At 52.2% G+C, this 272,232-nt stretch overlaps 24 protein-coding genes and 1 long non-coding RNA gene across 38 annotated transcripts; 11 read left to right on the top strand and 14 right to left on the bottom strand.

Moving 5' to 3' along the window:
• The first annotated feature begins 16,479 nt into the window (after positions 1-16,479).
• On the top strand, positions 16,480-17,374 carry LOC117644466. Its single transcript, XM_034383974.1, has 3 exons — positions 16,480-16,640; positions 16,745-16,831; positions 17,098-17,374. The coding sequence occupies exons 1-3, from the start codon at positions 16,590-16,592 to the stop codon at positions 17,341-17,343; spliced, it is 384 nt and encodes a 127-aa protein (XP_034239865.1). The 5' UTR covers positions 16,480-16,589; the 3' UTR covers positions 17,344-17,374.
• Positions 17,375-17,835: 461 nt separating this feature from the next.
• LOC117644452 lies at positions 17,836-19,624 on the bottom strand. Of its 3 annotated transcripts, none has more exons than XM_034383955.1 (3): positions 19,464-19,624; positions 19,087-19,311; positions 17,836-18,116 (listed from the first exon to the last, which is right to left on the bottom strand). In XM_034383955.1, the coding sequence occupies exons 1-3, from the start codon at positions 19,512-19,514 to the stop codon at positions 17,868-17,870; spliced, it is 525 nt and encodes a 174-aa protein (XP_034239846.1). In that variant the 5' UTR covers positions 19,515-19,624; the 3' UTR covers positions 17,836-17,867. The 3 variants fall into 3 exon arrangements, with proteins under 3 accessions (XP_034239846.1, XP_034239844.1, XP_034239845.1); XM_034383953.1 differs by lacking the exon at positions 17,836-18,116 and adding an exon at positions 18,404-18,905 and having other exon boundaries at positions 19,038-19,311; XM_034383954.1 differs by lacking the exon at positions 17,836-18,116 and adding an exon at positions 18,404-18,795 and having other exon boundaries at positions 19,464-19,623.
• A 20,641-nt stretch (positions 19,625-40,265) lies between these two features.
• LOC117645240 (splicing factor YJU2) lies at positions 40,266-41,906 on the top strand. The gene is made up of 2 exons (XM_034385291.1): positions 40,266-40,411; positions 40,632-41,906. Exon 2 carries the CDS (start codon positions 40,656-40,658, stop codon positions 41,724-41,726), a length of 1,071 nt encoding a protein of 356 aa, XP_034241182.1. The 5' UTR covers positions 40,266-40,411; positions 40,632-40,655; the 3' UTR covers positions 41,727-41,906.
• A 396-nt stretch (positions 41,907-42,302) lies between these two features.
• LOC117645237 (zinc finger protein 236-like) lies at positions 42,303-51,929 on the bottom strand. Of its 3 annotated transcripts, XM_034385284.1 has the most exons (33): positions 51,872-51,890; positions 51,288-51,437; positions 50,996-51,143; positions 50,800-50,927; positions 50,633-50,716; positions 50,221-50,530; positions 49,948-50,123; positions 49,691-49,819; positions 49,425-49,589; positions 49,153-49,293; positions 48,923-49,072; positions 48,723-48,840; positions 48,466-48,620; positions 48,069-48,378; positions 47,920-47,989; positions 47,700-47,832; positions 47,468-47,607; positions 47,173-47,390; positions 46,933-47,092; positions 46,591-46,822; positions 46,356-46,509; positions 46,178-46,272; positions 45,923-46,092; positions 45,646-45,838; positions 45,300-45,553; positions 45,072-45,207; positions 44,868-44,980; positions 44,523-44,775; positions 44,160-44,442; positions 43,865-44,073; positions 43,652-43,765; positions 43,240-43,563; positions 42,560-43,156 (listed from the first exon to the last, which is right to left on the bottom strand). In XM_034385284.1, exons 3-33 carry the CDS (start codon positions 51,132-51,134, stop codon positions 42,560-42,562), a joined length of 5,853 nt encoding a protein of 1,950 aa, XP_034241175.1. In that variant the 5' UTR covers positions 51,135-51,143; positions 51,288-51,437; positions 51,872-51,890. The 3 variants fall into 3 exon arrangements, with proteins under 3 accessions (XP_034241177.1, XP_034241175.1, XP_034241174.1); XM_034385283.1 differs by having other exon boundaries at positions 51,288-51,929; XM_034385286.1 differs by lacking the exons at positions 51,288-51,437; positions 51,872-51,890 and having other exon boundaries at positions 42,303-43,156; positions 50,996-51,134.
• A 257-nt stretch (positions 51,930-52,186) lies between these two features.
• Positions 52,187-55,289, bottom strand: LOC117645238. Its single transcript, XM_034385287.1, has 2 exons — positions 55,064-55,289; positions 52,187-54,653 (listed from the first exon to the last, which is right to left on the bottom strand). The coding sequence occupies exon 2, from the start codon at positions 54,647-54,649 to the stop codon at positions 52,487-52,489; it is 2,163 nt and encodes a 720-aa protein (XP_034241178.1). The 5' UTR covers positions 54,650-54,653; positions 55,064-55,289; the 3' UTR covers positions 52,187-52,486.
• Positions 55,290-55,625: 336 nt separating this feature from the next.
• On the top strand, positions 55,626-60,160 carry LOC117645239 (phospholipase D A-like). Of its 3 annotated transcripts, none has more exons than XM_034385288.1 (5): positions 55,626-55,772; positions 56,655-56,809; positions 56,886-57,452; positions 57,530-57,927; positions 58,023-60,160. In XM_034385288.1, the coding sequence occupies exons 1-5, from the start codon at positions 55,726-55,728 to the stop codon at positions 58,233-58,235; spliced, it is 1,380 nt and encodes a 459-aa protein (XP_034241179.1). In that variant the 5' UTR covers positions 55,626-55,725; the 3' UTR covers positions 58,236-60,160. The 3 variants fall into 3 exon arrangements, with proteins under 3 accessions (XP_034241179.1, XP_034241181.1, XP_034241180.1); XM_034385290.1 differs by lacking the exon at positions 55,626-55,772 and adding an exon at positions 55,900-56,135; XM_034385289.1 differs by lacking the exon at positions 55,626-55,772 and adding an exon at positions 55,901-56,222.
• A 55-nt stretch (positions 60,161-60,215) lies between these two features.
• Positions 60,216-66,789, bottom strand: LOC117645241. Its single transcript, XM_034385292.1, has 7 exons — positions 66,591-66,789; positions 65,863-66,159; positions 65,517-65,737; positions 65,297-65,426; positions 65,061-65,204; positions 64,783-64,979; positions 60,216-64,705 (listed from the first exon to the last, which is right to left on the bottom strand). Exons 1-6 carry the CDS (start codon positions 66,643-66,645, stop codon positions 64,801-64,803), a joined length of 1,026 nt encoding a protein of 341 aa, XP_034241183.1. The 5' UTR covers positions 66,646-66,789; the 3' UTR covers positions 60,216-64,705; positions 64,783-64,800.
• A 288-nt stretch (positions 66,790-67,077) lies between these two features.
• On the top strand, positions 67,078-95,399 carry LOC117644481 (protein retinal degeneration B). 2 transcript variants are annotated; one of them, XM_034383990.1, is made up of 26 exons: positions 67,078-67,207; positions 81,155-81,425; positions 81,537-81,669; positions 81,767-81,970; positions 82,077-82,210; positions 82,287-82,404; positions 82,494-82,726; positions 82,809-82,975; positions 83,047-83,183; positions 84,068-84,187; positions 84,279-84,494; positions 84,581-84,743; positions 84,822-85,042; positions 85,135-85,209; positions 85,303-85,408; positions 85,485-85,600; positions 85,686-85,856; positions 86,347-86,496; positions 86,853-87,001; positions 87,079-87,195; positions 87,305-87,413; positions 87,509-87,665; positions 87,747-87,896; positions 87,978-88,158; positions 88,244-88,518; positions 90,993-95,399. In XM_034383990.1, the coding sequence occupies exons 2-26, from the start codon at positions 81,348-81,350 to the stop codon at positions 91,168-91,170; spliced, it is 3,858 nt and encodes a 1,285-aa protein (XP_034239881.1). In that variant the 5' UTR covers positions 67,078-67,207; positions 81,155-81,347; the 3' UTR covers positions 91,171-95,399. The 2 variants fall into 2 exon arrangements, with proteins under 2 accessions (XP_034239881.1, XP_034239882.1); XM_034383991.1 differs by lacking the exon at positions 86,347-86,496.
• A 1,385-nt stretch (positions 95,400-96,784) lies between these two features.
• Positions 96,785-98,621, top strand: LOC117644555 (GTPase Era, mitochondrial). The gene is made up of 6 exons (XM_034384112.1): positions 96,785-97,268; positions 97,367-97,491; positions 97,572-97,743; positions 97,834-98,034; positions 98,120-98,291; positions 98,380-98,621. Exons 1-6 carry the CDS (start codon positions 97,038-97,040, stop codon positions 98,544-98,546), a joined length of 1,068 nt encoding a protein of 355 aa, XP_034240003.1. The 5' UTR covers positions 96,785-97,037; the 3' UTR covers positions 98,547-98,621.
• Positions 98,560-213,049, bottom strand: LOC117644554 (elongation factor-like GTPase 1). Of its 2 annotated transcripts, none has more exons than XM_034384110.1 (18): positions 212,939-213,049; positions 212,252-212,445; positions 212,087-212,166; positions 211,870-212,009; positions 211,663-211,794; positions 211,353-211,579; positions 211,039-211,243; positions 210,814-210,949; positions 210,549-210,736; positions 210,354-210,468; positions 210,041-210,258; positions 209,807-209,960; positions 209,432-209,711; positions 209,233-209,353; positions 208,466-209,121; positions 208,217-208,356; positions 110,060-110,247; positions 98,560-98,863 (listed from the first exon to the last, which is right to left on the bottom strand). In XM_034384110.1, exons 2-18 carry the CDS (start codon positions 212,413-212,415, stop codon positions 98,675-98,677), a joined length of 3,333 nt encoding a protein of 1,110 aa, XP_034240001.1. In that variant the 5' UTR covers positions 212,416-212,445; positions 212,939-213,049; the 3' UTR covers positions 98,560-98,674. The 2 variants fall into 2 exon arrangements, with proteins under 2 accessions (XP_034240001.1, XP_034240002.1); XM_034384111.1 differs by having other exon boundaries at positions 208,466-209,118.
• Positions 111,607-123,566, top strand: LOC117644557 (protein giant-lens). Its single transcript, XM_034384113.1, has 4 exons — positions 111,607-112,155; positions 121,448-121,621; positions 121,695-121,943; positions 122,328-123,566. The coding sequence occupies exons 1-4, from the start codon at positions 111,772-111,774 to the stop codon at positions 122,535-122,537; spliced, it is 1,017 nt and encodes a 338-aa protein (XP_034240004.1). The 5' UTR covers positions 111,607-111,771; the 3' UTR covers positions 122,538-123,566.
• Positions 213,050-214,278: 1,229 nt separating the features above from the next.
• Positions 214,279-216,245, top strand: LOC117644877 (cathepsin L1-like). Its single transcript, XM_034384548.1, has 4 exons — positions 214,279-214,437; positions 214,535-214,988; positions 215,082-215,273; positions 215,781-216,245. The coding sequence occupies exons 2-4, from the start codon at positions 214,539-214,541 to the stop codon at positions 216,153-216,155; spliced, it is 1,017 nt and encodes a 338-aa protein (XP_034240439.1). The 5' UTR covers positions 214,279-214,437; positions 214,535-214,538; the 3' UTR covers positions 216,156-216,245.
• A 1,153-nt stretch (positions 216,246-217,398) lies between these two features.
• Positions 217,399-219,356, bottom strand: LOC117644754. Its single transcript, XM_034384369.1, has 6 exons — positions 219,323-219,356; positions 218,750-218,952; positions 218,541-218,669; positions 218,030-218,229; positions 217,844-217,951; positions 217,399-217,696 (listed from the first exon to the last, which is right to left on the bottom strand). Exons 1-6 carry the CDS (start codon positions 219,354-219,356, stop codon positions 217,528-217,530), a joined length of 843 nt encoding a protein of 280 aa, XP_034240260.1. The 3' UTR covers positions 217,399-217,527.
• Positions 219,357-219,361: 5 nt separating this feature from the next.
• Positions 219,362-220,288, bottom strand: LOC117644753. Its single transcript, XM_034384367.1, has 3 exons — positions 220,264-220,288; positions 219,925-219,995; positions 219,362-219,556 (listed from the first exon to the last, which is right to left on the bottom strand). The coding sequence occupies exons 1-3, from the start codon at positions 220,286-220,288 to the stop codon at positions 219,362-219,364; spliced, it is 291 nt and encodes a 96-aa protein (XP_034240258.1).
• Positions 220,289-220,772: 484 nt separating this feature from the next.
• LOC117645052 lies at positions 220,773-221,678 on the top strand. The gene is made up of 4 exons (XM_034384946.1): positions 220,773-220,890; positions 220,974-221,167; positions 221,244-221,351; positions 221,423-221,678. Exons 2-4 carry the CDS (start codon positions 220,986-220,988, stop codon positions 221,553-221,555), a joined length of 423 nt encoding a protein of 140 aa, XP_034240837.1. The 5' UTR covers positions 220,773-220,890; positions 220,974-220,985; the 3' UTR covers positions 221,556-221,678.
• LOC117645051 (septin-4) lies at positions 221,668-235,791 on the bottom strand. The gene is made up of 8 exons (XM_034384945.1): positions 235,520-235,791; positions 226,615-226,794; positions 226,016-226,108; positions 225,520-225,685; positions 224,091-224,407; positions 223,633-223,795; positions 223,099-223,180; positions 221,668-223,015 (listed from the first exon to the last, which is right to left on the bottom strand). Exons 1-8 carry the CDS (start codon positions 235,524-235,526, stop codon positions 222,929-222,931), a joined length of 1,095 nt encoding a protein of 364 aa, XP_034240836.1. The 5' UTR covers positions 235,527-235,791; the 3' UTR covers positions 221,668-222,928.
• Positions 235,792-236,426: 635 nt separating this feature from the next.
• LOC117645146 (lysophospholipase D GDPD1-like) lies at positions 236,427-240,166 on the bottom strand. The gene is made up of 7 exons (XM_034385120.1): positions 240,043-240,166; positions 239,724-239,766; positions 239,442-239,623; positions 239,144-239,364; positions 238,793-238,926; positions 238,526-238,640; positions 236,427-238,443 (listed from the first exon to the last, which is right to left on the bottom strand). Exons 1-7 carry the CDS (start codon positions 240,164-240,166, stop codon positions 238,288-238,290), a joined length of 975 nt encoding a protein of 324 aa, XP_034241011.1. The 3' UTR covers positions 236,427-238,287.
• A 559-nt stretch (positions 240,167-240,725) lies between these two features.
• On the bottom strand, positions 240,726-243,400 carry LOC117645147 (BAG family molecular chaperone regulator 2-like). Of its 2 annotated transcripts, none has more exons than XM_034385123.1 (4): positions 243,136-243,400; positions 242,823-243,024; positions 242,626-242,741; positions 240,726-242,531 (listed from the first exon to the last, which is right to left on the bottom strand). In XM_034385123.1, the coding sequence occupies exons 2-4, from the start codon at positions 242,971-242,973 to the stop codon at positions 242,307-242,309; spliced, it is 492 nt and encodes a 163-aa protein (XP_034241014.1). In that variant the 5' UTR covers positions 242,974-243,024; positions 243,136-243,400; the 3' UTR covers positions 240,726-242,306. The 2 variants fall into 2 exon arrangements, with proteins under 2 accessions (XP_034241014.1, XP_034241013.1); XM_034385122.1 differs by having other exon boundaries at positions 243,218-243,399.
• A 273-nt stretch (positions 243,401-243,673) lies between these two features.
• LOC117645144 (protein strawberry notch-like) lies at positions 243,674-246,767 on the bottom strand. 4 transcript variants are annotated; one of them, XM_034385115.1, is made up of 9 exons: positions 246,649-246,767; positions 245,946-246,142; positions 245,738-245,859; positions 245,516-245,664; positions 245,307-245,440; positions 244,765-245,162; positions 244,427-244,671; positions 244,148-244,347; positions 243,674-244,055 (listed from the first exon to the last, which is right to left on the bottom strand). In XM_034385115.1, exons 2-9 carry the CDS (start codon positions 246,094-246,096, stop codon positions 243,964-243,966), a joined length of 1,491 nt encoding a protein of 496 aa, XP_034241006.1. In that variant the 5' UTR covers positions 246,097-246,142; positions 246,649-246,767; the 3' UTR covers positions 243,674-243,963. The 4 variants fall into 4 exon arrangements, with proteins under 4 accessions (XP_034241006.1, XP_034241007.1, XP_034241008.1 ...); XM_034385116.1 differs by having other exon boundaries at positions 246,705-246,764; XM_034385117.1 differs by lacking the exon at positions 246,649-246,767 and adding an exon at positions 246,470-246,629.
• A 216-nt stretch (positions 246,768-246,983) lies between these two features.
• On the top strand, positions 246,984-252,409 carry LOC117645142 (myotubularin-related protein 10-B). 2 transcript variants are annotated; one of them, XM_034385111.1, is made up of 13 exons: positions 247,120-247,194; positions 247,482-247,542; positions 247,617-247,750; positions 247,825-247,980; positions 248,073-248,197; positions 248,276-248,410; positions 248,511-248,672; positions 249,354-249,422; positions 249,661-249,806; positions 249,887-250,206; positions 250,293-250,463; positions 250,541-250,739; positions 250,821-252,409. In XM_034385111.1, exons 1-13 carry the CDS (start codon positions 247,120-247,122, stop codon positions 251,093-251,095), a joined length of 2,028 nt encoding a protein of 675 aa, XP_034241002.1. In that variant the 3' UTR covers positions 251,096-252,409. The 2 variants fall into 2 exon arrangements, with proteins under 2 accessions (XP_034241004.1, XP_034241002.1); XM_034385113.1 differs by lacking the exon at positions 249,354-249,422 and having other exon boundaries at positions 246,984-247,194.
• Positions 252,410-252,917: 508 nt separating this feature from the next.
• On the bottom strand, positions 252,918-253,466 carry LOC117645149. Its single transcript, XR_004587707.1, has 2 exons — positions 253,328-253,466; positions 252,918-253,241 (listed from the first exon to the last, which is right to left on the bottom strand). It is a non-coding gene; the product is annotated as an uncharacterized LOC117645149 (long non-coding RNA).
• Positions 253,466-255,994, top strand: LOC117645143 (39S ribosomal protein S30, mitochondrial). Its single transcript, XM_034385114.1, has 7 exons — positions 253,466-254,049; positions 254,131-254,278; positions 254,370-254,700; positions 254,807-254,968; positions 255,059-255,262; positions 255,343-255,542; positions 255,624-255,994. Exons 1-7 carry the CDS (start codon positions 253,604-253,606, stop codon positions 255,867-255,869), a joined length of 1,737 nt encoding a protein of 578 aa, XP_034241005.1. The 5' UTR covers positions 253,466-253,603; the 3' UTR covers positions 255,870-255,994.
• On the bottom strand, positions 255,942-257,329 carry LOC117645148 (ubiquitin-like protein 4A). The gene is made up of 4 exons (XM_034385124.1): positions 257,130-257,329; positions 256,644-256,749; positions 256,358-256,533; positions 255,942-256,254 (listed from the first exon to the last, which is right to left on the bottom strand). Exons 1-4 carry the CDS (start codon positions 257,175-257,177, stop codon positions 256,174-256,176), a joined length of 411 nt encoding a protein of 136 aa, XP_034241015.1. The 5' UTR covers positions 257,178-257,329; the 3' UTR covers positions 255,942-256,173.
• Positions 257,330-257,453: 124 nt separating this feature from the next.
• On the top strand, positions 257,454-264,960 carry LOC117645141 (protein real-time). The gene is made up of 16 exons (XM_034385110.1): positions 257,454-257,767; positions 258,201-258,350; positions 258,434-258,565; positions 258,660-258,904; positions 259,000-259,067; positions 259,175-259,293; positions 259,390-259,579; positions 259,677-259,765; positions 259,848-259,985; positions 260,091-260,211; positions 260,299-260,417; positions 260,511-260,636; positions 260,717-260,858; positions 260,958-261,103; positions 261,184-261,329; positions 261,414-264,960. The coding sequence occupies exons 1-16, from the start codon at positions 257,705-257,707 to the stop codon at positions 261,499-261,501; spliced, it is 2,082 nt and encodes a 693-aa protein (XP_034241001.1). The 5' UTR covers positions 257,454-257,704; the 3' UTR covers positions 261,502-264,960.
• LOC117645145 (transcription factor Sp8-like) lies at positions 264,954-270,482 on the bottom strand. The gene is made up of 2 exons (XM_034385119.1): positions 270,102-270,482; positions 264,954-266,472 (listed from the first exon to the last, which is right to left on the bottom strand). Exons 1-2 carry the CDS (start codon positions 270,183-270,185, stop codon positions 265,399-265,401), a joined length of 1,158 nt encoding a protein of 385 aa, XP_034241010.1. The 5' UTR covers positions 270,186-270,482; the 3' UTR covers positions 264,954-265,398.
• Positions 270,483-272,232: the final 1,750 nt, after the last annotated feature.

Here is a 272,232-nt window from a genome sequence, read left to right as displayed (position 1 = left end):
AATCAGAACAAGTCACTGAAGAATTACTGGGCGACCGGCGCGACATCTAGCGGCGGCGGCACTGCCACGCCACTGCCACGGCGGCGGGCCGGCCGGGCCGGCCGGGTCATATTCAAACTTGGGAACAAACTACGGAGTCCCGGAGTCCCGATTTCCTTGGCTCCTCGAAGCGCGCACGCTTCTTGGCCCGAAGAGGCGACCGAATCGCTCACAGTGTTAAATCGTGAGTGAAAAACGGAGCGCCCCGCGCGACTCGCCGTCACCACACACACACACACACGCACACACACACACACACACACACACACACACACACACACACACACACACACATACACACACACACACACACTCCACTCGGCCGCCATTAATAACAAAAGTTAACAATATTTACGCGACCGGATTTAGATATTCGCGGTGCGTCGCTTAATCTTCATTCCGTCCGCCCTTTGGAAGTGGAAGGCCCTTTGGAAGGGCAGGCGCGGCAGGGCGGGCAGCGGAAGGGCCGCCATTAGAAACAAAAGAAACACGTCCTGAGAGAGACAATGTGCTGGACCGAGGCCCGCGACAAGGGGGTGGGAGGGAGAAAAAAAGGGAGGAAACAAGCGAAGAAATCACTAAAATTTGCATTTTGATGGCAGATCTCTCTCTCCTGGCCGTGTATCATTGTCCCCGTGTGTCTTGGACCCTGCCTCTGCCCTCCTCCCCCCCCCCTCGAACGTTTCCCGGTCCCTGTCACCGCGTCACGGCGTCTTTCTCTCTCCCGCAACGGAAGATAGCGAATTAACAGCGTGCTCGCCATAAATATGCCAGGCCTTCCTTCCGTCGGTTAAAAATACTGTCGCTTTAAAGCGGGGCCGGTCCGCCTGTATTTATCTATTGTTATTGCGTCATTGCATTCCGGGGACTCAACCCGGAGGGCCGCCGCACCCCGCCCCGCCCCACCCCGCCCCACCCTGCCCCACCCCGCCTCGCCCCGCCCCGCGCGGTCAGCGACGGGCAAGGTGGACACGAGGGGGCGGGGCGAGCGGCCGAGGGGCGGCGACGGAAGGCCCCACCCCGGCAACCCCTTCTCGACGACGAACCAGCGGACCACACACACACACACACACACACACACACACACACACACACACACACACACACACACACACACGCACACACGCGCACACACACGGTCTCGGCAGCGGAAGCCTTCCATTCGAGCTCGAGATCGTCACTGTCAGAAATGTTTAGTCGATCCGTTTTCGGGGCTCAGCCGATCTGCTTCCAGTCTAGCTCACTGTCAGACACGTTCCAAGTTCGGCGCTGGCAAAAGCTCAAGGGGCGTGCTCGTTGAGACTATCGTATTACCACTTTTGCCGTCTACGTAGGCCCAGGTAGCTAAAAGGTTGGCAACCCTTTGGACGTTGGTGCATCGTGGGTAATTTTTTGCCTTGTGGCCACACTGGGCGCATCTGCGTGCACGGCGAGGTGGTCATTGCAGTGTGGCCGCGGTGCTGGCGGTGCTGGCGGCGCTAGCCCGCATGATATAAGGCCCACTGAGAGAGCATGTGTCCTGACGGCACCCAACTTACGCCTAATGGTGCTCCGGGGGCCTGCGGGCTGGCTCCGCGCGGTCGCTCTGTCTCTGTCGCACCCACACGGCGCGCCCCGCGAGTGCGAGAGAGACACACTGCGCACTCGGAAGCGGCCGCTGGCCGGCCGTATTATGTATCATTGCACCGCGCAATGATGGGCGCGCTGCTGCTACACTGTGTTCCTCGACCACTTACAGTGTGTGTCCGGCCGCCCCGCCTCCCCGAAGTGGCGCGGTCCGGCAGACGGATTCCGGAGGCGTTGCGTCGCTCAGGCGGCCCACAGTGGGCCAGAAGACCGGCGCAGGCGGCCCGAACCGAACGTGTGACACCACCAATGGATTCCTCGTTCGGAGAGCAGTCCATTGGTGGGGTCACACGTTCGGCTCGAGCCCCGTTTAGTGACTCTGGAGCTCAAAACGCGTCCGGAATTTTCACCACCTCCACCGGTCTTCTTCGGAGACTGCGCCGCGGCCTGGGCTGTCGGCCTAGAAGGCGATTTTTGAGAGCACTGCCACCCACCATCTCTCCGTTGGGAATCCGAAACAACAAAGGTCTGTCATCCCAGATTTGCGAACACAGAAAAAATTAATAAAAGAAGTAATTGAAAGAAGCAGTTGCCGCGAAAATGAATTTTAAAAGCGCGCCACGACGGTTTGTTTGGCCTGCTTATGGACGCGGCGGTCCCAGCAGGATATCATCTCGACAGAAAAACATCCAGGTTTCGGAAGTACTTGACTGTATATCAAGGACGGGGGCGGCGGGCCGGGCCGTGCCGAGCCGCACCATGAAGAAACGCGTTGGGGAAATAAAAAGGAGGGAAAAAAATAATGGAAATAATAAAATATAAGAGCGGCGAGCCATTAAAAGCAGACATTATACCGTTCCTAGTGTCTTTGTGAGAACAAATTATAGGCGAGGAGGTGGATTGTGTGTATATACCGGGCCGTTGTGATGAGTCCAGTCTTATTTATGCTCATCCCCCTTGCTTATCTCCGCCTCGCAATTAGACACACGACTCAAAAATTTCTCATACCACCCACAAACCTGGCCGTTAAAGTAAGAAAAAACTAGAGAGAGAGAGAGAGAGAGAGAGAGAGAGAGAGAGAGAGAGAGAGAGAGAGAGAGAGAGAGAGAGAGAGAGAGCGGCGTGTGTTAGTGCTTGCGAAGCGACTCGGGAAATGGTGAGTGGGGAACCAGGCTGATTCTCATAGTAATCACCCCTCACTTCCAAACACAAAACATCACGGAAGCGTGAGAGAGAGAGAGAGCGTGAGAGAGAGCGAAACAGACTGTGGAAGGGAGAGAGAGAGAGAGAGAGAGAGAGAGAGAGAGAGAGAGAGAGGGACGATTGTTCGCGACCAATCGCTCACAGCGGACTGATTGATCCTGGCTAACCCACCCTCTGACGTGTGAATAGAGAATGGAGTCAAGCGAACGATAAATCACTGGGGAGCGATTATAGGCAGCAGCGGCAGCGCGAGGCGCCGTGCAGGCAGGCCGCTCTGTCTCTCTCGCACCTCTAGGGAACGCCGCTCGAGTGCGAGAGAGACAGAGTCGCCCGGAATCAGTCTGCAGCCCCGCCCGGCCCTGCCGGCAGAAGGGAAGGGCTTTCCGCGATGACAGGTGTGAAATTGAATTTCCTCGCGGCTCACCACTTTTGCCCTGTGTACGGATAGTCGCTTGTAAGTAAATCACCTCTGCTTCTCCCCCTCCCCTCCCCGTTCCACTCCTCCCTCCACCCGAAAAAACACCTACACATACATACATACGCACACACACAAAATTTGACTGCGCCAGAAAGCAGTTCCGTCAAGCGTCCCGCAGAAAATAACAAACCTTGATTTCTTGAATTTCACACTCTCGCTCTGCTCCTGCCACCACGTGCGTCTCAATCATCTCCCCCCTTCCTCCCCTCCCCCTCCCCTCCCCTCCCCCTCCCCTCCCCTCCCCTCCCCCTCCCCTCTCTTCTGTGAGTCTCTCTCTCTCTCTCTCTCTCTATCACACACACACTGCTCCCTTTTCCGAACGGAGTAGAATTTCCCGGCCGAAACTATCGTCATGCATTCGGTCCGCGCTTCGCTCCGCGCGGAGACAATGCCACACACATGTAGCTCCGCGCCGCTCCGCGCCAGGCCACCGGGCCGGGCCGCCCAGATACACGGCCCACAGTGGGCCAGAAAACTCTAGACGCGTTTTGAGCTCTAGAGTCGCTAAGCAGGACTCGAACCGAACGTGTGACCCCACTAATGGATTCCTCGTTCGGAGAGCAATCCATCGGTGGGGTCACACGTTCCGTTCGAGTCCCATTTAGCGACTCTGCAGCTCAAAACGCCTCTAGAGTTTTGTCCGCCTCCACCGGCCTTCTGGCCCACTGTGCGGCTCTGGGTGCGGTCCGCGCGGCGGTAACTGCGGCGGCCGGGCCGTGGCGTTGCGGCGTTCTGGGCCGCCCGGCCTGCAGCATTGTGAGCCCCGCTGTCCACATTCCCAACTTCACAGCCCGCCGGCTGGCTGGCTGCTGGCTGGCTGCTGGCTGGCTGCGGGCTTGCCGCCTGCCGCCCTGCCCGGCCTGCCGGGCCCGGCCGGGGCTGGCCCTGGGCTGGCCCACCCGGACCCGTGGGTCCTTCGCTCGCTTCGCGCCTCTGTGCTATTCATCGTTGCCGCTGGTGACGCCATTATCTTCGCTAGCCATAGATCAGCCGATAATCGTGCGCCGCCATCAAATGAGATATATCCTCAGAATTCTCCGGGCGCTCCTGCCAAACGCCGGCCCTGGCTGTCCCGGCTGCCCCGCCCCGCCCCGCCCCGCCCCGCCCCGCCCCGCCCGCCCCGCCCCGCCCCCCCGCCACACGATCATAATCGCAAGGGCCGTTTGCTCACAAGGTTATTGAAGCCTGCATGTTCTCGTTGCGGCAACAGCACTGGAGAAAAGCACCCTCCAGCCAACAACTGGCCGCTTCCAGTGTGGCACAGTGGGCCAGGCGACCGGCGCATCTTAAAGGGGCTCCACTCTGCAGCGGCAAGCGAGCTCAATGGAATGGTGTAGGCACTGGAATACGCTTCTGCTGTCACTTTCCGCCGTTTTGGAACGCGACCAAGCCAATCAGTGGGTCGACGCAAAGGACTGGTCATCAGCAAATGCGCGGGACGGGCGACACGAGTTCGGAACGCTCCGCGCGCGACTTCGCCCCGCTCTGCGTAATCTCTCATAATTTGATTATAGCAGCGAGATTGACCCACCAAGGGCGGTAAAATGGAATAAATCAAACGATTAGCGAGTTCTTCGCACTTCCAGCGAATCTGGCTGCCAATCGTCGGTGTACTTGGCGTCCGAGGCAGATACTAATGAAATGACGAAGTTGGCAAACATGGCGCCCACACTGTCAGGCCTGCCAATAAATAGCGGGAATTAAAGTTCATCACGATCCCTTTCCTTTGCTGCACGTTTAGCGTCCCTCTGCCCCGCTATAAAGATACCTAATGACTTTGCCAATTTAAATGCTAATGGAATGCAAGGAATAATTTTCATATTTAAGCGGGAAGCCGAAAGCCATCCCTCAGTCGCGTGTTTGTGTTGGCAATCCTCGCCTTGCCTTCCCGGCTGCCTCGGCCGGCTTTCCGTCGCCGCACTGCCAGCCACCGCCCCCCCCCCCCTCTCTCTCTCTCTCTCTCTCTCTCTCGCTCTCTCTCTGTATCTTCATCCGCTTCGTCTTACGGTGGACAGCCTTGCAAGGTAGGCAACACAATGCACATGTGATGAGCGTGTGGCCTATCCGTCCGTTCGCAGGCGCCATCGCACAGTGCAGCCGCTGTCCTCCTCCTCCTGCTTCTTCTTCTTCTTCTTCTTCTTCTTCTTCTTCTTCTTCTTCTTCTTCTTGGAGAGGCGCGGCTCTGCCCGCACCACGCGATGCCAAACTTTCACGAATTAACAAACCCTTTGTTTCTGCCGGATTGACACGAGCCTCGACTGTGCGATTCAGAACGACCGTCACTCTGTCGCTCTGTCTCTCTCGCACCCCTACGGGACGCCCCATGAGTGCGACAGAGACGGAGAGATGAAATCCGATCCCTCGGAATCGCAGCGTTCTCCTGTTGTTCCTTCATCATCGGGCATGGGCCTTTATCCAACTCACCCGAGGCCTTCTCTGTTCTAGGCACTTCTTTCATCAATATTTAGCAATCATCAAAATTTAGCATATTTTCCAATTAATGTGTATCAGAAAGTCTCGGTGAACAGTACGGCATTTTCAACAACAGTTTGAAAGAATTTTTTGTCCAAATAACAATGAGGTGATGACCAAAAAAATTGCTGAAAAAGTATTCGTTACCGGGAGCGGAATTCCAGAACGAATACATTTAAATTGAGAGCTACATTTCCGCGCCGAAAGGGAGGCCCCAGCCGCGAGGTCACGGGTTCGAACCCCGGCGCCGTCGAGTTTTGGCGATAACGGGAAATGCCGCTCGCCAAAGGGGCCTAATCCAGGGTCGGGTATTAGCCACAAAGAAACACAGCACGTGACGTAAGGCTGGAAAGGCAAAGTTGGCTTTGGAAACGCCGGACTCATGCCACCGCAGTGGGCGCGGCGTGGCGGGGCGGGGCGGGGTGGGGTGGGGCGTGGCGGGGCGGGGTGGGGTGCACCGTGACGGGCAGCCCACAGGGGTCGCGGGGGCCAGGACACTACTGCTCCCCAGCACGCTGCCCGGTCTTAATCTCTTGGCTTACACAATGCAAAGTCCAGTCGGTGGACACTGGGGAGCTCGGGGCCGCCAGGGGCGGGGCGGGGTGGGGCGGGGTGGGGCGGGGCGAGGCGGGGCCGCGCGGCCGGGGGTTACACCAACACTTACATCAAGCCACTATGCGGATTTCGAGTTGCGCTCAGGATTATTACACTCGTGAGACGTGCGCTGGGCCGGCTGGGCCACAGTGGCGGGCAGGGCGTGTCGGGGAGGGGGGGGGGGGAGGATGGCCCGGCCAGGGTTCAAGGCGGACAGGAACAGGGCGAGGTGGAAGGACGCCATTGAAACAGCACCATGTCGGGCTCGCCAAAAAACGACATTCGTCTTGCTGTCGTATTTACTTCGCGTCAGGACGGATCAACCCAATCGAGGTATCAAAAACAAAAATTAAATCAAGGTATCGAAATTAAAAATTCAGTCAATGTATCGAAAACAACAATCAGGTCAAGGTATCGAAATCAAAATTCAAATCGAGGTATCGAAAACAAAAATTGAATCGAGGTATCGAAAAAAAAATGCAGACTTAGGTGAATTTGAGGAGTACCACAGGGCGTACCGCAGGGCGTACCGCACGCGACCTGGGGAAGAGCGAAGAACACCGCGGTCTTATGACATTATGCAAACCGCTAGGCCGCGCGTCGCCGCGCGATGCTGAGTGTAAGCCGAACGGCTTTTCAAACTTCATCGTCACGTTGAGCACGCCCCACTAACCCTTTAGCGCGAGAGAGTGGCACGGCGTGGCGCGGGCCTACACTCTAAATGTCGTACGCAGAAATTTTCAATAGTGCGTCGGAAATGCCGCAAGCAGAATAGTATTCGCACGTGTCTTTTTTTTTTTTTGTATTGGTGGTACGGTGTCTGCCGCGTGGCTTGTAGCTACTAATTCCGCACAGCGTGGCTCTGTCTCTCTCGCACCCGCACGCGACGCCCCGTGAGTGCGAGAGAGACGGCGTGCTCACAGGTGCTCGTCGCGAAATTGGGCTCGCGGTGGCGCGGCGTGGCGTGGCGTGGCGCGGCATGGCGTGGCGCGGCGTGTGACGTCTTTGTTGTCGCTCTGCGGGCTTAGCGAGTTCAGCTAGTAAGCCGTGTGTGCCTCGCGTCGCCACCCAGCCAACCCCGGCCCGGCGAGCGCCCCCGCTGCGAATAGGTGCGAGAATCATTGCCAACTTTCCAGAGGCAAAGACTATCTAGCCCGGCCGCTGCCTCTGCGCGCCGCGCGCTCGGTGATCCTTCCCCCATTCTCGTCCATCCCAGTGGCGCGCAGATTTTGGGACGCCGCCCGCAAAACTTGAAACGAGAGCCACTTTGGGCCTCCCCGCCCCGCTCCGCCCTGCACCCGGCCTCCCCCCGGCAGAGCGGTGACGCACTGGCAACTTCTACATTGTGCACAAATTATCGCACGATTCGAGCGGGGGGAGAAGTCGCATTATTTAACGGGCCATAATCCCACCCGGATGACGAGTGGGGGGAGAGCAGTGTGGCCAACGTAAGGAGGCAGAAAATTTCCCACAACGCACCAGTGTCAGAAGGGTTGCCAACCTCAGCCCACCTACTAGGCAACGCCTGGAGAGCGACGGCTAGATATTGCCTTCTAGGCGGACTGGGGTTGGCAACGCTTTCAACCCCGGTCAATCGTGGAATTTATGTTTTGTTTTGTTTGCCTCCCGTGGCAACACTGGTGAGGGCGGAGATGCGAGGTCACGCCGCCTGCGAAGCACCGGGTAGGCAACGCGCTGCGCGCGCGTGCGTCGAATTGCCTACCCAGCGCTCGGCAGGCGGCAACGGCGCCTCGAAAAAAAAAGAAAGAAATATGTAACAGTACCACTGCCTGCCTCGAGGCCAGTGGAGTGCGTCTGCGTGTAATAATTGTCAACACCACGACGGCAGCACTTGGCATTGCGGCCAGGGGGAGGGGCGGGGAGGGGTGGCCAAGCAGAAACTAATTCACCACGGCGCCCCACCCCGCCCCACCCCGCCCCGCGCCAGGACCCGACCGCGTTCGGCGGCGCAGTCGCATGCACCTTGGTGGTGGCAGTAGCCGGCAGTAGCTCAGTGACCAAGTCCATCTGATTTACGGGACTTGGTGCCGCACTGGGTGGCGTCCGCGGCGACCGGTCCGGGGGCGGCCCGGCGCCGGGGACCTCGGACGCAGTCCAGGGGCCGTGGGGTAGCGAATTAGGAAGCTGGGACTGCGTGTTGTTATCGCTGACGAGTCCTCGCCGACTGGATAGCCCGGCGGGGCGTGGCGGGGCGGGGCGGGGAAGGCCCTTTAGAAGGGCGCGTCCCCCAGGCCCAGGCTCGCCCAGGCCGGGGTCCAGGCGTCCAGGCACAACAGGACCCCACAGGACCCGCGACCCCGCTGATGTATGGCCAGCGGCACTGCCCTGCCGTGGTTTGGTCCCGCAAGCACCTCACAGTACCCACGCACCTCACAAACAATTTTTGAAAAACCACTTCAGCCCAAAACACATCAGCCCAAGGTGTTTGCTTGAAGTACAGTCGCACTGAGTGATTCATAAGAGTCACTTCGTCGCTGCTCTGCCTCTCTCGCACCCGTTCGGGACGCCTCATTAGTGCGAGAGAGACAGCGGCAAAACGAGTCCTTTGGAATCAGTCGGCGGGCCGCGCCGTGGCCCGGCACAGTGATTGGTCCACGCGATCTGGCGGTAGCTCTATCTCTCTCTCTCTATCTGAGTGTGACGCTCGCTCGCTTCAAGTGGTCTAGCCGGCCTCGGCGACAGGACTCAAAGGCACTTCAGCTAAGCGATTGCCTCGGCGCGTGTGCAACCGCGTGCTTGCATTTGGAATCCCTGTTTTCCGTCGCCATCCACCTTTTCGTCACGCCCAACGCCCCGTGAGTGCGAGAGAGACAGGGCGACGAAAACGACTCTCAGTCTATGTAGGGCCCCACGGGGGGCGTGTTCAGAGATGGAGGGGGCGCACCTCAAAGGACCCCACGAAGGGCCCCACGAAGGGCCCCACGAAGGGCCCCACGAAGGGCCCCACGAAGGGCCCCACGAAGGGCCCCACGAAGGGCACCCAGAAGTGGAGGGGTCGTCTCCGAAGTCACCTGCGCCGGACCGGCCTAGCGGACTTGAAGGGCGATGGTTCGATTCTCCGTCGGGGCCAGTCCCAGAATACTGATCAAACTCATTCCGTCCTGATTGCGGGGCTCAGCCAATGGGGAGCCGTCTTGATTTCGGCTGACTTGCACACGCGGTCGCGCGCGCACACACACACACACACAAACACACCTCTGCAATTAAGGGCCTCAATACCCGGTAGTCTATCTTATCGACGCCATCCTCAGTCTGTATCGGGCATCAAATGAACCAGGCGCGCTCCTAGAGACGTGGATTCGACCGAAATTGCCTACTGCCGTTCCGTTTTTCGCGCTTCTGGTCGTGAAATACCTCGCCAGGCTATCTCCCGGCGCGCGTCGGCCCTCTTGTGGCTGTGTCACTGAACGCGTCAAAACGGCCCCCCATCGTTGGTCAGGAGAGTCGTTGACGCGTGTGCTTATTCCTGGGAACCGTAAACACCTGTTGCAGACCGAAGTGAACCAACATTCTTTTACCCTTATCTGTATAATGTTTTCGAGTTCCTCTCTGCAGAGAAATTGAAGTTAGTTACTGAGGAGGATGACCAAAGAGCAGCAGACGCGTTTTTTCTGATCTAATTAATCTTGGAAGCTTTTTCCTGTCTCTCTTTTTTAGCAGATGATACCTTTACTTAAAAACATAAAACTACAACTACAAGACAAATAAAGGTGTCAGCTAGCTTTTACTCGAGAGTCCAAAAACCAAGTGCGTATCCTAACAATTTATTTTGTTTCCTGTTTGTATCTTTGTAGGGGTTATTTTGTTTTTGGTTTGTTTCTTTTTCTGTCAGTGTTTTTTTTTTTTTTTTTGCTTTTTGGATTTTGTTTTTAATTTTTAATTTTGTTTTGACTTTTGTTTGTTTTTGGTGATTTTTTTTGTGTTTTTTTGGTTCCGAGTCGTCTTTGCACCACACACACTCGCGCCACTACACTGGAGGCTCGGCTCCCCTCCGCCACAAAGCGGGCCCAAAGGACAGCCCCGCCGATGGCGGCGTGGCACGGCGTGGCACGGCGTGGCACAGTGTGCCGGCAGGAAAGCTCGCCGAATAAAGAACAGGACGCCGTCGTTATACCCTCACCAGAATAAACAATTATTATTCGGGCGCCGCGGAGATTTAGAAGACTTGGTCGCAACAAAGGACGCACATACCGGGCCGCGGTGGGCGGAGGGAGACAGATAGATAGGGGTCCGGCAAAGAACGGCCCCGGCCGCGGCAGCCGCGGCACCGCGCGGCCCAAGGTGGACAGAGACACAGTACGGCCTTTGTTTTATTAACAGCGTTTATAACTTATATGTAAAGGAGACCATTGTGCCTCACCACACCTGGACGGCCCGCCGGGATTAAAACGGAATAAATTCGGCGCCGTGAAATATACTTACGCCGCGCGACGCGTCGTGCGGCCGTGTAAATTTGGGCCGGGGACCGCCGACGCACAGTGGGCCAGAAGACCGGTGGAGGCGGACAAAACTCCAGACGCGTTTTGAGCTCCGGAGTCGCTAAACAGGACTCGAACCGAACGTGTGACCCCACCAATGGATTGCTCTCCGAACGAGGAATCCATTGGTGGGGTCACACGTTCGGTTCGAGGCCTGTCTAGCGACTCTGGAGCTCAAAACGCGCCTTGAGCTTTGTCCGCCTCCGCCGGTCTTCTGGCCCACTGTGCGACGCCTCCACCGAGGGATTGTTTGTCTTTTTCCCTTTTTTTTCGTCGTGGCTCCTCGCGCGGCGCCGCGGAGTCTACGTGGCGTGGCCCCCGGCGTCGCCGCGGCTTTAAGGGGCTCTCCTCGACAAAGACTTTTTTGTGTGGGTGTGTGCGTGAGTTCCTGTTGACGCGCAGAGCTCCGCCCAGTCGGAATCAAACGTGGGCCCGCAACGAAAATGGGGGCCCTAACATGTGAACGCCACATTCAAGCCAACAATGGGATTTTGACAAATATACATGTAAAACCTATGGATTTCTTTTTCATACTGTCGTAGATAGGCTTAAAAAAAGGCATAAGAAAACTAATCGACTGTCACTTTATTTTAAATAATGGGTCATTATCTGATTTAAAATTAATCTGACTGAAAATTTCAATCAAAACCTTGAATAAACATTTTTTTTTGTTTCTGAGAGTGTGCTTCACAGTCCGGATAGTAGTCCTCTCGGCCGAGGGTAGGACGAAAACCCTTCCGCGAGCGTCGCGCCCTTTTTGCAGCTCAAGTCACGCACGCGAGTGAGAGAGAGCGAGAGAGCGAGAGCAGAGAGAGAGAGAAGAGAGAGAGAGAGAGAGAGAGATTATCTCAGGTCGCGTTTGCATGTTGCCGGACAGCCGCAAAACGACAGTCGCCCTCGGCGGCCACGGCCTGGGCACGGCCTGGGCATGGCGGGGTGCCGCCCTGCGGCGGTCCAGGTCCTGGAAATTGAAAAGATTTATATCCCTTGTACTTAAAACGGGCCAGGCAGCGGCGGCCGGGGCACGGCACGGCAAGGCACCCCACGCTGGAATCCGACCGCCCCGCCCCGCGTCGCGTCCAGCTGCCTGTTTGCGCCCGGCGTGCAAAGCAGAGGATCCAGTTTGTCTAAAACCGCGAACAGTGTCGCGCCGTTTTATCACGACAACGCTGTCACGGCGTCTGGCCGCGGCGGGGCGGGAAAAGAAACGCGAAACACGAAACAAAAACTCTGGCATTCGAGCCCGTTCAACCCAAAAGGGAGCCACGCGTACACGATTCGAGGGGGCGTTTTGGTGTTCCACAATGTATAACCCGTCTCCAGTGCTCTTGTTATACGCTTGGCTGTCGGTTTGCTGAAACGCCGGGAGAGTACTTTTTTGTGTTTTTCAAAATGTCACAATCCTTATCCGATCCAAAGACGAAGAGACTATAAGTCGTATCCTCCAAGGAATTCCCGGGGGATTTACACCCCTACGCCCAACGATCAGCGATTTGTGTTGTCATTTCATTGTTTGTTCGTTGTCTAATGAAAGAAACGTCGTATGTTGAAACATTCGAAAGTGACCGTTTACCTTGGAGACGGACGGGCGGGCGGAGGCCCCACTTTGGTGGCGTTGGATAAAGGGGGATGGGGCGCTGCGGGCAAGTCCGAGGGGCCCCGCCGGGGGCGCAGCCTGGCCAGCGCGAGGGTGGGGGGACGCTCCGGCCGCGCGGTCAGCCAATGAGAAGGAATCAGAGGGCTGTCCACCTCAGCAGGAGCAATGGTTCTCCGGGGAGCGACACGGCGGGGCCGCGGCCTGGCACCCACGCCCACCCTCAAACTTATGTGACATCGATGCAAACCAATATGTTTCTCGTTCCTTTTTGTCTCCTTCGTCCTCATTGTCCACCCCGGTCGCGGCGGCGGCGGCGTGGCGGTCCATGGCGGTCGCCCCCCAGAGGCCGCCGAGGTGGCCGCCGAGGTGGCCGGCCAAGTCCCTGGGCCACATTGAGGGGCCAGAATTAGAGTCACGGAATGGCGATAGTTTGGGGACACGATTGGGGGGCCGCCTCCACTCTCTCTCTCTCTCTCTCTCTCTCTCTCTCTCTCTCTCTCTCTCTCTCTCTCTCTCTCTCTCTCTCTCTCTCTCTCTCTCTCTGATGCGGCATACGTGTGGGAGGGCCGGGGCGTAGTTGATGGCGATTGGGCCAGGTAAAGAGATTCGTCGGGGGAGGTGTCCTGCCGGTCTTGGCGGTCCTGGACGCAGAGGCCGTCGCCGAGGCGGAGCGGAGGGCGGAACTTGGGTGGGGGGAGCCGGACTGTTTGACCAACAGGACTTTTTGTTGTTAACGAAGCGGACTTTACCAAACAAACAAAAACGCGCGGTTTTGAACAAAAGAAACTCCGTTATACTTTTCACATTAGAAATAATGCAAATTTTTTCTAAAAAAAAAAAAATTCTCTATTGCAACCTGTAATTTTAACAAAACAAACCGCAATACTTCACCACTTTCTTGTGTTGCTTTAATAATTATTGTTTTCACTGAGATTTGAAACTGTTTTCGTGGGAGCGACACACGAGACGGAGTGTCTGGCGCCACGCAGTCTGGCAGTCCGAGTCTGACTCGGTCCGCAGGGCTGGGGACGGCCTCGCCTCGGCCTCGGCTAGCCATCAACGCGACAATCAACCCCGACCGGGTCCACCCCGTCCACCCCGTCCAGCAAGTCCACCCCCCACATATCCGCAACTTAAGTAACTTTCTTTTTCCTTGTCCAATCTCTAAACCGAAGGCGTCCTTTACCAAACTTTACTGGCCTATACCCAGCCGTTCAAATAGATCGAGGTGTCCGGGAACAACCGAATGAGGACCTGGGGATTGGTGTGGCCGGGGCCGGGGCTGCGGTCGAGACGGGGATCAAGCAAGAGGGAGGGTGGGGCGGCCGCTTCAGTCTTCATTCTGAGGGCTATTTCATGAGGCCCGACATGTGAGGCCGAGGCGGGCCGAGGCCAGTCAGGCCCAAATCCCCCGTGTGTTCGGTCTTGGCCAAGGCCTTGGCAACGGATGGAAGCGATATCGGCCGGAGTTGTCACAGACGCCGTGCCCGAGGCCGCGCCGCCCGGGAGGAACGCAAGAGCCTTCACGCAGCCCGCAAGGAAGCCGATGACGCGTGAGGGTCGCGCATCGTGTGTAACACCCTTAAAAAGTCGTTCCTTGAACTGAGATAATTAACTTGAATTTTCCATGAAAATTCATTTGCAGTAGTAAATCAAGGGGAAATTACTGCGTGAATTTCAGTGTACAAAGCCAGTGGATTTCAGTTGAATTTTGATGAATTTCAGGCACAAACTACTGAATTTTGAGAAGAATAAGATTATATGAATTTCAATGAAGTTTAGTGAATTTTACAAGTTTGATGAATTTTGGTGTACAAATATGGCTGGAGTTATTTCCCCTTGAATTATCTGAGTAAGGGTAGGGGTTGTCTACCCCGACGGGGCCGCGAGGCCGTCAGGCAGACCCGTCGCCCAGGGTGGCAGTGCCGTCAGCCCGTCGGGTTGCTGACGACCCCACCACCACACTGCCACACTGCCTGCGCCTGCGCCCTGTTTGGCACTCGGCGCGGCCCGGGGCGCTTCTAAACCCATTCCCTTTGAAGCGATTAACGGGATCCGACACACCGCCGTGATCCTGGACTGCACACGTCCCAGACGCCCCCCACCCCGACGGTGCGCAGCGCGCGCAGTATCGCGCCCGGTTCCTCTCATTACGAATGCCTTCATATGCAGAGAGGGCGCCGCGCCGCGCGCCTCGCACGCCCTAATCCGCGTCATTTCCTGCGAAAGCCCACCGCTTTGATCAGCCTCTTCACTTTTATGGAAGGCGCTGCCTTAATTACTCGCAGGATATTCGCGCGCCCATTCGGATCGGGTCGATCGAGGCCCTCTCGGTGGAGCCACAGCCTTCCGAATGAACGACAAAAAAAATTGGACTCGGCTGGACTCGAACCTGCAGATCAGCGGCTGGAAGTCGACGTCGCTAACCACGTGGCCACTGCGACATGGACCCGCGTGTTCCACCCCTGGCGTTTCACCCGGGCGGCCACCTGCAAACTTTGGCGCCAAGGGGCGGCACGGCGAAGCGCACCGCGTCATCATAATTAATAGTGACAAACCATTGCAGCCGCAGCCAAGGCGCAGCCAAGGCGCGCCGTCCCCAATATGAACTATAACACCGCGCCGTAGCTCACGGCCTCACGGCCTCACGGCATATGCAGAGCGGAGCGTGATTTATCGACATTATAAACTCAACTCACTCCTCAACTATGCCTACAATTCCACACAAACTGGAGCCACGGCCTTGCGTCGACCTCGTGCACATTACTGGGCACTCACGAACGTCTTCCTCCTCCTCCCCCCCCCCCCCACACACACACATCAACGCCAGCTGTCTATAAAGAGTGTGACAAGGCGGCATTTGTTATCGAGCATTAGCTCTCCTTTCCAACCCAAATGGAGCCGCAGAAAACAAGTGCAAAGTTTCCTCCTTTATCTCCCGTTTCATTCCCTTCTTCAGTCTTCTATGGTCGGTGCCAAGTAAAAACAGGAGCCATGGACTTCGCGACGAACGCGTCAAGCCCGCCGCCGAGCGCGAGGCGGTTCGGCCCTTGCTTCGGCCGTCCGGTCGCCCGGTCGTTAGCGAACGCCAAAAGAGGGGGAGTTGGCTCCAAGTTTACAGTCCCGTATTCGTGATATAAAGGAGCCTAAAGGTAAGCGCGTCAAATTTATAGATCCGCACCGCCACGGCACGGCACCGCCACGGCAGGGCCAAGGCCCGCCCAGAGAGGGCCGTGGGCTTACGCGCATTCCATTTAACTCTGGCGACACTGGGCGAGAGGGAGAGCGAGCGAGACAGACCGCACCAACACCGATTGTTATAGAAAACCATAACAATTAATTATTGTTATTATAACAGTTCTAATTATTGCCGCGCCGGCGCCGCGTGGGGAAGCAAGGGATGCGAGCGAGACACACCGCGCGGCCAGAAAGGCTCACTCTCTCTCTGTGTGTGTGTGTGTGTGTGTGTGTGTGTGTGTGTGTGTGTGTGTGTGTGTGTGAAAGGGACACTGTGTGTGTAACATTAGAGGGCCGCAACGTCCTCCAAAGATTTATTCCCGGGTAATAATGACATCTTCCGTCCTGCGTGGTCCTGCGCCCCGCCCGGTCCACGCGCTCTCTCTCTCCCTCTCTCCCTCTCCCTCTCTCTCTCTCTCTCTCTCTCTCTCTCTCTCTCTCTCTCTCTCTCTCTCTCTCTCTCTCTCTCTCTCTCTCTCTCTCTCTCTGTCCAGGCGCCATGACCAGGCATCGCTTATTGTTGTCCGAGGCTGTAAACCAAACTTCTTTTATTTTGTCTCCCTCTTTCCTTCCGTCAGCCACCCGTTCATCTCTCTCTCTCTCTCTCTCTCTCTCTCTGGTCTTCAGGCAGAGAGAGTACCCGATACGACGTGGAGCACAGAGCGGACGCCACTACTTCGCATCAAGGCCGAAGTGCACCGGTCAGAGTCTTCGCATTTTCTGGTGGAGAGCCTTTTTTTTAAAGGTCGCAATCGCTGTCATTGCATGCATGCAAATGAGTTGAAGTGTTTTCAGATGCTTATCGGGATCGGAAGGCAACCGCGCTCGCGTCGGCGGGCCTATAAATTGGTCGAGGACCCCGTGATGCGTCAGTTGCTCGAGTATCTCACAGCAATCAGCCACCATGGTCAGCAAGGTTGTCGTCGTCGCCCTCGCGGCTCTGCTCTGCGCCCAGGTAAGCTTCAAGCAGACCCCGAGAATGACACTGAGTGAGGAGAAAGAGGGGTAAAATGAGGAACCGTAAGCGCAAGGGAGAGTAAACCGTCACTTTGCTTGTAGGCCTTCGTGTCTGCGGCCCCCCAGAAGGAGGAGCTGGGTGCCCACCAGCTCGGTGGCTACATCAAGTGCATCAAGGACTTGACCAACGTAAGTGAAAAGCAACCTGGAGCGAGACTGCCGTACTCCAGTGTTGTTTATTGAATGAGACGCATGTGAACTTTGTCACGTTCATTTGAATTCGATGAGACCTTCGTTGGAACGTGATACAGCCGTTTAATTCACATTAGTTTGAATTCAAACGAATGTGAGATCACAGGCGGGCGAACGTGCCAAAATTCACGTTTTTACAAACATGACGTCACATTCGTCGAATAGCAAAGAAGAATCGTCTCCTTACCCCTGTCTCCCTGCAGAGCTTCACCATCGTCAAGGACATCACCGGCATCGTCAGCGGCTACAAGACCATCTTCTCAGCCGCCAAGACCGCCAAGGCCGCCTGCTCCGAGGACAAGGACAAGTCCGCTGAGGACATCAGCGCCTGCAAGCAGAAAATCACCCAGCAGGAGATCAACGACCTCATGGCCGAGACCACCAAGCTGGGCGAGAGGATCGTCGCTGACTGGCCCAAGGTCCAGGGCATCATCTCTGAGTGCTTCTAGATGATTTTTTAATAAATCACAATACCCTCAACGCTTGTGCTTTAATTGGCTCCATTATTCCTTGGAAAGTACACTCCGATTACCTGAAGAGATACAAAGTTCTGCCCTGCGCAGAAGCCCGCACTTCTCGGACGTGTTGCCAGATTAGCGGAGAAAAATTCCTATGACGAACCGGGGTTCAACTTCAGCCTGCTATAGGCAACACATGTGAGCTCTGCCGTCGAAAAGTTGCAGGCTGAGGTTGGCAACCCTCTCGACACGGGTGCATCGTGGGAGTTTTCACCGACTAATGTGGCAACATTCCGTCGCGCATTCAAGTCTCTCCACTTACAATCAAATCAAATCGGAGGTAGCAATCTAGAAGGGCACTCGATAATTTCGGTAGCCTTCACACCCTAATTGCCATTGCAAAAAATTTATCAGTTTTTCGTGCTGATGAAGTTGTTCTGCGAGTTTGCACAAAGGGGGAAACAGGGAGGAACGTCACAGAAAAACGCAGTGTTAAGACGCTTTATTGGTTCGGCCTACGCGAGCAGGTTGATGCAGTTGTAGTAGGTGGCGATGGGCAGCAGGGCCAAGTCGATGCCCGAAGAGATGAGGTCTGCCTTGATGGCGGCCCAGCGCGCCGCGTCGGCGGCCTTGGCGTCCTCCTGGCACTTAGCCACGTCGGCGGCGGCCGCGGCGGCGCACGCGGCGGTGTCCTTCTTGAGCTGCTGCTTGGAGTGGACCAGGCGCACGACGACCTGCACGCCGTGCTTCACCTCCCAGTAGGCCTGCGTGGACAGAACGTCCCGCCGCTTAGATTTTGTCGTCATTCCTCGGCCGGTAGGCAAAATTTGCCACGACGCACCACTGTTAAAAGGGTTGCCAACCTCAGCTTGCCTGCTGAGCCGCTTTGGTCTCGAGAAGTTGCCCAGTTAGCAAGCTGAAGTTGGCAACGCTATGGCGGGGCTTCGTGGTTTTTTTTTTGTGGCAACACTGCTTTGGTTGTTGAGGGATGAGTGTTGGGAATGTTTCGGTTCGGGCTTCGGCCACCACCTTTCAAGATGAATAGATCATGTTTTGAAATAATTATTTTAATTGCTTATCTAGTCAAAACAATGATGTTTCGAAGAGAGAGATTTAGATGAGGGAGAAGCAGCTCTTGAGAGCGATCACGGAGGTGAGGGTCTTGATGGCGGTGCCGGGAATCTTGCCCTTGCTGGCCTTGACGGCGGCCTTGTAGGCGGTCTCGGCATCGGCCAGGCAGGCGCTCGCGTCGGGAGCAGGAGCAGGAGTGTCGGGAGCGTCGGGAGCAGGAGTGTCGGGAGCGTCGGGAGCAGGAGTGGCGGGAGCGTCGTCGTAGAGGAAGGAGGGCGTGGCGGTGCAGGCCGCCTTGGCCGCCTTGTATGCGACCTTCTCGTTGTGGAACTCGGCAAACAGTTTCACAACCTGGTTCAGGGTCTTGCCCAGCTGCATCAGAAAGGCGCGTGTTACTTCCTTAACTGCCTGGCAGCTGCCGACGTTGCCACCTTTAGCGGTCGAAAAATCCCTCCTACGATTCACCAGAGTGAAAGGGTTGCCAACCTCAGCCTGTACTCTCGGAAACGTACTGGGTTGCCAACCTGAGGCTGACTCAGCAACTCATCCACAGCAAAGAATGACATGTTGTCAACTAGGCGGGCTGAGGTTGGCAACCCTCTCGACAGTGGTGCAGCGTGGGAGTTTTCGCCCGCTTGTGTGGCAGCACTGTGAGCTACTCACGTTCAGGATGCTGGTGGCGCAGGTGAAGACGTTCTTGACGGCGCGCTGCTGCTTCAGGGGGTGGACGTCCAGGTCCAGGTCCATGCCGGTCTCCTCCTCCAGCTGGTCGACCATCATCATGATTTGCTCCGCAGCGTCCTCGAAGTCCATGTCAGCGAACTCGCTCACGTCCACCTCGTTCCATGACGGCAGGCGGCGGGCGTCCAGGGAGGCGCCGGCGATGCCCTGGTGACATGACAAAGGAGTTGACCTCTCCAAAGCGCGGGAAAACATCGGAATGCGCGGGAAAACACCGAAATGCGCGGGAAAACGCCGGAATGCGCGGGAAAACGCCGGAATGCGCGGGAAAAGGCGTTCTAGATTGCGTTCTTGCTGACCTGCACGCAGCAGACGGCCGCGATGGCGGCGAGGATGATCTTGGCGTTCATGATGTCGACTGGCAAGAGACTGAGCAAGGTGGCGCAACTCGTGCAAGTCCTTATAAAGGTTCAATAATGAAATGGTTATCTCACGCACTCGAGTGGAGCGCTGGGTCGGTCGAGTTCGCGAGGGCGTGTATCGCACCGATAAAGCTAACTAATCAGGCAGAGCACTGCGAACACAACATTCCGAGTCATGACTTCCTCGAGTGATGAGGTCAGTGTTGACATCACAATGGGCAAAGTTCTCTACCATGCGGAGGTGCCTAAAGGGTTGCCAACAGCAGCCTGCCTGTTTGGCAATCCGGCTTTGCTCTCGAGATGTTCCGGCTGAGGTTGGCAAACCTATCGACACTGGTGCATGTAGGAACTCTCCCGGCATGTGGCAACACTGCATGGGGTGTGCGTGGGGAAATTAAGAAATGATAAACACTCTGGTTGCGAATGACAACGGCGACAGAGCACTGCAAGTGATGGCGATGGCCCTCCCAAGTTGAGGCACAAATCTTTCATAACGGCCATTACTAGGCCTGTGCCTGGGCGGCCTGGGCCGAGTGCGGTTGGGCCGGGTGAGGCCCCAGGATGAATCGTCCGTGCCAGGCTCGCCATGCTTCCTGCAGGTGCCAGACTGCCTCCCTCCAATCGCAAAGGACGCATTTTGTCAACCGCAAAACCTGACAAACTATTCGCAGGCCTTACATTTACAAGTAGCTTGTCATGACAAAGGATCTATAAAGTACATAAAGCTCACAAAGAAAATACGAAGTTATTCCCGAACTATTTCTTCGCATTAAAAACTGAAGTTTGTGCCTTACATGTGCTCCAACTTGGAAAGTTTTTAAGCGTGTGCCAGCGGCCAGTCACAACTGTGCGTGGTGTGCGTCACCACCAGAGGGACAGCAATTGTCCTCAGAGATTCATGGGGTTGCAAATGAGTGACCCAGCCCCCAGACTCAAACACTGCTTCCAGGTCAAAGTATCAAGTTTCAATTGCGCTTCAAATTAAGCTGAGAGGGTTGGCTGACCCGTTAGGCGCGTCAGGCTTCGTAAACATGGCAGTCTTAGCCCAATAATGCCTAAAAGGATGCTGACGTCCCTTTCCAGTGGGAGGGTCCGGCCGGCCAGTCCGCACCTCTTGTTAATCTCTTGCCAAAGCCTGGCTCTAAATCATGGGTGGCCGGCCGGCGTGGCGCTGCCGGGCGCTGCCAGGCCCTGCCTGCCCAAGGAAGCCGCTCTGGCCTCTCACCTCAGGGTGCCGACTTCGGGTCTCATTGGGCGCGACACCGCGAGAGAGAGGGAGAGAAGTGGAGGGGGGGGACAGTCGCGTGTGGGCGTGTTAATCTTTGATGCGGGGCGCTGTCTCTCTCGCTGTGTGCGGCGGGCTGCCGGCTGGAACGGGGAGGACAGGGCGAACACCGCAGCCGGACATCGGCTTGCTATTGGTCGATGCAGCTTAGCAGGGCCGGCCACCACGTGCCTGCACCTTCTCCGCTGCCGGACAATCCGGACACACATGCCGCTAGCGGCGTGGGGGAAATGGATGTGGTTCAATGAGGAGAGCAAGTCGGGAAAAACTGACTGTCCCGACAGTGCACTTCCACTCGTTCCACATTGCTGGAAAAAGGTGAGGTCGTGTCTGATCGTGATGGTGTTGGCCGCGACGGCAAAGGCGGCTCGCCGGCCACCTCTAAGGGCTTGTGACGTCCCCTAAAAGCCGGCCCTGCGGCCCTGCGGCCCTGGCCTGCCAGCCCTCCCACCCCCGGCGCCGGACCGCACCGCTCAGCGCCGAGCCGGACCAAGGACAGAAATAAGTCATTCACCACTTCAAAGGGAATAGCGCAAGACAAGGGCACCAAAGGGTTGTAAGCCGCGCCCCGCTGCCGCGCCGGACAGCCGCTGTGATGCTGGCAATTAGGCCGAGTAGGGCGACGCCTTGTTCAAAAATACAACGCCGCCCGATTTTCGGCAACGGACCGCCGCGGCGGGGGGATTCGAACCCGGGGCTCAAGGCCGCGCCGCGGAAAGGGAAGGCAAGCCCAGATTGTGGACAGAGTTGTACATGAGAAGTTACGAGCACCCTCCGCTACCCCACGCTACCGCCCCCGACCCCGCGCCTCGGGCCTCAGGCGTGCCAAGTCGGAAATTTCATTTCAAAGTCGGATCAAACTGGAATCGAACGGCCGGCGACGTGTTCTGGGCGGCGGTGGATCCGTACAGTCACGCAACAACCGCGTGTTCGCTTGCGCTGGACGCGGTCGTATCGGTGGCGTTCTGGGCGGCGGTGGGTCCGTACAGTCGCCCAACACACGTGTTGGCTTTGGACGGGGCGCCGCATGGGGCGTGTTGCCGGGATGGAACCTGACGAGGCCGAAAGAGAGGCGGAGCGTGGAAAGTGGACGAAATGGGAAAGGAACAGGAGCAAAACGTGACACACAGTTATTACAAATTTCCATTTATTCTATTTTGTTGGGCCGTCCGCCCTTTATGTGCTGACCCCCACCCCGCCTCGGCCCGCCCCACCCCTCGGGCCGTTCCTTCTCATATTTCCCAGTGTATACCTGGCACGCTCAAACCGCCCGCTGCCCCGCCCTTCGCTCAAGGGAACATCTTTTCCCGAAACAAAGGGAGGGCCGCTACCCACCGAGTCAGTCAGTAGGCCAAGAAACGCACCCAATAAGGGAGCGTGGATTGGTGGGGCCGAGCCGCGGGGGGGACCGAAACAGTCTACGCTAGACTGAAAGAAAATGCCAAACAACGCTGGAGAATAGAACAGTTTTGGCTTTCACCCACATTCTCTTTCTCCCACGACTTGCTCCAACTTTGCAGTGCAATTCTCGCTGAACTGAATCCTACTTGCAGTGGCTGCCTCGGGATTGAAGCCATCACCAATCATTGAACAGAAAACCCTCTCATATTCAGCTATCTGCCGCGCGCACGTACACACACACACACGCGCACGCGACCACACACACACACACACACACACACACACACACACACACACACACACACACACACACAAACGTGCACGCGCCGCTATGGGACGAGCCCCCTCCAGCGCGCCCTGGACAGTCTTATCCAAATTATGCGGTGGCGGGATGGGACTGCACATTGCTGGGCCTTTGCAAGTTTGGACCACAAATCACGGGCCAGTCAGGACACTGGCAGTGCACTGGCACAGCGCGCCGATCAATGGCATAGTTGCAGCCGCGGGATGAGGCGGACGGACGGACGGACGGACAGACAGACAGACAGACAGACAGACAGACCATACATACATAATGGGCCGAATTAGAGCTTTGCAGGTCCAAGTTGACCGGAAGAACTTTCGTATGTGTGTGTGGGGTGGTGTGTGTGTGTGTGTGTGTGTGTGTGTGTGTGTGTGTGTGTGTGTGTGTGTGTGTGTGTGTGTGTGTGTGTTTCAACTTGCCGATTTTAGATTTCAGAAACTCCTTTCGGACTTCCCTCCCACAGTGGCGGTGACGGACCGCTCGCCTCGCCGTCTCTGCGACGTGGTTCGTGAACAGTCCCTTATCTGACCGCTCAAACGCGTCGGCCGCTCCGCTTGGCTCCGCTTCGCCGTGCATGGCGAAGGGGGTCGGCGGAGGCGGTAATACATTCGTAAGTTGACTCGGGTCGGCGGCCGGGACGCCTCGGGTCTGAGACACACAGACACACGGCCGCGACGAAACTCGCAGCACAACTGAAATGAAGTGGCTGGATTTATGGGCGGTCCCCCCGGGCCTTCCTTCGGGCCTTCGAGCCTTCGGTCCCCGGCATCCCCGGCCGTCCCGCTATCGCCACGTCGGTCAGCCCAGCCAGCCGCTTCAGTGAAGACCCACTTGCGCGGACGTAACTCAAGTCCGCCCGCTTTTCGCCCCCCCCCCCCCCCAAAAAAAAAAAAAAAATACTAGTTCCCCAATGTTTTCGTCTTCAGTAAGAGTACAATAAATTAGGCCTGTTCAAATTTTTTGAAGAAAAAACTAAGATGATTTTTGTGGGTAAATGAAAAAAGAAACTTCTAAATGCTGTTTTTTTTTTTTCTTCTTTTTTTTCCAATTGGGGACCACCCTAACACGTGCCCAGGACAGGCGCTTCTAGCTAGACCACTGTGACGTTGCAGGACCCAAGGGCGGATCCAGAGACGGGTTCAGGAAAAGATCTCACGAAAGTTGCCTTCTAAGGTGTGACTTTTTTCCTCCTCCCCCTCCCCCCTAACTGGATCCGCACCTGACCCGTTCGCGGAAAAGACAGCCGCTTCGCTCACGCAGCGCGCGCCAGCCGTTGCTATCTCCCGCCTAAGTTGTTGTTAATAGCGACACTTGGCAATGAAATATCGGCCGAGAAGTCGCGACTAGTCTTGGCAGGTGAGGTTGGGCCTCGCTATCAGGTATGACTTAGGGCCGCACTTAATGGGTCTTGCACTCCTCATCCGAGATCTTGATCAAAGTTTGGGTCGTCGCGTTGGCGCAGTTGATTTCAGCTTGAAATTATCTGCGAATTATCTCGAACCTGTGTGCCGGCGTGCCGGGCCGAGGCCACCGAGGCCACCGAGGCCGCCGCCACCGAGGCACGGCGTGTGATCAGCGCCCTACTTGGCGAATATATCTACAGAGCCATCATTTAACATTCGGTGCGCCCAGAGCGCCCAACGCAGATACTTCCAAAAAAAATGAATATGCACAGAAAATGTATTTGTACAAATTGTCCATAGCACAATTTTAGAGATAGTGAAAATTTTCGTGCAAATTGGTACACGAAGTCGCTCAAGTTCGTGACAAATTTTGTTCAAATTTGTAAACAAAGCACGCATGCTTAAAAGTGTGTGAACAAAACTATTCAGTTAAGGTGATCAACCTCTCTGACCTGACACCACGCAGTCTCGGGCATTGATTTTTTATTTGTCTTGGCTGCTGTGTTGCTAAACACCAAGGAAGCTAGCTGAAAAAAAAAACAACAAGTGAAATTGGTTTTCGTGAGCTTTCCGTAATTGACTGCAAAACGAGAGAGTGCGTCTCTAATTTGCAGAATGCTGCTCGCTCCACCGCCTTGCTCGCTGACAGGCCTGCCCGGCCGCCCGGTCTGGCAGGGGTGGCAGCACTGGTAGCGCCACAAGGCAGTGAATTCGCTTCCGTTCCGGTCATTTACCCGTCATTGCGCGCGGACTAGCATGCGCTTCCCACCCGCGGCACGTTTCTGATAACGGAAGGGAAAGGCAGGAAAAAGTATTCGCTACAGTCAGACGGACGGGAGGAACGCCCCACAGTGGGCCAGAAAGACCAGAAGGCCAGGACCCTGGACGCGTTTTGAGCTCCAGAGTCGCTAAATGGGACTCGAACCGAACGTGTGACCCCACCAATGGATTCCTCGTTCGGAGAGCAATCCATTGGTGGGGTCACACGTTCGGTTCGAGTCCCCTTTAGCGACTCTGTCCACTGTGCGCCCGCGTAAGAAAATAAGGCGACGACTTTGTACTAAGAGCCAGAAATGCGCGCGGAAAGAAAGGCTTTGAAGCGAACGCCGTTTAGCACTGTGTGAGCACCACGGACTAATTTGTTTTTCTTGAGAGTCACCAGGCATATGCATGACACAGGCGAAACTAATCTATAAGCGTTATTGAGAACTCGCGTCATGGTAGTACACAGACGCCGCCAACCAAAATAATTCATTACTTTCGACGACGAGAACGGCAGCGCGCGGGCAAGGTGCGTCGACCACGACGGTCTCGTGCACCTCGAGGGCACGCCCGCCTGAAGCTGAGAAGCGCCAAGCTCGTCCACTCTGGTTTCGACTAATTAGAAAAAAAATGCGAAATTCCGCAGCCGTGGCGAAAGGCAGTCAAAGGCATCGCGTACTACAACAAGGGCAAAGGGAAGCTGTCGATACTGGTCTTGAGGCGGGGCAGGGCGTGGCGGGGCGGGGCGGGGGGCGGGCGGGCGGCGAGCACAGACGCCCAGCGAGTAAGCACAACAGGCTTCTAATTAGTGATTCCTTTCTGCGGGACTTCACCCTCAGGGCACTCCCCCCCCCCTCCCCTCCCCGGCGCCACTTCACAAACAATCTTCTCGAGCAAAAAGACGCAACAGCCGAGAGGGAGGCCGCTGCCGTTTGGGGCGCTGAGCATTTCAAAAGCCGCGCTGTCCACCACCAGCCGCCACCACCAAAGAAAAGGAGCGTGTGAAATTGTGATGGAGCGAGGCGTCGGGGCGGACGACGAAGGAGAGAGAGAGAGAGAAGAGAGAGAGAAAGAGAGAGAAAGAGAGACCTCAGGGGGCCGGGATGAGGACGGGCAGGACGGCGAGCAGGATCAGGACGAGAATGAGGGTAAATAAGGACAACGGTCACGACGCGCCCGAGGCGCTGCTGGCTGAGGCGGTGGCGGTCCAGGGGCGGTCCAGGGGCCAACCCGAGGCCGCCGATGTCGATCTGCGCGCCAAACGGTGCCCGGTCTTGATTAGGATTGAGAGACCCCCGCGGGGCTGCGGGTGCGAGAGAGACAGAGGCACTGCAGTGGAGGCCTCTGGCCGCGGGGGCTGGAGGCTGCTGGAGGCTGCTGGAGGACGCGCTGGAGGCCCCAGAGACGCAGAGGGAAGGGCGTCGCCTCGCCCTCGGCCTCGCCGCTGCAGCGCGCTGATCCGTCCCCAAGGCACGAAGCGTCCATACGTTTTTCGCGCAACATTTAGCGCCGGGGTTCCCCCTCCCCCAGCCGCACCGTCGCGAAACAGCAGCGGCGGCCCGCCCCTCCCGCTGTGACGGGCACGCCGTCAGCAGACGCTCTGTCTCTCTCGCACCCATACGGGACGGGCTGGGAGTGCGAGGGAGACAGAGAGACAGTCCGCCGGCCGTCCAGGGCGGTCCAGGGCCTTCGGGGAGGGCGTCCGCTTCCAGTGTGCCCGTCGTCGTGTCGTCCGCGTCCACCTGATGTGTGCTTTTCACCCTCCGCCACTCGGCTTGCCCCCGGCTTGCCCGGCGGGGACGACCAGGCCCGCCAGACCCGCCAGGCCGTTCTCGGCAGTGTTTGTCGCATTGGGCGCACCTGCAGTCCCATCCCGAACAGTGCCCCGTCTCGCTCTGTCTCTCTCGCACGCCTACGGGACGTACGGGACGGCGCGTGGGTGCGAGAGAGACAGACACTGGCGCAGGTGACGTGCATGGCCGTGGAGGCCCGCTCCGATTCCGTTGGCGCGTTTTGCCGCCAGAGCGCGCCGCGCGGCGCCTTTAAGAATAGACAAATACGTTGCTCTAATTGGCGCCATTAAGACATTCAGGCACTGGGACGCATTAAGGACACACAGCGCAGCAGCCTCGGAGCCACCTCCGTCGCTCTGTCTCTCTCGCGCCCACTGGACCGCCCCGCGAGTGCGAGAGAGACAGAGCGACTCTCGGAATCAGTCTGCAGCGCAGCGCACATCGCCATTAGATGCCAGATAATAACCCGAGAGAGCAGCGCGGCGCCTGCTATCCGCCAGCGCCGTTGGCTGCGTCCGCACCGCTCGCTCTCATTGGCCGGCCGGCCGCGCCGCCGCGTGCGACAGAGAAAAAAGCGCCGGTTCGAGATCTCGAACGCGAGGCCAGTAATGGAGCGATCCACCGCCAGATGGCGCCGCGGTCCCGGTGCTCGCATGGCCGCCGTCGACGGCGTCCTCGGCGTCGTCGCCGTCCTCGCCACCCGTCAATCCGCCGGGCCGGACGCCGACGTCCGCGGCCACAACGCCGAGGTGCTGCGCCGCCGAGCGGCAAGTTGGCCAAGTCGCGTTAGGACGGTGCTGTACCGCCACATGTTGTGCCAGTCAAAGGACGAGGACGGCGAGGACCACGAGGACCGCGAGGACGGCAATATCAGGGTCGTTATGAGGCTGTCAGAGCTCTATCTAAACTGCGGGGCCTTAATCGCGCCGCCCTCCGGGGTAACAGCTCGTCGGGAAGGCCTCGTTGGTGTCTGGTGCGGCGAGGCAGCGCCGAGGCAGCGCGCCCGGACACGGCCCGGACACGGCCCGGCGGCCCGGCCCAGCCGTTGCCCACAATGCCCCAATAGCTCTGAGTCTAAGGTCACCCCGTTGCCCGTTCCGCTGCCAATGGCTTTCTGTTTGGATACTCTCGGGGGATCTCTCCGCTCCGGACCCTGGCGTGGCGTGCCGTGCCGTGCCTCGCCACCACGACCGCGCTGGACGCTTGGCGGGAATGAACAGATTCAGCAAGGACCCCGGTGTAAGACCTTGTAAGGCCTTGTAAGACCTCTTGTAAGTGTAAGGGCCTTGGAAGACCGCTTGGAAGGCCTCGGCAGAAGAGTGCTGGACACGTCAGAATTTGAGAGGGAGGGTAATCATTTTCAACGACGTTGCCGAAATTTCACTGAAAAGGTGGAAGGTGAAACCGACCATAGTCGTCTCATCGAAATGCACTGAGATCATCAGCCATCAACATCAAAACATACAAAATGACGTCATACTGGGCCACTCCGAGGCAACAACAAGCCGTTCGTTTGGCCACGCTGCTCGTGTGTGTGTGTGTGTGTGTGTGTGTGTGTGTGTGTGTGTGTGTGTGGCGACGTCGTCCTCCCCGTGAGTGATAATGCGGCAAGGAGACGCGTTATGGGTCGTTAGGACGCCATTGCAGCAAGCCTTGCAGCAAGCCTTGCAGGGACCGCAGCGGCCCCAGCGCGATGGGGCCCTGCACTACGAGGTCCTGCACTGGGGGCAGCACGGCCACTGTAAGGGCCACGCGTCGGCGGCGACGTGTCCGAAAGAAGCTGTGCGCCAATATCGGACACTGATTGCGCAGCTCTCGGCCCGTAATCTGCGTTGTCGATGCGGCCGGTCTGTCTGACTGTCTGTCTATCACTGGGTCTGTCTGTCTGTCCGTGTATCAACCCGCACCCACCTTCCTTCCCCCCCCCCCCCCCCACACACACACGCCGGCAGTGCGCGCGGCCCCTCCGCAGAGGTTTAACGCCCCATTGTTTCATTGTTGGCAATATTACTTCGCACTTGGGCTTCCGAAAGGAATTACGCCACCGTCGCGCCCGGACTCATGGTGATCAGGACGGGCCCGGAGGGTGCGGCGGTGGGGGAGAGAGGGAGGGGTTCGGGGAGGTCGTTGAGGGAGAGCGGCGATGGGGCTATTGGCGCCTGCTGCGCCTCCCCGACGTCCTCGGCGTCCTCGCTGACGCAGACCCCGCGCGGCCGAGCGGCCGTGCTCAAACCGCGGCGCCCAACTTGAGGAGACCGTCGTGCTGTCTCTCTCGCACTCGCGGGGTCTGCCGCAAAGTCCGCAAGGGTGCGAGAGAGACAGACCGCCGCCTGCCGCGGTAGACCGCGCCGCTGCACACCGGCCGGACGGGTTACCTAGTTTCTGTGACCGCGTGACCGTCGGCACAGTCGCCACCCGGGATATAAGGCTCAGGATCGCGATGTCGCCGTCGGGGCTGTTCTCGTCAACGAGGGCGTAAAGGACGACCGGGGGAACATACATTGATCTGAATAATAGCAGTGTTGCTTACAAACTAGTTACAACACTAACGTAGGTCGCCACCGCGAGCGGGTGGCGGCTCGGCGCGCGCAGCGCCATCTCGCGGCGACTCGCGGAACCTCGTCCGCGCGCGAGGCCAGTTTGAGCGGTGACACCTCGAAAGATTGGGCGTTTGCGACGCACAGTGGGCCAGAAGACCGGAGGAGGCGGCCGAAATCCCGGACGCGTTTTGAGCTCCAGAGTCGCTAAATGGGACTCGAACCGAACGTGTGACCCCACCAATCGATTGCTCTCCGAACGAGGAATCCATTGGTAGGGTCACACGTTCGGTTCGAGTTTAATTTAGCGACTCTGGAGCTCAAAACGCGTCAAGAGTTTTGGCCGCCTCCACCGGTCTTCTGGCGCACTGTGCGACGCGTCTCGAAACGACGACGTTCCCAGAGCAGAACTGCAGACACTGCTACGAACGGACGCGCGCCAAACGAAACAATCCGGCAAAGCGCGGGTGAAGTAAAGTTGCGAGTCTCGGCGCCGCACTGCAAAACACTGCAAACGCATCGGGGCAATCGCGCGCTATTTACGCGATGAGCAGGAAGGCGCTGCTACACTGTATACCTCGCGAGCTAGGGGCGCGGGCTGTGGCGACTCGAATAAGGTGGCGTCGGAATACAAGGGAAGGCGGAGGGGGAAGGGGAAGGAGGAGGGGCATGTGGCGGCGGCGCTGCGTGGGCAGAACAGCTTGTATATAACGTACAACTGATTCAGTACTGGAATCGCGAGCAGTACTGGTCCATCATAAACAACAAGAGCGGCTGCGTGCCTCCGGGGAGCCGCCGCGGCGAGGGAAGAGGGAGGGGAGGGGGGAGAGAGAGGGGAGGGTCGCAGAATGGGAGTGCCTAGGGCAGCCTAAGTCGGGGGCGCCGCCGCCGCCGCACCGCGACACCGTTTGTAGAAACCGGACTGGGGAACAGAAAGAAGACGATTGGTTCAGGGACTCCTTTTAAAGCAAAACTTGATCTGTGGCGGAGGTGAACGTTTTCTCAATTTTAGAGTGTTGCTAGACTTGTGAGACTTGTCTCGACCGCCAACTTCTTCACACAATTCAAATTTTAAGAGAAAATTTGAAAAAAAAAACGAACACTACAATTAGCACTTGAAAATGACAAAAGTGACCAAAAAAGTGACCAAAATAGTGACCAAAAAAGTGACCAAAATAGTAACCAAAATAGTGATCAAAATAGTGACCAAAATAGTGACCAAAATAGGGGCAGCGGCCGTATGCGCGGATGGGCCCCTGTCGTCTTTCTCCGGCCGTGCCGTTTCCCGCAGTGTGCTCGTGCCATCACCAGGTTATCGGCGTGGCGCGGCGTGGCGCGGCGTGGCGCGGCGTGGCGTGGCGCGGCGAGACCAGAACAGACCAGACCTAACGCTGCACTTGTTTATCACTGCAGGCTGCCATCCGCACGTGCGCAGGAACGTGTCCAGGAGCGGCGGGGGGAGGGGGGAGGGGAGAGCCATCCCCGCATGTTGTGTGGCAATCCCTACATGTGATGATTTGCGTGGCAAGTTCCCTCCACTTGGCCGCCGGCGCGTTCCGGCGCGTTCCGCGTCCCGCGCGCCGCGTGTGTGACCAAGGACTCGGCCGAATTACGGCCAGACCCATTCTTTGGAACGGCGGCACTGCCAACCTCATGACTTTGGCGCCAAAACTCGCAGGGTCGCCAACGCGGCGAGGTTCGCGGCGCTGGATAAACAAACTTTGATTTTGAAATGCTTCTTCTAGCTTTGTGTGCATACGCGCTGTTTGCTGGCTGCTGTCGACGAAATCACAGACGACGATATCCGTCACGTTGGCAGTCCTTGCAGTGCAATGGCTTCGCAGCGATTCTTTACGTTTCCCGCGCAATTTGCCTAAATATATTTTTTTTTAGGAAAAAAGGGCGCGTTAATGGCGCGCTGGGGTTGATGTTGTGGCGGGATGGGAAGTGAGGGGTGGGGGTTGATTGATGCCGCAGCAGACGCCAGGCAGTTATTCTAAGTTATCGGCACCTCGGAGAGACTCCGGAGAGATTGCTTGCTCGAGTCAAGCAAGCTGCGTCGGGAAGGGGGGGGGGGAGGTCTTGCCGGCGAGGGAAAGGTAACCTTCCCGAAAATGTTTCAACGGCGTATAATGAATCGGACAAACGGGGGCAGTTTTTGCAGCGGATTGCGTCGGATTCGCGGAATAAAAATTATGAAAATGAGCCCCAAGATGCGAACCCACCCAATGCGAACCCCAAGGAAGGGGACAAGAGTGCCACCCCGCGACGACATCACAGCGAATTTCAACGTCGACTGCATTTCTGTGCCGCTCAGTGGCCTAGCCGCGCCCCGCCACGCCCTGCTACTCCGCCGTTGGCAACGTTTCGGCGATTTATGAATATGTGTTCCACGTCATTGGGTTCCCCTGAATGACAGCCAACCTACCGCGGCCGTCACCGCCATCCCGTCCAGGATCCCGTCGTCCTCCTTCCCGTCCAGGATCCCTTCGTCCTCCTTCCCGTCCAGGATCCCTTCGTCCTCCTTCCCGTCCAGGATCCCGTCGTCCTCCTTCGCTCCATCCCAGACGATCCCACCGAACCCCGTCAACGGTAATGAGACACCAAATGAGGCCGGCACCCGAGTTGGTCGCCTCGTCCCTGAGGGCCTGCTCGGCCAGCTCGGCGAGCTCGACGGCGTCGCGATGGTGCGCGCGGCGCTGCGCGATGGACGCGGCGCTCCCCTCGCAACGATATTGACCCAGAGACTTACTAGTCCTATAAATAAGTCTTGGCAGCCAGGGACGCCGCGCCGCGGAGGCGGCTTGGAGGCGGCTCGGACGAAACGTTGAGGAACGGTCGAAAAGGGTATCGGAGAGGAAGGAGCGAAGTTGAGGGGAGGGGAGGGGAGGGGAGGGGAGGGGAGGGGAGGGGAGTGGAGGGAGCCACTGGCGGGCTGTGATACGTGTCAGCGTGCTGGCGCCCTGGCGGCCTGGCGGCCCTGGCGGGCAGGCTGCTTGATTTAAGGTTATGATCTCCAATCCCTCCCCGACGAAGGCAGCCCAAGGCAGAAGGCCGGCCGACTGAGGCTGGGGCCCGGCCGCCGCTCTCCTAGCTCCGCGTTTCAAATCGGCGCCAGCGCGCGCACTTCCGGGTCCGGAAGGGCCGACGACGGGGAGGTGCTGGAGGACGCCGTCGACAAAAGGGAGTACCACCTACCCTGCGGGACGGGCCGGTGGGTGGACAGCGCCAGTTCGGTGCACGCGGCGTGCCGGAGTTTGCAGCGGACACTGTCCACCCTCCGTTGCCTTCGTTGACGGCATCCTCAAGCACCTCCCCGTTGACTCGACCGAGAATGAAAAACTCTGCACGAACACTCGCCGCAGAGATATCTCATTTTTCACGTGATGTGTGATAATTACTTCAGAGAAGCAGAGCAGAGAGGGGGTTGGGGGCGGGGGCGGCCTGGGATTGGATTAGGCCGAGGCAAGGTGGCCGAGCCACGCCGAGCCGTCATAGCGCCTGACCGCTGGCCAGCCGTGTCCCTGAAGGGCCAGGCGGCTTGCCTGCAGGCCTGGAGGGCTTGAAGGGCTGAAGGCGGCACGAAGGGTCCTGAGGGCTGAAGGGTCCTGAAGGGCCCTGAAGGGCACGCCGCGGACGGCGGGACGAGGGCGGCAGGACAACGCGAGCGGAAAGTACTTAATTCGATTCCCGTCTCGGACAAGGGTTGACGCTCAAGGCCTAATGGCTGGCGTGGCGGCCACCTCGCGGCGCCACCTCCTCCACTACATGTCCCACCTGTCCGAGGCCGTTGCCTCTGTCAACTTATTTGTTGACATGCATTTCGGCCGGCTGGACCGGCCGGCTGGACCCGGGCTGCGGGTGCGAGAGAGACGGCCGAAGCAGAAACCGAAGCTTTCCGCCCGAGGGTGGCGTTATAATCCGTCAGGAAGGCCCGACCTCGGCACGGCCACGGCCTCGGCCGGCCGGACAAGATGCAAAGTGAAGAGCCGCCGCCCCGCCCCGCCCCGCCCCGCCCGCCCCGCCCCGCCCCGGGCCTCGGCAATGCTGCCACTGTCTGTTAATAAGATTTGGAGGCCCGGCTGGCTTGGACACTCACTGGACACCCCGGCCGGCCGGGCCTTTGGCCGGGCTGGCTGTGCTCCATGGACTCGGGCTCCACGGCCACGCAATACTCCCCGCGTGGGCGGAGGGCAGGCAGGCCGGACTAACCGTTCTGGACTCGGACGAGGCGAGGGCGAGACTCGGTGGCTCATTAAAAATATTTTTGTAAATATATGTTAGTACAAATGATCCAGGAAGTCGAGTTGATTCAGCGACCTCTTATCAGTCTATCAAGTAAACATGAGCGAAAATTTGGTCCAAGACACGGTGTGGAGTTCCACATTTTTTTTGCCATTTTCTTGTCTCAAATGTCTGGAAGATGTTAGTACTTAATGGTGCCTGATTTTCCCAGACTTTAGTGAAAAACGTCGAGCCTGTCGGCTGCACCACTCCCGCGCGGCGTGCGTGTTACTTCCGGTTCGGCCGTCGTCGCGGCGCGCTGGTACACTAGGCAGTGGCGGCGCCCGGCCGAGGCGCACTGCGCGCCGCGGCAAATACAAAACTACGCTGTCGTCAAACGCAGGAAGCGCTAGTTGGCTTTGTTGGCGAGATCTGGACTGCGTTTTCCGCTCCGCGACGCGGCAGCGCGACGACGCCGGCTTGGACGAGACACGCCGCTTCCCCGCCCACCCGCCGGGCCACGCCGCCGGGCCCGGCAGAGCAGCGCTCGGAAGCGCCAGAAAGTGCCGCCGACGTCGCCGACGCTCAGGTCGCAAAGTCTCGAGATTAAAACAGAACTAGAGACGGCGGTGTTGTTCGGCCAAGTTTGAGGCGGTGATCCCGCCAGGTACGCGCCAGCCGGGGCTGCGGGAGATGCCCCCCCCCCCCTTCCGCCACTCGCCCCTCTCCCGGAGGCGCGGGGGCGAAGCTGGCGATGCCAGGGCAAGCAAGCGACCCACGCCATCTACCGGCGGCTGCTCCAAACAAGCCCCGCCGCCGCGCGTCGCTATCTCTCCACCACACTGTACTGCGTGGCGCGGACAGGTACAGGACGCGTCCGCGGGTTCGAATACCAGCTACTTCACACCTTTTTTTTTTCAGGGCGAAATTTAAGTTGGTGTGGTTTGGAAAACAAATGACAGTGAACGCGCGCTGTTGATCTCAGACGCAACGCGGACCGGTGCTGCTACACTATCGTCGCGGCAAAATAACTCTGCGGCGTTCGAACTCGGCGGGGGATGGTGGTGGTAGGGGTAACGTAGCACGGCGTAGGTAGAGTCAGGACTAGAGGTCTCCCGGGGTGATAACAATTTATGGAAATGCGTCCTTCTCGCGCCCCGCCCCGCCCCGCTTGGCTCGGCGCGCCAAATATACTAGTTTTTAATTGCTTCGTGGAGAACGACCCCCGCAGGAGAATGGCAAGGGATGGAATGAAGAAGCCAACTTTGCCGAGCCAGCCGTGCAGACAAAGACACGTGCAGTGCGAGGAAGCGAGACGGAGAGAGCCTCGGTGTCAGGGAGCAAGGTGATGCGGAAAATAAAAAAAAATCGTTGCTCTCGGAGGGCTGGCCCACCCACCAGGTGGCACGGCTGTCCACACCGAAAAATGTTATCTTTTCAAAATTATTTCAGTGTCTCTGAAACGACGAGGTTAGGTTAGGCTATGTCAGGTTAGGTTAGGTTATGCATAAGATGACGCAGGTTCTTAATTTTGATTTTCTACTTTTGTTTCCCAACGGATAGCACTCTCGCCGTTTAAAGACGCCGACTCTCTAAAAGGCGCATTTTGTCAGTGGGCACTCTCTCCCGAGGGTTGCGGCGCGGCGCCTCGGCCTGCCTCGGCCCCTGGAGGCTGGCTGCGCGCTGCGCGCCGCGCCGCTGCGGCTAGAGCCTAGTCGCTAGGCGCCTCGATGGGGACGATTTACGACAATTTAAGAAAGTCATAATTTGGCGCGGGATAAGGACCTCGTGCACTGCCGCCCGGCCGCCCTGCCCTCGGACCGAGAGCCTTGGCTCACGCTTCGATGGCCAGGGGAGATAGTCCCTGACTAATTTGCAAGACGAACCACTGAACCTCCGCATCACACTCGGCCTGGCCCGCGGCCCGGCGGCCCGGCCCGGCCCCTGCAGCAGGCCCTCCGTCGCTCCGTCTCCCTCGCACTCACGGGGCGGTCCGCAGGGGTGCGAGAGAGACAGAGCACCGTTTCGCAAGCAGCCTGCAGCCCGCGGGGGATAAATATCGAAGAGTGTTTTGGCGGGTTTTGAACCCGGGCCCTTCCGCTCCCCGTTCTGTGTCGCTCCGACCATTCCGGTGGGCTTAATTGCAGCAGGACCCGCCGGGCCCAGCAGGGCCAGCGCCCCGAGATCTCAAATGAAATGTGGGACTATCGGTCATTAAATGAATCAAGCCGTTCGGATGGGAGAAGGTCTTACCGAGGGGGAAAACTTTGGCATTTATTCCGCAGAGTTTTTGGACGATCCGCCCCTCCCGCGCCCCGCCACCCCGCCGGCCCCGCCGCGCAGGCGTTTGCAGCGCCCTCAGGTGTGCGTGCGTGTGCGAGAGTGTGAGTGTGTGTGTGAGTGAGTGAGTGTGTTTGTATGTGTACGTGTGAGTCGGGGGCGTGTTCCTTGTGTGTGTAAGTACTTTCGTGTGCGAGTGCGGGTACACGTGTGCCAGGGTGCGTGTACACTATTGTTTTTCCAAAGTAGTCCGTATGACGTCGTCCTCACACTAGACTTCCCGGCAGGCACACCACCGCGACCCCCCCCCCCCACCTTGCTTTTCTCCTTCCCCTCCCCGTTCACAGTGTACAGCACAGCCCACCGCGTCGTCTGCTGCTGCGGTGTTCATCGTGGCCGAAGCATCTCATCCAGTTAAAAACTTTGGCGGCGATGAAAATTGCAACAAGTCAGGAGGAAAAGGGGGGCCAGAGGGGGCGGGGGCCTGGAGGGGCCCCGCAAAAGTCGCTATTGCTTCACTTGACTCGGCAAGATTGGCAACGGGACTCGTCGGGGCGCCGCGCTTCGCAAAACATTTTGCCAAGGAAAAGTTGTAAAAGCAACAAATAATTGGTACCCAAGCCACAGAGTGGCCAGCCGGACTGACCTGCAGCCAAAGCGGTGTTTTGTCGCTTGTTTTACTCACGTCCGACCACGTCCGACCGGAAAATCACAGACGGTTGCCTACCCACCCGGCGCCCTGTCAAGGCGTCAGGGGGTTTGTCGCAGCCAAAACGTCTCCTGCGCCACTGGTACCACTGGCATGCACGAACGTACAAATCGCCCGAGGCTTGATCGGGGCGCTGGTTCACCGAAGCTGACTCGGACAACGGCCGTTTCGGCGCGTTCCAATGTTCCAAAAGCAGCCGTCATTAAAAGTGTAGCGCAACTCGCATCCCACTGGCGTGGCTGGCCGGGCCGGCGGGGCTGGCGGGGCCGGCGGGGCTGGCGGGGCTGGCGGGGCTGGCGGGGCCGGCGGGGCTGGCGGGGCTGGCGGGGCTGGCGGGGCCGGCGGGGCTGGCGGGGCTGGCGGGGCTGGCGGGGCTGGCGGGGCTGGCGGGGCTGGCGGGGCCGGCGGGGCTGGCGGGGCTGGCGGGGCTGGCGGGGCTGGCGGGGCTGGCGGGGCTGGCGGGGCTGGCGGGGCTGGCGGGGCTGGCGGGGCCGGCGGGGCCGGCGGGGCTGGCGGGGCTGGCGGGGCGTCGCAAGCAGCGGGCATTGCGGCCGCAGAGAGTAAACATTCATGAACTCACTGGATATGACGAACAAGTTCGCTCTCTTATTCCCAGCCCCCTCCCCCACCGCCACGGCACCGAGGCGCCCGGAGTCGCCCCGGGGACGACGCTCCGGCAAGTGAAGTACGCCCAGAAGAAGGCAATGAGATTGGCGCCGAGGAGGCCAGCCACCGTCCGTAAATGCTGTTGTGTGTTATTAAATCCTTTTCCCAGTTCGTCGTCCGCGCGCCTCGCCGTTCCGCCTCCGCCTTGCCCGCTCCCCGCTCCCCACTCCCCGCTCCCCACTCCCCATTCTCCGCCTCCAGCCGGCCGGCCAGCCCGGGGCCTGGCAGTGGCGGGGATTTTCGAATTAAAAGTTTGGCACATAAACACGCATGTTAAGGCAGGTGGCGCGCAGCGAAAGAAAACGGTTCCACGCGCCTCGTGGAACGGAACGCCGTGACGCTCGAAGGTAAACTACGGACGGGCCCAGAGAGAGTGAGCGAGAGAGAGAGAGGGGGGGGCGTTACGTGGAAGTTGGACGGACGTGGCACCTTTTCGCAATCATCTTGCCCACGCGCAGCTACAGTCTAAATCTCTAAACAACAAAAACAACAACAGCGGCGGCGGCGGTGTAAAAACACAAACAACAACACGGGAAGAATAAAGGGTACAGGAGTTGTGCGACACCTCCGGTGGGCACGTCTCAGGGAGACGGCCCGCGTGTGGGGACTGGGAATGGCGGGAACGGCGGGAACGGCGGGCCGCCCGAGCAGGCAGGCAGGCAGGCAGCCAGCCAACCCGAATCAGTGGGGAGTCTGCCTGCCTGCCTGCCTGCCTGCCCGGGCGGCCCTCGTCCCGGCAAGGTTGGCAACGCGTAACGTCAACTCATGTTTATCCGTGCCATCGTATGTTTCATACCTAAATGCTGCTCGTTGCTCCGTGCGAGGCGGCGGGTGTGGCGGGTGGGGGGCACCTATACACTGCGAAATGGAATAAGGGCTCGTATTGAATTCATCTTGGGGTTTGTCAGAGACCAAATAGACATTACTCGCCAATATTTAAATTTCGGAGGTTTTTTTTGTGGAGCGTCGAATTTTAATTTCGGTTAGCGCAGCTGACTCCCGCAGAAAAAATGTTAATGCGTAACTCACTGCTCTTCTGGTTTTTGGTTTTGTGCGTGTTTTCTCCTTATTAGCAGTTGGCTAGGTGCGCGGCGCGCTCCTCCTCACAGTCTGTCGCTCAGACCCACCGAGCTGGCAGGGCTGGCGGCGCTGGCAGCTCCTCCACTGCACCACCAGGCTTGGGCTGGCTGGGCTGGCTCGGCTGGGCCAGGCGGCCAGGGGAGCCGCCGGGCGGAGAGAGGGAGTCGAACCGCTACCCGGACGAGGGGCATGCATTCAAATGGCTTGTTTTCCTCGCCAGGCTCCGCTCTGCTCCGCTCCTCCGCCCTAGACTCCACTTACCCCCTCCCCCTTTTCTTCTTCCCTTCACTCCGTGCACTCCGTGTCGCGTACGACGGCCTCCCCTCTCGCTGTTGTGCCACCCCGGTCCGTTTTGATGATAACTCGACGGGGTGGTTTGGGTCCACAGCGCGTGAGCGCGAGCCCCGGGCCCCGACCGCCTGCCCCTGCAGCCGGTCCCGCCCCGGTTGTGGTGATCACCATGGCAACGGGACTGGTGGTCATGGTGACCCTGGTGGCCGTGGCGACCCTTGGTGACCCTTGGTGACGACCGCGGTCCGTCCGCGCCCGCACTGTCTGCAGGTCGCTGGCGGTCGCGGGTCATCCCGGCCGACACTTTGATGGCGATGGACGCCGTAGTCCTGGCCGTTGTCGCATTCGGCACCCCGATGGGAAGGCCGGGACGGCCCCGCACGCCGCGGCCATACCAAGCGACCGTGGCCAGCCGAGCAGCCAGCCAGGCAGCGAGCCAGGCAGGCAGCCAGCCAGGCAGCCAGCCAGGGCGGAGGTAGTGTGAAGTAGTGCAATAGTCCTGCAGCGCCTGCCGCCTCCCACCTACATAATTTACCCCGCCCCCTCACTGTATCGCCTTCCTCGCCTTCCTTCGCCGCGCTCCGCCGCTCCGCCTTCAGCCTCTCGGTCCGAATTTCGACAGCCGAGCTATTCAGGAAGAGCGCGGCTTGTCGCTCTGTCTCACTCGCACTTTTAAGGAGCCACCGCTTGGGATAAACAGAATAGTTGGGACAAGACGGACAAGCTGCGCGCTTGCAGTGTGCGGGGTAGGCACCCCGTCGCACAGGCGAGCGTGGCGGCTCGGCCTACCCGCGCCCCTGTGGACTGCGGGGTAGGCACCCCGTCGCACAGGCGAGCGTGGCGGCTCGGCCTACCCGCGCCCCTGTGGACTGCGGGGTAGGCACCCCGTCGCACAGGCGAGTGCGGCGGCACGGCCTACTCTTCGTTCTGCAGGCGGCAGTGCGAGGCAGTGCCTGGAGCTCTGGGGCGTGGCTGGCAAGGCGTGGCTGCGTGGCGGGCGCGGCGGGCCTCAGGCTTCGCGCTTCGCGGCGGCGGGGCGCATGGTAGACTCATTGGTTACCGTAGCCGCGCCAATGTATTGTTCACTACTTCACCGCCCTGGGCCCTGGTGTGGCCCGGCGGGCCGCATCCCTGTGCCTCGTATGCAAAAGAGGCAGCGCCGCGCCGTGCCGCGCCGTGCCCTGCCGAGCCGTGCCGTGCCGCGCAGCCCTCCGAGCATCAGCAAACATAAGAAAGCGGCTGCTGGCACAGTGCTTTACGCTCAGGACCTGACACCGCTATTTACTGCATATTATTCCAGAGAACGCAAGCAGCGCAGAGGCGAGGCGGCGTGGCGGCGCTGCGGCTGCGTGCGGGGCGGCTCGGCAGTGCTCGGCGGGGGGAGAAGAAGAGGAGGAAGAAAAAAGTGCTGCAGAATGTATGTTTTAGCTCTGTTATCAGTAGAAATGGCAGAAACGTATAGCTGGTGAGTATAGGGTTTGGAGTGGGTCGTAAAAAGAAGAGAAAAAAAAAACAGTTGGAACGGTGGAGGGATTCGAACCCACTGCCGTCAAGGTTTCATATCGATGTTGAAGAGCGGCGTGCAGATTTCCCTCCTTCCTATTTTACTCTAGCATCTTTTCAATTTGTCCACTAGGGGAAACATGAGGGGGAACATTTTGTCGTAGCGCCTTCCGTATTTTGAGGAGCCGGGGCTGAGCATTTCAACTCGCTCTGGTACAGTTGAACCGTTCGAACTCGGCAGGGTGCCAGGGCTAGTGACGCCGCTGCTGCTACTGCTGGTTGCTAGTCCTCTGCCGAAGTGTTGCTCCATTCACGCGATTGGGAAGGGCTGAAACGCGCCGCCACTGCAAGAGTGTGGCCCTATTGCTGTATTCGCCACCCCCGTGCTCTCCGGGTGCTGTTCCACTCTCCGCCATTCCATTAGCCGGACTAAATAACGCGTTGAAAGGCGACGACGGCTTGGGCCTTCAATTTTGCCGCGGAAAGTTTTAGGCAGTGTATGAAAAATTTGTATGACCACGTGATGAGAAAGTTTGGTGCAGAAATAACAAAAACAAAACACGGGAGTGTTTTTTGTTTTCGTCGTCACACGTACGCTGCACGTCGTTCATAGATTTGTCAAGAGAAACTTTATTTTTCTTGTTGAGGTGAGTTACTTTTGGTTTTTCACTGTTGGCGAATGCTCTCTTTCGCATTTCAGTCTGCAGATTCCGTTTGGATAATTAACTTTGAGGGGCACCGAGCAGGATTAAAATTTTATAATGTTTATTTATATGCACTGTATGGGAACTGATAGGTTATTTTAAGATTCATGCATGTTGTTTTCTTGACATAGACTTAATATGTTGTCATTTTGCTCATTTTCAGTTGGTTGATTGAAAACAAGCAACCATGTCGGAGCGTAAAGTTCTCAACAAGTACTATCCTCCGGATTTCGATCCATCCAAAATACCTCGCATGAAATTACCTAAAAACAGACAGTATACAGTCCGACTGATGGCCCCATGTAACATGCGTTGCAAGACCTGTGGAGAGTATATTTACAAAGGGAAAAAGTTCAATGCCCGGAAAGAAGATGTGGAAGGACAGGATTACTTGGGCATTCGTATATACCGTTTCTATATCAAGTGCACCCGCTGCTTGCAAGAAATTTCATTCAAAACAGATCCAAGGAATACTGACTATGAAATAGAAGCAGGTGCTACAAGAAACTTCATGGCTTTGAAGTTAGCAGAAGAACAGGCCCAACGAGAAGAGGATGAAAGGAAAGAGGAAGAGGCCACAAATCCGATGAAGTTACTTGAAAATCGAACCCAACAGAGTAAAAATGAATTAGAGTTACTGGAGTCCTTGGAAGAGCTGAAAGATTTAAACAGACGTCAGCATTCTGTTGACACATTAGTCGACACTTTGCTAAACAGGTATGATGACACAGAGGCTCGCAAAAGACTTGCTGAACAACAAGAAGAAGAGGATGAGAAGTTAGTCAAGTCTATCTATGGCCCTAGTATAAGTAACAAAGCAAAGCGTGTCATAGAAGAGGAAATAATCGAAGATGTTGATGAGGAGCCTGAGAAAACCAGGGTAACCATTGAGCCACCAAAGAAGCAGCTCAAAAGTTCATTTGCCAGCTCAAGTTCAGGCTCAGGCACCATCTCTGCTGGATCCTCAACTGCTTCAAAACCACTTGTTACCACTGCTAACAAACCCACTGCCAATGGTGCCAGCTGGAACAAAAGTGTTGGTCTTATGAAGAAAAGCACTGGTCTTGCTGGTCTTGTCCGCAAAAAAGGGACCCAAGCCCAGACAACCACAGCTGCAGTGGAGAGCAAACCACCAACTACTAATGGATCGACACCGGCCCCTGTACCCACTGACACTGCTCCCAAAGCACCTCCAGCACCAAGTGGACTTTCCTTGCTAGGCTCGTATTCTGACAGTGGAAGCGACAGTGATAATTAAATGAAAAAAGGAGAACTCATTGGAAGCTTTTTATGATCATTCCAATATGTATCAGTCAGTGACCCTTTGTGTTTCCCCTTTTTCAAGTATGCTTTTCTACTGGTGGTTGTTTTAGATTCTGTGTATATGAAGTGTATGTTCTTTGATGTAGGAAATAAATAATAAAAAGTTCCAAAATTACAAAGTTTTTATTTGTAAGAACAAAATTATGTTCATCAGGTACATGTAATGGAGTTCTGTTTAGTTAAATAGATTCAAAAAGAATAACAAAAAAACAAAAAGGTTCCAAACATATAACTAGGCAATATGAATCAAGTATTCACATACACAGAAAATGACTTCAAACTCATAGCCAATTCCTAACTGGCTGCACAGCAAATTCCTTCATCACCTCATTCAAATTTGTATTCATTAGACAGTGTCAATATATACAGGTCCATAATTTACTGAGGATTGGCATATAAAACAAGCTTAAATATTAATTGATTCATAATAATACTGAAATATCGTAATAGCTACAATAAATTAACTGCCTGAGCAGCAATGATAATGAAGAAAAATAAATAATCAAATCAATTTCATTAAATAACATGCTGTATTGTAGAGTAGATCATAGCTGATTCTTTATCAATAAGATTAAAGCCGTCAAGGCATTAAAAATCACGAGTTTTGGAAATATATGAAACACAAATACGGAAAATCTAAGTTTGATTCTACATCTATTCAGATCTTTCTGAAAAGCATTACAGGATATCTTGAGTTGAAATTTATGAACCAAACTTTGAGCATTTGGTTGTTTTGATTCAATTGTCAAAAAAGATAATGCGTTTCTGTTAGTCAGCCTCTGCAACAGCTGTATTTTGCATTTGCGGAAATAAGTCACCTACAACACCATCTAGATCAAGCCTGAATGTAACATCATCAAGTATGTTGCTCTTTGGTAGTGATGCCACCTTCTTACTTCTCTTCTTTGGTATTACAGCGTCAGTTGAATGGGGATGTGCTCTTCCAATGTGTGTCTTTAAATTTCCTCTTTGAGTGAAAGCATGATCACAGTGTGGGCACTTGTAGGGACGCTCACCTGTGTGTCGCTTCATGTGAGCTTTCAGTGCATTTTTCTGATTAAATGCCTTCCAGCACTGAGTGCAAGGGAAAGGTCTTTCCCCAGTGTGAATCCTAACATGCCGCTGAAGTTGGCTTGGTTTAGAAAACACCTTGCCGCATACTGAGCAGGTGTGAGCAGTCGGACCCGACGAATCAGCCTTGCCCTTTCCACCCTTGCCCTTTTTGCTGTTGCTAGGAGGAGGCATTATAATGTCGCTAATGTCCAGTGTCACAAATCCATTTGAATCTACTTTGTTAACAGTATCCACTCCAGTAACACTATCCAAAATATGAAACTGGGACCCATCAATTACTCTTGTCATATCCTGAAATAAAAATAAAATTCAAAGTTAGTGCAAAGATCTCATGCAATCCTTTAGCTAACAGGAAAAAGATGACTTGTACTCACTCCAATGTTGGCGTCACTCATATCTGCAAGCACAACCCCACTTCCGTCTAATGTTTGTTGAATGTTAACAATTTGGCCATGCTCATCCGTGTGGATTTCAAAATGCATGCCTGCCATGCTATCATGATGATTGTCTTGATGTTCCAGTTCCTCGTGTTGAACCACATCCATTTCTTCAATAGTTGGTAACAATGATGGCAATTCTTGATTTGCCATATTAATTTGAGAAGCAATGATCTCCTCATTGGCATTGACATCCTCTCCATTGGTCACAAACTCAACAGTACCATTTTCTTGAATAACAACATTTCCTCCATTTTGAAGCTGAACAACATGGAGCAGAAACCCAAATTAGCAGGCATTTCTTTTATACAAATTTAGAAGAGAAATAGGAGTTAGACAATAATATTACCTGTAATTGTTGAAGTATCTCATCATTAATTTGAAACTGCAATGAGGTTCCATCAAGTGTGGCACCGGCCGCAAGTAAAGCTGCAGTGTCAACTTCCAAAACTGATCCATCCTCCTGTAAAATTAGGGCCCCCCAAAACAGAATCCACTTTTATTTCAGCTCACAGGAATAAATTTTGGAAAATAAAAACAAGCTTATGTCAACTATTCATACAGTGATTATCTGATGAACTTCAGTAGGATTTCCTTCAAGCATCTGCTCTCCTTCATTGTTTGGTTCTTCTTCAGGAATCGGTAGAACCTGTTGATTTTTGCGACCACGTGCACCAGTGGACCCATTAATGTGAGTTTGAATGTGAGCTTTGCGGTGGCCGGAAGTCCTAAATCTTGCACTGCATAGATGACACTTGAATGGCTTGTAACCTTAGAGAAGAATGACAAGACAATGTCAATTCAAGTGTGAAACTCAAATTAACTCCAAACAAGAAAAAAATTTAACTAATACATACCTGTATGCAATCGAATGTGGACTTTTAAGCTACCCTTGGTTGAAAACCTGAGGTTACATACATGGCACGGGAACTTTTTTGGCATGTCAGCCATGTGAGTCTTTTGATGTGATATAAGAGTTGATTTCACAGTAAATGATCTGTAGCAGTAATCACAACGAAACGGTCGCTCTCCCGTGTGAATACGAACGTGGCGCACCAAGTCGGATGGCTTCCGAAAACTTTTGGGGCAATATTTGCATTTATTTGCAAATACTGTCTCTGGATCAAACTTCTTAGAGCCCTAAAAATTTAATAAAGTTTATATTGATGCAACATTAAGAAAGCTGAATTGAAAAACAGAGGAACCAGTGTTGTACCTACCTCATTGTTGGCTATTTTACTCATTTCTACAGTTTCTATTGCCGAAGCAATGAGCATTTGTTCAGAAACAGTACCAGCCGTTTCAGCATCCTGAGTAGCCAAGGCAGTTGTCTGCTCTTCTGAAAAGATAATGGCTGGAAATTTCCTTCCAGTTCTTTGGCGCCTTGAAGAGCTGGAATCATGACTTTTGGCATGTTTACGAAGTTGCATCTGAGTACGGAAAGTTGCAGAACACTTGGCACATGAATAAGGCCTGAAAATACAAAGTTATTCTTAGTATTTAACTCCATAAATGAGTGAAATTTACAAAACATGTAAGGTTTGTGCAGTGCAACTAATACAAACTTAGCATCGGTGTGAACAGTCATATGCCTGGTCAGAGAGGCCATTGTTGAAAAAGTCAAAGAACAATGCTCACAGGCATGTTGTTTATCTTCATTGTGTATTCGAGCATGTAACTGTCAAAAAGTTAGGAATTGAGCATAGATGTAAATCTAAACGAGCACAAGAAAGAGTAGGTTCAAAGGTACTGGAGTCCTATTTACATACCCGTAAAGCATTCACTGAGCTAAAGCTTCGGTCACAATGAGAGCACATATTAGGCTTTGGACTGGCTTGATGAACAGATCTCATATGTAACTTGAGTTGGGAAAGTCTTTTAAAACTTTTATTACAAGTTTCACATCTAGAAAAAAGACACAAAGAAACGATGACAGACTCAAAGAATTTAAACAAAGGTATCAAAACCCAACAACCAAAAAGAAATCTGTGACTTACGTTGGTAAGGCAGGACTAGTTTCTTGAACAGGTTCTGGTTCTACTAACTGTTCATTGGTCATACTGTGCACCTCCACATCATGCAGACAAAGTTCGCCTATGTCTGTCATATCATCATGAGCTTCAGAATTATCAGCATTCTCATCCTGTGCGTTCCTTCTACGCTCATTGCCCCTTGACTGTGGCAAAATGGCCTCCATGTTTGCTGACAATGTGGCTCCTTGATCAATACCCCCAAGATTTAACTGGTCACCCTAAAATCAGAAAGATTTATAATAATAACATTCATAGAAGGATACAAAATTGCTGGACACCCTTATTAATAATTAAGACATTGACAGCTTGCCTGTAATGTGATAGCAGGGAATGTACACGAGTCATAGGCTTGTTGGTCAAATGGCTGTCCAAATATAGCTGAGTTCAAATCAGATGATTCCTGAGCTAAGTTTGAGTCCTTGGGGTCATTGTTTAAGCCAGAATCTGGAGGGGCTTCACTCGCTGCCAGATTAGCAGCAGCAGCAACATCTTCAGCATGAGCACTGAAATAAAACACCCAAAATATGTAATAAAGAAAGAGGTCCGTGCAATAACTTTCCAGCAAGTAAGTTAATTGCAAGACTCACGCTTCCGAGGCATCAGCAAAATCGATGACACTTGTCCCTTGGACAGCTGTTTCAGCCGACAAAGCACCAAGAGAAATACCAGCTTGCTCTGACGCATTGATAAGTACTGTGTTACCACCCACAGATGACAGCTGTTGGTTCAGAGTATCCTCTATCTCACGGATATTTTCCTAAAGACAAGACAAAATGTTTCTTAGTACAAAAGTACAATGATTGATTGCAGAATATTGACAATTCTTAGAAACTGAATTGAACCTGAGTCAAAGAAGCAGGCAATGTTATGGTTCCAGAAGCATCAGCCAGTAGGGTGTGAGTAATAACACTTCCAGTATGGAGAAGTTTGTCCCCCACTGGAAAAAGAGATTCATACACTAATTAGTGATTGTGTACTAAAAATGCAGACATCTAGGAATTAAGATTCAAACTACTGTACCTGGAACTGTTTCACCAAGACTACCATCAGCACCAAGAGCATTACTTGAAAATGCCTGACAGCTGGGAACAATTATTTCTCCTCCGTCATAACCATCTCCAACGGCCACAACAAATTGTTGTTCCTGCATTTCATTTGTTTGTTGTGCAACAGCCTAAAGTATACAAGAAAAACATGTTGAGTTTTCTTGTTGACCATTTCATTTGTTTGGAACTTTAAAAGCAAAATTACTTACTCTGGCAACTTCTATTTTATGATTCTTTATGTGTTTTTTACAATTAAGTCTATTTTTGAAAGTTTTATGGCAGTAGGGGCACATGAAGGGCTTGTTGGTATTGTGTATGATGAGGTGCCGCTTAAGACTTGCTTGAGTGGAAAATGTTCCAGAACAAATATCACACTTGAAAGGCTTCACAGCTTCATGTGTTAAAACATGGGACTTCAACACACCACTTGAAACAAAGCTCCTAGAATAAATATAAAAAATTAGCATGAAATAAAATTGGTTTAAACAGATTTGTTCCCTATGATAATAGTAAAAATACACATAAAACAAAATTTTAAAAAAATTCAGCACCTGTTGCAAATATGGCATTGGAAAGGTCGTTCGCCAGTATGGCTTCTAAGATGGACATTAAGATGACTACGTTTGCGGAAAGCTGCGGAGCATGTGTCACAGCTGAAAGCTTTGGGGGCAGGTGGTTTACTTGGCTTTGAAACATCTTCTTGTACTGAGCCTAAATCAAAAAGGAGATTGGCAATGAGAATAAAACAAATTTGGAGGCACTAGAATTACACAAACATAAGAGGACTTCACCTGTCTCTGTAATGACAATTGGCTCCTCCAACAAAACATCTGGGAGGCTCTCCCCTGGCTGCAGTTCCTGTTTCCTAAGCTTTCTTTTTCTCTTCTTCTTGGGAGACACTGTTGCATCAGAGGCACAATGAGTGAGAGAATGGGTCTGTCTGTGGCCAGAGGTGCGGAAAGTACGGTTGCATACATTGCAAGAAAATGGCCTCTCCCCATTGTGCAGTCTGTAAGATGCAGAGAGTTGGCAACAGAATGGTACAAAAAGATGTAAATGGACTGATTGCGCCAAGATGTTACATACCGCATGTGAACTTTGAGGCTGCTACCCGAAGAGAATTTTGCATTGCATTCGGCACATGAGTAGTTTTTCAGACCACCATGAGTGCGAATGTGAGCTGTTAAAGTAGATTTAACAGAAAACGCTTGGAAACAATGAGAGCACTAAGGGGAACAAAAGAAAAGAAATGAGTTAAATCTACGGATGCTTTCTTTACAGTTAGATACACCTGTAAAATTACAATAGAATTACGTACTTTGTATGGTTTTTCATGTGTATGAACTCGAATATGTCGAACAAGATCAGATGGCTTTTTGAATTCTTTGCAGCAGTATGAACACTGATGCCATCGCACACCTGCCACTCTTCTTTGACGTATAGTGTATCGCCTACAGGAGTAATCAGAGAACAGAGTATTAAACAAAATGAAGAAGCTTAGTTGAAAAAGAAAAAAATTAGATCTAATGGTGCTTTACCTTACTGTCCCATCAAGGGACTTATCAGCCAAAGTTATGAAACCAGTACTGGGTGTAGTTTTCTCCTTACCTGCACAAAAATATTAGACAATTTACGAGAGGGAAAAAAAAGTTTAAAAGCAACTGAACTATTACAGAAGAATACTGACCAACAACAGGTTCTGTTTCAGACTTCCCTTCCAACCCGCTTTTGCTAATAGCTTGTTGAAGAATATCTTTGGTGCCAGCATCTGCTGTGGTTGATGAGCTAATGTCTGAAGTTACCACGGAATTTTCAGCATTTTGAGAGTTATTAAAATTGACATGCTGAGACTGTTGCTCCTTAGGGTCACTTGACACACCTGGATTTGTGGGTGCTCCACTAGATGTGGCCTTTTCTAGGGCAGCCAGTTGTGCCATAATTTGGTTAACATTTACTTGCATCATTTGTTCAGAGCTCAGAGCATTGTTTTTCAATGGCTGTAAAATTGTAAATGAATCAATTTCTCTTAATTTATTAAAAATAGTTCAAAAAAGACCACTTGTACACAAATTCTGTTCTAATACCTGTGTAGTGTCTCCTTGATGATTATGAGCACGACCCATGTGAGAATTTAAACTTCCTAATTTTCGGAACATACATGGGCACTCAGTACATTGATAAGTTACAGTGCCCTGTTGTGGAATTGAGTGTACTCTCTGAATATGAGCCCTCAGGTTGCCTGAAAAAGTAGGAATTGAGCGATAAGTCAAATTTAGGTTTGTGTCCTTCTAGATTAACAAATGTGCAATCAAACCTTGATTGAAGTTTTAAATCCACCTACCTTTCTGGCTAAATCTCGCACTGCAGAAGTCACATTGATAAGGTTTGTCTCCATTGTGCTTCGTCATGTGTATTTGAAGGGAGCCCTTTTGACTGAAAGCTTTCCCACAAATATCACACTGAAATACCAATGTTAAGAGTTAATGATCAAAATGACAACAAAAATCATCTTTATGAGGGACAATTCCTAAAAAGTCTCACCGGGTAAGGTCGCTCTCCCGTGTGTATACGCATGTGTCGGACAAGTTGGCTGGGCTTCTGGAAGACTTTAGCACAAGTAGGACACTTGTGAGAGAAATCCGAGCGATCTTGAGAACGGTCATGTTTTCTTCTGACTAAGGAGTGCTTTACCTGAATGGTTTTAAAAAGAAGCAGGTGAGAGGAGCATAAAGAAGTGCAAAGAGATGATAAGATAAATAATAATTTTCTACCTTGACATGTTCACGCATGTGTTCTTTCAGGGCAGATGCTCGAGAGAACTGACGTTGACACTTTACACACTCATAAACCCTTTCTAAGTTTTTGGCAACCCATTCATCTTGATGCTCCATTACATGACTATCAAGCTGATACTGAAAATTTAATTTTAAATCACTCATGAACATGTAAATAATAAATACAGTACATAAATTTATAGTATATATGTTCATTGACATCCATTAGGAAAAATATTTTATGAAGATTCAGAAAGTTTATACAATACCTGCAAAGCAAACTCATCTCCACACTCAGTACAGAAAAGGTTATCTTCCCGTTCATGCATCATGAGGTGTGATCTTAGGCTGGCTACTCTGGAGAAAGCCCTCTGGCATTCTGGGCACTTCAGTTCACCTTGACTGTGTGTAGCCATGTGCAAAGTTAAATTTATCTGGAGGAGATAAAAAGGTGAATTAAAAGCACAGTTCCATACACATCACTTAGGTAGAAGTGCCATTTTATTAAAATTTTGCATTTTCAGCACCAACTTACTTCAACATTGTATGACGCACCACATTCTTTACAACGGTGTGGTTTTTCATTTTTGTGACTTTCTTTGTGCCTTTTAAGTCTTCCCCAAAGAACTGCTTCATATCCGCATGTGTCACATTTATAAGGAGGCTAAAATGGCAGACAGGCAATAATCAGTTGGGGGGAGAATGTAATTTCAATGTTCTCCTGAATTAACTGCAATGGCAGTGCTGCAGCATTATTACATAAGTAAAGTGCTTAATTTTTTGATACTGCACCTTTCCTACTGGAGGATCCATTACATCATCCTGTTGGGGGTCACTTTTCCTGGGTCTTCCTCGTCCTCTCTTGGCACGTACAGAGGGAGAAATTTCTTGGTCTATTTGTTCTGAATCATCAAATCCGATCTCATCCTCAGTGTGAAGAACAAGATCTTTCATATCCACTTCTTCACCTTTTATAACAAGTTTGAGTAAATTGTGTTACATTAATTAATTATAAAAGCACACATGATAAAAAGTTAATTTAAATTTGGAACAAAAAAAATCTACCTCTACTGGGCTCTGGCATAGCATGTTCAGTTTCTGTGTCTACAGAAAGTATACCATCATCAGTGGATGTCACATATGACACAATACCATTGGGAGTTACAATGCTTAATTGAGACATATCAATACACATTCCTTCAGGAAGTAGTTTGTTTGCCCCTTGAAGGACTTCACTGCCTAATTGTAAAATAGTTGATGAGTTAACATCCATGTTGTTCTCAGGCACAGCAGCATTTTCACCCAGTACCACATTCCCAACATTTGTAATGTAAGAAAAGTCCATGTCGAGCCCCATGATTCCTGATGTTGATGCCTGTAAAAGAGTCAATCATTTAAAGAGAGAAAGACACAATAGAAATGTTCCAAATGAATACAGTAGCGTGTCACAACAATAAAACGTTGGAAAAATAATTACTTGATCAGCATCGACTAGTTCAGTGCTCGGAGCTAGGATGTATTGAGGTTGAGCTTCATCAGTTGCATTCCCAATCACGCTACACTGAAAATCAAAAGAGACGCTTTGGAAAATTTGGTCAACATTATAAAGAAACATACGCAAACTGCATACACATCCAATGGTACCTGTCTTGGGTCAATGAGAAACGTTTCTCCAGCTGCATTTTTTACTAACACTGGACCGACAAAGGAGTTGTCTTGCAGAACATGAACTGGTAACGACATAAAACTCTGGACTTCTTCATTTGATGCATCTAAAAGCCATACAAAGATTAGACAATAGATCTAAGATATAAGTTGGATCAATGAACAATTAACTCACCTGCTGTTATGATGTTCGATGATAACCCATCTTGAGTAAATAAAATTCCACTATCTCTCAGGACATCTCCATTTTGGAGAGAAAGCACATGCCCTCCTAAAACCTCAGATGAATCGGCAAGGAGCTGTACAGACTCCATGTTAAGAATCTACATGAGAGAAACAATAAAATTAGTGAGCAACTGTACTAGCAGACAAAAACAGACATGGTACACTGCCACTATTAGTTTCACGAGACATGCTATGAGTGCCATGAAAGAGGAAAAAATTAATGGAGAGAAAATTGGACTTACTGAAAATGTCAAAGGATGTAAACATAACCCTAGTAGCCGCAAAAAACAAACAGAGACTATGTTGACATCTTCTTTAACCCATCACAAAGAGCTCAGTGCTGCACTGAAGCAGGGTTTCCTAAACCACTGGGGTGTTTTATTCATTGTGTCCTAATACACATATTAAACAAATTTAAGATTGTTGTGGACTGAAGACCATTATTTTTGTTATAGTAGGTCTACTTTCAGTGGCAAGCGTATCATTCCGCCCATAACCTTCTCCTGCCGCTAACAAAATAGACCGAAGATGCCCTCGGAGAGATGGGATTTTATAAACGAAGCACACACGATTTTTAAAAAAAAATGACGAAAGACCGAAAGTGCCTGATATCTTTGGCCTCTCGTCAACAAAATTAAGTTGAATCGCCAGAAGTAGCTTGTAGCTTGGGAGAACGATTGATAGCTTGCTTGAGACGAGACTGCGAGACTAAGGGGTGCAGCTTAGGTTAGGACCAAAATAAAATTTTGACAAGGAAAATGTGCATTAACGTGCACTTGTCTCAGAAAAGAAGAGGACGATGGCCCATGTATCAAAGAAAACGTACAACATTTGGTACAATTTAAGAGCCAGTTGTCTAGTTGTGTAAGAATGTAAGTTAAATTTTTCATACAACGTAAAGTATGTGTACTATGAATGATGAGAAACTTTCAGATACTGTCAAGTTGGTCCCTTACGGGGAGAAGGGTTCGGTGGCTAAATGACAAGTCCTTCGACAGTAGATTTGAAATGTATGTGGCCGTGCCACCGAGTTTGGAAGAAAGCTCATTTTCATGTAGTCTGGCAGATGCCCCGCCCGCGCTTAAATCATGAGGGAAAAGGAGAGCTCCATCCAAAAAAAAAAAAAAAAAGAAGCAAGAAACAGCAAGGAATGGGCTGCAAATTTTTATTGAAAAGCAAATTAAATCTTATTTGGTCAAATAAAAATACAAGTGTGTCATCCAGCCCGAGTAAGAGTTGATATGCTAGTCCGATATACGATAAATACATTTCTAATAATTATTATTGGTCAAGGAGTTAAATGACAAAAACAACTTATTCTAATGAGATGTTGCAATGCAAACTTACTTTTCCTACACTACATTCTAAGTGTCATTCACATAACATAGCTTTTGTGACCCTGCATTACAAATTTGGTCTACATTTTTATAAAAATAGTACTTCACTCCAGCTTCTTAAATTTTTTTAAAATTATTATCTGTTGTTTGACAGAGCTTATTATTTTTACAAGACCATGGTGCTCAAGAAAAACATTTGCTGTGTTACCTTGGTGCATAATGTTGCAGCTTTGTGTGCTTGTGCCAAAAGAGTTCTGAGCAATCAAAACATAATCTTCAGGTGCTAGTTCACCCTCCGCACCCCATTCCAGATGATCTACAGGGAAATGGTAAACCTCTTCCTCCATCTCTATACTACCTAAATGATAAAAATGTTCAGGAATAAAGTCGACATCACCCACAATCTCATCCATTATTTCCTCCACGTCCAGTGGGAGATTTCCAGAGTCTTCACATTCATTATTATCAGATTCTGTTTCTGGTGCTCTTGACCGACTCCTCCAATCCTTGTAATTTTCAACTAACTCATCCCAAAATGCCATCACATTCTTTAGAATATACATTGCCTCACTTGCATTTCTACAATTATACATATCAATAACTATTCGAATGGCTGACATGCATAATCTTCCATATTTAAACCTTTCACAAACTTCATTTAAGAGGTTTAAGAAAACCCCTATATCACAGGAAGAAAAACCCTGTAGGCAGCCCCTGATTTCAGTTACCAAAGCTGGTTCATGAGGCCGGAGGTACCTAGGAGATACATTCTTGAATTGTGTAGGTTCCAAAGGTGAGAAAGCAGTAGTTTGTCTCAGGAAGACATTCTGAGCAGGTGATGAGGTCTGTACCGCTTGATTAATTGGTCCATCTTGTGTACCCTGAACCAAATTGCCAAATTTGAACCTCTGAACTGGCTGGTCATTCTTCCTTGCTTGCTTATTTGATTTCAGAATTTGACCAAAAAATTCACTTTTATTTGATATGTGGTTTAAATCCTTAATTATTTTAGCACGACCTATGATAGGGTCAGGTTCAACATTCAAAGTATCCCTCTGCATCCCAGCAAATAAATTGCGTTGCCTTCTGCTTAAGCCAGCACTATGATCATTTAACACTTGAGTTTGGGTTTCCACAACTACAGAGCGGGCAGTTCGGAAATTTGCCAGAGAGTGAGCGAAGAACAATACAGATACTGCAAGCTGAAAACCTTGCAGAGAGAGCCACTCTTCTTGCTCTTTTATAGTCCAAGCATTTTCAAGGATGTTGATGCCATTGGCTACACCAGAGCTGACAGACAATCCAGTCACAAAATTAGTTACAATGGTAGAAACAACTCTTCCTTCCCTTGTCATTATCTTCACTGCAGCCATTCCTCCTGCACTGCCAAGACCAAGCGCAGTGCCTGCTAAAGACAACCACTGCCTGCCAGCTTCTCTGTCCGTCAAGCTTTGTCCATGGGTGCTTCTATCTGCTAATTCCATGGAACCTCGAACAGTGCTGTAAAATGACACCACACCACAGGCAGCAGCACTAGGTAAAGCCATAGGCGGAAAAAACATGCAAATACCAGCTGCAATTGATCCAACAGTTGCTGCTGTGTCTACATAGCTTATCACTTTCCCAGTTAATGTGGATGCAGGTGTCAGTCCAAAATCTACTTCAACCTTGCCCTCAGAATCTCCACCATAAACTCCATCTTTTGGGAAGCAACATTTTGACTTATACAGCTTGTTGTTTTGAAGAAAATCATTCCAATTCTTGTAAAGTCTTCCGGACGGATCTACAAACCAATATTCCTCCTGAATGTCAGGGTTTGGGATGCGAAATATGGGAATACTTAAAACATCACTACCATCCATTTTTTCTAAAGAAATGAAAATGGTACCCATCAAGACAGTGTTACGATGTTGCCTGTTAACAATTTGGTCAAAAACTTTAGAAATGGTTTTTAATTTATCTCCTGAGTACCCTGTAAAACAGTTTTCTTCAGAAGGAATGGTTGTAGGCTGCCCACATAGCGCAAAGCCTATTTTTGTCCTCAATGCTACCATTTCAGACTCATTGTCACACATTCCATCATCATCTTCATGACATTTACAAAACCCATTAAGGAGAAGGTTACAAATAGAGGGCATTCTTCTTCTATAAGAGTCATACTCCCGTGTGCCTAAAAGCTCCAAGTAACGCTGTTGCTCTTCCCGTGCTTTGTCTTCCCATGATAATGTGGGAGGGGGAGGATCACTACCATCCTCTTGTTCGGTCATGTTTCTGGAAAAAGATCAAAGTCATCTGTTAGTAAAGATATTATTTGATAAACATATAGTAAGCAAATCCTATAAGATTATAATAGCAGGTGACATAGGCTGGCAAAATGTCGATTATAATGACAGGTGACAAGGCTGACAAAATGTCAGGGACAACCATTATCAAGAGAGGCACCGAATGCGGACAAACAAATTCTTAGAGACCTGACTCATTTTTATTTGGTGATAACTCTCATGACACTGTCCAAAGGAGTGACTATATAGACTTGAACATGATCGTCTAGACTTTGTCAAGGGGAATACCCTTCGTGGAGGCACGAAGACGAAGGGTTTGCGGCGGGTTCCACGGGGTTCCAGAAATCTGAATGCGCTTCGATTGCGTTCATTTAACGAAGAAAAGAAATGACAACTGACCTGAGACGATAGGGAGTTGCAGAGGGAGTTCCAAATGCAGAGCAATGCAGGAACTACGCAAGCGGCGCCAAAGTCCTCAAGGACTTAGGCTTCGACAGGCTGCGTAAATAGTAAACTGCCTGTAAGCGAAGTAAACTGTATATGCAGTTGCACAGTGTTGCCAGCAACTCGAAAATAAAATCTTTGTTGATTGTGGATGGATTGAACGCAGAAAATTTCATTACTCAATATAGGCATTTTCTTTAAAATGCAGTAGAGCAAACTATATTTCAGCTGTATTCTAAACGTGCCCACACCAAATTAAAAGAAAACATAGGCTATCAGGAGAGCCAACACACGTGAGCGTGGACCATAAACAACCTACGCATAGACTACCAATTTGTTTATGGGCTTTGCGTGCACGCGAAGGAAACTTTGATATCGATCTCATTTCAATTCCATTGATTTTTTTTCTGGTTCAAAGCTTTCATACTTTCATATCTCATAACTGTCGTAAGATTGCTCAAATATCTAATTTTTGTTTATGTTTTCTTTTTTTTACCAACCCTGGCCAGCTGGACTAACGCATCTCACAGCCACGCCGCCATATGTTGTGGTGCGAAGGGAGCGAAATATGATATGGCTTCTGGCGGCTAAGGGCTAAGAATAGACTGGCGAGACGGATGCCCGTGTTTTGTGACAATCCGCGTGTCCTGCGGCCAAACTTGCGGTAAGACAGCTTTCCACGCGTACCTGGTGTCGCGTTCTCGTCGCGGCGATGTTTGAACGCGCCGCGGGGATGAGGGTGGAGCGGAACGGCTCGCCACCCCGCAGCCGTATCGATTTTTTCAACCCCCGCGACGCCGACGGTGGTGGCGGCGGCGGTGGTGGTTGCTTGGAAACGGCGGCTTGGGCTGTCAGCTGGGGTGGTTTATGGCAGTTGCTGGTTGACGCTTCGAGTCCCTCTGTAATTCCGAAGGCGATTTTCTACCCTGCTCCGCTCGTATTCATCACCCTCCGTGTTCGGCTTCATTTAACCGCCGGTTTCGCACGAGTTTGGGAGTTTCGGGAGCATCCCTTTGTGCTATGCACTGTAAGGCACCCCGTGCTGTATGCCACTATGCCGTATTGATTTTTTGCGGCATTCTGTTGTCCTGAAGGGAGGCGATTCCTGAAAAATGCAAGTGCACACTCTCATTCTACCTCAGTTGATAGTGAAAATTTCGATCTATTTATTGGCAACTATGGAAGTTTGCGAAATTTAGTGCCATGTATAAACTAAGTTTGTGTGCGCGTGTGTGTGTGTGTTCGCGTGTGTGTTGGTGTGAGGCTGAAAGAGAAAAAGTCTGCTAGCTGCTGCTTCTGCTCTTATTTTATTTCTTGACTTCAGGGCAGTTAGGCTTTTGTAGTGACTGTTTGTTTAGTTAATTTTAAATTTTATTACTACAGGTAAATTGTGCTCTATTTTGCACTTAGAATATGGCATAACATTTTCCACTTCCATGAATATTTCAAATAGTTTTAACATTTTTCCGTGTCTTAAGTTTTCTTAGTTTGTTTTGGTATTATGTAAATCTGTACATCTTTAAACATCATTATCTAATTGTTACAGGAGCAACTGCTCAACAATGGTTGTGTCTGACGAGAACAATGCAGTGCCTCCAAGACGAACTACTGCTGTCTTGGAGTGCGCCCACTGTCGGCGGAAGTTCCTCAATGACGCTGATCGTCTTTTGCACATTCGTGAAGTACATCTTGGCATCAAAGGTTGGCATCTGCTCTTTCCTGTTTCCCATTTGTGTCAGTAATGGGGTGCCTGTACTGAACTCAAAATCTGTTTCAGAAAACTTTGAGTGCAAACAATGCGGGAAACAATTTGGTAACCGACATATCTTGCAACTGCATACTCGACTTCATGCTTCGCAAACTGCTTTACCTGAGGGAGGTCCCACTGATGCTGTGACTGTCACCAGTGCTAAACAATCAAATGGAAGTCTGAACATTAACTTTAATGTGTCTCTCAATATCAATCTAAGTGATGGACTTGATCCTTTGGATCTTGACAGCAAGCTAAATGAATTATTAGCAAATGCAACCAAAGCAAGCTTCCAAGAAGCGCTCCGGCGAGAAAAGATTGAAAAACTTACCAATCAACTGAAAAATGAATTATTGGAGGCGAACAAAAGCATTGAAACCAGTCCTAGCAAAAGTAGTGAGAGCAGTGAGGGTGAATTGAGTACAAAGAACTCTGTTAGCAGTCCCAGCCCCCCTCCTGCTAGCACCCCCAGCACTCCCATTGCTCAAGAGAAGCCAACGTTGCAGACAGACATAACTGAGGTGGTGCCTATGCCCAAACCAATAACTCCACCTCCTCCAAAGCCTCCTGTTCGAGTGAATCCTCACAACCGACGTAAGTTCAATGTCTCTGTTAAGTATACATATTTTTCTAATCATTGAATGTATAACTAAATATTATTTTGTCTCCAGCAAAGAAAGCTGTGGGCCTGACGAAAATCAGGATGGAAGATTGTCAACGCTGTGACGCATGTTCCTGCATTTATCTTGATGAACGCGATTACATTAAGCACATGAAGAACTTCCATAAACAGGATGTTCTAAAACAAGAGCCTATCAAGCCTAAGAACAAGCCGCGTGCCAGAAACCAATCTCAATCTCCTCAACAAGCCCGTAGAAGTAAACGACAACAACGCTACATGGAGCAACAGCAGCAGCAAACTCAAGAGCAAGGAGGAAAGAAAGGAAACTGCCGATCATGCTGCAAGTCTTGTAAATGTAGGGGAGACCATGGAACCCTAGAACCTATGCTACCTATTGTGCGGCCAGTATTGGGGCGAGCTGGTCGACGTGGCAGCTGTAACACCCAGGTAAACCATATATAGAAAAATTTAAATAGAATTAAAACATTCAGTAAATTGTTGTTAAACTTCAAATCTAACAAATCAAAAAATTGGTTCTACAGGATTCCTGGAATCAATTTGCGCAGCATCTTCAAGGAGCTGAAGCTGTGGTTGTCCAGCCTGACCTCGACAACATGCCTGACTTCAGTCACCTTTTGAGTCAAGTGGAGGTGAAAATTAAGACAGAGCCAACTGAGCAAGAGGAACCACCAGCAGTCAATGTTAAAGTTGAGCCTGTCGATGACATGGACTCTGATTCATGCTCAGTATATTAAGACATTCACAGATCACGCATACATCCTATCAGAAATTGTCATCTCCATCAGAAGTCACTTAAGTCACTTATATCAAAAAGATAGGTTTTCTTTAAGCTTTTGCATTGCTTTGTGTATTCCACACATCTAGTCATATCTCAGCTTGCATCACATTGTCTTTCCAATTTTGAAATATCAGTCGCCAACTCCAGTTAATTTCTATCCAAATTTTACTCTAGAAGGAGTTACATTTTGGATTCAACTATGAAAGTATCAGTTGAAACCCTTGTCATCTTGACAAAGTTAGTTTATTACACATTGTTTTGCAATGCTGTGAATGACAAAGAAACATGATCTCATTTACTTCAGTTCCTTTTCTGTGTAAGCATGAACTGTCCAGTATTTTACTTTCTCTTCTCACTTTTTGTGTTGTAAAGATATTTTTTGATGTTTGGTTCTTCTCTGTAAGAGCCAAATGTACTTAGTCTCACGTATTCCTGTTACTCTTTGTGCTGGCGTGTGAAAACTTCCCTATGCATTGTATTGGAGAATATTTATTGATATAAAGTCAACAGGAGGTTTTTGGTGCATTATGAAATGATGATTTTTTTGTCATGTATTGTTGTATGACTACACGTTCTTGTACTTAAGAAGGTTGTGGATCCTTCAATGTACACTACTTGGAGTTAATACTCCGTTTTGTTACTTACCTGTTCCATGTTATTATGAGCCATGTGTAAATAGTATTTAATTTGTTTTGTTTAACAGTACATTGAAGTCAATACAAGTTCAATTTCTCCCAGTGTACTTTATGGAACATTCATTGTAGAATCGTTTTCCAGGAGTTAGCTCAGTACTTGCAAGTATTCAATGAAAATGTACTTTATAAGTGTAACTACTATATTGTGTGGTTTTACTATTTATTGAGATTTAGTTCTTAAATTTAGTCATGTTTAGTCATGGAGGAATCACATCCAGTGTTATAAAAGATTTTTGAAACTTTGTTTATTGACCTTCAAAAATTTTCAGTTCATGTAAGCTGTAAGATCTAGTCAATTTGTATATTCTGAGTGAGTTAGTTAATTCTTGCTGATATGTTTTAATCTTAACTGGCTGCCATTGTATCCTCAACTATAGTTTACTGGTATATTCCCTTAGATTAGTTTCTTTCCATTTTGCTGTGATATTTTACATGTCTTGGATGAGTTCTGGACAAATTTTTTCTCCTTTGGGGTGAAGTTTTACCTCTTGGGTCAGTTGAAGAGATCAACATTCCCTCAAGGAAAAACTACTTAAATATTGTTGGCAAACTTGCTTACTTGCCAATGTAATTTTTGGTCGTGATTCTGCATTACATATTTGACCAAAAAATTCATTTTAGCTATCACAAGCCTTTTTAACTGATATAGTTGCGGCCTAGATCTGAATGTATAGTTTTAAAAGAAGTGTTGTTAGTTGTAAAAGGTTTCAATTGATCAAACATTTTGAGTCAATGAGTCAGAGAGAGTGTCATGCATTGTACTTCAGGAGACTATGTTGGTGATGGTTATCTTGTGACTGAAGTCATATTTTAGGAATGCAGAACCAAAGCATCACCACTTGTCCTGAATACTCTAAGTCATTTTTTCTTAATGTGTATGTAAAAGTGCATTTTTATACCAATTTTTTATACTGAAATGAAATTGAACTTTGCTCAACTAATGTGTTTGGAATCTGTGTGGATGAAGACTGCTTTTAAAATCAAAATTGTAATTCAAAGTACAATATCGTGACGAACTGTAAGTTTAGGCCAAAGACTGTTGAATATTATTCACATTGTAACTTTTACTTCTGTACCTCTGTCCATTTTTTCTGGAGGTTCTTCCATTTGTGTGAGTATGCCAGCATTGAATTATTGACAAACTTATTCATTGTTGCAGTGGTATAATAAACTGTGTCGCACTCAATGTTTGCATTTATGTTGTCTTGTTTGATCCTGGTTGGTGATAAACATCAGTCACATCAAAATTACATACAGCTTTATTTTTATAGCAAAATGTAACTACAGTGGCGTTACAAAATATGTAATGACTTTGAACACAAAACAAGTGGGTTACTATGGACATTTTGTCTAAACCAAGTACAGTACAGTCGCATATTTTATTCATATCAGTTAGCAATGAAAAGAGGAGGAGATAATACCATTATTAAGATACTGTATCACATGGTTTAAAGTCAAAAACAAAAGCCTCTTCCTCTGCTTAGAAAAACTTCATTCATTTTAGATCATCAATTGTTTACAGTTGCAATGAATATCTATGGGGTGTGGCATGTGTTGCATAACACTGAACTATCTTCTGACACTAGTTATCAGGCATCAATTGCACAAAAGTGATATTTTGAATGTCACCCAAATTTTTAATCACACTCTTTAAGGTGCAGGGAATGCTCAGAAGGATTAAGAGAAAAATGAGAGGAACCCACATGTACAGCATTGAAGAGGTGCCTACCAAAACATGAGCAAAGAAATAAGGAATGATGCATAGTATCTTACTTGTACACGACAGACTACATACACACAGCTACCACTCTTGCCACCTCCTTCAGAGAGAGAGAGAGAGAACAGAGTGGAGAAACTGCTGTGTTATTGGGATCTTTACATACAGTAAAACTTAATCTTACAACTACCGGTAACCTGCCTAATACAGAATTGTTATCTACTATTTTGAATAAATAAAAATGAATGAATAGCCATAGTACACATCTCAATAAAATATAATTGAAAGATCTTTGCATATGATAATGCAAACTGCATGGATACCGAACACACAAATGGGGGCTTCACAGGTGTCAGACTGCAAATATTTCTGCCAAAAATGACATGCCAAAAATAAAGAGAAACAAGGGAACGTTTAGGTTCAAATTTCATTGATAGAATGGCAGTTTAGTTAGTCCAATTGGTCCACATGGAGCATGACAGGAACACAGAAAACGAACAGAATTCAAAATATTCTGGCAACTGTGGGCTAAAAAAAAGAGAGAAATGGTGGCTTGTGAACAGTTTTGTTAACACTGAAACACAAGAGCCCCACACGTTTAAATAAATCATTTGATAAATTTGTTCATTGATGAAACTAGAGAAGAGAGAAAACATTTGGCATGAACATGGACCTTTAGAGAAAACACTTGCAGCTCTCAACACTTGGGTGTCTCTTTATGATCTTTTTTTTTTTTTTTTTTTCTAAATGAAACGGGTTCCTACAAAATATCACAAAAGACTCATTCCTCCACTTAATCTCTTCTCACACAAAGACCTCCAGCTTTTGGAATGGGAACTTGAAAGGGTTTTCATTCATCATGCAAGATACAAGGAGATTCATCCCTTTCCTCCTCCAACAAAGCCTACACAGCGAGGCGGAATATATTTCTCCTCATAAGATTAGCTAGTAGTTCCAAACATGTGAACTGCACCAGACTAGAAACATTGTAGTCTTCATTCCTATTTTATTTATATCTAAGTGCGGTGACTTAGTCATTTACTTCTTTCTATTTGTAAGCAAGTTACAAAAGTCTAGGAACTGAGCTGCATCAATCTAAAGCATGAAAAATATGATTAGTGTTACCAAGGTATTGTCAAAGCAAACTCCACTCAGATAAAATAGGATACACCAGAGAGTATGTTCAAACTGTGTCACCATTTTGTTCAATGATTCAGGTCACAATCATTGCTTTGAATTACTGAAGAAAACAATGGCAATATTTCATCACACATCAGTGTCAGGCTATGCTTATAAAAAGGCTACAAGACAACCCTGCAAGCCATGGCAGATAATTGTCAGACAAAAGAATACTTGGATGAATTTTAAATAGAGCCCTCAAGTATTACACTTAAGTAATGACATTGTTATCAAGTCTTATTAGTCCTGTATCAATATAAAAAATAAAAAGAAATGAAAAATCTCTTACACTCAAATTTTGATATAATTAACAACATGTTACACACAACACACTTAACCTATCTGAGGGAGGCAGAAGTCCATACATTAAATGGAGTTGAGGCTGGAAAAACTATAACATAGCCAGCCACACACTCTATGGAACAGTCTATCTAAACAACCAGTGTTATAACAAAACACAGAAAATAGGAAAAAGAATTAACTGAGCAATCCAGTCTTAACAAGAAAAACAAAACATCAAGTAGCAACAGAGCAATACAAACAATCAAGCGAAATTCTCTCTGAGAATTCAAATTGAATTGAAACCGAAACAGCAGCTCACCTCAGATAGTACCTGATATGATGGATCTCATTTTGAACACACACATTAAGTTCTAGATAAGTATTTTGATTGGGTTAAAATTAATTACAGTCATTCTCTCATTCAATCAAGCAATAAGCACATATATACATCTATGAAATAGACATGTGAAGATTAATCTTGACAATAAGTAGCAGTAGCAAGTGTGAGTAAATCAGGGAGACGTAGAAAGAGAGATACACATCAAGTGAGGTGGACAATTGAAACATGGGACAAGCAAGCACAAGATTATTTCCTAGAGCTTATTAATAGTAAGAGGAAGCCACAATTACAGATCTCTAAAGTGAATAAGGATAGAGGTTGGTTAGAGGGAGAGTAAAGAAAGCTGTTTCCTAAATTTAAGAGCGGTGCAAGCTTATCACAATTCCATTTCAGATACTAATAGGAAAATTCATGAAACACAAATTAAAACATAGTGGCTCAACTTCAGGTGAAAAAACAAATAGTAAGCAAACAGTTACATAAATAAATAAATAAACAAATAATAACAAAACAAAATGACTAGATTTTACCGTGGTGTGTTGAACCAGGGATAAAGTTACGCCAAAGGTAAGATGTCATATTGGAATTGACGCAGTAACAACGCAGTTATGATACAGAAGCCAAAGTGTGGAAAGTTCTGCCCTCCTATTAAAAGTCCACATACAGTATTTACAAATAAAGATTAAAGAATCTTTAAAATAAAATTAATAACAGCCAAGTGTCTTTAAAAAGAGCACCACTTATACTGACCAAACCCTGGCCACATGAATGAAGAGAAAGAGAAGGTGGAGAGCTGGCATGAAAGGCGTGAATGTAGGTAGGAATGCAGAGATTGCTGAGCAGCAGGAGTTAGATAATAATAATAAAAAACAACACAAAAATGAAAAAAAAAAAGCAAATCACATTGAATAAGAGAAATGGACATCTCATTACAATAAAATAATGAAAGCAGAGGAGTGCAAAGGTATGTAAAACGACCTGCTTTTCCTCAATTTTGAGTTGTGAGATGGCCTTGTCATATGACAAAGTACACTTAAGGAAATATCACATTCAGAATAATAATTTTAAAGTATGAGTCAGCAGTAATACTTTTTTGGGAACATTTGAGCAATTTAAAAACAGAACATTCATCAGAGACATTACAGATAGAGCAATAAAGCTGTGAAAACAACTAAGATGTTTAGGATGAAAGTCAATTATGAACAAACTCAGTTCGGTTAGTGAATCTACAGCAACTGCTGGCAAATCATAGAGGCTCTTTAAGCTTCAAGTACAACTTATCTTAACAATATTTGGTCAAACCCAAAATATTACACAAAATTGAGAAATAAGTTAATTATCTTATCTGCTTAAATGGTATTAAGATGGAATTCTTCAGGTTGAATTTCAAAGGGAATGATTACCTTATGTCCATAACTAGAAATCCTACCAAGGCATATCAGTCGACATTTATGTCAAAAACATGACAACAAAAAACAATACTGACAACATACCTAAAATTCCACTTGGATCAACATTATTTATCCATCTGTAAGGAGGGCAAAATCAAAGTTTTCACCCATATGTAAAAAACCCTCAAATTTTGAGTTATTAATTACCCTGCAATAGTGTGGGTAGCAAAAATTCAGGAGGCTTTGGCTCCCGCTTCTTAAAAGTCATTCAGTTCCACCCCCAGGTAGGGAGCAATTCAGGTTTTCATCGGTAAATTTTGCTGATAACAGCGCCCACAGGCGAAAGCATACAAGAGTCGAATTGTATTCTGACACAATGCTGAAAACCTCTGCTCAAACATGTAACTGTTAAAAGAACACTTGTGAATAAAATATCAGTGGATGACTTTAGACACAGAAGTTCTGTAAGTTACAGTTGTACTAAAACATTAACTTAGAATTGAAAGGAAAATGTAAGCAGTTGGTGTTCAGCATTGTTTAGCACATTTTTAAGGATTGATCGCTCCCTATAATGAATGCATAAGGTATCATATAACCCGACAGGTTGGTTCGATTCACAACCAATCAAACACATCTACTGTGTAAAATTATTTCTGGCCCCATGGTGATTCTACGTTGATCTGGCAGCTGGTGCTGACAGGACTCGTGATGTGCAATGGTGCTCACAGCTAAAGTGACGATGGTTCTTATGCATGCACGTGCAAAAAGCACTTGGGCAGCTCTACTCTTTATTCATGTGCTCCATCAGAAGTATGCCTCCATCTGTATTGGACAAATTTTGTAAAATATCATATCAAGACAGCAGAATGTTGACGCACAAACTCCTGAAAGCACTTCACCTCTGGGCCATCCTCCAATCAAATACGATAGGGCTGAATGGTGGAGTTGTTGTTGGTGTGTGCAGCACGTCGATTATTGCAATTCTCATCTCTCTCATAGTGGCCATCCAAGGCAATACTGCCATCTTCATCATGAAACCCAGGGTTCAGAATAATATTTGGAACCAGCTCCATGATTTCATGCTCATCTAAATTCACTGTAATATTAAAGACAACATGAAACACAACAGGATAATCAAACAGGATAATCAAAATTTCCTGGCACAAAACACACTTACTGTTAGGAATATGACACTCTTTGTAAAGTAGGTAGCAAGTTCCCAAAGCCAACATGACAAGAGTTCCCATCACAATTGCCACAGCAGCAACCCATACTCGAGTATCAAATGTTTCAGCACCTTCCAGTAAATGCCTTGCAAGTTCTAAATTTAAAAAAAAAAAAAATACATTATTTTAGGTAATGTTGCATAAGTTTTGTGTGTTTATATATACAGTATTTTATTATTCCACTAACCTATTTCAGCTGCATTATTTTTAGTATGTGTCTCAAGTTGAGTGATTTCACCAGAACCCAAATGATTGGTAGCCCAAATTTCAAACAAGTATGATGAGTTAGGGCGCAGTTGGTAAACATCAATTTCACGCTGAACAAAAGATGATCTCATAAATGAACATGTCACCAGCTTGCCACTGTCCCTTCCTCTACATTCACCAAATTATGATCTATTTCTTACCACAAAAGGCTTAATTTGTTCTGGCACAACCCAATGCCATGAATAGTCCAGAGGTGCTGTTTCTTCATTATGATGGCTAGGTGTTTTTGGCGTGTCTTTAAGACGATATCGAGCAGAAAAGTGTGATATTGGATAGCCACCAGGGTCTGAAACCTCCCACAAAAGAAGGGCCAGAACTGTGGAAGGTATTATGGTTACATTGGCTAGAGCTGGTGGAGGAACTGAGAAAAACAAGACAAAACACAAACAAAGGACCATTAAAGTCAACTATAAAACAAAAATAGCAAACATATCACATGGAATGTCAACAGTGAACTGCTAAAAAACAATATCAATTCATTCATACCTCTTACTTCCAGCCTCACTTTCATTTGAACTTTATCGTCCACAATGCACAGGTAAACACCAGAATCATTGTGGTCCAGGTCCGAAAGGAAGAGGCTTCCATCTTTCTGGACCGACATGCGGGAGATTTGCTTATCCTCTCTCCCTTGCCTCACCCACATGGCATTGCCATGGTTTTCCCAACCGTCCTCCGCATCCAATGCCTCGTCATCATCAGGGATGTGAGGGAAGCATGGTAGAGTGATGTTTTCTCCATAATCAACAGCTTGAATAAAGGTATTGTCTCCTAAGCAACCACCTGAAAATTCACAGCAAGAAAACGTTAAGGATAGAATAACAAGTAGAGAATAAACAATGGCTATTAGAACGGGCCTCCATTAAAATGGGCCAATTGGATGTCTACCAAGCATAATAGTGTCAACTGGCCAGAGAATCATTGTAGCATTTAGGCTGTTCTTGCATTAAAAGCAACAGAACAAGTTGAAATGATCGAAGCAGAAGAGAAAAATACAAATGCACAATGCTGATACAAAGTATTGAAAATAAAGCAACCTATGGATTGTTTCATAGAGAGTTCAACCATCCAGGTGTCTACAGGAAATTCAAATTAAATTTTGAGTTCACAGAGAGCAAAACAGCGAATCGGAAAATAAAAATATTCCCAATGAAGATACAACCCTGCATCAACACAGAAGGCAATGAAGCCGAAGCGGGACAGACGAGTCTCACCTTTCCAAAGCGCCACCAGGAGAACAAATAGCACTACGGCGTCTCTGGTAACCATTCTTCCATATCAAATAGCCAATTTCATCAGAGAAAAACGAGCCAAAGTTGAGACGATAGGGAGAATCTATAGATTCAAAGACTTTTCACCAAAGGACATCAATCCACTGGCATCCACCCATTTTTGTTGATCACTTCAGCAGACATCTATCGACTATCAAATCGACCTCTCGAAACAAAGTGCGCCAACAGTAAATAGTAGAGCGCTAAGTTTTTTCAAATTAATGAAGCAAGCAAGGGTCTAAAGAAAATTCTTAGACAAGTTTTACAATTTTTTTTTAAAGTTTAAAGAATAATGCAGTTCTATAAATCCTTTTTTTGAATAGGACGTTCTGTCAGAGTACATTTCGTGTTGGCTAAGCTGGAAGCAGTAGCCTTCTCTCTCTCTCTCTCCCTTTCTATTTCACTCGCTCTCTCTCTCTCTTGCTCACCCTTACTAAACTCAAAGCAGACAGCTTCGAGCAGAACCGTCCGCATCTTGTCTTGAATTGAATATTGAATGTGTGTCTTGTCTCTGTGTTATTTGAACGAAACTGCCCTGTTTCACCGAATTAAAGGTTCAGGTAAGTCATCATCAAATGCGATTCTTCGCACTGCCCCGTTCTCTTTGTTCTTAAATGCCTTTTGCCGTGTCTTCATGTAATCCAGCCCTGTGTTTACTTGTACAACTTTGTTTAAGTTTCAAAAGGATTCTCCCTTTCGATGATTCATAAAGAACAGTTATTTTTCTGATTATTTAGTTTAGAGTGTACACGTTATGACAATCGTCTATTTGTGACGGCAAGTTAAAATGATTCAGGGAGAAATGTTAACCTATCTATCCATCAGGTCTTTGCCAATTTCATTTTTGTTAAAACGCACACTATTGTCTTGACGTCGAAGATATCAGTGAAATCATAGAACACTACCATTTCTAAATTCATGCCAAAGTCTCTGCAGATGATATGTAGTGCACTGTTTTAAAAGTAATTGCACTTAATTAATGCATGTGTTCCGTAATTAAAGCGAGTGAATATCTGACATTTTAGGCCACTTTGCTCCAGTGCCCTGACTGCAGCGTTAGAATAGCAGTTCTCACCTATCGAATGAGTTATGCTAGAACCACTGGCCACCGTTTAATATATTTAAGAATGAAACGCTTTTGGAAATTTCGGTTGGTTGACTGGGGGGTGAAGGGGGTTAATTTGCATGGGGAATATTTTTCAGAGTCAGACATGCACATTGACTTGGAGCCTGGTACATTCCATCTGTGCTAATCAAGTTGTCAATCCCACTCTACTTGTCGTTTCCAACAGGCCATTTGATTTACGACTCAAGCATTCATGTGTAGGACTGCTCGGTCATATAATGGGCTCTTCTACCCGCCCCTCCCCCCTTTTCCCTCTTTTGCATCAAGTTGTGTCCAGGAAGAGGTCGGTGGGGGGGGGGGGGGCACATTGGGGTTGCAAATAGCGAGGGGAGAGAATAACTTGAAAGGACGGGATGGCGCTGCGCTGCAGACTCATTCCGAGAGTCGTTTTCGTCGCTCTGTCTCTCTCGCATTCATGGGGCGTCCCGTATAGGTGCGAGAGAGACGGAGCGACGAAAGCGACCCTCGTAACCAGTCTGCGGGGCTCGGCACTGCACACAATGCTGCATACAGTTCGGCGGCCACCTGGGCACAGCCAGGCAGAGCAGGGGAGCATAGGGGGGCAGGGAGTCTGTTGCGGTGACTGACGTCACACTTCACCCCCACCCCGGCCGTGCCCTGGCCGCCACTGCCGCGACGGGCTGTGCCCCCGCCGCCCCTCCCCGTCAACGCCTTCTATGACGTCATAAAGCCAGAGACTCTTCACCCCCGCCCCTCCACCCCCTCTGGGGCCTCGCATAAATCTGGAACGCGGGGCAAAGCTGACGAAGCTACACTGGCACTCGTCTCGCGGAACAACGCTGGCCGCTCTCTCTCTCTCTCTCTCCTCTCTCTCTCTCTCTCTCTCTCTCTCTCTCTCTCTCTCTCTCTCTCTCTCTCCCTCTCTCTCCCTCTCTCTCTCGCTTGCTCGGCCGCATCCATACGGGACGTCCTCATGAGTGCAGGAGGGGGAGAGAAAGAGAGAGACAGAGAGAGGCCGCCCGCTCGGAATCAGTGCGCTGGCCGCTGGCTGTCGCTGGCTTTGAATCACCTTGAAGGCAAAGTGGTCGTTGGCGTCGCGTCGGCTCGGCCCTCGGCTCGGCCGTCGCGCCCAGCAGCGCCGATTGCTTTCGGCGGGAAGGCTCGCTGGCTGGCTGGCTGGTTGGCTTGCTGTTAGCGTGCTGTAAGGACTCGGGCCGCCAGCCCTTCATAATCTCACCCGATCCGATATCCGAGCGTCTCAATTATCAATCTGGTCGGCATCCATCCGCGCCAATCCGCGCCAATCCGCGTGCCAGCATGGCCCAGCATGGCCAGCCCTGCTTCTTATCTGACGCCGTCCCCAACCTCGGTCCCGCCTAACATCTTGGCCTACCCAAAATCTCCACTATCCCCCCCCCCCTTTTTCCCTGGACAGTATCTCGCACAGATCGATTCCCCGCTCACGCCGTGGCGCGGCGGGGCGTGGCGGGGCGTGCTGTTGTGGAGAGGACCCGTTTGGCGGGGGTGGCTCCAAGATGCGGGCGGGCCGAGGGTTGACCGGGTAGGGGCTCCCTTGGCAGTGGAGTGGGGCCCGCTGCCCGCTGCCCTGCCCGTGGCGGTGGTGGGGGTTGCCCCAGGTCCTGGCCCCTCTGGGCCCCTCTCCCTCCCCCTGCCCCTCGCTTCCACAGGTGCGCCCCCTTAGGCCGGCCCGTACCCAGCCCTGCCCAACCCCCGGCAGGCCATCCGCCCCCCTCTGGGCTCCTTCCTTTGCTGTCTCTCTCGCCCCACCGCCCCACCCCACGGGTGTGAAAGAGACAGAACGACGAATCAGCGCACTGAGCTTCACTGCTGACGGGCTTTGACGATGTCGTCGGTGTCGGTGCCGGCCTGCGACCGCCCTGACGAAACCCTCAGCGTGTCTTTTTGGCCCCCGAAAGGCAAACGATCACTTGTGGTCCAGCCGTTAATCGCAATCGAGCGCCTGCAGGGTGCAGGGTAGGCAATACACTGCAGCGGTGTGAAGCGCGATGCCTACCCGGCAGGCTGACCGAGCGCCTGCAGGGTAGGCAATACACTGCAGCGGTGTGAAGCGCGATGCCTACCCGGCAGGCTGACGGGCTCGCTGCTTGCGCACCGCACCGCTTCGGCTGGCGGTTGACCCCGTCGTCGCCTTCCATATTTCTGCCCGGTTTCCACCGCAACTCTGACGCGGGTGGCTCGTCGGTCAGCAGACCGATCCCGAGAGTCGTCTTCGTCGCCTGTCCCTCTCGCACTCTTGGGGTGTCCCGTTGAGGTGCGAGCGAGACGGCGCGACGGGAACGACTCTCGGAACCAGTCAGCAGCGCCGCCGTGGGTTGGTGCCGAAAGACGCGACCTGGCGCCACGTTCCGAGGGGTCGCCTCTTCGCCCTGTCCCTCTCGCACCGCCACGGAGCGCCCCGTGAGTGCGACAAGGACGGAATGGGGGCGGCGGGAGGGGGAGGAGGCATCGTCTGCGGCCGCGGGGGAGGAGAAGTAGAAAAGGAAGTAAACCCAGCCCTGAGTGAATCCGCGCAGCCCCGTCTCTCTCTCTCTCTCTCTCTCCCTCTCTCTCTCTCTCTCTCTCTCCCCCCGGTGCGAGCGAGCGAGATAGCAAGATAGAGCCGTCTCCGCTGCGCGCGCTGCGCGTGTGCCCTCACCTTTGCCATTCCGTTGGGGTGGCCCCGGCTGGGCCCGGCTGGGCGCGCGTGGCGGGGACGCGGCCCCTTGCGCGGCCCGTCGTCTCCCATCCAGGCCCCCGTCTCACCCAGTCTCACCCAGGGCCCACGGGGGCCAGGGGGGCAGGGGGGCCAGGGGGGCCGAGGGGAGCGGAAACGGAACTCGGGACTACGGGTCAACTTCGGCCGTTTGCGGATGTCTTCTTTCGGTGCCCATTTTCCGCACGAGTCGCGTTTATGTAATGAATCTTGTCGGGTCTCAACTTACTAATTCGTAAATTTTTCAAAAAAAAATGTCTTTGCGGAGTTTTAAAAATATTTTTAACTAGTTTCGAGTGGAGTTGTAATCCTTGTCTGGCGTCGCACTTGAGACTCGATAACGCCTTCCACGCGGTCCGGGAGTCCGGGACCATGCCGGGACCATTTTAGGTCCTGTCCGTAGTACGCCCATCGTCCAACATTTTTCGATACGAATGATTCGTGTCCCTTCGAAATCCGGCGTAAAAGCAGCAAAGGATTTTACAAAAAGGCTGAAAAGGAATGTGCGCCCACCAAAGGCGTGCAGTCCCCGCAGCGCTTAGACTGCACACGTGCTGCGCGGACTTTATCAGCAGAAAGTGTGAGAGTGAAGGGTGCGCCAACTCGGGAGGAAAAAAATCCGCCGAAGATGACGCCAGCCGCTATGTTTATCGTTGACGCTTTCCGCACTTGAATTGGCAGTGCAGCTGTTTTCCTTGCCCGTCGTCGAGCTTCTGGTGCCATCAGTGTCCTCGCCTTGCCTTCCTTCTTGCGCCCCCCCCCTCTCTCTCTCTCTCTCTCTCTCTCTCTCTCTCTCTCTCTCTCTCGCTCTCCTCCCCTTTCCCCGCAGGGCCCTGGGGCCGCCTGTTGGGGAGATGGCGGCGGGCGACCCCGGGTGGTTGATAGGGGTGTGTCGAGATGGCTGAAATTCGATAAGTTTATCCAATCAGCGGTAATCAGTGGTTAGATTGGGGCCGGAGAGTTGCAAGGCGCCACGCGTCTGAAAAAAAATAATCCGAAACTTTTTGCTGAACGAATATTAACAGATTTAGTGTTACCGTAAGTTGCAGAGAAAATCGTTGTTTTCACTGTAAGATGCAAGGAAAACTTAGTGTGTGCATATTTTCGGACCAATGGGGTCTGAAATTAGGTGAGCATATTTTTCCCGCCAACACTCTTATTCCAGGAAAAAAATGTCACGTTCGTTTGAGCATTGTGTCACATTCGTTTGGGTGTGAATTGGCCAAAAAACCCAGCTTGTTCACATTCAAACGAATGTGACACAATGCTCAAACGAACGTGACATTTTGTCACGATCCTTTCAGCGTGATGTCACGTTCCTGGAATGAGAGTGAAGTCTTCCGTGCCCCCTTTTCCGCGGGAAGGGTATTTATTAGATGAAGTGCTCCACCAACTCACCCGAGCTAACTTTAACTACTGTACTGCACTCCCCGCAGCTGGTGGCGGTGGGGCAGGGCACGGCGGGGCAGGGCGGGGCGGGGTGCTACTTGTTTGTTCTCTCAGAAAAGGGGAACAATATTTGAAGTAACGAGCGGGTCGAGCAGGGGTAGGGGAAGGAAAAGGAGAACCGATGGCAGTCCATTGGGCAGCCCCCACCACCATGCCGACGTTAAGGCCCACGAATGTACCACAGATATATTGCCCCAAAGGAAATATCATTTGTACAGTTTTTAATAAAATAAATATGGTGCTTTTTTGTGGGAAGGGGCGGGCGCTTTTGATTGGTGTGGGAAGCAGACTCTGCCTCTCGTCCTGATTTATCGCCCCTTTCTTCGGGCGGCCTCCTTCACCGCCTTGCCGATCTTGCCTGGCTGCTTGCTTGCTTTCATCGACGCACACAAAACAGTGCACACTCGCCTTGTTTGTTCTGCGCCGATTTTCTTCGTGAAGGAACTTCCAGAAATTGGAAAACGGCTGAAAACTTGTAGGAGGTCCGCTTATTGGGACAGCACCGTGCCGTGCCGCCTCCGCATAGTGGGCCAGAAGACCGTTGGAGGTGGTTGAAATCCCTGACGGGTTTTGAACTCCAGAGTCGCTAAATGGGACTCGAACCGAGCGTGTGACCCCACCAATGGATTGCTCTCCGAACGAGGAATCCATTGGTGGGGTCACACGCTCCTTTGGGTGCTGTTGAGCGACTCTGGAGCTCAAAACGCGTCTAGAGTTTTGGCAGCAGGCGCCGGTTTTCTGGCCCACTGTGCTCCGCAGGCTCCGCTTATCCCGGCTTATTCGCCCCGTCTGTCGCTCTGCTGTCGGATGGTCTTCGTGTGGAGCCGGAGTGACGTCGGAGTGACGCCGGGGTGACGGACGCGGCGGCAATCGGCCGGACCCATCCGGGAGAGCGAGAGAGACAGAGTGATGCAGGCCGAGGCGGCCGAGGTCAGGTCTGGCCACTCTAGCGTGCGAATCTGCGCCGCGTTTGCGTCCGCCTAAGTGACACGTGCCCGGGGGGAACGCTGGGGACCCCCGGGGGGGCCATGGCCGCCGTGGCCGCCATGGCGTGCCGGGAAATCCTTTGGGGAATCCTTCGGGCACCACGGCGGGGCCACCGAGCCGCCCGGGCCGTGCCGCAAGGACCGCAAGGACCCCCTAGGGCGAGGGGCGAACACTTTGGAGGAATCGTTTGCAGACTCGGTATTACGCCGCACGACGATGGTATTAAACGTGTATTGCGGCTTCAGTTTTGACACATTTCACCCAACAATGGTATTACGTTTACATTTATTTCGCGTAATACAGAGCTCATGTGTACAGGGTATCACGCGAGTGTTGACCCCATCGCTGTAGGGCTGGCCATATCCTTCAGCTCACTTGGGGGGCTACGCCAGGCTGGCCATCTTCAGCTCGATGGGGGGGCTACGCCAGGCCCCGCCAGGCTACTCCACTGCGGCCCCCCATGCGTAGCGGAGCCCCCCGCGCTGTTTACGCTGGGGGGCGGTCGGGGGCGGTCCGTTTGGCCTGCATTGAGCGACGCCCCCCAGCCGTGTGACGTCATAGCCAAAGGGGTGGGGGCGGCCCGGAGCTGGCTGCGCGCCCCCACCCCCCGCCCCCTCCTTTGGGGGCCCGGCCGCGCGCCCCCAGCCGCTGCCCCCCTGCCGCCCTGCCGCCTCCCAGCCCCTCGCCGACCTCAGTACCTACCCTGCGGAGGCCCGAGCCCCGCGCCGAGCCCCGCGCCGAGCCCCGCGCCGAGCCCTGCCCTCAGTCCTACAGTGGCAGCGCGCCGGAACGCAGAGCAGCGAGGCAGCGAGGTGTGGGTGCGCAGGGCGGGCCAGAGGCGTGCCCGGGACGGCGTCACTTCGCGCGGGAACGCCGCGCCGTCAGCCCCACGTCCTCGCGTCGGCCTCGCCTCGGCCTCGCCTCGGCCTCGCGGACTTGGTGTCCGAGACTGTGCGTCGTGCTGGCGGCTTCATTTTCCGGAGGACTCGGTGTCCGTCGCACTCGTTGTCCGAGACCCCGAGGCTCCGAGGCCGCGATGTCGTGTCCAGGGCCCCGGCCAGGCTGCGCGTCGCAGCGCCGTTGAGGTGAGTGCGTGGCGCACGTGCCGCAGCGGCCAATCGGATGCGCCCGTGGCACGCCTGTGTGTGTGTGTGTGTGTGTGTGTGTGTGTGTGTGTGTGTGTGTGTGTGTGTGTGTGTGTGTGTGTGTGCAAGAGTCCACGTGCGCCACAGCAGCCGCAGCGTGCTGAGGCGGCCAATATCGGCTGCACCTCCGTCTCTCCCCCCCCCCCCCCGTCTGTGTGTGTGCGGGCGTGTGCGTGCGCTGTCTCCACACGTAGGTGCGTGCCGTGGCGCTGTTGGCGCGCGCTCACTTACCTCAGGTAATGTGATGGGCCATCCTGGAAATGGACTGCACGGGACAAGACGAATTACCCGATCTCGGGCCGGGGACGTCGGCCACGTCGGCCACGTCGGCCACGTCAGGGAGGTGGACCTGAGGACACAGTCGCAACCTCACTGCAAAGGTTAACACGCGCGCAGTTTTTATGTACTTTGGCAGCCGAGTCTTTTTTGAAATGACGAACGGATTTCTCGCAAAAATGGTTTCTGTCGTGTTGGTTTTCTGAAGGACAACCAAAAGTTGCGTGTGAAAACTAACCACTCAAGAACAATTAGAACATAAATGCCGATTGCTGTATCGAATTCGAGTTTCCCGTCCACTGAAACGATCCAAAAGTCCTTGAGACCGTTTTTTTTCTCATAGCAAAAGTATATATTTTCTCTTCCTGTGGAGCTGTTGGGTTGGCGCGGACGCGCGGACAAACAACACCTCCACTCCACCAATAAATAGGACGCAGGGCGCAGGGCCGCCTTGCTGTTCATTAGGGCCCCCTGCGGGGCGGGCAGTGCCTGGGCAGTGCCGCCACACTGCGAGCGCCCTTCTCTGTCGCACTCACGGGGCGCCCCGTAGGGCCGTACGGGTGCGAGAGAGACAGCGAATGGCTAGGCTGCAGCCGCACAGTGGGTCAGAAGACCGGTGGAGGCGGACAGAACTCTAGACGCGTTTTGAGCTCCTGAGTCGCTAAATGGGACTCGAACCGAACGTGTGACCCCACCAATGGATTGCTCTCCGAACGAGGAATCCATTGGTGGGGTCACACGTTCGGTTCGAGGCCTGTTTAGCGACTCTGGAGCTCAAAACGCGTCTAGGATTTTGTCCGCCTTCACTGGCCTTCTGGCCCACTGTGAGCCGCCGAGTCTCGGTCGAGTGGCTCGCATCTTTGTTATTTTACTGTCCGTTCGAATTCACTCCGCCCCTCCGCGCCCGTCAAATGGGATTTGATGAAGGGGAAAACGGGCGTGGAGTTGGGGGTGGGGGAGAGAGGGGGGAGTGAAAACAAAAAAGACGGCGTGGGAAAGAGAAAAAGTGGTGAGGAACTCGGCTTTAATTCCTCGATTTGTGTCATGACCCAGATTACCCCTGTACGCGTAACAAGTTTTCTCCCCCCCCCCTTTTTTCCTCCCCTCGCTGGTGGAGGCGATGGAGGCCCTCTTTCATCTCGTCGTTATGACTCGCTGCCCTGGCAAGCCTTCAGCACACTGATTCCGCAAGTCGTTTTCGTCGCTCTGTCTCTCTCGCACCCACGCGCGACGCTCCATCGGTGCGGGAGAGACGGAGTGACGATGCCGACTCTCGGACTCTGGGAGCCAGTCTGCTGGGCAGGCCTTCTGGGCAGGCCTTCTGGCAAGCCGAAGGCCGTCCCGACACATTGCTGGAGCCTGACCCGCCTCTCGCCCTCGCACTGCCCCACTGCACCCAGTAAAAAAATGTTTGTTTGGAAAAACGAAAGCAACATGGAATGAAACCCTCAACCTGCACTCCTTTGCATCCCAGCCGATTCCGCTCAGACCAAGCTCAGACCGAGGCTTGGCGTATCCCCCGTCCTGAAACGGTTGCATCCTCGGTTGCATCTGTAGTCCAATGAGATTCGTCTCAGAAAGAATCTCACTTTGAGAGAGTCTAGTTCGTGGGTTCGGCACCTGGCGTGCCCACCCCCTCCCCCTTCGTTCCACTCAATCTGCCCAACCCCGCCCACACATTGGTGGCGTGCTCAAAGCCGTGCGATGCGTTTGCCGCCCAATTTGGGCCGAGTTTCCTCTCACGGCGTGTCACCGCGTGTCACGCTGTCAAAGACGGACCGTGCCTCGTTAGTGGTCGCTGTTGGCTGCACACACACACGCACGCACACAAGCGTAGGGGCTCCCTTCCCTTCCTACCCTGGCCAGGATTCCATTTCCGCAACATCGTCATCGCTGTGAGTGTGCGGTGTGTCGAGGGGTCTGAGTTTACATGTGTGTGTGTTTGTGTGAGTGTTCTCTCTCTCTCTCCCTCTCTCTCTCTCTCTCTCTCTCTCTCTCTCTCTCTCTCTCTCTCTCTCTCTCTCTCTCTCTCTCTCTCTCTCATTGACACCCGTGGGAGGGTGTCAGCCCGAGAGAAGGGAGAGAGTTTCCCGCGGCGCTGCGGTTTATGCGCGGACATGCAGTGAATTCGCAAATTTTTGTCAGCTTTTTCGAGTTGAGTGCGTTTCCATTCACGCGGGGCCGAACGTGTCGACAGGTGGGAAAACATGCTCGTCGCGCTCTTGTTGTTGTTGTTGTTGGCGGAACCGCTTGCTTTGTACGCCGCCCCCTTTCCTTTCACCCCTCCTTTATTCTTTTTCAATGCACCGAGAGGGGGCCTCAGCCTTACTTGCCGAACGTGCTGCCACATTACTCTGGACACGAGCCCCTCCTGGGTCTGGGCCTGGGCCCTACAATAGCCTGGTAAACCAAACCTGGGCACACAGGGAAAAACAACGTCGGTCTCTCTCTCTCTGACATTTTTTGGAAAGTTTCTTTGTTGCTTTGTTGTGAACGAAGTTTGTGCGGCGGCAACACGGAAAGGGAAATCCAGGAAAAGATGCCGCGGGTTTATAATTCGTATTTATAGATGTCAGACCGTGTCCTTCCGAGGCCGTGCAAGGCGAGGGGCTTCCCTCCCCCTTCTCCCCTCCCCCCCCCCCCCACCCCCATCAACACCGACACGTGGAGCTCAGCCACCTGAACGCGAATGCGCATGCTAAACTTGAGAAAGACAGCGCGCGGTAAACCCCTGTACCTACTGATGCCTACCTTCCCTACACGATCCGTACACATTAATTGTCCTTTTGTGACAAAGACATGGAAAAGTTACTCCAATGTTTGTATGCATGAGCAAGTATAGAGCAGCAAAGTAACTTTTTTGGAAAACGAAGCGTCGGGGAATTCCCGGCGGAACTTCGAAACGCCCTTTCCGGGAAATTCCAATTTATGATTTACAGTGCCGGTCCGCTGCAGCGTCTTCATCTCCGTGCGCCTTTTTTTCTTTTCTCGTTTCCGTCCTTGTCGCGCCTTGCCGCGCCTTGCCGCCACTCGCCGCGCACCCCGCCGTACCTTGAGCACCTGTAGGGCTGCAGGCCGCAATATCCCTGACCGTGGCTGGCGGGGCTGGCGGCGCGCGGAGGGGCGGGGCGGGGTGGCCAAGGGCATAGCGAGGCTACCGAGGCCCCACCGGGTCTATCGGACGGACAGTCGGTCCCAACTTTGGTTGGCTGTGCCTTTGGCCTCTGTTTTGACCCATTTGGCTGTCTTTACCTGCCTGTGGTCCCTATATTTGACTGTCTTTGCCTGCCTTTGGCCCCAATTTGACTGTCATTACCTGCCTTTGGTCCCCATTTGACTGTCTCTACCTGCCTTTGGCCCCCATTTGACTGTCTCTACCTGCCTTCGGCCCCCATTTGACTGTCTTTACCTTCCATCGGCCCCCATTTGGCTGTCTTTGCCCGCCTTTGGCCCCTTTGGCTTTGTCCCCCTGCGGCAAACCGCTCCAAGCAAGGCTCCGAGTTGACACTGAGAGCACCACGACACTCTTCGCCTTGAAGTGGGTCGGCCAAGCCGGGCCAAGCACCCCGACGACGCCGCCCTGGCCGCCCTGCCGCCCCAGGCAGACTCACTTGTCCTCCCTTCTTTGCCTTCTTTCCCTTGTTTGTTTGTTTGTTTGTGTGGGAGCGGTGCGAGGCGGGAGGCCTACTGCATGCCTCGTCGTCGCCCTGGTTTCGAACCGCGGCAGCGCCGCTTGACAAACTTCTTAACACAGTGTTAAAACCTGGTTTAAAACGCGGATATCAATGGCGGCAACGATTTAGTTCGTCGGGTCCACTCAGTGCTCCCGCACACCCTGCGCACTGCACCTCACAGTAATGCAAAGATGCGCGTACTCGCTCGCACTTAATCGAGTAAACTAGTCGTCCTTTATGCACCTGTTGGGCGTGGTGGGGCGTCGGCACCCGGTCGCCTAGTTTAGCTCGGCGTGGACGCGGATCAGAGCGCCCTGTCCGCGCCTGTCGCTCATTTTATACCTTGTCGCTCTGTCTCTGTCGCACTCGTGGGGCCCTCCGTAGGGGTGCGAGAGAGACAGAGCGACGCCGCACAGCGAACCCGCCGGTATTTTTAACCGCGCTTACCATGGTCATCCTCCGGGTGCTGGCCAGCGGCGCCAACGCGCCAGGGTCGGTGGGAAGGGCCTGCTGCTGTGCAGACTGAGAGTCGTCTTCGTCGCTCTGTCTCTCTCGCACCTCTGCGGGGACACTCATGAGTGCGAGAGAGACAGAACGAATCTGCTGTTCCGCTGGTCGAGTGGAACCGAATGGGACCGAATGGAACCCCTGTACTCCGGACTAGGCCGTCATTGTAGCCCCCTTTGTACCCCTTTCTATTCACGACTCGAAACGCCGCCCCCCCCCCTCTTTCCTTCCGGTGGAGACGCTGCGTGGTTGCGACTGATAGCCGACTCGGGCCAAACTTTGACAGCTCTACTCACTCCAGGAGGAACGAACAGGGCGGGACCAGGGTGACGGAGACCCCGCTTTGGGCTCAGGGAAAAGTGGGAAAAAGGGGGGTGGTGTAAGTAAGTCCCGACCAGTCCTCTTGAAAACAGCCCATCCGTAGCCTCGGGGCGCTCAGGGCGTAGAGGGAGGCGACGCGGTGCCAAAGAGTGTGGGGCACCACCGGGAAGACGCGCACCTCTCTCTCTCTCTCTCTCTCTCTCTCTCTCTCTCTCTCTCTCTCTCTCTCTCTCTCTCTTTCCCTCTCTCACTTCTGGGACCGCGGCCAGATCGCGCCGCCCCTTGTCGCGTATCAAAATAGTGACGTCTTCGTCTCCCTTTGCGACGCGCGAGGCGCCCAAGGTCACGCGACGCCAGGACGACGCTCGGCGGGTAATTAACTCGCCGTTTCCTTTCTGTCTCATTGTACTTTTATTTTCTCGCTGTTATTCTCGATGTTTTTTTTTGTTTGGCCGGCTGGTATTATTGGCTCTGGCGCGCGTCGCGTCGCCCGGCGTCGCCGCTCGCCCGGCTGGTGGTCGGTCCGCGGTGTGTCCGCGCGATAAGGGTGGTTGCCAGCCCTGCCTGCCTGCCAGCAGCGCCATCAGGCAGCCATCAGGCAGCCATCAGGCACCAGCCGAGCCTTTCGACCTCTCTCTCTCTCTCTCTCTCTCTCTCATCCCGGCGCGGGCTAGCCCATGAGTGCGACAGAGACAGAGCGGCCAAAAAGACTCCTCGGAATGAAGTCCGCTGTGGGCGTTGGGTGGGGCGTTGGGTGGGCGGCCTCGGCGGGGTGCCGCGCCCCTCGCGTGTGTCCGGCTGTCCGCTTCGATTGATTGGCGACGCAGTGCAACGCATTGTAGTGTCCACCTGTCCGAACCGCCGCCGCCGCCCGCCTGTCGTTAGGCCGGCTGACTGACTCGGAAAGTCGTTGAGGCCTCTCTGTCTCTCTCGCACCCGTAGGGAATGCCCCGTGAGTGCGAGAGAGACAGTGAAGGGTTGCTGCTCTGCTCGGCAAGCGAGCGGCAAGCGCCTGCGGGCTGGAGGATACAGTCCCGTTGCGCGCGGGCGTCGAGCGGGCTTGCCTACCCCGCCGTTCGCAGGCGGCATCGCCCACGCCTCTTGCAAATTACTTCCTCCCCGTCTCCTGCAGACCGATTCCGAGAATCGTCGTCGCTCTGTCTCTCTCGCACCCATGGGGTATTGTGCGTGGGTGCGAGAGAGACAGAGTGCTGTCAGTTTGTCGATTGGCAGCCCCTTTAATTTCCCACACGCCCACCGCCCCGTTGCGCAATCCCGGCAACCCCGACAAACCCGGCGAACACGGCGAACCCGGCATTGCTGGAATTGATTATTTCCTTTAGCGTCCCGATTGGTTCGGCGCGGCTTGCGCTGCAGTAATTGGAAAGGTCACGCAGCGCCCGCCCCGCCGCACCTCGCCCGCCCCGCCGCACCTCGCCCCGCCCCGCCGCACCTCGCCCCGCCCCGCCGCACCTCGCCCCGCCCCGCCGCACCTCGCCCCGCCCCGCCCCGCCTCGCCCCGCCCCGCCACCCAGCACCCTCTGGCGTGGCGGCGCCGCCTGCAGCGACCTTTGGACTTGTCTGGCGCTGCATTTCAACCATGACGCCGATGACGTCACGATGACGTCGATGACGTCCTCGAGTCCCGGGTCCAGTGGGCGGCGCTGGTGGCGCGTCGAGTGTCGCATCGGGGGCCGTCGCGCAGCTGGCCAGCAGGCCGGGCCGGCGCCGGCGGCCCAAACTCGAGACACAATTATGTGCAACACCCAACAACTTTTCTTTCGTAAGGACTAATGCAGTGTGGAAGGTTTTGAGAGTGTTGTCGCCTGGCCCCGCCTGTCGCGTCGTCGGCCTGGCCGTGGCTGGCCGTGGCCTGCGTGGGGCAGCAGGGCAGAGAGCAGTGCTGGGCTGGCTACCTCCGGGACAAACATTTGCCCGTGACATACATTGCGAGTGTCCTGGCCCTCCTTGTGTACCTTCGCGCAAACCTCGCTCACCCCCGACTGCCCTAGTCCTTGTGCTGGTCCTGCACACTCAATCTCTCCCCCCTCCTCTCTCTCTCTCTCTCTCTCTCTCTCTCTCTCTCTTCTCTCTCTCTCTCTCTCTCTCCCTTGCTCACTTTCTCATACTCGTAATTTGAGGCGAGAAAGCGCCCCAGGTGCACCCCAGCGCGGGCGCTATGGATCAGATGCAGCTGGCTCTGCAAACGACTGGAGGAGAGTGGATCTAAATGGGGGTGGAGGGTGTGTTGCTGCTGCTGCAGGTGCATGGCATAACACCTGCCTCCCAGTGTGGCTCTAATGGAGGGTGTGTTGTTGTTGTTGCAGGTGCATGGCGTAACACCTGCCTCCCAGTGCGGCCGCTGGGCGCCGGGGCCTGCACCCCCGCCCGCGGGCCCTGCCATTGGCCCTGCCATTGGCCCTGCCATTGGCCCTGCCCCCACCCCCTCGTTGATTCGGAAGGCGGTCGTCGCGGTCTTCCCGGCCTTTCCCCCGACGCCGAAGACCTCGCTCCGACAAGATGCTGATCAAGGAGTACCGGATCCCGCTGCCGCTCACGGTGGACGAGTACCGAATCGCCCAGCTCTACATGATAGCCGTAAGTCGTCCGTCTGCCAGCGACAAGAATTTCTCGCTGTATTAGTTTGGACGTGGTGTGTCCGAATGCGTGTGCTGGAAAATAATTTTGCGTGTATTCCTTTGCATGTAGAAAAAAAGTAGAGATGAAAGTAAAGGCACTGGAAGTGGCGTGGAAATTCTGGTGAATGAACCATATGAGGGTGGGCCAGGAGGCACCGGGCAGTACACTCACAAAGTCTACCATGTGGGCAGTCACTTACCTGGTAAAAATATTTGAACTTTTGACAAGAATGTTTCTTTTGGCTAACTATCAGCTCGGAATCATTCTGATAAATCTGAATATCTTTTGCATTTCTTCAGGTTGGTTTAAGAGCTTGCTCCCCAAATCAGCCCTTACTGTGGAAGAGGAGGCTTGGAATGCCTACCCTTACACTAAAACACGGTACACATGTCCCTTTGTTGAGAAGTTCTCATTGGAAATTGAAACTAGGTACTTCCCAGACAATGGCTACCAAGAAAATGTATTTCAGCTACAGGGTAGTGATCTCCGAAACCGCATTGTTGGTAAGTCAGTTTCCTTTCAAATAATTAAAGAAAAGTCTCCTGGCATTTCTTAGAATTTAACAAAGCTACAATGAATAATTTAATACCCAAATTGTTTGATGTGCAGATGTTATTGATGTAGTACGAGACCAACTGAGTGAATATGTGCCTCAAGAAGACCCCAAGCAATATGTATCTCAAAAAACTGGGCGAGGCCCTCTCACAGATAACTGGCTTGATGAGTATTGGGATGAATGCAAGGTAAGATACATATAGCACCAGAAAAATCATTTTTGTATCAAAATTAAATTAATTCAAAATTGTTGCAAACCCTTAGAGCAAGACGATGCCCACTCCAAGTGGCAAAGCCCTTATGTGTGCCTACAAGCTGTGTCGAGTTGAGTTTCGTTATTGGGGTATGCAGACTAAACTAGAAAAGTTTATTCATGATGTTGGTGAGTTAAAACTACCTCTTCTGGCACCTGATGGACTTCATTAAATATGAAATAAAACCAATAACAATGTTTTTAAAAAAATTCCACAGCTTTAAGAAAAACAATGTTGAGAGCTCACATTCAAGCCTGGGTATGGCAGGATGAGTGGGTTGGATTGACCATGGATGATATCCGGAGGATTGAGCAAGAAACTCAGGAGTTATTAAAGAAAACAATGGCTCAAGATGGTCAAGGTGCACTTAGTGATTCCCCTAGTCAAGAAACAAATCTCGCAGCTGCCGCTTCTGGTGGACCTCAGAGTAGCGGCGCAGCGACACCCTCGGTTTGTTCCTCAGATTTATTTCTTTTCATTTCTTTCCTGGACATAAAGTCCATTTTAAACCAATTTAAAACAATCTTGTTAGGAACCCTCTTCATCGGCTCAGAAGACATTAGCAGCTACACTTGGAAGCATAGAGAAAAATGACCAGGACCAAATCTTGACTCCAGTTTCTGTGAAGAAGAAAACTGAGCGCCCTCCTGACATTCAAACTGGTGCTTGCAGCTCTGATGAAAGTGACTCTCCTACAAAGTAAGAAGCCTGTCAGATGCATAATGATTTCCTATTTTTATTTTTACTTTAATGCTCCTGTTTTGTATTAGGCCTCGCCAAGAAGACAACGACTCAAGAAGGAAGGTGTGGATTGGCACAGATGTTGCCTCTGCTGCCTCCTGGCGAATGAAGAGTATAGTTCGTGATTCTGATTCTGAAAGTGATGATGAATATTTTGATTGTCAAGGTAAGAGCCAATTGTTCTGTTTTTATGAAATCTTGTTTTTGCTTCTTGTATCTTAGTGTCTCTTCCGATGTAACTCACAAATTGAACTCAATATTTCTACACTTGTTTCTCTAACAAGGCATATATTTTTCTGTGGACAAGTTACAAATTGATATTTTTAATCATTTTGTGACCTAGATTTTCCTGCATGATAAATTTTAAAGTTATATGTTCTCAGGGTACATACAGTAGATTGTATCATGCATGCATGGGTACTTATTTTAGAAAATGCTACTGTTGCTAATAATTCACTCATTGTCTCATCGAGACAGCCCCCTCTAGACGTTATGTTCTCACTTACATGATAATACCAGTTCTGATCAATCTCTAACGTTTTTGTTTTTCACTTCATGCTTTCTTACACAATATCTTTTTTCATTGGAAATTTCTTGATACTCAGTTGGTGTGCGGTTTGTAATCCCAGCAATAAAGGGTAGGTATCTCATGGCCAAACAAAGGACCACCAGCAGTACTTAGCCACTTGCACATCAACATACCCCATGCACAATATGCACTCCATGTTGTTGTAACTTTTCACACACTTGCACGGGATGTTCACATATCATGTTTTGTATGCATCTTCACTTTACAATATAGCACCACAACTACAGCCATCATTATTTTATACATACTAGTGGTTTTCTGTAGTTTATTTCATTTTTAGTTTGTATTTGTTTTAAATTTAGAACATCAGTTGCCTTGCTATGACCTCATTTTTTTGCTCCTATTTTATTTTCAACACCTTCTTGGACCTTGTTACTTTATTGTTGCTGCTGTAAACTAACATGTGGAATGTGTCTGATATTAGGCATAATGCACCACTAATCTTATTTTGCTTTTTACAGGATCACATTCAATATCAGAAGATGCTGAAGTGGAAGCTATGGCAAAATGGAGCTCTATGGAGCTTTTAAATGAGGAAAATATCGAAGGACCAAACACCAGCAACGCCAGGGATAAAAATGGTAATGTCAACTTAATTTTTGAATCAGTTTGAAACTCATCCTGCCCTTTCTTTCAATCTACCATAAATTTTTCTTTGCGATTCTGAAACAGATAGCATATTTTCTCATACATACCTTCAAAGAGTTGTTAGTGAGCGTACCAAAGCTGGTGGCCGAGGAAGGATGTTACCCTATGCAGGCCGCAGCAGTATCGAGGTTGATGCATCTTCTTGCCCTGGCTCGCCAACTATGTCTTTATTGACAGGCCAGCAGCCATCCTGCCCTACTTCCGTCCTCCTACTTGTTCTCCATGCGGGCAGTGTTCTGGGTACGTTAATTATTATCTCAACATTCTGTAATGTTTAGTAGTACTACTCTGTTGCCTTCACTGACTTTTTCCTTCAACTCCAATAGATGCCAATACAGAACTTTCTGCTAAAAAATCAGACATAACTACATTCCGAGGGTCTTTTGAATGTGTTATGCGACAACATTACCCATCCATGGTAGGACATGTAGCAATCAAACTAGTCAGTTGTCCATCTGTTTGCACCGAAGGGCTAGGAATACTGTCAAGGTATGAGGTGATGAGAAAAGAGATTGTCTGACTTCATTCATTTACTTATTAATTTTGTTTTGAATTGTTTTTTTCCAGTCTGAACCCATACAGTTTTGATGTTTCCCCCTCATGCTTGGACGCTCCCCAAGTCACACATGATTCCATTCCTATTGGTTCAATACCACTTTTAGCCACTGCCAATGTAACTGAATATCAGGATGCAGTCTCCCGAGCTGTGACAAGTGCCAACAATGTTTACCACGAATTTTTAAAGTCAGAGGAAGGTCTTGGCTTTAATGGACAAATTTGCATTATTGGTATGTTTATATTTCTGTATATTTGAGTTAGTTGCAGGAACCTTAAAGCATGATCATAATATTCACTGAACTCAAAATATTGGTGTGTTTAGGGGATTCCATGGGCTCAGTACTAGCTTATGATGCGTTATGCCGTTCTGGAAGACATGACTTAGACAATGATCTAGGTAAATGAAATAACTAAATGATATTCTTAATAACTGCATTTAAGAATTTCATTTTAAAAAATTGCTCTATGTTCCGTATTTTGTGTCTTACAGATGATCACGATCGTGGTCGTTGTGATGTGGGAGATGAGACTTATCTATCAGCCAGCCGACTCCTCAGTGCTCCCAGTGGTAATAGACGAAGATCATCTTCCACCAGGTGAAACCTTCTGCCCATTGTGAAATGAAAGTGATAGACACACTTTGTTCTGATAGCATTATTATGTTTGTTGCAGTGATCACTCTCAGCAAGTGAAACTCGATTTTGAAGTGAGTGAGCTTTTTATGTTTGGAAGTCCATTGGCTCTGGTTTTAGCCTACAGAAAAATATCTGTAATAGATGAGAAAAATGGTATGCACCTTTTTTGCTACTTGTTTTGAAAAGAAAAAATTCTGCTTCTAATGGATTTTACTAATACTTTTCTAAACTTTTTCAGCCCCAATTCATCGGCCTGGGTGCCAACAAGTCTACAATCTATTTCATCCGACTGACCCAGTGGCGGCTCGAATTGAACCTCTACTTTCTGCACGCTTTTCCATGTTGCCACCAATCAACATTCCACGCTACCAGAAGTACCCCCTTGGAAATGGACAGCCTTACCATTTGTGTAAGTGCAAAATGAAGCTGCTTCAATGTGATTGAATAACACCTTGCCTCTATGAACTGACTTCCCTCATTTCATGCTAACTAGCCTTGAAAAACTACTTACAAGCATGTTAGGGTTCATATTTCCAACAACAAATGTGATTTTTAACCATAGTCTATAGTGTTAGATGAATTGTTATTGTCACTTTATTGGCTTTCATCTTCTATCTGTGATCCTATGCCTTGATCTCCTTCTAGCTGGCCTGATTGAACTCTTGTCTGTCAATTTTTGTTTTGTTCTTTATTCAACTTGAGACTAGAGTAACTGATACAAGGGACTGTGTTATAGACCTTTAATCACAAACAGTGCATTCCATTTTCATTTTTAAAAAAATAGAAATTGTATTGGGTCTTAAGTCTTGGGGATACATAAAATATTTTCCTCTCGAGGGTACAAACATCAACAAGGTATATGAATTGTTTCTTTCTTTCTTGCACGCTGGCATATAAAGTGGAAATCATCCAGGCAAACCCGCAGATTTTCTCTGATGGTCTCAGTGTTGCTACTCCTGCCTCTCACTTACGACGTATGTCTGAAATCAGCATCCAAAGCACTGTCTCTGGTGTCATAGACTCTCTACCCCTACACACCATCAATGCCTGTGAGTTTTTGTCTCTTGTATCACACCTTGTAGACCTGCTTTTTATAAACTTGCTATTTTCTTCCTTCCTTCCTAAATATGTTTGTGGTGTTTTTGTGTGTGTTTATCATCTCTTTCCTACGGTTTGATTAAATAATCAATAATCTCTTTTAAAAAAATACTATATATATTGTGGTACAAAACAAATTGAATTCAAATTGAATTCTTCTCTTTCATATGGCAACATCAAGCTTGCAGAGAGTGACATGCTTGAATTCTACTCTAATAATCATTTATCGTACACTACATGCTTATGGAACTGACCTGTTTGCAGATTTAACTGAAATTTACACTTTTTCAATCTGTTTTTCTTTCAGTGACCCAGAAATGGTGGGGCAATAAAAGATTGGACTATGCTTTGTACTGCCCTGATGGCCTATCCAACTTCCCTACAAATGCACTTCCTCACTTGTTCCATGCAAGTTATTGGGAGTCTTCCGATGTGATTGCTTTCATTTTGCGCCAGGTAAATAATAAATTAACAAAATTAATTTCACTTCTTTTGTGTATTTTTGTTTATTCATTGACTTAATGTTTTGACAGTTGGGACGATTTGAACTTCTTCAAGCTTTGGGTCACGATGATAAAGATCTTGTGGCATTTAGTCCAAACCAACCTCGTGAAAAGTGGATTAGGAAAAGGACATCTGTCAAGCTGAAGGTCAGTTTTTGTTTATGTTTCCCCTAGAAACACCTGTTGTCACTGAATTCCATAATAGCAACTTCAACCTCCTGCCCGATGTGTCACCACTTTGTTTCTTTGTGTCTAGAATGTGTCACCAAATCATCGTGCCAATGATGTTATTGTCAAAGAGGGAAAACCTCAAGTACTATTGGCCCGCTTTATGTATGGACCTCTTGACATGATAACTTTACATGGCAAGTATTTCTTTCTTTTTCTCCGTAGCTAAATGATGTGTATTATAATTTCGCCTGTTTCTAAAATCATATTGTACAATCTCTTCTTTTTTTAGGAGAAAAAATAGACATTCATATTATGAAAGATGCCCCTGCTGGAGAGTGGCAGTTATTATCAACTGAAGTTACTGATAAAAATGGTAGGGTATCATATACTATTCCTAGTGACAAGTCTTTGGGGTATGGTATATACCCAATCAAAATGGTTGTAAGGTTGGTTGTTTCATAAGTAATTTATTTAATATTTATCGTAAAAAATTTCAAAATGAATGTTACAATAATTATTATTTGCAGAGGAGATCACACATCAGCAGACTTCTACATGGCAGTTGTTCCACCCAAGACTGAATGCATTGTTTTCAGTATTGATGGTTCATTCACTGCCAGTATGTCAGTAACAGGGAGAGATCCGAAAGTGCGAGCTGGAGCTGTTGATGTTGTCAGGTGGGTAATTAAAAATTTATTCGACTTAAAGTGAAAAGCTTGACCACTGTTCTCACTCATCACATGTGTATTTGACAACAGGCACTGGCAAGAGCTGGGCTATTTGATCATATATGTTACTGGGAGGCCAGATATGCAACAACAGAAGGTTGTATCATGGCTGTCCCAACACAATTTCCCTCACGGATTGGTGTCCTTTGCTGACGGCTTATCCACTGATCCTCTTCGACACAAAACAACGTACCTGCAAGCGCTGCAAGAGGTATTAAATGGACTTCCTGTCTAAATGAAATTATTTTTTAATTTTTTTACGCAGCTGATCATGCCACTTCTATTTGTGTTTCCAGGCTCATGATGTACTAATTCACTCTGCTTATGGAAGTAGTAAGGACATTGCAGTGTACAGATCGCTGGATCCTATTCCAAGGCAGATTTATATTATTGGAAAAGTGTCGAAAAAGCACCAGTCACAAGCTACTATATTATCCGAGGGATATGCTGCCCATCTTGCCCAACTTGTCGCTCCTGGAGGCTCTCGTCCTGCACAGGGCAACGCTCGCATGGTTATTCCAAGAGGCTATTTTGGATTGCCTGGACACAACGTTTCCCTGAGAAGGAGGAGGTAAGTTCTCGGTTCTCACAGCAATTACAGTCCTCTCTTTTGTCAATGAACTACTCGCATTGACAGAATCTGCAGAAATTCTCTTGGAGTTCTTTCAGGTCTCATGTTAGTCAAGAGGGCTTGGTCTAATTGTTTGTTTGTTCAGGATTGCTTCTTTTTGTGGCATGTGCAGGCCATTCTGAACATTTGTGCATGTCTGTGAACCATGTATCAAATAATTAATTAACTACATAAATATACCAGTAATCTGCACAACCACACCTCTTCTTGTTAACTTCTAACCAACGATCTGTTTTGAGAGTGATATAATTCCACCTAATGGAAGTGTTAGAAGACAGCTATGCAATAACAGTACTGTTATTTGGATCCAATGCTAGGACTAATCCATATATGTGTGCATTCCTCTGCCCAGTGCATGGATCTCTAGAAATATAGTGGCTATCAATCCTCTTGGGCCCCATTGTTTTATTGGAGTCCAGTCAGTTTTCGTCTGTGTTTGGAGTTATAAAACAAGGTGACATTCCTTGATGAACATTTTCTTTTGCAGCAAAGACACAGTGGGGAGTTCCCCTGGTAGGAGCAATTTATACATTAAGAGGAAAGTTTACATAAGCCATGTATAAGAGCAAGAGGCAACTTTGGGTCATAGCAAAATTTTTTCTTTATAATGGGTAATTACATATTTCATTTAAAACTTAATGTTTAAGAAGTGCATGATTGCTTCATTGTGATACTGTACCTCTAGTGCTTACATGGCGACAACATAGAAAAAATATTTTATAGCTTTCAAACATGTCTTGCACAATGCCTCATTTTTATTAAGCAACACTCACAAACATTTTTGTAACTTTGATATAAATTTTTAACTTTTGAAGTTCATTGAAAGGAATATTGTTCAGATTAAAGCATATATTAGTTGCATGGGTTTGTTGTAAGCATTCCACATTACAGTAAAACTGTCATTAAAGATAAGTGAATTAGAACAGGATGGGAATGTCATTCCTTTATAACTGCATTCACCATTTTTTTCCTGTGGTATTCAGCAAATGATAAGTCTAATAAGTGATTCAATCTCAATATTTGCAACAGTCTTTTGAACTGTTACCTTCAAGGTCTTAACTAGCCACTTTTCAGACTTCCTATAAAACCACATTGCGTCAGATGGTGCATTGAAATGTAACGGGGTTGTCCCTGCTCTCTGTGGTATACAGGCCTCAACCATAGGGTTGTCTTTTCCTGCATGTCATGCTGTGTGGCAGCAAACCTGTCTTACAGCTGTGCTTGCCTCTGATCATAACACCAAGGCTCGAAGGTAAATGTCCAACATGCTCAGTCGAGGTTGCACCTTTTTTTAACAACTTCTTCAGTGTGCTGCACGGTGTGTCCCTGTGTGATTGTTTTTCTTCACATTGTCCTTAGTTATATTTACTGCACCAGCTCCCAAAATGTGAAAAATACTATTTCAGGAGTGGAAGTGCTACCTCACTTAGTGAAACAAATACCATTAGTACTAGAGAGTGATGTTTGCTCAGCTATGTGGTCAAAATGATATTTAAAAAATTAAAATAGCAGGACCTTCCTTTAACATTATTTAGAAACAGAACATAACTTTAATTAGGAATTCCCTGTTTGTGATGCATGATTATCTTCATGGAATATTTTGCACCTCACTGCTTAGTTTTCTCCAGCACCTTTTTCATGTGTTTTTCACAAGTTTACAAAGGAATTCTTCCAAACTAGACGTGTAGTGTTAGTATATTCCATTTCCCAGTCTTTGGTATTAAGTTAGGAGATGATATGTATTGAGTGTTCTTTGTGGTTGTCGGGGTTGCCAGAGATTGCTGTAGATTTAGGTCCAGGCATTCCTTTCTTTCAGGTGAAGGTGATCAGTGCATAGGCTTTAGTACGGTGGTGTGTAGATTCTGGCCTGTTCTGACTTGTTTTAGAGGATGAATATCATCAAAGCTACCAACTCTGTTTTATAAAACTTCTAACAAATTACTATTAAAAATGGCAATAACTGATCATAAATGTTAAAATTAGCTACTCCATTCAAAAGAAAGCACTGACAACCATTTGGAACAACAAAATGTTCTTATTGCTTTGCTCGCTGCATTGTATGCTGTTTCTTCAAGCACAATGCTTGTCTTTGGGGATGGGTATGAGAGCATGTTGTTGCTTCAGGAAGCAATCTCTAATACACCTGCAAAAATAATGTCAAAATTGTTCGCGCACATACCTAATTTGCAAGCTTTTGTCAATGTTAGACTATTTCTGTTCATCAGGAAAGAAAATGGGGTCTGGGAATGAGATTAATGCTTTCATGATCTTGAAAAAAAATTGAATTTTTGCTATTATTGAACTATTTGACCTTAAGGTACTTTACCATCATCTAATTGTTACTCATGCATGCCAGGACCCTGGTTTATATGAAGAAAAGCATGTTGTGCTAATAAAGATTGGTATTTTTGCAGGAATGCAGCTAAGCGAACAAAATCCTTCCCAGTTATGGGCCACAGCCAGGACTTAAGTGGAGTTCCAAGTCGAGGCATTCGAGGCAGTTCAGCACCACACTCAGCAACAGGCGTTGCACCATCTAGCATTCCTCCACAGACACCCCCTGCAAGCGCTGGAGTGTCTGAGAAACTGTGACGAAGTATGTCTCGCTGCTCCTGCTTTTTTAGCTCCAAGGACTCCACAACATCTGGAGAAGACAATTTGCCATCACCTAAGTAGACTTTCCAACCCCAAGCAGTTCAAAACTCTCTAGAATTTGTGTGTTGGAAGGGAAGATATAGTTGAGTTGGAGCTAAACAAGGATGGAAGATGGTGCAGCGGTGTAAAGCACAGTATTTCTCTTATTCAAGATTGCGTCTGGGTGAACCTCTTTGTAGTCCCTGGCACAGATTTTGTTTTCATAGATGTTGTATGTTATTCAACTAAATTACAGTAATATCTGCTTTGGAGAATCATATGTTGTATTTTTTAGGAAACTTGTAGGCTCAGTGGTTCAGGTCTTTTGTTTTTCTTGATGTGAAAGTAATCAATTACTGTGTGCTATAAACCAGATGATTACATTTTAAAAATGTTGCTGCCTTTCCAGTTTTACTGTGTTTGTCAAGGAAACCTGAAAAATAAGAAAGAGTAACACAGGAAATGTTTGTGCAAAACATGTACTGCCATTGGCACGCACATTAACTATTCTATCATGAGGCTGAATTAATGCTCTCAGATTTGCTTTGGCTTCATTAGTCATAGATGCATTTGTTTGAGGTTTGAAGTGGCTCTTTATTTTCTCTCTGTGGGATCTAATTTTTCCCTACCCCTGAAAAGAACAAACAATATATGTGTGTAATTATTACAGTGCTGTCAATTCTTGTTTTTTTTTTTTTTGTTCTTTTTTGTCTTCTTGTAAATTTGCATCTCCTGAAAAGTAGCAGTATTTGGCTGTAGATGTCTTAGATTGTCTATTTTGCCATCGAATTTCTCATGGTTCGGGACATAGTTGTGATTGACTCATTCTGGAAAGAAATGTTGTTTCTACTCAAGCTGCTCCCATGCTCCTCTACACATATCATGTTAGAAAGTAAGACCTTAGAGATAAATTTATTCAATATATTCTGTGTTACAAGTTTAAGATATTCCTTTCTCAATTGACGGAACTGTTTAACTGCATTGTGTAAATCCTTGTACAGTAATGGAGATTTAGACAAATTCCTTTGCTTTGCCACCATATATCCCAATGTTGTCTGAGACTGCAGCATTTCCAGTAATAGTACAAGCATACTGGTGATAATAATTCTTTTAAAAGTTAAATTGCATAAATACTTGCATTATTGTGTGGTATTTGTTACTTTCAAAATGAAAAGGCTGTGTATGTCATTGCTGTCATTAGTTTCATTTTTCTTTTTTAACCTAAGACTTTATCTGAACACCTACCGCAGCTTTAAGTTCAGTGAGGAAGTTACATCAGAGTATTCTTGATTCTTTTGCACCTTGGTGTTTTGTTGCTGTTGATTCTCTGTAGTATACAGTATAAAAGTTTATTTTTGTTGATTGTTGAAAATTGAAGAACTTATGTCTTCTTAATAGAACAACATCAAATTGTTACCATTTTATTTTGATTGAATCTTAGACAGGGTTCATTTGTAGACATCAAAACCAAATTGTCTTCATTCTCTTTTAATTATTCCGCCCAAGGGATGAATGTGTTACAATACTTCTTCTTTTAGAGTGTGCCTTGAGTGAATGATGATTTTGTGTGTCTGTTATTTTTATTATAAATGTGTTTGTTTTAATACTGGTTAGTTGTCTAAGAAGACTTCAAAATAACATTCAATTTCCAGCCCAGATCAGTAGCCCCTCATCAGACATTTTATGCTTTTTACAAGCAGAACTGTCCTTTGTGCTCTTTGGTGTGAAATCGTGTGAGATGTATACTTGTGTGTTTAAGTAATTTGTAATTTTAATCCACCAATAAGGGAGGTGTTACATTCAGACCAATCATTCATTGGCCTTAACCAAAGCTTTTCATGAAGAAATGTGCACGTTTAACCAGGTTTTCATGACTTTGAAATGTTCAGGTCTAAAAAATGAATCAAAATGGAAACATTTAAACTCATATTTCAGTCATTGGCTCTTCTTCATGGTGGCTCCAGTATCACTACTAGCATTAATTAACTTTAATTAAAAAAGGTTATTAACTAATTTTTATGCCTGCTAAGAGTATTTTTCTACTGTCGCTACTTTTTCTGTGCTTTGCTTCTTTGAGATCCATGATCAATGGTCAGCCTTGTGATCATGAAATTGCTTTGAATGTGCAATGGCTGATTTGAATTTTCTCTGTAGGAAATTCTATTAAATTAAGAGTTGTTTTTACTATGTAATTTGGTGAAACATAAGCCACAAGCAAAAAAGTTGTTCAATAGCTGCTGTTCAGGGCCATGAAATTTATATTTTGTTTCACCACTGACTTTAAATATGGAGGTGAACTTGAAACTACTGTCATTATATAATGTAAGGTGTTGTGGGTGTGGTGAGCTATTACGCTTATTGATATATAGTTTATGTGTTATAGAAAATTGTAACAATAATTTTTTTTTATCCTTCAGCTAAGTTTATTGCTGTTATATATTGGTTGTATGAAAATGTGTTATGTTGCTCCTGCCCAACTTTTTGTCTTATTGATGTTTGTTTAGATATAATCCTTACGAATGAATGGATATTTTTGCATTGGTGTTGTTGAGTTTCTTGCAAATCGTCAGAGGATGGGAAGAAGTATGTGATAGAATGGAGAAGGGTTTTCGTATTGAGCCGTGTTAGTTGCTCAACAAGGCATGTGTCGGTCCTTCTGCTCCTCTTCTCCTGTTTTCCTAATGAGCTTCATGACTCAGAAATTGAGCAATAAGGTTTTGTTACTCTGGCTATTTTTATTTTTTCCTATATGAGTCTGCCCCCATTCCTTCCCCCTTCCTCCCCGCCCCCTCCTTTTCCCCCACAGTACTTGAATGCGTTTTTCATAGCAGAGATCCTGCTGTTGTTATGGTAAGATTGATTTGTGCCACATTTCCCTTTGGAAAAGTATACTCTTGTTTAAGCAAGTTGCTGTTAGTTCGTGTACAGTAAAAGATGACATTAGTTTTCTTTAAAGTTGAAGAGGTGTTCATAGAAGCTCTAAAGGACATTTCCATATTAGATGTAGTGCTCTTGTCATAGAGCAGTATGAGGCAAAATTAACCCTTTTCTTTTGTATTTTTGTGAGATGATAGCTGGTAGCTATAATAAATGGTTATGTTCTCTTAACTTTTAGGAACTTGGAGACATAAACTAAGTGTTCTCATGTTTCTCTGACATTTGTAGGCTCAGCAGGACCCAGCCTCTAACTTTATTTTGCCTTTCAAATTGAGTTGTGATTATTTTAACAGTCTGAGATTTTTTTATTCTCATGTTAAAGTCATTGACTATCTAAATATAATTATGATGGAATGGGACTGAAATCAGCATGCGAATGTAGTATGTAAATTACTGCCTCCATTCTTTTCCTCTCTCTTAATTTTTATTTTTTATTTTTTTATTTTTATTTTGTTTTTCTTACATTCAGTACATTTGGTAAAATTTGCCCCTCATTTAAAACAACTCAGTATTCATGACAATCGTTTTATTTGCCTAGGACAAAATATTTACCTTCTGCTGTATTTTCTTTCTATAATCTACTGTGGATCCCTGCCCAAAAGGGCACTGACAGGCTTATCTGGTTTGGTGTAAGTGTTGTGCCTTTTGGTTTCTTTCTTCCTTATGACTAAACTTTGCCTGATTTCATTCTACCCTCATCCTTCTATATTCCCTTGTAGTCATTATTAATAAGTGTGGCAGATCTCTATCTATCCCTCCAGATCATTCATTGTAGTTAGTAGGATTTTAAAAGAATATCTCTCAATCTGACATTTGTGTTTTTCAGTTGTTAACAATAATACTTTTGTGATCCCTGCATGTAAGGTACATAGTCTAATATGTTTGTTGCGAAATCACTGTGATTGTCTTTATAAAATCCCGTCTAAAGTATAATGTTACCCATTTCTAGCTAGAACAATTGATGTGAGTGAATCCTAATCTAAAAGAATTAGATTAGCCTCTCGGATTGTCCATGGCATGTTCTGTTATTTTAAGGAAAGATAATTATTAGATCCTTCTTGATTTGGAGGGTTGTGTTCCATTTTTATAGTTGCTATGCCCCTGTGTACCGTTCCATGCATTTAAAAATCTAGCTTTTACATAGAGTTTTAAAACTGTTTATCTGTGTGAAAGAGTGCACGCATGAACTTCAGGAAATATTACTGTAAATGTCGTAACTGTACATAATTACAAACATGTGTATGAACTTATTATGTGTTAATAATATATTGATGAATATATAAATATATATATTATGAAAATTTGCTAGAAGCTCATTGAGTTGGCCTTGACCAGAGATAAATACTAGCTAGTCAAGTTCATTTGCAGAGAATGCTGGCTAAATTTTAAATGACCCAAATTGGAGAGCAAAGTTCTACATGAATAGCAGACAAATCTGAGATGGTCGATTTTTTTCGCAAGGCTATACACATCATGTTTTGTTTTTTTCACGTTTTGGGACTACAGTCTTCATCGGCAAAGAGTCGACGGGTCGGGACCGGATTTCGACTCTTTGCCGACACGAAAACCAAACAGCACATGGTGGTAGACAAAAGCTCCGGTAGTGCTCCGAGCTCGGGAGGGCCATAAAACTATTGTGGCTCGAGCTCGCCCCCGCCGCGTAAGCGGGGACCGTCACATGAAGTCGACTCTTTGCCGGTCGACTCTTTGCCGATGAAGACTGTATGTTGTGCTGGAGCACTCCCGCGAGACTCCTGACTCTATTTCAAAGGCCATGTTGGTCCGCAACGGTCTTTTTCCGGCGAAAAACTGGACTGCTTTGAACATGCGCCGCGTAGGTAGGCAACCCACCGCCCACAGCTTCTTCCACTCTACAAGCATCCCGGAAAAAGTCATTTTCACGCCAAACAGAATTCGTCAAAGACCATTGGGCACCGGGTATCTGTTTCTTAGACCCATAGCAACGTACCATATGAATTTCAGGCAAATCGGAGGTGGTCGACCATTTTCGTCAAAAAAATGTTAAGGCTATTATACATCATGGTTTTTTCACGTTTTGGGACAAAAATTTAAAATGGCCCAAATTCGACTATGTTGTGCTGGAGCACTCCCGCGAGACTCCTGACTCTATTTCAAAGGCCATGTCGGTCCGCAACGGTCTTTTTCCGGCGAAAAACTGGACTGCTTTGAACATGCGCCGCGTAGGTAGGCAACCCACCGCCCACAGCTTTTTCCACTCTACATGCATCCCGGAAAAAGTCATTTTCACGCCAAACAGAATTCGTCAAAGACCATTGGGCACCGGGTATCTGTTTCTTAGACCCATAGCAACGTACCATATGAATTGCAGGCAAATCGGAGGTGGTCGACCATTTTCGTCGAAAAAATGTTAAGGCTATACATCATGGTTTTTTCACGTTTTGGGACAAAAATTTAAAGTGGTCCAAATTTGAGTATGTTGTGCTGGAGTACTCCCTCAAGACTCCTGACACTATTTCGAGGGCCATTTCGGCCCTCAAGAGCCTTTTACGGACGAAAATCTTGAATGCTTGGAGCATGTGCCACACAGGTAGGCAACCCATCGTTCACGACACAGTTCACAGTTCCCCCAGAAATTCAAATCTCCCGCTCCCGCCTCGTTGACTCGACCTACTTCCGCTACCGTCCCGTTGCGATTTCGAACGCAAAGGTGTCTGGCGGTTGTCTATTTTATTGTGATTTCACTGATAACCTGAACGTGTCAGTATAACGTAGATACTTAAAATGACTTAAACCCTTATTCTTATTAGTCCAACTCGATATATTATCAGTCAATTTGTATTTATCCTCGTATCGGGATTGATTTCTTGAGAGTTTTGAGGTTAGGACGTCTGCAACATTAGTAAACAATGTGGGTGTTGTGCCAATCAGTTTTGACTCAGTCTAAGTTTAGTTTGCGCTTGGGTTCATGTCAAACATTACAATTGAGCTTGAGGACCTTGGCTCAAAATCTTAATAACATTCAAGATGAAATTCAAACCAAGACTTCTCAGAATCCAACCAAAGTTATTAAAGTGGCTCTGATTGGACGTCCAAATGCTGGTAAAAGTACCCTGATCAATCAAATAGTCGGCCGAACTGTAAGTTTACATGCTACGACAACAACATTTTGTTACATCTGCAAAAGCGCTGCCTTCATATCCGTCATACAAGGGATTTCTTTGTTGTGTATTTCCAGGTTAGTCCTGTGTCTATGAAAACGCATACTACAAGGGCAAAAGTCAAAGCCTTCACCAATGTTGAAGACACTCAAATCGTATTTTTTGATACGCCTGGACTAGTATCTCCTGATGAAGTGAAGAAGTATGACAACTCAATCTTAAAAGCAAGTCTATGTAAAGGATTTATTTATTATTAACTGTTCTGTATTATATCCAATTCAGGCTGAAGTTTGAGTCTGAATTTTTGAGAAGTGCTGAGGGAGCTATCCAGGAAGCTGATGTTCTTGGAGTTCTTCACGACGTATCGGGATATAAATCAGATATGCTGGATCCTTCTGTCATCCGTCACCTTCTTTTATATCAAAGAAAGAAAACTTTTCTATTATTGAACAAGGTGTGGGCATTAATAATTTTTCTTAAGAATATTTTTTATTTTTGATTTGTGACATACTAACCAGTTCTAATGAAACATTTTAATTATTAGGTTGATGCTATCAAGAGAAAAGGTTCCCTTCTAGGTCTGGTACGAAGTTTGACAAAATCTCCAAAATCTCCTATACCAGCAAAGGCAAATTTGACTGAGCAACAGGTTGCAGCTCTATCAGTAAATCTTTCTTCCTGGCCTCATTTTTGTGAAGTTTTTATGGTGTCAGCTCTGGAAGGGAATGGAGTTGGAGACGTAAAGGTATTCACTGGGCTAGACCCATGTATCATCATCAAGTTTCTATTTTTTTATGGAATGCTGCAAATGGTTATTTTTTGTGCCTTAGGAGTATCTTCTCCATGAAGCTCAGCCAGGCGAGTGGTTATTTACTGATAAGAAACTACGCAATCAACATAGATTAGCTGTGGACTTTGTGAAAGCAGCATGTCTAGATTATTTGCCTGATGAAGTGCCCTACAAACTTCAATTTAAATTAAGTTATTTTGAGGACTACGAAGGTGAGATTTAGTTCCTTATGCCATTTTATCTGTTAAACAAATTTGTGGTCATTTAAATCCTGTTTCACTCATGTCTCTGTTTAACTAGATTCATGTGCTGTTGAAGTGAGGATTGTGCCGGCAAACAAACGGCATGCACGAATGATCATGGACAGAGTACGGCCAATTGCACAATATGCAGAAGCTAATCTTGGTAGTGCTCTGGAGAAGGAGTGCAGATTACGACTGGATATTCAGCAAGAAGAGATATTTTAAATAAAGCTAAAAATTGTAACATCAAAACAATATTTCAAGCTGTTTTTATTCAAAAAATAAATACCACGTACCACTTGTTTTTGTTTGGCAAGTACAGTTGATTATTTTCACAACATTCACCTCGTAGGCTACTTGTTCTTGGACAAAGTTCGCTGCTTCTCTGCGTGTTCCACAATCTTGGTGGTGACCGACAGCCCCTTCCTCCTTCGGACGGTGTCCATGTACTGACGGGCTCGGTTGCCCGAGTCCGCCTTCTCCCCGAAGTGCAGGTACTCTTCCTCCGTGGACGGCACCCAAAACGGATCCAGGTCGATCACCTGAAAGCAGAGCATCACATTCGGATTTACATCAAGAACACGCCGTGAAACTTCGGCAGCTCACAGCCGCTCTTCGCTCGTCGTTCCCCGGCGGCAGGGGGTATCTCCAGTGCGCGTGCGTTGGGTTGCCTCCCAGTCCGGCGCTCCGCGGCCACAGACGAGGTAGGCCACCCAACGGGCAGCAGCGCAAAGCAGGCTGGCCACCGCCGGGCTGCACGCCGTCGCTAACCACCACGCCACAACAACGCCGCCCTTAGCACAGCTTTCGCTTGGGCTGTTGGGGCACTCCCTCGACTTGGGACCCTACGTCAGAAACTACTCCTCAAATCGATGTCAAACGCCTCAACAAGTGACACCGGAGATACTCCGCGTTGGTCGGCCAGTCTCAGCCGCATGGAGTACAGCGGCGGTGTCGTCACTAACGAAAGTCCCGACCGAGTTATTTGTTTCAAAGCACCTGACACTGGACTTAGATCCAGCCTGCAAACTGCCCCAGCCCAGCCCCAACGGAGCTCCAGGTCACTCCAGCTCCAGTCCAGGCCGCTCCGGCTCCAGGCCGCTCCAGCTCCAGGCCGCTCCGGCTCCAGGCCGCTCCGGCTCCAGGCCGCTCCGGCTCCAGGCCGCTCCGGCTCCAGGCCGCTCCGGCTCCAGGCCGCTCCAGGCACTCCCAGTCGCCCGGAAGCGGGCGTCGCCACCCAGTCCCGCCAGGCTGCGCCGCTGCGCCACGCCCCGCCCTGGCAGGCTTTCTGCTCCGTGCCCTCGGTCGCCTCGGTTATTGCAGCTTTTAAAACGGCAGCGTGTTTGTATTTACTCTGCGGACGATTGTCCGGCCCTGCGGCCCCGCCCCGCCCCGCCTGGGCCAGACGTCGCCGGAGACGGCCGTCCGGGGGTCGGCTGCATTGGCTGGCGTGCTGGCGCGGTGCTGGCGCCTCCGGAAGGAACAAGGAACCTGGCTGGAACCTGGAAGGAACCGCGCCCCTCCCCGCCCCTCCCCCGCGCCGTGGCCCGGCGGCCCGGCCGCGCCTCCGGTCGTTGATTCGGTCTGGGCCGCGCTGCCACGGCGTGCCTCGGCGTGCCATGGCGCTGCCGCGCTCCCCGTCCCGGCCGTCCCGGCGCCGGGCTGCCCAGCGGTTCCGAAGCACTATTTGGTGGCGCCGTCTCTCTCGCAGCGCCACGCAGCGGCCCGCGAGTGCGACAGAGACAGAGCGATGGAACGGCGTCTCGGAACCGCCGCGCCGGCCTGCCATTGCCTTCGGCGCGGCGGCGCGGCGGCGCAGCCTCCTCCTCGGGAAGAGGAAGACGGACCGGAAGTGAGGCTGACGCCGGCAGGAATGCGACGCCACTGCCCAGCCTGGCCCTGCGGCCCTGCCCTGTAGACTGATTCCGAGTTTGCTCTGTCTCTCTCGCACCCACACGGGGCGCCCCATGAGTGCGAGAGGGACAGAGCGACGAAAACGACTCTCGGAATCAGTCTGCTGCCCTGGCCGCGGCCTGGCCGGCCAGCGACTGGACTCCAGTCGGACAAGACAAGCGGGCGAGCCGTGTTGTTGTTGTTGCGCCGGGGCAGGGCGGCTAGGGAATGACCGCACCTGAAAATTCGCGTCCGCCAGCGCGTAAAAACGGGCAGCGGCGACGCGACGCGACGCGTCCACGAGAGAGAAGGAAGAAGAAAATAAGAGCGAGTTACGGTGTAGGGCCGGGCCATGGCCGGGCCAGCGAGGCCAGCCAGTCCGGCCGGAGTATGAATGAGCGGGGAATGAATGAACCGGCCAAGCGGCCGCTGGAATGAATGGAACAGGCGGGAGTCGTAGTAGCCAAGCCGGCCAGTCCGCGGAGTGCCGCGGTAGTGCAGCCACGACAGCCACGGCACTGGCAGGGACGACGGGAACGAGGACCGGCATGGCCTGGGCATGGCCTGGGCATGGCCTGGGCATGGCGCGGCGCAGCGGTCGCTGAACCGACCAGAACAGAACCGCGAACGTAGGTCTCCAAGTCTCGAACATGCCTGGCTGCTGCACGGGCCTCGTGCGCGCTGCACTGTAAGCACTGCAAGCCCGCGGCAAAAGCCCAGGTCATCAGCCACTCCACTGCGAAAGGAGCCGATCGCAAGACGCGATGCCGCGCCACGGAGGAGCTGGCTTCGCGCGTCCGCTGGCACTGGACCTGTTGTTGTGCTTTGCGTCCCGGTGGCGTCCAAAAGTACAGCAAGGAGTGAGCCGGGCTTTCGCGGGGCGTCGCAAGCCGCGCCCCGAATTCACCTCCAGCACACACACAAACACACTATCCCCCTCCCTTTTCAACCCCCCCCCCACACGCACACACACACACACGCACAAACACACCGGGGCCGGCCACTCCGCCAATCACTCATTACTCTGGAAAGACCGGGGTGGGGCGGGGCGCGGGGCGTGCCAAGCGTATGCAGCCGCGTGTATTTTTAGCTCCGGCAAGACATGCTTGGCCACGACGGGGAACTGGACTGGTCAGGCAGCACTGATGACATAACTGTCTCGTGTCGCCAGACGTGCCTCGGGGGCCCCATGGGGCCGGGGAGCCGCGGCGGACGTCGCCGACGTACGCGCGCGCAAAAGTGAGGCTGCGGAGCGACAAACAACAAACCCTACGGTGGACCAGAAGACCGGTGGAGGCAGCAAAAGTCCTAAACGCGTTTTGAGCTCCAGAGTCGCTAAACAGGACTCGAACCGAACGTGTGACCCCACCAATGGATTGCTCTCCGAACGAGGAATCCATTGGTGGGGTCACACGTTCGGTTCGAGTCCTATTTAGCGACTCTGCAGCCCAAAACGCGGCTACAGTTTTGGCCGCCTCCACTGGTCTTCTGGCCCACTGTGCGTCGCGCCCGTCGCGCCGCTCCCAGCTCCTCGGGTCCGGGACGGCCCGTCGGTCCATTCAAGAAGAGGGCCCCATTAGGATACTTCCGGAGCACTTCCGGAGCACCTCGGCAGCGCAGCGGTTCCTACGGGTCCTGTGGGTCCGCGTCCCCCGCGAGCTCGCAGGCAAAAGGCCAGCCGGTGTTGTGACACAATTCGGAGCGGGACAGAGACACTCGCGGGGGTCGTGTCATCCACGGTTTCGGCCGACCCCTTGAATATGTATTGTGAAAACCCGACCCTGAGCCCCCCCCCTCCCCGCCGCAGGGGATTCGCTAAAGCTTTTGCATCTTGTTGTGGCGCCATTTGCATACGAATCTGATTCATCTCGATCACATCAATATCCCCTGAATGCAGCGCGCCGTGTGCTGGGACGGCCGCCGCCAGCGGTCCGCCAGTGGTCCGGCGGTTATTTCGGAAGTCGTTTCCAGGCTTCCAGGCCCTCCACGCCCCAGCCTCTCGGAAGTGAGTGACAGGCACCGCCCGGAGCCGGCAGCCTCCAGGGTCCTGGTCGTCGCTCTGTCTCTCTCGCACTCATGGGACGTCCCGCGAGGGTGCGAGAGAGACAGAGCGACGTAAACGACTCTCAGGCGGCCCAGAGTGACCGGAAACGGGCTGAGGCGGCCGGGCGGCCCGGGGACGGGTGCTTGTAGTGTGGTGGGGCCCCGCGGTCGGCCAACAGCCGCGAGGAGGGGAGGCGCGGGGCTCTAGAGGGTGGCGGAAGGGGTACCAACATCGAAAGGCGAGAACCAGGCCAAAAGTCGCTGTGGGGGTTGGCGGCGTGCACAGCGACAGCGTGGCGCGGTGGAGGTGGAGGTGGGTCTGATTGCGGGGTGGCCGCGGCGAGGGTGTGACAAACGCGACGCGCCAGCAGCCCCAGCCTTGCCTCGGCGCGCCTCGCCCCGGCGGAAGCGGATGAGGCGGAGGCTGGGAAAGGTCTCGCAGGGTAAGTAGGGTTTGGCTGAAGAAGGGGTGGAATCTCATCTCTAGAAAGACGCCTCCCGACAGTGGGCCAGAAGACCGACGGAGGCGGTCAACATCCCGGACGCGTTTTGTGCTCCAGAGCTCCAGAGTCGCTAAATGGGACTCGAACCGATCGTTCGACCCCGCCAACGGATTGCTCTCCGAACGAGGAATCCATGGGTGGGGTCGCACGTTCGGTTCGAGTCCTGTTCAGCGACTCTGGAGCTCAAAACGCGTCTAGAGTTTTGGCCGCCTGCACCGGTCTTCTGGCCCACTGTGTGACGGCCGGCAGGGACGCCCTGGAGGCCGCCGTCAAGAGCGTCTAGAGCTTTGGCCGCCGGCGCCGGTCTTCTGGCCACTGTGGTCCGTACTCCTACACCGTAATGCGGTGCTGGACCTTTGTACACCGCGGTACCGCGGCCGAGAGGCTTGCTGGGCTTGCCGGCCGGCCATCCAGACCCGCACCGCCCTCCGGAAACGCCTGTCCGTCCCGTGCCCGTCCGTCTACACTGTCGGAACAAACGCATTCCTGCGGGCATGCCGTGGGCATGCCGACGCAAGGCCAATTCGGTGGCATTTAAAAAACATTTGTGATGTCTCTACGCGACTTTCGGAACGGGTCCGCGTGGTCCAGTCTGTATACGACTTTGCGCAGCTTCCGCGCACTAGACTCCTTTTTGCGGCCAGCCGCACAAAGACATTACGTAAATTTATGCCAGTTTTTGGGCGTCAAGTTGGCGACCGCGTGGTTGTCTCAGCATCTTCGCCTCCGCGATGGGAGGTCTGTTTGACGGAGACTCGGATCGGAAGTGGCCGGAACCGCCGGATACAGCGGACTGATTTCGAGAGTCGTCGCTCTGCCTCTCTCGCACTCATGGGGCGTCCCGTACAGGTGCGAGAGAGACAGAGCGACGAAAACGACTCTCAGTCTACAGTGTGCTGCGCGGTGCTGCGGGGGCGTTGGAGCCCTCGGCGCGCCCTCGGCAGGAAAGGGTTGTAATTAGGACCCCTCATTCATTATTCAATACACATTTCGCTCACGGAGGACGAAGGACGCACGAAGGACGACCGAGATTGAAAATCCGTTACACACATTCATATTAGGGTAGGTCCCTCGGGGTGTGAGGTTGGGGACGACCCGGCCCGGCCCGGCCCGCCCGGCAGGCCGGAAGTGAGCTGGGTCTGTTTCTTCCCACGGTCGGAGGGTCGAGGGGAGGAGCCCCGCCCGGGGGTTGGGGGCGGCGGGGGCGGCGGGGGGGCGGCGGGGGCGGCGGGGCGGCGGGGGCGGCGGGGGCCTCCACGCGACAGGTGGCTCGCGACCGTCAACTGCCGGGCTGTGCCGGGCGTCCCTCCCCTCCCCACCCCCTGGAGGCCCTCATCCCCATCCCCCGGCAGTGCAGCCCAGCACAGTGCAGCGCTTGCAGCGCACGGCAGCTGTGGGCCAAGGTCGCATGCCGCGCCACAACCGCTCAACTGCAACCCGCGGCCCGCCCAGTTACGGCGGCCACGACGCGCGAAAAAAAAAGAAAGAAACAGGAAAAAGCGGCCAGCGGACGGTGTGGGGACTCGCGTGGCAGGGACACGGCGGGTCGCACGCCCCGGCTAGCCCCGGCTAGCCCCGCCCGGCCCCGCACAGTGGGCCAGAAGACCAGTGAAGGCGGCCAAAATTCTAGACGCGTTTTGAGCTCCAGAGTCGCTCAACAGGTCTCAAATCGAGCGTGTGACCCCACCAATGGATTCCTCGTTCGGAGAGCAATCCATTGGTGGGGTCACACGTTCGGTTCGAGTCCCATTTAGCGACTCTGGAGCTCGAAAAGCGTCCAGAATTTTGGCCGCCTCCAACCGGTCTGCTGGCCCACTGTACCCCGCCGGGCCCAGCCCCGGCCCGTTCCACTACAGTCAAAACCCCCAGCGGAAGAGGAAAATTACATTTCAGACTGAGCAGCATGAAAAGACGCAGAAGAAGACGAAAAAGATTGATTGATTTGTCGCAAGATTGGAAAGGAAATGTGCAAGGTGAAAATGTTTACAGCTTGGGCTTGCTCAACAGGTGCAAGTAGTTATTCGCTAACAAGTTTTACTAGAGAAGAGGAAGAACCGTTTTTATCGAAGAAGAGGAGGAGGAGGAGGAGGAGGAGGAGGACCGGGAGGAGGAGAGGAGCGGGAGGAGGAGGAGGAGGACCGGGAGGAGGAGAGGAGCGGGAGGAGGAGGAGGAGGACCGGGAGGAGGAGAGGAGCGGGAGGAGGAGGAGGAGAAGGACCGGGAGGAGGAGAGGAGCGGGAGGAGGAGGAGGAGGAGGAGGAGGAGGAGGAGGAGGAGGAGGGAGGAGGAGAGGAGGGGAGGAGGAGGAGGAGGAGGAGGAGGAGGAGGAGGAGGAGGAGGAGGACCGGGAGGAGGAGAGGAGCGGGAGGAGGAGGAGGAGGAAAAAACTGTCCACACGGTGATGATGGAGCGCGCATTCAGATCTTGATGGGCATCACATTCACATTCACGGGTCGCGCTGCGGCCCTGCCAGGTCTGCCAATAGGACAGCGTGATATGAACCAGATTCCAGGGCTGCGGGGCTGCGGGGATACGGCCAGGTGATTGGTCGAGAGCAAGCACACTGCAAGCACAGCCACCTGCCACTTCCGGTGTCCTGGGTGCCCCTCGCTGCCCCTCCCCGAACCTCGGCCCGCCGTTGGCTCCGTCGGGTTGGCCTGCCTGCCGCAGCCTGCCGACCCCTAGCCAGATTACGCGCAAAGTAAAAGCCTGCCAGCCTGTTGAGTTCTTCTCCTTTTTTCTGCGACCGGCTACCCGGCTACCCCTCGCCCTCGGCCCCCTGGCCCCGCCCCTGGGCCCGCCCTGATACCCTCATGATTATCCACGGCCAACTCAAACACGAGAGAAATCACCCAAGTTGGTTTTAAATTACAGCCTCGTGGTGTCCATCACGGCCGACGCCGCGCCACTGCGCGCCACGCGGCGCCACGCCCCCGGCTAGCCGCCCTGCGTAGAGCCAATAACGCCGCGGTCGCGTACTCGCAGCACGGGCTGATATACGCAGGATGGGGAGCGCGACGAACATATGAGAAAAGTGACATTTCGTTTTGCCGAGGCCACAAGGACAAAAACCCGCAGTTCTCTGGGTGTGTCGCGAGTGAAGTTCCCATAGTGAAGTCGGGATATCGCCTCAGTTTTACCACCATGGCGAAAACTCCCCAACGATGCATCAATGACGCATCGGTGTCGAAAGAGTTGCCTACCTCAGCCTGTCCTGACACACAGGCAGAACAGCTGTCGGCTTCGGTGACAAGCAAGGCTGGCTGAGATAGGCCGTAGGCTATGTGTGCCTTCGTATGTTGGAAATACCCAGCGAGGCAGGCGTGATCCAACGGTAAAACTTTAGGCACTTTTTTTGTTCGCGAAATCAAGTTGCTGCGTTCTCCAAGACTGTTGTCCCGGTTTTTTGGCAAGCCCGCGGGGCTCCGCTCCGCTCGCCGGGGCCGACCGAACTCCTGGCCGAACCATACTACGGCCAGTACCCCTTCCTTTTTACTACCCCTCGGGAAAGATTTATAGAGCGGGTATAAAATATGCGTAGCCCGCGTGACACGCTGAGGCCTGGCCGCCCTGGCCGCCCCGGCCGGCCGGGCTACTGGTCTTGGATACTGGTCCTCCTCGCAGGTAGGGTTCTGATGGGCCGGCTAAGATAAGGTTTTAGGCCTCAGCAGGCCCTTTACAAATCACGCCCCAGGATACTAATAATATACACTGTTACTTTAAAGGTTTTACCTGGCGTGCGTGCTGGCGCGCCTCAGTGTGTGAGTGTGTGTGCGTGTGTGTGTGTACGTGCGTGTACGGCAGTAGCATGGTCTCAGCCATTGTTCGGAGAAGTCCATTGAGTAGCCTCCCCTCGATGCTTCTTTGGGTGATTGAGTGAAATTCTGTTGGCGCCAACGCCTCACAGTGGGCCTGCAGACCGGCGGAGGCGGCCAAAATTCTAGACGCGTTTTGAGCTCCAGAGTCGCTCAATGGGACTTGAACCGAACGTGTGACCCCACCAATGGATTGCTCACCGAACGAGGAATCCACTGGTGGGGTCACACGTTCGGTTCGAGTCTTGTTTAGCGACTCTGGAGCTCAAAACGCGTCAAGAATTTTGGCCGCCTGCACCGGTCTTCTGGCCCACTGTGCGCCTCCCACTCGGGGCTCGTCTGCACCATTCCTGGGCGCCACTGGGGCACGCGCTGCGACGCGCTGGTCAAGCCTTTTCCAGCGCGGGAAAGCCTCCGACAACTTCTTTCGGCAGTGCGCACACTGACCACTGAATGAAAATTGAAAAGTGGTCTCTTGCATCCGGTTCGCGTTTTCGCCGTGGCGTCGCCGTGGCGTCCCTGCGACGTCCTTGACGGAAGGTCCTTGACGGAAGGTCCTTGGTGGGTCCTTGGCAGGACCGCAGACGTACGCTGCGGTCGTTCGTTCGTAGAGGAATGTCAGAGTCTTTTTTTTTATTTCCCCGCCGCCGGGAGTCGCTTGGCGGAAATGGACACTTGCGGTGGGACGGCTGGCAGTAAAATTGTTCGGATAGTTGTAAATCGGCCAACCTTTTTCGGACATCTACGTGACATCACACGGGCTCTGCCGGCTCGGCCAGTCAGGGCTCTTCCCGGTGTCTTCCCTGGCCTTCCACGAGTTCCACGAGTTCCACACACGCAACGCAAACATGGTGTTCTTCTAAACCAAAACTGAACTGGAGCACACTCTTGTAGTAACGTGAAGTTTTCTGTGCGCGACGTCGTTTTTCCATATACTCAACAATTCCCCCTCCTCCCGAAAGAACAACAACAACAACAAACAACTTTTTGGTGGTGCTCGTGCTGCGATAGTGCCCCAGGCTGTCCCAGGCTACCCCTGCAGACTGATTCCGAGAGGGAGGTCTCTCTCTCTCTCTCTCTCTCTCTCTCTCTCTCTCTCTCTCTCTCTCTCTCTCTCTCTCTCTCTCGCTCTCGGGGCGCTCCATAGGGGTGCGAGAGAGACAGGGCATGTTGCCGGACAAGGATCGCCACTCGGATTGGGAGCCAGCCCGGCCGCTGCCGCCGCTGGACATTTCTTTAGCCTTTTTTTGTCCGCCACCGCAGCAGCGCGCTGGAGTACCATCATGGTACCATCATGGTACCATCCACCATTACGGCCGGATGTGGCGGAGGAGGCAGGAGCGTAGCCGGGGGCGTCGCCAGGGGCGTAGCTACTGTGCACCGAGCGGCCGGGAGGAGGAGTTGTGTGTGAGTCTCTCTCTCTGTCTCTCTCTCCCCCTCTCTCTCTCTCCTCTCTCTCCCTCTCTCCCTCTCGGAGTGGACGACCCCAAGGATGCGGATGCATTTCATTCGTACAAACGGGTAAGGTGGGGCCCGACGCACTGCGAGACCACTTGCCCCCCAATTGACTCGAGAGGGAAGAACGAATCAAACCAAATGAGCCGCATAACGAGGCGGCCAGACGTCCTCCGATCGTGTCCACATCGTGTCCTCATCGTGTCCCGCTGCTGTCAGTGGGAAATTTTACCAACAAATTTCGACCTTGTTCTAACTGATTTGGTGCCCCCGCGAGCTCAGGGTCAAGCTTGACGCCAGGACGTTCAAAAGTTGCTTTTGCACGAGAGGATTCAGGAGAGACACGAATAAGTGTGTGTGTGTGTGTGTGAGTGAGAGAGAGAGAGAGAGAGAGAGAGAGAGAGAGAGAGAGAGAGAGAGAGAGAGAGAGAGAGAGAGAGAGAGAGAGAGAGAGAGAGAGAGAGAGAGAGAGAGAGAGAGAGAGAGAGAGAGAGAGAGAGAGAGAGAGAGAGAGAGAGAGGGAGAGAGAAAATCCTGTCCGCGCGACGCCCCGGGCCAGTGTATGATTCCGCCCAGATGAATATCTCCATCTCGAATTCCGCGTAAATTTTGAAATGATTTAATAATCGCGTCAATAAATGGAATGCATTCATCAGGCCTGCCCCGCGGGGAATGAGGTATTTGTGGCCGCGTTCCATCCGTCGCACAGTGGGCCAGAAGACCGGTGGAGGCGGCAAGAATGCTAGACGCGTTTTGAGCTCCTGAGTCGCCAAAAGGGGCTCAAACTGATCGTGAGACCCAACCAATGGATTGCTCTCCGAACGAGGAATCCATTCGTGGGGTCACACTTTCGGTTCGAGGCCTGTTTAGCGACTCTGGAGCTCAAAATGCGTCTACAGTTTAGGCCGCCTCCACCGGTCTTCTAGCCCACTGTGCGTCGCGGTCCAGTGCCCTGCTAAAAACGTGCCACTGTCGGAATACTACCGCAATCTGTTCCCAGGCGTGCCAACAGAATGATATTTTAATTTCAACAGGATTTAGCGTAATTGCCTTCGCTGCCGAACTAAACCGAGGCTAATTGGAACGCCCGTTCCTCGAAGCGCCTTGTTTACAAACTTTTTCTTTTCCCAGTGCACTGCCCCCCGGTCAGGGAAGATTCCGCGCGCCACAATTTCCGGTGTGAGGTCGTCCGTCTTGTGCGTCTTCGGGCTTCGCGATTTATTAGTGGCGGCGATCAGTTTCGGTAACAGAGAATGTTGTGCCTCCCTCTTCGAGTCCCTCTGCCAGCCTGCCTTCCGGGGCGGAGCAGCGAGCGGCGGACTGCAGTCAGCCACTGCACTCGTTCGTGATTGCTTTCGGTAGCTCGGAAAATCGATACTCCCAATTATACGGCAATAAAGCATGTAAGGCAAGAAAGAGAGAGAAATAAAAAACGAACAGATTTATTTTGGGCGCCGGCAGCAGCAGTGTAGGCCGGTCCAGGCCCCGGGGGCCCCCAGGCGTATACCAGTGGCGTGCCAGATCCGGGTCCAAATTGAAAAATCCCGGCTCACTTTTGGGACGCGAAGGCCCGCCATATGGCCCTTGGTTTCCCTTCGCGATAAAAATGACTCGGCCGGCCTCTAAATCAGTATGGCCAACCTTGGCGAAACCCAGAGGCCGAAACGCACGCGCAGCCAGAGGCGCGCCGGGGCGAGTATAATTGTTGGGCGGGGTTGGCAGCCCCGAACCCTTAGGGCGGCATAGCTCGCCTGCCCTATCGGACCTCTCTCTCTCTCTCTCTCTCTCTCTCTCTCTCTCTCTCTCTCTCTCTCTCTCTCTCCTGTCCAAGGCGGGGCGGCGGCGGGGCTTGCGGGGCTCGAGGCATAAGTCAGGGTGGCGATCGTAAGTCAGTCCACACACACACACACACACACATGCTGAACTTTGATGTCGGGAAGGATAGGGAGCGAGTCACTGAATAACGCCCTCCATCCTGTCCCCCTTCCGGGTAAAAACGTTTTTTCGAAACGCGGGATGTTCTCCTTACCTCCCAGTGGCTGAACACGAGCTGCGGGCTGGCCAGGCCCGAGGTCTGCTTGCGGATCTCGGCCGCGAAGTCGAAGCTCTCGACGACGGGCAGCACGGCGGTCACGTTGAAGGTGGCGCCCGAGCCCTCCGCCATGTCGCCGGCCAAGACGCGGCCGTGGCGCCGGTTCAGCACGCCGTACATCCTCCCTGCGAACAACAAGGGCACCAAGTCAAACCGTGGACAACCGTCGTGGACCTCGCTAAACAGTAGCATCTCCTCCTATTCGTTCGCTGGTCTCGGGTACGCCGTTTTCCCAGGAAGCCTTAGGCCCAAGGGGAAATAACTCCAGCCAAATTTGTACACCAAAATTCATCAAACATGAAAAATTTACTGAAATTTTTTGAAATTCATCGAAATTTGACCAAAATTCATCGGAATGCGACCGAATGCGACTGAAATTCTTCGAAATTTGATTGAAATCCTCGTTTGGAGAGCAATCTATTGGTGGGGTCACACGTTCGGTTCGAGTCCCATTTAGCGACTCTGGAGCTCAAAACGCGTCTAGAGCTTCGGCCGCCTCCACCGGTCTTCTGGCCCACTGTGCGGAGCGAGGCGCTCTGCGGAAATCTCAGGGCTGGAGGGAGACACAGACGCCGCCATTGGCGTGACGCAAGAGACTCGGATCGATAAGTGGAATAGACCGGGCCGAAAAACAGTTCCGTGAACTAGGATGAGCGGCCGGCCCGAGGAAAGACCGGGCAAACAAGTCGGTTGCTAGAAGCAGACCGCGTGGGCGGAAAACCTGGCCGCCTCGCTTTCCAGAAACGCCTTGAGTCAGGCCGTGAAGGGCGCAGCCGCAGGCAGCCGTCTCGACTCCCGTCCTCGTCTTACACTCTCCCATCGCGTCTCTCTTTTACTGATCGCTGAGTATAGCGCTGGACTCTGCTGGAAAACACTACAAAACCTAACTGTCTACGAAGTGCACACTTACAAATGCATGCTTGGCAAGTACACACTTAAATGCATGCTTGCCATGTACGCACTTGCAAACGCCTATGCTTGGCACCACATCGCGGCGGCGGGTACCACATCGCGGCGGCGGGCACCACATCGCGGCGGCGGGTACCACATCGCGGCGGCGGGTACCACATCGCGGCGGCGGGCACCACATCGCGGCGGCGGGCACCACATCGCGGCGGCAGGCACCACATCGCGGCGGCGGGTACCACATCGCGGCGGCGGGTACCACATCGCGGCGGCGGGCACCACATCGCGAGTACCACATCTCGCGCACGCCCCTACTACGCCCCGCCACGCCAACCGGCAACCAGGCAGTCCCTCCCTCCACTCCGAGACGGGGCTCCGCTCCATTCATGAAGAAAAGTTGTCCGGACGGAAGGTCGGTAGGGCCGGAGGGGAGGGGGAGGGGGGGGGGACTGGCCGGCAGGGGCTGAGCGGACCTGCGAGGCACGGCGGCCCCGCGCCGCCCGGCCCTACCCGCTCAAGAGCAGGGGAGGGGAGGGGGGAGTGCTGCTCCCGCCGCTCCGGCACCGGCAACGCGCGCGCTGCGCTCAGCTCTCCTCGAGGTGGTGGTGGAGAGCCCTCCACAGCCAGTCGTAGTACAGACGGCCTGCAAGACGGCCTGCAAGACGCTGAGCGCAGCCTAGCGTAGCCGGGGCCGTGCCGTGCCGTGTCGCGAGTGTCTGCGTGTGTGAGAGAGTGAGTGTGTGATGGAGGAGCCTCTCCTCCGTAGAATGTCATCTTCGGCGGAGCGCACCTATCACCAGATCGCACCCCACCACAGCAACCAACAGCTCGGCGACCGCCAGTACCGCTACCACAACCATCACCATCACCACCACTGGGAGGATATGACCGTGTTCCTGCGGTGGTTGCTGGTGGTGCTGAGCCTGGTGCCGGTGTCCATGGCCTCGCGGCTGCCCCTGGTCATGCTGGCCCACCACCACCACCATCACCACCACCACCACAACCACGACCTGGATCTGGAACTCGACTTGCTGGACCCCGGCCGCTGGGACTTGGCCACGCCCCTACAGCAGCAAGCGCAGCAAGCGCAGCACGACAAGCGGATACGGACGCTGTACCAAGTCGGGGTGAGTACCGCCAAGGCGCACTCGGGTTGCCACGCGTGTCGATCTTCTACAGTGTCGGCGCGTCCGCGCGCGCACGCATGGAGCGGGCGTTGTCTTGGGCAGGGCGCGAGGCTGGGCGCCGAAAGCCGGAGACACGTGCAATTCGTATTTACCAACAAGGATTCACACTCCGTGGTGCCACAGTGTGCCACCCCGCCTCGGCGCGGCGCGCCAGCCACCGCCAGCCGGCCGGCCTCGTCCAGGGCGCGGCGCTGCGCGGTGCGGCGGGCACGTCCTCCGTGGGGCGTGGCGGGGCGGGGCGGGGCGGGGCGGACCGGTACGGATGGCGCCGCGCCGTCAATGAATGGAGGAGCTGGCGTGGAATGCCGCATGCCGCTCCCACTACGCCTCGGCTCCATTCATGATTCCCGGTTTCCATGACAACGTGGCCGCGGGGCGGGGCGGGGTGGGGAGGGGAGGCGGTGTCGGCATTTGGCACAGAGACGCCGAGGGCCACGCCGCGGACCAAAAGGAAAACGTCTCGCATGCCGCAGTCACGTCTCGATGTACTCTCGATGCCGTCTCGCTGGAGTCTCGCTGCTGGAGTCACTCTTGAGTCACGCTTTAGACACGCTGCACGGAGTCTAGTCTCACTGAAGCCTCAAAGAATTCTCGATGAATTTTCGATGAAGAGTCGATGTGGTCTCGATGTGCAGCCTTGATCAAGTCTTGTAACGCTGTAGTGATACTCGAGTGACGCTGGAGTGTCGCTGGAGTGTCACTAGAGTGTCGCTGGAGTGTCGCTAGAGTGTCGCTGGAGTGTCGCTGGAGTGTCGCTGGAGTGTCGCTGGAGTGTCGCTGGAGTGTCGCTGGAGTGACGCTGGAGTGAAGCGGGTGTGTAGCTGGTGTGTCGCTGGAGTGTGCTGGAGTGAAGCTGGAGTGACGCTGGAGTGACGCCGGAGTGACGCTAGAGCCACGCTGCGGTCACTCCAACTCCTTGGCTGTGGCCCCGCTGTAGCCACGCCGCTGGCAGGCAAACTCCATTCATTCTCGGCCGCTGGCCCGCGGCGCGGCTGGAGTGCGCCGGGGAGGGGGAAGGGGGAAGGGGGGGGGAGGAAGGGAGTCGAAACAAACAAATTCGCACCAGCAGACTGATTCCGAGAGTTGTTTTCGTCGCTGTTTCTCTGTCGCCCCCATGGGGCGTCTCTTGCAGGTGCGAGGGTGACAGAGCGACGAAAACGACTCAGAGTCCCGCCATCAAAAGTTGAGTGTCTCGAACGCGGAGCAACGCGGAGCAACGCGGAGCAACGCGGAGCAACGCGTTAGCAACGCGGAGCAACGCGGAGCAACGCGGAGCAACGCGTTAGCAACGCGGAGCAACGCGTAGCAACGCGGAGCAACGCGTTAGCAACGCGGAGCAAAGCGGAGCAACGCGGAGCAACGCGGAGCAACGCGTTAGCAACGCGGAGCAACGCGTTAGCAACGCGGAGCAACGCGTTAGCAACGCGGAGCAACGCGTTAGCAACGCGGAGCAACGCGTTAGCAACGCGGAGCAACGCGTTAGCAACGCGGAGCAACGCGTTAGCAACGCGAGCAACGCGAGCAACGCGTTAGCAACGTGGAGCGGGGCGCTGTAACGGAAGGACGGTCGTTGTTTGGAACGGAAGTCACGTCGCTCAGGTGGATTAGATTACGCGAAGCGACGCGAAGCTTGTCCAGGTTAAAAAGAAGCTGGCACGGCGGGGCAGGGCGGGGCGGGGCAGGGCGGGGCACGGCGGGGCGCGCGGGGCACTGTAGGTACGTCGGGAACATTCCAGCCTCGGGTACGCTAAAGCCCCACGCCGCGGCCAAAGCCCCACGCCACCGAGCCGCCAGCAGCCTAGCCTTGCCTGCCTCCAGGCTGCCTCCAGGCTGCCTCCAGGCTCCAGCAGAGGCTGCAGGAGCCTCCTGTAGACTCGTCTCTCTCGCACCCGTGCGGGACGCCCCATGAGTGCGAGAGAGACAGAGCGACTCGTCTCATCACGCCGGCCATCTCTGGCTGGAGGGAGCTTCATGCTGGAATTCCTTGGACTACATTCGCGCCGCGCTGGGGGAAAACAGAAAAACGCAAATGGCAGTGTCCTGCAGTGTCCTGGCCGTGTGTCCCCCGCGACGCGTCCTGCGGCCCCTTGCTGGGCCCCGCGGGTCCAGCGCGGTGCTGCACCACTGTCACTCGGAGGAGACTGCACTGGAATACTGGAGCGGCTATGGCGACGCGATTGAAATGCCGGCCGGCGAGCAGTGAGGCAACGCCAGGCGACCTGCACTGACGAATGGAACGCCACGGACTTGCGAATTCGGAAAAACGCAGTTCAGTTTGTAGCGTCCGAATGATGTATACACAGCAAAAAAGGGGGGTGTAAGAGTGTGAGTGAGTGAGAGGGAGGGAGGGGGGGGGAGAGAGAGAGAGAGAGAGAGAGAGAGAGAGAGAGAGAGAGAGAGAGAGAGAGAGAGAGAGAGAGAGAGAGAGAGAGAGAGAGAGAGGGAAAGAGGCTCGGTGCCGCGGCCCCCTCCACTCCGCGTTTCATGAATGGCCGTACAGGATTGCGCTACAAGCAAGTCAATGACATGGCGCAAGTAGTAAGGCCCATTCACGAAGGACACTGCAAACAAAAAGGCAGAGCGACCAAAAAGTTGCGATAAAAACGGTCATGGCGGTGGGATTGAAACGAGGAAAAGAAAATATTGATGGAAAACAGCGCGGGAGCGGGGAAGTCGCCACGGCAATCAGGGCAGAGAGGTTTGCCTGACAGGAAACCGTCGAGGTGGGCGAAGCAGTGTTGCAGTGCGTTGCAGTGTACAGTGGTACAGCGGGTTTGCGCCAACCCGCGCTGTGATTGGCACTCGCGCCCTCTTATGCAACAGACCGACAAGCCGCCCGGCTCCGGACAACTACACACTTCCCACAATATTTTCGAACATCGGTTCACCAGGAATAATTTCATGGCAGGTTCGACGAATTCGGGAGGATCACTCCGGAGCTGGTCACGGTGGCCCAGACTCCAGACTTCCAGGACTCCAGACTTCCAAGACGCCAGACTTCCAAGACGCCAGACTTCCAAGACGCCAGACTTCCAAGACGCCAGACTTCCAAGACGCCAGACTTCCAAGACGCCAGACTTCCAAGACTCCAGGCTCCCCCAGGCTCCAGGCGCTCGATCCAGACTGTGGTGTCCCGTAGCGGCCAAAATCGTCACGTAGCACTTCGATTTCATTTGATATCCCCCGAGTTTTGAGAAGGCAGCGAGAGGGGAAAAGGGTACTAAAAAGGGGGGAAATAAAAGAAAACAAACGACGAGAAGAGAGAGAGATGAGAGAGGAGAGGAGAGAGAGGAGGGGAAAGAAGAGAGAGAGAGAGAGAGAGAGAGAGAGAGAGAGAGAGAGAGAGAGAGAGAGAGGCTTGAAGTGCTGGATAGGTCGTACGAACGTCATTATCTGGTTGGTAATAGGAGCCCCAAACCACAAGGCGTGGCGTGGCGCGGCGTGGCGCAGCCCCGAGGTGAGCAGCACAAGCATTGGCCGCAACACACGCACGCACACACACACACGTAACTGGAAACCGAAGGGCTTGAGTGATAGGCACACACACACACACACACACACACACACACACACACACACACCGTCGCGCGCACACACACAGACACAACACCTTTTGCCTTTTCTCCGGTAAAATTTATTCCGGACGACAGGAGGATCGCGTATCGCGTTGCGTGAGCCGGCCAGCGTCACGTTCGGGCCACGCTTCGATTGGCTGGCGCGCGCGCACGCACACACTCACACGCACGCACACACACATGGAGTGGAGAGCGTCAACAGGTGTGGCGGCCGTCCCCCCGAAAATAGATGCGCGTAATCCAGGCGACACAATGCAGTGTGCCGGAGTGCCCGCTGGAGTGCTGGCCGGTGAATGCGGGCCCCGCCTGCCCCGCCCGCTTCCATTCGGACTTCCATTGGGGGCCCCGAAGGTGCCCCGAAGGTGCCCCGGCCCGCCAGCCAACACCTGCGGCCCGGGCCCCACAGTGTAGTGGTGCCGAGCACTGCCGAGCCGGCACAGCTGTCGGGGTGAAATCCACCCCCGGGTTCCCACGGTCGGGGCCGCCCCGCCCGGGCCCCGCCCGCCTCCGAGCCTCCACGTGGCTGAAGCCCGCCGCCCCCGCGCCGCCCCCGCGCCGCCCCCGGCCTCACGTGTTCGGCTCACGTCCCATAACCCATTTCATATTTCGCTGCGGGCCCCCTCCCCTCCCCCACCTCCTTTTTTTTGCTACCCAGATGCGCGCTGAAGTGCTGCCCTTTGTGGAGGGAAAACACGAAATGGACAATGAATGAAGGAGGTGAATGGCAGACAATGGTCGCGCGGGGGTCGCGCGTCGCAGCAGGGGCCTAAGGGCGTCAGGAGGACCTTCAGGAGACCCTTCAGGAGGCCCTTCTGGAGGTCACGCAGAAAGAGTCCTTCAGGAGGTCCTTCAAGGGTCCTTCAGTAGACCTCTCAGGAGGTCACGCAAGGTCCTTTAGACTTGGAGCAGTCCTCAGAGAGTGCGGGTCCTTTGCGATGTCCTTCAAAAGTTTCTGAGAGGGTCGTTCAAGTGGTCCTTCAAATGATCCTTCAAGGGTCCTTTAGAGGTCCTTTAGAGGTTACAGGACTCTCCAGGAAGTCCATTCTGGACGCCCTCTCTGAGGGCTTGAGGTCCTGCGGGTTGAGGGCCGCCAGGGGGTCCTCGCCTTGGTCCTCGCCGCGGCCATGAGGGCGGGACGGTTGGCATGAGTGAGTGTAATTCATTTTCTTCGTGAATGGACGACGAAGGGTCGCCAACCAAACCTCAGGACGACAACAACAACAAGCAGGAATTCAAATATTTCAAACTTTTTGACGCGCGCGCCAACACAGCCGTTTCGCGCCAAAACGCGGCCGGCGCGCCCCGCCCTGCCCTCTAAGGGCCCTTGGCGGGCAGGCGGCCCTTGCCGGGGCGTGCCAGGGCCTCCATGGCCAGGGCCCGCCAGGGGCATGCTACCTGCCGCCACATACCTGCCCTGGCTGGCGCGCTGGCGCGGCCGACGCGGCCCGACTCGGCTCAGCCCGACTCGAGCTCGGCTCTCCTGGACGTAAGGTTTCCGCGAACGCTGCCGGTGCAAACTCGCTGCAACCTGGTAGCCGAAGCAGCAGCAGCCAAGGCAGCAGCCCCCCTGCAGACTGCCTGCACAGCGAAACGGCACCACCATATTCCTGGAAAGCCAGCGAAAACGCGGCGACGCGGCGACCGAAAGCAGCGTCGCGTCGAGACGGCCGGGAGTCGGCAGGGCATCTACGCGAATCAGACCCTTCTTCGGCCGTTCCAAAACCAAAACGAACCGCGAACCGACATTCAGAGGACGTGCACTGTGAGGCTTGCTGGAAAAAGGTTTGGAGCCACGTGGTGTGTGCCCCGCTACGCTCTCCGAATGGGGCTACACTGGCGAGGCGGGCGAGGCGGGCGAAGCGACGCCGGGCGAGTCGTATGGAAATGACGTCACGACCGGCGAGCCGCTCGGTCCAGTACGGGACCATTTCCCTAATGTCCTCCTGGAAGTCCTGGAAACAGACTGACTCGGGGCGGAGCGGGGCGGAGGGAGGGGCGGAACGTGGAAGGAGGGGGAGGGGGGGGGCAGTGGGTGCGTGCCGACGGATATTGGCGCCGAGGAATGCGAAGAAAGGTGAGACCTCATCATCAAAACCGCACATCACCAGGCGCAGCACAGTCAAAAATAAGAAATAAATTCAAAATGATAATACTAGTGGAACCTGTTTGTAAACAAACGAAAAATTGTTGCTAAGTACGGAGCGGGCAATCTGCGCGCGCTGGCCGACGGGGCGAGGTGTTGTTGTCCTGTATTGATTCAGCGAAGCAAGCCGAGCGAGGTCGGTTCCCGTCGGTTCGGCGACGCGCGCGTGGCTCCGGGAAAGCACTGCCGCCCAAAGGTTCGGAAAGGGTCTCGCTCTGTCTCTCTCGCACCCCTTCGGGACCACGGGGCGCCCCGTGAGAGCGACGGAGACGGAACGATACTGCCTTGGAATCGCTCGGCTGCTGCTGCACCAGGTTCATCAACCCCAGGCCTTCGGCATCCTTCGGCCGAAACGGGCAGCGGGGCGACGCCGGGGGTTTTCGCTAGCGAAAATATGACCCGGGGCGGCGGGGGCGGTTCGGGGAGGGAGGGAGGCGCCATGTTCCAGTGATTCCCTGCTCGCCGTAGTAATCCCATCCCAAACGGTTGCCGATGGTGTAGGTACAGTACGTACAGGAGTAATTAGTCCCGAGAAGCGGCCGGCCCGGTAGCCCGGTGTGTTTCCACGGTGTTTGTTGCCTGCCCGGCCTGCCCGGCCTTTCCGCGGAAGGAGTGCATTATGCCCCGTTCTAGGAAGGGCCAGGCAACCCTCGAGGCAACCCCTTTGGGGGCGGCGTCCTCGTGCCGTGTCGCACCTCGACGGGCACCTCGACGGGCAGCACCTCGACGGGCACCTCGACAGGCAGCACCTCCACGGGCACCTCCACGGGCAGCATACGTCGACGGGCCGCACCTCGACGGGCACCTTGACGGGCACCTCGGCAGCTTGACGCGCTTCATGGACACGCTGGGCACCGGGCCGCCTATCTCGAGAAAACAACAGGTCGAGGTCGGCCGGCCGAAAAGTGACCCCGCTGTGCTGCGCACGCTGCGCTGGCCATGCCTGGCCCAGGGCACCCAGGGCCCGGCCTAGGCATTCCGCTTCACACCCTTTGGCCGGCGGGCCGCTGGACCGCTGGACTCCAGCCGGGAAGGCACTCGAGCCGAAGCGTGCGTGCTGGAGTGAGTGCTGGAGTGCGGTCCGGCCCGGCGTGGTCAGGGAGGTGGGGGAGGCGCGGCAAGGCGGCATTCCAGGCTCCACAGCCTTCGGCCGCCGTCGGCACCGTCGGCACACCGTCGGCACCGTCTTCGGCTCGCGCGATCGCCGCCAAAAAAGCCGCCCTTCTTCTCCAGAGGGCCTGGAGCGCCTGGAACGCCTTTGCCTCGCCGTCATCGCATTCCAGCCACCTCACGCCTCATAGATTACCAAATTTATCCCCGGCACACCGAGTGCAGCCATGGCGTGCCGCATGGCCGCCCCGCCCCGCCCCGCCCCGCCGGTCGCGCCGTTCCGAGAAGCACCGCCCGGGGACTCTGGCGGAGGAATTTCGATAAAATAGAACCGTAAAATTTGGGGGAAGAATACGGCAGCACTGTCCGTCAGTCCGCTCGCTCCACAAAGTCGCCGGCCGGAAAAATGTTGCTTTGAGCTCCAAGCGACTGGCCTAATTAAAAGCGTGAAAAGGACGACTTTTAACGCGTCCGCCTCACAATGCCCTGCAACATTGTGAGGGGCAATCCAGCGCAGGCCGCGTCGCGTCCAGGAAGTCGCTCTAGGAGACTCCGGTTTCAAGTTCGAGTCCAGGTCGCGCCGACGGCCAAATTTTGCCGCTCGTCCCGGAGGTGACGGACGGACGCGCCAGGGATCCCAGGGGTCGTGCCAGTGTGGTGCTGCACGAAGGGGATCGCTTTCAAGAAGTTCAAGTGCACCACAATGGGCCAGCGCGCCCAGCGCAGCCACCAGCGACCACAACAAACGCAAACACTCTCGGGGCGGCACCGAGAGGGTCCGAGAGGGCGGCACGGACTTTCGCGACCGTGCCCCGCAATGCAGGGCCATACGCGTGAATGCCCCCAATGCCGCATTGCTGCATTGTGGGCGCAGCGCTATAATTTAGAAAAGAAGGCTCCGAGAAATGCACACCCATCCATAGTACTTCTCGTTTCCAAGGAAAAAAGATTGACAAGGCATGATGCAACTGGGACGGCTGGCCTAGGCCGGCCGCCCCGCTGTGAGGACAGCACCATTCCCCTGACGTGTAAACGTCAAGATAGGGCGACAGAGTCTGTCGGCCGGACTCACCACCAGGGGGCACTGCGGGGCACGGCAGCCAGTCTTCGATACCTGCCTGACATCGGCACGGCCCCACGGCCTCCACGGCCGCGCGGCCAAAAAAAGGAATAATATCCAAACTGAATAGGTTCCTCTGGGCCCGTGACAGTCGGGCGGGGTCACCACCACGTCCCTGGCGCGGGTTCGAATCCCGCCCCGGGGGCCCCGCGTCGTTTCCCCCCTACCTGCTATCTGTGATTCTGTCACAACTCGACAAGACACACACGCGCCCTGTTTGCCGCTGCCTATCTTTGCCGTGTGCTTGTGTGCGTGTAAACAAACACACACGGCCGATATTTTTCCGGGGGACAGAGCCTCTGGATTCGCCGTCCATCTCGCTCGCTCACAATGAATGACAGTGCGACTCGAGCAGTGTCGCCCGGCCGGAAACCGAGATCACTCGAGAGAGGAGAGAGAGAGAGAGAGAGAGAGAGAGAGAGAGAGAGAGAGAGAGAGAGAGAGAGAGAGAGAGAGAGAGAGAGACCGCCGTCCAGACCGTGGTCCAGACCACGCGCGGCAACCGTATTATTTGAACAGGTGTCGGAACGAAAGAGGGGGGGGGGGAGGGTCCGGTGGAAGGGGCGGGAAGGTGCTTGCGCCTGCTACCGTGCTGCCCTGCTATTTGATAGCCTTCCACTTATAAGATACGTTCGAAAAAACAGAGGAGCTTAAAACAAGTTTTTGAATGGCTGGCTGGAGGCTGCTGGAAAAAGGAAGAAGAGGAGGATCTCCTCGGGCGGAGAGGAGAGAAGTACCCGCAGCGCGGCGGAGCGGGGCGGAGCGAGGCGTAGCAAGGTCACCCTAGGCCGCTGTCCGCGTCTCTCTCTCTCTCTCTCTCTCTCTCTCTCTCTCTCCTCTCTCTCCTCTCTCTCTCTCTCGCTCTCCTCTCATTCATCCACCTTTCCATTCATGCTGCCAGCCAGCCAGGCCGGCCGGCCCGTGGAAGGCCGTGGAAGGGGGAGCAGCGTACGGAAGGACGCCATTCCAAAAAGTCATTCATGAGTGGAGGAATCCGAGCTGCGTCTGGAGCGGCGCGGCGACGCGTCCGAAAGGCCCCACCGTGTTCGCGAGCGTGTTCGCACAGCAGGCCGAAATTCTAGACGCGTTTTGAGCTCCAGAACTGCTAAATGGGACTCGAAGCGAACGTGTGACCCCACCCCACCAATGGATTCCTCGTTTAGAGAGCAATCCATTGGTGGGGTCACACGTTCGCTTCGAGTCCCATTTAGCGACTCTGGAGCCCAAAACGCGTCCGGGATTCTGACCGCCCCCTCTCTAACCCTACTCTCCTCGTTGTTGCAGAACTCGGAGGAGGAGCTGCCGGAGTGCGCGGAGGGCGCGGTGTGCAGCAAGCTGGACGTGTACGAGAAGCCGTGGCTGGAGCGGCAGTGCCGGTGCCGCAACCAGCAGCCCTGCCCGGGACACCCCTCGCCCGGCGACGGCCACACCATCGTGGACAAGACGAGGCAACTCAAGGTGAGCCGGTCCCGCGCCTCGACCACGACACGACTTGAAATTAACTCGAGCTAACGAGATGATCCTGCCGCAGATGTGCGACCCCGTGAGGAAGCTGCCCAAGTGCCGGTACTTCCGAGACGTGACGTGGACGCTGGTGTCGGGCGCCTACCCCGGCAACGCCACGCAGCAGATCGTGCACTGCCACTGCCCCAGGGGCTCCATCGCCTACCTGGTCAAGCGGCAGGCCTTCGCGGACGACGCCGGTGACGCGGCGCAGGAGCTGGACCGGCTGGATGCCACGCCGCGGTTCAAGTACTCGTTCGCCTGCAGCCCGCAAAGCGTGAGTCCCCAAACCTCCAAAGTATTTCTGTCTCTATACTCTGACCAGAAAACGAGCCCTGGGTTCTCGCGGTCGAGGGCTACCTGCAATGCTAGCCAAGGCGGCAGATGCCATAAACCGCGAAAACTCAGGGCTCTTCGTTTCCTGTTGTACAGTGAAGATTCTCCATATTATGGTGAAAATGTTCCATACTATGGTGGTGCAGCTGACTTCATATCATATCATTGAAAATTCACTGTAACTTATAGATATTTTGACGAATTTCGTTGGTATTACGCATGGAGAAAATCTCCACCACAATATGTTGCTGCAGCCTTTCACCGTCAGACGTTTACAGTACTCCCTTGACCGTCAAATCTAACTCGACTGTCTCTCTTTTTCCAGCGGCTGCGGTGCCAGCGCAAGGAGCCCTGCCGACTGTTCACGGTGCGGCGACGCCAGGAGCTCCTGGACGAAGTCAACACCAACTCGCTGTGCCAGTGCCCGCACAACCACTACTGCCCGACACACCACTCGGACCCCGGCGTCATCCAGGGCAACACGTACCAGGACGACAACGTGCGGACCTACAGCGGCTACTGCCTGCCCCTCTGAGCGACCTTTTTGGGCCGCCCCCCTGCCCCCCTGCGCCCTGGCCTCGGCACCTCCACGTCAAAGCGACGTCGACTTTGACCCAAATTCGACGTCGAATTGACGTTGGTTCCTTGCGGGACGTTGCAGGACCAGGCTGTCATTTTGTAAAAAAAAACGCTTGTCCACAATGTATGAACATATATTATTTTTTTTTTGTAAAGGAATGGTGAATGTTGAACATACACCTGTAAATATTTATATAATCTAGTACAATTTGTTTGGGAGGCGTTTGAGGTACAGGGAAGAATGAAGAGAGACCAAACGAAAGTATTTTTCGACGTAAAGGACTGAAAAAATGGTAGGAAACGGAGCATAGGAAACCGAATTACAAATAGGCATAAGTATAAAAGTGTTTTTTTTGTGTGTACAGATAGGTAGTAGAATGCGAGTAAGATATTTGAATTGATTATTTGTCGAAGGTGTTAGATGGATATTTATTCATAATGTTGGTCAATAAAGAATGATAATTAGGACTGGGTTGTTAAATTATGGGATAAAATTCCGTTATTTGTACGTACCTGTTACGAACGAGTGCGTTCATTAGAATTTTAGTTACGACATTTTCAATGTCTTAGTGTCGGATACATTCCATAAAAGTTAAATATCAAAAGCGTTAAGACACAACGCACAAGTTACATAAGCAAATGTTTATGATTTTTATTTTAATGAGTTTTTTTTGTTATATATCCGCCAGTGGCAGACTTGTTTTTGTTAGAATGCGCAATAAATTTACAAAAAAAGAAAAAAATATAAGAGAAGTGGAGAATTTATGCAGAGTAGTTCGAAGAAGTGAATAAGAACTTAAAAGAATTGTACCGACAATGTTTGAAGTACCAAGACTTGTCTATTCAAATGTGACCAAATGTAGCTGTACCGAGCTTTAATTTTAATAAAATTATGTTGAATTTACATTGTAAGCAGGCCACGAATCAGTCATTTTGGAGTATAATGTACATTCATTTTTGAATAAATATATATGAGCTGCAGTCATTTTTCGTTGTGAGTTCCACAATTTCGGAGGCACTACTTTCCCAAGCAGACCACATTTTAAAAACTTGCACTCCTCTACAGAAAACAAGATGAAAATTCTTTAGGTTTAGGATAATGCTCGTAGCTCACCGTCACGGTAGACCATAAGGCGCAATATCCTGACCAACGCAACTCACCTGAAAAATAGAAAAAAAGGAATAAAGTTAACAAACTGATTGCACCTCAGACCCTGGCAGACCATGGAGTATGTCCAGAGTGGTAGATACCCTGCCGGCAAGCCGTGGGGTATTGCTGAGCGAGCGTGTAGTACAGTGTGAGCCAGGGTAAACGGAAATGTATTCATGTTCGTCAGTTTTGATAAAAGTAAATAAAAGTAATATTACGATCTGATAAGGCTTTCCGCACCAAAGAAACCCACAAACAAATTATGTTTCACGCAAACATGACAAGCCACATTATTAACTCAGATATAAGACAATACACTCCATCGGCCAGCAAGGCCAATAGACAAAGTTCTGACGATCATGAACATAAGGCTGTATAACCAGAGTTCCGAAAATCGGAGAGACCTCAACGCAGGGATGGCACAAGAGCGCCGGGGTATGTCCGCGCCGTGCGCGGCAATACTCCAGCCGACAGGGGCAGCGGCTGGGCCCGGGCGATACCCCGCGCCTCGCTAGGGTTGCCACCTGACTACACGCCGCCAACGGCACCTGAACGCCTCGCGCGAAGCTCGTGCGCAGAGCCACACCAAGCCACGTCGTGGAAATTCTGACAAAAATTTATCAAATCTAGATCAGTCCTGGTTCAAACACGCTGCAAAAGCAACAACAATCTCTTCCGAGTGGCACTCTCGCCGACTCTCATCTCACGGGTAAAAGCCCATCTTCTCTACTCGTAAGACAAAGATAAGTTAATAAAAAAGCCCCAAAAAAAACAACACGGTTAGTCCACCGCGTGCCCCCTTTGCACTGCAAGCTACTTCTGGCGCGGAGTGTCCACTCTTGATGCACAGCACGGCCTTCGTCCTTGCGCTATTGGTTCTAGTGCATCTGCAGGCCGCACCACCGCAAGGGTAATGAAATGTGGGTGGCGTGGACCACGACCTGCATCCGTTTGCCTCTCTCTTGCTCTCTCTCTGCCTCGGCCCAGGCGGAGAGAGAGAGAGAGAGAGAGAGAGAGAGAGAGAGAGAGAGAGAGAGAGAGAGAGAGAGAGAGAGAGAGAGAGAGAGAGAGAGAGAGAGAGAGAGAGAGGGAGAGAACACACGGAAAATCGGGGCACGTCCAGAAAAAGGGCCGTAGCTTCCGGTGGTGCGGGTCGAGTTGCGGGGTTCTGCGGCGGGATAATTGTAACGCATCAGCATGCGGCCGTGCCGTGCCGTGCGGCCGGTCGAGCGCGGAGGAATCCGGCACACAGTTCATAGGGGCAGCCACGGCACTGCCACGGCCACGGCACTGCCACGGCGGGGCGAGGGAAAGGCAACAAGAGGGAGAATGGCGAGCAAAAATCAAGCCAGTCGATTTATGCTAGCGTCCTGGAGTCCCACAGTGGGCCAGAAGACCGGCGGAGGCGGCCAAAACTCTAGACGCGTTTTTAGCTCCAGAGTCGCTAAATGGGACTGGAACCGAACGTGTGACCCCACCAATGGATTCCTCGTTCGGAGATCAATCCATTGGTGGGGTCACACGTTCGGTTCGAGTCCCATTTAGCGACTCTGGAGCTCAAAACGCGCCCGTTTGGGTTACCAGATCAGCCTGTCAAGTCAAGGAGCGCCTGGCGAAACGGCGGGTAGGCAACCCATTGGGCGCCCCAGTGCGGCGGGCCGGCCCACCTGGCGGTGTGCAGGCGTCCGCTGCGTCGCTCGGAGAGGCAAGGCGGTCCCGGATCGAAACGAAACCCTGCGTGCCGCTGCGGGCTGCGTCAGGCTCGACTTGAGGCCTGCCGAGGGAACGGGGCGAGGCAAGGCGAGGTAGGCAGTGCACCGGCAGTGCAGTGCCAGGTTATGGCCCACTCGTTTGTCGCTTTGGACCGCAGTGCTGCGCGGTGCTGCGCGGTGCTGCGCGGTGCTGCGCGGTGCGGCGCAAGGCGGCGCGCAGGCGTCGCGGCGCTCACACCGTTCCAGTTCTCCCAGTAACCCACTTGGCTTCCACACCAGCCATATCCGCCTTGGCTCTTTTCCGAGAACGGCCACCGCATCTCCGAGCCGCCAAGAATCCGCATACCTCAAAATTGGCATCCGGAAAAAAAGAAAAACATCCGGCGGAGGGTCCATTGGTACTACGCAGTGCAGCCACACTGGGAGGAAAAAAAGACCACGAGTGTCGGAAGGGTTGCCAACCCTCTCCAGAGTTTCCTCCAGAGCAAAGCTCGGATATTGCCTTGTTAGCGGGCGGAGGTTGGCAACTCTATCGACAGTGGTGGATCGTGGGAATTTAAGCCTATTTAGGTGGCAACACTGACAGTATCCACGGCACCGTCGCCCGGAGCGTCATCCCTGGCCGCTTCACGCCGCGCTGGCCATTTAGGCTGTCCGTCCAATCAGCAGCAGACTGAGAGTCGTCGCTCTGTCTCTCTCGCACTCGTGGGGCGCCCCGTCTGGGTGCGAGAGAGACAGAGCGACAAAAACGACTCTCGGAGGGCCGCCTGGTGCCGGCCGCTCAGCAAAGCGCGCAACGGTGCAGTGTCAACATTTGTCCCTGCTGATTGAACCGCGCGGCTCCAGGGCCGCGTAACGTCCGAATTGTTCGCGCCACTGTAATCAAATTTAAGGGTCTCTCGGCCCCTTTAGCCCGGAAAGGAATAACGCAGTCATTTTTGGCAGTGTACTGTACAAAAATAAAAGTTGATCTAATTTTTTTTTTTAAAGGTTAATTTTTATATGCGTGAGACATGGGCGCATGCAGGCAAAGACGACTTTCCGGGAAAATATAAAACGCGTTAAAAATGCGGGTAAAACGAACCGCGGTTCGCCATTTTGAAATATGCAGCGCGCGGCTGCGCGGCGCGGCCGGCCCAGTGCGGCGAATCCCGGAATTTGGTTCCGTTCCGGATCGCCGCCGTCGAGGCTGCCATCCAGACTGCCATCCAGACTGCCAGCGCGGTATCAAAGACTACATCCGAGTGTAAAGGTGAGTCGCGCAGGATCTAGGTCTTCGGCCAGTCTTTGTGGCGGCCAGGGCTTGGCGTGGCTCCGCCTTGCCTCCGCCTGCCGGCCACGGTGACAGGGACGGGCGCCGCGCGAAGCGAAATTACTTTTCAGACGCTCCTCCGACTGCAGACCGATTCCGAGAGTCGTTGTCGTCGCTCTGTCGCTCTCGCACCGACACGGGGCGCGCCATGAGTGCGAGAGAAGGACAGAGCGACGAAAGCGACTCTCGGAATCGGTCTGCAGGCAGGCCGGCCGGCTGGGCTGGCCGCGGAGGTGGCCTGTCTCAGGAAATGTTTGCCTCGCGGTTATACTTTGGCGTGGAATGGCGAAAGGTCGAACGGCCGCGGGGCGCGCGGGACGCCACGCGGCCAGCAGTGTTGCCAACTTGGGGGAAAATGTTCCCACACTGGCGCGGGGGTGGCGGCACAAACACCGCTGCCAACTTATGAACTTTACACACACTGCGAGACCTAAACAGCGCGAGGAAACAAACACGAAAAAACAACATCAAAAGCAAAAAAAAAGGAAGAGATAGAAGAAACGGGCAGAAAATGGGAGCAAAAGGCAGCGCCGGCGGCGGGTACCGTAACCCATCACTGGGCGCGACAGCTTGGCGGCAGAAAACATTGGCGAGGCAAGTCAAACTGAATCGCGGCGGCCGCGGTGGCGGCCCTGCCACGCCACTGCCAAGGCAGCCACGGCACTGTAACCGTGGTGACGCCCGGGGTCAGCCTCAATGGCCAGACGGACAGCCGGCCGGCCGATTGTAGCCACAGTCTCCTTTCTTTCAAACGTCGCGGCCAAAGAAATGGTCAGTGATAACCGTACCCGATCGAGCAAACGACGAGCCAGAACAAGGATTGCCACCTTTTAAAAGGCAAAAAGGGCTAACGGTCGGGCCGGGAGACCGGCGCAGGGCGTTTTGAGCTCCAGCGTCACTCGAACGAACCCAGCGTGTGACCCCACCAATGGATTCCTCGTTCGGAGAGCAATCCATTGGTGGGGTCACACGTTCGGTTCGAGTCCTATCCAGCGACTCTGGATCTCAAAACGCGTCCGGGATTTCGACCGCCTCCACCGGTCTTCTGGCCCACTGCGCGACGCTTTGCCCAGCTCCATAACAAGAGCGGCCTCATGGCAGCGACATTTCGGGTATCTGGCCGCATCGCGCACGCCGCCTCGCCCAGTCTTCGCCGCTTCGCCCACACGACTCGCTGTTAATGAGCAGATTAGCGGTCACAGGATTAGCGCAATTACCGACTTTGCATCGGCACGCCGTCGGCACGCCGTCGGAACGCCGGGCCGCCAGATAGGTGCGAGCGAGACCGGAATTTCAGGCACGAAAATGACGTACACCGCCAGAAGACGGCGCAGTGCCACCTCACTGCAAGTTTTAAAGCGGGTACGTGGACTACGATCTCGAGCAGGGCCGGCCAGGCCTGGGGCCACGGCGACGGCCACGGCGACGGCGAGGGCCACGGGCAGCCAGGCCAAGGGCAGCCAAGCCAAGGGGCACTAGGCCCGAGCATGCTCCCGAAGACGTACAAGGCTCCAATCGTGTTGTCCTGCTGCGGGGTGCACCGCCACGGCTGTGCTGCGGGGACCCGCAGGGACCCGCGGGGACCCGATGCACCACAGGATCGCATGCAGCGCGAGCGGCGCAAGCAGTGCAGTGGGTGCAGTGACCGCCAGCAACATGATCCGCACAGTGCAGGGCCTTGCAGTGTGGGGCCCCTAGGGCCGCAGGGGTCTCCTGGCCGCCGGGCGATTTCGCTTCGCCCTGAGGGCTGCCAGAAGGTCAAAATCCCGGGCGCGATTTGAGCTCCACAGTCGCCAAACGGGACTCGAACCGAACGTGTGACCCCACCAATGGATTGCTCTCCGAACGAGGAATCCATTGGTGGGGTCAGACGCGTTCGATTCGAGTTCTTTTTAGCGACTCCGGAGCTAAAAACGAGTGGCACAAGTGTTGAAAGGGTTGCCTGCCGCTTTAACACGCGTGCCGCCAAAACAACAACAAACCACAGAAAACACCCTGTGAAAACAACAACAAAACGACGGACAAAAACAACAACGACACCGTCCCAAAATACCCATAACTCCAAACTCGAATGAGCAATATCCGTTCAATACGCCGTCCCGGTTATAGAGACGGACATCCAGAGCATTCCGCAGTCCAAACACAAAAGGCCGGGCGCCGTAAAATCTCTCCCGGCGAACCGCAGCGGCGCGCCGCCGGCCCGTCAGCCCTTTGCAGCGGCCAGGGCACTGCCATGGGCAGCGGCGGCCAACCGACTCACTCGGTATGCCACTCATCGCAGAAAGGGATAGCCTTACCGCGCGGACCGAGCTCTGCTTTCGTCGCCCCGTCTCTCTCGCACTCGCGGCGCGCACGCCAGGGGAGTGAGGGAGACGGAGTGAGGCCGCCTCGCCCTGCTGTGAAGCGCGCTGACCCTCCCACAGTGGGGCAGAAGACCGGCGGAGGCGGTCGGAATCCCGGACGCGTTTAGAGCTCCAGAGTCGCTAAATGGGACTCCTAACGAAAATGTGACCCCACCAATGGATTGCTCTCCGAACGAGGAATCCATTGGTGGGGTCACACGTTCGGTTCGAGCCCTGTTTGGCGACGCTGGAGCTCAAAACGCGTCCAGAGTATTGGCCGCCTGCGCCGGTCTTCTGGCCCACTGTGCTCCAGCCGCATCACCCTCGGGACCCGAATCGCAAGACGCTGTCCCTCCGCGGCGCGGCACGGCGCGGCACGTGCTAGGCCAAGCAAACACAATCCGATATGAAGTGAAAGTGCGAGGTGAGAGGGTTATTGAGGTGATCAGCGGTTCGCATTTCAAGGGCCGGCACGGCACTGTGGCTGGCCAGCCCGGACGGACACGGCCCGGCCAGACAGTCACTCGTGCCGCCCCACCACAAGGTGCTCAAAGGGATCATCTGCGTGCCGAGGAATGGAATGGGTCCTCGCCAAACACTCCGCCACGATCGACCTGGAGACGCTCGTGCTCGTCCTGATGGTGCTCGTTGAGACCTAGGGCGCTTTCCCGGCCTACGCTCGACCAAGAGAGACGCTTATCAAAGAGAGACGGTCATCCAGGAGAGACGCTCGTCCAAGAGAGACGCTCGTCCAAGAGAGACGCTCGTCCAAGAGAGGCGCTCGTCCAAGAGAGACGCTCGTCCAAGAGAGACGCTCGTCCAAGAGAGACGCTCGTCCAAGAGAGACGCTCGTCCAAGAGAGACGCTTGTCCAAGAGAGACGCTCGTCCAAGAGAGACGCTCGTCCAAGAGAGGCGCTCGTCCAAGAGAGACGCTTGAAAGCACTGGTGGCGGCGCTCGTCACCAAAGCGGATCATCTGCGTGGCGCTCGTGGCATGGACTGGACTGCCTGCAGAGCGATGCCAATGAAGGACAGTTACTTGCAATAACGGTCGATACCAGACAGGGCCAGGCAGGGCCCGCCTGGACCTGCACCCCGCGATGCCTCGCCGATGCCGCCCGGCGGCCACGCCAGTCGTTAGCCACAATAATGGGTCGCTGGTCCAGTGGTCATGGCAAAGCCAGGCAAAGCCTTGCGGGCCACGGCCTCGGTCACGGCCAAGGCCTCAGCCACACCGGCCGGCTCCCCGTGGCATCGCCGTTTTGTTCAAGGGTCTGTCCAGAGACGGTCCCATAGAAGTGTCTGAGGAAGGAGGTGTTTTGGTCCTGCCGGGCCTGCCTATGAATTGCCTATGGCTGACTATGCCTAGGGCAGGGCTTGTCCAGGGCTTGTCCAGGCTTTATCCAGGGTCTGTCTAAGGCCTATCCAGGGCTTGTCCAGGGCTTGCCAAGGGCTTGTCCAGGGCCTGTCCAGGGCGACCACAAAGGACCTCCTTCGCGGCGCTCCGGAGGTGCGGATTTTCCCTTGTTAAACGCCACGCTGTCCGGTTATGACGAACCAAGAATGTCCCAGAGAGCGCCGCCGCGACGCCGCGGCCTTATGGTTTCACTTTTCAAAACGGAAAGGAGAGGCCGGGGATCGAACCCACGCCGCGCCCCGCCACCGCAGCGTGGCCGAGCGTCGCCCGCAGGATAATCGATTTCTCATTGGAGGGGACTATTTGCCCCGAACTCTGCCACGCAAGTCCCGTAAAATGTCACGCCGCTGGCGCCGTGGCGGCCCGCCAGGGCCCGGGCAGGGCCCCGCCGAGACCCCGGCGGTGAAAGGGACGCATAACCAAAGCGCTCGCCGACTATCCGCGCTATCCGCCCGCACGGCCCCCACGCCGACCCAGCGGCCCAGTCCGGCACAGCACGCCACGCCGACGGCTAAAGAGGGGCTTTTGGCGCATCGGCTACACTCCGCCAAAACGGTTTTGCATCGGGGTAATGATTGTTGCGCCGATAATGGCGGAGAGAGAAGAAAGTGCCACACACACACACACACTCGCTGAGGGGTCCTGGAAACATAGATGCCTTACACCCACGCAATCATAAAAACACACACAGACAGACAGAGAGAGGCCGTTAATCACAGTGGGAACGGGGTTTCCGACTGAAGGCGAACTTTACTGCATAATCGTCAAAATATAATAGGATGCACCGCGAGAGCAGAGAGAGAGAGAGAGAGAGAGAGAGAGAGAGAGAGAGAGAGAGAGAGAGAGAGAGAGAGAGAGAGAGAGACGCACTGCTATTGACGCCTCGCGGCCAAACTGTAACGCGTCTCTCTCTCCCTTTAGCATCGTTAAGAAAAAAAAGGAGTGAGAGGTGGAAAACACACTTTTCCGCACGGCCATCCGGGTCATTAAGGTGCAGTACCCGCGGCCAATCAGGCGGCGCGAGTGACACACGGGGCACTTTCTGCGAGAGATTACAACAATTTATCTGATTGCAGCACGCACACACACAAACACACACGCACACACACACAGTGCGCACTCGCGGGATGAGCCATACACAGCAGCCCCTCTAATTGTCACTCATTACGGACTGGCTTATCACGGGGATCAAATTAGCGTCTCGAATCGCTCAGCCAGTGGCATCAATAATACGCGTCCGCCATCATTTTCCCTTTCGAATGTCGTTTTCCTTTTCTACTCCACACACTAAATGCTTGTGGACTTTATGTCCGTAACTATATGGCCGTTTTTGTGCATAACTGGAGTTATGTACAGATTTATACATAAATTAGGTACAATTTTTCAAATACTTATGCACAATGAGGAAATATTGTCCCTAATTTACGTACAAATTTGTACATAACTTCCCTATACTTCTTTGGGATTTCCCTTTCTTCTAACTCGACTCGCGTGAACAGCTCTGAGGAGTGAGTGTGAGTTATTTCTATTTTTCGGCGGGAAGAAGACGGAAATTCCTGAGCGTAGCCATTTCGTTGGCTAAATGCCCTACGAGCCCTTCTTTTCCGTCGCACGTTAGAAGGGCCGCCATTGTCTTTTCCCGCCCAGCGCGCCGCACCGCGAGGGCGTCGCGGTGGGAGGGAGGGGGAGGAGGGGGGGGGGGGAGGGAGGGGAGGGGGAGGGGGCGTGGGTGGATTTATTCCCGCCGGCGGCAGACTGAGAGTCGCTTTCGTCGCTCTGCCTCGCTCGCACCTAAAGGGGAAGCCCCACGAGTGCGAGAGAGACAGAGCGACGAAAACGACTCTCGGAATCAGTCTGCAGGACGACAGCATTTTGCGGCCACTACCGGCCCATCGGAAGAAAGGGAGAGGGAGGGGAGGGGGAAGGGCGCGAGGTGCTTTATGCTGGTCACTTTTGTCCCACATACCGCGCCACGCTAGCCGCTACGGATACGGCACGGCGAAAGTGCCCCGACTGGACCGATCCCAGTGGGATCGTCCCACCCTATCGACTCGATAGTATCGAACCGACTGCAGTGGACCGGCCGACCGACCGGGATCCACTCGCCGACGGACGCGGGGTGGGACCGCACTGGCCCGCGTGTGGAGGGCAGCCGGCCGACCGGTCATTGTTCGATACTGATTCGATATTGGTTCGATATCAGTGGCCAAGGGAAAGACAAAGCGGCCGGACTCGAAGAAAAATTTAGATTTAGAGAATCCGTTGATGAGGACTTGAAAATGCGCGTTTTAGTCTAATGAGTCAGCGTCGGTCAGAGTACACACCTAATTGAAATGTACCAAGCAAACTTTGAAACTAGTACAATGCACACCCCGTGAGGGTGAGGCAGGTGGTTGTGCGGCTTTGACTTAACAAAGAGGAAATGGCAAAAAAGGGTAGTAGTGTGGGCAGAAGGCACCAATACACGCACACGTAAAGACAGACAGAAGAAAACGCGCCAGTCGCGTTTACCAGTGTCGCTGCGAACCTGCCGGGTTTCGCACTGCATTTCCGGCAGCGTTAATGATGAGAAATTGCTGGGCCTCTAATGAGCGCAGCCTCCTTTCTTTCTCATACAAACGCACTTTTATTTTCCCGCGTTTCGATCGTGACGGCTCGCCCCGCGTCGAGCATGTCGCGGAGGTGGGCTGGTCGTGCAAGCATCCGACGGCCCGACGCGCGGAGCGACAAAACGCCAAAACGACAAAACTGTCTCCACTGCTAATCTCGCCTTATTATTTTCTCTCCCCCTTTTTTTTCGTTCCCGCTGGGGCTACACCACCGCCTACAGCCATCCGACCGGGGCGGGGTGGGGCGGGGCGCGGCGTGGGATGACCCAAAAATGCGCGCTTCGCTTTTCCAGGCCGCTGACCACAGAGAACGACAGAAATTGGCGATCGGCGAGTTGACAGTCCCTTGTGACTGACTGTCTGTCTGGAGAAACCCCCTTGAACCGGCTCAGTGTCAAGAGAGACACTCCGCCCTGACCGCAATTTGCAAAAAGGGGGTAAAAAAGAAACCGTCGTCGGAATGGAAATATTCAAAAGAGGTGAATGTTGTTATTATTTCTTGTTGACTTTATCATGGAACAAGCGGCGTTCAGCAGATGGAGGCCGGCTCGCCACAATGGTGCCTTTTCTTGCACGCTTTTTGATTTGCTTTCCTCAGCACAGCGCAAGTTTGTGGCGACTAGACCGCGAGTCTTTTGTCCATACCGCACGGTGCAGATAAGGTTTGCCCTTCACCACAGCTTTCCGTTTTTATTTTGCCTTTTAAAAAATAGACAAACCTGCATCTCGACATTGAAGGCCAGCCACATGCCTCGAGATCCTCCCGGAAAAGTGATCTCTCTCTCTCTCTCTCTCTCTCTCTCTCTCTCTCTCTCTCTCTCTCTCTCTCTCTCTCTCTCTCTCTCTCTCTCTCTCTCTCTCACACACACACACACACACACACACGTCTTTCACTCAATCATTTCCAACGGGAGTCGCCCGCCATTTTTTCTTCCGATTTCTTGACTCCAATCTCCGCGACCGATGAAGCTCATAAAGCATGATGAAGGTGCAATGGCACAAGAAGGATAATCGGCTTCGGCATTGCATCGTCCGTGAGTGACGTGCGGTATCGGAGGAAAGGGGACCCGAAGAGCCGAGCGGACGCGAAAATCACTCCACAGCCGTGCTGCCTCACTGTGGGAGGCGGTCAAAGCCCTAGACGCGTTTTGAGCTCCAGAGTCTCTAAAAAGGACTCGAACCCAACGTGTGACCCCCACCAATGGATTCCTCGTTCGGAGAGCAGTCCATTGGTGGGGTCACACGTTCGGTTCGAGTCCTGCTTGGCGACTCTGGAGCTCAAAACGCGTCTCGAGTTTTGGCTGCCTCCACCGCGACCGGATGGCTGCCGATTCGAGTCCCAGGCCAGACGCTTTCTTCGTCATTCAATTAGCGCAAACAGTGCCGTGCCGGCCGGCCGCTTTACTGGGCGGTGGCGCCGTGGCGATACAAATGGAACTCAATTTTCCGAGGCAGTGGTCTCGTCGCCCAGGCCTTGTTGAAGTGATTGGAGTCGGCAAGGCAAGGGCAGGGTGCGCAGCGCAGAAGAATATCGAAGCAACGCGGTGAAAGGACACTGCGAAAGATTCCGTCGGTTTGCGCTAAAAACGTGCCCACAGAAAGTCGGAGATGGAACGAGGCATCCATTGGCGGGGTCATTGGTCAGCCAATCGAACACAGTCGATCACCGCAACAAAGTCCTCTCTTTTCAAGTGCAGCGCCAGGCGATGATCCACTCGATCCTCATTTTCAGATTACCCTTCAGAAAGCGCCTCGCTCGTCAAGGCCTCCTCAAAGCTGAAAAACAAAGAGAGTGAGGAACGAGCCTAACGAGATTGCGCGCGTTTAATCCAGTGTGGCGCTCCGCCATTTACAGCGACCTCTAACACTGATGCATACACTGCTCCTTAACAATATTTCGAAGCACAGGCACGGTTTTCGCAGTGTAAGAGTCGATCGCGGGGTCTTCGCCATTGCCTCGGCCTATGCTCGGTAAGCCGGTGTGCCGGCCGCGGTGCTCTACAGTGTATGATGCATACGAGCGCACTCGGCATGTACACGGGTCAACTCCAGGTCGAGGGTACTCTGTTTCGTACGCGCTTTCCAAACGGCCACGTACCCCCAGTAAAACTACCATGATATGCTCAGTAGTTCCAACACGACGAGTGCCTGAGTGCCTCTCGGCGAGCCGGGCCAGCCACTCCCACACAGCACACAGTGGGCCGGAAGACCGGTGGAGGCGGTCAAAACCTCGGACGCGTTTTGAGCTCCAGAGTCGCTAAACGGGCCTCGAACCGAACGTGTGACCCCACCAATGGATTGCTCTCCGAGCGAGGAATCCATTGGTGGGGTAACACGTTCGGTTCTAGCCCCATTTAGCGACTCCGTAGCTCAAAACGCGTCTCGGATTTTGACCGCCTCCACCGGTCTTCTGCGGCCCACTGTGCAGCACCAGTCTGATAAGCACGGTCTTGACCCGCAGACTGCTCTGTCTCTCTCGCACTCATGAGGCGTCCCGTGTAGGTGCGTGAGAGACAGAGCGACGAAAACGACTCTGGACCTTCATAAACTGGCGTTCGCTGCCGCGCTGACATCCAGGCCTTTTTGTTTGCAGTTCTGGCCGGCCGGCCCGCCAATCGGAGAGCGTCTCATCCCGAAAGAAACGAGCGGAAAGCCAAGGAATCCCTGGCGACGGACGACAGAGCAGCGAAGAGCTGACTGCCGGCTGTAAAATGGAGATAGATACTGCGACCCGCTATCGCGCATCCACTGGGCAGCAGCGCCAGCACACTGATTCCGAGAGTCGTTGTCGTCGCTCTCTGTCTCGCGCACGCGGCGCCCCGTACGCGGGCGAGAGAGACAGAACGACTCAGAAGTTGTCGTGGCACCAAGCTCTAGGCTCTACTGACACGCTCTACTTGGCTAATGTTATCGACTTTTAAAACGGCCATCCCTTTTGCCGGTCGACTCGACTGTTTGACGACCGAGGCCTGCAAGGCGATTCCGAGCTGTTGTCTCTGTCGCACTCATGGGGCGTCCCGCAGGCCCGCGGGCCCCGCAGGGGTGCCCGAGAGAGACAGCGACGGAACGAGTCCTGTGGATCGCTCGGCTGGCATCCAGCGCGCCGCCCTGGGCGCTGCAGTGGTGCAGCCTCGCGGCCCGCGGGGTAGGCCGCCGTAGGCCGCCGCGGTGGGCGGAGCGGTCGTTCCATCTCTCTCGCACTCGCGGGACGTCCCGAGCGGGTGCGAGAGAGACAGACCGACGGCCACCCCGCCTGCCCGCAGGGCGCGCTCCGACCCACAGCGCTTCGCGGAAAGTTCACGTTGAGGTTAGGGGTTCCGACCGGCGCGGCCCGCAGCGCTACGCAGAAGGCTAGGGGTTCCACCCGGCGGCCCGCAGCGACGCCACCGGGGCACCTTCTTCCCGAAAGCAGCGAGGCAGCCGTCGCCAATTCCGTCCGTGTAACTGTCCGTCCGGCGCGCAGTGTTTGGCCGACATCGCCTCAGCTGTTTTACTACTGTCCGACTGCCACGCCACTGCCATCGCCGCGCCTTTTGCGCTGTCCAAAAACGAGGCCGAAAGAATTTTACTGCGGCCAGCAAGCACTTTGCGCGGAGAGAGGCGCAATCCGCAAATGGCGCAGCAGCGACAACAGACGCCTGCCTGCACACGCGCACGCACACAGGTACACGCAGCCTCACACACAAACACACGCACACACACACACAAGCACACAGGCCGCAACCACACGGCAGCCGCTGCCATGACATGCGTTTCATTACCATTGGCCTGCGCGTAGATTAATGAGTCGCTATAAGAAACCCCCTTTCCCCCTCCCCCCTCCCCCTTTTGGCGCAGACGGAACCCGAGCGGCGTGCGGCGCGGCCACAATCGAGGATGAAGAGATTTCGACTTGTTATCGATTTACACGAGAGACGCCATCCCAAGGGAGGGAGCGGGGAGGGGGAGGGGGAAGGGGAAGGGGGAGGGGGTAGGAGGGAGGGGGTAGGGGGGAGGCGCGGCGGCGGCGCTCTCTGGCGGCGACGACCGGCGTCGAGATGCATGTCGTCTACACCAGGACTTAATCAGAGCTTCCGAGCAAAAGAGCATCGGTCAGTGGCAAGGGAAAGGAGTAGTGCCGGCAGGCCTTCCCTCTCCTCGGGCCGAGTACTGCTGTCTCTCTCGCTCCCTCGCGGGACGGCCCGTGAGTGCGAGAGAGACCGAGCGATGCGCGAGCAGTACTCGGCGGCAAAGGCCCGCAGTCTCACGGTCCTCTTCTCGGAAGACACTCGCCCATCAAAGGACGGGAAAGGAGAATATGTCGCCACCGGAGGCTGAGACCGCCCCGACCGCCCCGACCGCACGCACGGCGCGGTCTCGACGGCGACGCATCGGTCGGCACGCTGGCCGGCGCCGCTGGGTGCCGCCTCAGCCAGCACACAAGACTATGAGGACCTGTTATCACTTCATGAAAATAATAAAAATAATAATAATAATAGCAGCAGCAACAGCAGCATTGCAACAGTCCTGCACGCCACGCGGCGTTCCGTTTCCACCCCGCGGCTGTGTTTTCAAATCGCGACCTTTCCGCGGCTTGGCGGGGCTTGGCGGGGCTTGGCGGGGCTTGGCGGGGCGCCGTGGATCTCGGCGGGGCTCTCCTCCGCGACGTGGCCGACCGGCCGCGAGATTAGCAGTCGGCAATAGGCGTGTAAACACCCAAACGAGGAGCGTCATAAATGCGACAATAAAACGTTGCGGGATTGGACATTGTTGAGAACAAAGGAATGCCGCATTATCCGTTCAAAACCAGGAGCCGCGGCGGCAAGGCGGCGGGGCTGCGCGCCGCGCGGGCATTCCTGGGGTGCGAATAACGGACAAAGAAGAGGCAAAAAAGAGCTTCGGTGGGCATAGAAGGAGTGGGCCGGCTCGCGGGGTGAGGCGGCCGAGGATTCTGTATGCACAATCTCTGCCATGATTGGAGGTCTCAGTTCCACAAAGGACACTGCCAGCACCGCCGCGGGGTTGGCGGCGGCTCGGCTCTCGTCTGGGGAACGTTCCACGACGGACTCGTTGCCGTGTTCGAGAAGCAGGAATACACAATGCAAGTGCTGCACTTCTGCCAGCGACAAAGAGTGCACCTCAACCACTTAAATTTCGGGCAAAATATGACCATTGATCGCATTGATCCCAAGGAAAATGGGGTCGTTCAAACATGCCGAATTCCAGGGTGAGTTCAACCAGCACTCAGGCAGGACCCTTTGGTGGGTCGCTTGGTGGTGGTGTCCGTTGATAACGCATGTCTCTCCCTTGCACTCATGGGGCGGGTCGTGGGGGTGCGAGAGAGACAGAACGCATCGAAACGCTGTCGCCCTGCTGGCCGCACGTGCGAGCCGTCCTTGTCCGGGCCGCTGGCGGCAGCGCGTGTAGGGCGCAGGCCCTTTGTTGGCGGGGCGGGGTAAGGTGGGGTGGGGCGGGGCGGGGCGGGGCGGGGCGAGTGCGGAGTCGCCGCGATTCGCTCCGGTTTGGCGGCGACAAAACGTCCTGGAATTACGTCACACCGTGTCCGTTACATACCAGCCACGCACGCGGCGCGGGGTGCGACGGTGCGACGCAGCCAACCGCCGGCGCTGCTTTTGATTCCATTGTCGCCGAAAGTTTCTCCAGCAACGAGTGCTTTCCAACAACGCGACGCATCCTGCGGGGCCTCCTTCCTGTGGCTTCCGGGGAGGTCCTGAAAGAGTCCTAGAGTGTCCTGGATAATCCTATAGGGTCTTAAAGGGTCCTAGAAGTGTTCTGTAAGAGTCCTGGAAAATCCTGCTGGGTACTGCTGGGTCCTGGTGGGACTTGAAAATGTCCTGAAGGCACATGAAAGCATCCTGGAGGATTCTGAAGCATCCTGGAGGATCCTGAAGGATGGATTATCCTGCAAGGGCCCGGGCGAGGAACCCCGACGGTCCTCTAGGCGAGTCGATCAATCGTTGCGCAAGGGCCAACACGTTACGCTTCACGAGATATTGTTTTTTTTTCGCCCCCTTCGCCGGCGACGTCAATTTTTCAAATTATCCAATAACGTTCCATAATGTCTCTATGCAATTTCTCCGACGGTGTGGCGGTGCCTGGCGGTGGCGAGGCATCAGTCACCGCCCCCTCCTTCCCTCTCCCTTCCCAGGACACGTCTCCGAGGCGGGGGCTCCGAACCGATGGGATGCAAATTGTCCAGTGCACACATGCCGCGCGCAGACTGGCTCGGCGCAAAGAGCCTCGGACCGGCACACCCTTGCGACCGAAAAGCCCAAACAAAAACCGAACTAAAAACGGCCGCCGCACTCGGCTGCCTCCTGAAATCTGCGTCACTTTAACATTCCGACCAAGCGGAGAGCACAGAGCCCCGGCCAATACTCCCAGCCGGGCCGGGCCGAGCCGAGCCGAGCCGGGGGCAGCAGCCGATACGCGGGCGGCGCCGAGCCGAGACGCCTGCGACGTTCGCAAAGTAGTTTTAACCACAACAATTAAACTGCCTGCCTGCCGTCGGCACGCAAATGGGGCCGGTTTCACTCTAACTGTGCCGCGAAAGGAGGGCGGATCTTCTAAATCAGCTTGCTTCGGCCTTCGGGCCTTCGGGCCTTCGAGTTTTCGGGCCTTCGAACCTTCGGGCAGCCGTGCGACACTTATCGAAGTGCTCCCGGGCCTGACGGCATGCCAGTGAAAGTGCGCACACACGCGCGCGCGCGCCACACACACACACACACACACACGAGATTACGCGCCCCTGGTAGCGCACGCCGTCATAATAGCGGCTCCGCAATCCAATCGAAAGTGCGATAAATATCATCTCCGTTAACGTCATTCCGTGTTATATATCGGCACAAAAAAGTGGCAGCAGCCGGCAGAGCGCGTCGCTGGCAGCGGGTCTTGTGAGGCAGCGGCGTGGAGAGAGAGAGAGAGAGAGAGAGAGAGAGCGCTCTGCATGCTGTCAATCCGACCGGACAAGCCACCTTATCAGTCAATCGGATCTATGACCAGGCCAAGAGCCGCACGCCAGCTCGCGACCCCGCGGCTCCAGTCGCACACTGCAAAAGCTGCGAAGCCTGCAAAGCTCTCCTGCTCCAGGTCGAGGTGCACGACCTGTGCGCTGCGGGTCCGAGCGCCTGGGAGGTATGCAGTCCTGTTACGCAGGGGTGTGTCGTGGCTGCCTAGCCACAAGGGGCTCGGGGCGCCTGGGAGGTATGCAGTCCCGTCAAACAGGCGTGTGTTCTGGTTGCCAGGCGCTCGCACAACTCGCCGTCGGACTCACTGCCGCGGCTTATCCCTTTCGAAAGGAACTCCCGCCCGTGACTGCAGCACGTTTTCCTCGATCCGCCCGCATCTTCAACCCCACTCCTCTTTACCATTTTCCTCACAGGACGGAAGTGGTGCAATGTCGACGACCCAGCCGGTGGTGACGGACGGGGGCAGAAAAACGAGGTTCGTGTGACGGAGAGAGGGGGGGAGGGAGGCAGTGGCCGAGTCCGGCCCTTACCGGAAGCCCGAAATCGTTATCAAACTCGAATCAGCCGGACAAAGGTAGGGCAGGTCGGGTAATCCGCACTGTAGACCGACTTCTCGACGGCGGCAAGGAGCCCCGGCGCCCTCTCGCAGCCGAACCAGGGCGCCTCCTCCATGCCGCCTGCGGACAGGGCAACAGGGTAATGGAGAGCTGCGGGACGAAGACAAATCCTCGTTCGATGCAACCTCTTCGCCTCACGGACGCCACTTTTCTCTGTCCTTGTTCACGAGAAAGAAGTAATCCTTCGCCTTGCATAAGTGAGCCAGAAGGCCGGCTGCCAAAATTCTAGAAGCGTTTTGAGCTCCAGAGTCGCTAAATGGGACTCCAACCGGACGTGTGGTCCCACCAATGGATTGCTCTCCGAACGAGGAATCCTTTGGTGGTGTTACACGTTCGGTTCCTGTTTAGTGACTCTGGAGCTGAAAACGCGTCTTGAGTTTTGGCCGCATGCACCGGTTATCTGGCCCACTGTGTGACGCCAGCGCCACGCACCAGATTTACTTTCACGGCCTTGCCCGCCCTGACCCACCGCGGCAGGTGGCGGGAACCAAAATGACGGCACACACGCACACACACACACATACGGCGCCGCATTTGCACAGGCTTCACACCTCCGCCAAGGAGCCGTGTACACCTTTGTCCGGGCCCTATCATTACCACTGCCGCGGCCCTGGCAGTGGCGTGCCGGCGCGGTGCCGGCGCTGCCGGTGGAGGGGGAGGCCGCGGCGGCTGGCGCAGGGCCGCGCCGCGTCCGGGCGGCAGTGTACTCCCCGAGTGCATCTGGTGCGGACGGTCCCGAGACGGTCCCGAGACTGACGCGAGTAGTGCGCGACAGTGGTGTTGGTAGTGGTGGTGGTGTGTGTGCGACGCAGTGCGACGCCGTGCGTGCGACCGCTGGAGTAAGTGTGTGGATCAGTTCTTTGTGAGGTGAGTGCTTCCACGAGGCCCCCGGAACGGTACACCTGTTTTAGGGGGGACGATCTCAGGCTTGAGATAAGCGTCTTAAACACTGTAAATGTCTTACGGTGATAGGCTGCACCAACATATCATGGTGGAGATTTTCTCCATAATACCGACGAAATTCGTCAAAATATCTATAAGGTACAGTGAATTCTCAACGGTAGTTTACGAAGTCAGCTGCACCACCATAATATGGAACATTTTCACCATAATATGGAGCATCTTCACTGTACAACATTTAGAGTGACCACGACTAAAAAGTTAGTTTAAAAAAAGAAAAAATATTAAAGGAATCACGAACACTGAGAAAACCTTACAAACTATTTTGGGCCTTGAAAAGAAAAGTAGTTTGTTATAACAAAATATTTTGAGCATGCATAAGCTTACAAAGAAAATACTTCGTAATTTACGAACTATTCCTTGGTATAACAAAGTAAATTAGTTTGTCATGTGCATGCTCAAAATACTTCGTAAGAGTGAAAATTACTAAGTAAATTGACCCGATTTTATGACACCAATTCATCGTGGTAAGGTGACTACCGTGCAATTTTATTGGGACATTGCAAGTTTGAGTAACGTGACAAAAAGGTCTCATCCTGGATTTATTTCATAAAAAGTCCCACAGCTGCTTTGTCTGTCACGGACATAATTATAACAGCCTCGCCACTTTTGCAGCTTTATTTACTCAGATTATCATTCATCCTGATCACGAACGGGGAAGAAAAAGAAAATCAGCGCCTTCTTAAGACTGGGGCGCAAACTTCGATTAAAACAGCAAGCCAACATGTTCCTTACGCTATCTCCGATCGGGCCAGTAAGACCGGGCGTTTCCCGCGATGTGTACACTCTAAAAGTGTTATAGTGAAGATTCTCCATATTAGGGTGAAAATTCTGTGCATTACGGTGGTTCAGCTCACTTTGTCACTTGCCATTGGGAATTCATTTGTGTTGTCGATATTTTTTCGGTATGATGGAAGAGAATCTCCAGCGTAATATGTCGGTGCAGCCGATCACCGCAAGACACTCGGAGCGAAGTCGGTGAGGCGAGGCCGAGGCGAGGTCTGAGCCAAATCCCCCTGCACTTCAAAGAATGCCGGAACGAACGGCCACTGAGAGATCTCGAGGAGCAAAACGTCGCCCTAAGTGCCGAGCGGCAGGGCAGGGCAAGGCGCGGCATAGAGCACGGCAAGTACCGCTGGACCCGCAGGGCCGCAGAAGCGTGGTGGATCTGACGATTCGGGACGGGATGGGGAGCATTACGCCGTACTCCGGAGCTTCAATTGTGTGAGGTGCAAACGCAGTCATTTTGCAGAAACAGTAAAGCGACGGCAAATAGACTGGGTAAAATGGGCATGCGCTTCGTGCGAACGGTACCGTCGCCGTCACCTGCCTCGCATTTTCGTCGCCGTCCGACGGGGCGACCGCCGCTTGCTCGCTCTAAAAGTCCTACAGTGAAGGTTCTGCATATTAAAGTGAAAATTCCCTCGATTACAGTACTGCAGCTCACTAAGAAACCTTTCATAGTAAGAAATTTGAAATGCAGGCCGCTTGCGACAAAGATGATTTCGTCCGAAAACAGTCAAAGACGCGGTCAAAGACGTGCAAAGACGCGTAAAGGGGGAAGAAAGTGGCCCGCCTTTTTCGCTTTTCAGCGCGTCCTTTGAGGGCACCCTCGCGTACAAAGGCGGGCCTTTCTCTCAGTGACAAAGCGAATGATGCCCCTCGAACGAAAGTTTAAATCATCCCAAAATATCCGGAGACCGCCCCCCCCTCTCCCCCCTCTCTCTCTCTCTCTCTCTCTCTCTCTCTCTCTCTCTCTCTCTCTCTCTCTCTCTCCAGCGTCCAGGCGGTTCACACCTGGCCCCGATCGCGGTGTAGCATCGCCGACGACCCCGCTCGCCTCGCCACACGCACCTTACACCGGCTTACCGCGTACTGCCTTGCCGGCCGCAGTTTAGCGCGGTAACGGTGTTCGGGAGCAGCTAGGAGAGACGCTGCCGAACTTAATTCGGCCCTTGACTCACCGTTCACGTCACCTTGCCGCTGACAACGCTCGAGACCCGGTGCACAGTGGGCCAGAAGACCGGTGGAGGCGGCCAAAACTCAAGACGCGTTTTGCGCTCCAGAGTCACTAAAACATGACTTGAACCGAACGTGTGACCCCACCAATGGATTCCTCGTTCGGAGAGCAATCCATTGGTGGGATCACACGTTTGATTCGAGTCCCATTTAGCGACTCTGGTGCTCAAAACGCGTCGAGAGTTTTGGCCGCCTCCACCAGTCTTCTGGCCCACTGTACGGTGCGCTCCTCTCAAATCGAGTGAAAAATTGTTCAGTTACGGAGTCGGACCGTCGTGGCACAGTTCGGGCCGCAGATCTCGGTCAAGCGAGGAGGCCTCTTCTCTTTCTCTCCTCCCGGACACCTCCCTTCTTAATCGTGGATCAGACAACAAGCACGGAGAGAGAGGGGGGGGGGGCACCTAGCGCGGCAATGCCTCGGCAATGCCCCTCCCGGGCCATTCCGGGCGGCAATACGATGACGCTTCCCTGAACGACTTCCTTATTCGGTCCGAAACAAATGATAAGTCTTTTTAAAGAGCAATTAGCACGGCTAATGCCTGCTTACAGTGGCGTACCCCCGGCCCGGACTCGGGCCGTCGCCCCGGCCGCGGCGATCAATTAAAATTCACCCGGCTTTACGACTGTTAAAAAAAAGAGACGTCACGCGACTGCAATTCACTTGCGCGTGCGTCTTTCTCGCCCCCGCTGCAAACATTCCCGAGGGGAACAATTGAATCTGGCGAGGCGGTTTCGGAATTGAAATGGTTCTGGCTTCGCGGCGGCGACAGTGTGCGTGTGCCTTGGTGCCATTTCCTGCACTGCAAACGACCGCCGCCGAGCATGCTCCGCGGGGCAGACTGCCGCCGAGGCTAGCCGGGCCGGGGCTTTAGCCGGGGCTCTAGCCCTTCCATGACCTGCCTCTAGCGAGCCGGCGCGCTTCGGACGCCTCGGGGCCCCGGGCTACACGACACCACTACACGGTAGCGCCGGGGAAAAGGGGAGGGGGAGGGGCACCCTCCTTCTTTTAATTGGATCAAATTTGCCGCGAGAGCCAACGTGACATCGCCTCGGAGCAAATTCCCTCTCATTAGTGGGAGTTCAACTAGCCTCCCTGCAGCTTGCCTCTAGGTTGCATTCAAGTTGCCTCCAGGTTGGCTCCTGGTCGCCTTTAGGTTGCCTTTAGGTTGCCTTCAGATTGCTCCCAGGTTGACTCCAGGTTGCCTTCATTCAGGTTGCCTCCAGGTTGCCTTCAGGTTGCCTTCAGGTTTCTTTCAGGTTGCCTTCAGGTTGCCTTCAAATTGCCTCCAGTTTGACTCCAGGTTGCCTTCATTCAGGTTGTCTTCATTCAGGTTGCCTCCAGGTTGCCTTCAGATTGCCTCCAGGTTGACTCCAGGTTGCCTTCAGGTTGCCGCCAGGTTGTTTCCTGCTTGCCTGAGGGCAAACACTTAAATGCCAATGAGCGCGATGCAGTTCGGTAAAAAAGAAACACCACTCTCTACGTGAGTTGCAGTGAGACGTCACGCTGCAAAACTGGACGCGAAGCGCGGAAAGCAACAGCCCGCTCGGCTGTAACTTTTTCACGAACTTCCCGCCTCAGTGCAGGGGTCACCTTTACGGGTCATGTGCGTCTTGCAAGTAGAGGCGGGTGGAGGGAGGAGGGAAGACTTGGCAGAGAGGATAGAAAGAGATAGACGGATAGAGAGAAACAGCGCGTGTTGGGGAGGGTTCTGTTGGTTGGGGCCGAGCAGGGAAGAAGAGAGATCAGCCAGGCAAGATAAAAGGTCGCTCCCCAGTCAATACTACGATCATGTGTTACGGGGATACGAGTCCCGTGCTCGGCCGGCCTGCCCTCAGACCCCCACAACTACCTCGCCTGGGCTCGCCTGGACTTGCCTCGCTACGACACGAGTTCCACTCCAGCAGCAGGCTGCCCTGCCAGGCTGCCCTGCCAGGCTGCCCTGCCAGGCTGCCCTGCCGAGGTGCAGCCATTCCATTAGAATTGCCTGGCAACAATCAGGCCTCGATGCGGTTTCCAATTTGCACGGCCAGCATAACTAGCATTTCGCGTCGACCGCGCGGCCCTAGACTGCCTAAGGCTGCCAGGGCCCGAAGGCCAATGCGACCGATAACACGACTCAAATTTCCAAACGGATCTAGACCTGATTTGGCATCATGATTCCCTTATTCTCCATCTGCTTTTGTTGAGAATAAGTATAGAGAGCAAGCTGGGTGTCATGGGGTCTAGCGGAGCACTTGGGTATTTTGATATTTAGGAGAATTCTAGACCTTTTTTCCACTTTTACGAACGAGAACCTCTATTGGAGTGCATTCGGTTTTAGTTCATTTATTTTATTTGATGTAAGCGGTGATATACTGTAACATGACGTACCGAATACTTTCAAACGGCCTGAGGGCAAGGTCACACGGTTGCTCGAAAAGCGCAAGGTTCCCAAGAACGGAGGCAAAAAAGTAAGCAAAAAAATGTGTCAGTTCGTGCTTTAAATGTAGCGGCATGTCGGCGGCACTGGAGAACAGTCCTCCGCAGACACCCATCACAAGCTAGCGGGAACGAAGGGCCTACTTGACGGCAACAGGAAATTAAATGTCAATCTTACACCCGTCGCCCTTTTTTCTCTGTGCGCGCTAAATCTGTGAAAACCTCGAGGGCTTTAGCGAGCCAGTCCAGCAGCGCCCAAGTGATAGAAACAACAAATTTACGAGCCATTACTGGAAATCAACTGTTTTTCTTTCCGCGGTAAGAAACGGGTGACGCGAGTGAAATGTCCCGCGTGTTGGAAAAGCCTCCCGACAAACTGGGAAAAACGAGGCTAGGAAAAAGAAAAGGGGCAATTAAGTCGCATGTGGGCTGCTGGAGGTGCTTGCCTTTCACGAGCGAAATTCATTAGGCGGGTACTATAGCGGTGCTAAACGCCGCCTGCCTACGGCTGCCTAGGCCTGCCTACGGCCAGAGTGCTTACGTCGGGTGTGTGACTGACGCCGCCCCGCCCCGCCACCGGCCGGGCCCCCGCTGCAGCCCGCTGCAGCCCGCTGGCAGATATCAGGATTGGTACGAAACGAACCCCGGAGTGTGAAGCGCACCTGAGGAATCCCTCATTAACCCTTCCCTAGAATCCTCCTCAACCTCGGCCTCGGCCAGGGCAGCGAGCACGAACGCGTCAAACTTTCATCGCATCGCTCGGCACTGCCGAGGGGTCATCAGACTCGGTGTCTGCCTCTTTTTATGTAGGAGAGTGAAAAAGGAGATGTTGGAAAAGGCCAAAGCTGAATGTTGACTCGTGCGTCCGGGTACATTACGCTGTAAAAAAAAGTTTTTGTAATGTAAACAAAACGCGAAAGAAATCTAAAATTTACAAACTGTTTACTAACTTTCAAGTCAAATCAGTAGTGCAAGTACATCGCCCCGTTTCAAGGCGCACCTTTGCAAGGTGCTTTTTTGAAATATTTACCAGTGGCGCATCTATTTCAATCCCTTTCCTTATTTATTTAGCATTATTATTCAAAAACCTAGTGTCTCTTTAACCTGGCAGAGACGGAAGGGCACACTTATCGTCACGCACAGTCCGCGTGGGGCGTCGCGTGGAATCATTACAGGCGTGTTACGAGGCTCTTTTTGTTTGACTCGCTCCTCGACATGCATGTGCCCATGAATTACAGAATGGATTCGCTCATGGCGGCTGGCCGGCGGCAGGCCGCATGCACTCTAATTACTTTCCGAGAAAGCAGCCTGAAAAGTACGACCCTTTTTTTCACATACCATTTGTTTATTTGATCCTTTTTTTTCCTCTTCTTTAGCCGCGTTTGACATTGCACGAACTCGGTATAAATATAGACGGCGCGGCCGCGGCCGCCCGTGGCGCTCTGCAAGTTGCCTGCGGGGACGCGGCGCCCCACGACATCAAACAACAACACAATTAAAGCGAGTCCGATGATCCAGCCGTAGTCAGTTGAATCACTTTCTTTCCGCACATGGGCTGCTTTCCACTGATCCCATCGACAGGGCAATAATTGGCAAGATATCGCTGCTCACTAACCAAGTTATGGCACTCGCGAGCCCCGCATGGGGCAAGGGGCGTGGGTGTACTGTGCGACCCGGCCGCCCCCCTGGGGCCCCGCCTGCCTAGCCCCGTGCTTTTCCCACCGACTGTGTGGGCCGCGCAAGTACAGTAAGGATGAAACCGTCACATCATTTTCCCTATGCAGCTGTGCACCGCCAACGAGCTCTTTGCAAAAAAAAACCCTTCGGCAGCGTCAGTGAGCCAGACTTTAACTTTTTAATCCTCGGGGTTTTCTGTTTTAGTGCACTGGTGCAGATTAAGTAGGACCGAAAAATTAACATGAGACCGCACGCAACGCGCGGCCGGAGCAAGTCCGCAGCGCACTTTGGATTTTATGAAACAGGTACATTGTACCCGCACGGCCGTTAAGGTCCTCTGTAAACTCAACTGCAAACTCACTACGAAAAATGTTTGTGAGGTGATTTCTGGAAAATTAAAAAAAAAGAAAAAACTAGACACGTTCGACTTTTTAACTGGTACAGAAAAAAATGGGATCTTTTTGAATAAACAAAGCCTCCGGTCACTTGAGACGGAGCTTTCGAAGGTGCTTCTCGGGATTTTCCGATGAAATTTTCAGTGAGCTGAGCTTCTGTGGCGTGCCTATGCGATTCAATTCGACGCCAGATCGCGGAAGGCTTCCGCGCGGCGCCAGTGTCCCTTCGATCAGAGCAGAAGGTCAGCTCGATTCTAGGAAACCCGAGGGAACCGCGTCCGTCGGGGGCGGACCGAGCGCTGAGGACGGCGGGGAGCGTCGCGGAGCCACGGCCAGCATCACCCAGAGCCTTTTGGCGGCGAGCGATGCCGACGCCGCCGCGGGGCCCCGGTCGGGTCCTCCGCTTTCCTTTTCAAACTTTGCCGCCGTTTCCCAGAAAATTCCGTCGTGCGAATAGGAGGCGATCGACTTTCTCCGCTAATTACGGCGGCCATTAATCGAGCCGGCATACCTTGACGAGAGAATAAGCCCCGCGATGCGAAGACCGCAAGGTGTTACCATGGTAACCGACGGCCACACCGCGGCCACACCGCGACAGACGCCCAATTAATACACACAAACACGATTAAAAGCGCCGGCGGCGCGGTTTCGCATCCGCGACGCCGCAGAATGCAGTCAGTCCCACACAGCAACGGGTTCAAATCCCGGCCCCCTCGCCTTTTTCTCACACCGGGGCTTTTATTACCCACATTACACTGACCCGGTTCTATATGCAGTGCAATTTTAACTGGTCTAAGACGCCGCCCTGATACTGGAATTGTCAGTGTGCCGGCGCTATTGGTTCGCTTGTTGTTGTTGTTGGCTGCAGCCGCTGCCAACACAGACGCACAAACAAATACACACACACACAAACACACACATGCGCGGACAAAGTGTGCAAATTCCTTGGTTCTCGGCACGGAGGAAATAAAAGCAGTGGCGTTGCAAGCCTTGCTGAGCATTCCCTTGGCTCCCTCGCCGTCGGGCTCCAATGGCACAATAGCAAAACGCCATTGGCGGCAAATTTAAAACGCGGCGCGGGTTCAACGCCTCGGCGGCGCCGCCGTAGGCACACCGCCGTGCCTGGAGGAAAAAAAAACGAAAAAAAGGACAAATTGGAAAATAAAAATAAAGTTGCCACTGACAAGGTATTTGAGCCCATAGAACGGGCGGCGGTCGAGCGCGCGGACCGGCGGGCGCCGCGGAACGAGTAGCAGGTGCCAAAGAGTTCAAGAGTCCCAGGAGAAACAAGGCACAGAAAAAAAGGTAATGAGTTCCAATTACCTACACCTCCGGACCGTCCGGAACACGTTCCGACTATCAGCACCAATCAAACGCGAGCTGGGCCGTCCTTCGGCACCGCGTCAAGGCGAGTCTCGCGGAGCAGAGCTTTCCGGAAGACTGCCACGGCGAAGGGGAAAATCCAAGGGAAAACCCAAGGGCCCACTTCGTTTGCGAGCATAATTCGTCCGTCAAAAAGGGCAGGACCAAGAGCCGGGACAAAAGGCGAGGACAACAAAAAAGGGCGTCTGGGCGACGACGGCGCTGCAGCAGAAAAGGGAAATGCAACTTGCATCCGGGACGCCGCGGGACAAACAAAAAGCCAAGGCCACAAAAAGGAGAATAGATATTAACTTTTGGCAGCTGTGCCATGAAAAATGCGCCTCGGGAGTGAGAAATTTAAAGTCGGCGCACGGACAATTTTCTAATGTCAAAAGCACTTCGAGGCACATCCTTTTTTCTTCAATTTTGTCAAACTTTGATTTTGTTTTGAAAATAAGTTAACTGCACTGTTTTTGTTCTTTTTTTGCTGTGGCTGCGCCACTGGCGCGCTGCACACGCTGCACACGCATAATGACGGTGGACTGTGGGACACTGCACTGCGTTGACCGCGGCGACACCGCTTGCTGACCGTGCACTTTGAGCCGTTCAGGGAATCCGCTCCTTGGCGGCATGACGCCGCCGCCTCCATGCAATCCACTGCCAACGAAAAACGCTCTCGACGAAACTTTTTCCGACCCAAGGGACAGAAAGTTAGGTGACACTGTCAAAAATTCCAGTTTTTTAAACGGAAAATGTAGAGGAGAATATAGTAGGGAAGAAAGTGATAAAGTACGGAACGTCCTTGCTTGTTCCATTTGAACTAACGTAAACGGGTACGGAAAAGGAGAAAACAGAGGTTCTGTTGTTGGCAGGTACGGACGGTCCAGGCAAATTGTTAACCAGACATGTTCTATACTTTTTCTGCACTTTTTTGCTCCAAGTAAAGATAGGCTCAAGATGAACATGAGTTGACTCTTGCATATAATCTTACCCAGTTTTATATGAGCTTTGATACACCAGACGACGAAACTTCGAGTGCTGAGATGCACTTCGGTGTCTTCCTTCCCTTTTTTGCTTGTTTTCTGTCGAGCCGACGCCGAAACTAGACAAACGGCGCTGTAAAAAAGCAGCCGTAAAGTGGAAAACAAAAATATTGCCCGTCCGTGAAGAATGTGCGCGGTTCGGCGGCGCTGCTGCCCGCAAGCGGGGTCACAATAGCCTCAAATTTCGCATATAACCGTAAAAATAGAGCCAGAGGCGGAGCGGGTAGCCGCGCGCTAGAAAGGCCGCGTCAATAAAAAGAACACCAAACAACAACAACAACGGCAAGCGCCGGGCTGGTACAGCAGGTGCGTTGGAGTCTGGCTGACACAGGAAGAAAGCGAAGGTGGCGAGGGGGCGTGGCGTGGAGGCTCCATGACACGCCGCAGTACGCCGCAGCAGCGCGCAGCAGTCGGGATGCGTTAGCGGCAAACAACGCACGCTTCCTGAGCACCTGGCCTAAATTTCCCGGAATTAAAAAAGTAGCACTGTTTTGTCTTATTTTTTATTTTAAATAAATGTCTTTTTCTTTACGTTTTTTTTACACTTGTCGCGAAAGATTCAGAAAAATCAGTTACTAAATAACTATTTTGGCGGGAAAAAATGGCTGTATTGTTGATGTTGGTGGAGAAATGTGACGACTTTGCTTCAGAATCTGTTCGACAGGAATACTATAGCACGGCCAGTCCAACCGAAAACTTTGTGCGAGGATTCTGCCAGACTGGTACAACAAATCCCATGACTTTGATATTCGCCACAGCAAGGAAGGGAAAAAAGCGGCAGAAAACAGCTGAAAACGGGACGGCCACTCGGACAACGCGCCACGCCGCGGCTCGCCGTTCGCGGAGAAAATGCAGAGCACAGACTCGTAAGCCGGCGGAGCAAGCGAAGCCGGCGCGTCTTGAGTCGCCGCGGTCCTTTCCAGGTCAACTTGCACTGCTTCAAAAACACAGCGCATGCGCGAAAGAAATAAAATAAGGGGGGAAGAACGGTGATAGGGACAGGAGTAGGCAGGACGGGAAGGACAAAGGAAAGAGAAGAAAGGGAAAAGCGGAAGTGGAGGAGAGAGAAAGAAAAGAAAACTGAGAAGGGAGACGGACGACACGATAAGGACAAAGGAAAGGGAAGAAAACGAAAGGCGGAAGTGGAGGAAAGAGAGAGGAAAAAAAGAAAAATGAGAGGGGAGAGAGAGAGGAGGCCGAATGGGGCCGAGCACTGTCCGCGAAGTGGACACGGACGAGGCTGGAGGCTGCAACAACAGGGATTGTGCATGTCGATAAGGCAGAGTCACGATCTGCCAGGGCAAGCCAGGGCAAGCCAGGGCAAGGCAGGCCGGGGCAAGCCACACCACCCTTTCATGGAGGACCCCCTTTGGGCTTTGGGACGGGCGTTCTGCCGAAATGCTCGTTGTGAGGCTCGCCACGTCCCGGTCGGCCCCGATATGGCGGCTATGGCGGGCAGACGACCCGACCCCACGCACCGTCCGCCCGGCCGGCCGCCCGTCCGTCTAGAACATGATCCGGAGCAACGGCCATTTATCACAATTTGTTCCCGCGTACTCTACAACTCACATGGAGGCCTGCCAAGCCCGCCAAGCGCACCGCCAAATCGCGACAAACGGCCGGACAATCTGCAATAGTCACGCCGAAGCACGCTTATTACTTACAGCGCACTCGCAGAAGTCACGTCAAATTGACTACAACTTTATGATCACTTTATTCCCGCTCGAAATTTTAAATAAGCACATTCACTTACCTGAGCTCTAACTTAGTTGGGTTCACCCATACCATAACGGTAGAACCAACGCCCAGAAACGCTAATTAAAATTCGTTATCCGTGCAAAAGAAGCGGGATGAACCGGCGAACACCAATTTGGCACTGCTCGACGTTGCTGAACCGTTAGAGGCGTCGGTGTCCTCGGGACGACGGCCGTGGTGGCAGCGGTGACACGCAGAGGCACGCCGAGGTCCAGTCCCAAACCTTTTTTTTCAGTCAGTCATTGAACTGAAACCCTTTTCTTCGATAAATTTTAGCCAGTCGGATCAATAATCTGTGGGAGCTTCCCGTCAATCATTGCCCTAATGGCATGCTTATGAGGCCCTTACAACCCCGGGGCCTGCGGGGCTCCGAGCCGCTGGGGTCAGGCGACACGCCCCCGGCAGCGATCTTTAACACGCCAGGGACCGAGAGGTAGCGCTGCAGCGAGGCACTTTGCCATGCCGTGCGGCGACGCGCCGGCACTGTCAAAATCATTTCTCGGTTGTGGATAAACACGCCTTGTTGTGTGTTGTTTTGGTGTCGTCTGTTGCCACACAGTGGCAAAAACCTACGGAAAATTCTGTAAACAGCTTGTGGTTGTTCTCCGTATCCCCCTTGGGAATATTCTCCGTAGGTCCTTACAGTAAACTCCGTAGGACCGTACAGTATTCTCCGCAGACCCTTACAGTGCTCTCCGTAGGACTATACTGTCTTCCAGGTCCTACGGAGAAGAATGTACGGTCCTACGGAGAATATTGATAAGTAGGCTACGGAGAATCTTGGCAAAAATACCAACAGGAATTTCCGTACCTTTTAGCCACAGTACAATTGGAATGCGTCTCAAGGGGACGCCATTATCGAAATCAACTCATTCATACACCACTTTGATGGCCCGAATAGCCCCAGCTTCTCTTCCCCGGAGCCATACCGGTGTCGGGCCTCTGCTGCGCGGCGCCTGTCCCAAACGTCAGACAAGATAACGACTTTCCGAACCGCTTTGGGGGACGCATCGGGAGCCCATCGCGTGTGTGTTTCATTGATTTTGATTCCTTGAAAAAATAAACACAAAGTATCGTAAATTTTGACAAATTTTCGGTAGGACGTAGATTCGCGGATACCGTTTGTTAAACTATAGGTATTGTTTCCATTGCAAAAGCGTGGGGGGAATATCTTTGACAGTGCAGTGGCGGTTCGGACGCGAAGGACGCTCCATCGCTCCGTAAACGAAGAAGCGGGATAAAAGAAAACAGTTTGCCGAAACGATAACTCGGTTACGTAGCGGCGAGGCGGCCCCATCAAGCCGGGACGCCTCTAAAACTAGAGCTCGCATCGGCGCGTTATATGCATTTCGTAATTTATCATTATGGAACCAGTTTGCACGGCCGTCCAATCCTAAGCCGCCCCGGCGCTCACCACTTCATTAGTGCGAAGCCAATCAGAAACAAGGACGGTGATATCCGTCAGGCCCGGAAGGCGCCGCTTGCTCACCTCACTCGCGAAATTACCCCGACGAAGCCTCATCAGCGCAAGTAAAGAAATAATGCCTTCTCTATTTACCTGCTCGACACAACCGGCAAAAAAAGCGTTTCCGCGAGCAGCAGCTAGAGGGCTGCTTCACAGCAGCGTCGCAGCGACAGACAACCAACGCCAGTCGGCACCTCTTCTGTTTCCAAGCAAAAAGTCCGGAAAGAGCTCCGCAGGCAAATCTGCTCTCATGGCCTACATGAGGGCCGCCAGGAAGGGCGAGAGCCTCATGAGAACCGGCCGAGTGATAACGGGCACTATATGGGACCCAGACCAGTCGGCTCGCCGCGTATGCAGATGGGCACAGTCAAAAAGCACTGTAAAAATCCCGTAATTTTGAATGGAAAAGGCAGAGACGAACATGGTACGGAAGTACGAAAAAAAGGACGGAACGTCCGTACTTATGTCCCATAAGAACTCATGTAATCGGGTACGGAAAAATGGTACAGATGTTTCGTAATATGACAGGTACGGATGGTCCAGGCAAATTATTGATCGGACATGTTCTGTACTTTTTCTGTCCTTTTCTCTCAGTGAGGCGCAGTCGTTTTCGAGTAAACTCATCATCGCGATTTGAAATGGGCGCGGGAGCTCGCGGAGACACGAGGGCGTCTAGAGAGAGTTCGTATAATGCTGTTTGCCTCAGCGTGCCCCAAAACAACAACAACAACAACGCCTGTGCGTGCACAAGCGGACGGTGTCGCGCTGTGGGAAACAGACATAATCGCAGTGCCGATGCTTAGGATATTGGAGGCCGAATGAAGGAGTCAGGAAGGCAACGGAAATTAAAACAAAATGGAGGCAAAAAAAATAAGCGTGGCGGCATACGGAATAAGGCTCGAGGCTTCCCGCGTAAACGCGCTCTGCGAACCCTGTCAGGAAAAAAGATGCACTTTTCCACTTTCTTTTTATTTTCTTGTGACCTTCTGTCCGGTGTTTACGCTCTTAAGCTCGAGTTATCGCACTCCAAGAGTAATGAATTCATGAGCGACGTCGCCGCTTTAGCATACTTAAATTGTTCCCAGGTGTCGCCCCTTTTTCTCACTTTTAAACGTTTCCGTCAGCGACGACACTGAAAACAATGATCCAAGAATAGTGACAGGGAGTTCTTTTTTCTTGCGAATTTTGGCCAAGCTCTTAGACGTATAGTTTTTATTTAAAGTTCTCTCTATGCCGCCGGGCGCGTCGGGGCTTGGCATTCGGCTTTCGGAGAGAGAGAGGGGGTGGGGAGGTGAGCCCTCCATTCACCCAGACATGCACGGACTGCCCTTCGCGTGCATGCACGCGGATGCTGGATACTCATTCCATTCAGGGCTGACATTTCCAGTCGTGAATGGGTCGCGGACCCTGCCCTGCGAGCTGGGCTCTCGTTGGGCACGCGGGACAGTGCTGAAGTAGGCAAAAGTTCCCACAACGCACCAGTGGTCGAAAGGGTTGCCGACCTCAGCCTGTCTACTGAGCATCGTCTTGGCTTCGAGAATGAACCTGCACACCCAATTTCCTACCGAGAAATGCCGTGCAGTCATAATACTAAGCCAATTCTCAGTACTTTACTACACAAATCGGTCATAATATAGAGAACTTTGTTGGTAATACAAATAAATCGGTCATAATATACAGAACTTTGTTCGTAATGTAAAGAAATCGGTCATAAGTTACTGAGAACTCTTTACCATAGGTTTCTAACTTCGCTGCGTAGTCATAATACTAAGGTTTTTGTTCGTATTACGAAGGAAAAGCTCAGTAGGATATTGGGAGTAATGAAGGCATGTTGAGGTTGGCAACCGTTCTGACTGACGCATAGTGGGAGTTCCTGCCGTCTTATGTGGCAGCACTGACTCGGGAGCCCCGCGACCTCAGAGAGGCAGCGGGAGACCTCAACGCCAGAGTGAGCCGAGGGTGGGCCCTCTTGCGGAACTCGCAGGATGGAGAAAAGTGAAAATCTCCAAGCGTCTCCAGCAGAGACAAAAAGAAGAAAAAAATAGTATTTTCGACATGACGAAGAGTGATCCTCGTTCATCGCGACGCCCTTGCAGAGCTTAGGTGCACTTCGAAGTTATACAATAGTGACTCCAAGAGCGATGGGTTACTTATCTGGGTGCAGTGCGGAATGCAGATACCTAAAGCACACTGCTTACAGAGCGAGTATCTAAATTGAAAAAAAAGAGACTTCTTGAGATGTGGCCTAGCCGGCGATGCTCCAGCGCTGCAGCCAACGGGTCCATTTCGCCGAAGCGATTTGGGTGGCCGGTGGCCATTGGCCTTGCGCAGCCACGTCACGTCCAGACGCGCAGTCACTTTTGCAGACAAAACGGTGCGCACACTGCAGCACACACTGCCGCACACGGAGGACGTCCTCCGCCGAGTGTCGGACGGTCCGTGGCATGGACGGGCCCGCCTGCAGTCACGTGCCGGCACTCACACATATATAAATACCCGGGCGCACGCACGCGAAGACACACACACACACACACACACGGCGAGTGGGCGCCACCGGCTCCTATTTCATGGCACTACTTCCGAAACCGTAGGCCCAAATGGCTGCCGTCAACACACGCACGCACACACTTACTCACCGGCACTCACACACACACACACAGTGGCGCGCGATGGTATAACTTAGGGTCGGTCTGGGGGTCGATCCAACAGTAATCGTGAAGTCCACACTTCATTGCCTACGTAAAACGCGCAGAGCGAAAGGAAAGGAAAAGAAAACATAAGGAAAAGCGATTGCGACAAAAAAAGGGGCAGACACACGCGCGTAACCTCAGGAGCGTGCGCTCTCGTGCTACATTGACGCAGCCGGGCAGAGGACCGCAAACGAGTATTTTGCTGCAGGAATGCAGGCATTTCTTCTGGTTTACAGAAAAAAAATGAACAGCTTAAAACAAAGTCCCGGATGGGTTCAACGTATTCTGTACTCCACTGTTTCCAGAGGAAATTAAAGTTCGTGTCTACCTTTCTCCGTCTTCGACGACATTTTCAATCAACGAGACTGAACATTTAAAAAAAAAACCTTTTGGTAGCGTTTTAAAAAGAAAATCCGAGACTTTATGTACCGGGCCTGGAATCCCCACACACCCAACTTTGTTGATGCAAAAACGTCTTCGGCGGTGTCACGTTTTAATGGCGGCGCGTTACGGGCAGGCCGTGCTGGCCGCCTCGCAGTGCAGCAGCAGGGGAAAAAGCGCCAGCGAGAGAGAAAAAATAGACATTTTTACGAAAACGAAAAAGACGGCGCTCATTTTCGCACTGGCTTGACGCACTGGAGCATGAGGAGCGAACGCCCGGCCGCATCCAGCCACTCATCGACCCCCCCCCCCTCTTTCCCTTCTTTTGTCCTCTTCTCACGGAGATCCGTCCCGCCGCGTCGCGCCGCGCCGCGGCATGCACAGTCGCTGAGCAGCAGACTGATTCCGAGAGTCGTTTTCGTCGCTCTGTCGCTCGCGCACTTTTACGGGACGCCCCGCGAGTGCGAGAGAGACGGAGCGACGACTCAGTCTGCAGGGAATGCCGACGAGGCCAAATTTTCAGAGAAAGTGCTTCGCCGCTTGCGACCCCGGCGGCCACTTCCTTTCCGTCTCTGTCGGCTATGTCCAGGACCTAGGACCCTCCAGGACTTTGTCCAGGACCTTGTCCAGGACCTTTCAGGACCTTGTCCAGGACCTTCCAGGACCTTCCAGGACATTGTCCAGGACCTTCCAGGACCGCGGGCCTGGACTCCAGGCGGCTCTAATAAGAATCCCACTTTCGTCAAACTCGCCATGAACAGAAAACAATCACTCGTCCCTTTTTTTGCAGGGCCCAGCCTAGAGTCACGGAGTCGCACTCGAATTAAAGCGGCACCCCGCGGGGTAAGCAGCCTCTATGCAAAAGGCTTGCAAAAGCCACGGGATGAGAAATATGTATGCCGACGGGCACCGTGCCAAACAGCAAAAACTTGGCCCTCAAAAGCCTTCAAACGACCTCGTTTCATAGCGGCTCTCCGCATGGGATGAGCAGAGAGTCGTCGCCCTGTCTCTCTCGCACCCACACGGCGCGCCCCGAGAGTGCGAGAGGGACAGAGCGACGGTCCGGCGGACGTGCCGACAGTGTCCGGGGCACGGATGCACCCAGCAGGGAAAATAAACCGAGACCCACCCACTGGGACAAACACACAAGAAGTCGAGTCAGTGTTTTCCCTGGCCATTCGACACCGGTGCCCGGCGTTGCCCGGCGTGGCCCGGCCGGGCCGCCACCTCCTTCTCTGGGCCACAAAAAGGCACGCCGCGCCGAGCAGACGGTGGGGCGGCCTGCCGCTCGGCCGCCGGCCACTCGGGCCCGTTTAGACTGACACACTCCCGACGGCGCTGGCCAAGGCGCTGGCCGGCGCGATCCAAGCCCAGAAGCTAGAGGCCGTTTTGGCGCGGGGTGAGCTGTCATCGGGGCAACGCTCGCTGAAAACCGGTCCCTCCTCGCGCAGTCTTGCACTCAGATTCAAGCCGTATCCCGGAAACTGAAACTGAAGGGTCTCGTTGACTCTTATAAAGCTGTAAAAATCAAAAATGAGCGTACATTCTTCAGCGTCCAGAAAACCGTGCAGGAAATCGACGGTGTTCCAAGCTTACTTCCTCTCTCTCTCTCTCTCTCTCTCTCTCTCTCTCTCTCTCTCTGTCTCTCTCTCTCTCTTTGCTCCACATCATCATCGTCCGACCTGAGTGTTAAACAAGCTTCGTAAACCAGCCGGAAATCCTCCGCCGCCGCGGCCAGCCGCTCTGGGACAAATTGAATGCGGCATTCCTGCCGCGGCGGCGCTCCGATTTTACTGGAACGGGACGAGGCGCCGCGAGGCGCCGCGAAGCGCACTAGTGCCTCTATCGTCCGGCATTCGTCCGCACAGTGTCGCTCTGTCTCTCTCGCACTCACGGGCCGCCCCGCAGGGGTGCGAGAGAGACACTATCAGCCTGCTGGCCCGGCGCCTGGCACCAGGCCATTCGGGACTCGGGAAAAAAAAACAGTTTCATTAACGCGCTCATGGCGCGGCCACTTTCATACACTACTCTCTTACACACACACACACACACACACACACACACACACACACACACACACACACACACACACGAACGCACGCCGCCACTCGGCGAATCTCGGATTGGTCATCGCGTGGAGTGCAGAGCGGCACTGCTCCAGTTTTGGGTCTTGACAAGCCACTCGGCTGGAGCGAGCGATCCCTAAATCATCCCGCAGTGCGACGCAAAAATGTTTGGCTACGAGTTTATCCGAGAGTTACGGCCGGCCTAGGGGGTTATCCGCGCGAATCTTCGCGTGTATCATCGCTATACGCGGGGCGGGGAGGGACTCCTGGCGTTCGCTCAAAGCCGCCACTTGCGGCTGTCCTGCCCAACCATGCTGCCTGTCTGTTCCGAATACCTCATTAAAAGCATCTCCGGCCGTGCCTTGACTTATGCCCCTTGTCGCGTCCTTGGCACGGACTTCGAGGGCCCACTTCCGTCGGTCGGAACGGAGTCATCGCCACTGCTGCCACTTCCAGGACCGCAGCAGGCTGAGCACTGCAACGGTGGAGGCGGTCAAAGTCCCGGACGCGTTTCGAGCTCCAGAGTCGCTAAACAGGACTCGAACCAAACGTGTGATCCCACCAATGGACTACTCTCCGAACGAGGAATCCATTGGTGGGGTCACGCGTTCGGTTCGAGTCGTGTTTAGCGACTCTGGAGCTCAAAACGCCTCAGCCTGCAGCGGGATGCCAAATTCTCGCAGCCTTTCCACGGCGCGGCCTCACAGTGCATCCCTAACAATGTAGGAAGGATTCCGCCGTCATATCAAAGCGGAAACACATCGCGGCAAACGGCACTTGGCGATGTCCGTCTGTCTGTCCGTCCGTCCGTCCGCGGTACCACCCAGCAGGACACGCCGCATCACACCCCGCCGCCTGCACCGTTACTGTCCGGCACGGCCTTCCGACCGCAGCCTCCGCCCTCAAGACGCCAAATTCCAGGCGGTTCAAAAGCAAAAACCAGGCAAAGCAAAACCATATCGCAGGCCAATTTAGTTTTGAAAATTTCGAAAGACTGATTATTCATTGTTTTTGGCGTTCGTCACATTTCGTCCTTTGTAAGGACTTTATATAGTTTGTAAGGTTTTCCCAGTGCATAATCTCGTCAAAAGACTGAAATCAATAGTTGAGGCTAAAATTTTAATCACTGCGTGGGCATTCCCGAGTCAACTCAGAAAAAGGGAAAAGGCGGTCGCGAGGACAGCTATAATCACGATGCCCGAACCTCGGTTAAATCTGCCGCCCGCTGCCCCACCCAGTTTTCATTTCCGTCCCGACGTCCGCAGCACTGTAGCTGCTTCGGACCGCACCGCACCTCCGCGCGGTCGAGACCAAATAAATTGTGTTGGGTTCGAGGAAACGCACTTCCCCGGCGAGCGGCACTCGCGGCACAGTTCTCCTCCGCCAAGTCGGAGACGCACAGTGGGCCAGAAGACCGGTGGAAGCGGCCAAAACTCCAGACGTGTTTTGAGCTCCAGAGTCGCTAATCAGGACTAGAAACGAGCGTGTGACCCCACCAATGGATTCCTCGTTCGGAGAGCAATCCATTGGTGGGGTAACACGTTCGGTTCGAGCCCCATTTAGCGGCTCTGGAGCTCAAAACGCGTCTAGAGTTCTGGCCGCCTCCACCGGTCTTCTGGCCCACTGAGAGACGTCCGCAGACTCCCGGGAAGCGAGAAGAGGGTGACAGTGAGCCGAAATCGTGATTAGAATGTACGCGCAGTCTCCCCAGTCGCACGCAGCAAGACTGGATGCACGACCGCAGTGCACTCGGAATCCTAGGAAACAACGGAATAATAACAATAAAAAAAAAAAGGCATGAAGGATAGTCTTGGCGTGGGTGAGACACGCTTTTGCCCTAAATCGTGACCGTATAGCAACTCAATTAGTTCCTCTTGTCTTGCAGTGAATCATGCGGGGGAATGTTTCTCTCACGCGATCCATGTCGGGACGTGTGGCCTCCATATCCCTTTCTTTAACAGCCTGTGCGAGAGTGAGTCCCATGCCGCAGCACGACAGGAAAACGCGCACCAGTTTCCTCTCTGTGGTTTGCATTTCAAGGGGCTTACTGAAGATCGTCACTTTTAGAACATTTGACTGTTTTTAAAACATCCACCATTTTTAGAGGTTCCCAAAGAACCCCTATTACACTCTGAAAACAAGTTTCTTCATTTTTATTTTCTTGGTTCATACAATAAAAAAAAGCCTTACCACAACAAAATTTTTCTGCATACAAAAAACAAGTTTGAAAAATAAAAAAAATTCTTAAAAAAAACAAGAAAAGGTAAATTTTTCTTATCCAAGAAGTTGTTTTTTGGGTAAAGGGCCTATGGTCCGGGAATTTAAATTTTTTAAATTCACCCCTTCGCGTTTCAAATGCCGGTAACGTTTTTTTCTTTAGTTTCTAGAATCTTTTGTTGTTCCGTTTGGCCTCGGCAGGCTTCGCGTCCGTCAGTTCGCGGGAAGTCCAAATCGACACACTCTGACCGTTAAACCGTTGGATGCGTTCCCGATCGGCCCACCACGGCACGCGTCATTCCTGCGGTCGCCGCCCGTCGCGCGTCAAAAGTCGCAAAGAGCGCCAAAAAAAAAAAGAAAGAAAAAAACAACAAGAAAAAGGGGGAAATGCAGTCCGGCAACAACAACAACAGTCGCACACGTCGGCCGGACGCGTTGGACTGCGGCCGTGACAAAGAGCGTCCGCGACAACGGGAGGCACAATGTCTCCATCGCGACTGTCCCCGAGGAATCTCGATTCATAATCGAAACTCGAACAAGTCGCGCCAGGGGCCGCGCCGAGTCGGCCGCCGGGGACCTCGGGGCCCGTTCCGCAGTCGCTTCCAATCGCCAGTTTTTAACTGTTGAGCGGCGTCCCTCTGCCTCAAAGTGCGGCGCGGCGCGAACAGGTTGTGAGCATTCCTCTCGGTTGCGAAATTTGATTACAGTCGGCCGATATCAACTAGACTAATCCGAGGTGGTTCGAGCGAGAACCGGCGGGGAGCTTCCTTCCCCTTTTTCCTTTTTCTCTCTCTCTCCTCATCAGTTTCGCGGACGGGCACGCAGGAATCCTGCCCCGCCCCGCCTCATTCGCCTTCGTTATGCTAAAAACACGCGTTGCGAACCAGACCCAAACTCGGGCCCGCTCCACCCAATGCACTTTGACGGTCGGCTACACCGTCAAGGTGTTGCTGGTCCGCTTGGTACTAATACTTTCAAGGCTTTATTTTCATTGCAAGAGTGTCATTAAATCGGCATGAAATCGTTTGTCACGCCCATATGCCCGTCGTATGTCATAAATTTGTGTTGGGTCATATTATTATTGTAATCATTTCCAACCAGTGATAGAATCCTCTATTAAAAAAGAATAATTGTCATAAGCAGGTGACGGCAGATTTTCCGAGATTTTTGCGATGCGGCGGCAAGAACAGCGGAAAGTTGCTGATCCCGTCAAAAGCGTATACATCATTCGCGAAACCCCCAGGAGATACGCCCTTGTGTCCGTTGACCTGAAGGGCGTAGGCTGTCCGTTCGGTCTGACTCTCTCTCACTCCGCGAGTGCGAGAGAGAGAGAGAGAGAGAGAGAGAGAGAGAGAGAGAGAGAGAGAGAGAGAGAGAGAGAGAGAGAGAGAGAGACCGGGGCAGGGCCGGGGTGCCACTCAGAGCGTCTTACGCGGAGACCGCAGTCGCTGACGGTAATCCCTGCCTCTTCGCGCTGCGGACTGCCGACTTACAGGCACTTTGCGTCCAGCTGGGGGTCCGCAAGGACACTGCCAAGGACTCATGATGCTTGCGGGCAATATTATTGAGAGGCCAAACACAGGGCTCGAAACGAGCCCGTCCCAGCGACTCTGGAGCTCAAAACGCGTCCGGGATTTTGACCGCCCCTGCACTTGCTCGCTAAGCAACCCCTTCTCTGCCCGCAGGTCCCCTCCCGGCTGCCCATGGAGTGACCGGCCTGCTCGGCATCGAGACATCGCGAGACATCGCGAGACATCGCGACGCGTCGAGGCATCGCGGGTGTGCGCGGTAGTGTTATGTGCGTGCGTGCGTGACTGCGTGAAAGTGACCATGGCCCGCTCGGCGCTGCTGTGCGCGCTGCTGCTGGTGTGCGTCGCGGCGCTGTCCGCCGACACGCAGGAGGCCAAGAAGGCCGGCGGCCTCAAGACGTCCACGACGCCGATGCACAAGACCAAGCCGACGACGCGCAAGCCGGCCAACGCCACGGCCACGACGGCCTCGGCGACGCGCGTCAAGGCGACCACGGCGCCGCCCACGACGCTCACCAGCGCGGCGGCCTCCAGCGCGGGCACGGCGGCCACGAGCGCCGCCACGAGCGCCACCACCACACTGGGCACCACGCTGCCCGCCGTGGCCGTCACCGAGCCGCCCACCACCATCCTGGACTCGACGGCCTCCACGGCGGCGGCCACGCGCGACGGCTCCGGAGTGGGTTACTCGCCCGCCAGGAGGGAGACACCCATCCCGCCCGCCGCGCCCGCAGGCGGACCTCAGGTGAGTCCCGACCTTTCGCTCCAGGGGGCGTGAACGACGTGGGCGACCACACTCGACGAAAAGCAAGCGCGAGGCCGTTTTCCGCGAAACGCGACAAATTTCTTCGAGTAGTGTGCTGTCCTCGGTGATCCCCAAGGCCGGAAACGGCACCGTGAGGCCACAGCAGTCACCGGTCTGGAGAGCAAGTCCCCCTGGTCCACAAATTGAGCGGCTGCAGACTGATTCCAAGAGTCGTTGCTCTGTCTCTCTCGTAAGCATAGCGCATCCCCTAGCGACGCAAGAGAGACAGTCCGACGACTCTCGGAATCAGTCTGCGGCAGGGACGATGCCGGACGGACTGACGCAAAAATGGAGGGGCAACGGGATTGCCTCGAGACGACCGTCTCGTCCAGCTGTTGGCAAATTGACGACAAAATCATTTCCTGCCAGCCAATACACTCCCCCGCCGGGATTAAATGAAGACAAGGAGAGGAGAAGCGGAGAGGGCTGTGAAGCCAATGCGGAGCGTGCTTGCAATGCAATGGCTAAACCATTATCCCAGACAGGCATTGTTGTGGTCTGCGGGAAAGGGGGAGAGAGAGAGAGAGAGAGAGGGAGAGAGAGAGAGAGAGAGAGAGAGAGAGAGAGAGAGAGAGAGAGAGAGAGAGAGAGAGAGAGAGAGAGAGAGAGAGAGACGCGCCAGGCGCCGCCAGCCATCCACAGTGCTACACCAGTTTTTCTCTCGACCCCTCGCCGATCTTCGAGCCGCTTTCCCGCCATTCCCACGCTTATCTCGGCATAATTATTTATCCTCACCTTTTCAATGGCTTCGACACATTTCGCTTAAAAATTAAATTTAAACTGTTAGAAAAAAAACTGCATACAAATTTTTAAAAAAAGTTCAAAAGAGTACATAAAAAGTAAAAAAAAGTTTAAAACGACATGTTAAAGAGTAAAAAAAAAGTTAAAAAACATGAAAAGTAAGAAATTAAAAGAAAGTAAAAAAAAGTTTAAAAAAATTTAAGTACCATAAATTAAGAAAAGGGATCTTCAAAAAAAATGGAAAGAGAAATTGAGTGCTGGACCGGAAATCGAGACCTGACTGCGAAATGCGGACCGACTGACTCACTGACTGACCCTATTGCGGCCTGCGGGTCTTTATTCCCACCCGAGGTGGGAAACAGGGCTCTCGAACGACGGCAAATTAACGGTGGCACACGCCTGGCACCCCATTGATACGCAGAGCGGCGGGGCAGAGCGCCGCGCCGGGGCTTTCAGAAGGCCTTTCTCCTATTGAGTCGTTTCCCGATTCAGCTCGTTTGTTCCGGCAGAGAAATCAAGCGCAGCTGCGCCATCTGGCGGCGTCTTCGTGACCTTTCCAATCAGGACCGCTGCGAGTCATAGCTCAAACTGGGTCGCCGCGACACATCCACCCCTGTTGTTGCCGGCACACGGAAACCCATCTCACGGCCCGCTGGCCCGGTTCGCGCCTCCACACGTCCTAAAGTGCACCAGCCGAGCCGTTCCAAGGAGTCGCTCTGTCTCTCTCGCACCCCAACGCGACTCGAGTGCGAGAGAGACAGAACCCGCGGAATCGACCTCACGCGAGGCAGAGGGGAACGCGGAGAGAGAAGTCTCCGTTCTCCGACCTGCTGCCACGGAAAAGTCAAAAACTTAAAATTCAGAACGAAATGACCGGAGCCTCTCCGGAAGTCTCGGCGAAATAGCCCGCAGTTAGCGTGCAGGCGCCAGGTCGCGGGTGCCGCCTAAGTCTGGCGCCAATAAGGCCCGGCCCGGTGCACGGCCCCCTAAAATGCAAATGCTCACGCGGTGACGATCTGGCGGGCCGTGTGATTTATCAGTGCTGTTGTTGCCGTCGGCGCGCCGCGGTCCCTCGGTCAGTCCCGTTAGGGCGCACTATGCCCTGCGCTTCACCCACCGCGCGGCGGCGTCGCGGCGGTGACGGCGTCGAGACGCAGCACAGTGGGCCAGAAGACCGGCGCAGGCGGCCGAAATTCTAGACGCGCTTTGAGCTCCGGACGAAAACCTTTCCCGTCGCGCCGTTAACAAGCTAAAGGCCGCTAAAATTGGGAGTGCTGTTAAGTTAAGAGTCCCCGCACCGCAGCGTGGTGCTTTATGCACTGCGCGGGTAATGCCCGCTATACATTCCAAAGGTCAAGTGCACCGCCAGCGCAGCTAGCGAAGCTAGCCAAGCTCCGCGCCGGAAACCACCTAAATAAAAAAAAATGCGAAGCAAACGCTGCCTAGACCGCGCCATCAAACTGTCCCGCGCCACAAGACGAACGCGCCGATTCGAAACAAAGAAGCGGCACTGCGTTGCACTGCATAAACCGGCAGAAATTTTTCATACAACGAGCCGACACGCCCCATTGTGTTTTCATCGGCCTTCGCGCCTCCGATATGCAATTGCCGCTCGAGATTTACCTGCGCGACCGCAAGCAAGCAACAGGGATTTCTGTCTGTCTCTCTCGCACTCGAGGGGCGGTCCGCAGGGGTGCGAGAGAGACAGAGGGGCTGTTTAGGAGCAGGCCGGCCAACAGCCGCCGGACAGTGTGTTCACTCCCCAGGGGTGCGAGGGAGACAGAACGCTGTCGGGACGCAGCCCGCGGGCCAGCCAACAGGCGTGTAATAGTAATAACAGAGGGCACCCTGCAGCCGCCAGGCAACGGCCGGCCCGACAGAGCCTTCTTTCCGTCTCTCTCGCGCTCACGGGGAGCTCCGCAGCGGAGCGAGAGAGACGGAGCGCGCAGCCGTTCGCGCGCCGCGAGGCGTCCGGCCCGATATTTCAATACAAATCGCGAGGGGGGCAGCGGCAGCGCAGCGCTGCGTAAAGTATTCCTTTGTCTGCGGCACTTCCTTTCAGGGCCTGCAATAAATATAAATGTAAACGGGTGCGCGCGCGCCGCGGGCCGGCCGCCAGCCGCCAGCCCGGCGCGGCGAGCGCGGCCAGCGCGGCGCGAGCCTCGGGCAGGCGGCCGCAGTGGGCCCGCGGGTTACTGCCGCTACTGTGCGCGAGCCACAATGGCCTGGCCAGACTGGCCTGGACGCGGAGCGGACCGCAGGCCGTGGAGCTGGTGCACCTGGGGACGCTTGCAGGGCTGTGGTGCTTGGGAAGCTGCTGGAGCTTGGGCAGCTGCTGGATCTTGAGAAGTTGGTGGAGCTTGAGAAGCTGGCGGAGCTTGAGAAGCTGGTGGAGCTTGAGAAGCTGGTGGAGCTTGAGAAGCTGGTGGAGCTTGAGAAGCTGGTGGAGCTTGAGAAGCTGGTGGAGCTTGAGAAGCTGGTGGAGCTTGAGAAGCTGGTGGAGCTTGAGAAGCTGGTGGAGCTTGAGAAGCTGGCGGAGCTTGAGAAGCTGGTGGAGCTTGAGAAGCTGGTGGAGCTTGAGAAGCTGGTGGAGCTTGAGAAGCTGGTGGAGCTTGAGAAGCTGGTGGAGCTTGAGAAGCTGGTGGAGCTTGAGAAGCTGGTGGAGCTTGAGAAGCTGGTGGAGCTTGAGAAGCTGGTGGAGCTTGAGAAGCTGGTGGAGCTTGAGAAGCTGGTGGAGCTTGAGAAGCTGGTGGAGCTTGAGAAGCTGGTGGAGCTTGAGAAGCTGGTGGAGCTTGAGAAGCTGGTGGAGCTTGAGAAGCTGGTGGAGCTTGAGGTGCGTTTCGAAGAAGTGCCTGCAACAGACTGGCGGGAGACTTGAACGCACGCCCCTGGGGCTGGGCCGCTGACTGTCGTTGCCCCACGCCGACTGACTCCGAGAGTCGTTCTCGAGAGTCTCTCTCGCACCTATGCGGGACGGCCTACGAGTGCGAGAGACAGAGCGACTCGGAATGCGACAGCGCATCAAAAACGCGGCGGCGCGTTCTGAACGGATGAGGTGGAGGTGGCGCGCCACGGCATGGCATGGCGGCTGCGGCGGCGATAAGCCGAGCGAACAAGTGGAGCGGAACACAACGGGGGACCCGGCGCGGCGCGGCACTCCGACGGGGAGGGGGAGGGGCCGCGCCACACCGCGCCGCACCGCGCCATACCGCACAACGCGGCCTAAGTGCCATTCTGATGTACGCGACACGGCGCTATCTGCGCGACCCGCACCGCCGACGTACGCCTCGGCGCGCGAAGCACTGGCAGCGCTTAGCACTACTTGACTCATTGAGAGGAAAATAAAACCAGCAGAGGGACTTGCTCGGGGCGCCAGGCAGCGGCGAAAGGTTTTGCACGACGGGTCGCGTCGACGCACAGTGGGCTAGAAGACCTTAGGAGGCGGCCGAAACTATACACGCGTTTTGAGCTCCAGAGTCGCTAAATGGGAGTCGGACCGGACGTGTGACCCCACCAATGGATTGCTCTCCGAACGAGGAATCCATTGGTGGGGGTCACTCGCTCGGTTAGAGCAGTGGTTCTCAACCTTAGGGTCGCGACCCCAAGTGGGGTCGCGAAAAAATTTTAAGGGGTCGCGGCGAGGTAGCTGGGGTCGTGTTTTGGGCCGATTTTAAGCAGCCACTGCGTCTGATCCGAGGCGGGCATTTTGCTCCCTCAACCGGCAATTGGTCTTTGAACCTTCCTTTAGCATGCCTTTGTTACGGAGTGTGATTATCAGTCTTAGTTTGGGAGCAGTATTGTCTCAAAGTTTACCAAAACGGTCAGAAATGTCTTTGACAAATCGTGTTTTGGGCCTATTTTAAGCAGCCACTGCGTCTGACCCGAGGCGGTATTTCGTCCTCCTTCAACGGGCAATTGGTCTTTGGACCTTCTTTTAGCATGCCTTTGTTACGGAGTGTGATTATCAGTCTTAGTTTGGGAGCAGTATTGTCTCAAAGTTGACCAAAACAGGCACAACGATTTTTCAAAGACATTACTGAGCGTTTCGGCCAACTTTAAGACAATACTGCTCCCAAACTAAGACTGATAATCGCATTCCGTAACAGGGGCATGCTAAAGGAAGGTCCAAAGAACAATTGCCCGTTGAGGGAGCAAAATGCCCGCCTCGGATCAGACGCAGTGGCTGCTTAAAATCGACCCAAAACATGATTTTTTAAAGACATTTCTGAGCGTTTTGGCCAACTTTGAGACAATACTGCTCCCAAACTAAGACTGATAATCGCACTCCGTAACAGAGGCATGCTAAAGGAAGGTCCAAAGACCAATTGCCCGTTGAGGGAGCAAAATGCCCGCCTCGGATCAGACGCAGTGGCTGCTTAAAATCGACCCAAAACATGATTTTTTAAAGACATTTCTGAGCGTTTTGGCCAACTTTGAGACAATACTGCTCCCAAACTAAGACTGATAATCGCACTCCGTAACAGAGGCATGCTAAAGGAAGGTCCAAAGACCAATTGCCCGTTGAGGGAGCAAAATGCCCGCCTCGGATCAGACGCAGTGGCTGCTTAAAATCGACCCAAAACATGATTTTTTAAAGACATTTCTGAGCGTTTTGGCCAACTTTGAGACAATACTGCTCCCAAACTAAGACTGATAATCGCACTCCGTAACAGAGGCATGCTAAAGGAAGGTCCAAAGACCAATTGCCCGTTGAGGGAGCAAAATGCCCGCCTCGGATCAGACGCAGTGGCATGCTAAAGGAGGGGTCCCGTGGGGTCGCGAAACTTTTCCTGGGGGTCGCGGAAATTTTTGGCTACAAATTTGGGGTCGCGAGCCGAGAAAGGTTGAGAACCGCTGGGTTAGAGTCTTGTTAAGCGACTCTGGAGCTCAAAAAACGCCGTTCTTGCAGTGTCGCCAACTCGCCGCGGCGCGGCGCGTTCCGGGTAGACAGGCGTTCTCGCCGATCCTGACCCCGTTGGCAGACCTGGCAGGCTTCGCAGGCCCGATATGACAACTATGTAGAGCTGACCAGATCACTTCCACCGATCATCCGCACTCCGCCGCCGTCCCGCTCCGTCTCTCTCACGCCTGCAGGGCTGTGGGGGGCGCCCCATGAGTAGGAGAGAGACGGTTGACGGGTCAGTTGACGTCGACGCTTAGAGGACGCTCCTCAGCGACGGCGCAGCCCAAAGAGAATGCGCATTGGAGGAATGAATTGTTCTCAGTTGGTCACGAAAAAAATGTCCTCAGACATTTAGCGAGTAGGTATCCAGCACGTGCTGTGTACTCGACGGAGTCTGTATCGAGTGTCCACCCTTGACCCATCCCGGTGGCGGCCGGTGGCGGCCGGTGGCTCCACGCTCGCCGACAGGGCACTTTGACGGCGTGCTAGGCGGTGCTTGGCGGCGTCGTCCGCGATGTCCCCCTGCTGCTTGCCTGCCTGGCGGGGCCGCGGGGCCGCCGCCGTCGCCATAACTGTCGCCGCGCCACGCATCCCCGCTTATTTACCGGCGTCACTCGAGAGCGAGAGTTGTGGGGCCCTCCGTCCTGCATCGCGGGACCGCGCCGTCGTCGCGAGGCTCGCTAGCGAGCTACCGTGCGCAGCCGCCACCGCTTCGCATGCAGAGCGTGCTACCAGCAGCGCGCCCGGCGAAAACGGAAGGGGGACCTGTTTTCCGGACACACAACAACGCAGCTCGCCGGAAGATATGACGCAGTAGACACTGAAAAAAGGACCTTTTTTATTTTTTTTTCAGGAAAACAACAGGGTCTTCTTTTGAATTAACGCTAAGGCTAAAATTTTTAGCATGGTCTTTTCATTTGCGGATTCGTGAACAGTTTCTGGGATTCTAGTCAGTGTGCCACTTGAAAAATCTGAAATAGCGGACTCATTGGGGTGCTTGACAGAGTACAATCTGCATCGCTGGCCCGTCCCCATCGCAGTGCGCTAGCCTTGCGCTAGCCGGCAGCCCTACGCCTGTCCCTGCCAAACCGCATGCAACGTGTCCCTCCTGGCGATCTTTCTTCGGCCCTCTTCCCCCTCCGCCGAGAGCGCAACACATGCCGTCATGCACGACAGGGAGGAAAAGAAAAAAAACATCGCGCAAAAAGGCGAAGCGGAAAAAAAAGCGCACGCCGCGGACGATGTATCGCTAGAGCGTGTCTGTCGGCTGTTTGTGCCAGGCGTTATTTATACGTTCGATCAGCCTCAATCTGACCCCATAATTGATCGGGCTCTCCCTCCCCATCCCTCTCGCTCCCATCCGTCCGGCCAACAGGGACAACATCACTCCGACATGCAAATAACTTTCTAGCAGCCGCCACTTACAACAATGCAGGCAAGGCGAGGCACGGCGCCCCGGGGCAGCGGCGCGCACGCCTGCTAGAGAGAGGAGGGGCAGAAAAAAAATGGCAATACCACTTCTTCGAGAGGTTCTTCCGAGAATGAATGTGCCGGGAAAGAAGGAGAAAAACAGGCTTAAACGGCGCCATTCCGCAACGGAGGAAGCGCGGCATACGTCGAATATGGGTTGAGGGACACACCCCCTCCCCGATCGACGAGTGCCGCGGAGCGAGGCGCCACGTCCTCGACCACGTCGCCGTGCTAACGAGAAGGCGGCGAGAACAAGGCGCTTCCCACAACGGGCGCCACTGAGTTCCGAATCGGACAGAAAGAGTGCGGCGTTTTACTTTTATTCGACGGCACGGGAAATGAAGGGGCAGCACGCGTTTCAACGACTCCAAGTTCGTTTAAATTAAAATTTACGAAAAGCAGAGAGGCATTCACATTTATTCCCCTTTCAATTTACCCATATTAGAGGTTTTTCTTCGGCTGTATTTTCATCATTGCAGTGTACGCTTTGCTATTATGCTTATGCTTACCGGGGCCCCTGCGGGCTGCACACGTTCTCAAATTTGCTTTCGGCACTCGAAGTTTAATGAGATGCAATTTGCGAGACTCGTGCTCCGCCGTAAAAGGCGTCGTCGCCGCCGTCCCCTTCCCCTAACATCTTTGCCAATATTCTTATAAGCGCAAAACGGGATGGAAGCATTTTGCCTGTTCGTTTCATTCCTCCCCTCGGCCCGTTGCCACTGGCGCGCGAACACACACACACACACACGGACGCATTTGTGCGCGCACACACACGCAAACATACAGACACACGGGCGTACGTGTGGGACGTAAATGGCGATAAGCGGAATGGCAAGGGACACCATTTCCAGGTGCCAAGGTAACGGAGCTCGCAGGGCGACACACTGCCTATTGGCTCGGCCGCCGCCTATTGGCCCCCGCCACTGTAAATCTATCCCTAATGACGCATTTTGGAAGGGAAAACGGGAGGGGGAGGGAGAGGATAGTTCCCTTCGCACGTAGAGAAGGGCTCGCTCGCATTTGCTAATCAGCAAACCTAACGGACTGCGACGCATCAAACAGACACACACACACAAGCGTGCGCAGACACAGACACACACACAAACACACACACACGCAGAGTGTGATCCCCGTGATAAGGACATGCCAGTCAGACGCGGCGCTGCTGCCCGGGTCAGTCAGTCGACGGGGAGATGAATCAGGAGCCCTTTCTCCGGCCGTGCCGCACCACTGATAGCGAGCTCACATTCCCAAATCATCCACATCGTCCTCATTTTCGTGACAATTTTAAAACCAAAAAGGGCTTTCCCTGAAGTCATCAGCAGAGTGAACATTTCAACTTGGAAATTTCAAACGGCGGTCGGTGGGTTCGTCCAGCGTGGCTCGGACGGCCAGCCAGCCACCCTTGCGTATCTTCACGGAGAGTACCGCTGGCCGGCGCGGCGTGGCACGGCGCGGCAGAGGACGGGACAAGACAGCCCTGAAAGAAAGGAGGGGGGAGGGGGGTGGCACTAGTCCGTGAGGAAATTCATAACGGCCTCCCAGGCAAGAGGCAGACTCCGCAATGCGACTTGGCTGGGTCCACGGGCTGGTCTGGCTTGTCCTGCAGTCCATTTGTCTGTGTATATCCGCTACAGTCTCCGTTGCCCGCCGCGCCCCACCCCGCAGTCCCCACAGCCCAGGCAAAACGCGCAATTAATACCCGCGTTTGACGGCCCCGGGTCGGTCCCATTCGACTCATTATCAGTCTCGCTGCAGGTGTCATCGGGCCCCCTTGAGCTACCGCGGGTGCCTCGTCTCGGCAACCGAGTCCGGAGCCGACCCAGGCCGACCGCAGGGGACCATTATAGCGATCTGCATTCAACTGCCGCCTCAGTGCGCATGCCGTTACGAAAACGTCCCGCCACTGCAAAAAAAAACAAGTCCCTAACTTTTAGCAAAGTTTGAATTTCTGTCGTACAAAATCTCTGCCATAAAATGTTGATGGAGACTTCGACATTCAAAGGGCAAGTAAAACGTACCAATTCATTTTTTCCTGTTTCTTTTTTAAAATATTTTTTGCACCGCGTGGCTCTGGGAACTGGCCCCCTCTTCCCCCTCCACTCCAGCCCGTCGTCGCCACTTCTGTCAACCGCGCGACCGGTGCCGGGCTTCATCAAGCTCGATGACGGCCAGGACCAACCAATTAACTTCCTGACCCCGCGGTCCGGAGAAATACAAAAGCAATTTTTTAACATAAACGGCATTTTCAATTACGTAACGGCGCGCCAAGCGGTAGTCAAACTGCCTTACGGAGCTAACGGATATTTTGTCGAATTTCCGCCATGATGTGTCAGTGCAGCCTTGCACCGTCAGACATTTAGAGTGTATATGAAAGGTGAGGTTAGCCCTGCAGTGCCCTCGCAGCGTGGGATCGAAGCTGCACACCGAATGCCCCGTTATATTGACGCAGGCATGCGCAAGCAGCAGACGCCAATCCGGCCGGCCGCACTGCGTCCAATCCCTGATCCTCTGCCTGGCGCACTTCGCGTCGCGCGCTCCAGTCGTGCCGCCAGTGCGGCGGCCCGGCCCGCGCGCCGCCCAAACGATGCGACGGATCGGAACGCCCTATTTCCCCCTCCAGGGCCTCCAGGGCCTCCAGCGTCCCGGCAGGCCAGGCCGGGCGGCCGAGTGTCTTGTCTTCCAGTGGCGGAGCCGGAGGCGTCGGCGATGACGACTGACATTCTTTTAAGGGCAATCAGCAAAGCGACTTCTTTCAATTATTTTTTTTGCCAGTGTAGGATGTGGGATGCCCCGCACTTGAAATTCGTTTACGCGTAGCACGATTCCCCTGCGGCCACATAGGCGCTCCGCCCCGGGCACGCACTTCACACCGCCAGTTTCCTGATTGCAGGCCATCCTCCTGGCACGGCCAAGGCCCCCGCCAAGCAGCTGCCGTCTGTTCAAAGACCACCCAGCTCAGCGCCCGATGGGCTAAAGACATTCTAAAAGGCCACAAAGGCACTGCGTTCGCATAGCGTCCGTGAATCGGAATGTTGGCGGTGGAAGGAGAGAGAGAGGGGGGGCGCGTGCGTGGGATCGCGGCAGCACCCATCAATCACCGAGTCTCTAATTACTGCAGCCAATCCTTCAGGACAACAAAAAAAAAGAGCGGAAAGGGAACAATCCCCGTGACGCGAACGACGCGCGTTGACAAAAGCAGCTGCCTGCTGTTAAGTCGCTCTCTCTCCCTCACACCACGACGCGACATGGGAGTGCGAGAGAGACAGAACGACGAGGCGGCACTGTTCGGATTCGACCTGCGGACGAAGACAGAGCCGGTCCGATGGCCCCCGCCGCGCGGCGCCGGGGTCGCGTGCAGCACTACTTGACCACGCTGCCGGCACCCACTTCACGCCCCACTAGAAGGAGGCGGGACGGCCGGCTCACTGTAAAGCCCGTCACTGCACTGGTGTAGGGGCTGGAAGTTAAATCAGGCACTTTATGCCGATGGCCAGCGCCATTCCAAACAGCGCTGTCGTCACTATTCTGACCCTCTCGCTCTCCTGCAGCATCCGGAAAGGGCGCAAGAGAGACAGAGCACTGTTCGGAAGCGCAGCCGGGACGCGGGGCCCGGCGAGCGCCTGCGAGGTAGGCAGCCACAGCACACGCGTGTCGCGGCACCGCTCCGGTTGCCTACCCGCAAGGCGCTCGGCAACCACCCCTCTTTTCTTGCTGTTTTGTTGTTGCTGTTTTGTTGCTGCTCTGTCACTGAATAGCGCCGATTCGAAAGTACGGCCGGGTTAAGGTCACGGCGGAAAGTGAGAGAATGGCATCCACCCACACGCGACGGAGGAATCCAGGCCGAACAGTCAGTCTCTCTCTCTCTCTCTCTCTCTCTCTCTCTCTCTTCTCTCTCTCTCTCTCTCTCTCATCCCGACGGAGCACAGCAAGGGTGCGAGGGAGACAGAGCAAGGAATCGGCACGCGGCGGCGCGCGGACAGGACGGCCGACCGCCGCCGGACGGACTACTGCACTGGGCGGCGCGGCTCGCGAAATGGGTGCAGACGATTGACTCAGCGCCCCGCCGCCGCCAAGGCAGCAAGGCGTGTCGTCCAGCGACGTGAGGAGAGAACGAACCCCAAGGCACGAACGCAGGGGCGGAGACTCCAAGACTTCAGAGTTTTCAGTGGAGACTCTTCACTGCAGTAATGTCACTGGACAATCTTCACTGAAGACAACTACTGGATAAAGCTCCCCCGCGGAGACTATCCACTAGAGGTTAGTCTTTAGAGACATCTCACTGGAGACTTGAACTGAGACCGGGCAATCCTTATGGGAGACTTGAACGCACGGCCGCAGCCCGCCTTCGGCGTGGAGACTTGAACGCGCGCGTCGGTCAGAGCGCGGCGGTTTGCCGTCAGCGCTCCGCTGTCAGCGCCACGACGGCCACCTGTCCCCCTTCGGGGCGTTCGGGGGGGCCACACCGGCGGAGATATGATCAGTGACGGGGCCATAAACGTAAACAAAGCATGACAAAAAGGCCCCCGATAAGGGCCCCAATAATGAGGGTAATTCCGCGCCCTGGCAGGGCAGCCCTGTCTGTCCGTCTCGGTCCACGGCGGAGCCCCGCTAGAGTGACACGTCGAAGAGGAGAAGAGCTGCTCGTTAGAGAGTCGTATCGAATTAGAAGAAACGCAGTGCCGAGAGGGGCAGGGGCGGTGAAAGGACTTCGGGGGGGGAGGGGGGAATCCCCGTGGGATCCCCTCGGCACCCAATCACCACGGGCAGCAAAGGGCCTGCCTTCTTACGGCCGTTTTGTGTCGTTTGTGACGACGAGGAGGTCCAACGGGCCGGCAGGCACACGAACGGCAAGAAAATAAACAAACCCGGAGGAACGGGGAGAAAAAACGAGGGGCAATAATGGCCCTTCGGAGAGGGTGTTGTTCGAACCCGTGGTGTAGTGTACCAGCTCGCCCCGACTTGAACTTGCCGGATTTACGGAGAAAACTTTTTTTTTTCTCATCTACACAATTACTTGTCGTTTTTTCAAGCGCTGGCGTGTAGTGTCCTCGGCAGGCATTCCTTAGTTCAACGCACTGCCGCCACCCAGCGCTGCGCGGGCCGCACGGAAAAAAATATCTTAGTTGTTACAGCTGAACATTCGTTGTGACAGCTAATGTGTTAGCTGATATGGCGCCAGCTAATGTTCTCAACTACCGCAGTCATTATCTTAGCTATAAAACATAACCCTCATTGCCGTGGCTACAAATTTTAAATTAGCTAAGGCAGACAGTAGGAGGTTCAGCTATGAAAACCATGATGCTTTTGCTACCGCAGCTGATAGTGTTTGCCGCGAGAGCCACTCCCACGTTTGCTGATCCAGCGTGGGGTTCTTAGCTGAGACAACTAATGGGGTTAGCTGCACGCGCAAATCATGCAGTCCCTCGAAGCTTTACTTCAACTGCGATCAAAGTTGCAAAGTATTTTTTTCGGCCCTCCACCCGGAGTGAGATTGGGGCAGACCTTAAGTCACATATGTGTGCTTCCGTGGCTCAGTGCCTCCGAGCGCGGTTCTCAGCCAGCAGTCCCGGGTTCTATTCCCGTCTCAGTATTTTTCGGAGAATAAAAATTTATTAGCGTTTGTAACTGAGGGATTAGCTAGCTCAACAAATGTGGTTGGCTGTCGCGACCAGGCATGATTGCTGATGCTGCTAGCAATATTTTTAGTTACCACGACTGCTGATTCTTGGCTGGCCCCATATCAGCCAATGCATTAGCTGTCCCAACTAAGGGATTTTTTTCCGTGCGCGGCAAAGGCAGGCATCTCCGCGTCGCGGGCCGCGCATGCACCGCAGTTACGCGGCGCGGGGCGGCGGTCCGCGGCCAGCGGGCTGAGTCCGCGGGTCGTCACTCCGTCCTTCTCACACCTGTCAGGGGCGCCCCACGAGCGCGAGAGAGACGGAGCGACGAAGACGACTCTCGGTCTGACGGCGGTGTCGGGTGACGCGCCCTTCCCACGAGGGCCGCTAAACCAGACGACAGCGGTTACATTTTTTATTTGCGAGCCGAGAGAGGAAATAATCCGTGAAATTGTAACAAGTTTGTGGAAAACGGGCCGCCTCACCTTATCGGCCGGGCCGCGCGCCGCCGCGCGCACAGCGCTAAAAGTGGGGTTCCCACCCAAGTGTGACTCCACTGCCAGATTGGATTAGCCGTTCGCGGAAAAAGAGCAACGTTTTCGGCGGCGAGAAAAAAATGGCAGCAAAAGGGCGCCCCTGTTGGGCAGCGTCATGGAGGACAACGCACTGCCCGCAAAGCAGCAGTTTCATCCGCTGCAAAAAAAAAGGCAGAGAACGATAGGCAAAACGCTCTAGTACGGGATCCGAGATTCCCGGAGGGGTTTGGGGGGGGCTTGCAGTGGTGGTGGCTACTCGCGTGTGATAGGCCTAACGAAAGAAAAGAGCAAAGTGGCGGGTAAACTGCGGTATTTTCCATTTCCCCTTTTTCGGTGGGTGACATGGTCTAACGACTGTAACTCGACCCGTCCGCCCCCAGAATCCTTTGCCTTTGCGCGCCAAGCGGCCCGCACAACGACTCACTGACCCAGTCACTGCTCAACGTGGAACGGAACCAGCGCTGCGACCGACGCGGTCCATTCTGCCGCCCGGCTGCTGCAGGGGCAAAGAGACCCGCCCCGGTCCGCCCCACCGAAGTAACATCGCAATCCGAGAGCTCTAGCGAGCCCCTTGTAAAACTCCTCCCGCTGCTTTATTTTCCGTTTTTAATATTTGCCCGCGCCGCCGCTCGGCGTTCGCGCGTCCGCTCCTCGGGTTATGGCTTTAGGACGGCGCGGCGAGGGGGCCCCGAAAACCGTTGCCGTATTGGCGCGTCGCGAGAAAACGAAAAGAGCAAAAAGGAAAAGTCCCCTCCCGCAATGGGTCCGTCCGGGCGGCGGGGCGGCGGGGCGGCAAGGCCACAAACGGCTATCGTCGGCACCGCGGCCAGGCAGTTGCCTCGGCCGGGCCGCCGCGGTGGCCCGCCTTGGCGGATCGGGGTCGCGCCGACGGCCGTAGCGTGCCGCGCTTTGCCGAGGCGCCGCGCCCGCAGCGCCGTGGCATCGGCAGTGACCAGACGCGATCCGCCGCAATTGCAGCGGGTAATAGCGACGGCACGGCGCCGGTACCACGGCGGCATCAGTACCACGGTGGGGGCGGCACCACGGCGGCGTCGGCGGTACCACGGCGGCGTCGGCGGTACCACGGCGGCGTCGGCGGTACCACGGCGGGGGCGGTACCACGGCGTTGTCGGCACCACGGCCGGGACGGTACCATGGCGGCGTCGGTACTATGGCGGCGGCGGTACCATGGCGGCGTCGCCGTACCACGGCGGCATCGGACCGAGTCATCCGCAACCAACGCGTTGACACCACGGCGTCGGCACCACGGCGTCGGCGCGGCTTTGGCGTCGCGATAGCGTATCATTACGTGTCGGGCCTGGGCACGCCACGCCCCCGCAGCCCGGCCGGCATTGGGCAGTGGGGCAGCCTCGGGCAGCGGCCACGGCCAAGGTCAAGGAAAGCGAGCGGCCATCCGCGAAGCGCGGCAAGCCCCGCCACGCCCCGCCACGCCCCGCCACGCCCCGCCACGCCCCGCGATGCACCTCGCCCCCGCAGAGGCTAAGCTCTTCTTGTTTTTCGTGCCTTCGTTGCTTGCCGCAGTACTCCTCCAAGTACTCTCACAAGAAAGGGCGGTCCGAGGAACGTTCCGTGCCATTCGTAACGTAAATCTCAGTTTAAAAAAAAGAAACTTTAAAGAAAGAGTAGGGAAAATAATAAGGAGAAAGGGCAAAATTTGAAAAGAAAAAAAAAGGTGATTGCAGAAACTTATGAAATAAAAACTGAAGGAAAAGAAAAACAAACAGTGGAAACTTGTTTGCAAGTGCATGCAGCGCCACTTGTCCATTGCACTCGCGGCACTGCACTGCCTCGCATCGCCTGGCATTGGAACAAGCAGCGCGGCCAAATCGGCCCTAACTGCCAATAACGGCTCGCGCGCGAGATGACTGCCAATAAGCGCGGATGGGGCATGGGGCGGGCATGGCCGCACGGCCCGGAGTCACGCGGCGCGCCGCACTGGCCACGCCGTGCCCGGCCATGCCGAATGACCCCTGCAGGGCCCCGCGGGGCGTCCGCCTCCCTCGCACTGGCGGCCCGGTCCGCGCGGTCCGCGTGGGTGCGAGAGAGACGGAGGCAGGGTCGTGCAGGGGCGCGGGACGCGCGGGGCGTCTCACAGTGGGCCAGAAGACCGGTGGAGGCGGCCGAAACTCCAGACGCGTTTGGAGCTCCAGAGTCGGCAAACAGGGCTCGAACCGAACGTGTGACCCCACCAATCGATTCCTCATTCGGAGAGTGATCCATTGGTGGGGTCACACGTCCGGTTCGAGTCCCATTTAGCGACTCTGGAGCTCCAAACGCGTCGAGAGTTTTGGCCGCCTCCGCCGGTCTTCTGGCCCACTGTGCGTCTGCGTTACCGCGGGCTATCGGCGACGCCCGGAAATCTCGCCGGCCGAGCGGCACGCGCGGAGCAGGCGGGCCCGTCTCTCTCGCACCTACACGGGGCGCCCGACGAGTGCGGCAGAGACAGGGCGCGACTAGCGGGGACTCACTTTGACGCCGTCACACCGACAGCGCGAGCATCTCACCTGGAAAAGGAGAAGACAAGCGTAAGACCTGCCACTTCCTCGTCAGACTTGCACGACGAGACAAACCCTCCCCTTCCCAAAGTCTGCTGTATGCCCCGAGCAACAGCAAAACTGCCGCTCTGGAAATCCGCTCTTTTACCATTTCGACTGAATTTCAATTTTTGACGGTGCGCCTTCATTTAGCGTGGTTCGCCCACTGGCGAGGGCGAAGCGGGGCGGGGCGGGACGGGGCGGGGCCGCGTCGAGGGCTTGCGGCCCATCGCCGCCATCGGCGGCCAGCGACGCCCAAATCACGGAAACGGCATAAAAACTTTCTCCGTCGCCGCGGCCGGCGCGGCCGGCGTACCCCGCCTGGACGCGCTGGACGCCGCCGGCAGCCCGAGGCCCCGGCAGACTGATTCCGAGAGTCGCTCTCGTCGCTCTGTCCCACTCGCACTCACGGGGCGTTCCCTACCGGTGCGAGAGAGGCAGAGCGACGACTCTCGGAATCAGTCTACAGCCCGAGGCCCCAGGCCGGTAGGACACACTGTAATGACACTCGGCGGCGGCACGGCCTCATGACGAGACGCCACGGCACGACACTGCTACACTCTGTGCGCTTTTCCCCATTTTTTTTTCAAAAAACCTGCCGGACTGATTCACTGTTAAAAACATTCCGAATATAAATTAAGACGACCAGTTGGCAAGCAGGCCACCATGGTGCATGCATTTGCATCATGACTATGTTTTCCAACTCTAGCGGGAACACTGATACTGACAAAGCTAGCAATCGTTCAGAAAATAAGTTGTTTTTTTAAGCAGATGATACCTTTACTACTTCAAAACATACCTTGAACAATACAAGACACTTACAGGTGCCAGCTTGTTTTTTTTTTGTTTTTTTTTTCCTAACAAGGTTTCCACACGTTAGCGGCGGCAGCCATACGAGTGCAGGCGGCGAGATGGCCTGGTACACAAGGAGCTCGCACGTAGCGGGACACGTGTTGACACGCCTCCGGCCCCCTTTTCCTAGTGCAGGCCCTGCAGGGCCCGCGGGGCGTGCCCGCCTCTCGTCACTCTCGTCGCCCGATGACGACAAGTGCTGGCCAGCCGCGTGGCTAGCCGTGCGGCTGCGGACGCCGCCAGACGATCATTTGTGGTCCAGCCATTAATCGCAATCGCAACCGCCTGGCGGGTAGACTGTCCCGCTGGGCAGGGCTGCTTCACGGTTGCCTACCCGCCAGGCGATTGCGATTGCGATTAACGGCTGGACCACAAATGATCGTCTGCCTCTTGGGCCCGAACCCGAACCGACCCGACCCAACCCGACCCGGTGCATCTCCACCCACACCCGCGCCAACATAGCTGCTGCACCTTCGGTTCCCTTCGGTTCCCTTCGGTTCCCTTCGGTTCCCTTCCATCGCCACCAAACTCATCTCCACCGCCCTTCGCCCTCCCCCTCCAGCTCCTCCCAACCAATTCCAGCGAGCACACAAACAGGCCGGCCCTTAAACTTGCTCCAAATCTTTAGAGCCCCTCAAATTCGTTTCCTTTTTTTTTTTCAATTTAATTTCTTTTTCTCGTTATGCGTCCGACCGAAGACAGTTGTGTTCAGGCCGACCGTTATCGTCGACAGACCACACTTTCTTTTCTGCGAACCTAACAAGGGCTCGCAAGGGCAGGGCGAGCCTGCCGCCGCAGCGCGTCTGCTTTGCAAATTCGCCAAACACCCTTTTGCTTTCGCGTTTTCTTTTTTTTTAACGCGCTTGTCTAATGGCATCTCGTGTGTGTGTGTGTGTGTGTGTGTGTGTGTCGGCGTGTAAGTGCCCGTGTAAGTGTGTGTGTGCCAGGTGCGAGGCGTGGCGGGGAAAGCCTGCTCCTGCGCGGGAAAAAGTGAATCAAGCCGCGGCGCGGCGGCGCTTCGAGCCCTGCCTGTCGGCGGCGCCGCGACCGGTACGCGACTAGCCAACGACGCTTTTGTTCTCGGCCGGACGCACAGTGGGCCAGAAGGCCAGGCGGCCGCAACGCTAGACGCGTTTAGAGTCGCTAGACAGGACTCGAACCGAGCGTGTGACCCCACCAATGGATTCCTCGTTCGGAGAGCAATCCATTGGTGGGGTCACACGTTCGGTTCGAGCCCCATTTAGCGACTCTGGAGCTCAAAACGCGTCTAGAGTTTCGGCCGCCTCCGCCGGTCTTCTGGCCCACTGTGCGCCGCTTTTGTTCTGGGCCGGACGCGACACCGAAAGGGAATTGGAGGCGTCTGGCCTGTCGGGCCGTCGGCCTGTCCGTCGGCCTGTCCGCGCGACGCCACTACACCGGCGGGGCGGCCGCGGCGGCACGAGGCAATAAAAGACAATTCATCTCTCAGCGACGTTCCAATTCGGCAGTCTTGTTCACCGGAGCGGCAGCAGTGTGGTGGCAGAGTGGCGGCGAGAGAGTCGGAACGCTGCATCGACGCACTGTGCAACGACTCAACCAATGCATGCAAACGGGACAAAAAAACAGGCAACGAGCGAAAAGAGATTGTTGTGGTGCTAAATCAAAATAGGTTAGGACAATCTAGAAGGCTAAGTAAAGCACCCCAACAACAACAAAAATTGAACTAATTTCAAAAAGAAAAACGTGCCTTGGTTTGTGAGTATTTTTTTTCGAGCCGTATTCAGTAGCTGCTCATCGTTCGGCACTGCACAGCATTGTGAGTCGCGTGCCGAGGGAACCGCGCGGCGGGCAGAGGAACTATACCAGAACAATGAAGGCTTCCCTCCACCGTAAGGTGGCAACAGCGGCCGCGCAAAACGCGTGGCGCTTGAGAAGAAGAAGAAAAAAAAATTGAAATGATGAAACGGGGGGAGAAGAGTGAGACGTGGAGGGGCCGACCACACACCGGGACGGGTCACGACACCTGGGGCTAATTGAGAGCCATTCCCAACACGACCGATAATCGGCCTAATAGTCGTGACGGAAGCAGTGTACCGCCCCGCCCTACATTAGAAAAACCGTTTTGATCGGGAAATTTCGAGGCGTCATCCAAAACGACGAAGCAGAACACAAAAAAAAAACGGAATTACGTTGGAAGGCGTTTTAAAATTATGACTATTTTAGCTGTGCATAGCGGCGAGGCGGCTACCTCCGTTTCTAATTGCAGCCAATCACACTAATCAAATTCAAACACGGGCCGTCCGCTCCCATTAGGGGCCTCCACCGTAAACTTGTCCGGCTCTTAATCAATCGATATGGGGCACGCCCACGCAGAGCTCGCGGGGCGGGGCGGGGCGGGGCGGGGCGGGGCGTGGCGGCAGAGGGCTGCCAGCGGCACGCCAAAGGTCAAGATTCAGATTCACGCCGACGATATCACCGCTAATAGAGGGCGCCACTGTTCCCGCCCTTTTTGAAACTTATTTTGTCAGGGCTTTTGAAAAACAACAACAACAAAACTCAATTTTAAAGGTATTAAATTTTGAATTTTTAGTAAATTTCAAACTAAAATTTAAATTTGTGAAAAAATGGATTTAATTAAAATTTAAAAGAGAAACTACTTTGGCCTAAAGAAATGTTTAGACGTAAATTTTTTAAAAACTTTTCTCCTACAACAAACGTCAGCTTGTAATCATTTTGTAAAACGAGCCGTTGTGGCTGCAGTGCGACACAGGCGAGCCCTCGAACCTTCCAATCCCATCGGGAGCTCCAAACGGATCGGAGCCCCGGGGCAAAGGCGAGGCGGCAGGGGCGGCCTAAAGACAGAGATTGAAAATGGGAGGCTATCTCAATCGGCGGGGCCGGGCCCTTGGCCGGGCCCTTGGCTGGGCCTTGGCCGTGGCCGGGGTGACAGGGCGGCAGCGCACCGCAGCGGTGCGTGGCGAAGTGCTTGCTTGATGTGTAATTACTCCCAGTGGCGTGGCGCCGCGGCCACGGTCCGCCGCCTCCCAATAACAGGTCAAACAGACCTTTAACGAGAACACCGCGCAATTTTCTTTCTCTCTCTCTCTCTCTCTCTCACTCTCTCTCTCCTCGTCTCCAGCTCTCTCTCGCCGGTGTGGCGGGTCCAGCCTCCGGACCGGTCGGCTCGCTCGCCGGACTGCCGAGTCGGTGGTTCGTATTTTGTCAATGGAGTGCACCACTGCGCTGCACTGCGCTGGCCGCCGTACCGGCCGCGCGTAGCTCATGGGGTAATGCCCGCCCTGCCCGCCCGGGCCCAGCTTTAATGAACTGTACTTTACTGGGACACCCTCCACGGGAGGATTTAAGCGTCGGTGCGCTGCGAGGGTGACAGGAAAACCACTACAAGCCAGCCAACGCACGCACACACACACACACACACACACACACACACACACACACACACACACGAGGCTCGTAAATCTCCAGCTGAAGTTCAAGGGGCAAGCGTGCTTCGCCTACACCGGTAAACACCGCGTCAAACGCCGGCCGGCCGGCCGATTCAATATCGGCGCGACGCCAGCCCGCTTTCCACTGCCGTTAAAAACGGAAACACAACGCGCTCCGAGTGAACACGGACGCCACCTGTTACGAAATCCGCGCTAGTTCCGTTTAGCCGTAACCGGCGGCAACTAGCGGCTCAAATTGCAGTGCTCCGCGGCTCTCGAGTGCAAACAACTTGGCCGCCAAATATGGGCGGCGGAACGGCCACTCGCCGCGCCCCGCGCACATCCTCCGTCTCCCTCGCACTAACGCCGAGTGTCCTGCGGGCGCGAGAGAGACGGAGCGAAGAAAGTCCGCAGTCGCCGGACCGAAACCTCGCTGTCCGTCGGGGCGTCTCCGAACCGAGAGCAGCGCGCTGTGCACTGTGGGCCAGAAGATCGGCGGAGGTGGTCGAAACCCGAAACCCCGGACGAGTTTGGAGCACTTGAGCAGCAGAGTCGCCGGATGGAACTCAAAGCGAACGCGTGACCCCACCAATGGATCGCTCTCCGAACGAGGAATCCATTGGTGGGGTCACACGTTCGGTTCGAGTCCTGCGTAGCGACTCTGGAGCTCAAAACGCGTCCAGAGTCTTTGCCGCCTGCGCCGGTCTTCCGGCCCACTGTGCGCCGAGACGTCGAATCCATCACAAACCGATACTCGGAATCGAAAGCGACTCATCGATACTATCGAGGCCTGCCGTTTCTGGGCGGGCCTGCCTGGGCCCCGGCCTGCAGGAAGCGGCCACACGCGCGGCGAGTCACTAACAGGACTTACTGCGCCAGACACTTCATGACCTTTGCCGGCGAGACACAGCCCGGCCCGCTGGCCCACCGTGGTCGTGTGACCTACCACACTCCCGGCCTCCCCCTCCCCCCCCTCAGCGCCCCACCACGCCGACAACCACCTATAGATTCTCTTAAGATATTTGAGTGGTCATCGGACAGAACAACCTATTTTCAATGGGTTTCCCATGTGACTTACGTCCTTATGCCCAACGGCCGCTGATTTCCCAATCAAACCGTGACAGTTTATCAAATTTACAAAGGGAAAGATAATTTTTAAAAGGCAGTATTTTTTTTTACATGGCGTTTATAGGACATTTTCCTGCTTCGTTGCTCCAGCGCCTCACAACGCCCTAAGCCATCTGGATAATTCTTAGACATCTCCATTCAATTCGAGATCGTTTGTCAAATACTCAGAGAAACAAAATTTCCAAAAAAAAAATTAAAGTAAGTGAAGTTTTAATGGTGTTTACACTTTGGTACTTGAGAGTCTCCCCCCGCACTCGAGGGCACACCGAAGGGCCCCGTCCTTAAAAATATGAATCCAATCAAGGGATTTACGGTCGCCTCCCTTTACGCCCCGGGCACCGTTAGGCGGCCCTGCGTGGCTCTGCGTGGCTCTGCGTGGGCGGTACGCAAATAAAACGACAGCAGTCGAGGCAGCCAGTCGGTATCGGAAAATGTGTCGCGCCAAAACAAATTGTTTCACGTGACTGCCTTGGCGCTTGGCGGCGCTTGGCGGGTACCCGCTGGGTATCCGGGTCGGGTCGGCCACCAGAAAGGCCGCCGTCACACCGTCGAGCAGAGCCCGGCAGAGCAGCCGGCAAAAACAACGGCCAGCTCCCGTGACCCAGACATTATTCAAGACACTATCCCATTAGCCGAAACATCGGTACAAAACAAATGACACGAAGTCTCTCTCTCTCTCTCTCTCTCTCTCTCTCTCTCTCTCTCTCTCTCTCTCTCTCTCTCTCTCTCTCTCTCTCTCTCCCGCGGGATGGGGTACACTCCAATCAATCATAGGCCCAATCTTGATCTTCATCCCGGCACAATGAGTGTCGATTCGGCAGTAGCTCGGGCCGCGTTTGTCGCTAACGGCACCGCAGGCACTGCCAGACGTCTGATGGCGCACCGTGGGCCAGAGGACCGGCGCAGGCGGCCAAAACTCTAGACGCGTTTTGAGCTCCAGAGTCGCCAAACAGGACTCGAACCGAACGTGTGACCCCACCAATGGATTCCTCATTCGGAGAGCAATCCATTGGTGGGGTCACACGTTCGGTTTGAGCTCCATTTAGCGACTCTGGAGGTCAAAACGCCTCCGGGATTTCACAGGAATTCTCAAAACTTGTTTGACAGCAAAATTGACGTCTCAGCGGGCTTTTAAAAAAAAATCCTGAGAAGCACTGAGGCTTTTGCCAATTCTACCTCGCGTCTGGAAACACGCAAAGGAACGCCGAACTATCGACTTGGAAAACACGTCGTTGGCTTCACACGTTGATAACTGCCTGTCGGAGAGACACTTCGGGTTCATGTCGCCAAACCCCCCAAACCCGTCCGGCATCCACGCCAAGGTCCACGCCGTCAACGCCCCGAGGAACGGGACGTTCGCGCCGAAATGGAATTCCACAGATTAGACATACAACTAGGCGTTTAGTTAAATGGGACTTCGACTGCCACCAGCCGCCACACAGTGGGCCAGAAGACCGCTGGAGGCGGCCAACACTCTAGACGCGTTTTGAGTTCCAGAGTCACTATGCAGGACTCGAACCGAACGTGTGACCCCACCAATGGATTGCTCTCCGAACGAGGAATCCATTGGTGGGCTCACACGGTCAGTTCGATCTCTGTTTAGCGACTCTGGAGCTCAAAACGCATTAAGAGTTTTGGCCACCTTTACCGGTCTTCTGGCCCACTGCGCGCCACCGTTGCGGTTCCAGCCTGTCAACACTTTTTTTTTTGTTTTCTTGACTGGCAACAGCTGGACTGTTGCCGGACCAGCAAGCGGTCTGATGCAACTGGACCCTAACTTGACCCATAATCACACTGGGTGGCGTCTAGGAGCCACTGACCGGCCGCCGAGCGGGCCACCCGGTGACACCGCACTTCGCGACACTTGAAAAAGAAAAAGGCGACAGAACAGCTTTGTTTCTACGAGCGACACCTCAAGTTTTTACGGCATTCCCCCGGCTGGAGCCAAACCTTTCATTTTTTTTCCCAGTCGGCAACCCCGTCTCTCTCTCCTGCAACGGTCAAACATAATTTGTTCGCGCTGTCGCGCGCGTCGCGATGTGTCAGGTGGCGACAGGTACAAGCGAATTTCGCGCGCGCCTGCCGAGCTTCAGAGCATTTCACTGTAATTGGCCTCGAGCGTCTGTGTGTGTGTGTGTGTGTGTGTGTGTGTGTGTGTGTGTGCGTCTTTCTCTCTTTCTCTCCGAGTTCGATTTACAAAGTGCGAGACGACATTTCTCGCGCGCGCGGAGATATGAAGTTCGGACCGCCACCGACGGGTCTGAAAAGCTCGCTGCTCTCTCTCTCTCTCTCTAAAAGCCCCGCGCCGCGACGAGTTGACACGAGCTAACTCGGTCTCGAACCCGCGACCTTAACACTGCACTCTCGGGGCCGACAGCGACAAGGTCTGGAACAAGTTCGTACATCAAGTAGCGCAATGTATTCACGCTGCCGCGGAGCCACGTAACAATTTAGCGTAGCGGTGTAGTTCCAGAGCACACACACACACACACACACACACACACACACACACACAGGCCGCCAGTCGCAAATCCGACCGCAACGAGAAGCTGTCGATGAAAGAAATGAAGCCACACGTCTCGGGCGACAGTCCCTCGTTAGAAGGGGCTTGTCCCCCCTGGACTCGTCCTTTGGACTGGTCCCCGCCGACGACATTCAATATCAACTTTGTGGTCTTCGCCAGTTTGTCCGCACACACACACACACACACACACGCGCCCTTGCGTGTCTGCAACTAATCCAGCGGGCTGCACGGGGCTTGGCGCTGCCGGCCAATCCCCGGAGAGCACTTTCGTCGCTCTGCCTCCCTCGCACTCGTGGGTCGTCCCGCACAGGGTGCGAGAGAGACAGAGCGACGACATGATCTCTCGGGATCAGGTCTCTGGGCTGCGCACGCTTCGCACGCTGGGGTAGCTAGCCAGCAGCTCAAGGAAACTAGCCCCGGCGTCCGTCAGCCCGTCGGGCTTGCCGTCAGGGGCCCGTGGGGCCGGGAGTGGCCCAAGCTAATTGAACACGGTTCGATCGCAAATAAAGCATTCGTGTTTGCTTACGGCGCGGCAGCGCGCGGCGGGGCGCAACTTCGCACTTCGTGTTCGCCCCAGAGCAACACTTTCCCATCGGCAAAGAAATAAATTTGCCTATTCATTTCCCTATTTTAATTTTTAGGCACGAGGTAGCCTCATAGTATCGCCCGGGATGCATTTTTTTCTCCAATGAAGCCCCTTATACAATTTGGAAATTTTCTATACGATTTTGATAAGGCTTGGCAGATTCGTAGAACTTTGAACCGTGATTTCAGTGCTGAAGTGTGATTAAAAAGTACTAGACCAATTTTTAGTTTTTAGAATCGATTCACACAATTTTTGCTCAGTATTTTTGCCCGCTTTGTTCGCATTTAAAATTAGCTCATCCTCGCTATAGTTGACGAGGGTCACATTTTTTATGAAAAGCTGAAGATGGCGTAGGTGTTGAAATGTTCCATCCATTAGAAATACTTTGGCACAGTATTTTTTTTAATGCCGTAGAATCCTACCCACTTTTACTTTCGTATTGTGTGTGTTTTTTTACCACTCCGGCACAAATTCTAGGTACAGAATCCCCCCCTCCACACACACACACACACACACACACACACACACACACACACACACACACACACACACACACACACACACACACACAGAGGGGAGACTAGCCGTCCGGGCAGGCGAAAAAAGAAGGCAACAGAGTTGAGCTCTTGCATGACTAGGTACGATACATCTCTCAGCGCCGCACAGCGAGTATCCGCTGCACCGCCGGCAACAACACGCACCACAAGAAGATAGTACACTCACAACCCACTCGGCATAGCACACTTTCGATTCGCCTTGCAGTACGACCGGCGGGGACGACGAAAAAAAAAGTGCAGAATGCAACAAAAAGACACCCCGCTGTAACACTACGACTACTTGGCTGCGGCGTTCAGAGTGGCGGTGGTTCAGAGCCCCGCTCGTAAAAGTAAACCCTTGTGTGACCGTGCCGCTCTGGAAGGGGAGAGGGCTCTGCAAAGAAGGGGGGGGGGGGTCAGGAAAGCGAAATGGAGCACAGCAACCCGATGAAAGTGCACGCGGCTCGCCGCGGCCCGGCGCAGACTTTTACAGCCCACATCCCACTTTGTCTTACAAGTAGCCAGGCAAAGTCCTCACGTGCAGTTTGTCCGTCCTTTTTTTTTCTCGCCCCCTTCACGGCAATCATCCACACCATACGCAGCAACTGCAGAGCTTGCAAACCAAAAGCTATCCGCGGCACCGGTGGGGATTGGACGTGGAAATAATAAAAGGCCTACGTAGTCTCGCGAAAGAAACCCGAGCCGTATCGCTTTCGCGCGGATCGTCTTTTATTATTGCATCTCCATTTCTGCTTTTGCTCGTGTTTTCATTCGGCCGCGGCGGCAGAAGTTTGATTAGCCGCGGGCACTGTCGGGAAACACTGAGGGCAGATTTGCGCGACTGTGCGCGCGTCTTGGGTGCACTTCGGTCGGTGAATTTCAGAATACCGTGCGAGAGTAAATTAACCCTTAGTCGATATAATAATGGCGTCGGATGGGAGTTTGGCGCCCCTAGTCGCGCTGGTCGCGCTTCCGGCGGCTATTCGCTCGACGACTCAATCAACTCGTCGGCATTAGATCTGCCTTTACCGCCGAGGGCGACGCGAGGAGACGCGAGGCGGCGCCAGCGGACGTCGTCGCTCAGTCTCTCTCGCACTCACGGCCCCGCCCGGCGGGGTGCGAGAGAGACAGAGAGCACTGTCCGAGCCGCGGCCGGAATGCAAGCGATTTCGCGACCCAGTTGGCCTGCCTGCCATTGGCTGCCATTGGCCTGCCAAGCGATTCAGACGGGTCGCTTCGTCGCTCTGTCTCTGTCGCACTCACGGGGCGCTCCGTGCGGGTGCGAGAGAGACTTCCCCATGCAACGTTGCAATCACAGACAGTATCTCAAAATGAGCGTGCCGCCGCCGCCGCTGCCAGCGCCGGTAAAAGGGGCCGGCCCGCCGTCTCACATTGCCGATCGGAAAAATTACATTTTCAGCCGAATTCGACATTTACAGGTGCATGTTCGTTGGGCACACATGCCCCGTCGCTGAATTCGCGCGTCTAGAGGTCTGGCCCACTGTGCAACGGGACGCTAACGCCCGCGCCACGTCCTGGGGCCGAGAGTCCTGAGGACTGAGCCCTGCCTGGCCCTGCCTGAGCCGCGGCTTAGCCACTGTCGGTCCACAAAGTCCTCCCCGACGGCATTCCACTCGTCACAAAGGGCTGCGAAACCACGTCACACTCGTGCGCTATCGCCTAACCTCCCTCTCTCTCTTTCTCTCTCTCTCTCTCTCTCTCTGTCTCGCACTCTCCAGGAGGTGCGACAGAGACGGACAGAGCGCCGTTCGAAGCCAGGCTGCGGGTGGCGGTGCTAAACGCGTGCCGCTGTGCCAAACGAACAAAGTGGGAACCATTCTCGGAATTCCTTCACACACACACACACACACACACACACACACACACACACAGCAATTACGTCGGCCGCTGCAGCCCGCGGGCATTCCGTGACGTACCGTCTGCCGGCGCTCAATTTCTCATACTTCGTCGAGGAGGCATCTATTTCGTGAAACTCCCCGGCTAGAGTTCGCTTTTGTCATGCGTCTGCCTTTTTTACGTTGGCTAGTACGTAGTGCACTCACTTCTGTCGCCACCACATTTCATTTCGAAAGTGAAACAGTGTGTACTTCTCCTTACATATGTTCAAAGGGTTTTTACTGAGCAACTCTTTGCGGCGCTGTCGCCGCACTGGTCAGCGCACTCGAGGTGCTCCACCGAGACCGCTACGCCCAAACAACGTGAAGGAGCGAGAGAGAGAGAGAGAGAGAGAGGGGGAGAGAAAAAAAACGAACGCGACGGACAGATGATGTCATTAGACCGGCAGTTACCGATTTGCCGCACAAAATATTGATGTTTTCTGCTTGCGGTATCCGATAGGGAAATTGCGGGGGCGACGTAACCGACAGGGACGACGGGAAAGAAGAGGGAGCGAGAAGGAAAGGAAAACAAACGAGACGGAAAGAAAGGAGTATGGGCGCACTTCGAATTTCGGTGCATTGGAGACGTGGTGGGAAAAAAAATAAATTCAAATAGACTTTATTGAAAGTTACAAGGTGCTCTCTTGATCAAAACAATGTTGCGAAGAAAGTCAAGGAAATTTCACTCGATTCAACTAGGCTTTTTTTTTACCGTGGAGGCGAACCCGCGGAAAGTACACTGCAAGGCGGCTCGCGAATCGAGATACGTTTCCTCGAACGGGCTTGATAGTGTCCATGCACGGGGCCACGGGGCCTGACCAGGCCTGACCTACGGCACCATCGCGCCTCGCTCGGCCTCGGCCCTCGTTAGGTACACTGGCACGGCCCGCCAAGCCAATAATGGGCTCCCTTTTATACCCACTAAACCAAACGGCCCAGACGCCACCTAGGCGCGCGGCCTGACCCACACCAAGCTTTTCATTCAGAGGGAGTCGTCCCCGCAGACTGACAGTCGTCTCTCTCTCTCGCACCTGCAGGGGGCGCCCCATGAGTGCGAGAGAGAGAGACAGACCCTTCGGAATGAGTCCGCTCGCACCGGTTCCATTTATTGAGCACTTTACAGCCGCGCGAGGCTCCCAACCTGTCGCCCCGGACGTCAACCACTTCCGGTCAGCGCCGTGACACCCACAGTGTGCCTCCCGCTGGTCAAACTGAACCGTTTGACTTTCATCCTTCATTTTTTTCGGAGGGGAGGTGTGTGCAGGAAATGCCCTGTTGCGCTTATCAGTTTCCTCAGCCAGTGCTGCAGGCCTCCCACATGAATGACGCGTTTTCGCAGGGATTTTCAGTGACTTCCCGAGACTCCCCATTAGAACGACACCCTTCGGCCAACTTTATTTGAGCGGCGATGGGCGGCGGGGATAAGGACGCTTTCCATTACGTTTCCGGCGGCCAGCATTAGCCGGGTCACGTTCGGCGCGTTCGCCCGGCACACTGAGAAGTCGCTTTCGTCGCTCCGTCTCCCTCGCACTCACGGGCCGTGCCGTCACGGAGCGAGAGAGACAGAGCGCGACCACTCTCAGTCTGCAGACAATTAACAAGATGGCATCGGACGCCACAAAATTTTATTTCACCCGGCGCTGGCTAGGGGCTGCCGCCGCGACGCCGCGACACGCTATCACACACTCTAACAAACCTTGTTTACGGAAAGCGGCGGTGGCGCCATCTCGCAGTGCATCGGCAGACGCCGCCGCCGTCCGCATGCCGATGCCGATCTGGTCACGGCTCACGGATTTTGACGCGCATCGTAAACCTTTGATTTATTTAGGAGGAAGCCTTAAAGGAAGGAAATGAAAATAAGGGGGGAGGGGTGACAGGCTCTTCTAAGGACTCTCTGACCTCGGCGAAAGGACTTGCAATGGACATTCGAGGAACTGACAGTAGAACTTCCCCAAGCTTTTCGCGAGGACCGTGAGGAACCGTAAGGCGGCGAGGATCCGCCAGGACCCGAAGGACCCCCTCGAGCGGACCGCCACCGGGACCGCGGGCAGACCGCGGCCTCCAGGGGCTCCAGGGGCTCCAGGGACTCCAGGGACTCCAGGGGCCCTACGCGCGCTTGTTGCCGCTACGCTGTACAAAGATAACGCGCAGCCTGACACGCTACAAGGCAGGCGCCGGTTGAATGGCACAGAGAGAGAGAGGGGGGGGTCCTACATGCTCCTGTGCGGTCATGAATAAATTAAGGAATGTTAGTTAACATCTACATTCAGGGAACCCACTCCCAGATTAATAAAACTCCGAGAGAATGGCATACAAGAGATGCGTGGAAAGATCGCATAAAAACACGCCGGCGGAATTATTTTTTTTACAAAAGGTGAGAAAGGCGGCTGCACCGTCACAGGGCGTTTTGGAAACGCGGCGGCAGAAGGCGTTACGCCAAACGGGCCTTGGCTCGCCGCGGTCTGGCCGCGTCTCGGCGGCTTGGCCGCGTCAGCCTCCCTTTCAAGCCGCGGACGCCGCGGACCGACGAGTTTCTCTCACGGCGAGCCGGACACCACACTGCAAACACCCACGCCGAGTCAATACATCCCGATTCCCCGGATCCCTGTGACACTGCGCCGCACTACACCGTTGAAAACGCCCGATTCCTCGTACGCCAGTGACACTGCACCGTTAAAAAGGCTCGATCCACAGTGGGCGCAGGCGGCCAAAACGCTAGACGCGTTGTGAGCTCCAGCGTCGCTGAACAGGACTCGAACCGAACGTGTGACCCCACCAATGGATTCCTCGTTCGGAGAGCAATCCATTGGTGGGGTCAAACGTTCGGTTCGAGTCCTGTTTAGCGACTCTGGAGCTCAAAACGCGACTTTTGGCCACCTGCGCGATCCCTTTTTCGAGTGAGCCGCTCAAACGGTACACGCGAGGCGAACACATCATGACAGTGGGCTGAACGAGGGTGCCAGTGACGTCATCGTGAGTTTGATCCGACTGCCGTACGTGCGACTGAACTTCGTGTGGAGGCAGTGGCATTCCAGTCCAGGACCGCGTCAACGGTTTGGCCGCCGGCGTCCCCTGCAGGCTGCTCCGTCTCTCTCCCACTCGTGGCGCCTTCCGGCGGGGTGCGAGAGAGACAGAACGACGACGCCTGCCGGACATCCATCTCAGGCGAGCAGGCGCAGCGACCTCGCGAGGTCGTCCATCTTAATCGATTAATCGATTCCCGAAAGGGACCGCCGATTAGAGACCGAGATACCAGACTGTTTGGCCAAGACCAATGCATCAATCCAACCCCCCTCCTTCCTCTCCGTAGACTCTCCTTTAAAAAAAAAAAAAAAAAACAGAAAATAAAATCAAAGCAGGCGCATTCAGACGTATCAGGCCACCCATATTTGGCTGCATTAGAATCGCCGATGCGACAAAGGCCGTTCACTAAAAACGTATCACAACGATTATCCTGCAACAACGGTTTCCCCGCACTCTAAAAAACAAGTCAAATTTTATGTAAAAACAAAAACAAAAAACGGTAGTGCAAGCGGCGCGAAAGGCCGGCAGAAAAACGGGGAAATGTCCGTCCGGAGTCCGACGTGCGTTCCGCCGCGTTCCGCGCAGCCGTGCCACGGCCGTGCCACGGCGCAGCCCAACTGTACCTAATCCTGTTCTCTGTCTCTCTCTGTTGCAGGTGGGTAGCGCAGACCAGAAGAGGTACCAGTATGGACTGATTCCAGGAGTCGGCGCTGCGTCTCTGTCGCTCTCATGGGGCGCTCCCTGTGGGTGCGAGAGAGACGGAGAGAGAGAGACTCTCAGTGAGGTGCCACACTTGACGCGACCGCAGCCTCTACTTGCAGTGGCGTCGGCCTCCCGCGTCGAGGTCCCCGCAAGCGGTTTGGGCGTCGGACCGACAGTCGGTCCGACAGCGTGGTATCGCCGCATCGGCGGTCACGGCCCGAGTCACGCCGTCACAAACAACGCCCGCCGTCTCTCTCGCTCCCCTCCAGGGACCCCTCCAGGGACCCCTCCAGGGACCCCTCCAGGGACCCCTCCAGGGGACCCCTCCAGGGGACCCCTCTCCAGGGACCCCTCCAGGGACCCCTCCAGGGACCTCTCTCCAGGGACCCCTCTCCAGGGACCCCTCTCCAGGGACCCCTCTCCAGGGAACCCTCCAGGGAACCCTCCAGGGATCCCTCCAGGGACCCCTCCAGGGACCCCTCAGGGACCGCCCCGCGAGTGCGAGCGAGACGGACAACGGGCGACGAAAAGGCCGTAAAAAGGACGATTGTAAATCTTTACACGGTCTACCTACACCCCACCGCGTGTGTAATCTCAGCACGACTCCGCGGCAGCATTGCGGGAAAGGCAAAAAAAAGGAAAAAGTTTCTAGTCGGCGAAAAAGACTGCTCCGTGGAGAACAGTTTTTTTTTAAGAGTCGGTAGCCGGCGGATGCATTTCAGAGCAGATTGTTCCGAGAATCGTTATTAAAATGCATTCCTCCCTCTATCAATGCCCCATCCGGCACGTGCGCTACCGGCCAGACACGTTCTCTAACTGGACTCACCTTAATGGCGAAAAGCGCCCCGCCGACTCAATCCCTACTTGGGACGAGCGCTCAACGTATCCAAATTCGTTTTTCACGAAAAAAACCGGTAAAACCCAATCCACGGGGAAAATAAGCACAAACAGTTGGCAAAAAGACGGATTTAAAAATAAAAATTTTCTAGTATTTTCTAAAAAAATATTTATTGAAGTTCAGAAAAAAAGTTTAAAATTTTGAACTCTTTTTCTGAACAAACAGGTTTTTTTTAAAAGTTTTTTTTTTACATTGAATGTCACTGGTCCGTTTGTAAATACTTCCTAATTATTTTTTTTAAGAAATAGAAACGGGGCCTATGCTGGCACCCCGTTAACCGTTTGTCGGCGCACTTGAAAAAGGAAAAGGGTCCGCATCGCCACGGCCAAGGCCAGGGCACGCCCGGGCACGCCACGCGCACGGCCATCAGCACGACCGGAGGGTATCTCGGGCAGCGCCCCGCCCCGCCCCGCCCCGCCCCGCCCCGCGGAATCGCAGAGCAGCAATATCGCCAATAATTAAACGCCCGCTCACGCCACGCGGATCGGTCATCTACGCCTCCCCCCCCCCCCCCCTTCCGGTGTCCGTCCTCACGTTTCCAGCCGCGACCGCAGCGAGTCCCACAACTAGAGCAGGGCACCCGCATTTTCCGCAACACGGCAAAAATCCCCGGCACGCCAACTTCTCTGCTTGTTTTTTTTTTCGCGCACATGTTTTCAATGGGCCGTTTTAGCCGAGGAAAGGGGGAAAAAATATGTAGGTCCCGACCTAACCTAACCCGCGGTCTGGTTATGCGGCGCGCTGCGTGCAGAGGATTACCGGGTCAGCGGGACCACGCGTCGGAAGGGGGAGGGGGGCACGACAGGGGGGGGGGGGGGAGGGCCACAGTGGGGTGGGCCCGAGATGGTTATCGGCATCACGACGTCCACAGGACCCTCTGGCCGCCGCGGCGTGGCGTGGCGTGGCGCGGCGTGCCGTGCCGTGGCGTGGCGCGCCCAACAACACACCTGGCATCGACAAATACGGATATCGCGACAGCCGCACGCGGAACCACGAGCCAGCGATAGGCTTGCTGGCCTGCACTTTTCATTTTAATTTGTCACGCAAATTTTTTTTTATTTTTAATAACTTTTTTTTTCTTGCATTTTGATAGAACTATGTACTGACCAGCAAAAGGCAAAGGTTCTAGGGGGTCCACGGAGTCCTTTCCCATCGCGAATCGTGACCCCCGCGGGGGGCCGCGTGGCGCTAGGGCGGGGTCGCCGGGCGGGCCTCCCTAAAGCTAAAACGTCGTGCGAAACAATGCCAAAAAAAAACGAGTGAAAAAAGAATAACGATTGGTATTGGCGCTGCCCTGTGATCACGACCTCGGCCGCGAAACGGCGGAAAGGGTATCAGGCCGAGCGATGAGTCGTCCTCTCTTGCCCCGACTGTCCAAAGGGTCCAAAGGCTGGCCGGCACTCCGGACCACGACTGAGGTAATCTGTCCGGCACAGCCAAGACTCCGGCACCGCCAGCCCCGCCAGCCCAAACACTGTTATTTCCCTGGAGTGTCAAGAGCGGGGCTCACACCGGGTACACATTGTGCGCCGGCATACCGCGCGCGTGTGTGTGTATGTGAGTGTGTGTGTGTGTGTACTCGTCCGACTGTATCGCACTCTCCTGACCGACATTCACAAAGTAACTCATACCCACACACACACACATTCATACACACACACGGTGGGCATATAATGGTCATTGCCCGTAGTAAAAGCAAAGTGTACCCGTTGGTAGCAATCAAGCGCGACGCTTATTTTTACGTTTTTCTAGCCCTGTCCTTCCCCTTAATAAATTTGTCAACCCACTTGAGGGGCCTCATCATCGTCTATCCGGTGCGCACTGCACTGGACTGGACGCAGTCAAACGACCCAGGTCAAGACACAGCAATTTCTAAAGGGCAGAAAAAGATGAGAAATTTGTTTATATCGTTCTGCGTCTGCAGAGCAGGTCCTCCATGCCGTGTCCGGTCGAGCGTCCACCTCCTATGAAATACGGGCAGGCGCGTACATGTGGTCGCAACCCTGTGTGTGTGTGTGTGTGTGTGTTTGTTTGTTCGCTTAAAACGCGCGAGTACTCTGTGTGAGTGTGTGTGTGTGTGTGCATGGACATACGTGTATGAGCGTATGTTTCCCCATGACGGAAATAAGCAGAGCGCGTTGTCGCAAAGACATGCGCTGGAACACACACACACACACACACACACACACACACACACACACACACACACACCACACACACACACACAACACACACACACAGAGGTAGCATAAATGCGCTCATAGTGCGGCTTCACGCCGACTGGGCGCTTCACATACAAACAAGTTGTAAATAACCGGCGGGGCCACTGTCTGCACCTCGCGGGGCCGCTGGCTGGGCCTGGCTGGGCCTGCCCCTCGGTCGCTCTGTCTCTCTCGCACCGACAGGAAACGCCCCACGAGTGCGAGAGAGACAGAGCGACCGGAATCAGTCTGTGGCCTGCTCGGCCTGCTCGGCCTGCACGTGCCACCTGTACTTCTTGTGCAGCAGCACGCAGCAGCGCTGCAGCAGTGCGGTGGCAATGGCTGCGGCAATTGCTGACCCAACGGGACGAGGGCCCCACAGTGGCCCCGCCACTGGCCCCGCCGCGCCGCGTGGTCTGGGGCCACGTATTGTCCGGGCGGGGCGCAGGGCGGGGTGTAGAGCGAGGTGCAGGGCGGGGTGTAGGGCGGGGCGCAGGGCGGGGTGTAGGGCGAGGTGCAGGGCGGGGTGGGGCGGGCGGCGTCCTCGGATCGGATCACTGCTCTGTACACTCCAGTCGACGTTGTTTGTGGCCTGCATGACCGCCCCTAGCGAAATGTTGGACGACTCTCTCTCTCTCTCTCTCTCTCTCTCTCTCTCTCTCTCTCTCTCTCTCTCTCTCTCTCTCTCTCTCTCTCTCTCTCTCTCTCTCTCTCTCTCCACACAATTATAATGAGGCGAAAGAGTAGGCATCATAAATTTCGCAGGGCGGCAAAAGGAAGCAAGCGAGGGGCGCGACATTTTATTCATTTTCATTTATTTTTGACTCACCAGCGTCGCCGCCGGCGTCGCGAGTGCAGCAAGGCGGACACACTGACTGCATTATTAAAATATTATCGTGGAGAAAGGGCGGTGTGCGGCCAAAACACTGCGGGGCTGCATAGAGACGGCCAATCTGGGGATAGAGTGTACGGGACTCTGGCAATGATTAGACCAATAGGGTGCGGCATGCGCATTCAGACACACACACACTCACACACACACACGGCGGGCGCCGCGTTCACACGGGAAGACACCGTGTATTTAGGTTCTCTCTCCCTCTCCCAATTCCACCCACTCGCGCGCAGCATGGCGCAGCATGCAGAACCACGCCCGATGCAACGCAACAAACGTGCGCGATTGGCGGTGTGTTATTAGACACTGCCACATCTCCCCTCCCTCTCTCCTCCCTCTCTCTCACACTCACTCCCTGAGCGCGAGTTTTGTCCGCCTGCGCCCGTCTTCTGGCCCACTGTGAGGCGCCAACGGATATACGATACTGTTTTAGAAGCAGTCGACAAATTGTTGTTGAAATTCCCAGCAAACTTGAAACCGGCTGGCTGTCCGAGCCCCGGCGTGCCCGGTGCACTGGTCCGGACGCGAATGGGAAGCCAGATCGTGCGCACCCAGCGCGGCCCCGGAGGACGCCCGGCGCAACGCGAAGCAAAATAAAAATCTCACGAGGCGTTGTTAATCCGCTGACTGGGCGCGAACCGCGGTCCGGCGCGTCGCGGGAATGCCCGCACTGTTAAAATAATGATCGTGAAAACTTCCGCAGAGAACACCCGGCTGTCTTCATCTAGTGTGAGTTCCCGGCGGGTCGAGTACAAGTTTGATCTGGTAGAAAACCAAAGGTGTCTTTCGGAAGGCACTTTCCGGCATTTTCCAATTAGTGTCTAACAGTGCGGGCGACGGTGAGGGGGCAGAAACTAGCCGCATAGCGGGTGGCGACCTCAACGCGTGCTGCAGTGCACAGCCTTCCACTGCCGTGCCGCGCCGCGCGTGTGAGTGAGTGGCTGCTGCTGGCGGCAAACGCCTGCGGGGTAGGCCACCGCCGTGCACCGCCGCGCACGCATGCGAGAGGGCTGCCTACTCGCCGGGGGCTCTGCCACGACCTCCGCGACCACCCGCCCGCCCGCCTCTCTCTCTCTCTCTCTCTCTCTCTCTCTCTCTCTCTCTCTCTCTCTCTCTCTCTCTCTCTCTCTCTCTCTGGTTCCGGAGCCTAACCTTCCCCAAAACCACCGAAAATCTTTTCGAAAGCCGGGCGGGCCGCGTCTTGGCAGTGCATCAGTCACGCTGGAGAAACCAGCGTGACACGATGACGTCATCCGGGGTAGCGCAGTGTAGGTACTCGAGCGCGCAGCGCGTAGCGCGGGTTCAACTCCCGCCGCCGCCGACAGCTGCAAGACTTTCCTCACTCGCTCCGGACCATCACCGCGTGCGCGCGCAAACTGCACTCACGTCCAACAAAACGAAATGGCGGAGAGGGAGGGAGGGGGGGGGGGGGGGGGTGCTGGGAGGACGGTCAGTAACCTCCGCCTCTCGCCGGCTCGCGTGCCGGGCCGTGACCACGCCACGACCTGCCCCAGCCCCGTCGGCACGGCACGGCACGGCACGGCACGGCACGGCACGGCACGGCACGGCACGGCACGGCCACAACGAGGCGGCCTGGAAGCGTGGAAGGTCAGGGAGTGTGTGATTATGAAGCGGGGGAAAAACGGCAGCGGCTGCCGCCACGCCGCCATGCCGCGGGCCCAGCGCCCAGCGCCCAGTGGGCCAGAAGACCGGCGGAGGCGGCCAAAACTCTAGACGCGTTTTGAGCTCCAGAGTCTCCATACAGGACTCGAACCAAACGTGTGACCCCACCAATGGATTCCTCGTTCGGAGAGCAGTCCATTGGTGGGGTCACACGGTCGGTTTGAGTCCCATTTATCGACTCTGGAGCTCAAAACGCGTCCGGGATTTTGACCGCCTCCACCGGTCTTCTGGCCCACTGGGCAGACGGCACGCGACGACGGTGGCGGTCGCGGGTTCGAATCAACCCACCGGAAGCGGCCGAAAAAAAACAACAACATCAACATCAAGGAAAGACGCCGCGTCGGCGGCTTGTCCCGGCAATCACACCACGACGCTTGCTGGTTCAAGCCACGAATTTGCATAGCGTCTCTCTCTCTCTCTCACACACTCTCTCTCTCTCTCAGTGCCGCCCCGCCCCGTTCGGAGCGCGTCCGAGGCGCCGAGGAGCGGCAAGGCCGTTCGGACGCGCTGATTTAGCGACGCCTGTTGCCGCGAGAAACCGCACAAAAAGCAAAGAGACGCCGGCGGGGCGGGGCGGGGCGGCCACTACATAAATCTCCTTATTTTCTCCACAAGGGGTGATATTTCAATGAGCGGCGCGGTGCCGCGGTGCCGCGGTACCCGAGCCGATAGTAGCGAGCGGGCCGGCCGCATAGAAACACCTCCAGCGATCAAAATGTCGTAAATTGTAATCACATTAAGATAAAACGCGACGCGGCGAGGCGAGACCCGAGGGGAGACCCGAGGGGGATCGGCGGCCAGAGCCCCGACACTGGAAATGTATTTGTTGCGCCGCAACGCCTTTCCGGGAAAACGCCGCGCGCCGTCCGTCACACTGCAAGCACGCCACGTCGCTCTGTCTCGCTCGCACCCCTACGGGCTTGCCTTCGGGCCTACGCAACGCCGCAAGAGTGCGAGAGAGACGGAGCGACGGAGGCGCACTGTCCAGATCCGCATTCATTTGCGAACGGGTGCCGCGTTGCACCAAGATGTATTATTTTTACAGTGCGGCGGACGCTGTCAAACCACAGCGAGTTGGAGATGCGCGTTTCCGCGACTGATGCACCGCAAAATCTCGTTCTTTGCGGTGGTGTACCCCTCGAATCTTTCAAATCCGCAAAATGTAAAGAATTCGACGTTCGCAACGCATCTTCTATATAGTCACCAGAGATCAAAAATGTTATTTTAAAAAAAATATTTCTCCACCGCTGTGTGGGCGTTTGAGAATCTTAGAATTAAAAACGGAGAAACTTTTTTTCTCGGCCTAATTGTGGCACGTGTACTTGCCCGGGGCCGGGCCGGCCGGGCCTGGCCGACAGGCACGCATTACCATGTGTGATTTGCGATGCCCAGACAACACATGACGGCCGGCCAGAGAAAGTGAGAACCTTCAATAGACGTCGCGACGCAGAGCAACGCAGAGCAACGCACACCGTCTGTCCATGGTCCGTCTGGCATGGCGGGGCGGGGCGGGGCGGGGCGGGGCGGGGCGGGGCCAGTGTAGCGTCCGGCAGTTCGGCGGCACTTCGACTGGCATTCCAGACCGCCGGACGCACAGTGTGCCGCACGCATCAAAAAACGAAAACAAAAAAAAAACACTTTTTATTTGCAGCTGTCGAAAAAGGAACATACAGCTCATGCACCAAAATTCGCGCTCTGTTAAAAGGAAATGAAAATTTAATGTTGATCGTTTCGGGACGACGACGCGCGCAGTGTTTTGGATTTAAAGTCATTTTTCTTCTATTCAGAACAGCACTACGTTTGTCAAAGGCAGGCGTGAAAATAAATGAAAAAAAAAAGTTTCGGTTTTAGATTTCAGCGCGTCGTGGACTAGATTACTCGAGCTGGTCAAACTCGCGGCTCGCCTTTTGCGATCAGGGCGCTCCTGGCGTGCTGCCAGTGTGGCTGCCAGCCCAGGAACAGGCCAACCCCTCAGCGGCGTATCCTTTTAAACGACAACAAAACAACAACAAAAACACAGTGTACTGTACTTACAAACGACGAAATCGTCTCGGAAAACATGCGAGAAAAATGCGTAGAAACTATTCGAGACGAGAAAGAGGGGGGAGGGAGAGAGAGGGAGGGAGACGGAGGGAGGGAGAGGGGGAGGCAAAAAAGATGCAATTTTTGTCCGTGTGCGAACGGTTGGTCAACATGGAACGCATCGTGGTTGTCTCTCGCGGCAGTAAAGTTCGGCAAAGTGACGCAAAAACGGCGACATGACGCGTAATGAAGCAGCAGCCGAGAAAGACGATTCAGACCAAGAATCGCGCGCTGTCTCTCTCGCACCGCAGCGCGCCGCAGCGGGGCGCCGCACGAGTGCGACAGAGACAGAGCGACGAAACGAACGAACCCTTCGGAATCGGACGGCAGCCCGGTTGCACTCGGCGGCAGGCTGGCTCGATGATATCGTCGCCCAAACGAATTTCCGCCAAAGGGGCATTCCGTGTCGTGCAGAAGAGAGGGGGAGGGAAGGGGGAGGGGAGGGAGGGGAGGGGGGGGAGGGGAGGGGGGGAGGGGAGGGAGGGGGCACTGCGATGAGTTACCGACGCGACACGACGACACGACTGCTGCGGTCCCCGCCTCGAATTACTCCATCAGCTTGCCCGTCTCCGTCATACACGGGCCGCGCTCTGTCTCCCTCGCACTCACGGGGCGCCCCGCAGCGGAGAGAGAGAGAGAGAGAGAGAGAGAGAGAGAGAGAGAGAGAGAGAGAGAGAGAGGAGAGAGAGAGAGAGAGAGACTGCTGCTCGGGGGCCCGCGACTCGCCATGGGATTCCGCGTGCTGTTAAAATGTTGCATCTCCTTTAAATGAGCGACCGACCGTCTGCACAGGCCGATGCCGAGCGAGTCGTTTCCGTCGCCCCGTCTCTCTCGCACCCGTGCGGGACGCGCCGTGAGAGCGAGAGAGGCAGAGCGACGAAAACGACTCTCGGAATCAGTCTGCTGGTCTTCTCCTCTCGGCCGGCGTCGGCACATACAGCGTACTACATACACGGGAGCCATTCACACTAACGAATGTTGCAAATAGCCCCCGAGCCTCGGGCAGGGGAGGGGAGGGGAGTCGAGGGGAGGGGAGGGGACGACGCCCGTGGAGACATGGGCGGGCGGGGCTCCTCCTATCAAAGGGCAACATGTGTCTGACAGAGCATCACTCATGCACCTTTATACGGCGAAACAGCGAGAGTTTGAAAAAAAGGAGCGAAACTGGCTGGAGGGGCAAGAAGCCCCCGCGCATGCGCACGCTTCGCGCGTGATGGAAGACCCATGATGGACCGCTGCCGGGAGGGGCCTCGCTTTGCGTCTCTCTCGCACTCACGGGGCGGCCCACTGTGCAGCCCGTACAGGTGCGAGAGAGACGGCCCGGTGGACCGCGAGTGGCCGAGAGGGCTTTCGATGGATTCAACGAGTGCTGCAGCTTGCTGCAGCTTGGTGCTCACTGCACAGATGACTGGCCAGCCAGTTCCGCCGCTACGCCCGCCTCGCCCGCCTGCACCGTGCACGTGGATATGGGTCATTTGCTTGGGCGTGGGCCAAGGCAGCCACGGCAGCCACGGCAGCCAGGCCACCCTCCATCATCGGCCGGTATCGCGTAGATTATAGGGGTTTGCAGTGCTGCAGAATGCAGCGGGGACCGCCCGGTGCAGTTACACTGTCAAATTCTGCACAAGTTATCGCCATGTCACTTTAAGTGGATGACATTTTCATAGCTTAAAAATGTGAACAATTTTCGACAATTTTATTGCAAACTGATGATAGCGTCATCAAAGCTCCGCTAGGCGCGACAACAATGCCACCAGCTGATTTGATGACATTCTTGTAAGGAACACACGAGGCTTGACGTTGCCGTTCAGGGACAACCCAAATTTCCACAGTGTACGGGGCCGATGCTAGACCAGCGTTACAAACTCAGTTTGCCCGTGATTTGCCGCGCTGTTGGCGAGACACCCCGGGCGGGAAAAAAGGGAGTAAAATTTCAGGATGCGCCGAGCAATGTTGTTAGTACTTGGATCCGTCGCGTCGCCTCCAAATGGCGCGAAAAAAGGGCCAAACCAAGGAGATGCTGCGAAGGGGAAACGGAGGGGGGGGGGGGTCCAAATGACAATCACCCTTGCATCCGGAGTTTTTCTTGTTAACATACACTGTGGTCGTCATGGTCGCGCTTAAATTCGCGCCACTTAATTCCCTCTTCGGCTCCGAAACAGGAAAACGGGGGGACGACTTCGGCTAGCTCCTCGTTTTGTGCGTTCCGACCCAACGAGCGCTGCTCCCGAGAGGTGCGCCGACGGCCTGACCCCGCGTGCCCTGCGTGCGCACAGTGGGCCAGAAGACCGGTGGAGGCGGCCAAAATCCCGGACGCGTTTCGAGCTCCAGAGTCGCTGAATGGGACTCGAACCGAACGTGTGGCCCCACCAATGGATTGCTCTCCGAACGAGGAATCCATTGGTGAGGTCACACGTTCCGAAGTTGCACGTAGAAAATTCTACCTAAACATTTAGTGTGTTTGACGAGACAAATAAACAAGAGGCAAGTCCAGACCCACGCAGATCAAACCTTTTTAATTTTTAAGGACGATTCAAACGGAGAAGCATTGGGATTTACCACAAGCAAACTCCCACAAGGAAAAAGATCTTTCCATAGAAACAAACTTTCGAAATTTACCTGAAAGTTGCGCTCATGTTCAAACGGCTTTCCCCTTGTTTCGTGTTTATTGTTCTTTTTGCTATTTATTTTTTTAATTTAAGGCCTTTTTTTTGTACGCCGCGCCAGTCTCCGCCCGCCTGGCCACGGCGACCGAGACCGACCGAAACAAGACCTAAGAAATCCTCTAATCAAAGCGTTTCCGCCCCCTTCCCCCTCCCCCTTTTCCTTGCCGCGGCGCGCGGAGTCCTTGAAATGGACAAAAGAGGCTCCAGCCACTGGAAAATGTCAAGCTTTGGCTGCGCCTTTTTGCCCGGGTGCACGCGGACGCGCACCCGCAGCTCGCAAGCAGAGATTCTTACAGTGAAAGGATCATTGTGACACAACATTCGACTCATTCTCGTTCCTCGTCTGCTTCCAGACTCCAGGCACGCTGAGCCTGCCCGGCGGGGAGTCCGCCACCGGCGTGCTGACCAAGCCCACCAAGTACCACTACTACCCCCACAACCAGCACATCTACCTGCTGCCCGAGTGCGCCGTCCAGCAGGTGAGACCCCACAGTGGGCCAGAAGACCGGTGGCGGCGGCCAAAATCCCGGACGCGTTTCGAGCTCTAGCATCGCTAAATGGGACTCGAACCGACCGTGTGACCCCACCAATGGATTGCTCTCCGAACGAGGAATCCATTGGTGGGGTCACACGCTCGCTCCGAGTCCTGCTTAGCGACTCTGGAGCTCAAAACGCGTCTAGAGTTTTGTCCGCCGGCGCCGCTCTGTGCGCTGTGCGACGCTGTGCGGGTCCAGAGTGGAGTATCGCCGCTCACGTCCCCGCTTGTCTGCAGGTGTGCAATGCAGTGTACGTGCGCCTCAACTACACGCAGCCACTGTGCGCGTGCCCGTCGCGGCACCAGGACCCCTGCTCCGCCTCGCTCAACTCGGACGACCTGCACACCACCGAGCTGGCCAGCACCACCAGGGGCAAGGTGAGCGGTCACCGGTCTTCTGGCCCACTGTGCGCCAGGGCGTTTGAAACCAAGCCAGTGGACCATCGGGCGGCTAACTAACCCTCGCAGTCTGGGCGAGTCATTCTCACCATTATGGGGACAAATCAAGGCGAGACCCCTAATGGGGCGTGAGAACTTGGCCACTTGCCGCTCGTTGCCAGCCTGTCTCTCTCGCACCTGTAAGGGACGCCCCTGGGGTGCGAGGGAGACAGGGCGACAGTCTGCGGGGACCCTCGGGGACCCTCGGGGACCCTCGGAGACCCGAGGCGGCTTCCGGTAAGGCACTGGAAGTGACTGGAAGGCTCCGCGGCACCAATGCTGCCATTACCGGAACGGAACCAGGTCGGGGAAAGAAGGGGTTATCGGATAAGTCGGGATAAGTGGAGGCAAAGCCTGGGTCGCCCTCGCCAGCCACAGGCCACAGCGCCGCAGCGCAGGTCAGTGCTGCCACATACTTGTGGACGCTCTCCGCATTGGTGGTCTAGCCCGTAATGGTAATGGCAATGGAGGCCGGCAGGGGCAAGATAGGCCACCCAAGTGGCGCGGACTCGTACTCACACTGCTCGCCCTGCCCCAGGTGCTGACGCTGGCCAAGACGTGCGAGCCGGTGGCCGAGGTGCGGCTCTGCAAGGCGCCCAAGGACTGGTCGCTGCTGGCGCTGCAGAACGTGCGAACGGGCAAGTCGCACTACTTAGTCATCTGCCGCTGTGCGCCTGCCAGGTCCAACATGCTGGGTGAGTCCCTCTGCTTCTACCTCTTCCTCTCTCGCACTCACGGGGTGCTCCGTAGAGGCGCGAGAGAGATGAAGCACAACCGCAGCACTGCTGGGAGTCAGTCTGACGCGCTGGTCTAACGCTTTGTTCGTCCTCACGCTGCCAGACGGCCCCATCATCCACGACCAGCCGACGTACGCCAGCGTGCCGGGCATCCGGGTGTACGGCATGGTGTGCGTCAAGAGGCCCTCGTCCACCGCCAACAGGAAGGGCCGCCCGCTGAGGTGGGCAAGGAGCTCGCGGCACCCCCGCTCGGCCAAAGGTAAGCCAAAAGTGCAGCGCAGCGCAGAGCCCGTTTCCGGGAGCTTCTTCAACCGCCCAAGATGCTATAAAAGGTTCTCCTACTTTAATTTTTTTTTTTTTCCATCTGCAAAAAAGCTGTCTCAGCTTTTCAAAATTTTCAACGCTAGTGTGGTTTACTGGGCCCATGTAATTTTGGTGGCCCGGTCGTCATTTTCTAATCCTCTTTCACCCTGTGTGATTTCAGCATACGATGACCTACCGCCTTTCCCCTGGGACCGAGTCTGGGAGTTGGCACGAGCAATGAATTTGATCAAAGGATGAAGAGCCAAGGGCGGTCTGCAATTCAATCCCGACAAGACTGTACAAACTGTTTATTTATTTTAGAGTAATGATGCGTATGGCAATGGGTTGAAGCATACCTCCCTCAGTGTTAAATGTGATCGCACCAATGCCCAACCACACAGTTGCTGTTTGAGGCTAGTCCCACATTGCACAAGATCCGTACACATGATTAAAAAGATTACGATAATTTAGCACTGAGGTGACATGTATTTTGAGCCATAGCCATAGTGGACTTTGTGTAAGGTTTTGTAGTTCTGAAAAATGCATCTCAAAGGAGACTTCAGAAGAAGAGGGCCTACATACATAATTCTTTCTTTCGGCTGAGATTCTTTCCTGCAGTTTGAGATAAAGTTTGAGTGTATTTTGTTCAATTTCCAAGTTTTGGAAACAAAAAGTTGCTTTTCCTGTGTAATGTCTCTCACTCCAACTTGAGATTAATCAATTTATAGGATGTGCTCAGTTACATAATGTCTCATGAAGCACGGTGATAAAAGTAGTGATAAGCATGTTCTAACACAGCCGGTAACTGTTTGGTTGTTGTTCTCTATATTTGTAACACTTGAAACGTTAAAAATATTGTCTTATTGAGAACTACGCTCATTTCTTTTAGTTGATATAGTGAAACACATACTAAGCAAGAGGACTATGAAGTGAAAGACAATAATTATTAGTTCCACTTGAGCCAGATAAATGATTATGATTTCCAAAGGAAATGATTACAGGAACTTTGGTGCGTAAAACTACAAAAGCAATGCTCTATGCATTGTTCTATGTGCAATTTGAAATTGCCTATGCTTGAGTGTGATAGTGACTGTTCACGCAGTCACAAATCTTATGGTTTAGGAAGGGGAAAAAATAATGATACAAAATTAATAGCCATAATTAAGAAAAACAATTACTATCCTCCAAACTTTCATATCCCACAGGTTTGTAAATCAAACTTGAGGGTGGAAGCTTAAAAGCATCAACCAACTACTATGATTTCTGTAGAGAAGAAACTGAATGTTCAGCATACAATACATCAACATTACACGATTCAACTTCCTTAGAGGGTCTTATGTAAAAAGACTTCACAGTGCGATATTACATAACTATTTCGTGATAATGGACATTAGATATAGTCCTACTGTTCAGTCCATTTTGTTGGTAAGAGATAGAAAATGTTCAGCACTTAAAATGCTCTAAAAGAATATGAATGGATGTGATCAATACTTGTGTGAATGTAATCATGAGAAATGCAAGACCAACATTTGTGTGTAGAAGATGAAGCAAAACAATCCTATCTAAACTTTGCCTATGTTCACTCAAAAGAAGAGTGGGTGAATAGGATTAGCTGCTAATGCCAAATGTGGACTTTTAGTAGTGTGATAAAGATTCTTACTGAGCATAGAAAGAGAAAGTGACCTACATAATTTATTGTTATTTATAAAACCTTAACTTATTTAAATTAAAGAACCTTTTATAACTTCTTAGCAAATCATTTTCCCACACCCATGCACACTTGACTCACCTAAAGCCTCTGCAGTGACCTGGATGTTGCAGCTATACATTGCAGCCATCAGACGTTGTGGTTGAGCCTGGAATGCCTTTCTGCAGCCCTCCTTGACACATGACATTATCTGTCCTGATAGAGGACCCCATGCAGTTGATCTAAAATTAATACCAAACAATAAATTGGTCAATAAAGTTAAAAACAAATACTGTATATAATATATATCTCTCCAAAGGGGTACTTCAACTCTAAAAGGCACATACTTACCCAGAGAGTTCATTTTCCACAGATTCTGAGTTTAAAGACCAATTAGATACTACAAATGCAACCCCCATCATTGGCTCATCACAAAGAGGTCCAGATAGGGTGGCAAGTTGAAAGCCATTCACAAAGCTGTTCTCCACCAGCAGTAATGTTTTAATGTCATCACTTCGTTCAACGGAATCATCAGACCTCCAAAATGAGCAAGGTAGATCTACCACATTGTTCAATAAAATGTTGGGACCAAATCGGCGGGGCCCACAACTCCAAATTTTGTCGACAGCATTTTGCCAAATAGGATCGCCACTCTCATCAAATGCTTTTTTCAAATCTTCTTTCAGTTTTTCAATAGCTTTGACAGTGCGGTCTGTGAGAGCTGTGACATCATCTTCATCCAGTTCTGAAATGGAAGCAGAGCCAGATGATTCTGGGACATTTGCCGTGTTGTCTTGTGTCTCAGAACTGGATAGAGTCATGGCTTTCATTGAAGATGTAATATCAGCTCCCTTTTGCTGAGAGGCAATATATTGGCTATGTGTTTTTATCAGATCAGAATTATTCTCAAGGATGCTAATGACATCTGGAGGCAATGGAACAGCCCTGATGGTGAGACTGCAGTTCTGATTCGGAGTCCACACCGTTATAAGACCTTCCTTATCCTTCTGAAAGAGAAAAAAATGAAATTAGAGCAGAAATTTAAATAGATAAGCCAAGATTATGGCAAAGCCAAGCTTTGCGCATGAGTATGCGACCAATCACATAACAGTTCATACCTTTTTCATAGATGCTACATCTTGAATAGCTTCATTAACCATGTCAACTGTTGGAGGTGGTACAATTGTTTCCCGGAACGGTACAATTGGCGCTGATGCTTTTATCGGTATTTTAGCATACCTGAAACAAGAAATTATGAATAATACGATGCAAATATAATTTTAAACATGAACTATTAATGTTAATTTTGTGTTTTACCTTTCAATCAAATCATCTAAACAACGTTGAAGGTGAACTTCACCAGCTGTTACTATTACGTGTTCTCCAGTTTCCTGTACAAGAACTTGAACACAAGAGTCTGCTTGGTTCAATAAACGAAGACCACGAACAAGAGATGGCATATCAGCAGCATGTTTTGGCATGAGAGCAACTCTAAGAATTGGTGTTGCCATCAGTTGCAATTCAGTAAATGAGGGGCAAGCCACAGTTGATGATAGGGTACATGATTTAAGCACATGTTCCTCTAGGCCCCCAATACCTGGTAACAAATGAAAAAGGCATAGATCAAACTCAAAATTTGAGGGGGAATAAAGAAAAAAGTGACAAGGAATATGTAAGGGCAAAGGTACGAACCAAGAACATTTCCCGCAGGCACTTCCTCAAGTGCTTGCAGTTCTCTTCCCATCAGAAGATACAAACTTGATACTTTAATTCGTGTTATGTGTTGGCCATTCTTGAGATCTTTAAGTGTCAAAGAAGGATCAACAATTTCTTCTCCCTTGCGTTCCTACAAATACAAGTAGACAATAGTTCAGACAAAAAATAATTTCACATTTCCAGTGAAGAAAAAGTGCAATTAAGACTTACTTTGTTGAGAGCAGTCAAGGGATTATGTTTCGGGCCTAAAACATATAAATCCTGGCCCACACGAAGTTTTCCACTGAAAACTCGAGCAAAGGCGACGAAAGCGTCATCCTCGAGGGGAGACTTCGAACTATCTGCCACATTATTTTCGGTACTAGAACTTTTATCAACACCGGAAGGTTCAGGCAAAGGAATGCTAGCTACAGGTGTATTCCCACCGGCTAAAAAAAAAAAAATTAAGCGCCACAAATTATAAAAAGATGAAAAAATTTTGAAAAAATTCCGTTACTATGTATTAAACCACTCTGTTCCTTACCTGATTCCTGATTAATCCTTTCTGCATGCCTCTGCCTGGCTTGTTCTCGACGCAAAGCCAGTTCTTCTTGAGTCAATGGCTGGGATCTGTTTTCTGGTAGTTGACTCCTCTCCACCTAATTTTCAAAAAGACGATTTTGTTCAAAATTTGTAACATAATACTGCTGATCCTATCACTTTATCTGGCGTCACTTACAGGGAACATTTTTGAAATGAACACAATGACTGGATCTTCATCTCTGCTTGAACAGGCCATAAAGGAATTCTTCAATTTTTGAGTTTCTGGAGGAAGGGAGTCAAATCGCTTAGCAGATGAACACATAAGCTTTTCAACCTTCTCTTCATTTATTTTACTGGGGGGAGGCAATTTCTCACAGCACATATCTGACAAGAGAGTAAAGAGTTAGATGGATCCACAACATAATCAAACATAAAACTTAAATGATAGAGCAGAAACCAACCAAGAACTGCAATAGCTAGAGGTAACCACTGACTACACACTGCCTGCAACTGTACTTTAGCATCTGTATGTCTCATATCACGAGTGGTAAGTTTAATTTTTAGGCTCTCCACTATTTTTTGCAGTTTTTCTTTATCCTGAAAGAAAAATAGTGTTATTTAGACAGTTAGTGGAACATATATTTGAAGTACCTAACACAGCAGATGTTCAGATTTAATGTAGTCACCTTTCTGATAGCAATGTTGTCATAAACGGACCATAAATTCTCCAAAACCATCTGTACAAAGAGAGGTTTCTTTGCCTTTTCTTGAGCTCCTTTCATGATACGTTTAGTCTTTGTGTTGAGATAAAAGTCTCCCCACAAAGTCTTGTTGAGAACTGCCTCACTGATTCCCAATTTTTCTGACAGCACTTTAGCAAAATCCTTGACTCTGTGTGCATTGTAAACAGAAAATACATTAGGTATAGTAGCTGTTATTTTATACAAACCGAAACCTTTATAGCATAGTTAATGTATATAAACTAATAATATGGGTTTACCTGAATCCCCAGCCATCAACAGCACTCGCAAAAACAACATTTCCCTTTTCTGGGGAGAAGTAGAGATTTTCATCATCTGCATCGTCCAAGCCTGATGCCCATTCTGAAACTTCCTTCATACTTGCTTCAGATGAAATCTTGTCATCTTTTTTATCTTGTTCATCAGACTCTGCACTTGTCTTACTAAGTACATCCATGGTAAATAATTCTCCTAGGACAGCATTTACCTGTAAACAAACATAGATTATTGCAATTTTGTTAAAAAAAAAAAAAAAATATACGGTTGCAAAACCAACTGCACCACACATACCTGTTCTAAAATTTGAGTTAAATGAATGTATGCATCCAAGGGAGACAGTTGGACCTCAGTGATTAAACGATCCATTTTGTTGAGAACTAAAACCGGCTGAATGTTTTCTATCCATGCTTGTTTTAAAGCCAACTGGAAATAAAAAATAATGTTATGAGACAGCGTGAAACAGATCTATAGACACAAAGCAAGTATTAGACGTCTTACCTTGGTCTGAGCACAAACTCCTTCAACAACATCAACAATAACAATAGCACCATCACACAGACGAATAGCAGTAGATACCTCTGAAGAAAAGTCGACGTGCCCAGGGGAATCAATTAAGTTAACAAGATGTTCTGTTTCAGCTGGCAAAATAAATACAAATTTTAATTACAATGGCAGGTTTAAATTTTCTTTGAAGTTTATTGTACAGAATACAAACCTGTGTTATAATAAAGAGTAATAGCACTACTTTTCATAGTGATACCTCGCTCTTGTTCATCTTTTCTACTATCCATGTACCTAAACATAGAATCCAAGCCAACGTTTGATTAAATTGAAATTAATGAGAGTCTTATATTGAGGTATATGATGCTCAAAACTTTACCTTAATTTTCCAGCCATTCTTGCTGATATAATACCATTACTGGCAACAAGAGAATCGGCCAGCGTTGTCTTGCCATGATCAACATGAGCTAAAATACAGATATTCCTAATAACATCGGTCTTATTTTGAAGTTCATTAAGTTTCTTGGTGTCAAGGAGTCTCATCTTTACTGTTGAAAATTATGCAACGCCAGACTGGAATAAATTCAAAAGAAGTATGAAACAGAGAATGGAAAACATTCCGTTGGACTAACAAACTAGGAAGAGAAAGTGGAAAACGCATCCAATAATTATGAATGAAAAACGAATAATTTTGACAAGAAGGGAAAGGCCTGTCAAGCACGGGACATGTTAAAAACGGTGTCACAACAGAGTGCAATGTTTTGAAATGCAAAGCAACACCTCGAAGCAAACTATTAACCTTGTAAGTAGCACAACACCAAATAGAACCAATTATTTCTGGATATTGATACAAACTTGGTTTCTAGCTCATAATTCTAACGCTGAGTGACCTGTTACCGAATATTCTCCACAGAAACAGAGTAATTTCTGGCGAGACACAGGGCACCATAACCTCAGCGTGCATGACATTTGACACGTGACAGCCCATATGTTACAGCATTACACAATGACTCTTTGAAATTATGAAAGAAACACCTGTTCTGAATGAATGGATAAGATGAAGTACCTTGGTAAACACCGATAAAGACCAAAATTCAACAACTTGGCCCGAGCGATGTCAACACTAAACAAGTTGTAGCGTGCGGCAACTGGCGGCAACACAACAGAAAGAGTGAGAGTACCCCCACCCCTTCCCTTCCGAGCAGTCCCGAGGTCCGGGCGGAAAAGCCCGAAGAGCCCGAACCCAGGCCTCTCCTCTCGCGCCATTTATTTGAACGCATTGGAACTGTACTGGATCAGAAAGATATGTATTGTGAAACAAGGGGACTAAAACCCTTCAGGGATCTTCTCTTGGCCCGAAAAAGTCTATTTCGGCGAATTTTACCCGATGGTGGAGACGAAACAACAAACCAAAAATGAGGCGAAACTATTAGTTTAGATCAGTTGGCTCTGTAGAATAGCAAAGCCCAAAATACCCATCTAGCTGCAGTTATTGGCGATGACAATGACTCTGAGTAGTAAATGATCACCAGAAAAGAAAGTTTTCCCACGAGTAGTCCCGAAGTTCAAAGCGTGTCGTGGGATAGGCGAAGGTTCAAGTGCTACTCCTTCACGATGACAAGGTACCGACTTTTTCAAGTGTGTGAGATGGCGGGATGTCTTTCGATGCAGCAATGGAAAGCCACCTACATTCTGGTGGCCTGACGTCAATGGTCCTCAATGTCGATGGTTGCATCCATGTATCAGGATTCTATCCAAGCTCCGCTTTGCCGCGCTTCCATTTTGCCGGATTTTGGCTCAGTTCACCTCAGTACAATCCAACCCAGGGAGCAAAAAGTCCAAGTTAAGTCAACATGACCTTGATTTGATTTTGACTACCTGTTCTCCTTGGGAAGTTCGACAGCGCCCCCAATAAAATGAAACTAGAATTATGCTTTCCGGAGGGACAGACGCGCTGTTCGCGTGAAACACAGCTTGTTTTTCGGAACGGGAACACGCAACATGCACCTGGGGGATTGTGTCGATTGTGTTGTTGTTTCCGCTCTTACTCCGATAAGACGCACACATTGCGCACCTGACTTTTTTTTCACTTAAAAGACCATCCCCTGTTTTCTCTCCCCCCCTCTCTGCCACGATGGTTCGCAAATAAAGATGCTTGACAATGACATACCTATTAAATAACGGTCTTTTTCATAATGATTTGCAGTTCACTTGATTTCTACACGAAACCCCAGCATTATTCCGTTTTATCTTGCTTGGGTGGGGCTGGCTGATAGGTGCGAAGGCGATGAAGAACAATCACGATTTTCCTACACTGTTGGGAAAAGAGAAGGCCTCACATTGCAAGGGGCATTTGGACCCTCGGCAGGGCAATGCACCAATGATTTTAATGGGTGTTCAAGAGGGAGCGATTGTCGCGTTTCTCTGCGTCTGTTAAATTGTTGCAGTGTAGCGGCGCGCGCAAGTGGCCTGGCGCCGAGATTAGGCGATTAAAAAGAGGGTGGGGATTCGCAGTATAAATCAAAGCAGATCCCTGCGCCGGCAACACTCAGTGCTCCCTGATTGGTAAGTACGCGCCTCCTCGTTGGCATTCGTATTGACATTGCGATTTCGACGAGACGAGAAGTGCGCATCTAATGACCGGCTTTTGCACGCTTTGCAGCACCATGAAGTTCCTGATCGTCCTCGCGGCCGTGGCGGCCGTCGCCACCTGCTGGAACATCCCCTCCGACGAGGAGGTGGCCAACCACTGGCAGAAGTTCAAGGCCGACCACGGCAAGACGTACGCCAACGAGGTCGAGGAGACCCATCGCGTCAAGATCTTCAAGGAGAACCTCGTCAACATCGCCAAGCACAACGAACGCTTCGACAAGGGCGAGGTGACCTTCAAGGTCGGCGTCAACAAGTACGCCGACATGCTGACCCACGAGGTGACCTCCAAGCTCAACGGGTACCGCAGCGGCGTCAAGCACGCCGACCGCCCCGTGCACCAGGTGACCGTCGACGACGAGCCCTTCCCCTGGCCCTGGAACAAGAAGGTGGACTGGAGGTCCAAGGGCTACGTCACCCCCATCAAGGACCAGGGCCAGTGCGGCTCCTGCTGGTCTTTCTCCACCGTAAGTAGCCTCTCTCTCTCTCTCTCTCTCGCACCAACGCGTCAAGCCCTATGCCTCCTTGCTCATCCGCTCGACCTCTCTCTCGGTTTGCAGACCGGCGCCCTGGAGGGTCAGATGTTCAAGAAGACCGGCAAGCTCGTCTCGCTGTCCGAGCAGAACCTGATCGACTGCTCCAACGAGTACGGCAACTACGGTTGCGACGGCGGTGACATGGACCCCAGCTTCAACTACATCAAGGACAACGGCGGTATCGACACCGAGGAGTCCTACCCCTACGAGACCAAGGTGAGCGCAGTGAGCGCAGGCATGGCGGAGGCCGCGAATCGTTGTGGCGTTTTGATCCGCCGGGCGGTCAGTCTAACAGTGTCGTATTAAAATGGCCCTAGTCAAATCGGCTGAACATGTCACATACCAAATTTGAAACCGATATCGCAAATACTTTCCATTTTATAGGCATCTGTACTTTGACACCATCAAAATTTCCTGATGTTCTTTTCTGATTTCTGAGCGGCAATCAGCAATCAGAAAAGCAGTCAGAAATTTTCTGATTGCCAATCAGAAATCAAATATCAGGAAATTTCTGATTGGCACTCAGACATCAGAAATCAGGAATTTTCTGATGTCGGTACTCAATCAGGATTTTTTCTGATTGACAATCAGAAATCAGAAATAATTCCTGATTGACAATCAGAAATCAGAAAATCAATCAGGAAAATCCTGATTTCTGATTGGAAATCAGAAATTCAATCAGAAAATCCTGATGGCATTTACACCGGTGTCTCTGCTCGCCAGGCTGGCACCTGCAGGTACTCCAAGGACAACAGCGCCGCCACCGTCACCGGCCTGGTCGACATCGCCGCCGGCTCCGAGAAGGCCCTCCAGGACGCCGTCAAGAAGGTCGGCCCCATCGCCGTCGCCATCGACGCCAGCAACTGGTCCTTCCAGATGTACAGCGAGGGCATCTACAACGAGCCCTCCTGCTCCACCACCGACCTCGACCACGCCGTCCTCGCCGTCGGCTACGGCAGCGACGGCCGCAACAAGGACTACTGGATCGTCAAGAACTCCTGGGGCACCTCCTGGGGTGAGAAGGGCTACATCAGGATGGCCCGCAACAAGAAGAACAACTGCGGTATCGCCTCCGAGGCCAGCTACCCCACCGTCTAAATTACTCTCTCCGATCTGCTCTTCAAGGCGCCAGGGCGCACTGGTGCATCGCGTGTGAATGCCTAATAAAATCAAGGTTTCCAACGCCAATTTCGGAACTCATTTTCTGTTTGCCTCGGAGCGAGAAGCCGGGGAAGCCCCTGCGAAGAGAAGGGTAGGCAGACCCGCGGCACTCACGAGTGCTGGACTTGGGTGGTTGCCTACCGACGAGGCGCTATTGCGCGCTGGCTGGCCAGTAGCCACGACAGACAGACAGGCAGACAGACAGACAGACAGACAGACAGACAGACAATTCAATTCAATTCAATTCGTATTTTATTAAGAAAAACTTAAACAAGGCACTTACAGATAGAAACATTAACATAGTAATCATAAACTGCCTAAAACTAGAAAAAGACAACCCCTAAGCATGACTGCTTGTCAGGGGTGGATTTGCTGTCTTTCTGTCATAACAATCAATAAAAACAAACAAACAAAAATCTTTTACAAACAAAAAAATCTTTTACAACTTAAACTCCACCTTTTTTTGTTATTTAGATTTTTCAATTGTTTGCACTTAAAAAATATTGTTTTAATTTTGTTTTCATGGCACTTTGACTTTGTATATTCCTTAAATCTACTGGCATCTTATTTAGTATTTTTGGCACGACCACCTCTGTCAGTCTATCACCATACTTATTCATACCTATCTTATATTGGAAACTCTCATTTCTCGTTAAGTACCTATGTTGCGCTATATTTCTAAAATCTTTCTTAAAATAATTTCTTTTTAAAATTTTTAATTTGTACAAATTTTCTAATGTTAAAATATTATTTGGTAATGGAACTCTTTGCTTTTTCTTCACAATCTTTACAGCTCTCTGCTGTAATGATTTAATGGGGAGCAGGTTTGTATCCGAGGCAGATCCCCACACTTCAAGCCCATAACTCATGACTGATTCAAAGAGGGCTGTATAAGCCATGTTTACTATGTTATGTGGGGAGCAGTTACTTAATTGTGATAATTTATACAGGCAACACCTCAACTTCCCTCTTAGCATTTTAACATGGCTTTTCCAGTTTAGATGTTTATCAACTATCAACCCTAAATACTTCACCGACTCCACCATTTCAATCAGACAGACAGACAGACAGGCAGACAGACAGACAGACAGACAGACAGACAGACAGAAAGACAGACAGACAGACAGACAGAAAGACAGACAGACAGACAGACAGACAGACAGACAGACAGACAGACAGACAGACAGACAGAAAGACAGGAAGGCAGACAGAAAGACAGGAAGGCAGACAGACAGACAGATACACTGATAGGAAGGGACTTAAAAGAAACCAATGGCGGAAATTGCGACAGCACTTTATTGTCAAGGACTCATGTCAAGGAGGCGGGGACGAGCGAGGTGGCGATCTGCAGCAGCGACATGGGGCACTGCGGGTAGACGGCGCCGCAGTCCGCGCCGTGCATGCCGTTGTGCCTGGCCGCCATGTAGGCCTGGTGGCCGTGCGGCTCGCGCAGCGACGAGTACCGCTCCATGGGGATGCTGCGGACACCGAGCACACATTTCACGTAACGCGCTGAAGACGGAGAGCCGATTTCGCCGCTCTGTCTCTGTCGCACTCATGGGGCGTACTGGAGAGTGCGAGGGACACAGAGCGACGGAAACGCAACGGAAACGGGAGCCACTCACGCCAGCGCGATGCGGAACAACTCCATGATGAGGTGCGTCCGCGGCCCGAGGAGCGTCTCGGCCTCGCAGATGGCCCGCAGCATGCACGCGTGGCCGTCGAGGCCCGCGCTGGAAAAAACAACAACAAACAAACAACTTAGACTTTACCCCAAAAAATGGTGTTGTTGTTCTGGTTGTTCGCCTTACGAGTCGACGGCGCGCTCGACGCGGCGGTACAGGTCGACGCGGTCCTTGCGGCGCAGGCCCAGGGGCTCCACGCCCGCGCCCGCCGACGCCAAGGCCGCCGTGTTGTTGGGCAGGTCGTAGGAGCAGCCCCACGCCACGCCCTCCGTGTAGATCCCCGAGTCCGCCAGAAAGTAGGCCTTGTTGGACATGCAGAGCGCCAGCTGCAAGCAGCGAAGCAGCGCCGCGGTCAGGCCTATTTGAACGGACGCACAGTGGGCCAGGCGGACAAAACCCTAGACGCGTTTCGAGCTCCAGAGTCGCTAAACAGGACTCAAACCGAACGTGGGACCCCACCAATGGAATGCTCTCCGAACGAGGAATCCATAGATGGGGTCACACATTCAGATATAGCCCTGTTTAGCGACTCTGGAGCTCGAAACGCGTCTAGGGTTTTGTCCGCCTCCACCGGTCTTCTGGCCCACTGTGGGACGGTTTCTGACTGGAAGTGTGGCACTGCACTGGTGAGACTTACATTGAAGGTGCTGCCTTCGGGGAAGGTGAGGTAACGCCTGTGTCGAGACAGAAGTCCCGGCCGCGGGCTAGCGGCCACCACGGCCACCAGCAGGGGGCGAGGAGGAGCGGAGCGAGCACAGCCCTCATCCTGCAGCAGGTCACGAGTCACACGCGAGTCGCACCCAATAGTCAGTCCGGGCTAGCCGCCTGGAGACCTGGAGGACGCACCTGACGGTCGCAGCGAGAGCAGCAGTCCCAGAACGGACACGGGGCAGTCGGCGTACAGGTCGCCGCAGTCCAGCCCCTTGGCGCCGGCCTCTTGGGCTCTGTCGTAGTGGCTGGGGCCGTCTGCCCTGGCCAGCGGGTACCTGCGCAGCAACGCCAAGAGCAACGCGACGTCACGCCGTGAAAACTACTAGATGCGTTTTGAGCTCCAGAGTCACTAAACAGGACTCAAACCGAACGTGTGACCCCATCAATGGACTCCTCGTTCGGAGAGCAATCCATTGGTGGGGTCACACGTTCGGTTCGAGTCCCATTTAGCGACTCTGGGGCGCAAAACGCGTCTGGGATTTTGACCGCCCTGGCCCACTGTGCGCCGTGGCTGCATAGTACAGCGACAGCACTGTAAAGCACTCACTGCAGCACGACGCGCAGCAGCTCGGCCACCACGTTGCCGCCCGGCGTGAGGGCGCTGGGCGCTTCGCAGATGGCTCGGAGGAGGCAGGGACGCCCCAGCAGGCCCGTCCTGCAACGCCATTGGCAACGCCAGACACAGGTCCTCCAAATTCACCGACTCACAGAATCGCAACACAAAGTGAGACGCAAGTGGCATGGAACTCACGAGTCGAGGGCGGTCTCGATGCGGCGGTACACGTCGCGGCGGCCCCTGCGTCGGCCGGCGATCCCGGCGGGGGCGAGCAGCTGCGTGCCGTTGGGCAGGTCGAAGGTGATGCCCCAGTTGAAGCCCTGCGTCCAGAAGGCGCCGGGCCCCGACCAGTCGAACAGCGTCGACCACTTGGAGGAGAGGCCGACCTGCGGACAAGCACGGCGTTCACCTCCAGGGTCCTGGGGCTCGCTGCGCAGTGGGCCAGAAGACCGGTGGAGCGGCCGAAAATTCTAGACGCGTTTTGAGCTCCAGAGTCGCTAAACAGGCCTCGAACCGAACGTGTGACCCCACCAATGGATTGCTCTCCGAACGAGGAATCCATTGGTGGGGTCACACGTCCGGTTCGAGTCCCATTTAGCGACTCTGCAGCCCAAAACGCGTCTACAGTTTTGGCCGCCTCCACTGGTCTTCTGGCCCACGTTTGTCCCTCGCACTCATTCCCTGTCGGTGCGAGAGAGACAGAGGGCGACGACCTCGGCGGCGGACCGCCACCGCGGCCCCCTAGGCCACCCACCCGGAGGGTGCTGCCGTACGGGAAGTGGATAAACCGCTTCTGGCGAGAGGACCGCGAGGACGCCGACGACGGCGAGGACGGCGGACTGGCGCAGCGCACCGCCACGAGCACGGCGACGACCAGCACGGTGACGACCAGCAGGGCCTTGACGTGCATGGCCGCCGACGGCGAGGGGCTGACTGCGGCGTCAGAGGTCGCACCTCGGCGACGGCGGGAGGGGAGGGGGCGGGTGAGTGAACTGCAATTAGAGGCACTAGGAGGATGGGCTCCTCTAGACGAACAACGGCACGCCGCGATGCCGCGCGGCTTTGAGCGTCGTCCGGGTCAAAGGGCGGGAACTTGAAATTTTAGTGCGCGCTCTCATCTTCGCATTGATGGCATTTCTTTTCAATGTGAAATTCTCCTTTTCCCTCTGCTCAAAGCCCCCCTGGCTCCGCCAAAAGTGGACTGGCCTGGCTTACCTGAAGTGAAGGATGTGCGGAGACAGTGCGCGGGGCAGCGAAGCTCTCCGGTGGACAGTGGGACCACGGGGTGACTGTGTCCTTCGGGTTGGTGCGAACGGTGCGCTCCCGTTCTAACGGCTGTTTGATCGCGTTAACACCTAGCGGTGCCGCCCCGCCCCGCCCCGCCCCGCCCCGCCCCGCCCCGCCCCGCCCCGCCTTGCCGCGGCACGCCCCGACCCCGTCGCCGCCACACTTCGCACTGCTGGCCGTCGCGATGCTGCCCCGAGTCCTCCTGCCTCTGCTCGCCGTCGTCGGCGTCCTCGTCGTCGCGGTGCTCGGCACGTCCGCGACGACGCCCTTCGAGCTGAGGCTGCCGCCGCACCGCCTGCCGGGTCGGCGACTCGCCCACGGCGACGTCGGCGACACCAGCAACGCCACGGCGGCGGTCAGCGCGGAGGGTCCGTCCGGGGTGCTGTCCAGGAAGCGGCGGTACTTGACCTTCCCCAGGGGCAGCTCCATTCAGGTTCGAGCCAACAATATCTTGAAGTTTGTGATGTGCGTGGCCGTGTGTGGTCCTGCACTTGCATGACACGAAGATGCCTGCAGCTGGTGTACTGCATGTCGGTGCGCGGCTACGTGCCCTTCCAGACCATCTTCATCTTCGGCATGACGGCGGGGCTGGCGTGGCAGCTGCCCACCGAGGCCGAGCAGGTGTACCTGCAGCGGCGCAGCGTGGGTCAACACCCGGACCGCGAGCACCGCGTCAAACTGTACCGCTCCGTGCAGACCTTCCTCAACCAGTGCGTCACACACCGGCTCTTTGACGCCCTTCTTGAAGCGCAGTGTGTTCATTTTGGTTTTGCTGCCGCCCCGCAGGCGCGGTCTCAAGGGCGAGGAGTGCGTTCAAAGGACCGTCTGCGAGAGCACCAGCCCTCGCCAGGGCAAGCGGAACTTCATGGAGGAGGTCATCAAAGTGCTGTTCAGGTGAGTTTCGAAACAGTGTCCCTGTCAGAGCCCGAAGCTGTATTTTAAATCTGGCGCTTCCGCCCTTGCAGCCTGCCGGAGAGCGACGCGGAGGGCAGCACACTGTGGGACGAGGCCAAGTACAACGGCACCCCGTGCAGCAAACGCTTCCCGCGCTGCGCCTCCATCCTCGATGTAGCTCTGCCTCCCCAAGCCCAGGAATAAACTCGACTTCGCCCTCCTTCTGTCGTCTCTTTCCAACTTTCCCAGCTCTGCACACGCGTCTTACGGTAAACGTAAAATAGTTGGGTGGAAGGGAGAAAAAAAAACACAATAATGGCAGTGTATTGATGAGCGGTTAATTTGGTTTTATTAATAGCCAGTCGTACAATACGAGAAATTAACAAAGTTGGTACAAAAAAGTGCCCTTTCAGTCCCATACTTGTTTGACGCTGACCATTCTGACCAGATTCTAAACAATAAAATACTACAACGAAGTAGCAAAGGTACTTTGTATTATGCTGTTACGAATAGACTTTGTACAATAAAGACATACAGACATCCAAGTCGAGAGAACTAAGAAGTACTTGTGTACAATATTAAAAACTTCTAAAAAGATATTGAGATCACAAAGAAACTAAGCTTCAAGACTTTCAATATTGTTTGTCATTTCATGACGTTTGGGAATTTTTTTTTTTTTTGTGCGTGAAGGGTGAAAGTACGATGCAATGCGGAGGTAATAAGGTAACTTTGATTCCACGCGCTTTTCTCAAACAAACGCTGAACAGTCGGCGGCAGTGCTCTAGCGAACGCTGTGGTTCAGTCTGAGCTGCACAGTGGGCCAGAAGACCAGCGGAGGCGACCAAAATTATAGCCGCCTTTGGAGCCTCAGAGTCACTAAATGGGACTCGAACCGAGCGTGCGACCCCACTAATGGATTCCCCGGTGGCGCAGAGCAATCCATTGCACACATTCGGTTCACAGTTAGAACCCTACAAAGAACTGTTCGATGTCTGAAAGCAGCTTAGTCGAGCGATCGCCAGCTAAGTTTGAGTAAATAATACTGAGTGACCGCACACAACCACCAGCGTGCAGCAAAGTCTACTGGCCTCCTACTGGCTACGAATCAGGCGCACTTAGGTCCTCCAGCCAGTGGTCCCGGAAACCACAAACACAGCAGACGGAGGGTAGGCCGGTATGAGGTGGTTATGGCGCTTCCTTGTTAGGTTACATTATACAAAGCTACCAAAGTGTGAAAAAAAGTGAATTTTCTGGGTATGCATTGTTACTTTGAGTACTATGAACACACGATATGCGCGAGTTTCTCACACCACCTCCTTGGTATGTCGTTTTTTGGCTCAGAAACCGGCAAGAAAGTTGCCTCATCCAAACAGAGAAACAGGTGCGGCAACTTCCATGTCAACTTCCAAGCGGGGTGCGTTCCAAACAACGTCAACAGGGTTTGCATCAAATATAAACTACGATCTGTTATATACACGTACTTTTGTTATCACGAGTCCCGCCCTGGGGGCGTTAGAATAATCAATAAATAACTTTACAAATTCTATGAATTAAGTTAGGAGCAACCGAGATTCCTTTCATACGTTCACAACGCTGTCCCTCTTGTTCCCCGACTGCTTCAGCTGCTCTTGCATTTGAGCGAGCATGTCCTGCATGCGTCGTATCTAGAATCAGAAAAATTGGAACGCCACAGCAGATTAGGGTAATGAGGAAAACGTTGGACAGAGACACGATAAGAGGGACGCACCTCCTCGTCCTTCTGGATGAGCAGTCGGTCGGTCTCCGTTATCACACCGTCGTTAATCACGGAGTCCCTCTTGAGTTTGCTGCTGCAATCAGAAAGGCGTCACGTTAGTCATTGGGAAAAGGTCGGTCACGGCCGCGGCGCCACATCACGACCAGACAGATAAATGCCGTGCTTCACGGAAACTAGTATTACGCGAGTCTGTCGTGTGTGTCTCGTGAACTGTGAGTGATCCGAGCATGGTGCGTTCGGCAGAGGTGAGGAATCCAATTTGAAAATTAAATTAACCTCAAGCGCAGCTTCCATTTCAGACACCTGAAACTGAAACTCCAGCTCCAGAGTCGTTACATGGGGCTCAAAGCGAACGTGTGACACCACCAATAGATTCCTCGTTCGGAGAGCAATCCATTGGTGGGGTCACACGTTCGGTTCGAGTCCTGTTTAGCGACTCTGGAGCTCAAAACGCGTCTAGAGTTTTGTCCGCCTGCGCCCACTGTGTCACGCTTCGTACTCGTCACGCTGGAGGCATTCACTCACCCAGGAGCTCGCTCCCGGATGGCCTGCTGGCTGATCTGCGAGATGCACTGCGCGCGGAAGTTCTCGTAGTGCACGTCCTCGGTCACGTCCTTGAGGTCCTGCATGTGGGTGGTGATGAGCATGTTGCGCAGCTTGTTAAAGTCGCTGTGCTTCGGGTTCTCCACTGGGGGCGAAAGGGATTGGGTCAGTACCGCATATCGCACAGTGGGCCAGAAGACCGCGGTGGAGGTGGACAAAATCCCGAACGCGTTTTGAGCTCCAGAGTCGCCAAATGGGACTGGAACCGAACCTGTGACCCCACCAATGGATTCCATTGGAATCCATTGGTGGGGTCACACGCTTGGTTCGAGTGCTGTTTAGCAACTCTGGAGCTCAAAACGCGTCTAGAGTTTTAGCCGCCTGCGCCGGTCCTCTAGCCCACTGTGCATCGGTGAGGTGTTGGCAGTGATTTGCCTTACCTTCGACCACGCCCCACGGGTACTGGCGGCCGCGCACCTTCTTGCCGCCCACCTCGAGCACGGTGTTGCTGCCCACCACGGCGAAGGGGACGCACGCCTTCAGCTCGCGGTCCTGCGTCTTGAACTCCTCGTCCTCGTCCGAGTCGCAGTCCGGGAACTGGTAGATCTGGATCTTGTGCTCCTCGATGTCGGCCAGGATCTGGCGCTTGAGCTTGACCACCTCCGCCTCGGTGAGCGTGTCCGCCTTGGCGATGACGGGCACGATGTTCACCTTGCGGTGCAGCCGCCGCATGAACTCCAGGTCGATCTGCCGCAGCCTGAAAAAGAGCAAAGGACTCGGATGAGTACTGTGGGCCAGAATCCCCAGGAAGTGCCAGAGTCAAAAGTGTTGCCGACCGCAGCCAGCCTACCAGGCAACTAGGCCAGTGGTTCTCAACCTTAGGGTCGCGACCCCAAGTGGGGTCGCGAAAAAATTTTAAGGGGTCGCGGCGAGGTAGCTGGGGTCGTGTTTTGGGCCGATTTTAAGCAGCCACTGCGTCTGATCCGAGGCGGGCATTTTGCTCCCTCAACGAGCAATTGGTCTTTGAACCTTCCTTTAGCATGCCTTTGTTACGGAGTGTGATTATCAGTCTAAGTTTGGGAGCAGTATTGTCTCAAAGTTTACCAAAACGGTCAGAAATGTCTTTGAAAAATCGTGTTTTGGGCCGATTTTAAGCAGCCACTGCGTCTGACCCGAGGCGGTATTTCGTCCTCCTTCAACGGGCAATTGGTCTTTGGACCTTCCTTTAGCATGGCTTTGTTACGGAGTGTGATTATCAGTCTTAGTTTGGGAGCAGTATTGTCTCAAAGTTGGCCGAAACGCTCAGAAATGTCTTTGAAAAACCGTTGTGACTGTTTTGGTCAACTTTGAGACAATACTGCTCCCAAACTAAGACTGATAATCGCATTCCGTAACAGAGGCATGCTAAAGGAAGATCCAAAGAACAATTGCCCGTTGAGGGAGCAAAATGCCCGGCTCAGATCAGACGCAGTGGCTGCTTAAAATCGACCCAAAACATGATTTTTCAAAGACATTTTTGAGCGTTTTGGCCAACTTTGAGACAATACTGCCCCCAAACTAAGACTGATAATCGCACTCCGTAACAGAGGCATGCTAAAGGAAAGTCCAAAGACCAATTGCCCGTTGAGGGAGCAAAATGCCCGCCTCGGATCAGACGCAGTGGCATGCTAAAGGAGGGGTCCCGTGGGGTCGCGAAACTTTTCCTGGGGGTCGCGGAAATTTTTGGCTACAAATTTGGGGTCGCGAGCCGAGAAAGGTTGAGAACCGCTGAACTAGGCGTTCTCAGGGGCTTGCCGTAGGCTGAGGTTGGCAACCCTTTTGACACTTCTCTCGTCACCGAGGCCGCCGTGCAGGCGAAGCAGGACGTACCCGTGGCCGTACGGCGGGATGAAGTAGAGGCAGCAGTGCACCCGGTTGTCCTGCAGGTTCCTCCGGTTCAGGCCGTTCTCGTCCGTGAAGTACTGACGGAACTGCTCGTCGACGTAGTTGACGCAGGCGCGCCACGACTCCTCGCCGTTAATGCCGTCGCCGAAGCCTGCAGCACAACGAGGAGGCCAGCAGGGCGTCAGCCAGCGAACCCAGCGGCCAAAATCCCGGACGCGTTTTGAGCTCCAGAGTCGCTAAATGGGACTCGAACCGAACGTGTGACCCCACCAATGGATTGCTCTTCGAACGGGGAATCCATTGGTGGGGTCACACGTTCGGTCCGAGTTCTGTTTGGCGACCCTGGAGCTCAAAACGCGCCTAGAGTTTTTACCGCCTGCGCCGCTGTTCTGGCCCACTGAGGTGCCCTTCCGCGGCGCTCGGCTGCCCGATGGGCTGCCTACACCGCAGGCGAAGCAGAGCCCAGCGCAGCGTAGCGTACCTGGCGTGTCCACGATGGTGAGCCGCAGCTTCACACCGCGCTCCTCGATGTCCATGCTCTTCTTCTCAACCTGCGTCGTCTTCTCCAGCCGTTCTGTCCAAACAAACACGACGAATTGGGACTTATTTCCACGTGAGGACGTTCCAGCGCGTTTCAGACTGTGCAGTGTGGCCATATATGGAGGCGAAAATTACCGCACGGGGCACCCAGTGGCGGAAGGGTTGCCAACCTCAGCCTGTATTCCAAGCAGTATCCGGGCTGTTGTCTCGAGAAGTTGCCTTCGGCAGGCTGAGGTTGGCAACCCTTTCGACACCAGCGTGGGAACTTGTGCCTCACAGTGGGCCAGAAGACCGGTGGAGCGGCCGAAATTCTGGACGCGTTTTGAGCTCCAGGGTCGTTAATTAGGATGTGAACAAAAAGTGTGACCGCACCAATGGACAGCTCACCGAACGAGGAATCCATTGGTGGGGTCACCGCTCGGTTCGAGGCCTGTTCAGCGACTCTGGAGCTCAAAACGCGTCTCGAATTTTGGCCGCTCCACCGGTCTTCTGGCCCACTTTGTGCCGACTCGACCGCAGTGTTCCGAAGACGAGACTGACCTCCGACGTCGGCCACCTTTCGCTCCTTGTAGAGGTCGCCGAGGAAGAGGCTGTTGATGAGGGTGGACTTGCCCAGCCCCGACTCGCCCACCACCAGCAGCGTGAAGTCGAAGCCCCTCTTGACGGACTTGCGGTGCACCTGCTCCGGCAGCGTGGCGAAGCCGATGTAGTCTCTGCTGTCTGGCTGGAACAAGGGCCGAAGGCGGGGACGTTAGATCAATCGAGAAAAACAAAAATACAGCGGGGGGAACAGATTCCCACATTCATTGTACAAAAATTGAGAGAGAGAGAGAGAGAGAGAGAGAGAGAGAGAGAGAGAGAGAGAGAGAGAGAGAGAGAGAGAGAGAGAGAGAGAGAGAGAGAGAGACTCCATACGCGTGTCCTGGCGCCTCCCTGCCGCCGTTCCCACGCGAAGGCGAACGGGCCGAACAGGGCCCAGCAGTGTGACCGATCGGGGAAGGCGCGCCTACGGCGCCTAGCCTCGCGTCGTGCCTCGCGTGGTCCGCGTGGTGTGAGAACGCCCTCCCCTCCCCCTTGTCTATTAGCACGGCACCACTCATGCACGGTGCGGCACTTTCGAGCAGAAGCATCCTCCACTCGATGCACTTTATTTTCTCCGCGGACGGCGTCTCATCGCTCTGTCTCTTTTTTCGTGCACCTCGCCCTGTGAGTGGGAGAGAGAGAGGGAGAGAGACGCACAGTGGGCCAGAAGACCGGTGGAAGCGGCCAAAACTCTAGACACGTTTTGAGCTCGCTAAATGGGGCTCGAACCGAACATGTGACCCCACCAATCGATTGCTCTCCAAACGAGGAATCCATTGGTGGGGTCACACGTTCGGTTCGAGCCCCATTTAGCGACTCTGGAGCTCAAAACGCGTCTAGAGTTTTGGCCGCCTCCACCGGTCTTCTGGCCCACTGTGAGACGGAGCGACGAAAGCGATGTTCGGAATGGCTGTGCCCTCCGTGCCGCACCGGCTGCACTCGGCAGGCACGCGGAGTGCACTGGCAGTACACTGTGAGTGCATCCTGGATGGTCGGCCCTTCCGGCAAGTGCGGCCCAGAGGCCCAGAGGCCCAGACGCCGAGTGCGGCTCAAATCGATGCACTCCGAACGCAATATTTGATGGCCCCTCCACCGCCTGCTCGAGTCACGCGCACGCCACTCCGCGTCTGACACGCTATACGAGCCGGGGAAATCAAACACACCGTTCCAATTTTATTTTCATTTTTTTTTTCGTCAAGAAAATATCTTGGCGTGCAGAGTATGAGCGATTTCAAGAGCGCCCGTCCGTCGGCCGGTCTGTCTGCCTGTCGCAAAGTCCATTTGTCTCCGACGCTGATGGTGGGAAAGCAGACCTGAAGGCCGCCCCAGACAGTCATTAGTACTTATTTTCGCAGGTCTTCCCTCCACCGGGGCACCCCGAATAACCAAGTGCGACGCGCTGAGAAGCGCGACTGCAGCGCCGCCGCGTGCGCGTGGCGGGACAAAGGGACTTCGCCCCAGAAGGCTGCTCTCATCGCCGCCCATCGCTCTGTCTCGCTCGCACTCACGGGGCGTCCCGTAAGGGAGCGAGAGAGACAGCGACGAAAGCAGTGCCCAGCCTGCTGTCCTGCACCCAGCGCGTCCAAGGGATACGCACCGAATCCCGTTTTTCGCTCCACGAAGCATCATTTTTTTCCCGCCCGTTCCGTTTCAATTGACCGTCGCGCCGTGAGCGGGGCTGGCGGGGCTGCCGGTGCCGCATGGCATGGGCCGTGCCCTGGCAGTGCCCTGGCAGTGCCCTGACGAACAGGAAGCGCTGGACAAAACAAATGTCTCCATGAGCCATCAATTCCCATCCACAAAGTCGTCGCTTCCTCCGACACGTCCTGCGCCGCCACGCCACGCCAATGACACTCATTTACGCGCGGGCCCCGAAGGGGGTCGCCGTGGGGTCCAGCGGGGCTCCAGGCATCAATGAGCACGCCCCTCTCCCGCGGCCCCCGCGGCCCCCGCGGCCCCCGCAGCCCCACGGATAGTCTTCTGGGGCAATAAACCCCGGGAACAAGCCCCGGCTGTGGGGCCCGCGGCAACATGGCGTGGCCCGCGGTACCGCGGACGTCCGAACGCCCCACGCCGAGCCTCTACCCCAGGGAAAGCCCCAAGCGACACGACCGCGGCTGCTGGAGGAGCATTAATGACTGCTGGATAAGTAGCGCACCGCACGATGCTCCGGCGTCGCGAGGCCCGCTTACCTCATGCCGTTGGGCCTGCTTAGCGCGGCACCCCGCCAGGCGGCTAAAATTCTAGACGCGCTTTGAGCTCCAGAGTCGCTAAATGGAACTCGAACCGAACGTGTGACCCCACCAATGGATTCCTCGTTCGGAGAGCAATCCATTGGTGGGGTCACACGTTCGGGTCGAGTCCTGTTGAGCGACTCTGGAGCTCAAAACGCGTCTAGAGTTTTGACTGCCTCCACTGTGCCCCGTCAGCGAAGCCTCGGGAATTCGTCTAGTAGGCAGAGGCGAGCCTAGCGCCTGACATGCATGCACCACCGGCCTGCATTCTGCATCTGGACCACGGAGTGCCAACTGAACACCGAACAAGTTCCCGTATTTCAGACTTTTCCAATTTATTCGCGCACATATGGCCAAGACGGTAAAAGATTGTCTCATTTGAACCACCCCCGTACCGAGTGAGTGCGGACGGACGCGCCAAAACCGTGGCAGAAAAAAAGAGACCGCCTGAATGGTATTGCACTGGTGTAAATCAACTCAGAAATTTTCTGATAAACGGTGGATTTTCTGATAACTTGACAAAAAAACATCAGATTTCGAGTATTTTCTGATAACATCTATGATTTATCAGAAAGAGGTCATCAGAAATGTTTTTTTCTGATACTTCCATAGGTTATCAGAATAGAGACATCAGAAAAAGAGGCCTTTCTGATAAGTCGATCTGATTTCTGATAACTGCTAGTTATCAGAAACATAATCGTCAGAAATGTTTCTGATGTCTGATGTTCAAAAAAATGAGATCCCTGTAAAATAGAAAGTTTACATTATTTCAATTTCAAATTTGGTGAGTGTCTTGTTTGCAAGATTTGACTAGGCCAGTTTTTATCTCAATGAGATCGGATCACATTTACTGTCTTTTTGAGAGTTGATGGCGAGCTAGCTCAATTTGGACTGCAGATTTGGATCGGACTCGGTTTCGACCCCCTGAAGACGTTTTCCCCGTTTCCGAGTCTCACGTAGATCAAAAAATATATTTACAAAAGAAAATGATTATTCTGATATATTTCTTTAATATGAGTCCAGCCGATGTTATCAGAACTAAAGTCATCAGAAAATTGAGGCATCAGAAACACAAAAATCAGAAATAGGTGTCCGAAAAAACATCAGAACTCAGACATGAGAAATGTTCTGATATGCAAAAGTATCAGAAAATTTCTGAGTTGATTTACACCAGTGTGTTGGGCATTGTTTTCCGCGCGTGAGGAATGAACGAAGCACGCCGAATCGTGCCGATGCCACCGGTACGGCGCGGTGGCGGGGCGGGGCGGGGCAGGAACACAACGGTCTAGCGGCGTAACGCGCTGGCCCAGACAAAGGCCGCCGTGTTCAACATGCCCCGCCACTGCCGCGCACTGCCGCCACGCAACAATGCCTTCGCCGCCTTTCATTAATAATGTTGCTCCAGTGTATTGAGGCCGTTTTAAAAATCGTTGACGCTCCGGCCGTCTCCACTGGACGCCGCCCGTCCCGTTAGCAGGCCGGTGTGATTCGGGAAAATCGGCCGGTGGACGGGGTGGACCCAGTTCAGCGGCACGGTTTGATAGCCCGGCGGTGCTTTAGCTGGGCCGCGCCGACCCGGCCTCCGCTTCGACGGCGAGAAGCATTATCGAGTATTATCGGCAGGGCAGTTTATCTAAAAATGGGGGCTCGGGGAGGTCGCGGCAGGATGTACCACACTGTTTTTATCGAACGTGACGCGGCGGGGAAGCAACACAGCAACGCACAGCGCACGCGGACGAAGGCGAAGCGCAGCGAAGCGTCGATGAGAAGAGCCGTCTCCTCCAAGTCCAGTGTTCGTCGCGCTGCCTGAGTGCCGCGAAGTGCCGCGCAGTGCTGTGGGGCTTGGCGGCGGGGCGTGGCGGGGCGCCGCTTACCTTGGGCTCGGGCACGTCTTTCTTGACGGCCCAGGCGGTGGAGAAGCCCAAGCTGTTGGGCGGGCAGGACAGGCACCAGGTGGGGCTCTTGGGCAGGCCGGGCTGCACGGGCCCCGTCGGCACGTACGTGAGCCTGGACGGCGACGTGCGGCCCGGGTACTCCAGCGGGGCGGGGCCGCTGGCCAGGAACGTGCACTTGGCGAGGGAGGCTGCGTCCGCGCCCACCGGCAGGTCGGCGTCGACGTCCACCTCCAGGGGGTGCGCGGGGTACTCCCTGCTGCGCGCCGCGGAGGCGTACGACCACCCCGGCCCGGTGTGCATCTTCTGCGGCGTCGACGTCAACGTCGTCGACTTCTCGGCGGCCGCCTTCTCGGGGGGCTTGGCCTGCTCCATGGTGGTCGGGCTGCTGCGGCGTTCGTCCTTCCGCGCGTCCTGGGCGTCCTCCTTGGGGACGTCCTTCGGGAGGCTGCCGGTGTCGGCGGTGCCCGGCGGCTCTAGCAGTGTCGGGGCAGTGCTCTGCGCAGGACTGGCGGGCTTGTCTGTGGAGAGCGTTGTCGTTTCAGTCTTCGCCGCTGCGCTGGGATTCTCTTTTTTCTCGTCCTTGGAGCTGTCCTTGTTCAGGTCCTTGCTGGCGTCTTTGGCGGCGTCCTTGCCGAGGTCCTTGCCGAGGTCCTTGCCGGCGTCGCGCTGCTCCTCGAAGTCCCTGGCCGCGGACTGCGGCCTCGGCGCCGACACGAACGACGTGCAGTACTGGTAGCTGGGGCTGGGCGAGCGCGCGGGCTTCTTGGCGGCCTTCTTCTCGTCCTGCTTGTCCTGCTTGCGGCCCTTGCCGGGCTGGGGGATCATCACCGCCGTGGTGAGCGACGCGGCGAGCAGGGCCTCGACGGTGGAGCCCCGCGGCGTGGCCGGCCCTTTGCCCGCCGCGCCGGCCGCGCCGCCTCCAGGCCCCGCGGGGCCGCCGCCAGCACCGCCAGCACCGCCAGCACCGCCAGCCCTGGAGGGCGGCCGCGATGGCCGCGCCCCCTTGCCGTCCACCTTTCCGCCGGAAGTCCCCCGGAAGTACCGCCCCGCGCCCCGGAAGCGGCGGCCTAGCGCATCAGGTGACGCGGGCGTCGTCCGCGACCACGGCGACGCTGTCCGACGGCGTCCTGGTGCGCGGCAGCGGCTTCGGCATGGTCCTGGCTGCCTCTCCGGCGGCGAAGTCCTCCAGTGTGCGGCTCCGGGGCGCTGGCACGGGCCGGGCCGCGGGCGGCGCCGTCGGCCTGGTCGCCACGGTGGAGCGGGGCGCGGGCACGGGGGACGCCCTGGGGCTGGCCCTGGGGCTGGCCCTGGGGACGCGGGGGCTGCCCTGCTGCGGGTGCGGGATGTCCACGGCCGCGGCGGACACGGCCTCCGCCAGGCGGCGCTGCTGCACGGAAGGCTTCACCGCGTGATCCAGAGTGGCGACCTGGCGGACCTGGCTGGCCTGGAGCACTAGAGGGGCGTCGCGGAGTCCCTCGAAGAGCGTGACTAGCCGCACGCCGGACGCCGACTTTCCCGCGTAAAACGTGTGCGAAGACCGCGAAGACGCAGTCACAGCCCGGGGCACTCGCCGGAGCGGTCCACGCACTTGGAGACCAGCTTTACGGCCTGCGGAACGGAGTTCGCGAAGCCTGGCAGCGTGACAGCACCAGCGTGCCGCGGAGCGCGGAGCCAGCGAGCACGGCGTCGGCGGCGTCGCGGAGGGCGCGGAGTCCGGGAGGTGTTGCACCTGTCGCGGGCGGCGGCCGACTGTGCTGTCTGCGAGTGCCTCCTCCTCTCCCCGCCCCCGTGCACGGGCCGTGGCCCCCGAGGGCCCCGTGGGCCTCGTACCGCTCCAGCAAGTCCTATCCGCCGGTCCGCTGCGCGCTGCGCGCCATGCCGGGGGCTGGCAGCCTGGTTCCGAACGCTGCTTTCGTCCCTCTCACTCTCCTGCGGGAGGCCCCGTGAGTGCGAGAGAGACGGAGACAACGCCGTGCGGAATCGGCCTGCAGGCCGGGGGGGGTACCCACGGAAGAAACGTCGTGACGGGCCGATGGCGGGAAGGGGGTGGGAAGGGACGGAGCGTTTTTGTGGCGTTACTGTATCAAGCGGTGAGATTTCCCATGGATACCGATAGCGTCGCCACACCCAGCGACGCCCCTCGCCGCCCGGCCGGCCAGACAGTCATGCTCGTTGTTCCGCACCGACTCTGCAAGGCGGTGGACGGTACACAGTGGGCCAGGAGACCGGTGGAGGCGGTTTTATTGCAATATCTATAGATAACGTGTGGCCGTTAGCTGCTATCCCGCACGGAGGCGATCCCATTTAGGCACTTCCCTCCCAGCGTATCGGGTCCACGCGGTCCGCATCCAGGCCTTCATCCAGGCCGGCAGTGGTAGGGCGCACCCGGCGCACCGCCACGGCACCATTGCCATGGACAATAAGGGAAGAGGCCGTCCCGAAGACAATTAGAGGGGACTGTACACTACACCAGCAGGAAAGACCCTCGTCGCTATACTCCGCGCGCTAGATACTCGGATACTCGCAACGCTGAACTCTTATTCCCCATTGATAGAGGACTCCATCCTCCTTCACGTAACTCAGGGGTCTAAACCCCCTGCCTCCTCTTCCCCTGGCATGTGCAGTGGGCGTATCCAGACTTTGTGTTAGATAACACACACACAAGCACACACACACACAATTGTGTTGGCACGAGCCAATTAGCTGACGCGGTGCGCTATGTACGACGATCGATTCCCCACAAGGCGGAAAAATGAAGAAAAAAAAAAGAGCCGGTGGAGTCATTGCCGCATTCCTGCAAAACGCCGACAAGGCCTCCTTAGCGACTGCCACCCCTTTCTCCGCCAAGCTGGAAGCGTCTTCAAATTCCTAAATGAGCTAAAGTTCTCTTCAGCTTCAAACCATTGCAATATCTTTCATTTTATTTTAATTTTAAAATAGAAGAGGGAGCGCTGCGGTGTGTCGTCTGGCGGGTGAAATGACATTTCCCCGTCCAGGTCCCCGCCAGCCACGCAGGTCGAGATCAAGGTGACATTTTAGGATAATGGCGGCCTAGAAGGGGAGACGCGGAAAAGAGCAGCGGCCCAAAAACAAAACACAAAAAAAAAAAAAAATAGAAAAATGAACGGAGGGGAGAAAAACGGTCGGACCCACTGGCAATTCGAGCTGTCCCTTCGGCCTTCCCTTTCGAGTAATTAGAGTCGCGGTAATTCGTGCTTCAGGCCGCCAGGTCGCGGAGGTGCGAGTGGCGCCACGGAGCGCTTCGTTCTCTCTCTCTCTCTCCCCGCGTGGTCGGCGCCGACCAGGTGTTAGTCGAGTCGTCCGAAGTCAAGTGGGAGGAAATCACGACAAGAGAACGCTCTGGCTTTCCTATGGCGGGTGTGTCGCGCCAGGGAACGGTCAACAGTGCTTGCTCGAGCAAGAAGCAAATTCCCCCGAGATGATCTGGCACGAGCCAAAGCGGGCCGCGGGTGCAGCACAGTGGTGCAGCCCGCTACCCAAAACACCCCACCCACCCCAGCCCTCCTCCACCCCACGCGGCGCACCCCTCCGAACGAGGGGGACTAGGGGTGCGTGGAAGGGGTGGGGTGGGGGTGGGGTGGGCGGCCTACCCCAGCGCAGGCCTCGTTCTAGCCTAGCCCGGCCCAGCCACTGGCCCAGCCCGGCGCCAACGCGTCCATAACCTCATTCCTAGCTCCGAAAAATTGATAACCGAACAACCATCTGGCGGTGTCCCAGTGTAGTGGCGCAGTGTTCGCGCAGGAAGTGCGTTTCAAGTTTTTAAGTTGGCGCGCTCGGGGTGCTTGCCCTGCTCGGGGCCCCACCCCCCAGCCCCTGGCGTGCAGCGGACTGATTCCGAGAGTCGTTTTCATCGCTCTGTCTCTCTCGCACGTAGACGGGTCGCCCCGAGAGTGCGAGAGAGACAGAGCGACGACTCCCCGGCGCCCCCGCAGCCCCCTGCCCCTGAGCCGCCGTGCCCCGCGGCGCCGCGGCGCTAGCCAGCGCTAGCAGGCAGTGGCCAGTGCGTGGGCGGTGCCTAACTGGGCTGCGGGACTGCGGCAGCCAAAACAACAACTGAACGCACCACTTCCTCGCGTTCAACGATCGCAGTCTAAGAGCAGGTCGGGTTCTTTCCTCACGAGGAGAGCTCCGCAGCGGACCTGTCAAAAAGCACGAACGACGAAGAGTCACAGGCGCGACGCAAAGAAAGCGCGAGCGCTGGACTGCATCGTTCAATCCACAGGAAGGGTTTGTGGAATTGTAAAAGCGCCCCATCGCCGTGGCGTCGCCGTGGCGTGCTCGTCGGCACTGACCTAGCCAGGCACAGCCAGGCAGTCGTAAAAACAACGCAAGGAAAGCGGCGATCGTCGAGTCGTTTTGTTTCGGCCGGCCCCTCGGCCCTTTCCATTTAATTTGCTTCGCCTCGACGAAAGAACGAGAACCGCGTGCGGAAACAGCGGGGTCGGCCGGAGCCCCCGGACCCCCCGGACCCCACGGGGGGACCCCCAGCCCTGCTAACCTTTTCCTATCGCGGGGCCAAAGAAGCGGCGCGGACGGGGAAAGCAGAGCCAAGCGGCGTCGCTCGCCGAAATGTCGCTTAAGGTTAACAACCAGCAGGGCGAGGCGGGGCGGGGCCCAGCGGGCCAGGCCGCCAGGCCCCTCGAGCCCCAAAGGGCCCAGAGGCCCCGATGGGACCCCAAAGGGGGCGCGGAGCGGCGCGGAGTGATGACCCACCTGACATTCTGGGCGAGGCGAGTCCAAACACTGGTGCAGTCGGTGGACGGGCGGCGGCCCGGGCGGCTGCCTCGTGGATCTGTGCCTCTGGGACTCCAGCCGCGGAAAGCTTGAGGCTCTCGGACGCTGGGGCGTGCGTGCGGGGCGTGCGGCGTGCCTCACATTCTCCAGGCTCTGCTTCACGCGCACGCAGCGCGCGGGCTGGCGGTGAGCGCGGCTAGCGTTCAGTCCACACCGTCCACACGGCTCGCGTCCTCAGCGCGTCGCGGTCGTCTCAGCCAGCGCAGTGCCGCGGAGCCGCGGCCGTGGTCCGAGGATGTGGTACACTGCCTTCCCTTCCCCCGCCCTTCCCCTTCCCCGGGACCCTTCCAGCGGCCTGCACGCGCGCTCTCTCTCTCTCTCCCTCTCGCGCGCGTCGTCTGTCTCGCTCCCTCGCGGCGCCCCCTCCCCTCCCTGACCGGCGTCGCCGCCGCCCCTCCCCCTCCCGTTCCAGCATATCGATTGAGGCCGGCGTCACCGCGGAGGGCGGCGCGGGGGGAGGGGGAGCGTGTGGGAGGGAGGGGAGGGGGAGTCACCCAGCCCGCGGGCCGCGGCCAGCGAGTGCAGCGAGTGCAGTCAACTCGATTTGTCTCGACGCGGATCGTTCCGTCGCTCCGTCCCACTCCCACTCATGGCGGTAACGGCAGTGCGTGGCCGCCCCGCCGCCTGCCTGTGCGCCGGGTAGGCAACCCTTCCGGCACCGCCGCCTTGCGTTTGGCCTGTGGTACTTCCCCGCAAACCACAGGTCGTCCCTTCTAGGGCCGCACGAGAGTCCTACACTGTATGAGACCAGGCCGCACCAGCCCGCATCATGAGTCGAAGCTAAAACTGGAGTTGGGCGTCAGGTAGCGAAATAAACGGGTCACCATCATGTGGCAAAAGCCGTTTTATTTGGTAACTGGCAAAAAACACGATACAACAATTGTCAACAAATGGGGACACTCTTAGGAGAATGGGTATTTCTGAACCACAAAATATCACACAATTCAGTATTGCTTGAATTGACATTCAATAAGTCATGACCGTTCCGTAAAAATGTCTTCAAAATACATGATATACAATGAGAGAAAAGATAAAACAATTTCAATAGAAAACTGAAAAAAAAACGTGATTTGGGTATATTCGTTTTTAAGCTAGAGAAAGTTAGGTAGAACTTTGGAGCAGGTTTCATTATCATACAGAATCCTTTATCCCTAAATGCATTAGTACTATAAATATGATGGAAATAAACACAAAAGCTCCACTTACCAACACTTACTTACACACACCACGCAACTTCAAAAAGGAAACAATACACGCAATTAAGTAATCTCCTGCATGATTAATGTCTTGTTAAATTGAAACTTATCAAACACATGGTTTTAAAAAAGAGATACTAAATTGGGAACTTTGGTAAATACAGTAAAATTATTTTTAGTTGGGAATAAAATGGCATTAATGACTAGATTGTTTATCATGACAAGGAAATATTTTCTTCCATACTTATGAATGGTAAAATACTGCTGCTAATGTAGAAAGAATGCAGAACACTTACATACATTCTACAACAGCTAATAAGCAAGGAATACATAATGTGTAAAAGAGAAAGTGAAACAAATAAGTCAATGGAGATTCGATGAACAGGTGACGTATGCAGAAAATTTGATACGACAACCACATGCCAAAAAGTTTCCACAGTCAGTTTAAGAATTAACAGGTGATTATAGAATCAGGGCAGAACAGTAAACAAAACACAGTTTCTGTGCCAACACAATCTAAATGTTTATATAAAAATGAAGTTTTTAGTTCAGCCACGCCATTAATTAAAACATGCTTTGAAGCTACAAATTATTAGCAGACTTTACTTTCAACCTGAGATTACATAACAAAACCTTGAGCATTGCTCATTAAACAGAAAGAACTAAAATTTACCAGTGAAAATAATCTGTATGATTATTACCACCATCTCCATCTTCATGAGATATTTTTCTTACAGAAATTTAGTACATTGAAGAGTCTTTAGAGTAAACAAAATAAATACGTAGCTAAAAGGTAATAGAGGAAAAATGTACAAAAGACATTCAAAACACAATTCTTAACGCAGTCAGAGTTGCAGTATCAGCGATAAAGAGAATGAATACCAACAATCACTAAGCCCTGGTTATCTATTCTTAATTAGTACCATGATCAAATTCAAACTGGTAGAAAATGCTACCAGTTAACATAAATTACCTACAAAGAAAGAGATTCAACATAGGCCTAAAATAATTGCCATGTACAGATCAACAACTATACGTAATTTAAAAAAAAACTGGAGTACAGAATTCGGACCATTTCATAATTGTGACAAAAAGATGGACACTTTATGAAACATTACATTTTATGATACACAGATCTACAAGAATTATCTAAATTAAAGACAGGAGTTTGTTTACTGTTTAATTCTCATCTCAATTGAAACTTAGTCTGGGAAGTGACAGTAAAGGTATAAAATGTTAACCCAAGTGTATCAAATATGACATGAGTACATATTTACTTACCCCTCCTTTTTCTTCAGAGCACTTTTGAAAGATTAGTTACAGAAGAATAAATTATATCACCATTGCTCTGCAACACTTATAAGATATCTAATAGTGTCAAAATGCTATCAGGTTTTTGCTGTATGTCAGATAGACCAAATTTAAGTGGGAATCTATGAGTTTAAAGACCAGAAAAATCACTTTTAATGAGACACTGTAGACCAAGAATTATTAGGAAGAGGTGTAAGGGTCTTTTTCTGTCATGAATTGGGGTCGTTCAGAGAGAAACTTCTTCAACTTCGTAGGGTAGTCTGTCATGATTCCTGTTACACCAAGCTGTACAGCTGCTTCAAACTCGTCTTCATCATTCAAAACCCAAAGGTAAACCTAATACAAAAATGAATCAAGACTCTTTTAAAATTATGTCAGTGTAATGGAAGAGGTGGAGAGAAAGATAAAAATTCTGTACCTGAATACCACGTCTCTGAAGGTGGGTGAAAAGACAGCGTCGCATCAAAAGACAGTTCATTCCACGCAACATCAGTGAGTGCAAGGGGAACAACTTATCAGAGTCATTTTTCTTCCTGAAAGAATACAAATTATTAGAAACTCAAAAGATTCGAAAATCCGGACAGTCAAAATTAAGACTTAAAATAATACAGTATGTGTCTAATCACTGCACATTTCTGAAAGGATTTGTTCACTACACATCACATTTGATGTGTAAAAACTTTACCTCAGATAAATGGCCGGAAGAAATATTTCTAAATTTGATTCTTTAAGAGGAACAAATGGAAGGAGTCCTGTGTAGAAGAGAAGAACCAATTCCACCACCCGACGCATTGAAAAGAGTAAATTTATTCGAGGATTCTGCGTGGAAACGTAATAGAAATAAAAGTTAGATAGTTTGGTTAGGTCCCAGCAATGCACCATCAGACCTCATCATGCACCACCACAACCCTTTCATACAGTTCTCTGAGACCAAATTGTGAGCACCAGCACAGTACCATTGTTAATGCCAATCATGCAGAGTCTTTCAATAGACCTCAAAACCAGAGTAAAAAATATAAATTTGCTTAATACGTACCTCATTGTAGCACTTCAAAGTGACTGTGTTGTTAATGTTACCCCACACAGTCAATTCCTCCCGATTATGGTCCCGAACAAGTCTAGACACTTCTTTAATAAGATTGTCATCATTACGTTTGATATCTATGTTTATTGGAATGTTGGGAAAGGATTGGAAAACTTCTTCTAAAAGAGGAATTCGACGCTCTTCTGGACGTCCAGATCCAACATAGTTGTGCTCTGAAATTGAAGTTTTAAACAGCTCATAAAAATGCCAAACATGACAAGGAAACTAAAGGGATTTTCAGCTAACTTACCAAGATCAAAGTCCACAGAGATTTCATTTTTCAGCAGAGGCAGTTCAGAATACGGAGTTTTGGAGATGTCAATATCCAAGCCACACACCCTCATTAAATTTTGATCATGGGACACTACAACTTGGTTGTCGGCTGTTAGGTGACAATCTAGTTCAAGCATGTCTGTCCCAAGGTTTACAGCCCTGAAAACATGTTAATTGTACACAGTTAAGAGATCTACTGATGACAGACAACATGGAGACAATAATAAAACTGAAACCAGTGGTGGAGAAGAGTAAGTACCTTTTGAAAGCAGCCATCGTGTTTTCGTACATTTCAGCTGCACCTGAAACAGAGGTCAAGTTTCATTGAACATGTGCAATAAAAAATTAATTATACAGTAGTCTCAAGAAACAATGGACCCTGGCAAATAAAGAAACACAAACTATGGTTGAAATGTAGGTTAGGTAGACAATGATTCTGTGATTTCTCATGATGATGGCAAGTGACTTTCATTCATAAAAATTTCAACAGACAGCCTGAAGTTGAAAAAAGACACACATAAAACTTGTAACAGGAAAACTAGAGCACCAAAAGCCTGATTGATTCCCGTTATGCTCACCTCCTCGGTGGCTTATGTGGTGGCACGTGAACTTTAATTTCTTCTTCCTATGCAGAAGAGTCGGATACCTAAACAGTATCAACGACGCAATCACGTATCCACAAACTGCTGCGTACAAAATCATTTTTGTTTGTTTGGGATGACAAGCTCTATGCAAAACTTCTGACACTTCCTTGTCCCTTGTCTTCTGCTCGGCCGGTGCGGCTCAGGGCAGGACTGCTGTGCACAGGCGCAAGGCTCCCCGGATGAGGGGTGGGGGTAGCGCCTTAAAACGCCTGCGACAGAGGCCACCAACACACCGCTGTGGAGACGGTGGCCTACCCCATTACCATTACCATTAAGGGCTAGACCACACATGATCGTATGCCCATGGGCTATCCCCTATAGGAAAGCTTTCTTCCGTCCGAATAGTCACAACCGTACATTACTCAAAAGGGGTAATGTAGGGCTCTATGCAGTCGGACATGGCAGGTCGGGCCCGAAAGACAGACGATCAATTGTGGTCAAGTCCGTACAAAGGGGAGTGGTCACACACTCTCATTCCAGGACTGCAGACAAGAGAAGGCAGCTGCCAAACTCACTCATTACGACGTTGTGGCCACACACAGGGCATCTGGGTTGCGGAGCGTCGATTGGTGAATACCGTTAAATATGTAGGGAAAGGAAAGATAAAAGACAGAGGATAGTCTGATGGCCGTTCAGGCAACAAGTTATTTATTGGAAAACATGAAAAAATCAAAGGAGCATGAATCAAAGTCGCTCGTCTCTCACGAGACAAGATTGCACTTTCCCGCACAAACTTGGAAAGCTAGACTCTACACATTAACAAGTGTACCAATTGACAGAAATAAATAAGTGTGTTAACAAGAGCAAATCCCAGCAGGAATTTTCAGTACAGTAATTGTTTAAACAGAAAATGGAACAGAATGTGAAGACTAAAATGCAGGTTCCAGACGGAATGTTATACAGAGCGGACTTGAAAATCAATAAAACATACGCACTATTTGTAGTGATAAAACAAATGATTAACCTAATTTTAACGCACTGGTGGGAGCACAGCCGATTTTAATCAAGGCGATCTTAAAAGATTTTAAAGCAAGTGTGAAAAAGGATCCCAAATCTTGTCAATTAACTGCCACTACCAGAAGAAAGCCTGTAAACTAGGCTATTAAGTTGGATTAAAATTATTGAGAGAAGAAGTACATCTAGCATAGTTTTGAGAGATAATGGGAAACTGTTACATGGTTTCATGTGAGTGTCAATAGTCAAAAGCCTCCCGTACTCACTTCCGTATCTCTCCCCATCACCCGAAAATCAAAATAAAATGTTACTCTAGGTAAAGGAAATTAGACACAGCACTTTTCTAACACAACAAAAAAGAAAGAGACTAAAAATAATACTTGAAGGCTTTCCACCACAACTAACAAGAACATTGTTGGGATTTCTGCAAAAGCTCTAACAAAAAGTTCACAAATGCAAATCAAAATTTCTTTGAATATCAAGTAAGAACTGTTCCAGACTCCACAACTGGTAACTTAAACAGTTTCCAATAACTACCAGCAATCCAAAGGTGACTGGTCCACATGAACATGCATTTACAAGTATCAGTTGTAATCAGAACCATGTTGACTAGCACAATGTGCAGGCTTTCTCACTGCGTGTCTTTACAAGAAAACTAAAATAACAGCAAGGGAAGGGCATGGGATCTGATACTCTAAACCCTTTTTCAGGATTTGACTGTGGCAAATTTCACATCATGGATGCATATATGCATCATGCCCCCAGGAAAAATCTTCGTGAAAGCAGCTAAAATAATAAGCAGTAGAATTATTCTATAATAAGAACAATTTTAAAATGACTTTTCATTGTTTAATTAACCTACAGTAGAATCATTACACAACAATAAAAACGTCTGAATGACTATTAAGTGTTAACAGAAATCAAGAAAGAATTAAGAGTAAAAAAAAACCTCCCCAACAAATAAAAACAGAGAAAAGAACAACAAAGAAATTAACCATTTTACGTTAGTATAAGAGTCACATGAAATAGTTTATATTGATCATGTGATGCAATCACAAAAGAGGTCCCGACCTTAAATTACATAGTTATTACAATGCACGAAACAAGTCAAAGAAAACAGCTGAGTATCACATGATATCTCTTCCATTCTGGACAGACGTATCTAGAGGAGAGAGTATTTGAGTAATAATAATAGACAAGAAGGCACGAAACCATAGCTTTGAAAACAACCACTTAAGAAGAGATCATGATCGTTGATCAACATACTCTAACATGATCTCAATTCTTTTCTTTGCCTCTTTTTGGTCATCTAGCGTGCACCCTACAATTGTTGCACCGAAGTGTTCATCAGGCGGAACACCAACTGTTTGGTTAGAGCAGCAAGCATTCATGTACGACATAACCCTTTGTCGAGAATTGATAGGATTCTTCTTCACATCTTTTTCTAAGTCACTGAGTAAACTGTTCACCTGTGGCAAAGAACAATGTCAAAGTAGTAAGATAACTTCAAGAATATGATTGAAGCACAAAACCTGAATCTACAAGCCATAAACACAAACATACCTGTCGACTTGCAGAAAGTTGAGCTGCGTCTCTTGCCATAAGGTTAATTGAAACTTGAACAGTTTCTGATAATTTGTAAGCTTTGTGAAGATGACAAAGGGCATCGTCTCTTTGAGCTGCACAGAGAGAACAGAGAGTTATTATGTATCAATAAAGAACAGGTAGTTCAAGGAGTAAAACAGCAAAAAACTCTTTACCTGCAGAAAGTGCATTGCTACTGTCAGATTTTAACAGTTCTACAAGTGATTCTATGCTTCGCAGTATTTTCTCTTTGTCTTCTGCTAATCTTTTAGCATCACTCCGAAGTTTGTCAGCCAATTCTGACACGAGGTCAACTGCAATTTCCATGTTTAAGTGATGGAGAAACCAGATGGCTGAAGGTGGGCTGGTAGGTAGGACCTGCAGCACAGAAAGGTTATGCAATGTGAGAAGGTAAAGTCTAAGCAATCTTTCAGAATAGTTAGCAGCTTTCGCTTGCACAAAGAACATGAAACCTGAAATGTTTCTTACAATGATGTCACTAGTAAAAGCTGATTTGAAGTTGACATCAAGGGAATGAATGAGATAAATAAAAATAGTGCGGGCAACCAACCTTGTTCTCCTCACGTCAAACTGTCAGTCAGCGAAGCGAGTCGTGGGTTCGAGTGCTTGAGCGGCACACTCGGCGAAAAAGATTAAAACAGGTCCGAACAGCAGGCCGTATCCATGCACTCATCGCAAACCTAGAAAGACTTTTTGATTCGTAATCTAATGAATCCAATCAATTCTATGGTGCATTTTATGTTTACAAAGGCGAACCTAGTATCTGATTTTGAAACCCAGGTTGTACAACCTGGCTGTGGAGAGCGGTTCCATTCAAATGGAGCCCGAAGCCTCGAAGTTGGTTTGTATCTGAAGCCCTAAAGCAGATGCAATGCACTTGCATTGCACTACAAAAAATTATGCCACGCGAGACCGCCGAAATACGTAAGCATGATAAACTGCGGGTACTAGCTTCAATCCACTCATGCGAATAAAGAAATAAGAGATATTAACAAAATAAGAGAGAGAGGGTGTGCCAAAATCATTTTATGAAATACACTTTAAAGCAACATGTTCACAAGACAAATAGGAGTTTAAACAAAAATTATAATAGAAGAGTAAATAATAATCTCCGAACAGAAAATTGGTTTGCCTGTATGTGGCACTTGAAGCGGGTTGAATTTGGTCCCACTGTACATGTATTGCAAAGTATGTACTGATACAACAAAGAAAAATAATATATTATATATATGTATGGTTACATATGTATGTCATTGTGTGACCAACACACCAAAATAGGCTCTAACATTTCACAGTTTAGTCCAAAAATTTCTCCTCTTCCATCTTATGTGCATCTTCTTGAAGTGCCTGAGTCAGACTTTTGACAGAGCTATCAGGGATTAGTTTTCCTAGAATTTGAAAATAAGCTCAAGTTCATTTGATGAATCTTACTTCATGAAATGAAAGTACCTGTCCAAAAAGTTCATTCAGGGATTCTTACCAATAATTATGTCTGGTTCCTGGTTGAAAGAATGCAGACGAACAATCTGCATTCTTTTCCCATGTATATTTGTGCTATTCAGGAGACCGTCTGCCTCAGTCCATACACCTGGCGCATATCCTGCAAAAATAGTGTGTACTACACGTTGAACACCAACGTCGCATTTTTTACCCGAGGCAACATTTTTGCAGCGCCCACCCCTAAAAAATTAAGAACAAGAACAATCAAATAAAATTGTAAAAAACCAAGAACTGTCTGTCCATCAACAAACTTGATTACCAATAAGCATGGGAGCATATGGTTTTAGAAGATTCATAGTGTTTGGTCCAGTGCAGTTCAGCCTCATCCTTTGGCACTTTCTTGTATTTACTTTTAATCTCTCTTAAAGTCATCTCGTGCAAATCATGGCCTTTATTAGGCCAGTATAAAGTATATAACATGTCCTCTTGGTTGGGTCTCGTTTCGTTACTGGAATTGGACTCTAAAGCAACAGCCAAAACTACAGTGTTGTTGGAATTGCGAACCTATCAAAAGATATTGGCAATTGTGGTCAAGAGTTTTAAAAATTCAACACTTAGGTCTGTCAAAAATTCAAAAAGCTGTCATCAATAACTCACCTGATGGGAAATGTAGAAGCCCTCTTCTTCCCCAACCAACCCTAGGTTTCTTTCAGTAGCTTTACTCCATGGCATCCCTCGGTCAACATGCACACCATACAATTGAACAGCAGCTGTTCCAGTGGCATGTTTTCGCTGGAATTTGGACACTTTGAATATTTTCACCTCCTCTCCAGAGGCACCAAGATCCAAGATGTCAAAATTAAAGCAATCACGTTTCTTTGCATCAAAAATTAAAGATTGGAGTGCATTTGCTACATATTGAAACAATTTGTTTCGGAAACCAGCTGTTGCAGAAGACCACTGAAATTTTGAATCTAGACTACTCTCATTGTCTGGCCGTGAATCACATGACTCAACTTTAAATCTCTTCGATGGCAGCTCAGAGACCGTTTCAACTAAAACAACAATTTTCAGATTACAAATTAATGACAAAAAGTGGAAGAAAACCACAAAAATCCTAGATTTTCTAAACAAGGAACTACACATGGTAAATAAGATAAATTAAAGAATAACAAAAGGGAACAGGTTTCTCTTAATACCTAGTTTTCTTTTGCCATTCAATTCCCCTGATTCATCTTCCTCATCTAATTCCATTGATTTGTCTTTGGGAACAAACAACTCTAACTGGGGTACAATTCTGATGCAATTTGTGGTTGGGAAGTGCAGCACAGCCCTGCAATTGAAATTGACATTGAAAACAAAAAAACCTTTAAGGGATAGTTTTAATGAGTTGCTCTAATGTATTTACTTTACTGTGTAGATAAAGTCCGATGAGTTATCTATTGGAGCACCATTGGCTTTGTTTGGGCATTGTTGGTCAGCATTGGTGGGGGACATAGAATTTACGAGATTCTTTCTGACATTGTTTTCTGTATCACTTAATGAACTGTTCATGACCTGTTGGAAAACAAAATGTCAACATGTCATGGCCAGGTGAAGAATAGAATTTCTAAAACCTTCACAAAAATACCTCTTTACACATTGAAAGTTGAGCAGCGTCTTTCATCAGATTTGTTGCAACTTGAATAATGGCTCCAGAGTCAGCTCCCAAGTCAGCTTTATTGAGATGGTAGAGAGCATCATCTGTTTGAGCTGCCGAGAAAAAATAAAGATAAATGGGTAATAAATAGAGTTGTCAGAAATTATATAAATTTCTAACTATTAAATCACCTTACTACCTTTAGAAATTAAATCACTGTGGCCTGATTGTAGCATTTCTTCAAGAAATTCTATAGTTTGAAGTATTTTATTTGTGTCCTCTGCTAATCTCTTGGCTTCACTTCGAAGTCTGTCAACTAATGCCGACACAAAATTGACTCCTGTTGCCATATTGTTTACACAAAATGGTGGAACCAGATGGAATAGTTGGCTGGATCTATGGACAGACAAATACAGCAACGAATCATTTTATTGAGCTAAAACGGGCAACTTAATGATCACTGGAGAGTGTTAGAATCTAGGTTTTATAGGCAAAGGCCAGGATTTCTTCACCATGAGAGGTACAAGATGAAATTCATCGAGTGTCATGACTCCAAACTTCGAAAGACATTCACAAAGGAATGAGACAGGCGCTAGGTTTAAAATTGTTTATCAAGCACACAAGAGCATTGTTGTACTCCATATCCTCACACTCCCTGTAACTTTCCACAATCCATAACAGCCTTTCGAGCTGATGTTAACGGGTTGCCTACACCGCTATTACCGGTACACGTAAGTTCATCAATCGAAGGCTATGTTGTTTGAACCAGAAATCGTCTCATGATGAACCGGGTCGCACGCGAGTGGAACAGGTGCAAACAGGTGCAAAAGTCGACAATAAAACTTTTCGCAGTTGCGACAATGAGTGCGATGGTTGCAGAGTCGTCATTTTGAACAACTCACCTCTTCTGGCAGGCACGATTCAGTTCCCACAGAACAGAACAGTTTCAGTTTCTTACCGTTTAGCTTGGGACTGAACTTAGCAACAACAAACAAAAAGCCACCAACTTGGCGGTTCATTGGCCAGCAGACGACGCCTCAGTGCACCAACGAAAACCGAAATATGATCGAAACCAAATCATTGAACAGAAGCATTAAAATCTATAAAATTTTACCTCCATGCTAATAACTATCTAAAACACCTTTACTGTTACCTCGATTCAACAGCTGCGACGTTTTTTCAACTGTTTGGAAAAAGACGGAAGTACTGTGAGGTTGGCTCATCTGCCGCGCTCTCATCTCTCCCCGGTGGGAGGTGGAACGAAAGTAACAACTCATTTGTCCATCGTTTAACTTTAACAGTGGATTAGTTATCGAAACATTTGTTGATTCCGTGTACAAGCCAGTTCACAGCCTCTTTTTTGACGTGATGCCATGTTTAAACCGAGCGATAAACGTGTGTCGATGAGCTTTCGAAGCTATGTTGGGTTTAATGATCACGAAACCAAGGTATTTGTATGTCGACGACAGAATTGGATCAGACGGCTTTTTAGTCTACTAATGCCCACAATCGTCGCCCATTCTGCTATTATCTGATTTTAACAGTGTACATTTCAAAATTTTGTTGTTGAATCATGTTTCTAACCTTGCAAATGATGATTTCATTGACGAGTGACCTAACCTTCTGAATGAAAGTAGCTTTCTTTTTGACAGTTGCCAAACACTAACCCCACCTATTTGTATTCATGTTTCATGATTTGTTCATGTGTACCATGATTTTCCCCTTCTTTTTTCAGGCTGTAGATATCGCTCTTGAGGAAAACTTTATCGAAACTTTAAACCCACGTCTTCTTCCTGGTAAGAAAAATACTTAAGTTGAATGTATTATTTCTCATTTCCCCATTGTAATAATATTTCTTTTGATTCATCAGGTGAGGCAGTCGTTGCAGAGGCTCAAAATGTACTTATGTATGCTCCACTTAGTGAGAAACAAGGCAAATCGGGTATTCTCACTGTCACAAACTTCAAACTCTCTTTTGTCACCACTGAAGAAAGGCACAGAGAGGTACACCTTTTATTGAGTAGAGTGTTGTAACCGAATTATGGTGCTTCATGTTTCTCCTTTTTTTCCGATTCCAGGAAAGGGGTCTACAGGAAAATTTGCTTCTTGGGGATTATGATGTGTGTCTGTCTAATGTTGACGAAGTTCATCAGATGACAGGTGACAAACGCAGGAAAATGTTGCCTGGAAATAACATATCTGGGAAAGTTAAAGGCCTGTACATAGTTTGTAAGGTATATGTAACTGTTCATTTATTTGGACATAATTTGCAATGCTATCTATGGTGTTAATTAGACTCTTATTTTCATTTCCTCATTGTGTTCAGAATATGAAAGTGATCCAGTTCAGCTTCAAATTTTCGCCACCAAATCACGGTAAAACTGTAACAAATGCTCTCCTCCATCATGCTTTTCCAAGAAAGCATCATCTACTCTTTGCGTATGATTATAGGTATGTAGTTTTGTTTCTCAGCCTTTGAAAGTGTTGATTTCTGATAATTCTTTGGTATGACCAAAAATCTTGTTTCAGGGAGCCTTACTACAACTGTCAACGAGCTGTTAGCATGTTTCGTGATTCAAGTGACTGGAATAAAGAATTAACCAGAACTGGTGCTGTTGGCTGGAAGTTGTCAGCTGTGAACCAGGGTTTTCAGCTTTCAATCAGGTGAAGAAGAATGTTTAATTTGTTATCATTCTATTAAAACTGTATGTTCATGGTTTTTTTTTCTAATTGTGTTTCTTGTATTTTGGAACAATGGAAACAGCCTGCCTGAGTGGCTTGTTGTTCCTGCTTCTCTAGTTGACTGTCAACTAATGGAAGCAGCTCGACATTTTCGAAGCAGCCGCCCTCCAGTGTGGTGCTGGAGTTCTAAGAATGGAGCTGCTCTAGTGCGCATGGCTGATCTACAACCAACAATTACTGATAGGTAAGGTGTGAAATGGTTTGTAAGTTTTGTTCAGGGTTTAAATTTGTTGGTTTGCACCTCTTTTGGCACTTCAAAGTGGCAGGATAAGACATATGTTGTTTCTGTTCAGAAATAATTCTTCTGTAAGAAAATTTACTGAAGCTTTCACTGCTGCACAACACTGCATCTTTATCTAGAGTAACCTGTGTATTGGGCTGTGCTGCTATAAAGTTTTACACCGCTTACATTAATTGTTTCAAATATTTAATGAGATGATGGTTAGATAAAACAAGTACATTCTTTATTTTGCCACAACTTCAATTCGTTTTTTTTTTAAAATCTAAATATAGATTAAGTAAGTCCTGCACTAGCTTAGCCATGCACATGCATTTTACCTCTTCTCTTTTATAAGTTTTGGGCTTATTTTGATGCTTTAAGTTGTTTAATAATACTACATGTATTGAAAGAAATTCAGGCATTTTTGTTTTATGCTAATTAATTCCATATGTATTGGTAGCTACAGTAATTCTATTTTCTGATTTAACATTATTGCATTCATTTAATTATTATTGGTGGATTATTAACAATATGTGAGTGGTGCCACTCCCTCTTTCGCGTATGTCTAGTTGATTTGTATCACCAGGGGATACATGTTCTTGTAGTTTGAGGGTAGTTATTGTGGCTGTCTCTTTATGCTTGCAGTAAAATGCTGGTCATTCAGCCTTCAGTAATTCGCCATTCCGGCTTGTCAAACATCGTCCCTGAAGCAAGGTTAGGGATCTTGTTGCAAATGCTATGATTGTTAGCTTGAAGTGTGTATTGTTGTGCTTTTCTTGTAAGGTTGCATGGTGTTTGGAGGGACTTTGCCTTATTTTGGCCCTACTCATTTAATATTTCAGCTTAAATATTTTTTATTGTTGTCCAAGTCATGTTCCAGACTTCTGTTAAAACTTTTTACAATTACAGTTTGCTGAGGCACATTATAAGCAATCTTCAAATTTTATTTCAGGACTCAAGAAAATATCATGCTGGAGAATGTCCGCAAAGGCCATCCTCAGCTTACTCAACCAGAACTAATGGAACTCACTCAGGATCTTCCATCTCCAAAAGATGTTTACAACAGCTACTATAAGCTTCGGGATCTTTGCACACCTGGTACAATTACCTCTTCCATTGCCAACATGCAATTATGTAAAATATTCCTTCATTCTTAACTCGTGTCTGTGCCTCACCAGATAATGTTCGGCAGTTTTGGATCCAGGACAACCACTTTCTTGCTCAAGTAGAAAATTCAAGGTGGCTGCACACAGTGTCAGCTTGTTTGGGAAAAGCAAATAAGGCAGCTGCGTTTCTCAAAGACAATGTCACAGTTGTCCTTCAAGAGGCTGATGGAAGAGACATGTCATGTTTGGTTTCATCTCTCACTCAACTCCTCGTGGACTCTCACTTCCGAACTATCCTGGGATTCCAAACACTTTTGCAGAAAGACTGGATTGCCATGGGTCACCCATTTTCTTCACGCTTAGGCCACATTTTGAATGCAGATGTACAGCAGGTAAAACAACATTTTTTCTTTTAGATAATTATTTTGGTGAAGTCTTTCTGTTTTTCTTACAGTTTTTGGATGCTTTTTTCTTTCAGTCGCCCATTCTGCTTTTGTATCTTGATTGTGTGTGGCAGCTCTTGCGTCAATATCCATCAGCGTTTGAATTCACTGAAACATATCTGACAACTTTATGGGATTGTGCACACATGACAGTATTTGACACATTTTTGTTTGATTGTGAACATGACAGATTAGCGGCAAGTCGGGTAAGAAAACTGCAGTTAAGTCATCATTAACTAATTTAAATTTAACCTGATCCTAAAATTCTGTATGTTTATTTCAGGATGCTAGTAAGCCAATAGTACTTCGTACATTATGGGATTGGGGAGAGGTGTTTGTGGAAAAGGATATTGCCCTGTTCCGAAACCCAATGTACAACCCTGGCAAATTTGGTTCTGTTCTCAACTCATACAGCTCGCTTCCCAATCTGGCTTTGTGGTCACAGTGTTATTTCAGATGGGTTCCACTACTTGAAATCAAGTGTAAGTTTGGTTAATCTCACTATTTTTCATCAAACACTCAAATTTTGTATTCATTGAACTGTACCAAAATTGTTTCCCTAGGTGGGGGAGCGCCTCAAATTGATCTTGGTTTACGAGCTCTTCATGCTCAAATTGACCGCCTCCAAGAGCAGCTTGCTGAAGTGAAGGCAGGAGAGCGGACAACAAATCACACTGTCTGTACAGCAAAGCAACATGTGACTTCGTTTTTTCCGTTTAGTGCAAGCACCGACCCTGTGAGTCCGGGGTTATTGAACAGTACTCTTGCACTCAACAACAGCTTTGCCTCTAATGAAGCATTACTGGATTCGCAGTCACTGCTCAATGCTCCTGACTGATGAGTGATTCCTCTTTGTCTGAGGATACATGCTAAGAATTTCATATCTCTATCTCATTCATTGTTCTGAAATAAGCTTTGTAAATCAAGGAAATTAATTTTTGAGTAGAAAACTTGCATCTTGTTACCACATTACTCGCATATGACATACTCTATTTCTTGAACTTTTCATGCTGCAAGAGTTGTAGCTTTTAATCGTGGTTCACAAATGGACTCTTATAAAGTAAGAGGGATATTTTCTTCTTATTTAGCTGTGTAATTAATTATTTATATGGCTGAAATTATATGCGAGTAACTTTGGTAGTTTTCATGCCTTAAGCTGTGATAATCATGCCTGACAGTGCTCTGTGCAGCTTTTAAAATTAGTGGGACCATTGGGCCTCAAATTCTTTTGTTTACTGATGCTCTCTTTGCTGATTTATTTGATAATTGTATCAGGACATGTGTGTTTTGGATCTTTTTTCCATCTTTTACTTACCCTTTTTGTTTGAAATAAAATCTACAGTTCAAAGTATTCAGCAAAGAAGCAAACATGCCTTACGTAGAGTAAGTGTTGTGAATCAATGTAAGTGTTAGGGATTGAGTTGTGACTATTAGTGATTTTATTTTTTTTAGAATCAGACATAATTTGCATCTTGTTGTTAAAGTTCTGCCCTGAGTAGTTTAGTCAATTGCACAGGTGTTGTGAAAAGTACAATAATTTGTACTGATCTCATCCTTCTTACTTCAGTTTGAGCTCCTAATTATTGATTTTGGCTAGAAGTATAGCTTGACTCAAAAGCACAGACTCATTTTGTATACTCATTAGAAACTCAATCAAACTGTAACTAGATCCAATTTTACCAAAGCAGAGTGAGACTTTTTGCATCCATATGTTCTTTACATTGCTTATGTAGGTACTGTTATCAAAAGACACTAATTGATTTGTGCCTGCCTTGAAACGAATGTCAAGTCTAAACTTATTTGTGACAAGTGTGTGAATTCACACCACTGAGCTTGAATGTAGTATTGATTCTTCACTGAAATTTTGTGACATTGTTGCCTGCATGTAACGTTAAGCTTTTCAAATTTTGCTTGACTTAAATTTCTTTCAATTATTTTGACTCCTTGAATGTACTTTATTACTGCCCAGTGTTGTATATTATTTAAGACTGCATTTATTTTCACTCCTGCCTCTGACACCATTCTGACTTTGATGCAGATTTCCCTTCCCTTTGTGTTTGAAGTGACTTCTGACATTGCTGTAAACTAGTCAATCGAATTTAGACAGTATCATCTATTATAAGAATGGTTGTAATAAATTTGTTGTGTGACATGTTTAAAGTTATTAACATTTACCGGTTATGGCGTGAAAGTAATTTTATGAAGGTTGATTTATAAAGACCACATAAGAGTATTCTGCTATTATTAGAAGAAAATGTTTAAGTGAAAAGCAAGTTATCTTAAAGATATATTATAACTCTAAACCATTCCAAGTTAATTGTTAGGTGTTTTCAAAGCCAAAAATTTTTTGCAATAAAAATGTTAGATGTATTAACCATATCAGAGTGAAAGTGATAATGTTCTATTAAAGGAGTCAGTATTTTCTTATGATTCGTATTAGGTCATGGTATTCTGAACGTCTAAAAAAAATGTCATTATATATTTATATATGTATATAAAACACATGTGTTTTCATTTGCTGTTGTACTCTTTTATAACTACAGCCACCAGTCCCAAGTAATCATGCACTGCAGTGCAAGATGGGCACTTTGCTACTCCTTCAAATCGACAAACCATAAATATCAGAAAAGTTTGAGTGACAAATGACAAGGAGAACAGAGTGGTCAAGAAATATCTCTTTAATGTACAGAGTAGAAATATGTGGATTACAATTAGAAGCCCTCAGAAGCATGAAGTTTTTACAGTGGCACCAAATTCTCTCTGAAACTCCTTAATGTGCCTTCTGGAGCAACTCTAATTCTTTTTGAGCTTCACGCAATTGAGAGGCCAGTCTGTCTCTTCTTCTCTTCAACCATAAAATTCTCCATTCCTTAGCTTTATATCCGAGTGCAAATCCTGCCACAAACGTCAGAATACAAAGGGCTTTGGCGGTTCGGTCTTCCATCTTCTACAAGTTACTAGGTTACCTCCTATGAATGAATAAACTGGGGAGAAAACACAAAATGGTTAGAAATGTTCCGGTAGCGCGACTTCCAAACATAAAAGCGATGAAAAGTTGCGCTCCACCTACTTTTCTGGTCAAGTTTTGAATATCAAATGTCAACTTCAAGCAACATTTCGAAGGTCTTGAAATTTTGGATTTCATGCACAACAGCACAACAGAGTGCAGACGACGGTGACATTATCTGCACGATCGACTGCCAATAGGTTTGTATGTATCTTGTCTGAAGACGAGTCCATGCCCGGACAGCAAGTTTAAATCTGGCTCTTTCATGAAGAATTGATGAAACATCAGTAATCAATCGGCGTACTAGGAGGCACTGACAGTAACCAGTGATTTCCAGCCATGTCCATCGCCCGTTTCCCTTTCAGAGGAACGAAATGGGTTCCTCCGATGTCGTCTGTGTGCTCCAAGAGGTTATCGTCTGCAGTGGTTTCCGTGAGCGAGCCTCAGTACCCTCCCATTGAGGCGCAGGGCCCTCTTGCCGAAAAACTGCGGCGAAAAGAACAGTGGCACAAATGGCTCAAGAGTCACGACACTGTGGAGGAAAAATTATACGAACTGAATATGCCCAAATATTATGGATGGGAAGCGGTTAGTCTCAATGGAAAGACCGTCCCTTACAATTTCTTACCATGGGTCCAGTTTGCCACTCGCACCCACATTGAGGTGAACGATGACATAAAACCAATCTATTCTGATGCATCTTTGGACAGTAAGGCATCAGAGCTAGCATCAAAATTAAAATCTCAAGTTGAAGAAACAATTTTGTTTGAGTATCACTATTTAAGGTACGTTGAAGTCTGCTTGTTTGTTAGTTCATTTCTCTTAAATCTTTAAACTTATTATTGATTTTATTTTTAATGTTGTAGGAGGAGGCATGAACTGTCAGTAACCTCTACTAAGACACTGTCTAAACTTGAGACTGAAGACATTTATACGAAGAGCTTTGTGGATCATTTGAATAGGGTTCTGGTTAGTGGTCTTGTATCTGAAGCAAAGCATTTAAATGCAATCACTGTAAGTTCTTCTGACCATTCAATTCTTTTTGACATGAACACTTTTAATGTGAAGACTGGACAAAACACAATTTTAATTTGTTATCTGACAGGTTGTTCCAGATCCCAGGGTAGAGGCCTTCTGGTTCCTGGGTGGCATAAATCCATCTAAAAAAAAGCTAGATGAGCGGAAATCAAGAACAAAAATGACTAATTTGAATGTGAGGAAGTCTTTCCTAGATCCATCATTAGTTGATGGACCAGTCAATGAGCCAATCCAGTTTTGTGGAGAATCCATCTTGCAGCTTCAATCTCGATACCCCTTGCCATCTGCTGAAGACATAATGGAAGAAGACCCACGAGCGAAAGATATTCCCCATGTCCCTTATGAACCTAAAAGTCTGTACCTTGATAAAAAATTTCGCCATGCAACAACAATACCAGGTATTTAGGCTGCAAAAAGATCTGCTTCTTTCTTTTCTGTCCCTTACTTTTATTGTTCCTTGCTTCTTAATTAAACTTTTGACACATTTTCTTCAAATTTGTCCAGGGTTCTGGCCAGGGGAGCCTCATGAGTTTGGATTAATGTCATTCCTCTCTTCAAACTTTTTGGAATCAAGACCATTTGATCTTGAGGAAAGATTGGAGGGGGCGCACAGTGTTGCAATTTTATCCTCATTCTCCTGGCTTCTTGGTCAGGCTTGCTATCAAGGTACATAACAAGTCAAGCAGCTGATCTTCTTCAGTTTTTTTAACTATTAATGAAACTAGTTCACTAAACTTACTTCTTTTTTTTTTTCAGGTTTTTCAACATTCCATGATGTAACCTACCCACTTTTGACACAAACAGCTGTAACAAATGGCAGAGACTGGTCTTTTTATTTGTACCAACTGAATACTACCTTATTGCACACCAAGAACTCTACTGAAAGTCCCAGGTGCAATTTATGTTGGGCCTCCAAGCCAGCATCGTTGTTTGAAAGTGTTAATGAAGGGCGTGTTATTGGTAAGTCATTTCTACAATGAAGAAGTTTACACTCCATCTTTTATTTATTAAATTTGTTAAATGAATTCTTTTTCGGGCAGGATTAAATGAAGATGTTCTAAAACAAATCATAAAAATGTACCTGTTAGAACCCAGAGAAAGAACTGGAGTGGAAATGAAACCATATTTATCAGATAAACCCTATATCGCCAATATTGATTTTGAAGAAAGACGCATTTGGTTAGAGGGTCATTATAAGTATTTGACATCTAACCGCCCTAGGGTTCAAGAAAAACCAGAGGTGATTTGAAAACATTGTAACTTAATTGTATTTACCATCAAAAGCCATTGACTCACTATATTTACTGTTCTTGTCTTTCAGCTGTATGCTTGGGAGTACATTTACAAGGTCAAATTCCATGATATGCCATATGCCAAGAAAACTCAGTGGTTTACAACTCAACAACCACCTCCAGATGCAAGAAGATTAGATGACCACCCTAAAATTCACAAACCAAACGCTTTGAGAACAGAGGCCGAGAAAAAGCTAGATAAGACTTTGTCAAGGTTTGAGAGAACATTTTACCCAGGTACCAACAAGAATCCGATTGTTGGGACAGGAAAGTAGTTGTTTGTCCCAAAGAGTAGGCCTTCAAAAAGTTGGCATTTCAATTAAGGTGTGAAAATATAATTTGTCATGTATTCAAAATAGGATTAATTTATTGTGACATTAAATACAATTTAAGTAAATAATATTTGTCTTCTCAATATATACAACAAAGCTTATGTTGAAAAAAAAAAATGCCTCTCAAGATGGAAATGTTGATTATGAAAGAGAACACCCTTCCTTAGGGTTGTTCCAGTACTTGCAGCGAAGTCCAGTAGAAAACGTTTGACAACTTCATCTCATCACTTGGTGAAAATTTCAAGACTTACTTTACTTCATTGATATGCATAGTTGCTATTCGTTCCAAATCATCTAGACTCAAACTATTAACAGATTTATGGAAACTCTGCAACAAAAGTAATAAATAACATTTGCAACACACATATCTCACATATATTCTAAAACTGCAGTTACATGTATCTTGATTATTGAATGAGAAAAATAAGTACTTTGATGAACTCTTCTTGAATTTTTCTGGCCTCTGGATCTGAATAAAATCGTCTCAGGAATGTATATGCAGCAGATCTGAGGTGATTAACATCGGGTGCTCCGTCATCAATTTTACGTACAGCTAAAATCAGTTTGGTTCCTTCTTTTACTCCATAATGGTCTAGATTTTTCTCATCTGTAAACAATGCAGAATTGCCATCATGTTCTTCTCTACATAAGTTACTAAAATATGGGCAGAAAACTAGAAAGGAAACTAGAACTTTGATTTGAAGGAGAGTAACCTACCTGAGAGAGTCTTTCCACTAACAAGAAATTTTTGCTGGTTGACAGGTATTTTTAATCTTGTTGAAACTTGCTCTTTTAGTTCCAAAACAGACATTTCTGATGAAACCTGCACAGAAAAATAATTTAACATACATTTTAACCCACTGAGAGAGGTCTAGAGTGTAGAGCTTAAAAACTAATTAGAACAACACAACTTAAAAAAACAAACAAAAAAAAAACAAAAACAAGAGAACCTTGCAACCGTTTTTTAAAGCTTTCAGGGTGAAACATTCATTGTCAACGATGACACTTCTAACATTTTTATCTACGTAACCTACAATTTGATGTGTTCCTTACATTAAATACTCATAAAAATTGTATACTTAAAATGCTTTACACAGAGTAAATATCATATATGTGAAAACAACTCTTATTCATTAACTAACCATTAAAAGTTCAGTAGTATTGTTTATAACAAAGTAGCATTACCCACTATGTAATACTTACTTCCATTGAACACTCCTGTCCTTGCAGCACTTTGATATGAATCTTCATCGTCGAATGTCGGTAGAAACTAATGAAACGATGTAGGACTAACTTAAATCATGAACGACAGCCGCCAGCATGGAAACCTTTTAATCCACCCAACCTCCCTGCCCTGAACCTCAAGCCTCCCCAGTGCGTACACGGAAGACGGACGGAGGGAAGGGACAGAGGAAGGGGGCGAGAGGGATGATGACGATGACGTATAAAGGAGAGAAGAAGAGTGGAATGGAGAGAGGGGCGGAGAGAGAGAAAGCAGCGCCACCGCTCGGCCCGTGGTCGGTTTTAGAACTACATCGCCGTTGCGTTTCGCACTGTCTGTCATCTGTGATGAGCTAAGATCACGATCGTTTCTGCTCCCTACGAAAACAAAATGAAGAAATTTTAGTGTCAAGCACATTTTGCCAAGAAACTTAAAAGACAGAGCGACGGCTACCTCGTTTGAAGCAAGCACCTTGCTCACCACGCATTGCAATGTTCTTACTTTACTAACTTCGAGTCAGTGTATGTTGTCAAACGGTCATAGATAATTCGAAGCCATGGTTCAGAAATATCAGTCCCCTGTTCGGGTTTACAAGTACCCTTTCGAACTTGTTATGCTGGTAAGTTATTGGATTTGAATTTCGTGATGTGAGCTGGTCATAATTGCTTTTCTGTTATGCTAAGGGTTCGATTTTCACCCAAAGAAATGAGCTGCTCTCACTCAAGGTTATCTCTGGTCTCTGTTGTCTGTCTGGTACCCATTCCTTGCTCCATACCCATACCTTTGTTCGTTATGTGTATGTTAATTCTTTTGAGTTGAAGATTCCTATACACTTTATTTTTATTCGAGCTCAAAATACGAATTCGTGTTAATATGTATCTTTAAGAACAGTTCGTCTCTAAACATCAACATATGTACAATGCTGGGCAGTTTCGACTTCTGAGTGCTTAGCCTTAACTCACTTCTTAACCCTGCACCTTTAACGTGTTTCAAGCATTTTTATCTTGTGATCTGTTACCCTAATCACACTTCTTACTTGCATTTTCTCATAGGCCTATGAAAAACGATTCCCAACATGTCCCCAAATACCAGTGTTCGTCGGGTGTGAGGTTTTGAAAGATGAGGAGTCTCCTGATGGTTCTGTGAGGAAAACTGAAAGGCGCTGCAAGCTCATTGTTGAAGCTCCATATCTTCTGAAAAAGGTAGGAAGGTTCTTACTCCGAATGTTTCTTAGAGGATGTTGTAATCCAAGCCATCACAACTGTGCCTTTGTGTTCTCTCATAGATTATTGGAGTGGATTATGTTTACTTCATCCAGAAAAATACCCTTGATCGTAGGAAGCGTATTCTTACCATAGAAGCTTTCAACGAAAGTTTTTCAACTCGTGTTGAAATATTGGAAACATGTCGATACTTTGTAAGTCATTTTCAAGTGTTGTAAATGTTAAGAGCTCTTTTTGTTGTTGTCGAGTTTTGTATTGAATCTAAACTCTGTGTTTATTTTGGTTTAGGTGCACCCGGAAAACTCTGAATGGACATGTTTTGACCAGACTGCCAATTTGGATATCAAATCATTTTTTGGATTCGAAAATACAATGGAAAAGCTTGGAATGAAGCAGTACTCTGCCAATATTGCAAAGGGCAAAGAAATAATTGAGTATTTTATCACAGAACTTGAAGAGGAAGGCATTACATCTGTTTCAAGATGGAAGGCATCCAGTGCTACTGGAGATGGTTCAGAAGAAACTGAAGAGAAGTAAGTTTTGCATTAGCATTTGCTTCTGTCATGTTGTCATTTAATTTTCCATTTTATCACACTGTGAATGATGGTCTTTTATCTTTCCCTTTTAGTGGTGCTATTAGAACAAGCGAAACAACAACTGGGTCCGATTCAAATCAATGCGGTGATAAGTCTAAAGGTATGCAAATGCTTGCTTTTTGTATGTGATCACAAAAATTTTAGACTATTATCAGAAAGATATAAGACCAATATCAGAAATATTTTATTTTTCTCCAAACTTTTCAGAGTGTGCGTTCCAACTGGACTCGGATTACATCAAGAGATACTTGGGTGAGCTAAGTGTGATGGAGGAATCTCGACTTGTTCAATTGCGAAAGTGGTTGGCCGATCTTCAGAAGGGCAAGGTAAAATAATTATGTACCCTTGTTTTATCTATAGGTTATTACTGAACTTACCCTATTTGCTCAGTATTTTAATAAATTTTTATTTGCCTATTTTAGCTCCCAAATGATGCAACACTTCTCCGATTCCTTCGTGCCAGAGACTTCCATGTCGAAAAAGCAAGAGAAATGCTATCTCAGTCGTTAATGTGGCGCAAAAAACATGGTGTTGATAAAATCTTATCTGAATATCAGACAGTTCCTGTTATTCAAGATTATTTTCCTGGTTGCTGGCATCATCATGATAAAGGTAACCAGCACTGCCTCTTGTGTTCTTGCATGCGCCAGTCTCTTGTTAACTTTTTTTATTCAGAATTTTTTTTCTATCTTATTTTCTTTTACTGTAGATGGACGTCCAATATACCTTCTTCGATTAGGCCAGATGGATGTGAAAGGTCTTCTGAAATCAGTAGGAGAAGATGGTTTATTGAAACTGGTTTGTATTGTGTCCATTGCTTCACAAGGATTGGTGGGATGCCATTGTTCTCAATTGACCCTGTTTTGCTTGTCTCAACTAGACTCTTCATGTATGTGAGGAAGGCCTACAGCGAACGGAGGAGGCTACAAGGTCAGGTGGAAAGCCTATCTCAACCTGGTGCCTGCTTGTTGATCTGGAGGGCCTGAACATGAGACATCTGTGGCGCCCTGGGATAAGGGTAAGTTCACTTCTCTGTAAAATACCAGTCTGGACACCACACTTGTTCTCAACTGCAAACCAATCTTAAAGTGCAGCCATTTATCTTAAGTTTACATGCCCACAGGCGCTGCTGCGAATAATAGAAATTGCAGAAGCTAATTATCCTGAAACTTTGGGCCGTGTTCTCATCATCAGAGCTCCGAGGGTTTTCCCTATCATGTGGACTCTCGTTAGTACATTCATTGGTGAGTGTACAGTATGTATAAGATATGCTTGTTTTAGAAAAAAGATCCATTGTATGTGATATCTATGTGCAATATTTTTCTTCTCAGATGATAATACAAAAAGTAAGTTTTTGCTTTTTGGTGGAAATGATTATCAAGAGGAAGGAGGCTTAGTCGACTACATCCCTCAAGAATATGTTCCTGATTTCCTTGGAGGTCCTTGCAAGGTGCAGTACATAATGCTTCTCAAGCAGTATAAAATTAATTATCAATTTCCATTAAAAACATGATTTATTTTGAAAATATTTGTGCAATTTCAGGCCACTATTTGTGATGGTGGACTCGTACCAAAATCAATGTACATGTCAGAGGTTGCATTGGAGAGAGAAGGATGTCCTCTTACTGAGGATAGTATCTACCGTTCTGTCACACTTGGAAGGGGACAAGTAGGATTTACTTTTCTTAGATCACTGTAAATTAGTTTTAAATGCTACATTTCTGTTGCAATCAAATATTTCTTTTGTAGGTGCATGAAGTGCAAATAAACAATGACGATCCGGGTAGTGTCATAACCTGGGATTTTGATGTTATGCGTCAAGATGTTGTTTTCTCGGTTTTCCACACTAAAGTTCCCCTTCCAATGAAAGAGACTGTGCACTCGCCCACAGGTAAGAATACAGCCATAAACTTAAATGTTAACATTTTTTTTCTAGTGCAAATGTACTGAAGGAAATTCAAGACCTTGTTCAATGCCTACTTTATTGCAGGTACACTGCAGTCGTTTGCTGAGCATATGAATCCATTAGCTGTGGACTATGAACATCGATCTGCAATTGACAAGCATTGGAAGGAAGGTGTGGATTATTTCCGAATGGAAAATCCTGTTGTTTGCCATGATGGAGAAAGCATTCAGGTAAGTCCAAAAACAGATGCAACCGTTCTACTCTGAAGTATTTGGAACATATAGTAACCCATGTTGTTTTTGCTTAACAGGGATCTCATGTAGCAACTCAATCTGGTACATACATTCTACAATGGAAATTTTATTGTAACCATCAACTTGACCTTTTGGATACGATTACAGCACCAAAAGCTCAAGTCATGTACTTTTATGAGCAGTTGAAGTCAGCTGATTATAAGTGAGTTTTAACTGTCTACTTTAAAAAAATGACATTTGAGAAGAAAAAAAAAAAGACTCTAATATACTCTTTACTTTTGTCCAGGGGCTCCATGTCTAGCCTGCAGTCTGGCAACAGTGCACTTTCAACCATGAGCTTGAAGTCTGGGACAAGTTCTTGCCCGTCCAGATGATGGCTAAGCCCCGCCGATGCACGCCCAGTGTCGGGAAGCAGCTGACAGACCAGGGGATGCTAGGCGGTACCACAAGCACTTCGCAATGGACCTTTCAAAGAGATGTTTATGTTCCCTTCTCTAGGCTTTGAGGCTTAGATTGAGTTTAGAATCATCTTAAATAGAAAAAGAGCTCATCCTCCACACTAGTTTAGAGGACGTCTAGCACTGATGTTACTTTTATGGAACATTGCTGCAGACGATTCACTTTGTAAGTGCTGAATTTGAAGGGAATGTTAGTTACATATTACACATCTCTTCCATTGCAGGAGATATACATCACCTCACTGTTAAATTATCACAAATTAATTATCCTTTACCCAACTTTGTATTTTTTGCTCTTTGCTACCTTTGGCATGTTCCCATGAAGTTGTTAGATTTTGGCGGTCCGTTTTCATATTTCTCAATTTTACACATATTGTATCAGCTTTTCAGTCTTAAATAGTATTTGGCCTTTTCAAGTGATGTTTTTTGACTTATCCTAGGGACAAGAACTACTCATCTTCTGATTGGGGTGATGTGTGTATTGCTGTAGGTATTGGCTAGCAAATGTAGTGCACTTATTATTTTATGAGTATATTTCTTGGCCAGTTGGGTGTTGGGTGGGTTTTACGTTTTTTGACTTCCTCATAATTATTGTAATGTGTGCGTTCTGAACTTGTTTCTGTATTAGATGTAAGAAATTTGTAGTCAATTTACCTATGTCTTAGGTGCTCTCAGTGTCAATGGAATGAGGTGTGCCAAATTTTAGCTTAAGGTAGTAATTATTGTTACTTAGCATTGAATTGCAGCTGCTCTAAATTCCAACCTTTAATTCTTCAATCGTGCTCTTCCATAGGTCTTTCATAGAGGGAACCTTGTTGGACAAAATTGTAGTAGTGATATCATGATATACAGTAGTTCAACTGCTTAAATCATAAAAATTGAGAGTGATTGCTGGTGTTTAAAAAAATGTTATTTAAAAAAGAAAAGGAAAAAAAAACTGATCATAGGAAATTGAACATAGAATTTATGTGATCATGAGATTTAAGCTCTAATCTCATGTTGTGATATTGAATTTCATTGGGTTTCTTTTGAACCCACTTGTGAGTATTTAGTCAGTCCCCTTCCTTTTTTTTCTTTTAGAAAATTTTGCTTTCCCTTACATTTTATTGTTACTCACTTTGTAAAATTATTATTGAGGAACTTTGCTGCGTGGCTGGAGTTTACATCACATTCCTATCATGATGATAACCATGCAGTCCACTTTTTACAATTGGTGCAGAATGTACATGTCTCCTACCTCTATTATCTTGTTTTGAAAAACAGAAGGAGGGCATTTGGTACATGTGGTATAAAAGTGAAAGTTAGGAAAATATTAGGAAAGAACATTTTGTTTTAAACATTACTAGCCTTGATGTGTTCGTTTAGAATTGTATTTTTAGCCAATGATCAAATTATCCACCAGAATGCTATGAGCAGAAGATAAGCTTATTCTGATATATTGTGGGTCCTTTTTTTTTTTTTTTTCGTTTTGTTACTATGCATTGAACACACGAAAGACCCAACTTAGTCTGCTCCTGTTTTTCTCTCTGGATTTAATGGTTCCTAGAGGTGCCATCTCGCCGGTGTTCAAAGTGTGCATTGACCAGTTCCTTGTAGTGATATTTATTTTTTGTGTGTGCTTTTTCTTTGTGTTATGCCTGCCTGTTCGTGCCACTGCAGGTGGGTGCAGTTCAGGTTTCAGTGTCAATTTCATCATCACTCAAGTAGGTTGTTTTACTTTTAGTTCCCATCTTTCCTCATCATTGTTATTATTATTAATTGAGTCACAATGAAAGACGGCTGATTAGATAATTACCATACCCTGTACTTTTTGGCAATGATCTGTGTGATGTGTCTTCAGTAGATATGCTGTTTTAATTGTGATGTATGGTTATGACCATTATTTTCTTTTATCCAAACCTAGTGGTTTCATTTTTGTGTAGGTTTTAGTGAACTGAAAGAATGATTTATAGAAAATGCTGTAGCAAAGACATGTGGTTGTTGTCTTCATCGTTGTGACGAATTTGAACAAACCTGATCTGATTGTCAAGATTTTTTTATGCTTGATTTTAGTTTTATGTAAGAGACTGGTTTATTTTTAAAATGATTTCCTTTCACTAGTGAAAGTTATTTCAATCAAATTTTTATTTGTCCCATATTATGGTTTTCAAATGTTGTTTTTATAATTTCTTTATTGTCAGAGGCCAAACTTAAAATCAACATATCTCTTCTACTTCAAGTAACTATGTAGTATGTTTAGCATATCCTTGTCTGGAAATAGAAGTGGCCTCCACTTTAACCAGTAGTGCCGATGTACTATATTTTTGTCAATTTGAAGGTTTAGACAGGGGCTGAACTTTACGAGCTCTTGGTTTTAGAAATATGAACTCCTATACCATTTGCTAATGTTCCAGTGCTAGCCCAATGTCCTTCTCCCTGTGTCCAATACAAATAAATTTGTTTACTTCCAACTTTTACAGTTCTTCAATTAGTTCTGTCGGTTGCTTTAGGGACCAGTTTGATATTGTAGTAACCATATTGATCTCACAGATTCTATAGGTTTTCCATGTTTATTACTGGAAGTGTTTAGTTCTGTACCTCTGTTTGATTTCTATCTGTGTATAAGTTAATTTTGAAGTTTAAATGCTCACTCCCTCCATTCCTATGGAGTGTCTGTCTTATGTTTTGATCAATATTTTTAATATAATGTTGATTTCTTGCTGGCCCAAGAAACATCATCAGTTCCACCTTTGACTTTCATTTTTCATCTTTATTATGCATTTGTGATTCGCATGGTATGGCTCTGCAACTTTAATTTCCATTTGTTACTTTAAGTACGTGCTGGTTCAATGCATCTCATAGTTCTTTTAATCAATAGAATGTATTTCATTTTACTGTAAGTAGACAGTGTAGATTTACAGAGGCATTCAACTAATTTGATTTGCACACGCCCTCCATTTTATAGTTCTTTGCAACTTGGCATGGGCACTGTATTTACTTGGAGGCTTAGTTTTATAGAATACTGATGTTTTCAGAGATGACTGAGACTTTCTCATGTAAAGTTTCAGTCAGGGAAATAGAAGTTGGAAGTATTCAGTAGCTTAAAACGTTTCCATATGTATCCTGTCCATAAAAGTTCTATTGGCACGTGGTGGTGGTGATTGGCTACCCTATGCTGTGAATATTGTTGATGCTCAACCCTCCTTACATTTTAAGTCACGAGAAGTTTCAGTGACGTTGTGATTCAGCTGGATCTGATGAGAACAGATATTTTTGTGACATGTTATTTTCTATGAGGGCCTTGTATTGATGGAAGGGAAACATACATGCAACGTGTATTGGGTGGTAAGCATGTGAATGTCATGAGATTGGTAATAAATAATCGTACATGCTTTATATCTTTGATTTATTGAAAACTCATTGGACAATATCTCTTATTTACACGTTCAGTCTTCTTTACCACTGATAGGGCTGCTCCTATACAATATTGTTGGAAAACTGACTGGAGGAGTCTTACTTACATTAGCAACACAAAAATTAACTAGCCATACATATGTACACAAAAGAGCGTCAAATTAAAATTATCAGGTACTGACTGGCCTTACTAAGAAGGCGGCCTACACTTTACTTATTGCACATTTAAATACAAATACATCAGGATAACAGTCCATTAACAACCATGCATTTGGGCATAAACTACGTTTGAGAACTCGATCTTAAACATTACTTTCACAGCCGAAGAACAGGAGCATGAAATAGATGTACTTCATGACAGAAGCGAGCACTGCTGGAACCGCTCCAAAAGAAGCCGAGGCGAGCTTTTGAGCGAGGCCTCTAGGCGAGGGCGGGGCCGGGGCTCGGGGTGAGGTCGTTCTTCCTGGTGTGCGTCTTGATGTGCTTGGCCAGGTGGTCGCTGCGGATGAAGCGCTTGGTGCAGACGGGGCAGGCGAAGCGCTTCTCGCCGGTGTGCGTGCGGAGGTGGCGCTGCAGCTCGTCGGAGCGCGTGAAGCGCTTGCCGCAGAGCATCCACGAGCACAAGAAGGGCCTCTCCCCCGAGTGCCACCGCATGTGCGCCTTGAGGTGCGACGACTTGCCGTAGGCGCGGCCGCAGCCGGGGACCTCGCAGGGGTGCACTCGCGGGGGCAGCCCGTTGGCGCTGGCCGCGCTGCCCGGCGAGCCCACGCCGCTGCTGCCGCTGCTGCTGCCGCCGCTGTCCTTGCCTGCCTTGAGGGCCCTGCACTTGGCGCAGCGGCACTTGGACGCCTTGGCCTCGTCGTGCGGGGGCTCGGTGCGCGGCACTCGCGGGGCGCGGCCGCCACGGCCCCCGGCAGGCCTCGCGGGGGCGGCGGTGGCGGCGACGGCGGCCGGGGCGTCGGCGGCAACCGGGGACTCGGGCTCCACCTTGACGCCCGACGACGCCGAGTAGTAGTGCGGGTGGTACCACTGGTACGACGAGTACTGCGACTGGTACTGGTACTGCGCGTTGGCCGCGGCGCCCATGCCGGCCACGCCCACGCCGAGCTGCAGCGGCGCGCGGCCCACGCCGGGGAAGTCCAGCAGGTGGTGCGACATGGCGTCCGACACGTCGGGGTGCGTCGGCGTGTGCAGCATGGCGGCCGCGGGCGGCGACGGCTGCTGCTCCGGCCACCGCTGCGCCCACCGCTGTTGCTGTTGCTGCTGCTGTTGCTGCACGGCGGCCTGCTGCCCCAGGAGCTGTTGCTGCTGCTGCTGTGTCTCTTGCTGCTGCGCCATGGCGGCCTGGCTCGACTGCTGCTGCTGCTGGAAGTAGTTGAGCTGCATGGTGGCCTGCGTGCTGGTGGTGGTGCTGCCAGTGGAGCCCGTGGTGGAGGTCTGCGACTGGTAGTGCAGGCGGCTGCACGTTGCGGCCAGCAGGTTCAGCGGGGACACCTGGAACAACAACAAGAAGGGATGTTAGAAGACTGTCACGGGTCGACGCGCTCGCCCTGGGAGGATGGCTGCAGTATCCGTGCTGCTGGCCGTCCCACAGTGGGCCAGGAGACCGGTGGAGGGTGGACAACTCTATTATAGACACGTACCTAACAGAACTCGAACCGAACGTGTGACCCCACCAATGGATTTCTCGTTCGGAGAGCAATAATCCAATGGTGGGGTCACACGTTCGATTCAAGTCTCATTTAACGACTCTGGAGCTCAAAACGCGTCTAGAGTTTTCGCCCACTGTGCGTCCGCGCGCGACCTTGAGAAGTGTGCGAACTGCGTGTACGCGGTGCTGTGTCGGTGGAATTCAGAGGAGCATGGCCGTGATCGTGTGAAATGGTGCGCATGCTTTGATTTTGTTTTCCCCTTTCGACGGACTCGGTTGATCCGGTGTCCCGATAGGCCAACTCCCCCGCGCCGCCGTCCTGGCCGCCGTGGAGGCCGCCGTGCCCCGTGCCGAGGGCGAACGCAGCTGACGCACACGATCCGAGTCCCGGGCCTCTAATTACATGTAGCCATCCGAAAAGTGAGGTAAAGTGGCCGGGACGCCGGGAGAGCGACGGAGAACGTTCCATAACGCTTTATTGCTGATGCGAGCCGCGATAGGACCGGGGAATATGACCAGAATGGACCAGGACGGCGGGCAGCGCGCCGTGCTGCGGTGCGGCAGTGCGCCGGCCGTCCTCCGCCGGGTCCGGTGCGTGGGAGCGGCTGGGCGGGGCGGACACCGGCGGACACCGGCCGGCTCAAACGCGGGGCGGGGCGGGGCGGGTACCGGGGGGATCAAGCGACGCCGGTCAATTTCTGGAAGGGTTAGAGATGACGTGATCGGGCAGGGGGGCTAGAGGGCCGGGCTGCGCGCCGCGCGACACTCGGGGTGTGGGAAAGTCGAGGGGCACCAGAGCGATTCCGCAGTGGGGCCACCGGTCTGTCTCTCTCGCACTCACACGGGACGGCCCCTGAATGCGGCGGTCATAGTCCTACACTGTTATACTCGGACGGAGCAGCCGCAAAAGAGGATGCTGGCCGGCTGATTCCGAACCAAGGGGCAAACAACTTGGTCAAAATTTGTACACCGTTATCGCCCACGCCAAGGTGCTGCTGCAAACGAGTGCAGGCCTGCACTCCTCCGGGGGGTAAAAAAGCCAATCAGCAATCGATTTCTAAAAAGAAGTGACTTGCAATCGATTACCGCAGCGTAAGCGAGGACTAGCGAGGACCAGGAAGGCGGCTGCCGGCCGCAGTGATGTAGGTCAGTGACGCGGCCCGCCGGCCGGCCTAGGCCAGCGGCTTTTAGCGAGCCGACGGCTATCGGGGCGCTCCATCTATTGACCTTGAGTGGCGGCCAGCTTCGCCTGCCTGCTGATTTCGAGCACTGCTTTCGTCGCCCTGTCTCTCTCGCACTCATGGGGCGGTCCGTAGGGGTGCGAGAGAGACAGAGCGACGAAGCAGTGTTCGGAATCAGCCGGCCCGCGCGGGGCGGCCGGTGAGGCGCCAGGCTGCGCCGTGGTCCAGCAGGCTGAGTGGGGGGTCTCTCTCGCTCTCATGGGGCGCCCCGTACAGGTGCGAGAGAGACAGAGCGGCGGAATCGGTCCAGGCGTACGGCACGCCGCCGGGGGTTGCTGCACTCCGCAGCCTGCCGAGCGATTCAGAGTCGCCTCGGCGCTCTGTCGCACTCATGAAGCTCTCCACACCGGCGGGACAGAGATCGCTCTTCTGAATCGCCCGACTGCAGCCCTCCGCCCGGGGGAGGATCCTGTATTAAGCGCCATTAGCACTAACGACCTATGCGGGGCTGCAGGGCTGTGGGCTGCAGCAGACTGAGAGTCGCTTTCGTCGCTCTGTCGCGCTCGCTCCCATACGGGACGCCCCGTGAGTGCGAGGGAGACAGAGCGACGAAAGCGACTCTCGGGCTGCAGGGCCGGCAGGGCCTGCCTGCGGTCATTACGGTGGCGAACCTGGCCGGCCTGGTCTAGGCGTCACCGCGGCCAGACCCTAGAGGGGCCAGACGGCCAGACCAGGGCGGCGCAGATTGTTTTCGGGCGCCACAAAAACAAGTAAGCCATTCGATACGGTGGCGGTGCTGCGGGGACCGCCGCATGGCCATCACGAAGGCGCCGGGGCGCGCCACGCCACGCCGGGCAGAAAGGATTAGCTCGTTATCATAATCGGAGCGTCTGGGCCCCACTGGGCCCCGCCAGCATGGCCAGCCCGTTAGGTGCGTCTGGGTAAGGGAGTTGTACACTGCAGTCTGCAGACGCCGTGCGAACTCCTCCGAGTCTTGGAGAGCATGAGCCTCGTGGCCCGTTTGGTCTCTAATGCGAGCAGCCGGGGGCTTGGTGGCGCCCTGCAGGGCGAGGGACCCTCACTGGCCGCCAGGGCCTGGCGCCGGACCGACAGGCGTCCAGATGCCAGAGAGGCCTTCAAAGGCCTGCAAAGGTATCCAAAGGTTTCCAAAAGGTCCTCCAAAGGTTTCCAAAAGGTCCTCCAAAGGCATCTAAACGCCTCTAATGTCATCTAACGGCCGCAAAGGCTCCAACCAAGGCGTCACGATTACGTAGGAAGGGGTGCCGGCGAGATTGCACTGCAGGTGCAAGCAGCCCCAGCACACCCCAGCAGTAGAGTTTAACCCCTCTCTCTTTCCCGCTCCCCCCTCCCTCGCCCCCCCCCTCTCCCCCCCTCTCTCTCTCCCACTCTTGGGGAATACCCTTTGGGAACGAGTGCAGAATCGGTCTGCTCTGCAGCTGACCCCCACTAGCGCCGTGAAGGTAGGCATCCCATCGGGCACGGTCGCCGCCCCGTCGCGTTGCAGACCAATTCTGGGAGCCGTGTTCGTCGCTCTGTCTCTCTCGCACCTGTGCGGGCTGCCCCACGAGTGCGAGAGAGACAGCGACGAAAACGACTCTCGGAATCGGTCTGCCGCCCAGCTGGGCCGCGAAACAATGACCCCTGGCCTGGGCTCTGCTGCACTGGAAGTCTCGCAGTGCACCGGCCGGCTCGAAGGCAGACAAGCAGGCGCGAATCGATTGTCTCAGAAACGCATGCGGCTGTGCTGTCCGGCTTCGGCGAAAGTGAGGAGGAAAAAACCGAGCGAGGAAATGCGTTCGGAGAAGATGTCGCTCTGCTCAGTAAGTACCGAAGGTGGCTGCGCGGAGCTGCGCGGGAGCTTGAGGATTCTGGGCATCGAAAATCAACATTTTCCTCGTCTTCTTTTCCGTTTTATACTCTGTTACTGCATTAGATTTGTGATACGTAAGGTGTTTGCTCTAAACGGCACTGCTTTACTGTAGTGGATAGTTAGTTTTATCAGTCATTACCTCATGGTTTTGGTATTACTTCCTGGATCGGACAGATCAGGAACTAGTTCTCCCGGTGCGCTCCAAGGAAACACATCTAACGCCTTGGTTGCGACGTTGTTCGTGTCCGTAGACTGATTCTGAGAGCCGATTTCGTCGTTCTGTCGCTCTCACGTGCATACGTGCTCACGTATGGGTGCAAGAGAGGCAGAGCGACGAAAACGACTCTCGGAATCAGTCTGCTGGCTCTGCTGAACGCGTCCGACTCTGAACCTGACTCACCTGAGATTGCTGGAACTGGTCGTACGAGTGGTGGTGGTAGGTGGCCGGGTACGCCGGGTTGATCATGAGCGAGGAGGTTGCCATGGTGATGACGTCACGGGGCCAATCACAAGACGAGGGTAATCCTGGACGGAGTGTCGCACACTGACACGCACTGTCACACCGTCACACACAGGGTCACACACACACGGTCACACACGCGCGTGGAGCGTGCCGCACGAGCGCGCGCACGTGTCTTGAAGCTTTGCGAAAACGAGCGTCCTCTCTGGTCCGCGGGCTGGCTGCGACTGGAGAGCGGAGAGCGCCCGCCAGAGCGGAGCGGAGCGGAGCGAGCGGACGCGCGCGAGAGAGACTCGACTGCCTGCCTGCCTGCCTGCCTGCCGCTGGAGCCGCACGCTTCGCGCTGGAACCGTGCTGCCTGGCTGGCCGACTGGCCGCCTGGCTGGAGGAGGATCGGACACCTGCCCGCCCCGCGCCGAAATGGATGAGCCGGGCTGCCAGCTCGGTCTGCCCGGCCGCAAGTGGGCTGCACCAATCAGTGGAGGAGGCGGGGCGGGAACGCCCATGGAACGCCCCCACCCCGCCCACCGGGCCCTCCCCCGCAGCCGCCCCCACCCCGCCCCCTCCCCGTGCCCGCGTGCCGCGGCGTACCGGCCGCTCCGCTCGCTGTCCAGCCCGGTCCAGCCCGCTTCTCCGTGACTCCGTGTGACGCAAATCGCGCGCCGCTTTGGCTCTGCTTTGGCTTTACTTTTCGATTGCAACCGCGCTGCTCGGCAAACTTCAGATTCAGCTGAACAGTGAACTTTCCGGTGATTTTGGCGCGGGAATTCCGGGTAATTGGCTCCGCAACAAGCAGAGCGAAGCAAAGCCTGCTCGGTTTATACTGCAAATCCAAGCGTGGGACACGGTAAAACCATCTCCTGGGAATCGACCAACTTCCCTGCGTATCCCAGAAGATTTTCCTCGGAGTTGGCCAGGGCGATTCCATACCAAACCCCCCAGGAGAGGGTTTTACCGTGCAGATAACGCGGGGTTCGCAGTCCCACGTTTTCTAGTGTATCCCTGTCCCTCACTTGGATTTGCAGGGTACATTCGCTGTATTTTCGCTTATTTCAATATCCAAACCCGCCCACCACCCTATAATTTCCCCTTTACCACACAGAATATCACGTTACACCCTGCACGTCCGCCCCCCCCCCCCCAACCCACTCACACAAACACCCACTCACACACACACAAACACACACACTCACACACAAAACCTCATCGGTAATGAGGACGCCAGTCTAAATGGGGAAATAGACGAGAGCAAGTGAGCATGAAGGGCGCCGGCCGTCCAGGGGCGGGTTCAGGGGGCCGGAGAGGCGGGAGGGAGGGGGGGAAGACAAGAGGGAAGAAGGAGTTTCACTCTCGTAAAATTAATGTGTAACGACTTGGAGGCCGAAGCCGAATGAAGACTTGCATAGACGGGTGCACCTGACCTGGGTTTTCGTTAACAGCTTCTGCGTACGTGTGTTTTTTGGGGTGTGGCGTGTGTGAGTGTGCTGCCGTGTGTGTGCGTGCGTGTGTGTGTGCGCGCGCGCGCGTGTGGGTGCGTGTGCGCGTGTGCGCGTGTGTGCGTAACGTGAATAATGCGATACATTATTATTTTTACTTTGGGTTGGTGGATCAAAGCGCGAAGGCGCGGGGTAAACGCAGTGCAGAGGAATACGGTCGGAGTTTCACTTCAAACAGGTGCGGGAAGAACGGTCGTTGGTTTTGCTTTTCTTTGTCGATTTTCTTTTCTGAGAAATTAAAAAGACAATTTTATCGAGTCTGGAAATCCCGCAACCGCCACCCAGCCAGATCATTGAGAGTAAACGAGACTCAATGACTAAGAATTTGGGCGAGGAAGTTTTGACAGCCAAATTGTCTCGGTGGGGAAGGCGTTGTCAGTTATCACCCAGTTTTAGTCTGCTTAGTTTCCCCGTTCACATCGCCCAAATGTGGGTGATAAGAGCCACCTCAGCCAAAATACGGCTCTGATCACGATCACGACTCAGTGATGGCGGTGTCTCGATTCCCGGAGACTTGAACGCACGAGCGCACGAAAGCGCGCCCGCCGCGGTCGAGCAACAACTCGTGGCCACGC

This window comes from Thrips palmi, unplaced genomic scaffold (assembly GCF_012932325.1).
Source record: "Thrips palmi isolate BJ-2018 unplaced genomic scaffold, TpBJ-2018v1 HiC_scaffold_18, whole genome shotgun sequence".
NCBI classification, from domain to species: domain Eukaryota; kingdom Metazoa; phylum Arthropoda; class Insecta; order Thysanoptera; family Thripidae; genus Thrips; species Thrips palmi.
The sequence above is the reverse complement of the archived record's forward strand: the minus strand, read 5'-3'. Positions and strand labels throughout refer to the sequence as shown.

What these genes read in the sequence shown, in the direction of transcription:
- LOC117644466 (XM_034383974.1), top strand. Translation starts at nt 16,590, where the DNA reads ATGGTCAGCAAGGTTGTCGTCGTCGCCCTCGCGGCTCTGCTCTGCGCC. An exon ending in CGGCTCTGCTCTGCGCCCAG is followed by an intron (nt 16,641 to 16,744) that starts GTAAGCTTCAAG and finishes CTTTGCTTGTAG; the next exon opens with GCCTTCGTGTCTGCGGCCCC. An exon ending in GCATCAAGGACTTGACCAAC is followed by an intron (nt 16,832 to 17,097) that starts GTAAGTGAAAAG and finishes GTCTCCCTGCAG; the next exon opens with AGCTTCACCATCGTCAAGGA.
- LOC117644452 (XM_034383953.1), bottom strand. Translation starts at nt 19,514, where the DNA reads ATGAACGCCAAGATCATCCTCGCCGCCATCGCGGCCGTCTGCTGCGTG. An exon ending in CGGCCGTCTGCTGCGTGCAG is followed by an intron (nt 19,312 to 19,463) that starts GTCAGCAAGAAC and finishes TCATGTCACCAG; the next exon opens with GGCATCGCCGGCGCCTCCCT. An exon ending in CGGGCGAAAACTCCCACGCT is followed by an intron (nt 18,906 to 19,037) that starts GCACCACTGTCG and finishes AGGCTGAGGTTG; the next exon opens with GCAACCCTTTCACTCTGGTG.
- LOC117645240 (XM_034385291.1), top strand. Translation starts at nt 40,656, where the DNA reads ATGTCGGAGCGTAAAGTTCTCAACAAGTACTATCCTCCGGATTTCGAT.
- LOC117645237 (XM_034385283.1), bottom strand. Translation starts at nt 51,134, where the DNA reads ATGGAGTCTGTACAGCTCCTTGCCGATTCATCTGAGGTTTTAGGAGGG. An exon ending in GAGATGAGTTTGCTTTGCAG is followed by an intron (nt 49,294 to 49,424) that starts GTATTGTATAAA and finishes TTAAATTTTCAG; the next exon opens with TATCAGCTTGATAGTCATGT. An exon ending in TCCCTGCTATCACATTACAG is followed by an intron (nt 45,554 to 45,645) that starts GCAAGCTGTCAA and finishes TTCTGATTTTAG; the next exon opens with GGTGACCAGTTAAATCTTGG.
- LOC117645238 (XM_034385287.1), bottom strand. Translation starts at nt 54,649, where the DNA reads ATGACCGAACAAGAGGATGGTAGTGATCCTCCCCCTCCCACATTATCA.
- LOC117645239 (XM_034385288.1), top strand. Translation starts at nt 55,726, where the DNA reads ATGCCCGTGTTTTGTGACAATCCGCGTGTCCTGCGGCCAAACTTGCG. An exon ending in GTCCTGCGGCCAAACTTGCG is followed by an intron (nt 55,773 to 56,654) that starts GTAAGACAGCTT and finishes TAATTGTTACAG; the next exon opens with GAGCAACTGCTCAACAATGG. An exon ending in AGTACATCTTGGCATCAAAG is followed by an intron (nt 56,810 to 56,885) that starts GTTGGCATCTGC and finishes AATCTGTTTCAG; the next exon opens with AAAACTTTGAGTGCAAACAA.
- LOC117645241 (XM_034385292.1), bottom strand. Translation starts at nt 66,645, where the DNA reads ATGGTTACCAGAGACGCCGTAGTGCTATTTGTTCTCCTGGTGGCGCTT. An exon ending in AGTGAGGCTGGAAGTAAGAG is followed by an intron (nt 65,738 to 65,862) that starts GTATGAATGAAT and finishes TGTTTTTCTCAG; the next exon opens with TTCCTCCACCAGCTCTAGCC. An exon ending in AAATAATGCAGCTGAAATAG is followed by an intron (nt 65,205 to 65,296) that starts GTTAGTGGAATA and finishes TTTTAAATTTAG; the next exon opens with AACTTGCAAGGCATTTACTG.
- LOC117644481 (XM_034383990.1), top strand. Translation starts at nt 81,348, where the DNA reads ATGCTGATCAAGGAGTACCGGATCCCGCTGCCGCTCACGGTGGACGAG. An exon ending in TGACTTAGACAATGATCTAG is followed by an intron (nt 85,210 to 85,302) that starts GTAAATGAAATA and finishes TGTGTCTTACAG; the next exon opens with ATGATCACGATCGTGGTCGT. An exon ending in TGGACAGCCTTACCATTTGT is followed by an intron (nt 85,857 to 86,346) that starts GTAAGTGCAAAA and finishes TGGCATATAAAG; the next exon opens with TGGAAATCATCCAGGCAAAC.
- LOC117644555 (XM_034384112.1), top strand. Translation starts at nt 97,038, where the DNA reads ATGTGGGTGTTGTGCCAATCAGTTTTGACTCAGTCTAAGTTTAGTTTG. An exon ending in TCTCCTGATGAAGTGAAGAA is followed by an intron (nt 97,492 to 97,571) that starts GTATGACAACTC and finishes TATCCAATTCAG; the next exon opens with GCTGAAGTTTGAGTCTGAAT. An exon ending in CTTTTCTATTATTGAACAAG is followed by an intron (nt 97,744 to 97,833) that starts GTGTGGGCATTA and finishes TTTAATTATTAG; the next exon opens with GTTGATGCTATCAAGAGAAA.
- LOC117644557 (XM_034384113.1), top strand. Translation starts at nt 111,772, where the DNA reads ATGGAGGAGCCTCTCCTCCGTAGAATGTCATCTTCGGCGGAGCGCACC. An exon ending in ACAAGACGAGGCAACTCAAG is followed by an intron (nt 121,622 to 121,694) that starts GTGAGCCGGTCC and finishes ATCCTGCCGCAG; the next exon opens with ATGTGCGACCCCGTGAGGAA. An exon ending in TCGCCTGCAGCCCGCAAAGC is followed by an intron (nt 121,944 to 122,327) that starts GTGAGTCCCCAA and finishes CTCTTTTTCCAG; the next exon opens with CGGCTGCGGTGCCAGCGCAA.
- LOC117644554 (XM_034384110.1), bottom strand. Translation starts at nt 212,415, where the DNA reads ATGAGACTCCTTGACACCAAGAAACTTAATGAACTTCAAAATAAGACC. An exon ending in ATGTAGCATCTATGAAAAAG is followed by an intron (nt 209,122 to 209,232) that starts GTATGAACTGTT and finishes TTTCTCTTTCAG; the next exon opens with AAGGATAAGGAAGGTCTTAT. An exon ending in TCGTGTTCAGCCACTGGGAG is followed by an intron (nt 98,864 to 110,059) that starts GTAAGGAGAACA and finishes CTCTGCTTTCAG; the next exon opens with GTGATCGACCTGGATCCGTT.
- LOC117644877 (XM_034384548.1), top strand. Translation starts at nt 214,539, where the DNA reads ATGAAGTTCCTGATCGTCCTCGCGGCCGTGGCGGCCGTCGCCACCTGC. An exon ending in CCTGCTGGTCTTTCTCCACC is followed by an intron (nt 214,989 to 215,081) that starts GTAAGTAGCCTC and finishes CTCGGTTTGCAG; the next exon opens with ACCGGCGCCCTGGAGGGTCA. An exon ending in CCTACCCCTACGAGACCAAG is followed by an intron (nt 215,274 to 215,780) that starts GTGAGCGCAGTG and finishes TCTGCTCGCCAG; the next exon opens with GCTGGCACCTGCAGGTACTC.
- LOC117644754 (XM_034384369.1), bottom strand. Translation starts at nt 219,356, where the DNA reads ATGCCACTTGCGTCTCACTTTGTGTTGCGATTCT. An exon ending in TCACTTTGTGTTGCGATTCT is followed by an intron (nt 218,953 to 219,322) that starts GTGAGTCGGTGA and finishes GTGACTCTGGAG; the next exon opens with CTCAAAACGCATCTAGTAGT. An exon ending in GCTCTCGCTGCGACCGTCAG is followed by an intron (nt 218,670 to 218,749) that starts GTGCGTCCTCCA and finishes GACCTGCTGCAG; the next exon opens with GATGAGGGCTGTGCTCGCTC.
- LOC117644753 (XM_034384367.1), bottom strand. Translation starts at nt 220,288, where the DNA reads ATGAGAGCGCGCACTAAAATTTCAA. An exon ending in AGCGCGCACTAAAATTTCAA is followed by an intron (nt 219,996 to 220,263) that starts GTTCCCGCCCTT and finishes CGCCGTCCTCGC; the next exon opens with CGTCGTCGGCGTCCTCGCGG. An exon ending in CGTACGGCAGCACCCTCCGG is followed by an intron (nt 219,557 to 219,924) that starts GTGGGTGGCCTA and finishes GCTTGTCCGCAG; the next exon opens with GTCGGCCTCTCCTCCAAGTG.
- LOC117645052 (XM_034384946.1), top strand. Translation starts at nt 220,986, where the DNA reads ATGTCGGTGCGCGGCTACGTGCCCTTCCAGACCATCTTCATCTTCGGC. An exon ending in GTGCAGACCTTCCTCAACCA is followed by an intron (nt 221,168 to 221,243) that starts GTGCGTCACACA and finishes GCCGCCCCGCAG; the next exon opens with GCGCGGTCTCAAGGGCGAGG. An exon ending in GTCATCAAAGTGCTGTTCAG is followed by an intron (nt 221,352 to 221,422) that starts GTGAGTTTCGAA and finishes CCGCCCTTGCAG; the next exon opens with CCTGCCGGAGAGCGACGCGG.
- LOC117645051 (XM_034384945.1), bottom strand. An exon ending in ATCCCGCCGTACGGCCACGG is followed by an intron (nt 224,408 to 225,519) that starts GTACGTCCTGCT and finishes GCTCTTTTTCAG; the next exon opens with GCTGCGGCAGATCGACCTGG. An exon ending in CCCGTGGGGCGTGGTCGAAG is followed by an intron (nt 223,796 to 224,090) that starts GTAAGGCAAATC and finishes TTTCGCCCCCAG; the next exon opens with TGGAGAACCCGAAGCACAGC.
- LOC117645146 (XM_034385120.1), bottom strand. Translation starts at nt 240,166, where the DNA reads ATGATTTTGTACGCAGCAGTTTGTGGATACGTGATTGCGTCGTTGATA. An exon ending in ACGATGGCTGCTTTCAAAAG is followed by an intron (nt 239,624 to 239,723) that starts GTACTTACTCTT and finishes ACATGTTTTCAG; the next exon opens with GGCTGTAAACCTTGGGACAG. An exon ending in CTCTGTGGACTTTGATCTTG is followed by an intron (nt 239,365 to 239,441) that starts GTAAGTTAGCTG and finishes CTTCAATTTCAG; the next exon opens with AGCACAACTATGTTGGATCT.
- LOC117645147 (XM_034385123.1), bottom strand. Translation starts at nt 242,973, where the DNA reads ATGGAAATTGCAGTTGACCTCGTGTCAGAATTGGCTGACAAACTTCGG. An exon ending in TAGCAATGCACTTTCTGCAG is followed by an intron (nt 242,742 to 242,822) that starts GTAAAGAGTTTT and finishes CTCTCTGTGCAG; the next exon opens with CTCAAAGAGACGATGCCCTT. An exon ending in AACTTTCTGCAAGTCGACAG is followed by an intron (nt 242,532 to 242,625) that starts GTATGTTTGTGT and finishes TCTTTGCCACAG; the next exon opens with GTGAACAGTTTACTCAGTGA.
- LOC117645144 (XM_034385115.1), bottom strand. Translation starts at nt 246,096, where the DNA reads ATGGCAACAGGAGTCAATTTTGTGTCGGCATTAGTTGACAGACTTCGA. An exon ending in GCTTCTACATTTCCCATCAG is followed by an intron (nt 244,672 to 244,764) that starts GTGAGTTATTGA and finishes ATCTTTTGATAG; the next exon opens with GTTCGCAATTCCAACAACAC. An exon ending in GGAACCAGACATAATTATTG is followed by an intron (nt 244,056 to 244,147) that starts GTAAGAATCCCT and finishes TTCAAATTCTAG; the next exon opens with GAAAACTAATCCCTGATAGC.
- LOC117645142 (XM_034385111.1), top strand. Translation starts at nt 247,120, where the DNA reads ATGTTTAAACCGAGCGATAAACGTGTGTCGATGAGCTTTCGAAGCTAT. An exon ending in TTAATGATCACGAAACCAAG is followed by an intron (nt 247,195 to 247,481) that starts GTATTTGTATGT and finishes TTCTTTTTTCAG; the next exon opens with GCTGTAGATATCGCTCTTGA. An exon ending in TGAATGCAGATGTACAGCAG is followed by an intron (nt 250,207 to 250,292) that starts GTAAAACAACAT and finishes TTTTTCTTTCAG; the next exon opens with TCGCCCATTCTGCTTTTGTA.
- LOC117645143 (XM_034385114.1), top strand. Translation starts at nt 253,604, where the DNA reads ATGTCCATCGCCCGTTTCCCTTTCAGAGGAACGAAATGGGTTCCTCCG. An exon ending in TAATGAAGGGCGTGTTATTG is followed by an intron (nt 255,263 to 255,342) that starts GTAAGTCATTTC and finishes TTTTTCGGGCAG; the next exon opens with GATTAAATGAAGATGTTCTA. An exon ending in GGGTTCAAGAAAAACCAGAG is followed by an intron (nt 255,543 to 255,623) that starts GTGATTTGAAAA and finishes CTTGTCTTTCAG; the next exon opens with CTGTATGCTTGGGAGTACAT.
- LOC117645148 (XM_034385124.1), bottom strand. Translation starts at nt 257,177, where the DNA reads ATGAAGATTCATATCAAAGTGCTGCAAGGACAGGAGTGTTCAATGGAA. An exon ending in GACAGGAGTGTTCAATGGAA is followed by an intron (nt 256,750 to 257,129) that starts GTAAGTATTACA and finishes TTTTCTGTGCAG; the next exon opens with GTTTCATCAGAAATGTCTGT. An exon ending in TTCAAGAAGAGTTCATCAAA is followed by an intron (nt 256,255 to 256,357) that starts GTACTTATTTTT and finishes CTTTTGTTGCAG; the next exon opens with AGTTTCCATAAATCTGTTAA.
- LOC117645141 (XM_034385110.1), top strand. Translation starts at nt 257,705, where the DNA reads ATGGTTCAGAAATATCAGTCCCCTGTTCGGGTTTACAAGTACCCTTTC. An exon ending in CCGATCTTCAGAAGGGCAAG is followed by an intron (nt 259,294 to 259,389) that starts GTAAAATAATTA and finishes TGCCTATTTTAG; the next exon opens with CTCCCAAATGATGCAACACT. An exon ending in AAGATGGTTTATTGAAACTG is followed by an intron (nt 259,766 to 259,847) that starts GTTTGTATTGTG and finishes TGTCTCAACTAG; the next exon opens with ACTCTTCATGTATGTGAGGA.
- LOC117645145 (XM_034385119.1), bottom strand. Translation starts at nt 270,185, where the DNA reads ATGGCAACCTCCTCGCTCATGATCAACCCGGCGTACCCGGCCACCTAC. An exon ending in ACCAGTTCCAGCAATCTCAG is followed by an intron (nt 266,473 to 270,101) that starts GTGAGTCAGGTT and finishes TTGTTGTTCCAG; the next exon opens with GTGTCCCCGCTGAACCTGCT.